We start from the raw sequence: 288358 nt of genomic DNA on the forward strand, positions 1-288358 counted from the left end.
GACCTAATCAAGGCAGTTAATAAAGGACTGAGATCATTCCCCACCCCAGGGATCAGGTTCTTCTGTTCAGTTGTTCCATTACACCAACTAGCTCAGTGATACCAACGAGCTCATCTGTTTTCAAAACTTTGTTCTCCTCTTGGAGAAGAAGTTCTTCGAAGCCATGCGGGTTAGTCCAGTGGTCTTGAAGCTTTACTCACCCACTATTGTGGCCAGATTATGTGCTAATGAAGGGATCCCTGCACTCATCTTACTGACAGACTCAAGATCACTTAGCTTACTTTAGGAATAAACAAGACATGAGGCCAATGCACTCACTCCCCTTCTTGAACCACAGATCCTCATCTGTTTGCTTATAGTGAATCTGCATTTGTTGGTACATGCCATAGGATGTTGTCCACTCAGGTCAGCTCTGGGAACATCTTAAATACCTGCTCCAGAGTTCTGGCCCCCGCCTTCCTTTCCAGTCCAAGTCTTTCCTGACTCTGCTTCGCTGTGCTTTGGTCCTGGACCAAATTCATCCCAGTTAAGCTGAAGATTAGGGAGAGAAAGAACTGCTGCTGCTGCTGCTGCTGCTGCTAAGTCGCTTCAGTCGTGTCCGACTCTGTGCGACCCCATAGTCGGCAGCCCACCAGGCTCCCCCGTCCCTGGGATTCTCCAGGCAAGAACACTGGAGTGGGTTGCCATTTCCTTCTCCAATGCGTGAAAGTGAAGTCGCTCAGTCGTGTCCGACTCTAAGCGACCCCATGGACTGCAGCCTCCCAGGCTCCTCCGTCCATGGGATTTTCCAGGCAAGAGTACTGGAGTGGGGTGCCATTGCCTTCTCCGAGAAGGGACTAGTTAGACATTATGGTTCAAATGAGTCAATTAATCCAGTGGTTCTCAAACTTAGCTGGCCAATTAGAATCACCTGTGGAGCACCTGTGTCAGCTTCCCTTATAGCTCAGACCATAAAGAATCTGCCTGCAACTCAGGAGACCCGAGTTCCTGGGTTAGGAAGATCCCCTGGAGAAGGGAATGGCTACCCACTCCAGTACTCTTGCCCAGAGAATTCCATGGGCAGAAGAGCCTGGCGGGTCGCCAAGAGTCAGACATGACTGAACGACTAAAAATCAACAATCAGTCAAGTGTGGAGATTCTATTAACAAGATCCCTGATGCCCAACTGCACTTGAGATCAGTTATACCAGGATTTCTGGGCATGGGGACCAGGCAGAGTATTAAGCTTGAGCCAAGTGACTTAGCTGCTGTTTCTGAGTCAGTACCATCTACCATGGTTGGTAAGTTTCCCATGCATCCCACTTTATAACAGTCCACGTGGAGTCAGGCACATAGCCAGTGCTTCAGAGAATTACAGAATAACTCAGTGTGTTCCTGATTAACTCCTAGAATTGGAATATGGTGACTATTCCAGGATCATATGTTTGTCCCGAAGTCATACATGACAAACATTTTATTCCATTAAAAAAAAAGTCGTCTGTTAACTGCTGAACTGCAGGGGGCCACATTTGAGCCTACTTCAGAAAAAGGCATCGGGGAACAAATACAGATTTTCAGCATCACAACATGTCTGGATTCTCCTCCCCTCCCTGTATTAAACAGTACTCAGTGGATTGAGGCCAGTTCTGTTAAGAGCACCTAACCTCTGACTTCACCAAAACCCAGGATCACCCTAACATACATCACATGGGGGTCTTCCTGGCAGCCAGTGCTGTGGCTGGAGCACAGGAGGGGACACCTGGGTGGCACGAGCCCCCACCCCCACCCCCGCCTGCGGTGGACTAGTTCTTCCAGACAACAGGCTCTGGGGGCCACACCCAGGGCGGCATTGCCATCTGGGGCGCACATGAGCAGAAGCTCTGTTGAGCTATGGCGGGCTCTGAGATGGGTTCTGGCCAGGCTGGAAGCAGCTTGGTTCCGCTTCACTTCACAGCAAACGTGACACCCTGAGGGGGCAGTCGGGAGGGGCTGCTCCCCATTCACAGTGTGAAGTGGTGCTTCGCCCGAGGGCCTGAAGATCGGCATCAGAGCAGACCAGGCAGGCTAGTCCAGCTGAGCCTGGGTGCAGCCAGCCAGCCAGGCAGGGCTGAGGAGCCGGGGTGCAGGCAGCCAGACTAGCCCTGCTTGTGTCTTGATTCCCAGCAATTTCTTCTTCTTCTTTTTGGCTGTGTCAGCCATGCGGGATCTTAGTTTCCCGACTAGGGATCGAACCGGGGTCCAGAGCAGTGAAAGTCCAAACCACCGGAGGGCCAGGGCATTCCTCGAGCGACTTCTGAAGACGCCAATGTCCATGCAGCACGTGGATATATGGATCCAGCCTGCAGGCAGGAGACCCTCTGCCGTGAGGCTGAGGCTCCGTCACCCATCAACAGTGACTGCTCGAGCTGCTCCTGAGCCCCCGACATCCTCGGTGTAGCCTCACGCTCCTCAGACGTGCCGAAGGCAGTGCAGTTTCTGGGGTCCAGAGGCACCCAGGCTGCTCGAGAGGCTTCGTGTTCAGGCTCACCTGCTTCTCTTTTCACCTTCCTGCTCCCACCGGCCGGATCTCTGGGGGCTTCACGTGGGGCTAGATGCTTCCCTCACCCGCAATGGCGGAGGTATGCGCTGCCCACCCCACGTCACTCATTTCTCCTCTGCCCTACCCTCCCTCCCCCCGGCACCAGATCACACTGCAGAGGCGCCCTGCGGAGGCAGACGTTCGAGACACTGGGCTTTGCCCCGAGCCGGGGCCCCAGACCTGGAGGAGGGGCCGCAGCGGCCGGCAGTCACTCCTGCAGCAGGAAGTTGATGAGGGCGGTGCGCGGAGAGAGGAAGGCCTTCTTGATGCTTCGCCCCTGTAAGAGCCTGACTCCCAGCTCGCTCCGGAGAACCAGTTCGTGGACTTTATCCTGGTCCTGGGCGACATGCTGGGGCACGGGGACTTTGCCGCAGGCTTTGTTGTTGATCTGAGAATGCGAAAAGAGAGACAACCCATGAGGAAAGCCTGGGGGTGGTAGGCAGCCTGACACCCACTGCCCCTAAAAGGTGCTGCTGTCTCTGTGTGGGGAGAGGGTGTGGGAAGAGAGAAAGAAAAGGCGGCACCCAGCTTCCCAGAAGAGCGAAGTGTAGTGAGACGGGTGGGATTAATGCCTGAATATGGCAGAGAGGGCGGGGGCGCCAGCCCGTGTTTCCTGAATGCTGCCCCCATCACACCTTGGTGGGAAGTATGTCAAAAACTCTCAGCATGAGATGGTTTAGGCTGTTTTCAGGAGGAGAGGGACAATTGTGTTCCTAAAGATCACATCGAGTTCAGAGCCGGCTACAGGGCGCTTCATGTGGACTAATTAATTTCTGGGGAACCTAGGCAACCTCCCTTCCTGATGACTGGCTCCAGAAGGGGGCGCTCACGTGTGACAACCTGGAAACAGGATCCACACCACTCACAGTTCTTACCTAAAATGGGCCGGTACAGTTCCAGATGTTCAAGCTGGATTTAGAAAAGGCAGAGGAACCAGAGATCAAATTGCCAACATCCGCTCGATCATCGAAAAAGCAACAGAGTTCCAGAAAAACATCTACTTTTGTTTTATTGACTACGCCAAAGTTTCTGTGTGGATCACCACAAACTGCGGAAAATTCTGAAACAGATGGGAATACCAGACCACCTGACCTGCCTCCTGATAAATCTGTATGCAGGTCAAGAAGCAACAGTTAGAACTGGACATGGAACAACAGACTGGTTCCAAATAGGAAAAGGAGTATATCAAGGCTGTATATTGTCACAAGCTGGAATCAAGATTGCCAGGAGAAATATCAATAACCTCAGATATGCAGATGACACCACCCTTATGGCAGAAAGTGAAGACGAACTCAAAAGCCTCTTGATGAAAGTGAAAGTGGAGAGTGATAAAGTTGGCTTAAAGTTCAACATTCAGAAAACGAAGATCATGGCATCCGGTCCCATCACTTCATGGGAAATAGATGGGGAAACAGTGGAAACAGTGGCTGACTTTATTTTTTTTTGGCTCCAAAATCACTGCAGATGGTGACTACAGCCATGAAATTAAAAGACACTTACTCCTTGGAAGGAAAGTTATGACCAACCTAGATGGCATATTCAAAAGCAGAGACATTACTTTACCAACAAAGGTCCGTCTAGTCAAAGCTAAGGTTTTTCCAGTGGTCATGTATGGATGTGAGAGTTGGACTTTAAAGAAAGCTGAGCACTGAAGAATTGATGCTTTTGAACTGTGGTGTTGGAGAAGACTCTTGAGAGTCCCTTGGACTGCAAGGAGATCCAACCAGTTCATCCTAAAGGAAATCAGTCCTGAATATTCATTGGAAGGACTGATGTTGAAGCTGAAACTCTAATACTCTGGCCACCTGATGCAAAGAAATGACTCATTGGAAAAGACCCTGATGCTGGGAAAGATTGAAGGCAAGAGAAGGGGACAACAGAGGATGAAATGGTTGGATGGCATCACCGAGTTGATGGACATGAGTTTTGAGTAGGCTCTGGGAATTGGTGATGGACAGGGAAGCCTGGTATGCTGCAGTCCATGGGGTCACAAAGAGTCAGACACGACTGAGTGACTGAATTGAACTGTTCTAGACACCAGTGGTATTATTCACTGAATGTTGGTTCAATTATTTGATGTGAAGGTTAAATTTCACATCAAATATGAACTGATATTGTTGCTAAGGAAAGTGAAATGTGATCCAGATAGCTTCTGAACAGCTTGTTTCAAATCCTCTGTCCCAGTGGCTCCTGTCAGAATGCTTATGTTTCTTTTGTGAATGCTCCAGTTTTTGACTTTGAAAATAAAGTCACTGTATTACGAAAAATTACAGGGAAGAACTTCTGAAGTTTCAACCTAAGCATATTATCCAGGATCCCATAGTAACCCATTTATCTTTTCAGATTTCTGCAGAACTTAGTGGCATTTTTAGAGGCTGTATTGGCCTAGATCGCTGTGCTGTGCTGAGTGTGCTAAGACACTTTAGTTGTGTCCGATTCTGCGACCCCATGGACTATAGCCTGCCAGGCCCCTTGTCCATGGCATTCTCCAGGCAAGAATACTGGAGTGGGTTGCTATGTCCTCCTCCAGAGATGTTCCTGACTTGGATGGAACCTCCTCTCTTACATCTCCTGCATTGGCAGGCGGGTTCTTTACCACTAGCGCCACCTAGAGGACGGGATGGGAGGCGGGTTCTTTGCTCCTCGCACCCCGATAGGAGACAAATGAGACATCACCTCGAACAGCGGCTGCTTGCCTTTAGGAAGGTCACCATGGGGTCGCTAAGAGTCGGACACGACTGAGCGACTTCACTTTCACTTTCCAGGTCCCTACATGGTGGCCTTGCTAGCTTCAGCCCTTTGGTCTTGCCACCTCCACTTCACCACTCCGCCTGGGTCCAGGCCTCTGTGTTGTTCTCTAGGACTTTTCCAACAGCTGCCTGGTGGGCCCCTGGCCGCGAGTGCTGTCCCCCCACTCCCCTAAGCGCCCCATCCACTGCTCACTGACAGGAGCCCCACAATGGTCATGACAGTAAAGGCACTTGTTGTCTGAGCTCTCTCTCTCTCTGTGCCAGGCACTGCGCCCCACAAGCCACCTGAGAGACCCTGTCTATCCCTGTCACAGGCCCATGAGGTAGGTCACTGCCATTCCATCCCCGATTCTCAGAGGGCCAAGCTGAGGGACAGGAATGTGAAGCCACAGACCAGGTCCCCACTCCAGCCGAGCCTGGAGATGGCATGACCCCCAGACCCCCTCTCTTCCCTGCCAGCCCCCAGCCGCTCCAGATGCAGTCTGGCCCTCTCTGGAGAGGGGCCCTGCCTCTGCTCCAGCCCCTCCTCGGCTCTCGGTCCAGGGAGGGCTTCCCCCGCCGTGGCTCCTTCCCTCCACCAGGGAAAAGCTGCTCCTCTTTCAAAGCCAAGGTCAGGTCCTCTTCCTCAGGACACGTCCTCCAACGCCCCAGCCGCCAGAGGCAGCGACGCCTATGCCAGCAGCGGTTACCATCTACCCAGTGTGCTACCAAGCCTGTGCTGCCACCGTTTCCTCCTCGTGAGATGGGGAGAACAGCAGGCTCTGCCTCCCTGGGCTGCTGTGCGGGGTCAATGAGTCAGTACCTGGAAAGTTCTCAGGGCAGAGCCCGTCTTAGACGATGCTCACTGTGTTAGTGGGTTTTGTCATTGGTGCGTCCAGAAGCAGGTTGAGCACTCCTGGCATGCTCCGTTTAATTCTTGGCATAATCAGGTGAGGCAGGCCCTGGATTTGCCTCCCATTTTCGAACTGAGGAAACTGAGGCTTAGAGAGATCAAGCATTTTGCAAAGTGAGGTGGTCCAAGCCCCAAGCTCTTATGTCTTAACCCGGAGGCTATACAAATTGTCAGTGTGTGTGACAACGCGTGTGCCTCCCCAGACCGTCCCTCCCGGTGCCGGGCTCCACGGACATGAGGCGGTGCCTCTGGGCTCAGAGCGCACGGGCGCGGCTGAACTGAGTTGCGCTGGGTCACACTGTCTGTGCTGCAGCTTCTATTTCCGGCCTTGGCACTGAGCGAGATCACGCGGAGACAGGACAGCAGGCCTCGACACCCCGACCCCCAGGTTGCTGAGCTGGGTGTGCTTGCAGGGAGCCCTACACACTTTACATCTTGAATTTTTATTTCAATGAAAATCTAAGATTATTTTACCAATTACCAACACTCAATTTCTTTTCCGCGGTGGTTAATTTAAAATGGAAAGACATTTTCAGACTAGAGCTTCAGCGTCTCAAGCTGGCGCTTCTGGGACTTCCCTGGCGGTCCAGTGGTTCAGACTCTGCAGGGGGAGCTGGTTTGACCCCTGGTCAAGGGAACTAAGATTGCACAGGCTGCAGGGTGTGGCAAAAAAAAAAAGTTGGCCTTTCTCAGCCGAGCTTAGGACGAGTCCTTAGAAGTATACAAGAGAATTATTTCTTAGAAACGTTAATCAAATTAAAGAAATCGCCTCTCTGAGGCACAGGCTAGTCTTGAGGACTCTGGGAAGAAGCCTCGCCAGGCAGCCTCACCTCCTCGCCCTCTGTGGGCAGGGGAACAGGAGGCATTGAGGGACTGAGTGCCAGGGGAGAGGGTGAGCAGAAAGAGTGGCTGACAAGGAGCCAGTCTCCTGGGGGCTTCTGTCTTTCCCAGCGTGGACCTGCCCGCAGGGCCCAGGGTTGGCAGACGCGGCAGGCGGGGACTGGCAGGCCCGGCTACCCCTCAGCCTCTGGGTGACTTGTCTGTGGCACGTTCCACGGTTTGCAATCATTTTGTTTCTATTTTTCTTTCCTTCTTATTTCCCCCTATCTTTTCCACCAGGCTTTAAGCTCCACGAGGGCAGGGACCCGGGTTGTTGTATTTGGGTTTGGGTCCCAAGAGCCTGTGTTAAGGTAGGGGAGGTAACTGGATAATGACTGAGGAATAAACAAACATGGGCAAAGTGATGAGCTCTCTGAGCCTGTGTCCTCAGCTTAAAAAAAAAAATGAGGACAGCGATGCCTGCCTCTCAGGGTGATGAGAGCTAGGATGTGAATCAGCTGGCTCACGTGTGGTTCAGACTAAACGGTCTGCCTCTTGTTTTCTTTCCCTCTTCAGCCACATCAGCATATTGAAGAGATGTTCCTCATAACGGGTCTCAGATTAAGCAAACTAAATGCATAAGGATAAACTAGAGCAGAATTACTTGCTCTATACTCTAATCGACTACTTCTATGTATTTAAAATGATTCACGTTACCAAAAAAGAGATTTCATGCAGTCTTCCTGAAATATATTTTGCAGAGTGAGGGACTCCATGCCCACCACCTCACTATCACCCTACCCTCTCCAAAAGCCAAGAGCAGTTGAATGAAACCTGGAGAGCCTGAAACACAGTTGGAATGAGGACAGTTAGAACACGTAAGGCAGGACAGGTTGATTCTTTCCATGCTCTCAAAAGCTTGAGGGCCACAAGTTTTCTGCTCACAAGATTTTGGTACGTGGTGACCTCAAAACTGAAGGTGCTGGCAAAGCAAGATAGGCTGGAAGGTCGGGCAGAGAGTCGGGTGGGCTAGCAAGGCCTGGCGAGAAACCTGCAGACCCGGCTGTGTGTGTGTGTGTGTGTGTGTGTGTGTGTGTGTGTGAGATTCCCCTGGGTGCAGGGGGCCTCGGGAGGCACTCACCAGAACCGCCATCTGCACGACCTCAGGCTGCTGGAGGAACTGCGGGTCCACGGTGGGCCAGGCCTGAAGCAGCACGCTGGTGTTCCAGGCGTAGTGGGCACACAGCTTCTGTGGCACCAGCGCCAGGCCTGCGACATGGAGACACGGAGGGTCAGTGAGCACGCATGGGCTCACGGGAGCAGGCTGTACAGCGCCTGTCCCGACACGGCCTGCCCTGGTGCTGGCTGAGGCCCCAGGGGCCCCAGCACAGCTTTCCACAGCCCACCAGGGGCCCCCACTTCCTTCGGCCTTGCTCATCATCCCAGCTTATTTATTAAATATATTTTGGCCACAGGAGGCTAGTTTGGGGGAGAATGGATACAGTGTATATGTACGATTGAGTCCCTTCACTGTTCAACTGAAACCACCACAATATTGTTAATTAGTCAGACCCCCAAAACAAAAACTTTAAAGTTTGGTGAAAAAAATTATTTTTTGACTGCACCAAGCAGCATGTGGGATCCCAGTTCCCTGACCAGGGATCGAAGCTGCATCCCCTGCACTGGAAGCACGGAGTCTTAACCACTGGACCGCCGGAGAACTACCATCCCAGTTTACAGGTAGCTTTCTTTTTCTTTTTTTTCAACGATACCCAGAGCCATGAAGATGGGTGAACACACTGTTCGTAAGTGTGCATTTGCAAAAGCAAGGCTGCTGACTTCCCTCCGTCTCTGCAGTCCCGCTGGTGAAGGAATCCTTTGTGCGGATCCCAAAGTAACGAGCTGTGTTCGCTTCCTCTCTGGCCCAAAAATACTTGTGGTCTGAGAGGGGCTCCCACCCAGTCCTTTGACTCCTAATCCACCGAGCCAACATGCTGAGAACAGCAGGGTGCTCCTCTGGACCTACTCAAGGGAGCTCAACTTCTCAGCTAAAACTTCCTCTCGTGAGAGGCTCCCGCCACTTCCAAATTGGAAAGAGCTGTCCTTGGCTCAGGGTGGGTCCAACCCAAGGAAGCTGGGAGGAATGAAAGCCTCTCCAGTTGCGAGCTCCCCAGTGCTTCGCGCTGCAGCCCCCAAGGCTGAGGAGGCTCAGCACCCCAGAGATGCTCACGGCCAGTGGTCTGAGCTTTAGGGCTTCAACCAGGGCTTCTCTAGAGGGAGGGTTCAACCTCTGAGCCTCTGTTGATATCGGGAGTACAAAAGATGCCCCCAAATGTGAAGGAAGTACATGGGGCAGAAAAACCGATGCCTGGGCAATTGTGGCCTGGCACCTCACCGCTGCCTCCTGGCCTCCCAGAGGCAGGCCTTGAGCAAGTGGGCACGTAAATGTGGCCAGTGTGCCCATGTGGGGGTGTTGCCATGGCAATGGCACAGCCCTCACACTGTGAGTGGTTTCTCCAGCGCTGGTAGAGGTGGCGTGGCCCTCGCATTCCGCGCCCCCCCCCCCCAGCTCTTATTATCAGCCTTGAGACCAGCAGATACATTTGAAGTTTGAGTCTGGGAGAGAGGAAAGGAATCCCACCAATGCCAGTCCTGAACACTGGGCTGTGAGTTGATAATGGTTTATTTTCTTTGATGACAGAAGTGATGCATAGTCCTTGCAGAAAATTTGTAAAAAGTCAAAAAACAAAAAAAAATCATGTTCACATGATTTTATAGCATCTATAAAACTTTTTATTTTGAAAGATAGTAATGTAATGTATCGAATGAATATTTGTATGATATTGTATCCACAGAATCAAGCCAAACCACCACCTGGATCATGCTACAGACACAGCTTTGGATTCTCTTTTCTCCTACATCTTAAACTAGTAATCAGCTTCACGGAAAATGATGACACACAATAATATATATACTATGGTCATAGTTTTAGCAAATGTTTATATAAACAGAAAAGTTGAGGAAGGAAAACAGCAGAATGCGGGGGGTGTTCTGCACCTGGGCTTCTCTCTCTTCAGATGGCACCTATACCCCATTCTGGGCTCCTGCTCCTTCTGAAACCCCAGAAGCATGCATCAGACACCTTCACTGTGCCTTCCAGCAGCCCTTCCCTGCTTCCTGTCCCTCATCTGTCTTTGCTCCATTCTGGGTAATTGCACAAGATCCATTTTTCAGTTCACTAATTTTCTTATCAGCTGTATCAGATGTGCTGTTGAACTCATTCACAGTGTTTAATTTCCAAAGTTATGATTTTCAGTTCTTTTAAGTGCTATGTTGTTTTCCTAATTTGCTGGACTTTGATAGCTTTTGTTAATCTTATCTTCAACTCATTCTCTTTTTAACATATTAGACTTACTGTACACTCTCTGACTGGTAACGCCAATGTCTGAAGCCTCTGTGGGTCTGACCCCTCTCTCCTTTTTTCTGTTGCCTCCCTCTCGCTGCCTTGTTTCCTGGTGAATTTTATGATTCTTGGCTGTGAGTTTGTATTTCTTGGAATTTATCACTGGAGGTTCTCTGACATGTCTAGGTTCTGGCTGAAAAAATGAATATTTGTTTCCGCCATAGGACTGCAGATCTATGATCTAGGACCACTTTAAAATAAATTATTAGGAAAAAGAAGAAAAACAGCAGAATAGCAGCAAGGATTATCCGTGGGACATATAAGTGTAGGCAATCTTTCTGTTAAAAAAAAATTATGGATTTTTCTACATGGAATACTCATGACTTTTGTAATTTGAAAAGATATTTATAAACAGTGTTCCCATACTGTGACATTAGTTCAAGAATTTTCTTCTGGTTTCTTTTTACGGTTTCATTTTGTTTTCCATTTATTCATAATTTATCTATCTGTAATTTATTTTGTGTATAACGTGAAAAAAAACACATTCTTAAAAAAAATACACAGCAGTTTTCCAAACTGACTCCACTGAATAAAGCGTCTCTTCCCTATTGGTTTGTGATTTTTGTTTTACAATATACTATACTAGAGATGGGCTTCCCTGCGGGCTCAGACGATGAAGAATCTGCCTGCAATGCAGGAGACCTGGGTTCGATCCCAGGGTTGGGAGGATCCCCTGGAGAAGGGCAGGGAAACCCACTCCAGTATTCTTGCCAAAAGAATCCTCATGGACAGAGGAGCCTGCGGGCTACAGTCCATGGGGTCGCAAAGAGTTGGACACAACTGAGCGACTAGGCACAGCACATACTAGGGATGGTTGCAGAACGATTTACTATGAAGATACTTAAAATGCCTGCGTGTGATGAAGTGAAGAACGGGTCAGAACAGGAATCAGCAGACTGCTTCCTTCACTGAGAAAGTCTTGCTACCAAAAATACGGGCGGTTTTACTGGGATGTGTGCTTAGTGACACGGGCGAAGGACCTGCTAAGCTCCTCACCTTGTCCTAAGCGCTGAGAGACCGTTCCCAGACCAGCCTCAGGCCTGTGGACTCCGAACGGCAGCGGTGTCTTACTCTGCTGACCTGCGCGGCTCAGTCCCTGTGCAGACGTTGCGCATTTGCCAAGCGTCCTGTGCTCTACTCTTTGGTGCTCTTACTGTAACCCTGTGCTGCCGGATGACAACCTGGGGGAAGGGAGGGCCCCTCGGGGCCTGAGAACCAAGAGGCGTCGGAGATGTACTCCTGGGCCCCGTGTGGCCCCCGTGCCCTGGGCTTCCCCTGCTTCTAACGAACCTGCTCTGTTTCCAACAGACGTGCCTCTTGGCAGAAGCAGAAAGGAGCTTCCTGCTGGTTCCTCAGAAGGGTTCCTATTGAGACTCATATCTAAATACAGGACAGAGGTCACAGAAGGGAGATAATCAGGTCTTTATTTTAGCTGGCTGGGCCAGCACGGCTTGTCCTGTGACCCAGCTGCCATGGGCAGCATTCCAGAGCCTCCACATGGCAGTTGCACAGGATGCCTGGGAGACGAAAGGACCCTGGACACAAATGTTCTGCACAGAAGCTGTTACAAATTCCACTTAAAAAAAAATGAGGAAGCCCAGCCTTCCTGGAGCAATCAGGATGCTTATTTATAGTGGCCGGCGGCCCCTGCCAGGAATTCCATATAGATGGGAGAGGGGCCCCCACCTCCCCACCCCGCCCCGTCCTGCTCAGCAGGGAGGAACAGAAACTCACGACCCCAGGCTCTACGTCATGTTTTTGCCTTCCTGCTCTTTTTAGGGAACTAAAAATACCTACCATTTGCATGGTAAATACAATGCTTTCTTTACGTGACACAGGTCAGGCTGGGAGCTGGTGTTTGGGAAGCACACGGAGAAAGTCTGAACACGGGCTGGGAAGCAGCAAGACTCTGATACACAGGCCACTGTTCAAGGCCAGCTGTCGCTCTCAGCCCACCCTCTTCCTGCCCCTCCCTGGAGAGCTGCTGTCGCTGACCTTCCTGTGCAAGAACCAAAATGCCTTTCTTCTCCCGCTCCGAGAGCTGGTGAGGTCGCCATGCCACCAAGGCACCTGGAGCGAGAGCAGGGGGTCGTGGTGTCTGTGGATGGCAGGCCTCCCCTGATGATCAGTTTCACGCCTATCTCCACTCCACCCCAATCCTCATCACACACAGGGGAGGCCTGGAGACTGGGTCCCCACCATGGCCCATCCAGCCCTGGTACTGCCAAGGAAATGGACAGGGAGAGACGCTGCTTCATGCTAGCCTTTACCCACAAAAAGTGTTCTGGTGACACTGGCTCAGCGGTGAAGAATCCGCCGGCCGATGCAGGTTCGATTCCTGAGTTGGGAAGAGCCCCAGGAGAAGGAGGAAATGACGACCGACTCCAATTTTCTTGCCTGGGAAATCCCATGGCCCGAGGAGCCTGGCGGGTCATAGTCCATGGAGTCAGAAAAGAGTCAGACATGACTCAGTGACTAAACAACAACAAAATAACGTGGAAACAGCATGCATCAGTTCAGTTCAGTTCAGTTCAATCGCTCAGTCATGTCCGACTCTCCACGACCCCATGAATTGCAGCACGCCAGGCCTCCCTGTCCATCAGCATCTCCCGGGGTTCACTCAAACTCACATCCATCGAGTCAGTGATACCATCCAGCCATCTCATCCTCTGTCGTCCCCTTCTCCTCCTGCCCCCAATCCCTCCCAGCATCAGAGTCTTTTCCAATGAGTCAACTCTTCCCATGAGGTGGCCAAAGTACTGGAGTTTCAGCTTTAGCATCATTCCTTCCAAAGAACACCCAGGACTGGTCTCCTTCAGAATGGACTGGTTGGATCTCCACGCAGTCCAAGGGACTCTCAAGAGTCTTCTCCAACACCACGGTCCAAAAGCATCAATTCTTCGGCACTTAGCTTTCTTCACAGTTCAACTCTCACATCCATACATGACCACAGGAAAAACCATAGCCTTGACTAGATGGACCTTTGTTGGCAAAGTAATGTCTCTGCTTTTGAATATGCTATCTAGGTTGGTCATAATTTTCCTTCCAAGGAGTAAGCGTCTTTTAATTTCATGGCTGCAATCACCATCTGCAGTGATTTTGGAGCCCAAAAAATAAAGTCAGCCACTGTTTCCCCATCTATTTCCCATGAAATGATGGGACCAGATGCCATGATTTTAGTTTTCTGAATCTTGAGCTTTAAGCCACTTTTTCACTCTCCTCTTTCACTTTTATCAAGAGGCTTTTTCATGTATAAAACCATCAGAACATCAACAAATATCTTACTGTCCCTTACAAGTATCACACACACACTTCTAGATGATTTGCGGATTTGCAGGTGTTTTTTGGCTTTTCTGAGTGGCTTGCAGAATCTTAATTCCTCAGCCAGGGACTGAACCTGTGGCCTTTGCAGTGAAAGCTTAGAGTCCTAACCACTGGGCAGCCAGGGAAGTCCCTAGATTTGGAGTTTTATTGAAATTAATGAATACAGCCTATAAGCACAGCAAAACAATATAGCTACAATATTTTACCACCATTTTTACGAAGAAAAAAATTTGTGGTGGTTGACTATACTTCAAGATCATGCGTTACTTGAGAAACTTAAGGGAGGCAAAGGGTCACCATGCTGTGACCCTCATAATTAAGATGTTGATGGAAGACTCAGAGACAGCAAGAGGTAGAAGCAAGATGCAAAAACCAAGGTAGAAAAGTCAGCGTTGAACTGTACAAATGGCCAGAGAAACAGAGACGGGAGAGCTTATCACCACATTGTAAATAACTTATATTTGGCTAAGTTCAAAGTAGCACACACACACACACAAGACAAAGAGGAGAAATCACTCAAATGCCCATCAGTAGACGACTGTTTAATAACTGACAGAATATTCACTGGGTAAGACACCACGAAGCTGTTAAAAAAGAACAGGGTCAGCCTGTAAGTATTGATATAGAACCACTCTATACAACACTCAATATGGAAAGAGAGAAAAATTTCACATACACGCATGGAGTTCTGACAATTCGACTGTCAAACTCAGCAGTGGAGGTGCTTGGGGAGAACAACTGAGCGTAGGGGTGAGGATGCGGGAACCCAGGACGCACCCTTTGCAGGAGCTGAGGCTTTTACAGTATGTGTACAGACGTACTTTTCAAGGAAAACTCTAGGATTTGCTTTGCTTTAGGGAGCCCAGAGGGGAAACCTTGTGTCTGGAAAGTGTCAGTGGGTCCAGACACGCAAAGTTTCCCTGACACCCTCGTGGACAGGACAGTACTCTATGATGGTAAGCAAAAGATAACTCTGTAAATTCACATGTGGTCTCCTGACCTTCTCAGATCCAGAGCGTCAGGAAGGAAAAAAGATTTCCTCATCCTGTTAACGTGCGCACACAGCCAAGACACTGGTTCCATTTCCCACTGAGGGTCTCCACCGACTCTTTACATGATTGGTAGAGGGCATTATTAGGCTATCAAGTACTTTGGGTTTCTCTAAAGGTTTTCTTTTATCCAAAGCCACAATGGCCATTTTGTCTATGGACCCCGAAAGGCTCTCAAAAGACAGATCTCAAATCCGCTGTCCTTTGGGGAGGATCTCTTCCATGAAAACCTGCTTTCCTGGGGAACTCTGGGAAATGGTCGTTTCTGAACAGCCCACCCTCGCTGACCGTATTCCCACTGTAGTCACTGTGCGGTTGTCTAAGATGCAGCAGGGAAGTCAGCTGTGTGAGAGCCGTGTTTTTATTCATTTATCTGGCTGCGCTGGGTCTTGGTGGCCGCATGCGGAATTTCCTGTTGTTGCTCTTGCAGCACGTGGGTCCTCTAGTTGAGGTATGGGACTCTTAGTTGCATCATGCGGGATCCAGTTCCCTGACCAGGGACTGAACCCCAGACTCCTTGCACTGGGAGTGTGGAGTCTTACCCACCAGACCACCAGGGAGGTCCTGAAAGCTATGTTTATTTAGAATAAAGTCCCAGAGCCTTGAGAAGAGTGACTGACAGTGTGGGACGACAGCAATCATGCTCCCTTCCAACACAGTGCTTCTGCTTGAGAGGACGCTCAGTCCTGTGACACCGGCCCTTGCCGGATGCCGGGAGAGGTGGGAAGGGGTCAGGTCCCCACCGTCTGCAGAAGGCACCTGACAAAGACCCGAGAGCTAATGGCCAGGGTGCCGGGCCTGCGGTGCGGGACTCCTCACCTGACTGCGTCACGGCCCCGCTTCCCACTCGGAGGAGCCACACACTCACACACCCACGTGCGGAGCCACTGCTTCTTTAAATGCCTGAAGGATGCCCTTTCAAGGGAATGAACACAGACTGCAATGCCCGCTGCTCGGAATGCCCTCCCCAGCTTTCCCACCAATGCCTAGAACAGAGTCCGGCACAAAATACACGCTCCGTGAATGTTCATGGAATGACCGAACGAGACCGGTTAGGAAAACTCAGATTTAATCTAGACAGACTCCTCCTTATAACACAGCTCACAAAACCCACCGGTGTCCTATGTGGGGAAAAACACGGAGCCACGTTTGAAACGGGCTAGTTTCTATCACACTCCTCTTGTGTGTGCCCTTCAGGAGAGCCTGCCACACAACCAGAAAACAGACTAGCAGGGTCCATGGCAGCGCACACCTCTGCAAAGACCTGCCGGCGGGGACAGGACCCTGGAGACAGCAGGCCCTCCTGCCACCTTCCCAATCCTGGTCCTAAAACACAGAGATTGGAGGGGCACGCAGTCTCTGGGTTTCTGAAAAACCCATTTACATCAGTCCCTCCTGGGAGAAATGAAATGAAGGAGGCAGACAGATAATACGGGACTGAAAATGATGATAAGGGAGAGATGTGTATATTCCAGGATGAGAGTGAACACGTTTATTACAAATTAGATAAGCTTTGTTTTATAAGAAGAGAAGAGTAGGAAAGAATTAACAGTGTGCCACTTAAAAGACTTAATGTGATCACCAATGCTAAATCAAAGAGGCATGTTTTCTGCCTAAGGAGATAATGAAAGACTGTATAAGCTAATGTAATATGGCAGCAGCCTGGCAGGGCCTAATACCACCCTCCATTTGGGGCATTCTGTCTATTCAGCAAAGAACGGGTGGACGTTCTTGTCCCGTGTGGTGTCTTCCAAAGCACAGAAGCAACCCAAGTCACTTTGTGAAGGCATTGAAACCCTTCTTTCCGAACCTGACAAGGCACACTGAGGAAAAGCTGGTTTCTCCTAGGAGAGTAATTGCAAAATTCTAAATAAACACTAGCAAATAGAATTTACAGTATGTTAAAGGTTTACTACCCCATGGTCAAGGTAAATTAATCCCTCAATAGCCTATTAGGCAATCAGTTAATTGCACATAAGCCATACCATCAGGGCAAAGGCGAAAATTAAAAGCAAAGGCTACAACAGCTCAACAACTGAAGAATGGACGTTAAGTAAAATCCACCTCCCTTCCTAAGGCGAGTTCTGGGAAACAAGGCTAGAGGGCCGCTTCCTTAACACGACAGGGACTATCTACCCTAGCCAACAGCCAACAGTAAACCTCACAGGGAATCATGTCCCACTGAAATCTGGAAACGAGAGCAGACTGGCTGTCACCAGTATTCTTTAACATCACATGTGGTTTTCTAAGCAGTATATTAAAGACAGTAAACAGACACAAGAGCATAACTGTTAGAAAGGAGAAAACTTAGGCTTATTTGTTGGTCACAGACTCCTAGAAAATCCAAGACGATTCTACCCCTAAATGAAGGAAGAGTGATTGACAGGGAATCTGGTTATAAGTAAGTAAATAATTACTAAAAATCATATGCCAGATATTACCAGTCAAAAATCATAAGAGAAAAAAAAGATTTCAGTTAGAATAAAAAAAATAAAATGAACTATGGCAAGATGTTGGGAAAGACTGAAGGCAGGAGGAGAAGGGGATGACAGAGGATGAGATGATTGGATGGCATCACTGACTCAGTGGACATGAGTCTGAGCAAGCTCCGGGAGTTGGTGATGGACAGGGAGGCCTGGCGTGCTGCCATTCATGGGGTTGTAACTAGTTGGACCCGACTAAGCAACTGAACTAAACTGATGGCAAGATGAAATATTTGAAAATAATCTCCAGAAATGTGTGGGATCCATATGAAGAAAATTACAAAACTTGACTGGGGGGTGAGGGAAATCTTGAATAAAAGGAGAGACAGACCGTGTTCTGGGATGGAAGCTTAGATGTGGTAAAGATGTGAAGCTTTCCCAGGTTACTTCCAGGCTTAAGAAAATCTCAACTCAAGTATCTCAAGGAGATTTTGGGAGAACTTAACAAAATTATACCTGAGTTCTACTGAGAAGAATAAACAGGTGAGAAGAGCTAAAATAACTACAAAAAAGAAATGAATACTACTTCTCAGAAACTCCCAGGTAACAGCATAATGTAAACACAGCATCCCTAGGCTGCCTGCCTCCTGCAAGCGCCTTTAAAACATCCTCAGAAGTCAGAGGGGACCTCTGAACACAGGGTCTGGAGAACCGGGCCCAGCACAGCCATCAAGTCCTCCTGCATGGTCCATTCTCAGTTCGCTCGCATTTCCACAGAGAGGTCCCCAGGGATGATGCCACACTCTGGGCCCCACGGCTGAGGACACAAGTCCCGAATAAGGCTCAACACGCGGCTGAAGCACATGCTGGCCAGTAGTAACAGGTCAAATGAGGCCTCGGCCACCTACCTGCCCAGAGCTCTGAGGTTATGTGAGGGGCCATGGGGGCGGTCATCACCATCAGGGCACAGAGAGCATCCTCAAACTCGGGGCTGTGGAGAACAACTCTCTGCGAAGCTTGCTGGGGGAGAGAAGAGAACAGCAGGGTAACACACTGAGGCATGCAAGATGAGAAAGATGGGTGAGAGAGGCCATGAAGGTACCTGAAGTCCAGAGACAAGCAGGCGGGAAGAGACTCTTCACATCACTTTAGTTCTAGGCAAAGAACTCTCCCCGTTGAATCACAGTATTAAAAATAGCTGGAGCAGCAACAGCAGCTGTATTATTGTTCTATTTTATTTTTTTGGCTGTGCCGCTCAACTTGTAGGATCTTAGTTTCCTTATGAGTTTTGAACCTGATATGAGGCCCTCTGCAGGGGAAGCATGGGGCCCTAACCACTGGACCACCAGGAAAGCCCTGAGCAGATATATCACTGTTGACTGAGCATTTAACCACGTCCTTCAGCTGATGCTACCTGGTTTGGGTCTTCCCACCCTTTGAGCGCAGTACTGTTAGCCCACGTGACAGATGAAGCAGCTGAGGGCTATGACAGAGGGAGAGTCACCTGTGCCTGGACACACGGTCAAGCGAGAGATGGAGTCTAGATTAGAATGCAGGTCACCACTGTGCTAGGCTTCCTGTATGTGCAGGACCAGCGGGAAGTGCAGAGACGTGCTCAGAGGTTCTGCACTGTGAAACTCCCAGGGCTGGGGTCCTCTTGCCCCTCTCAAGGATCTCAGGGGTCCTCCTATTCTTTGCCAGTTCTTGCCAACACTCAGCGTCTTCCTGAGGTGAGGCTGATCAGTTAACCTAGTCACACCCATTCACCTGCTGCACACCAAACTTTGGAAATAAAATGTCCAGAAAGGCGTGGTCTCTGCCCTCTGGGAGCGGCAGGCCACCTCACCACGTGACTCACCACCACACCAACCCCCCTTGGCCAGGAGCAAATGGGCACAGACTGGCCACTTACCGAGAGGGCACTGCTGAGTCCCATCAGCTGAGAAATCGCAGAGTTCAGCGAGAAGTCCTCTGTGAAATGGGCAGTCACCTATGGGTGAAAATAGAATCGTTCACTTTGTTCAAAGTTCCGTTAGGCTTACACACACACACACACACACACACACACAAACTGAATTATCCAAAAAATGTGGAACTAAATGTATGCCATAAAAGATACTTATAACTGTTTTCACTATCTCAAGTAGTCACTATAATGTTTTATCAGCACAAAGAATTTTAAAGTCCAAGTCAATGTTGTTTCCGCCACTCAAGACTGCTCCTTTTCCTCTATAGCTGTGACAGTGTTGGTTCCCACAGCAGGTGCCTAAGAAAACACTGATCATTACCTGAAACGGAGGCGGGACCCACCTGATGACCAAACAGCAAACAGGAGACGGGATAAAGGATGTCACTTCCCACGGTGGCATGACCTTAACTCACATTGAAGATTACTGGTATATGGGGATAAGGTCAGTTTTACATTTTCTTTTTTTTTTTTACATATTCAAATATAGAGTCAACACAAGAACACAAATACTACTTGTCAGCTTTTTCCTATTGGCATGCTTTTCAATTTTGAGCCATGGGTTAAGGATACAGAAAACTAACACATCCTTGAGATGTCAAGAGTTTCCAGCCTGCTGAAATAACCCAATTCTATTATCTGACAGAAGAGAAGAATTTGCCAAATTCAAAGAGAAAATATGCGATATGCAAACAATCATTCAAGCAGCACTCAGATGACTAAAGTCAATTTCATGAGCTCTGTTTCTCTACAGCATGGGAGAGAGGATGGAAATAAAGCTGAAGAGGTGTCACTAAATGAGACCATGCTGGATCCGGGGCCACTGCAGTCTACACAAACAAGAGGAAAAGCTCAGCTCCTTCAATGTCCTCAGTTACCGGAGTCCAGAGAAGTGACCTTGGCTGACTTTCTAAATTTGAATCAGCACATCTTAAAAAAAAAAAAGAACACATTCAGCCTAAGGAGAATTTGGGGTATCTGGTACCCATTCAAAAGTGGCTTCAGACTTCCTAAGTGCTTTCTTTCAAAGACATATGGCATTTTTCCACAAAGTTCTTAAACAGGTGAATGTCATGGTGTTACAGCAGACTTCCAGATGAAAAATTTACAGGGATGTTATCAATGAAGAATCTTTAAAAATTATTTAGACAATAATATGCTATTCTCTACGAAGATAAGCCATTAATTTATTTGCAAAATTCATTCCACAGTAACTTCCACAAATACTGTGTAACAAAGTTCCTGAGTGGAAAAGTCTCCACTATGCTGGGTATCAGGGAACTCTGCTCAGTTCCTCATGGGCTGTGACTTGCACAGGGCATTTAACTGTTCTGTGCCTCAGTTCTGCCCACAGAAGCGACGATGAAGAGGCTAAAGATGAGGACAGTAAAGAACAGAGTCTTTTCAACCCCTTTCAACTCTAAAATTCTATTTCTGTTTTTATAATGTATACTGTGTGTCATTGGTATAACATTAAACTTGATTCTCATCTGCAAGTGTTAGTTGCTCAGTCACGTCCAACTCTTTGCAACTTCACAGACTGTAGCCGCAAGGCTTCTCTGTTCATGGGATTCTCCAGGCAAGAATACTGGAGTGGGTAGCCATTCCATTCTCCAGGGGATCTTCCTGACCCAGGGATCGAACCTGGGTCTCCTGCATTACAGACAGATTCTTTACTGTCTGAGTCACCAGGGAAGCCCTGCTGCTGTTGCTGCTAAGTCGCTTCAGTTGTGTCCGACTCTGTGTGACCCCATAGACTGCAGCCCACCAGGCTCCCCCGTCCCTGGGATTCTCCAGGCAAGAACACTGGAGTGGGTTGCCATTGCCTTCTCCATTGTGTGAAAGTGAAAAGTGAAAGTGAAGTCGCTCAGTCGTGTCTGACTCTTAGCGACCCCATGGACTGCAGCCTACCAGGCTCCTCTGTCCATGGGATTTTCCAGGCAAAAGTACTGGAGTGGGGTGCCATTGCCTTCTCCGAGGGAAGCCCTGCTGCTGCTGCTGCTAAGTCGCTTCAGTCGTGTCCGACTCTGTGCGACCCCATAGACGGAAGCCCACCAGGCCCCTCCGTCCCTGGGATTCTCCAGGCAAGAACACTGGAATGGGTAGGATGTGTTAAATATGGAAACATGGAAAGCGGGCAGCCTCCTGGAAAGCGGGCAGCCTCCTCAGATCACCACTAGGGGGAGCCATTTCTCAAGAGCGTCCCTTGCCCTTAGAGCTTGTGCACCGTTGCTCCGCCGTGGGGAAATAAATACCCAAAGCAGCAGGATGAAGACAGGAGGAAGACCCAGTGTGCCCCGCCCAGGGCAGGCAGGCCACACAGACCACGAGGGCTCAGTCACAGAATCAACCAGTGTCCCGGGAAGAGTTCTGACCTGAGAGATGACCGAGTTCTTGTACTCCCACAGCCTCCTGGCCTCGGTTTTGTCCTTGTCGCTCAACAGCTGAGGCCTGGGCGCCTTCCCAGACGTCCTGGCCTCGATAAATCGAGTCACCAAGGCCCACAGACGCTGCTGCCATCTCAGCACCCCGGGGAGCGCGTCGGCTGCGTGTGACGTTAGTGAACGACAGAGAGAGAGACAACGTGAGGATGTCTGGTCTGGTCACACCTAAGCGACAAAGCACCTGTGAAGGAGGAGATGCTTCACGGGATCTCCCCGAGGGCAGGCAGAAGGGTCCTCCCTGGCTGCCAGTGCCTGGGAACTCAGCCCAGGACTGACTCAGTCATTTCTTCTTAGGGCCCCAGATATTCTGAGCACAGGACGCAGGGGCTTACTCAAAGGGTTCCCAGCAACTGTCACCGGCCCAAAAGGAGCTTAGAAGTTTGGGCCAGGATGTGCAGGAGGGCATCGCCTCCTTGGTTAAGAAAGCCTGCTGTGCTGTGACGAAAACGTCCTCCGAACCAGCAGTGTGCATGGAGACAGGGCTGAGTTACACGGCGCAGGCTGACCTCTCACGTGGACAGGCAGCACACAGAGGCCGCACTGGTCCCCAGGCTGCGTTCAGAGCCACACTGCTACGCAGCCTGAGGTGTCTTAACACAGGCCGGGTCCTCGCCAGTTTCGTGTTTCACGTATTTCAGCATGTGCGCATGCTCAGTCGCGTGTGACTCTTTGTGACCCCGTGGACTGCAGCCCACCAGGCTCCTCTCTCCATGGGATTCTCCAGGCAAGAACACTGGCGTGGGTTGCCATTTCCTCCTCCAAAGGATCTTGCCAACCCAGTTTTAGATCTAAACAACTCTGGAAGAAGGAATCCCCACGCCCCCCACCCACGCTCCCCACCCGCACCCCCAAACACCCCGACCGTGGGGCTCTGGAGGCTGCTGTGGGTGACTGCAGAGGTCACAGGTGACGTCAGGGCCAGGCTCCAGGTGGGGTTCTCTGGCCTGGTAAAGGGCAATGACACCGTTCCAGGAAAAAACCTTTCAGGTTACACCAAGAGGGGACTGGCCTCTGCGGACTGCAGTGGGCCCAGGCGTACCACAAAAACCAGCCTGGCTCAAGGAAATGTTCCCAAAGTGGGATCCTCGTAGAAGCTTCCGGAGAACACCTAGTCTATGCTGAAGGCAGGCTCCCAGCCCCACCCTGGAGTGGGGTCAGCAGGGCTGCAGTGGGGACCGGGGGTCTGCAGCCACAGCGCGCGCTCTGGGTGCTCTGGGGCTCATTATGTCTGACTACGCTGGCCCAGGAATGGCACAGGATGTCGGGCAAACTGCTACCTGCTCCACAGGTAGGACCCCTGGGCCCTCCCCTACTGTCTCAGCAAAAACACGCCCTTCCCTGGACTCCCTGGGCGCGGAGGCGGGTCACGGAGGCGGCCGGCTGGGAGGAGAGGCTGACTTACTCTTCACATCCCACAAGATATCCTTCTCCGGAGGGGCGGCGAAGAGGACGTAGAGCCGGACGGTGTCTCTGCCGTACCGCTCCACCACGTCCTCGGGCTCCACGCCGTTGTGCTTGGATTTGCTCATCTTCTCCCAGCTCACCTCGAGCTTCTCCCCCGTGTTTGCGTGAACAGGGTCGGAACCTGCACACCAGAAGGACGCGTAGGTAGCGGGGGATGCCGAGCCGGTTTTCACAGCGTATCCAATCCGGAAACACTGAGGGAGCCGTTCAACGTGTCCACTTGAAGAATCCCACTAATTCACTTAGTGTGACGTGTTCTCTCCCTTTAGACATCGTGATCATGCTTTGGTTTTCAAGTAAATGAGGCCCACCTCCCGTCACAAATCTGCCTTTCATGAACTGGTAGTACACTTGCCAGCTTTTTCTCAGCCACAAAACAAGACAAAGCAATGCCCTCTTTTTAAAAAGTAAATCACGTATATACAAAAAGGACAGGAAAAAAGGATAAGGAGGACTCGCACACTGCTGTTTTCTTTATGGATTCGGGGCCTCCTCTGGCAGCTGGCAGCTGACCTGCCAGGGTCTCGGGGCAGCAGAGCATGTCTGAGGTCACTTCACCTGGAGGGAGGTCCCCGTCCGTGTGAAGTCACCAGAAGGTGAGCTCACCCCATAAGCGGGGTCCACGCGTGGGGTTAGCTCGCTGGGCTCACGTTACACGTGGGTCCTGCTGTGCAGCCCTGTTCCTTCTCTCCTCCCCGCTCCACACTCTCTGTCTGGATGGTGCTGACAGAGGCCGCCCTCCCTGGCCGTGTGGGGATGAGGTGGCCTTGCAGCCAAGCCCCAGCGGCTGGGACCAGGAAGGACACCTGACAAGGTTAAGTCTCCTTCTCTGCATTGGAACTGAGAGAGGGCACTGGAGCCAGGGCTGACGCTGTTGGGCACTGGAGTCAGGGGTCCCGAGGAGGTGAGGCAGGAGGTGGCCCTGCATCTGCCCAAGGGCACTCTGCATGCTGAAGCCAGGGATAGCGGGATCCAAGCCTGGCAGGGGCAGGAGAACAGAGCGGAGCAGGAAGCAGAACTAGAGGCTGGAGAGCGACAGAGGAGACAGCATTGGCTGCGGCTTCCTACATGCTGCCCCTCCCTGCAGCTGGGTTTGGGCGATGGCCCTATGTGCCTGGGTGAAACCCGCCTTTGTGTGGATTTCTGTTCCTCCTAGCTAAATATTCCTTGGCTCCAAGAGCAACCAGATGGGCCATTCTTACCTGTGAGATCTACTTCCTCTCGCCGTAGATACTGTCCAGACGGTAGGCGGAATGTCTGCCCCTTGATAAGGCCTTGGGCCAGCAGTTTATGAAAAGGCTCTCTGAGGAAAGAAAACAGGAGAAGAAAACTGGTGGGGCGGGGACTGGAAGCATCCAGAGAGAGCAGTACAAACCTTACCAGCTGATGAGTACAGATAACTGCTCTTTGTGAAAACAGGCTGACCGCTTGTCGACTCAACTTGCACAAATGGCTCCTTACACATAAATGCTAAGAAAACTAGGTCAAATCAGTGGAGAGTAACGACTTTCCAACGTGGTGAAGTGCCATGAACACCAGGCCTCACAGCTGGCAGTCCTGGATTGGAATCTCTGTGCTGCTTCTCAATGAGCCAAGGCAAGTCACTTCTTTACTCTGAGCCTCAGTCTGCTCATCTGTAAAATAGGGATCATAAAAACCTGCCCTCAAAGGGTTGTTGGGAGGATTAAATGAAACAACTGCATGAAACTGCTTGTAAATTTTAAAGGTATGTACAAAGGTCAGTTGAGCTTCCCTGGTGGTTCACCGGTAAAGAATCCGCCTGAAATGCAGGAGATCCAGGTTTGATCCCTGGGTCGGGGAGATCCCCTGGAAGAGGGCCTGGCAACCCACTCCAGTATTCTTGCCTGGAGAATCCCAGAGGAGCCTGGCAGGCTAGACCCCATAGGGTTGCAAAGAGTCAGACATGACTGAAGCGACTGAGCACACATGCGTGCACAAGCGTCAGTTATGCTGAGCCCGGAGTAACGAAAAGTTCAGGATGATATAAAGAGGTCTACGTTGGGGTTTTATTCATGAAGATAATCCATTCCTTAACTTCTATACAGTGCCTGCTTAAATTCTTTTTAATATTTTTAAATCATGCAAATTATACAGGACTATACCGCTTTTGTTCAAATTCAAACACCTCTCCCCCTGTCTTCCCAGGCCTACTGCCCTCTGATGAGGCAGTTACTACTAGTCCACACAGATCTACTTCCTTTTTCCTTTTGGTTGCACAGCATGGCGTGCGGGATCTTAGCTCCTCAACCAGGGACTGAACCCAGGCCCTGGCAGTGAAAGCACTGGGTCCAATCACTGGACCAGCAGGGAATTCCCCAGATTCATTTCATTTTCAGCATCTATTCAGTACTTTATATGGGTGGATTATAATTTATTTATAGTGCCTATTTTTTTTTTTTTTAAAGCAGTGTTAGTCACACCCTTACTGGCTGAAGAGTGAACTGAAGACGTTTTCTCTTAAGAGGACAAGCAGAGGTTTGACCCTCGAACTGAAATTATTTCAGATTTGAAACTGCTGTGCAGTTTTAAAGTATGTAAGAAAGAGCTACTCCACATTCAATTTGTGGAGACCTCTGCTGAGAGCACGTGTCCATATCTCGCTCTTATAAAGCACAGGGAGGAACATTTGAGCGAGGAGACAGATTGACATTCTCTGCCGACATCACCCCCAGCATCAACATGAGAACCCTCGGGGGCTTCAAGCTCACGTACATGGAGTGGCTTTTTAGAGGCTCAAAGACCCAATAGATGGCATCACCAACTCAATGGACATGGATTTGAGCAAACTCCAGGAGACAGTGAAGGACAAGGAAGCCTGGCGTGCTGCAGTCCATGGGGTCGCAAGGAGGTGGACACGACTTTACGGATCAAACAACAAACAACTCAAAGACCCAATAACCTCAAAGAGGCCAAGCAGAGCACAAACGCAGCTCTAGTGATGGAGGCACAGGGTGTTGGCTTTGTTAATTAACAGAATCTCATTTCACACTCGAGGCTAATACAGATGAACCCTGTACAGAGGAAGAAGGCCTCTGGACAGGGCCCTGCTTTGTACACCGTGCAGCCCGTCACAGCAGCTGTGTGGACAGATGCGGTTTAAAGGAAATTCTCCAGTGGACTCAGAGGGATGGAGTGGAACAACGGGGATGACTGAAAATGATATGAAGGTCAGCTAGAAAAATAGGACCCCTAGTCTCTGTGTTTTAAAATCCTGTTATGAGCATGTGTATGTATGTGTGTGTGCATATGTGAGTTTGGTGGGGTGTGTGTATGTGTGGGGGTATCTGCCAAGGTGTAAAACACCCGATATAATTAACATTAAATGGAAATTAGTCAAGTTACTCAGTGTCATAGGGCCTGTCCACCATGGGACCGTGTTAATTTGGAAGACGTACATGCAGAAAAATAGTCACCCCATTGTTCTGGCTCCAAAAGCTATCTTAATAAGCTCTTTGAGTCACAAAACTGCCTTCCTTCTACCTCGCAGACATTCCACCAGCAATGTCACCACTGGCAGAATGACGTCCTTCTGTACCACGTCCCAGGAAGACTCCCAGACAACATGAGTGATGTGAAAAATGATCTGTTACAGTGTACTTGGATCTCAGGCTGACTTTTACCCCAGAAGCACCTTTAAGGGGGAGCAATGGTGTCTGTGGTTCCCATTTCTCAGGAACACAGGCACAGAACCGTGAGGAACCTGGTGTCCTTGGGCCACACGCGCTGCATCCGGGGCAGGTTGGGGTTTGGATGCCCAAGACCCCAGATCTGCATTTTCCTCAGGAAGCTCAAGGGCCCCTGCCCAGAGACCGAGTGTGCAGCTCTCTCTGCCGCCAGCCCCGTCTGCCCTCTGGGCCTCTCCCTCCACAAGTGCCCCTGGTCCTCAGAGAGGTCCCAGGGACACCTGGCTGTCCCCAGAACCAGCCACGCTCCCTAGGACTCGGCAGGAATGCCCATCTCAGCCTGAGTTCCTGGGGTAACCCAGACCCGGCCTTCAGCACTGAGCGCAGGCACCCCCTTCTCTGGTGGGCATCCCTGTCCCCTGCAGGCAGCTCTGGACTCTCCTTTGGGTCCTGCCATGTCCAGCATGCTCGGCCATGAGGAGCACGCCCAGGCTGTGTACTGATGACAACATAAATACCCGTCTACCGCCGCCCTACCCCGTAGTGACAAGGACTGTCCTTTCATCTGTCTCAGCGCTTAGCACTGTTTCCATGGACGACAGGCCCTTTAAACATGTTCAAAACACGGACGATGGATGAAAAAATACAAATGAACAGACAGACGGACGGCGGGACGGAGGGAGGAAGACATGGATGTTTGGGGCTGCCAGCTCTTGAAGCCATCTGTGCCTTCCATCCAATCTGGGGTGGCACCTGGATTTTAACCTCATTACAAGAGAAGATATAACACAGTTTTAAAACAGAAGGAGAAAATCATATGGTTACTTTTACTGGGCAGACGAAGACAGTGGCTACACAGCAAGCTGAACGAGTGTCCTACGTGTGAGGGCGGCCTCCCCCACACCCGGTGGGGCCTTCCCTGGGCATCAGTGGGCTCGACGGGGCCGACTTTTGCACACCCCCGGGGTGCACATTTTTGACCACCAGCTCATCTTTTAGGAATCTTCCTCAAATAATTTTACATGCTGCTGCCTCACACAAAGAGACACTCTGCAACGTTCTTCCTGCTGGGCTCAGTGGCGGGAGGATGAACGTGCCGTTACCGACTTAGGCTCTAGTGTCCCTGTGCACTAGTTTTTGAGGTTTTTCCTTTCCTTTCTCACTCTTAGTACATGGCTTTGGTCACTCTTAATAGAAATAAGAAATATGTCCTTGGGATGGAAGAAGGGAGGGAATAATTTGGATCCCAAAGGTAAAGATTATCAGTAGGATGATCAAAATCAGTAGCTTTAAGCTTCCAAAAGGGGCAGGGGCAGAAATAAAGAGCTTGGGCTTCATTCTTGCAGGTTATTAAGTGGTGCAATGCTGCCCTCTTCTGGGGATGGATAGAATTGCAACCTTCTGGAATTTTTTTTTTTTTTTTTCAAACTAGGGGCAGTACTAAAGAAGGTTCAAATACCATACAGTCATGCTTATTTCACATACTAATAAGGTTATGCTCAAAATCCTTCAAGCTAGGCTTCAGCAGTTCATGAATGGAGAACTTCCAGATGCACAAACTGGGTTTAGAAAAGGCAGAGGAACCAGAGATCAAGTTGCCAACATTCACTGGATCAAAGGGAAAGCAAGGGAATTCCAGAAAAACATCTATTTCTGTTTCATTGATTATGCTAAAACCTTTGATTGTATGAACCATAACAAGCTGTGAGAAACTCTTTAAGATAGTAATATCAAGACCATCTTACCTGTCTCCTGAGAAACCTGTATGCTGGTCAAGAAGCAAGTTAGAACCCTGTATGGAACAACAGACTGGTTCAAGATTGAGAAAGGAGTACGGCAAGGCTGTTTATTGTTACCCTGTTTATTTAACTTATATGCAGAGCACATCATGCGAAATGCTGAGGTGGATGAGTTACAAGCTGGAATCAAGATTGCCAGGAGAAATGTAAACAACCTCAGATATGCAGACGATACCACTCTAATGGCAGAAAGCAAAGAGGAACTAAAGAGCCTCTTGATGAGGGTGAAAAGAGGAGAATGAAAAAACTGGCTTAAAACTCAATATTAAAAAAACTAAGATCATGGCATCCTGTCCCATCACTTCATGGCAAATAAAAGGGGAAAGGGTGGAAGCAGTGACAGATTTCCTCTTCTTGGGCTCTAAAATCACTGAGGATAGTGACTGCAGCCATGAAATTAGAAGACTGCTCCTTGGAAGGAAAGCTATGACAAACATAGACCATATATTAAAAAGCAAAGACATAATTTTGCTGACAAAGGTCAGCAGTTAAAGCTATAGTCTTTCCAGTAGTCATGTATGGATGTGAGAATTGGACCATAAAGAAGGCTGAGCACCAAAGAATTGAGGCTTTCGAACTGTGGTGCTACAGAACACTCTTGAGAGTCCCTTGGACTGCAAGGAGATCAGACCAGTCAATCCTAAAGGAAATAAACCCTGAATACTCACTGGAAGGACTGATGATGAAGCAGAAACTCCAATCACTTGGCAACCTGATCACTATGAAGAGCTGACTCACCAGAAGAGACCCTGGGAGAGACGCTGGGAAAGACTGAGGGCGGAAGGAGAAGAGGGCATCGGAGGGTGACGTGTTTGGATGGTATCACTGATTCAACAGACATGAACTTGGGCAAACTCCGGAAGCTGGTGAGGGACAGGGAGGACTGGCATGCTGCAATCTGTGGGGTCACAAAGAGTTGGACACAACTTGGCAACTGAGCAACAATAACAACTCTAGCTGCACTGCTCGGGCTTCTCATCGCGGTGGCTTCTCTTGTTGCTGAGCACAGGCCCTAGGGGGCGCGGGCTTCAGCAGCTGCAGCACGTGGGCTCAGTAACTGTGGCGCAAGGGGCTTAGTTGCTCCACAGGATGTGGGATCAGGGATCAAACCCATGTCTCCTGCACTGGCAGGTGGATTCTTTACCACTGAGCCACCAGGGAAGCAAGCCCCTTTATTTTTAATTGGAGGATAACTGTTTTACAATAATGTGTTGGTTTCTGCCATACAACGTTGAATCAGCCATAAGTTTACATATATCCCCTCCATCTTGAGTCTCCCTCCCACCCTTGAACCCCCCATCTCAACCCTCAACCTGTGGGATTCTGACCCTAACTCCAGGCTTTCTGCCTAAAGCTACACACTTCTCTGCCCTCATCTTTTATAACTCTCTCTCTTTTTTAAAAGTGAACTTCTAAATGAAGTAAAGTGCACATATCGAAAAGCTTGTAATTCCTACTGGTAAAACTTGAGGAATTTCCACAAGATAAACACACTGGTGTAACCAGTACCCAGGTCAACGATCAGAATGTGACCCACCTCCTGGAGGCCCCCTCCTCCCACTCCCAGGCACCGTCTCCCCACCCAGGCACCACCCGCCTGGCTGCTAATACCATGGATCAATTTTGCCTGTTTCGAAACCACTTCTACCCCTTTCAGAATGAGGGAATCTGGCGGGAGCACCCACACTGGAGGCCTTTCCCAGAAAGGCAGGCGTTCCCTCTCAGACAGCAGAGCACCCAAAACAAGGCCTGCCAGTTAAATAAGTCTTAATTTCCGAAAGTTAGCAACCACGCAACTTGATGGTTGAGCCTCATGCAGGTTGCCTTCCCCCAGGGTTGAAGCACTGCAGTGGTGGCCGGAAGGGCCATCTAGGGCAGGGATGGCAAGACTGCCCCGGTGCCCCTGCCCCCATCACGGACCCACGGCTGCATGTCCTGGTGGACTCGGGCTGAGCCTCAGGATTCTTGGGATCATGTGCTCAGAAAGCAGAGTGACACCTACCATTTGTTTATTCCGCAGCTATTTACTGAGTGCTTACAACATGTCCAGCGCTGAGCCAGGCATTTAGGGCAAGGCCAGCCCTGCCCTCACGGAGCCGGCCTGCCTGCTGTCACTGAGCCAGACGGAGGCCTGCCCACCCTCAGGGCTGCGGGGGGGAACAGAGAGTCCAGTCAGAGCTGAAGACCGACTCCTGCCACACCGAGTCCAAACTGCTCGCTCGGCCATGGAGGACTTCCGCCCCTCTTCCGCTTCCTTTCCTCTTTCTTACACGCGTTGCCCACAGGCGCTTCCGTGTCCTCACTCACTGTTCCCTGAAGTGCCCATTTGTCAGAACTCTACCCCTCCTTCCAGACTCCACTCAAACGCCAAATCCACTAGGAAGGCGTCTCAGGCCCTCCTGGGCAAAATTAGCTGCTGTTTCTTCGGTGTGTCCAGTGTGGTTCCTATAACTGCATTGGGCAGGTATTACATGTCACTGTGCGCTCATGTGAGTTCTTTGCTGCCTGCTTTCCCTGAGAGTGGGGAATAGGAGGATCCGTGAAGACCCCTCTGGCACCCAGTTCATCACAGATGCTCAGTTAAGGCAACTGGTTTGAGCTATGTCGAGTTTGTTTCCATGAACGAATAAACAAATCTGCAGGAGCAGAGAAGGGGACGGTGTGGAGGGGACAAGAGATGAGGGAAGAAAGGGGATGAAGGGTGGGCATGGGATGCTACTGCTTCCAAGTAGGGCCAGGCCCTTTTTGCAGAGAGAGGCATGCTCAAAGATTTCAGACTCTGTCCACCTGAAGCCCATGGGAACATCAGCAGGGAATGAGTGTGGAAGAGGGACAAATTCCACAGTGGGGCAGGGGCCGCCCAGTTCCTGGAATCCTGCTCAGTCCCCAGTGATTCCCCCTCCACTCTTCCAGGGCCTCGGGGCTCTGGGAAGCCGCTTCTCAGCCCTTTTACCCTTAGGTGTAGTTCAGCTCTGAATGAGGAGTCATGTTTGTATTTGAGCGACAACTCGGCACAGACCCCTCTTGCACTCAATCAAAAACCTTACAGGAAAATGGGTGGCCCAAGACATGCTCATAAATCACCAGCAAGGAGGAGGCGTGGAGTGTGATACAGAGAAGCAGGTGGCATGGGCATGGGGGCCAAGGGGACGTCAAGGGTCCTGCTGGAGAAGACGTCACACCACACTGCCAAGCTCATGATTCAGATCCACAACAGTGTAATTAGTGTATTTCCCATTTGTACGTTCATTCACCAAAAGGCACCTGCGAACAAAACTGTATAAGCAACCGAGATATTCACGTGTCATAACGGCTCTGCATAGCAGGGAGCTTTATGATAAGAAAGTGAAAAGTCTGCCACTCCAAGCCACCAACAAACCCCTTCGGATTCCGAAGCCATCAAAGATGGAGGCGTTGTGCAGGGCCTCGGCCTTGGGGAAGGCCTAGATGGGTTTCACGTTCATGAATACAAATTAGTGCTCTTTTCCTTGAGTCAGACTTCCTCTTACTCCTTCAATACCACCCTGAGGGTTGGATTACTTTCATATGCACTGAAGCACGGCTCTACGCAAGTAGAATGATGAAAAGTGATGGAGTTGTCAAGTGTTTCCTTGACAGTCTGGACTGTGCTAACTCAGAAATTACAACTAATTCCTGCTGGTCACGGAAAGGCACCTTTGTCCAAAGAAGGAGAGAAGGAAGGAAGGGAAGGTGGGTGTGAGGAAGGGAGGGAGGGAGAAAGGTGACTAATCATTAGGATTAACAAGGAATTTCAGAACACAGGCAGGCTATTTAAAGCATCCTTACAAAAATCACTGCATACAGGAATGTCTTAGTCAAGATGTGGCTAAAAGAATCTCAGGATTCATCAGAGCCAAAACCAGTGACTGCAGGTGACATTTTCTTACTTATGAAACCCTGGATAACCTGCTCCCCTCTCTCCTGCCTGGTCAGTCGGCTACTATGTAGATCTGGAAAGAAGAAAGCAGAAAGCTGCAGATCTCTGAAAACAGTCTCTAATTGGGACTTCTCAGACTAACTTCACCTTGCTCTTCGTCCCTGCCCTGAGTCCAGGGCCATCGTGTTCACATAATTGGCCTGTTTCTAAGCATGGAGACGTGGCTTGTCTGAAAATATCACTGTTTCCATTTCCTAGCAGATAGCCAGGGGCCTGGAAGGAAGTCTTATTAATACCATGAGACTCAGGTAAAGTCTTTCTTTTTTTCCTTACCTTTTCCTAATAGCTCCATTTCTGGTGTGATTAGAAAAAGCTCCCTGGACCACAGATGGAGGCCTGCTGAGCTCACAATGGTCAGTAGCTGGCTGTCAGCACGGGAAGCGGCAGCTTCTGACGCCACCCCACCCTTTGATGACTGCAAACTGCAGACAGAACGTCAATTCTGGGAATTTAGTCTCTCTGGGTTGTATGAGCAGCTGAGGCTGATGCTGACTCCCCTCCACCCCGCTACTCCCCCATGCTCACAAATCACATTGCATGCCCAGCACACTTCCCTGCTTCAGAATATAAACTGTAAATGACTTCACTTTATTTTCTGTTATAGAGTCACATAGTCATTGGGAAAAAAACATCTGGGGAAAAAAACCATTAAGAAATAATAAAATCATCAATAAGCTCACCATCCAGAGAGAACCAGTGTTAACATGCTCACATAATTTTTTTTCTAGTCTTTTCTCTTGCTTTGTGTGTGTACTGGTGTGTGTACATGTAAAGACAGAGAATCAAATTGTATCTACAAATTTCTGCCTTGGTTTTTTCACTTCTGATTACTTCAGATGTATTTCTCCTTGGTGTTCAACATCCTTTGTAATATATATAAAGAGTTGTATGGAGTCCTCCATAGAGATGGAGTATACTTTGCCCTTTCTCAGCATTCTGGGGCATTTAGGTTTGGGGTAATACTTGAAATCATACTTATATGGACATTCTTGTGTATTAGTTTGTGTTTTAGGATAGATTTCTAGAAGTGCAATTAGTTTGCCCAAAACTATTTTTTAAGGCACTATTTTATGACTATTTTTAAAGTACTCCCTCTATACTGCTAAAATGCTTTTCACGAAGATTGTTCCCAACTGTAGTGCATGAGAGACCCACTCTCGCTGGGATGCTGTATGGAAAACGCTTATTTTGTGTTCCTTTTGCTGCCAACAAGATAAACATTTTAGAGTATGTTTACTGATCACTTGCATTTCTTCTTTTGCAAATTTCCTGTTGACATAACTTCCAGCTTAATCATCAACCTGACGTTTCAGACACACAATAAAGGCACCAGTTGTACCATGGGCTGGCACTTCTAATCCAGAGGCCAGTTTCTTCTTATAAATGGTAAAGAGCCCTTCTGGAAATTCAAACCGCAGACCTAAATGTGCAAGTGATGAAAGAAAGGGCCCGGGCTCTTTTAGGAAATAGGAAGATTATTAGATCCACATAAACCTTTGCTTTTGTATTTGAAGACATTTAACCAGAATCAGAGAGTGAAAAGGGTACTCAGAGGTGACTGAATCCCCAATCTATGAGGCCAGGGAGAACCACAGGGGTTAGAACTCTCGTCTGCACCACTAATCACAGGACCAAGAGCAGGAAGCAGAGGTTTCAGGACTCCCAGTCCAGACCTACTACCTGAGACAGTGGCCAAGCGACTGACTGAGAAACAAAAAGCGGGACAACTGAAGTCCCAAGTCCCTCCTGATAAAACAAAAGGCATACAGAAATAGACAGGAAATTCCAATTTATACACATTTCGAAAAAGGAGCTAATAAATAAAGAGAAACACACACGTGATTGACAGGTCTCAAAATTTCGCCCTAGACCAGCTTGATAAAGTTGTTTGGGGGCTTTAAAATAAATGCTAATTGGAGAGCTCTGAATTACTCACCACAGAAAGTGGATGATTTTCATTTCATCTGAGGCCAACTGGTTTACAAAACACCTCCACTAAAGAGGTAATGCTCAGAAATAAAGAGTTTTCAGACGCTACTGTTGCCCTGATGTGATTGAACAGGAGCAGTGCTGACAAGTGTGCTGAGAAACAGAGATAAGATGACTTTCTGCACCTTCTTCAGAAAGGTCAGCCTTCTGAGGACTTAACTCTCCCTCTTTTGGGGGGAGTATGAAGGCATGGAATAGAATTGAACCATCTTGGGAAGAATTTTTAAAATATATATTGCATAGGTATATTTCTATTTATACCATACAGTTGGCCCTTAAAGTTGATGGTAAGGCAAATTCCAGGTGGACCTCAGGCTTTGCAAATTTTAGAAATGTATTTAATAGAAACAAGTCACATCCAAAACAGTGTTGTAAAATTATGTCGGAATGCTACAAATCTTTTTCTGCTTGACTATAGTCTGAAAACAACGCAAACAAGTCGGAAAAGTAGCCAGGTCCTGTCCTACATCTTAAATTAGTTAGCCATTAGGTAATTTATTGACTCATTCATTCCTTCTACAAATAATGGTTCCAAGGCTGAGAAATGCACCCTACTGTTAAGAAGCCAGAAATCATTTGTGGTCTTTGTTTCTAGACCTGCATGCGTGCATGCACGCTCAGTCATGTCTGACTCTTTGCGACCCCATGGACTGTAGCCCAGCAGGCTCCTATGTCTACGGGATTTCCCAGGCAAGAATACTGGAGGGGGTTGCCATTTCCTACTCCAGGGGATCTTCCCAAACCAGGGATCAAACACATATCTCTTGAATCTCCTGCACTGCCAGGCAGATTTTTTTTTTTCCACTGAGCCACCTGGGAAGCCCTAAACCTACATGAGAAGGAATTATTTCTCAGGTTGTACTTGATGTTTGAACTTAGCCTTTCTCTATCCAACTTTCCCTATCCCAAGGAGAACATTTCCTTTGAAGAACATACATTTTACTCTGTTTATATCAATGGGGTTAAACTCAACTGATTGAAACAAATATTTGCTGAGATAATGTCCATGAGACTGTGATAGTTAACAGGACACAGGTTCCATCCCCCAGGGTAGCTTATATCTAGTGAGGTAAAGAAGTTTCCACAAAGAAGAAATGCAAGGCAGAATGGCAAATGGTATAATCTAAGTTACAAACACTGTAACTACAGTCAGCCCTCTTTATCTGTGGGTTCCAAACCTGTGGATCAACAAACCATCAATTCAAAAAAAAAAAAAAAAATCCAGAAACTTCCAAAAAGCAAAACTTGAATTTGGTGTAGCCAGGCAATTTACATAGCATTTACACTGTATTAGGCATTATAAAATTATCTAGAGATGACTTAAAGCATTCAGGAGACTGTAAGTTACATACAAATAATACTACACCATTTTGTATGAGGGATTTCAGCATCTACTGATTTTGGTATCAGTGGGGGTCCTGGAACTAATCCCTAGTGGACACCAGGGATGACTGTAATTTATCAATACTTCCCTGAGGGTTAATGCTATTAATGTGTTTAGTGGCCTTCTGATGCAGATGGGTTAATTTTTACACATGAATGTCTCTGGGACTAATGAGAATTATTTTAAGCATTTAATTTATATCCTAAATTAGCTTTCTGTAGACTTAATCCATGTGTGCATGACCAGAATGTGGGAACAGATCTGAGGACGGGGTAAAAAGGGAGGGAGCTTTCGAGGCACTTCATTTTAATGAAATTGGATTTTAGAGGTTCTGAAAGTGACTTAAGGTGACTGCTAAAATAAATTACAATATATCCATATGACAGACAACTATGCGTAAATTATAAATGCTGATGTAGAGAGATCACCAAGATATATTATAAAATAAAAAAGCAAAGACATATATATAATACATGAAACATTTTAAAATGAGTATATCAATAGATACAAAATATTTTTCTGGAAGAAATCAAGAGAAACTGTTAACAGTTGAGAAGGGTAGAAGGTAGGCTGCAGGGAGGAAGATTTCAATGTTTACTTTCTATGCAGTTAAATTAAAAAATTTTAATTTTAGACATGTATTACTTTTTCATTATTTAATATTTTAATTGTTAACATCAATTAACTGGACAGAGAGATGACTAGATATATTTTCCCCTTTTATTCTCTTCAATTAAAAAACATTCTAAAAGGTTGTTGTATGAAAAAAACCAAGCACAGCAACAACTGAAAAAAAACCCTCAGGAATGGTGCTCCAGGCAGAGTGGCAGACAAAAGAACCTGAATTACTGTCCTGATGACAAACAAGTGAAAAAGCCAGATCGGACACAAAAAACACATTGTTTTAAGTGTGTTATTGAGTTGGCAAACTAAGAAATGAGGTTGAAATAAATCTATTTTTAGGTAAATAAGAACTAACAGTTGGTCCTTTACTTAAAAAAAAAAAAAAGAGACTCTAAAGTATTAATATTAATTTATGTTTCAGATAAAAGGGAAATGATTTCAGATGTTCAATTCAGAGATGCAAGAAGCAAGAGTGAGAAAAGATTAATAAGTATGTGGATCCAATGCAATTTCAGTTGAACGCCCAACAGATAACCTCTGTGGAATCTGACAAGCGGAATCTGAAATGTATATGGAAGAACAGAAGTCCAAATATATTAATAGTCAAGGTACTCCTAAAGAAAAAGGACAGAGTAGGAGGACTGCCCTTACTGGATATTGAGACTTGTAGAATTAAAATAAACAATGCCAGTAAATAACTATTAATGGCATGGAAAAAAGCAAATAGACCAATGGACCAAAGAAAAAAAAAGACCCTATAAATAGGTCCTTGTATATTCACAAAAACTTGATTTATGATGGAAAGGGCACTGCAGATCAGTGGGGGAAATAATAGACTATTCCATTAAAGATATTGAGACACTAAAAGCAGTTGCCATAAAGGAAAAGATTATTAAAATTTACTACATTAAATTAAGTTTCTGTTCATCAAAAGACACCATAAAAATAAGACAAGCCAAGAACTGGGAAGAAATATTGCAATACACATAGCATCCAGAATATTTATATAATTCCTACAACTGATAAAAGACAGCCCAGAAGAAATAAGGGCAAAACACACAAGCAGGGATTAACGGAAGCAGAAACACAGAGGCTCATAAACAGAATGAAAACATGCTAAACTTCATTAAGTCTTTAAATTCAAATTTAACTCACAAAGTCATCCACTATATAACCACAAGTCTGACAAAAGTCTTACAGTTGGATAATACAGTCAGCCCTCTGTGTTTTATGATCCGTGGTAGGTTGAATCCAAGCATGTGGAACCCCTGGATATCAAGGGCCGACCATGGCAACTGAGCATCTGCAGATGTGGTACCCTCAGCAGGTCCCAGAACCCGTCCTCCACGGAGATGCGGGGATGGCAGCACTGTATGTTGTAGTGGTGAGGATGTCAAGTAATCAATACGATGCTCACCTCTGGTAGTGCCAGTGTAGGTTTCTATCATCAATCTGAAAGCCAGCCTGGGTTTCTTACTAAAGTTGATCATGTGAGTAATCCTACAACTCGGGAATCCCACATATATAAGATAAGCACATATCTTAGAGAACTGCTCATGTGTGTATGTCAGGAAACATACATGGATGCTCCTAGCAGTTTTGTTCATAGCTGCACAAAACAGCCCAAGGACATTAATGATATGGACATGAACTGAACTCTGTATTAGAAACTCTATTCCAAGCAATCGAATACCAGATGGCAATAAAAGAGAAATGCAACTACTCAATGCAGCAAGATGGATGAAATTCCAAAAATGCTGAGCAAGGGAAGCAAGAGAGAATATGTGAAATATGATTCTATTTACAAAGTTCAAAGACAGAAACAACACATATATCTTAAAATATTCATCACTGCCAATTATTAAAGAAATGCAAATCAAACTGAACTGAGGTGGCACCTCACACCAGCCAGAATGGCTATCATCAAAAGTCTACAAACAGGACTTCCCTGATGGTCCAGTGGTAAGGAGCCCGCCTGCCAGTACAGGAGATAGGGGCTTGATCCCTGGCCTGGGAAGGTTCCACATGCCTTGGGGCAACTAAGCCCTTGCTCTGGAGCCCTCGAGCTACGACTACTGAATCCTGTGCGCTCAAGAGTCCACTTTCCGAAATAAGAGAAGCCACCTCAACGAGGAGCCCACGCACTGCAACTAGAGAGCAGCCCCCGCTTGCCACAGCGTGAGAAAGCTCACACACAGCAATGAAGACCCAGCACTGCCGTAAATAAATGAATAAGATTTTAAAGATCTACAAATAACAAATGTTGGGTGCAGAGAAAAGGTAACCCTCCTACACTGTTGGTGGGAATGTAAATTGGTACAACCACTATGGAGACCATAATTTGAAAAGATATATGCACATCCACGTTCACTGCAGACATTAGCCAAGACACAGAAGAAACCTAAATGTCCGTCAGCAGAGGAACGGGTAAAGAAGATGCCATACAAATATACGACGGACTATGACTCGGTCACAAAAAAGAGTGAAATAATGCCACCTTCAGCAACATGAATGGACCTAGAGATTATCATGCTAAGTGTAGTGAATCAGACAGAGAAAGACAAATATATATCACTTGTAGGTGCTATCTAAAAAGATGATACAAATGAACTCATTTACAAACAGAAATAGAGTCACAAAGGTAGAAAACAAACTTGTGGTTACCAAAGTGGAAAGGCTGAGGGGAGTGATAAATTAGGAGTTTGGGATTAACATATACACAATAATATATATAAAATAAATAATCAACAAGGACCTACTGTACAGCACAGGGATCGCTACTCAATGCTCTGCAATAAACTATATGGGAAAAGAATCTGCAAAAGACGGTTTTACATAAAATATATATATATGTATATATGAAACCGAATCACTTTGCTGCACACCTGACACTAACACGAGGCTGTAAATCAACCGTACCTCAGTGTAAGACAGAAATTAAGTCAGAATACATCAAGAAGTAATAACTTTAAGAAAAGCAAGGAAATGCATAATTCAACATTCAGAAATGGCACTGTGTGAGGGGAGAGGCAGAGGTGTAGGAATGGGGATGATCTGATTGGAGAGGGCAGCCTGGGTATTCTAAGGGGCCTCTAAGACTCTATTTCCAAATGTGACAAGGGGGTGCATGGATGGTCATTCTATTTTAAAATTGTATAATTTTATAATTGTATAATACATTAAATATATATATTATACACATTATATATATGCACACACATACACACACACATATATATATACATATATATATGAGGTATTTCATGGGAAAGAAGCCCACACACACATCTTTCTGAACACCATGGGGAACAGATTACAGACCAACAGGGAACAAATTTCTCAATGGATTTTCCCCTAGCTTTTAATCCATCATACACTTTTATCAGTGATATATTGAGACAGGATTCAGTCAAGCTTGGAAACACAGCAGACACTGACGGACCTGATGATAAACATGACCTCGCACGAGAAGCTATAAAAAGCCATGTAACATAATGAAAGCTCTCCACTGCCTCCCAGGTGAAAAGTCTCCGTTAGCAGAGATTTAACTCCACCTAACAGAGAAGAGCTGAAGCGAAGATCCTATGTGAGCAGGCAAACGGCACGGGCTGGGACTGACTCAACAGCACAAGTGGCCTTCCAACGTCAAGGCTGACAGTGACCTCGAAAGCACACTTGAAAAATAAGAGTTCTTCTGCTACATATGTATTCACCTTGCTCCAGAAGAACTGACACCTGCTTTCAGCTGCTATTCAAGAAACCGAATTCTTTTGCAAAGCAGTGTAAATGCTCACCTGTGTTTGACCATTTTTTGATCGTGGCAAAAATGACTGAAGAATCTTGCATAGAACAAGTGCATGACAGCATGCTCTTTCCCTCCAATGTACAAATCCACAGGCATCCAGTAATCTGCCAAGGCTGCGCTGAAAGGGCTGGGAGGAAGAGAGATGGTCATTTATTAAAAAAAAAACCTACTTTGTTACGACTGCATAAATTAGACAGACATTATAATTTGCATATTCCCTGAAATAAATTACGTGAAAGAAAAACAGTGATTTTCATTATAAAATATAATGAGAAGCTTACATAAGAGAGGAGAAAAATGTCAGAGCAATATTAATTTATGAAATTTACAAGAACTGTTTCAGAAGCCATTGCTGACACATTTTAACAAATGTGATTTTCACTTAGAATGAGGACAAAAGGAATATATACCAGCACTAAAGGTATTTCTGTACAAAGCATATATTTGACTGTCTAGTTTTATTTTAATTTTTATTACCATAGACAATAGAGATTTTTGAGTTCTTACCAATAGAGGGCAATATGGCACTTAAAATGGAGACTCACGCAGATACTAAACATTCATTTTAAAACAGAAATTCTGTCTTAAAAGTAGCCTCAAAATGCAGATAGTCAGCAAGAGTCTGTATATGCTTCTTAAAATGCCCTGAGCATACGTAGAGTAATTAAAATAGCCCAAGTCTCTCTCACCCAACAAGTATTTTTTGGTCAATGGAGGTCCTAAAAGAAAAGTTTCCTCACTGGAAGCATCATTCCCAATCCTAATGGATGCCAGGGAGGAAAAGGCCACTCCCTCTGTTTCTAGCTGGGGTTCTTGTCGGGTGTGGGGTTGGTGGGGGGTGGGAGGGAGAAACAGCACTGGCTGGGGACAGATCGCTTCATCCCCAAGGTAAGGCCCTCTCTTGAGGTCATCCAGTGAGGCAAACCTTGGGCTGTGGAGGATCTGAGCCCCATGGTGTCCTGTGTTTGTGAATTCTCCTCCCCACACCTCAAGCACGTTTTCCCCAGCTCGGGCTGGAAGCAGGAGCCCAGGGCTCGGCAGGTGGGCCTGGCCAAACACCCTGTGTTTGCATCTTAATACAGCTTGGCTTTTTCTCCTCCAGCTAGGATGCCAGAATTCTGGCAAAATTTTAAATAATGTTTCTTTGTGAAAAATGGCTCCCTGGAGAAATGTGACTGCTCACGCAGGTGACAGAAAAGCAAGGGAAGTCAAGGATGGTGCCTGAAAGTAAGCTTGAAGTAAACTGAGGAGTGAGACAGTGGAAGTAGTTCTAGCTGGGATCTATGATCTATCCTGGAGACCACCCAGTGAGGTACACGAGGCAGCATGGGAACGCACAGCAGCATTTTATGAGGGAAATGACGTGGCGGTTGGGGTTCCACACCGGGGGCTGTGAAGGTCTCAGGGTGCGCCTCGCCACTCAGGGGCCCCTCATTAAGCCGGAGTCTCCGTCATCTGTAGAAAGGTTTTCCCTTGAAGCTTTCTGAGAGGTGGAGAGTCTGGTTTCCCCTGCGCTGTAAGGCTGCTCTTCCTAAATTATTGTTGCCATTGTTGAGTCACTGTCTTTCCGACTCTGCAATCCCATGGATTGCAGCATGCCAAGCTTCCCTGTTTTTCACTGTCTCCCGGAGTTTATCCAAGTTCATGTCTATTGAATCGGTGATGCCATCCAACCTTCTCATCCTCTGCTGCCCTCTTCTCTTCCTGACCTCAATCTTTCCCAGCATCAGGGTCTTTTCCAATGAACTGGCTCTTCACATTAGGTGGCCAAAGTATCAGAGCTTCAGCTTCAGCATCAGTCCTTCCAATGAATATTCAGGGTTGATTTCCTTTAGGATTGACTGGTCTGATCTCTTTGCTGTCCAAGGGACTCTCAAGAGTCTTCTCCAATACCACAGTTCAAAAGCATCAATTCTTCAGCGCTCAGCCTTCTTTCTGGTCCAACTCTCACAACCATACGTGAAATGGAAGGCAATAAAAGCTCCTTTGAGAAGGAAGACCCAGAAGAGGGGCCTCTCTGTGGGTTGGCCGGGGTTGCCTGGTTGGTCCCAGCCACGGCAATCCCTCTGTGCCCTTTCTGCCTCTGCCAGCTGCTGTTCACTCTGGCTCCTGCTCATTTCTGCACAGCCTCCACGTGAATCACAGAATAGCAGAACTGGGGCAGGCAGGAGCGCCCGTCTCCCTGGAAATACATTATCTCCCAACCAGCGAAGAAAATGGGTGCATTTTTATACCTGGCCTACAGGGTTTCAGTATAATGGTTCTCCCGTGGACAAGAGCGAGTTGGCAAGGTCCCTGAAGCGCAGTGTCTGTGGTTTCCTGTGCTCTGCATCAGTCTTCTTTTGTTCTCATTTCCTTCTCTACCCATCTACCTATTGCTCTCTTTCCCTTATTTATTTTTGTCAAAGAAGCACATGCACATAGCTAACAAAAACAGTCCTGAAACGTTTATAATGTAGAACAGTGGTGTCCAGCCCCATTCCTTCACCACCCTCCCCCTACACCTCCTACCTGTCACTTAGCCACTTTTAACCCTTTCAGATGCTTTTTTCCTGGCAATTATTTAAAAATATGTTTATATGCTTTGTTCATTTATCAGTATTGGAAATTATCTAGTGACCGTATATGCTAAGAGGTCATGCCCTCAGCTCACTGACTCTCTCTCTTCTACCCTCCCTGTACACTTGCATCATTACTTTCATTTAAGTTAATAACTTTACATATTTGTGACTGCACAAGTGCAGTTCACTGCAGGGCCAACAAGGGTATTACCAAAGCTCTTCCTTTTACTCTTTTTCATTTTTCCTATACCTGGGATTTACTTGGCTCTGAAGAATCTAATTTAATAATTGAGCACACTCACTATAAGAGCCTGTTTCAAAGAGCACAGTTGACCCATGGCTTCCAGCTCTTTCATCTCTGGACCCACCGGGGTTGATGGCAGCCTGTGCCCTCCTGGGAGGAGCGGACCAGAGCAGGCATTGCCTCCTGACTTGGGACTCTCGGCATTTCCCATCCGGCCTGCTCAAGATTTTCAAGCTGTGCTGGGGTCTGAGGCTCTTCAACCCAATCCTCCTGCCTTCATCCTTTTCTTTCATCGGTGTCAGACCTATATCCCAGTCCAGGGCTTGCCTGCCGACTCCCGCTCCCTCACCTCTTTATTCCCCAGAGGCACCTGCCCCCATAAATCTCTTGCCCATTGAATTCTATCTTCATGTTTGCTTCATGGAAGACCCAGACCAACACATGCTCATGAATTCAGCAGGGCTTTCTGTACCTCTGAGTATTCTGAGGGTCAGTATATCTGAAGTAGTACCAAGCAGAATCCACAAAGGTATCCATTGTATCTGTCTCTCTTGTGGCTGCTCCTCTGCACCTAAGAAGGAAAGAAAGTTCATCAATTGGTTTCTTTTTAAGTATTAATGCATTTTCCACCAGCTTTTCAGAAAGCTATAACAATTAGTACGAGTTCAAAATGTCACAAGAACAATGCCACATCATGAAAAGAACAATTCACGGTATGGGCTCTCTTTGTACTGCAGAGTACACAATGCTTTAAAGAAACTTAAAAATGTAAATCTTCGACAATTATAAAAGCCCGTATTCTCTACTTCTCTGAATTGAACATGGTAGAGTATCTAACGGCAATCTTCTCTCTTTATGCACTCACTTCTCTCTTAGGCATGTCACGACTGTCTTCAGCCAGTGCCAACTACTCACTGATGCTCCTGGGGCACATCAGTTTATGAAGAGAAGTTGAAAACCAAATGTAGTGAGATACTGCGCTGAAAAATGAACTTTTTTTTTTTTTCTTCCTATCTCTATCTCTTGGGTGAGAGGAGCAGATATCCACAGGGGGTGACCTCAGGAAGATAAGCCACCATGGAGACCCAAAGGCAGAAGTGTGCTGCAGCAACTCATAACAGTTTGTGAGGACTGACTCTTGAGATCTCTTCCCAACAACAGTGGGACGACTGAGTGATGCCAAGGGGTCGTCTGAAGTTAGCCCTTGGAGGAAATACCTGTACCATAGAAATGGGCCAGCACTACAGATCAGAAGCCCCCCTCCAGTGATCTACTTAGTACACACTTACCAACACACCACTGTCTAAAGGAAGGCTCCTCACAGAAGGTGAAGACAGCCCCACAGTTCAAGACAGTGAGTGGAGGGAGATGCGTGGTATGTGAAGGGTTGAAAACAAAAAGCAGTGCTCATCCTAGGGATGTGATACGTGGGGAGGACTGAGGTTTCATAAGGGCCCAACTACCAACCAATTTTGAAACATGTCAGTAGGATGATGGCTCAGCGGACTGGAGCCATAAGCCACCACTTCTGGGAAGGCAAAAGACAGTACCCTTAGCCAAGCCTGGCCAAGGAAGGTGCTTGGCTCCCTTGAAGACCCCTCAAAGGCATGGATCAGTAGTGGATGGGGGTTGACAGCTATTAGCAGGGACCCTTTGTGGCTGTGAGAAGCCACAGCAGGAGAACACAGCTCGGACTCCAGGCTCTCCCTTCTGAAGCATGGAAGCGGAACCAACCACCCCTCTCAATGCTGCCTTCTTGGTGGGATGAGTCCTCGGTGGTGGGGTCGGGGGGCGGTTCTTGGAAAATTTGAGGAGGGGGATGAGGCGCCCCAAAGAGGAAGTGATGAATCCTTTGCTAATTTAGCACGTAAGGGCTTCAGTCTGCTTTTAATTTTAAAAATAAAAGGAGGCATAAAAAAAAAAAATAGAAGAAGCATTGCCTTTATATGCTGCACATGTGAAGCAGTTGGTACTGGCTTTCCAAATATTACTGGAGGAAACAGCCACTCCCCATCTCCTGCTTATTAAATGGAAGTGGCTGAGCAGAGAACACAGGAGCCCACACCTGGCGGGGCTCTGGGGCCTCATGCCTCTCAGTCAGGGGGCCTCCAACTGGGAACAGTGGTGGTTCCAGGGGAAGGGGCTTACCGGAGAGAGCCCCAAGGGACCCCTAATCCTGTTTCCTACCACCCAGGGCTGCTCTAAGAATCTGATCTCAAAAGTGCATCTCTAAACGAAAGCCAGGTCTCTTTATTTGGAGAGCAAGCACCCAGAACACATACTATTTTGGGGAAATCATTAGAAGATAAATGTCTCTTCTTCTTCCTCACTGTTAGGGCACGCATACAATTTAGGAAGAAAACGCAGGGACTCAACTAATAAAAGGGGCTGATATCTGACCAAAACTTGCCATGCTGATTTTTTAAATGGTCATGGTGGATTTGAAGATGACCAACACTTTTTATGGCTGACACTAAAAGCTGGATCATACAGAAGAGACTACTTGGAAAATGGGAGGCAGACAATGGTGACAGTGACAGTGTTACTACCATCATCAGCCCCAGCATTAATAAGACTAAAACTGGGTGGTGGGCACCGAGCCAAACGCTTCCCGGGCTTTGTCTCATTTAATCCCAGTAACTCTGGGGATGCTGAAGTAGACACTACTGGCGTTCCCACTTTGCAGATGGGTAACTAGGGTTCAGAGAGGTTGAGAAATCCGTTCAAGGTCTTGGAGCTCAAGGGTAACGAATCTACCTCTGCTGGACTCTGGTGCCCACGGTCCTTACCACTGGGCTGTCCCGCTTGGCCACACGGCTCAGCAGCTCTCAGCCCTGCAAGCTCATCAGATTCAACAGGGAGCCTTGACCAAGCCCACGCCTGGGGTCTGCTCTCCAGGCATCAGTAGACAAGGTAGATCTTATCCCCACCACCAAGGCCCTGGGCTGCCACAATGGGTGGGCTGAAGGCTGCCCATGTCTCCAACAGAGAAGTACTTTGTTACTGCTTATTAACAAAAAGGGTGTGCTAACTCTCCCCTACCTGGCCCAGAGCTTCCTACATTCCTGCAAGCCCCATCGCAAACCTCAAAACTGCCTGAGTGAGCTCGTGGGTGAACTGCTGGCAGGCCAGGGCAGAACATCGCCAACACTTCCAGTTACAGAGTGTCTGCTAGGAGCCACTGTGCAGGGTTCCATGAGTTAATTCTAGTCTTCTGAAACCCCTTCATGGGGTTATTTTCACTCCTGATAAGGAAATCAATGCTCAGTGAGCTTATGTGACTCTCCCAAGACCACATAGCTAGTGAAGAGGCCGGGTCAGGACCTGAAGCCGTGAGTGTTGTCTCGCCAGCCTGAGCCACGCATGCGCACTGCTGTCCAGTCACTCAGTCGTGTCTGACTCTTTGCGACGCCATGGACTGCAGCCCCCCAGCCTCCCTTGTCCTTCACTATCTCCCAGAGTTTGCTCAGACTCGTGCTCATTGAGTCGATGATGCCATCCAACTAGGTGGCTACCTAATTACTGACCTAGAGGTGGTAGTAAGAGGACTAAGTTATTTCAAAACTTTAAACAACCCCATCACGATCTACAAGGCAGAGAAAAACAGCTTTTCCATACAAGGACGAAGGGAAATACTACACTTTGGTATCTGTTATTTACTTTTTAATCAGTTGGAATGGCATCCTAAAAAATCACACGGGAGGGACTTCCCTAGAGGTCCAATGGTTAAGACTTTGCCTTCCAATGCAGGGCAGGGGAGGGTTCAATCCCTAGTCAGGAGCTAAGACCCCGACATGTCTCAGGGCCAAAAAATCAAAACACCAAAGCAGAAGCTATACTGTAAAAAATTCAATACAGATTTTAAAAATGATCCACATCAAAAGATCTTAAAAAAAAAAAAAATGGGAGACACGCCAGTGAATTGACAGAAAACATAATCCTACTTCCAAAATGAGAATTAAGGAGATATGACATATTTCAGGATATTAAAGAATGAGACCCCTGAGTACACTTGTCCTCGTAGCTACTATCCTGCTGCTTGTGATAAAATCTCCACTGTTATCATAGTCACTCTGTGGGAAAACCGCAGGCATTTACTCTTTTCTCTGAGAAGCTCTTTGGAATATATAGTGAAGGAAAGTGGTCTTTTCCAAAGCTATGATGAAAATGTGTAGCTTTTCCATCAGTTGGATCGGCTGTTTCAGGGAAAGATGTGAATTGATATTGTTGCCTCCACCAGCCCAGAGGAGAGAAGAGGGCACCCATCACAGGGCTGGGCTCCAGATTCCAGCCTCCTCTTTCTAAGGTTGCAAAAGACCTATGTTATTCTTTCTAACCAAGCGGAAGTCCGAGAGGAGAGTTAGCAATCGTGGCCGAGGGGTGTGGCTCCTTACCTAGGACAGGAGCAGTTTACCCACTCGGAAGCTGAGGCCAGTGGGGAGCCTCCCTTGCCAGTGAAAGAGGTGATGCTGGGCAAGGTCACGGGCAAGTCCTCCAAAGGCACGGGCACGGGCCCGCAGGCCGGACAGTGGACCATGGGGATGGGCGTGCCCCAGTAGCGCTGCCTCGAGATCAGCCAGTCCTTCAGTTTATCACTCGTCACGTCACCGCCCACTCTCTCCCTCCGGGCTTTCTGAGTCAGGGCTAGAAATGCATCCTGCCGCTTCATACCTGTGAACTGAGAGGGGAAGGAGAGCGGTAAGAATGAGCTGCTACCCTGAGGCCACCACCCTGGACTGCCACTGTCTGGAAATAAGTATCTGGGGAGAAGAGAGAGCTCTAAAAGGAAGAGCCAATTTTGGTCAACTGCCTCAAGGAACCAGTTTCCCTGGAGGAGGTCATTTTTCTCATGCAGAAGATTCCCAAAATAAGGTACTAGCTATTCTGACAACTATACTATTCAGGGATCAGGTTCAACTTGGAGTTGAGAAGCTTCTAGATCTTGAAAAAGAGCATTATTTTGGGCTTCCCTGGTGGTCCAGTGGCTAAGGCTCCATGCTCCCAATACAGGGGACCTGGGTTCAACCTCTGGTCAGGGAGTTAGATCCCACGTGTCGCAACTAGGGGTTCACATGCTGCAATTCAGATCCTGTGCGGCCAATAAATGAATAAAAGTAAATGATAATAGTAATAAAAGAGCATTATTTTGGTTTCATAGATTTCGAAACGAGGCTGCAAGACTGTTAGGTGTGGAGATGAATGCAATGGTAAATGGTAGGTTGTAACTTGCATCGAGGGGAAAATGCATCATGAAGCTCACGTGAAGACCATGAGTTTAGAAGTAAATTCTCAGGCCCCACCAACCTCCGCGGAGCCGCTCAGCCTCTCTGTGCCATCTGGCGTCGTTTCAATGACTTCGGAGTAGGACAGGCCCAGGGTTTGGGCCAAGGCGGAGTCCTCTAAGCTGGTGCTGGGAATTCCTGTTCAAGGCGAAGAAATACAAAATGTCTTCTTTGCAAATGCCCAAATCACAAAAGGACTGCCAGCGCGGGCACTCAGCATTAGCTTTTGAAGGGAGACTCTATCTTTTTCAGTCAGAGAAATGATCAAATCACATCGCATTCACTGAGAAAAGGGAATAGTCTTGGGGAAACTCACCACCCTGACACAATGGTGTTCCGTATTGACACTACTTTCGGTTGTCTTATTCCTTTGTTTACTTTCTTTAAAAACGATTACTTGTAATTCTAAAATTCACAGTTTTGGGTGCTGCTTCTGTCACTTGAACAGCAAATCACAAGCACCTGGGGAAGCCTGGTCTTTGAATTCCTTCAGGGATGCAGGACACTGGGGTGCTCCTGATCAGCAGGGCTGACTCCGCTAGCGTCTCCCAGCACCCCAGAAACATCCACTCGGGCAGGAAGTGGAAAGCTGGCAACTGTGTTTCTCCACACTGTGCTTTGTTCCCAGAGGCAACAGTACATTCTGAATAGACATTTAGTCTTCAACCCACATACGCCCCTGAGGAGACAGAGCTGAGTGTAAGGAAATCGCTCATTCAGAGGATCAGGGCCTGCTGTTTCAGCTTCAGCTCTTCAGAAAACAGGCTTTTCAGCTGTCAGTTCTGTAGGCCAGGGTTTCTCCACCTGGGCCCTATGTGACATTCTGAAGTTGGCTGTGGGGCTGTTCTGTGCAGTGGAGGAATTGAAGAGCTTCCCTGGTCCCTACCAGCAGAAATGTTTCTACAGTTGCCAAATGTCAGTTGATGCCCAAATCACCCCTGGTTGAGAACTCGTGTTGTAGGGACAGCTGTCAAAACTGCTGACATCCTTGCGGACACAGCACGCCACACGGCAACTGAGAGAGAGAAAACTAAGGGTCAGACACACGTCAGGTCGCCATGAACAACCTCTCTGGAACGCTGCCCTACAAGGGTGATTTAATGTTTAGGGTGTGGGTTCTAAACCTCCTTGGTAAGATAGAAAATGCCACGGCATGACGGAAAGCTCTGTGGTGTTTGTTCCAGCTGAGATTATTGACAAAAAGCATGTAACGAAGCAAATAAACTGTCAGAGTGGACTTGAAAGACCCCGAAGGATGAGGACAGATGGCAAGCAATGGAGACTGCCGAGAAGTGGTCATGAACGAGGAGGGGGGAGAGTCATTTACTCCAGTCCTGTGGGGTCTGGGGGAACTCAGAGCAATCTTCAAATGGAGACGTGATCACAGGTTTACCTGACCGCATCAAGCTCGCACTGGGCTACCGTGCTGGCCATGTGGGGCTCAGCAGAATGTAAACCATTTGTAACATGCCGGTAAGATGGTGAAAACCCTACTTCATCTCGTTTACTTTCATTTCTGTTATTCTTGGAGGGCAACAGACGATAACTTAGAAAATGTTAATCACGGAAGTATGTGAAATGAAGACAATAGGAAAAATGATTTCCCATGCATACCCAAGAAAATCAGATTTCTCTTTTTCTTTTACCCTTTTCCTTCAGAACTCTCAATGTTGTGCTGGTACTTTGACTCAAAATACCAAATGAGGGGGAAAAAAAAAAGCGCCACATCAGCAAGGGCTTCCTTTACTGTTCAACTTGGCTGGCTATATTAATGAATTTTACTAATTATAAGATGCATTAAAGTACTAGAAGGAATTATGTCTTTTAAGCAACATATTTTCTACGTTAAACTGTCAGATAAGAATGACTTGAATGGCTAAATATCTGTTTTCTGGGTTGGTGTTTCTTCAAATCACTTTGTCAAAAAAGCATCTGAGGGCTGTAAGGAAAAAACATGGTTTCCATAAGCAACGCCATTTCTTGTGTGTGCCAGGAGATAGAGGGTGTGGCAGTAACTTTCTCTGCAGGTCCCAGCACACTGGTGATGGGCTGGAATCTACAGTAGGAAGTTGTAAAAGAGAGATGTTCCGGTCCCCCTCAGGGTAGGTCTTGGATGGGATATGATTAGGTTCCATTCCCTGATTCAACCCCAGACTTCCTGTTAGGTGGCGGTAGTTTAGAACACTCAGCAATGAGTAAGGCCACCAACCATGTGCAATTTACAGCTCTACAAACGCCTTCAATTCTACTGCTGTTTCAGAATCCCTTTCTTGCACGGCTCAAGTTCACCCCCTCCACTAAGTCTTCCCCCAAAAGTTAGCCCGCATCAATCATGTGTGCTTTGAACCCCCATCTCAGTAGCTGCTGCTGCTTCTGTGACTTCTGAAATGGGATTCTTATCTGAGTAGTATTGTTCCCCACATTGTATAGGCAAGTCTTGCCAACTAGCTCCACTGGCAAAATCTGTGGGCCAGACATTTTTGATTATTCAAAATACAATGCTTTAAATAAGAGACAATGAAATGAAGGGACACTCATTTTTACAAAGACGCAAAACAGATCACGGAATATACAGCCAGCTCTTCCAGGCTAGTATTTTGATCTTAAGCCTGCTAAAGACATCCTCCTGCTTACATTTTACTAGCTACTTACCTATTTTTGCATCTAGAGAGCCCTCCAAGTCATCTTTGGCCAAGATGATGACCGGGACTTCCTGCTGGGTGAGCATGTTCACGGCCGTCACGGGCGTCAGGCAATCTGAAAATGAGGGCAGACAACGGTGGAGGCCCGTCAGCTGGGGCTTTAACACCCTCTGCGTCTCAGAGGAGACAAGTGAGAAAAAGAAGCTTTAGAACCTCTGTGCTTTGTGCTAATTATTATAGACTTTGTTCTTTGAAGGTATTAACAGATAATTCATACTAGTGGAGGATCAAAAGATTAAACAAATACATGAAAATATTCATGCGTGCTCCTCAGCAAAGAAGTGAAAATGGCACTTTTGCTTCCCAGAAGGTGGAGGAAAGATGTTCCTACCACCTCCCTTATCCTTTTGGAAAGTAACTCGTGTATACAGAAGAAAGAGAAAATCAACAACCTACCTATGGTGAAACTAAAAGATATCTGGAATTTTAAACTATAACACTCAAAGATGGAAGTGGATAGGAAAGGAGAGAATGACTGAGCAGAGATCCGATTTTCACACATACAAGCACAAAACTGCTCCTTCCCATGATCCGTTTCTAAGGAGATACCAGAGGCTGTGGTCCAGCAAAAAGTCAAAGTGAAGTCGCTTAGTCGTGTCCGACTCTTTGCAACCCCAGGGACTGTAACCTATCAGGCTCCTTCGACCATGGGATTTTCCAGGCAAGAATGCTGGAGTGGGTTGCCATTTCCTTCTCCAGGGGATCTTCCGGACCCAGGGATTGAACCTGGGTCTCCAGCATTGCAGGCAGATGCTTTACAATCTCAGCCACCACGGCAGCCCTGTGAAAGTAAGGGGTAAATCAAGAAAAGGAGGACATGGAATCTAGGGAACAAACAGGGAATCCAACAAAGAGAAGAGGGCAGGGACATCTGCAGAGTAGAGACAGACAGAACTCCCAGGATGGCAGATGCCGGGAGAAAGACCAGGTGACATGCGAACAGGACAGAGAGCCCTAGGAAGCATCGTCGGGGAAAAAAGGGGACGGGCACATTTTCTGACAGACCGGAATATGTAGAAAACTTGAAAGGAGTTTTAAAGAGCTCCTGGGAGGGCGTGGGAAGACAATCAGAAATTCAAAGAACACAAAACAAATGAAAAAAAAAAGAGAGAGAACATCATGAACTTCAGGAAAAATAGAAAGTTATATAAAAAGGAAAATGTAATCAGAGTATATTTGGCTCAGATGACCAATATTTATGTGGTCATAACAAAACACTTAATTTGGAATTATCCAAACAGAGGATAATTGTCCAAACAGACCACAAATCTCTGGTCTATAGCAGAGAAACGGCTCGGGCACAGGCTGCCAGCTGACCCCGTGTCTGTCTTGCCCTCTGATTCAGCACCAGTGTTTGCTGGACACATGGCCGCACGGCTAATGGCAGTGCTGCTCAGCGCCTCCACCAGGAGTGGCCAGGGAGCGCGCGCAGAAGAGTCGGAGGCCAGGCTCGCAAAGAGGGGGGCTGCCCTTCTCCCCTACCCTTGTGACCACAATGCAGATGACATGCAGAACAATCTAGAACACACAGATAAGGGCGACATCCTAGAGGGGCCAAGCAGTAGAAAGGAAAGAGCCTTGGCCCGACCACCTGTATCTACTATAAAGAACTATCAAATTAAAGAATAAAAAGCTTCCCTGGTGGCTCAGTGGTAAAGAATTTGCCTGACAATATAGGAGACGCAGGTTCAACCCCTGGTCTGAGAAGATCCCACACACTGCGGAGCCCCTAAGCCCGTGTGCCACAACTGCTGAGCCTGAGCTCTAGGGCCCAGGAGCTGTAAGTACTGAGCCCTCGAGCCACAACTACCGGAGTGTGCTCTAGAGTCCGTGCTCAGCAACAGGAGAAGCCACCGCAGCCAGGAAAAAGCCCACGTAGAAATGAAGACCCAGCACAGCCGAAAGACAGATACATAAAATAAAATTAGAAGGGCACCCTCACTGTGAAGCTGTGCTGGAATTCGTATGTCATCTGGTAAGACACTCTAAACTGATTTAGCCCTTCCAGAAACCAATAAAAGCAACATGTAAAAAGAACCAAAAAAGGGGTCATAAAAAAAAAAAAATCGCACTCTTGGGGATGTTTTCCTTCGTTCTTTTTTTTTTTTTTTTTTTGGGGGGGGGGAGCTGTTTTCTGAGGAATTTATTCTACAGAGGCAAAGAACTGTCTCCGTAATAGCCCAAACACGAAAAAGGCCAAATATTCAACATGATAGGAAGATTTAGAATATTATGGTACATTGAGTTGATAGAATATTATGCATGGGTTAAAGACAAGCCTGCCTAAAAACTAAGAAATATTTTCTGATATCATATTAAGTAAAAAACAAAAAAACAAAAGACAGGAGCAGTCTCATTTTTAGGATGAGTGTGTGTGGGAACATGAATTTAAAAGATGCATGACCACATGCAAAAGAATAAATTAAAGTTAATTTAAAAATGAATTAAAGACCTAAATATAAGATCCAATATAAAAGTCTTAGAAGAAAACACAGGTGTATAAATCTTAGTGATCTTTGACTAGGCAACGGTGTCTTAGATATGACACCAAAAGCAAAACAACAGAAGAAGCAAGTATTAATAGGTAAATTGGATTTCACCAAAATTTAAAACTTCCAGGCTTCAAAGGACACCATCAAGAACGTGAAAAGAACAGTCACAGAACTGGAGAACATGGATGTAAATCATATACCTGATAAGAAACTTGTGTCTACTATAAAGAACTATCAAAATTAAAGAATAAAAAGACAACTCAATTAAAAATTGAGCAGATGCTCTGAATAGATATTCCTCTACAGAAGATATGTAAATGGCCAATGAGCACATGAAAAGATGATCAACACCATTAGTCATCGGATAAACAAACGCAGATCGAAGCCACAGTGAGATAACCATTAGCATGACCAACCGTTAGCATGACCATAACAAAAAAGACAGTGACAAGTGCTGGCAAAAATGTGGAGAAAATGGATCCCTTTGCACTGCTTCTGGGGATGTAAAATAGAGCACCTGCCTTGAGAAAGTCTGACGGTTCCTCAACCAGTTAAATATAGAGTTCCTATTAACGTAAGACCCAACAACTCAACAGATACATACACGAAGAAATAAATCAGAATTAGATACATACACGAAGAAATAAAAGCATATATCCGCACAAGAATCCATACCAAAGGGACATGGCAGCTAGCTAGAGAGTGGAACCCAAAATGTCTATCAACTGATGAATGGATAAATAAAATGTGGTATCTATAATGAAGTATTATTCTGAAATAAAAAGGAATGGAGTACTAACGCATTCGACAACATTGGATGACCTTGAAAACATTACACTAAGTGAAAGAAGCCAGTCACGAAAGAACAAATATCACGCCAGTCCACGTACATGAAATGTCCAGAATAGGCACATCTATGGAGAAAGAACGTAGATTAGTGGTCTTCTGGGGCTGGGGAAATAGGAGGCATTGAGTATGGTTGCTAGAGGGTATGACATTTCTTTGGGGGGGTGATGAAAATGTCCTAGAATTGACAGTGGTGATGGTTGTACACCTCTGTGGATATACAAAAAACCAATGAACTGTACACTTTAAATAGATGAATTTTTTGGTATGCAAAATATATATCAATAAAGTCATTTATCAGAAAAATATGAAAAAAAGTAGAGTATGGATTAAAGGGTTGGATTTTTTTCATTTTCCCACATAAAAGTCTATTGTGACTGTTTTTCAATTAGAAAAAAAGCTAATATGTGAATTTACACATGAGCAGATGTGTAATGAACGCCCTACAGCAATGTGCCTGCTGTACCCAGTCACGACCTATTTCTCAGAAAGAACCAAAGTTAAGATCCGAAGTTCTTGGTCAGAGTTGGCGTTCTCCACATGTCTCATGAGCCGTGTGCCGGCAACGTGAAGCAGGAAGCCAGGGAGAAACCCCAAGTAACTGAAGCAGTTCATACAGGGGTTAAATCACAGCGAAACGCCGCAGAAAACACAAAGGATTCCTAGCTTAACAGCCAGTAATTACAAAGGAAACATTCTAGGCAAGAAGCTGCCCTCTCTCTCAGGCCCCACTGCAAACTAGGCGGGTCTTTCATGCCCCTTGGAAAAACAGACCAGAGACTTCTGTTTGGTGCAGAGCGGTGCTGCCTGCAGCTAGGTCCCCAGATCTCTGTGGAAACAGGGCCCCGTGGTCAAGTACGCGTGAGGAGAGGCGCCTGACGTTCCCCTGTAGACAGTCACAACGCACGTCAGCACAGAGAAGACACTGACAAGTGGAAGCAAAGAAACCTATTTATTTCTGCTTTATGCCAGGTTACCTGAGCACAGAAGCTTTCCTCCGCACAGCATCTATTAACACCTGCTGAACTGCAAGGATGCTAGCAGGGACAGTTAGGTTTAAGAACAAACTATTACCCACAGGATTCTGTTCCTTGCCCTTTGTTCCACCCTCATGCTGATTCTATGGAGACAGGGCAAAGCAATAGGGAGCCATAAATTATTCGATGTTTTGGGGCCTCTCTCTAATGTGTCAACAACGACAGGGTTCCTAAGCCTCTTATTACAGAGACCTCGTTTACCCTTTTGGCAAAAAATGCATTGTGTAGATCATCGGTGACTCAGAGCTGAAATGCATGGTTCCAAAGCCCCAGGGTTTGCATATTTTAATATCAGGAGTGTAAGAAAAAGACTCCAGGAAAAAACAGAACAGCGTCTAGAACTCGGACAATATTTCCCCCATTGATGCTTTTTATGGTTTCTAGTTCCTATCAAGTCACAGCTTATGTAACACGACTTAAGTCAGAGGTAGTCAACTGAGAAGAGGAGACAATGTCAATGATTACGGAAATACACTCGATTTCAAGATCTGTACGGAGAGGGACGTTACTTTTTGCTCTCTTAAAGGAATCTGTGCCAATTACAGGATGTTGAGCAAAAACAGTACATTTAGTCAAACACATGAGCAACACAGTCAGCCAGGCCAAAAATCAGGGAGATGTCCGAGGAGTCTTCTAAACAAATAACTCTGAGAGCTGTTCTCGCCCCTCCATCCCGATGGCCGCTGTTTCAGGGCCATCACTCACTACTCACCTCTCACCTCACTACTGGGGAAGCCAGCTCTCCTGCCTCCACTCTAACACTCAAGCACCACCCTGTCCATACTCCTCCTCCTCAGAGCCCCTCAGGGCTCCTTCTGTACCCACCAGGCCCCCACACCACCTTGCCTGACAGCCCCATCACCTGCGCTGCTGGGAAAACTCAACTTCCTTCAGTCACAGGATAGATCTGGGATCAGAACCTTGGTCGTCTTGTGCCAACTCAGGAGCCCATATGCAGACACCAACTCAGCAACTGTAGGAACTTGAGTGTGATAATTTAAGCTCAGGCAAGTGATAAATTCTATCACAACTGTGTGCTACCGTGACTTGAAGTGGTCACTGCTTTAATATTTATCCTGAAAAACAGATATTTGAGGGAAAACCAAGGCACCTGTCTGAACGGAGCCAGTTGGCAATGGTAAATGACACTAGTGATAAGATGCTCAGGTTTAAAATGTGACCGTAGAGGCCAGAGGAGGCATAAACCCATATCCATGCAGCAGTTTCAATTCACCTTCGGGAAAACCGCGTTACGCTCGGGCACTGTACTGGCCACAAACGACTGAGGCCACAGGTCAATATCCAGAGACCTGACGTGCAAATTAATCTAGAGACTTTGAATAAATTGGCATCTGCAAAAAGAATATTTCCACTATGAAAATTAGAATCGGAAAATTTAGAGCCAAGAGGAGCATTCCGTTTGGATTTATTTCAGAAATTACTAAAGAGGGGAGAACCAAGCCAAAAGGAAACCAACCAGGCCAAGTCAGATGTGCTAATACCAACGTGACTGTGAAAACTGGCCCATGCCACCACAGCCTCTTAATTTCTTACATGTGAAAATGTTTTGGGTTCATATAGTATCTTTCATGGCAGGAACTATATCTTTTATAACTTATTAGCTAGTTAATCCCCTACTGCTATTACTTCATTTTAATTTATGTCCCCAACTTAAGCATGAAGGGGGAATCGAAGGTCAGATTCACATTTTTTAGTTTTTCAATTTTAGATATTATTCCACTGCCATAGTTCTCAAGAAATCTCAAAATGTTCATGAGAGTATAAATGATGAGTTTTCCCTTTAAACCACTGAAAAGAATCCAATTTTTCTTTTGAATAAATGGAAAATAAAACTGAGAGAGAGCTATACTGGACTTCAGAAGCACACACTGAAATCTTAAAAGAGTCTTTTCTTTATTTCAATATACAACAAAAGAGATGAAACCGAGTGATATGTGTCCTGGGCCAGCGAATTACGTATGCATCTGGGTCTCCTCTGCTGCAGCCTCCCAGAAGGCAAGACTGTGAGTGGCCACCTACCCATCCCCGAGTGCTCAGCACGCAGCCGGCTCTCAGTAAATATTAACTGATCTGAGTGTTACTGTTGTTAACAATTATAAATCTTCAGCAGAGAGAAGCTGGGGCAACACTGTTTATCCTTCCAATCTGATCAGGGAGTCTTTCCTTCTGGCTATTTTATGCATTCCAATTATTTAAAAAAAAAAAACATGAAACTATACTACTATTCAAAAATTTTTATTAATCTAGTAACTTAAACAGACCTGCAATAATTCAGACTGTGTGGTTTGGGTTGAAGTTTATATAGTCTATGAAAAGTGAAGCGGGCTGAGATTTTTACAGAAATATTTACATTTCTCCTGAGACCTACTTCTAATTAACAGGGGAGTTCCTTTCGCCTGCCCAGGATCCATACTCCTTCCTCTGGTAACAGCCTGAGTTTTACAGAGCTATCCCTTCCTCACGGATGACAGTCCTGGGGGGCTATCAAGGAATAAGGTACCTGGCCTTCCTTCGGCCAACATAGAGGCCAGGGGTCCCCAGCTGTACCAATCGGACACGTTTCTCTGCAGGACAAATCTCAAAGCAAGTGCCCCAAGTGCTGATGGCAAAGTGAGAGCAGATTCCCTCAGTCAGTGGTATCAAGACATTATTCATTCTTCCTGCCCCAACTCCCGTGGCTGCCTAGTCCAAGTCTTCTTCCAGACTGGTTCTTCCCCACAGTTTTCCAGTATGTTCCCCCTTTCCTCTGGGTGAGCCAGAGATGGACTCTGTGGCTTGCAGCCCTGGACTTCAGACTAATGCACAGGCACTTCTCATCCTCACTGACCAACACTCGCTGTGCCAATTTGAGGTCAGCTTGGTTCTCATTAAAGACCAGGACCCTGCTGGTCTGCTCGGATCACTCTGTGAATTCTTAAGAGACACTAAAATTAAGTTATTGAAAATGTTTCCTCTGTTTCTCACTGGCTTCCTTCCTGTCCTTGTCAGTATAGTTTTATTTGATGATGAGACTATAAATTAAGCACAAGATTCTATTCTTATCAGAAAAGAGCTTTGAATCTAGATTATATTTAAAGGGAAAGAGTTGAACTTTCAAACAAAAACTTAAGAAGCGGAGAAGCTACTGACTCAAAGTAACTTATTTTCAAGTCTCTTTCTGATCCTCACATTTTAAAATCAACACATAAAGTCAGGCCAAGGAGAGGAACAGATCACAAGGATGACATATGTGAAAGGACCGTGAACTCTGTGAAATGTAAGGCGTAACGCCCCCTTCTTAACCTTAACTTGCCGACTTACCTTGGCCAGGGACGAGGGCCTTCCGAAAGGTTTCCTTCAGAGGGCTGTGCCCGTGCAAGAGCCTGTGGTTGGCAGAGATGGCCACGTGGGAGGCGCCATAAACGGCCTCGGGGGTGGCTGTGTAGGCGCTCAGCTTTTCTCCTGTGACTTGCCCATCAACCTGACAAGAGGCAGAGTCGTTTCAGTTCTCAGTCCGCACTCTGGGCTGCCATGCTCCCCAGCCCACATCCCCTGTTCCCACCCCTCCTCAGTCCCAGGCACCGGCAGGCATGTGGGGGCCTGAGATGGTCTCAGGCAGGGGCAGACAGGCGGAGAGAGAAGAGGGCCGCAGTTCCTCTTTCAGGAGGCTTCCCCAGGGCCTACCCCCAGGCCTACTTGGGGGTCCCCATCAAAGGATGTCAGAGCATGCCCAGAAAGAGGCTTTCCCCAGTTCCTGGCTCCTCTGTCCACGAATCAATAACTGTCAATGTTATTTGTCCTGGGAAAGGCGCTATACTTTCCTCCAGGATTTATGTGAATACAGGCACCCACTTTTCTAAAAAGAGGCCTAAAGAGGCAGAAGGGGGGTTGTGAGCATTAACTGCTGCAGATGCTCCTGCTCAATCACCTTTAACATGAAGTCCAGATGGCAGCCCACACAGTCGCCAATCCAGTGGGCCTGCATGCCTTTAATCCCATACCATTCTGGAAGGCCTGCCAGCGCGTCCTGCATGGCCTGTAGGAATGAAAGGAGAATGCAAAAGTAGAAACTACAGACTGCTTAAGACAAAGCAAGTGACTGGTGGGAGAACTGGGGTCACTGAGGCTCAGGAATTCACCCTTTTCTCCTTTACTGGCCAATCAGAGAAGCCCAGCAAAGGTTATACAGATGGGCCCATCGTGACTCAACTTCACGAAATGGGCTTCACCCACTTCTCTATTCTCAGTGAGCCAAGGTTTCAGAGAAAGAAGAACGTTAACAAGAAGAGGATGAGATGGTCGGATGGCATCACCAACTCAATGGACATCAAACTGAGCAAACTCTGGGAGATAGTAAAGGACAGGGAAGCCTGGCGCATTGCAGTCCATGGGGCAGCAAAGAGTCAAACACCACTTAACAACTGAACAACGACATGCTTATCTTTGACGGATGTGGTTGGGGCATTCTCCTCCCCAGTCTAGAACCTAAACAAAAGCAGCACATGTTTATGAATTTTTAAACTCTAAGATAAGCCATGGCTGTTCTATAGCTCAGCTATAGAATATATAGACCATTATAAATCTATTGTAAAAATAAAAATTAGCATAACAGACATCATCATACTGATTTGTGTAACATTTGCTATTAGAGGCGCACATTTTATTTTCATTGATATTTGTCTAATTTTAATCCACGTGTGTGTGCACGCGTGCTAAGTCACTCAGTCGTATCTGATTCTTTGCAACCTCATGAAATGTAGTGTGCCAGGCTCCTCTGTCCACGGGGATTCTCCAGGCAAGAATACTAGAGCGGGTTGCCATGCCTTCATCCCAGGGATCTTCCCAATCCAGGGATGGAACCTGCATCTCTTGCATTGGCAGGCAGGGGTCTTTGCCACTCGCGCCACCTACAGGAAAAGGTGAGCCAGGACTAAAACGCAGACTGGTTGTTCAGTCTCTAAGTCTTGTCGGATTCTTTGCCACCTCATGCAGCACGCCATGCTTCCCTGTCCTTCATTATCTCCCAAAATTTGCTCAAACTCATGTCCATTGAGTTGATGATGTCATCCAACCATCTCATCCTCTGTCATCCCCTTCTCCTCCTGCCTTCAATCTTTCCCAGCATCTGGGTCTTTTCCAGTGAGTCAGCTCTTCCCATCAGGTGGCCAAAATACTGGAGCTTCAGCTTCAGCATCGGTCCTTCCAAAGAACATTCAGTTGCTTTCCTTTAGGATGGACTGGTTGGATCTCCTTGCTGTCCAAGGGACTCTCAAGACTCTTCTTCATCACCACAGTTTGAAAGCAATTCTTCAGTGTTCAGCTTTCTTCATGGTCCAACTCTCCCATCTGTACATGACTACTGGAAAAGCCATAGCTTTGACTAGATGGACCTTTGTGAGCAAAGTGATGTCTCTGCTTTTTAGTATGCTGTCTAGGTTTGTCACAGCTTTTCTTCCAAGGAGCAAATGTCTTTTAATTTCATGGCTGCAGTCCCCATCTGCAGTGATTTTGGAGCCCAAGAAAATAAAGTCATTGCTTCCATTTTTTCCCCATTTATTTGCCATCACGTGATGGGACCAGATGCCATGATCTTCACTTTTTGAATGTTGAGTTTTAAGCCAGCTTTTTCACTCTCCTCTTTCACCTTCATCAAGAGGGTCTTTAGTTCCTCTTCACTTTCTGCCATTAGGATGGTGTCATATGCGTATCTGAGGTTATTGATATTTCTCTGGTAATCTTGATTCCATCTTGTGGTTAATCCAACCTGGCATTTTGGATGATGTATTCTACATACAAGTTAAATAAGCAAGATGACAATACACAGCCTTGACGTACTCCTTTCCCAATTTGGAACCAGTCCATTGTTTCATGTCCAGTTCTAACTGTTGCTTCTTAACCTGCATATAGGTTTCTCAGGAGGCAGGTAAGGCAGTCTGATATTCCCATCTCTTGAAAAATTTCCCAGTTTGTTGTGATCCTCCCAGACTTACTAACTGCATTCTTTCACCTATAGTGAAGAGACTCTTACTCAATCATGTGATAAACAACACAGAGCATTTTCTGTATTTGTCATTTATCTATCCATCCATTCTCATTTATTTGGGAGAGTCTGCAAGCTTCAGGATTTGGAAATTTATTTTGAGGCATAAACTGTGGATTATGGACACCTACAGGCTGATGAGAGATGTGTTCATTCATTAGTTTATCCCCCAGAATGTATTAATTCTTCACCCCTAAGCATCAGGACCTCATCCAGACATTGGAGGCTTCAGTTCAGTTCAGTTCAGTCGCTCAGTCATGTCCGACTCTTTGTGACCCCATGGACCACAGCATGCCAGGCCTCCCTGTCCATCACCAACTGCCAGAGTTTGGGCATACACAAAAGCAGGATTGCCAGAGTCCCTAACATCAATTTTATTTTCTATTGTTTCTTCAATGAGAAATTTTAATACCTTTTTGACAATGAACTGTATGTAGAAATATGATTTTCTTCTCTATTGTTGAGTACTCATAAAATGCAAGTAAACTTCATGCTTAGCCAGAGGCTAGTATATGTTAACAGAATGAATGGCAGGTGGTAATAACTAGGATTTGTGAGAAGATTCTGGGTAATATTTTGTAGCAAAACACACAATAACCTGTATTTTATCATCTCAATCTTCTGGACTCGGTCAAAGAGTACCCCTAGCTTGCCACAAGTAGAGAAAGCCTGTGTGCAGCAACAAAGACCCACCATGGTCAACAAGTAGAATAATAAATCATTTTTAAAAAATCACCCATAGTGATGGCTGTAAGGCAGTATAAGATCATGACTCATTGAAGAAATGTTAAATTATATTCATATATAGTTTATATGTATTGAGTTGCATACAAATTCCTTAGAAACTACCACATACATGAAGGTGCATATGAACACATTAAGCTAAGGAGAACACTTACTGATTAAAAGAGCCTATTCCTACATTCTTTCAGATAAACTATAGTTTCTCCATATTTTCCCTTCCTGACTGACATAAGTGGAACATGAATTTGCAGAGCTACATATGCCTGTAACAGTTTAAGAAAGCTACCAAACAAATATTAGAAACACACAGTTTCTGTTACTGACACCACAGACTTGAAAAAACTGAACAACTAATTTTTGCATAACCCAGAGGTTAATGGGATTTCTGGGATTTGATCTTCGATATATCATTCTAAAGATGCATGAGGGATAAAAATGAGTCAGTTGGTAAGTACTGCAATGTAAACTTCATCTAAAATAAGGCTTTCCTAGAAATTCTTTCAAAAGAAATCAGCTGCCATGGAAAGGAGAAGATGATACGAGGTATCTCAATTACGAGTGAATCATGTACCAAAGATCCCACGTTCCCATCCAGTTCAACTACAACGCGGCCACTGAGCTCCTTTATAGAAGACGTTGTATTTGGTGGGTAAGAAGGGCCAGGCGGGACTTTCCTGGTGGTCCAGTGGTTAAGATTCGTGCTCCCAATACAGCCGGCCCCGGTTCGATCCTGGATGGGGAATTGCTAAGATCCAGTATCCCACATGCTGCACAGTGCAGCCAAAAAGCAAAAATGAAAAAGGTGCCAGGGAGTCCGGGGGCACAGGGACGTGTGGAAATGTGCCAGGATCAGTATCCAGTCGGCAAAACCCAGGAAACTGTGGGCCAAACAGCCCAGTCCTTCAACCGATAAACTGTAAGGAAGAGAAAGGGATAAAGAGGGAAACCTACAGATTAAAACACTTAGCAGACATCATCAAATTTAAAAGACGAGGGTAGGAATAAACTGTATTATCCAGGGAGGCACATCTAGGTGATAAACTATAGAGAAAGGTACTGCTACTGCTGCTGCTAAGTCGCTTCAGTCGTGTCCGACTCTTGTGCGACCCCATGGACAGCAGCCCACCAGGCTCCCCATCCCTGGGATTCTCCAGGCAAGAACATTGGAGTGGCTTGCCATTTCCTTCTCCAATGCATGAAAGTGAAAAGTGAAAGTGAAGCCCCTCAGTTGTATCCGACTCTTAGCTACCCCATGGACTGCAGCCTACCAGGCTCCTCCATCCATGGGATTTTCCATGCAAGAGTACTGGAGTGGGGTGCCACTGCCTTCTCCGACAGAAAGGCAAGGATGTGACTATTCTTAAAGTCAGGATAGTGGTGACTATGGGGGCTCGGGGGGCAGTTACATTGAGATGAGGCATGTAGAGGACTTGTAGAGTGCTGGCGAGATCCACTATCTTGACCTACAAGGGCAGCTGCTTTAAAATAATTCAATAAACTACATATTTGTTTTATATGGTTATCTGTGTTTCATTTTATAATAAAAATGTAAAAGTAAAACGACGACTTTCTACTAAGTTTGCATCACACAGGTCACAACTCTTCTCTCACGCTGCGCCCAGAGAGCATGGCCCAGGGAGACGCCGGCCTGTGCGCTCAGCAACGCAAGGACAAACGCTGGTTTTTCTTTAAACCCCACGAGTCCTGGCCTGGAGCCTGGGACCGTGAACTCGAACTGGGCAAATGCTCATTAAATTCCCATTTAACTCCCTCCCCTCCAGGGGGAGACTCAGAGAGCAAGACTGTGTTCTAGAACCAGATCCCCAGGCCTCTAGCGAGGGAAGCAGTAACCTTAGTACATCGATTCCTATGCAGCAGGCACTCTGACGTATGGGACCTCATTTAAATCTTCACCACGGTCAAGGAGCGTTATCAAGGAGTATTATCTCCACCTCACAGATGAGAAAACAAGCCTGAGGAATTTCCTCTAAGTCAGTCCACAAGTACAGGGCGGAACTGTGAAAGAGCACGAGCAGCAAGGTGCAGCTGACTCCTAAGTCCACACGCATCCCTGCAGCTCACTCTGCAGTGACTCCTCTCTAGCAGAGCTCCTTAAATCCAGCTTTCCCGCGTCTGTATTTCAGATAGTTTCAACTTATCATTCTCTAAGGTAAAAGAGGCACTTCTTAAAGACCTGCCTGCTTCTATTATCCTATTCATATTTGTATCTTTTTCCTGGAAAGAAAACTCTGGTTGCAGAGTCATAGGGCTGGGGTTGTGATCAAAACTCCCTTTCTTAAGATGAGGACCCAGAGGCTCCCAGAGGTCTAACAATCTGCACAACATCACTGAGCTCCCTTGAGTGAGACCAAAAACTCATTCCTTAAGCCTCATTTAACTACGATTCACCTTCCTCAGAAACTTGCTCCCCAACTGCACAATGAACTTTTATTGTTTAAGCCATCCAGCATCTGAAGTCTCTCCTTTCTGGGGAGGGTAGGGAGGGGAATTACAAGATGGGTGAGCGGCAGGGCCCCATCACCAACTATGAAAGCTAGAAAGGGGGTGTTCTTCCCGCCCTATTCTTCTCCCCTGTTGCAGTTAAACAGTGTAACCCATCATGGGCTCAGCACAGTCAGAACACTGAGGGGGGCCCAGAGGCACAGGGCCAACTGGTTTAAATGCCACAGCAGAACTGAGAGGCGGCGCAGACTCAGAAAGACCATTCCCGGGACAAGATCTCCGCTGTGCTCTTGTTCTCCCTGACTCTTGCCCAGGCCTGGGTCTCCAGCTTCCCATCCAGCTATGAGGAACCTGATCGTCTTCTGATCAATTCTCTTTTGGCTTAAGTTAACCAGAGTAACTTCAGGTTGCTTCAATCAAGGTTCCTATCTGATAATGGACTTTAAAAGTTTCAACCTCTTTTTTAAAAGAAATAATTATTTATTTGAATGTGCTGGGTCTCAGTTGTGGCACATGGCATCTTCAAGTCTTCCTTGCAGTATGCGGGATTTTACTAGTGGCAAGTGGGATTTAGTTCTCTGACCAGGGATCGAACCTGGGACCCCTGCACTGGAAGCATGGAGCCTTAGCCACTGGACCGCTAGAGAAGTCCCTCACGGTCTTGATGTATGCTAGCTAAAACTGTACTGTCTTGATATCACTGTAGCAAAAGTGTTAAAATCTTAAATATATTAATTATATATTAATATTAGAATAATAAGACATAATGTTTACAAACTATTAAGAAGCCTTCTGATACAATTGTATATTTTAGAAAACCTTACAATTTATGCAGCATTTAAGGGATCTTAAATGTCAGCAAGCACGTAACTAGGACTTTACGAACTCCGAATGACCCACGGCTTTTCCTTTCCAAGGATCACTGAGATTCTATTTAACTTCCAAGCAAACCTACATGTGGTCTCATGGGATCTGATGTGCTTCCATCAGATAAAACCCATGTGACATGATCTGACGGTTGGCTCCATCTCCCACCCCATCCTTTCCTGCCACAGACAATTCGGAGCTCACAGGGTCCATTTCTGACACCCTTCCTGCCCCGTCCCTTTCCCTCCAGTACTGAGCCTCAGTTTATAAACTTTCTCATGGTGTTTTTCTTCCAGATTGAACTGTCAAGGCTAGAACATACCCTTTGGAAGTGCTTTTGCTTAAAATATTCACAGTTTGATGAGGACAAAAGATTCAAATAGAATGAAATGTGAATGTTTTGATATGCTAATTGTGGCAGAGAAAAATGTACGCCTGCTTAAATCCTTACCAAATCTATGAATATTTTTAAAAATCAAAAGAAATGAAGAAAAAGAAAAGAAAAGAAACCACCCTCTGGAGAACAACTGAGCAAGCCCTTTTTAGTCTCCGCTGTAAAATAAACTCATTATTTAAGACTGATTTTTTGAGGAACAGGCCTCCAGAAAGCACCTGCCCAACAAGCAGGTGCCTTCAACAAGCCCCCCTCAGCTCAGGCCAGGGCCCCATCAAATCTCCACCACAACAGGAACAGCCTGCTGAGCATTTGCGGTTCTTCAATGCACAGAACTGGTTTTACCTGTTTGGCGTGTTGTTGAGAGCATATCCTTTCTGTGGTGTTTTGCAATTATAGTGACAGGGGACAGGGTTCATCTCAAGTCATTCTATTTGCCAATGGGCCGTGCCTCCCCTCCCCACCCTGGCCAACCTAAATTCCCCTGGGGGCTCAGATGGTAAAGAATCTGCCTGCAAGGCAGGGGACCTGGGTTTGATCCCTGGGTTGGGAAAATCCCCTGGAGAAGGAAGCGGCAACCCACTCCAGTATTCTTGCCTGGAGAATTCCATGGACAGAGGAGGCCTTCAAAGAGTTGGACATGACTGAGAGACTAACACATTTTTTTTTTAAACTGGTTCATAGAATCCAAAAACTTGGGAAAACAGCAGGCTTTGAGACTCTTTACTAAAGTGCTATGAAATCCTTTTCCATATAAAATCTGAGGGACCCCAATATCTAAGAGTTGAAGGCTGAGCCATTAGGAGGTTCTCTGCTATCTCCTCTTTCCCCTCTCCATCCACTTGCCAGGCTTGGGCACGACTTGGAAACCATTCATTTATTCATCTCCTTTCATTTAATTAATGAAAAAGTGGCTCACTTGACCAAGTCAACAGCAGATCCCCGAATAATGAATGATCCAAATCTGACTGTTCTGGGACCATCACACTCAAGTTTTCAGGCAACTGCCTGTAAATTAAAGAAAAAAAGACCGCTTCTTCCACATGCAAAACCTAGACATGAACAAGGTGAATGGGCTCCTCACTTAATTTTCACAAATAATTATCGTATTTAATACTCGGTTGAAGCCCAATTGTAAAGTTTCTCTGTGGTTATTATTTAGCATATATATAGAAGTACTTCTATGTACGCTATATGTAGGAGTATGGTTTACAAGGGGCTTCATAATCATTTAACGAGGATAAGTGAAAAGACAGCCACAACTGCTTCACAACACGTGAATGGAGATGCTTTCAGAAGCTGAAAAAGCACTCTACAGTGTGAGCCCATGTTTAGGAGCATGGACCACCAGGAGACGCACTGAAGTACATACCCAACCGAAAAGGCTTTAGTCACAAGAAAGCAGAATCAGGGGTAAGAAAGAGGAAGATTGAAACTACAATGCTGGGGATGAGAAGAGGTTTAGATTTAGCATGGCTAATCTGATTTTTCCTTCAAAGAAGCAGAAATAATGCCAGGAGTAAATCCATACTTCCCAAGAGAAGACAGGATGTGAGCCAAAGCATGAAGAACAAAGTACATCAAAGCCATAAACAAGAATTCTAGAAGACATGGTTTAAACACATGACACATTTTAAAGACCTTGTTAAAAAAAAAAAAGGCTGGCTTCCCTGGTGGCTCAGCTGTAAAGAATCTGCCTGCCAATGCAGCAGAAGGATGTTCGATCCCTGAGTCGGGAAGACCCCCTGGAGGAGGAAATGGCAACCCACTCCAGTATTCTTGCTTGGAAAATCCCAAGGACAGAGAAGCATGGGGGGCTATAGTGCGTGGGATTGCAAAGAGCTGGACAGGATTTAGTGACTACACAACAACAACAAAAAGTTGAGGAAAACTGAGCAATACAGACCTTTTAAAATAAGTGGGTTTATTAGCCAGTAAGGGGAAAGTTAAGAAATCAGAACTATGAGCGCTAGATACAGATTTGAAGTGGGATTTAATGATATTTAATTAAAATGGACATTTTAAAAAAGCTTAACACTCAGCCTTCTTCTGAATCAGTATGATCTGATTAGCAATGATTTTTGAATTATAATTTGTCTATTTTTTTCTAAAACTTATTATTGTTACCAACATTTCTTTAGTCTTTTTGTCTTTGGAATCATTTCAGTGCAGTTACTTGAAAGATACAGTATATATTTGAGTTGTAATAAAGAAAAGTCAATTCTGAAGCCAGTAAGATGTTTAAAAAATCTAGACGTTTCCCCTGGAACATTCTAGAGGAGTAAACTCTTTCACTTTCAAGTCTCGCACTTCTGCTTTGGCTCTGGCATGAAGTCATGCAGGAAGTTGATACATTAAAAAGCTCTGGCATGACATTTATCTTGTTTACCTCCCTCTGATGGTCCTCCTTCAACCTTTCTTCTGAAGTGCAATATGCATTTCTAGCAAAATCCATTTGCTACAGCATCCCAGTGAAAAACATTCCCTTCCAAATACAGTTGTGCTATCCAAGGGTCTCAGTTCCAGTGAAGGTACTGTTAACCCAGAAAGGAAACCATCAGGCCTAAGCAAAGTATGTGAAGGTGAACGTGTTTGTTGCTCAGTCGTGTCCGACCTGAACTGTAGCCCCTACAGGCTCCTCTGTCTATGGGATTCTCCAGGCAAGAATATTGGAGTGGGTTGCCATTCCCTTCTCCAGGGGATCTTCCCAACCCAGGGATCGAATCAAGGTCTCCTGCACTTGTAGGCAGATTCATTACCACTGAGCTACCAGAGAAGGCACCCTGAAAATGATGTATGACTTGTCGACAAGATGTGGCTCATGGGACAGCAGGGGCAAGAGGGAAAGGCATCAAGCAGCCCATGCTTACAGTGTGTATCCCAGCCATGCGAAAAGGAGGAAGAGACACAGTCTCCCAGCAGCTAGAAAGAAAGAAGTGCTCCCTGGGTATCATCGCCAGGTATCATCACTGTGTGCCCGCTCAGTGGGAAAGGATGTGATGAAGGAAACCAGGAAGCTGTGGTGTGGCCAGACTGACCAATCTCCTCTTATTCACGTATCCGCTCAGGCAATGCATCAGCCTTGGTTTATGTTTCTGTTCTCCTCTGACTCAAGTAACCCACTTTTTTGCTATTTGCTAACCAATAGCAAAACGATTTAAATCTACTGACTTCTAAGAGATGGTGACTACAGGTTCTGAAATGTCATCACTATGCTCCTCACAGTGCAGATGATGGAGAACAAACTCTTTCAAGGACAAAGCCACCTGTCTCATGACAGAGCTTCTGATTCCCAGAGACTGCTCACATCACTTCACTACCCCTGGCTCCACAGGATAAAAGAGAGTCTGGGCTTCCTAGGTTGGCTCAGTGGTAAAGAATCCTCCTGCTAATGCAGGAGACTCAAGAGACACGGGTTTGATCTCTGGGTCGGGAAGATCCTCTGGAAGAGGAAATGGTAACCCACTCCAGTAGTCTTGCCTAGAAAATTCCATAGACAGAGGAGCCGGGCAGGCTACAGTCTGGGGTGTGGTCAGAAAGAGTCAGACACCACTGAGCAACTAAGTACACACACAACTGTACCCCTCAGGAGGAGGAAGAAATTAAATCACTATCCTGCAAACAGAATATGGGACTCAGCCCAACCTGTGGCATGAGGCTACCTTTGCCTGAAAAGGTGGTTTTGTTCCAGGAAAGGGGAGTCTTGGGAGCAAGGCTTAAAAGCTTTTATTGGTCTGATCAAGACAAACAAAATGGGGACAGATGTCTCCGGGGACATCCTGCAAGTCTGCCTGTTAACTTAAAACTTGCAGGAACATAAAACTATCCTTTTCCAAGACACTCAGGTCTAGAGATTTGGTGTAGATCAATGCTGACCTAACCCTGCTATCAGGCTGCTTTGCATTTTTACAATTTTCAAAATAACAATAAGCATTATGGGGAGTTTAGAAAAGACAGAAAAGGATGGAAAAGGATAACCATTACCCCAAATCAACTTCAGCATCCAGGGAGATCACTCTTAATCTTTGCTCTACATCCTTCCATCCTAATTAATCCCATCTTCTACTGACTCTGAGATGCATGTTTTCCCCACAAATCCTGAAATCTGGGCAGGCCTTACAATCAATGGTGTCTTTGATCCACAGCATTTTTTATTCTAGTTGGAGCATAAACTTTAAAATCAATCGTGTGTTAGAACTGATAAAATGCAGTATGAGTGTGTGTAGTTGTGCATATTTTTTTTTCTAATTTTATTTTTAAACTTTACAAAATTGTATTAGTTTTGCCAAATATCAAAATGAATCCGCCACAGGTATACATGTGTTCCCCATCCTGAACCCTCCTCCCTCCTCCCTCCCCATACCATCCCTCTGGGTCGTCCCAGTGCACCAGCCCCAAGCATCCAGTATCGTGCATCGAACCTGGACTGGTAACTCGTTCCACACATGATATTATACATGTTTCAATGCCATTCTCCCAAATCTTCCCACCCTCTCCCTCTCCAACAGAGTCCATAAGACTGTTCTATACATCAGTGTCTCTTTTGCTGTCTCGTACACAGGGTTATTGTTACCATCTTTCTAAATTCCATATATATGCGTTAGTATACTGTATTGGTGTTTTTCTTTCTGGCTTACTTCACTCTGTTGTGCATATGTTTTTACATAATTAAAATTATGCTGTTTATACACTGTTTTTAAACGAGAGTTTTTGCATCGTACCAGTGTTCACAACTTATTATAGCTCTGCCGCTGCTGCTGCTAAGTCACTTCAGTCTGTGTGACCCCAAAGACGGCAGCCCACCAGGCTCCTCTGCCCCTGGGATTCTCCAGGCAAGAACACTGGAGTGGGTTGCCATTTCCTCCTCCAATGCATGCACACAAGCTAAGTCACTTCAGTCGTGTCCTACTCTGTGCAACCCTATGGACAGCAGCCCACCAGGCTCCTCTGTCCCTGGGATTCTCTAGGCAAGAATACTGGAGTGGGTTGCCATTTCCTTCTCTCTGTTATAGCTCTAGAAAGGATTAAATCTATTTTGAATAAATCTGACACTCAGAGTCAGTCACCTTGGAATAGTAAGCAAATATAAAGAGAAATGGAAAGATACTGTGGAAAATGGCCCCTTTCTATAAGAAAATGCTTACTTTGAAAAACAGAACAGAATAATGTAATATGGATATGTAGGTATTTCCTAATGACTGTCACTTCCTTCATAGCAGGGGAAGCCACTGGTCCGGTCTCACTGTTCTCCAGGCGGCTGGGTTCAGAAAGCCCTGGGGTAAGGAAAGGGTGTTGGAGTAGAGAATGACATAGAACACGACACTGCTCAGTTCTGAGGCCAACAAACCAATTCCATCAGGAACAGACCAGCAAACCACGACCCACTGCACTCTCTGTTATCTGGCCATCTGTGCCCTCTCTTGGACCTCCTGCAACATTCCTTAACTCGCCTTCCTTCCCACAACACCCGCCCTCTGACTGCCCTCTGCCTCTGGTTGTTGGAGATGCCTGGTTGCTCTGGAATTAGTGCTCAAGAGCAGGCAGACCAAGCACAGGCCCAGGGCCAGGGACACTCGAACTGGGTCCTGGCTTTCCTGGGCTTGGGGGCCCCAGGTATCAAATGAGAAGTGGGCTCAGGTGGTAATTTTCCGGGACTCCTCAGTCTGGCCAGCAGCACCCCTGGGGAGCAGGAGGAGGGCAGGATGTGAGCTGCTTAAAATGAAGCAACACCCTATCCCTTTGTGTTTAGACAGCATATTGATTTTCTAATTTCCAGCAGCAGTAAAGGCAGGCATGAGGGGGTTTTTGCCGGCTTTTATGTTTTTCAGGTCAGGGCCGGGATTAGAAAGCCTGGGAGACTAGGCCTAACGTGGAGAAGCCTGTATAATGTTCTCTTGGCTTTCTTCCAGTGCTAAATTCCAATGACTCCCTAAACTAAAAGGGTTCACTGGGACACCCACTAGCCCTCCAGGGATGGCCCCCAACGAGGTGCTACTCGATCTCTTTCCTCTTCCAATGGAGTCCAGGCTAGCACCTCGAGAATGAAGGACACCTTTACCTTCCAAAAGGACCGGCCAGGGTGTTCAGAAAGGCTACTAGGGAAGTTTAAGAGCAAGATGTAATGTTTACTTTGTCTTCATTTTTTTTTATAATCAAATTTATAATTTATTTCATTGTCAGTATACAATAAGAAATACACTATTAAGGTATCTGTCCCATTTTCCCCTAGTGATCATTCCTAGACAAACCTAGACAGCATATTAAAAAGCAGAGACATTACTTTGCCAACAAAGGTCTGTCTAGTCAAAGCTATGGTTTTTCTAGTAGTCATGTATGGATGTGAGAGTTGGACCATGAAGAAGGCTGAGCACCGAAGAATTGATGTTTTTGAATTGTGGTGTTGGAGAAGACTCTTGAGAATCCCTTGGACTGCATGGAAATCAAACCAATCAATCCTAAAGGAAATCAACCCTGAATATTCACTGGAAGGACTGATGCTGAAGCTGAAGCTCTAATACTTGGCCACCTGATTCGAAGAGCCGACTCATTAAAAAAGACCCTGATGCTGGGAAAGACTGAAGACAGGAGGAGAAGAGGGTGACAGAGGAGGAGATAGTCGGATGGCATCACCGACTCAATGGACATGAGTTTGAGCAAGCTCTGGGAGGTGGTGATGAACAGGGAAGCCTGGCATGCTGCAGTCCATGGGGGCTGCAAAGAGTTGGACGTGACTGAGCTGCTGAACAACAACAAATCATTTCTCCTATCTCCGAAACACAAATAATAAAGGAAACCTTCCTGCTTGCAGAGCATGTATGCCAAGCTGGAGACTGTGCGTTTCCTTTCTTCAGAAGTTCTTGTTCATTCTCGTACAGGAGTGGGTGTGCAGGCGGGCTGTCTTCAGTGGATAGGAGGCACACGGTGCAGGCAAGAACTCAGGGATAGGAAATGAGGTGGCCCTGGAGCTGATCTCATGGTGGGACATTCCCGAGGCAGCAGGTAGGCACTACGTCTAAGGGAGAGGAAATCTACCTATTCTGTCATGAAATACAGCAGTTTCTGAATCCAGAGCGTGGATTCTGAACCCAGCCCTGCACCAACTCTGATGAGCTCTTCCAGGCAGAAGTGATCCCTAAGGCCTGCTAAGAGTCGGCCAGAGGCCTCCCAGCACGTCTGCCGTCACCCCCAGCTGGTATTGAGGAGCCTGGTCCCTTGGCTAGGGCTGTGGGTGGGGAGGGGTGGTGACAAGTCTCCTGACTCGCCCCCGGCAGCCTCCTGCTCACCGGCAAAGTGCTGGGGCACGGCCAGTCTCACATCACTCTCTTTCCTTTTGCCTCTGTCCCCTCTTCCACCTGTCTGCTCCCATCCCCACCCTAGAAGGACTTCCCCGTACCCCCTGGCACCAGCGAATGATCACCCTGAGGAGGGCTGACGGGCTAGGATGGAAGGTGAAGAACAGAGTTCGGCTCATGGTGTAGGAGAGAAAAGATCCCGGAGAGGAGGTGAAACGGAGAACAGAAGGAAGTATGAGATATTACGTAAGAAGGAGCAGAATTTAACAATTAATTAGCTTTGTGAGACAGGGAGTCAAAACCAGATCCTGGGATGGGAGCAGAGTCTGCTGTTCCCAAAACAAGTGACAGCCGGGGCCTGGGGGGACACTCCGACAGGAAGCCAGCTCCAAGGCTGCTCTAAGCGCCGACGCAGCGGGGTCCGGGCTCAGCAGCCCCTACTGCGCAGGCGCTGATCAACTGTTTCTTTCTAGCGGGGAGGAAAGAGGCCAACTCAGCCCGGATTGGCCACAGCGGAGCACACGCGGGTGATTGCGGTAACAGCTTTCAAGCCACCGGGCTTAACCCTGCCCCTCACAGTACATAAACCTCAGCATTAGGATCGTTAACTCTGGCCCCGGCCTGTGTCCTCACGGCTTTTTATCACAACAGCCCTGCAGAGAAGCCGACAGCTTGTGAAATGGTTCTCACTTGCTCGTCTGGCTGCTCAGAAACTTTCCCTCCTCAGCCAACATCTCCTCGGTGCACAGGCCCACCATGTGAAGGCCCAGGTTGCACACACAGGAGGAGACATCGGGGCCAAGGATCTTTCTGGGCAGCAGGGTGGGGCGGAGGGGCCAACCCCCACTGACCAATCCCTCTGCAAAGTCTCGTGACAGCGCGTGAGGACTTGCGCGCTGTTCGGAGAAGGCATTTCCGGGCACCACCTGTGACCCGAGTCTCTGTTCTAGGGCTGGAAGAGGACCTGAGGGCAGGAGCAGAGAGCCAGGCAACAGCCCACTTTCCAGGAGACGGCCAAATGCTTTCACGGGGAACTCCAGGCCTTGGGATCAGAACAAGGGTACCCCAGGGTCCCTAATCCAGAGCTCAGGGGACTCTTAAGGAGCCAGGGACACCAGGGGCCTAGACCCGCATACCCATGTACCAGTGCTCCTCGGGGGCAGCCTTTCTCTCCAGCCTCCTCCTCCACACCCCCAAGAGAGCTCCTGTCATAGCCTTGCTCCCCTCCCTCCCCTGCACACCACTCCAACCCTGAATTTCCCGCTTTGCAGGGGCCGACAAGACCAGGGAGCTCTGGGTGTCTCTACTTTACCCCCAAGTGCAGTGTGAAGCCAAGATGAGAGGCACAAAGCGGGCGGGGAAAGGGCTGGCTTATTACTGCCCACCCTCTCTTATCTCCTAAGGGTTCGGTGTTGCCCGTCTCCTTCTTGCCAGCAGGAGCTCTACTTGGAAAGACTTGTGAACTTTCCTGCACGTCTGGATGGCAACGAAACACTCCCTTACAGACATGCTGCACGTCACAGCTTTCACACCATCTGGCGGTACCTCCTCTGACCACCGGGCAGAGGGGGCTCCTCAGCTCCCCTGTGCTCTCCTGCAGTGTGACGGCGATCCCAAGGGCTGTGGCCTCTCATGTCTGCGGTCTCCTGTGCTAGTCCCTGAGCTCCCAAAGAGCAGTGTGTGCTGAGCCGCTCAGTGGTCCCTGATGCTTTGTGACCCCATGGACTGCCGCCTGCCAGGCTCCTCCGACAGTGGGATTTTTCAGGCAAGAATAACGGAGTGGGTTGTCTTGCCTTCTCCGGGGGATCTTCCCGACCCTGGGATTGAACCTGCGTCTCCTACACTGGCAAGCAGATTCTTTACCACAGAGCCACCTGGGAAGCCCAAGGAGCAGGGACCTCAGCTTTTCTCACCTGTATTTTTAGCACCTAGGCAAGGCACTCAGTAACATCTGGGAGAGAAAGAATGAATTCAGATTACCTGAGAAGTGGTACAGACTGCTGGTGAAGAAGATAAGCACCTGGACTGGAATCCCAGTGCTGTTACTTTACGACCAGTGTGAGCCTCCGTTTCCCCATCAGTAAAATGGGGTAACAGGTGGTACCCACCCTCCAAAGAATAATGTGAACGTTCAATAAGATGAACGTGCAAGGAAAAGCCTGGGCACTGATCAGATCGGGGGCAAGCAGGCAGGAAGTGGGAGGTGATCACAGACTTGGTTCGTATTTAAGCAGTTGCCAGGTAACTCCTGGAAACTTAAGAGAACATCAGCATCAATTAGGTATGGGTGTTGACCGAGCACCATCAGGGCGTGAGCATGTCCACTTTAATGCCAAAGAGGAGCCACGTACAGTGTCCCAGCATCTTGTCTGAGGACCTCCGCGGAGGCAGCGTCTTGTCTGAGGACCTGCGCGGAGGCAGCCTCTGGGGGCTACAGGAGGGAGTGCAGAAGTCAAAACCACAAATCCGTCAGAAAGAGTCAAATGGGAAGCCGTCTCTCCACTTGTCTCGCCTTCCCATTGTCGCCCTGCTGTCAGGAACCGAAGCGCTCGTTCCAGCAGGCTCTGAACCCCCTCTGCTTCCTGCATGTAGTCTCCACTCTGCCCTCCCCTCCTTGCTCCCCCCTCGCGGTGCTGCCCACCACAATCCTCCCACGCATTTCTGCCAGGACTAATCCATGCTCTTCAGATACTCCTACTGCCAGTTTTCTTTCTTCACAGAACAAGTGGCTGAAATCACTTTTAATGTTTCATAAAGCAAACAATCCTGGGAAGGACTGGATGGGGGATACATGGAGAAACATCAAATACATCACGGAACAGCCTCGATAGAAGATTTTTATATTTCAGATGTTTTATATTTTAATTGTCACATCAGGCATCATCTTTCTAATTTGGAAGTTACGAGAATGAAAAGAGGGCTCCTCCAGCCATGCTCCCAAGCAGACCACCAGCTGTACACCATCGAGGCAGCCCTCAGGCCTGGTCAATCAGATGTACACACGGAGCTCTAAAGATAACTGCCGGGCACAACTTGGCCATCCCAGCACCCATTCCCCGTTCCCTTCCCCCAACCATCTTGACTACAGAAGCTAAAAAGCTCAAGTCTGCTTTCCTAGCCTTCCACGCCTGCGTGTAGCCACATGACACAATAATGGATAACAGAACATCAGTGGAATTTGGCTGTGCATTTGTGGGAAAGGTCTTGCTTTCCGGTTACTAACATTGCCTCTGTCTTGAATGGAAACATGATGTCTGATCTGCAGAAGCTATCTTGCAACCATGAGGTGACAGGCAGGAAGGAATGGCTGATGAGAACCATGGAAATGCCAACTCAGAGCCCTATCCCAGTTTGGGCCCAGCAACTGGGACTTCTTTGGGAAGGAATCTCCCATTTATTAAGTCGCCATAACTTGGGTTTTCAGTTACTTGTGGCTAAAAGCATTACTGACTCAATATCTCATCCTTGTCTATATAGCAAGACCTCATCACTAATTCAACACTATTGCTGTCATATGTGGAGAAGGAAATGGCAACCCACTCCACTGTTCTTGCCTGGAGAATCCCAGGGACAGGGGAGCCTGGTGGGCTGCCGTCTCTGGGGTCGCACAGAGTCGGACATGACTGAAGCGACTTAGCAGCAGCAGCTGTCTTATGAGGTTTTAAAGTAGATGTCCTGTCTCACTTGATCTTCTTTGAAGTTTTAGACCCATTTATCCAAGAATCATTTATTTCTACATCTCTACTCAAATGATTCATTGTCACTGCAAACTCAAAAGGGTCAGGACTGTGTCTCTTCCAGGACTCCCTATCCCAGTGAGTAGCTGTATCATTCACTTTGTGTCTAGATCAGGGGCTTTCTTCATGACATCATCTCCTACATACTTTCATTCAATATCACCAAGTTCTTAGGCTTTGCCATATGAATATTTTTCTAACCTACCCATTTATTCCCACTACCATCTAAGTTATGCATGCCTGCTGCTGCTGCTGCTAAGTCACTTCAGTTGTGTCCGACTCTGTGTGACCCCATAGACGGCAGCCCACCAGGCTCCCCCGTCCCTGGGATTCTCCAGGCAAGAACACTGGAGTAGGCTGCCATTTCCTTCTCCAATGCATGAAAGTGAAAAGTGAAAGGGAAGTCGCTCAGTCGTGTCCGACTCTTCGCGACCCCATGGACTGCAGCCTACCAGGCTCCTCCGTCCGTGGGATTTTCCAGGCAAGAGTACTGGGGCACGGCAATAACCTCCTAACTGGTATCTCTGCATCCTCACTTACCCTTTCCATGGTGAATTTATAAAAACACAAATCTGATCATGTTACTCCTTTCCTTAGAATCCTTTAATGGTTTCTTAAGAATCAAATGATAAAGTACGGATTTCTTAAGGCACTGCCTTATCTGGCCCCTAACCATTTCTTCAGGTTTTCCAGCCCTATCTTGAGTTTCTCCTCTTGGCTCTCCTAGTTTCAGCTATACCATCATTATTTCAGTTTCTTAAACGTGTCATACGCATCTGTTTTAGAACTACCACTTGTTTTGTCCCCTATATGGAGTGACAGGGGCTCCTTTACAGCTTTATGGCCTATTTAACCCTTACGCATCCCTCTGCAGCTCAAACAATAATCTTCCATTTCAGATGTTATACTTTTCTGTTCTAGATTTCCATTTTTTTTTAAATGTTTCCATTTCTCTCCAGAGATTCCCCTGTCCACTCATCTGTTCACTCCTTATGACCATCTTTTCCTTTATCTCAGGATCTATGTGAAAAAGTTGGCTTAAAGCTCAACATTCAGAAAACGAAGATCATGGCATCCGGTCCCATCACTTCATGGGAAGAAGATGGGGAAACAGTGGAAACAGTGTCAGACTTTATTTTTCTGGGCTCCAAAATCACTGCAGATGGTGGCTGCAGCCATGAAATTAAAAGACGCTTACTCCTTGGAAGGAAAGTTATGACCAACCTAGATAGCATATTCAAAAGCAGAGACATTACTTTGCCAACAAAGGTCCGTCTAGTCAAGGCTATGGTTTTTCCTGTGGTCATGTATGGATGTGAGAGTTGGACTGTGAAGAAGGCTGAGCGCCAAAGAATGATGCTTTTGAACTGTGGTGTTGGAGGAGACTCTTGAGAGTCCCTTGGACTGCAAGGAGATCCAACCAGTCCATTCTGAAGGAGATCAGCCCTGGGATTTCTTTTGAAGGAATGATGCTGAAGCTGAAACTCCAGTACTTTGGCCACCTTACGTGAAGAGTTGACTCACTGGGAAAGACTCTGATGCTGGGAGGGATTGGGGGCAGGAGGAGAAGGGGACGACAGAGGATGAGATGGCTGGATGGCATCACTGACTCGATGGATGTGAGTCTCAGTGAACTCCAGGAGCTGGTGTTGGACAGGGAGGCCTGGCGTGCTGCGATTCATGGGGTTGCAAAGAGTTGGACACGACTGAGCGACTGATCTGATCTGATATGATTTCTCTTGTGCTGACTCCCTTTCCCCGCCTTTATTATAGATCACAATTTCTTGGCTCTTTGCAAATCTAGTAATTTTTTACTACAAGCTGGACATTGCAGATAAAACCAACCTTTCAGCGAGTCAGAACTATGCTGTTTCCCTTTTAAGGTGTTGAGTTTTGTTCTGAAAGTTACTTTTGAAACTGTTGGGCTTATTTTTAATTAAGGTGAGTCTATTTTGATTTTGTCCTTGGTCCTAAAGAGTCATGAACATTTGTAATATATAGCCTTTCTGGGGTCTCAACTGCGTACTTTCGGCTGAACCATAACTCCAAGTCTCAGAGCACTGTGCAGCCCCCTGACAGCTCTGTTCTCCTCTTAATCCCACAGTAATCATTTTCTATTAGGCCTTATGACTTCTTGCTTTGTGCGTGTGTAGCCTTCAGTCAAGGATGTGCAGTGAACACAGATATCTGCTCACGCTTAACCACTCCCACGCCACCGCCTCTGCTGATTTTCAGGGCAAACCAAGTGCTGACTTCTAATGTCAGCTTTTGCAGTTAATTCTTCACTGGAGTTCATCAAGAAGCAGGCAAGTCACCATGGCAACTAACCACTTCTGCTGAACAGTTGAAAATTCACAGCTGACAATTTAAAGAATAATGCCACTCAGGTTATTACATTTCCAATTAGAGGCAGAGGTCAAACCAAAGAGCTAATTAGGTGGCCTTTCCACCAATGCCTATTAGAGTCATCTGACAGGTCCCTGAGGTGCCCTGGCATGCCTCCTGGTGATGTACTCACCCCAACTGCCAGCAGGTGGGGGCTCCACTGCCTGGGCTGTGATAGAAAGCTATGTCCTCAGCTTTCTTCCATTCAGCCTCTCAATACTACTAGCGTGCTTAAAAGGAGCATTATGTTAGCAAGTTCTAAAGAGTAGTTCTCCAAAACCATATGCTACATTCTGGATAAATTAAAACGGGCAACATTTTCATTTAGGACATGTCTTTGAGTGAGAGAACTAGAGGTCATGTAACCATATGGCACCAGTATGGTGAACTGGAGTACTGCAGTTCTAATTCAGCAAACTTTTGTAGTGATCAGAGGTTATTTATAACTTGTGCTTATTTTGCAATATAAAAAGTACAGAATTGGATCCGACCCAAAGTGCACTTCAGTCCAGCACCCTATCGTGATGTAGCAACCCGTGGGCTACGATGGGAAGGTACAACTATGCCACGTATGGTGGCTGCCACAGAGTAAGAACAACTCTGCATGGTGCCTTTACCTGTTCAGAGCCGGCTGACCTCCAGTCTTCTGCTGATACAAAGGTTATCAAATTGCCACAGGACATGCCCCTGATTTGTTCTAATCACTTTTCTCTGGAATTTCAGGAAGTGATCGCTCAATTCCATATCCTGAAACATGGTAGGCTCAAAGAATATCTTGCACAGAGTGGTTCTGGCATGCCCAGAATAAGCTATTTCACCCAGGCTATTGGTGATTTAGTAAGCAAGCCCCACCTTTCAATGGTTGGTTTTGCCTTGAATTTCTGAAAACATAAAGAGCCAGAGGCAACTTGAGCACTTGGTCGCACCCTCTCCTTCTGTTGATAAGGAAACTGAACTTCAGGGACTCACACTGGTTTACACTATTAATCGGAGACACAACAAGTGTTAGAGTCCAGAGCTTTGCTTCCTGCCTTGGTTCACTTTCACCCTGGCCTTCCCGCATGAAGACTGCCATCTCCTCACTCCTTTAGGCGGTCTTCTCTGGACCCTCAGAAATGTCATTCTATCTTTCTGGAGGTCTTATTAGAACTGCATAGATGAAAATACTTTTTTCCTTTCTAGTTTTATTGCTGATATAGCTGCAGATAAAGATGAATGTTTTTTGGCCTTTAGGGCAGTACAGTGATTTGTTGAAAGGTCAGCAAACAATGGCCTACGATGACCTCAGGTGCTATTCTTGATTTACAACCGAAGGACCCAAATCCATCATGCTCTGTGTGAGTGACCCTGAGGCCCACGTGCTTCCTGTCCGCACACCCTTGGCTCTAATAGCTCTAACTAGAGTTCACCTCCAAGAGGGAGGCAAATATTCAGAAGACCTGATCACACATAAGCCTTACTGGGGCGCCTCCAGGCTGACACTCACCTTTGCATAAGCAGTTGTCTTAATAAACCATTGTCTGAGGTACTTCTGTTCCACCTTTGCTCCAGAACGCCATGAACAGCCGTGTTCATCCACCTGCTCATTGGCAAGCACTGTTTGGTCCACTGGGTCCCAGTTAACCAAGGCCTGTTATAATTCATGAAACAAAATGATGCAATCTGGTGAGTATATTGAATAGGATCATATGGAGGTCCCTCACATGTGAGAGGGGCTACAAAGGCAGTATTTCTGCTCTGAGGCTTAAGGGCAGCTCCTTGGAGCATCGTTTGGCAAGGAAGCTACTGGCAAGCTGAAAAGAAAGAACGTGAACCGCCCCAGAGCCTTCACCTTATCAGGACAGGCCTGGGAAGGGAGGCTGTATGCATGCGACTAACTCAAGTTCAGAATCTGCTTGTTATAAAAGGATGGACCTGCAGATTGGAAATTTTAGTAAATAGAAGAAAAGAAGAAAACAATGATACCCAGCACTTAGCGGAATTGGGTTATTTTAGGGAAAACAATAGGTTTCTCTTAATAGAAATAGCCAAAACTTCCTGAGTGATTACCATGTGCCAGATGCTGTACCAAATGCTCCCCTAAGGTCGGCTCTTCTAATCCTCACGACAACCTTTTGAGGTAAGAATATTACTATCCTTAAGTTGCACAGGAGGAAATTAAAGAACAAAGAGATTAAATAACTTGCCTGAGGTCACACAGTCAGTAAGTAACAGAGACAGCAGGGTAGGAACTCAGGTCTCTAGGAATTGTAAACATTTTTGTGATTAAAAAAAAAAAAAACTTCTGTTTAAATTAGAGTACAACACACAGAGTAATGTGAATAAATCTTTTTTTTTTTTTTTTAATAAATCTTAAGTGTACAGCTCGATCTATTTCCACCATCACTCATCAAGACACAGCATTCCCAGCACCCCAGAAAATTCTGTTCTGCCTTCTTCCGATCAACATCGGCCCCCCAAAAGGTAGCAATATTCTGAGATCTTTCTCCATAGATTTCTTTGGCTGATAGAACCTATAGTCTTAACCAGGATGAAGTTTCTCTCCACAGAGTTCTAATTTGGTTTTAGTTTCATTTAAAACACCCCTGCCATTTACATTCACTCCTTTAAGAAAGCGTTTGTTTTCACTCATTTCTTTATCTGGCCGTGCCAGCTCTCAGTTGCCACACGTGGGGCGTTGTGGCGTGCAGAATCTTAGGTCGTGGCACGTGGGATCCAGGTCCCTGACCAGGGATACAACCCAGGCCCCCAGCACTGGGACCACCAGGGACCACCCTGCACTCACTCCTTTATGACATTAGGCACTACTTAGTACAAAGAGGGCAACGAGTACAGAGACGTGTTTGGGCAGTGGAACACATATGTTGTGTTTTAAAATATTAATAAACGATTCTAATAAGACGTTGTGCTGGATATTGTCGATTTGGCCCTCCAATCCTCTTTCCACCACATTCTTTGATGGAAGTTGTCCCCTGTGCCCACATTAACCTGGACCCTTGCCCTCTGACTGGGTTCAACCAGCTGGTTCAACCAGCTCCTTCCCGTGTGGCTCACGGGCCGGCCTCGCCTACTGCTCCCGCTACCACTCTCCCAGTTCCAGGAATGGCTCCCCTATGTCGCCCCTGCCACCCGAGGTGGGCAAAGGCTTCCTTCTGTTCCTAGTGTCACAGGTGCCGGACCACCCCTTGTGGTGGGGTGTGGGCTTCCCCGAACTCTGCACAGAATCCGCCTTTTCATCACGTTTTCTTCAGTGACTGCTGTCAGGCAGGCCCTCTTTTCTTCTGCTGGGACCCTGACTGATCCAAAGACATATCTAAAAGTTACATAAAAAGGAGGAGTGGAGGAGAGGCTAACTTCTATGGGTTGTGATTTTACAATTAAAAAGTAATATACCCACTGCAAATTTTAAACATGTAACGCGTAGAGGAGGGGTGGAAAAGACATGCATAGAGTGATTTTTCTCCCCTCTTTCTACAGTCCCCCAGATCCTTGAATCCATAGACAGAGAGAGACACAATATAGGACAAATGATTGAAGACCTAAAAACTTGAGGTGAATAAGCCAAGGGTGGCTTACTTATCTATTATTATTGCCTGCCCGTATTAGGGGTGAGGGGAAGGATACCACTTAAAAGATATAAAGAGAGGGCCAAGTACTGTTCAGTAACCAGGACAGCTCCTTCAAGAGCCCCCTGCGCCCCCCAAACCCCAAACCAGTGCACAAGTAAAACAGTACAAAATATGAAACAGAGAGCAAAAGCCCTATATGCCTTCACCTCTGCCTCCTGTCCCCACTGCAAACCGCAGGAGACATGAGGAAGCAAACACTCAGCCCTGCGGATTGCAAGAACAGGACAGGACTTGATTTTCTCATCAACATTTCCCACACAGCCTGGCAGCCCTCAGACTCCAAGTTACAAAATGCACTGAGGGATGTGTGCTCCTAAGAGGTTTACACATTATAATAAAACCCTGCTATCAAATGAAAGACAAACAGAAGCAAAACACAAAAGCAATCTTCCCCCACTGAAAGTCTTGATGGGGAGAAGAAAAATACAAAAGGAAATAAAGTTTCTAATCAAAGATGCATTCAAATCAAAGGGACATCCCTGGTGGTCCAGTGGCTAAGAGTCTGTGCTCCCAATGCAGTGGGGGCCTGGGTTCAGTCTCTGGTCAGGAAACCAGATCCCACATACCTCAACTAAGATCTGCTGCAGCCAAATAATACTAATATAAAAAAAGATGCATTCTTGTAAGTACTCAGTCTTGTTTCTTCTCAGGACCGTGATCCATCTCAAGCACAGAGTTACAGAGTTCAGAGTTGGCCTTTCTGCAGGTGGTAAAGCCACAGGTGGTCAAAATTCAGGGCCTGTAGGGTCCAGGGTGCACAGCATCCATGGCCTCTTGAAGGCCTGGAGCTGACTTCCAAATCTTTCTCTGGGTCTCCTCTCTTACGTAACAGTCTCTAACCTACAGCTTCCCTTCAAGCCATGGTCTGTCTTCTTTCATCTGGCATTCCTGGGTTTTCACATCTTGAACACTTACTTTGATGGATGCCCTGATTTTTAAGCAAGCACAGTCATGCTCCACAGAATACAGTTAATGGACAACTTCACTGACTGTGGTCACTCCCCTGGTTAATTATGGTCTCTATCACCTCCGAGGCCAACGCCATGCTCCTTACAGTCAACTAGTCTTATAAGCAAAATACAGCCTATCTCTATATTTTCCAATCAACTTTAAATCAATACTGAAATCAGTAAAACACCTGCAAAAACACTGAACTCTAGCTGACTTGCCCACTGCTTCTCTAACACAAGTTATCCAGCAACATCACAGAATGAGCCGTCATCCTGAAGAAGAGAACCTCCCCAAGTTGATCAAGGCTTAAATGCCAAGGTTAACATTTTTTTGGTCTGCGGGATTTGTGGGAAGCTTTCAGAAAGCATTTTAGAAATGCACGTCACAACACGATTCTACGCAAGAAGCGACCGTGTTCACAGATTCCAGTTTGTACAGACTGTGGTTTGTACAGATTCCAGATTGTGGGTGCTGCATCATTTTTGTCCCCTTCCCCTCCCCTTCTTGGCTGTTGAGCTCTTGAAGTCGTGGAAGACCATGGGGTCCACTGGGGATTCTCAAGGCAATTTCATTCTGATGCTTTTAAAACTTAGTTTTAATTGGAGGATAACTGCTTTTCAATGTTGTGCTGGTTTCTGCCATACAACAACGTGAATCGGCCATAAGGATACATATATCCCCTCTCTCTTGAACCTCCTTCCCACCCCACTCCTGGCCTACCCCTCCAGGTTGTCACAGAGCACTGGCTGAGCTCCCTGGGTCATACGGCAACTTCCCACTAGCTGTCTGTTTTAAATATGGTGATATATAGCATTGAATCAGCCTGAGTTTATCAGCCCTCTTTTCTGCGACACGGACACCCTGGTGCCTACCGCCCCAGCAGGCCTCCTGTGTCAAAGCTCGTCCTTTCTCATCTCATCCTGTCCTTCCTCTGGATCCTCTCTCCGCCTGCTTCCTGGCCCTCACCCTCTTCACCAGCTGCCAGTCTTAACAGAGTAGATCCTCCATTAGCATGCTCCTTCTCCTCAAGCTCTCCTTCCGTATGACTGGAGACCTTTTCTGAGTATCCTGCCATGCAGCTTCAGGTTCCAAAGGCTGGTAAGATATGCTTTAGGGTATTGATTTTCTCAAGGACTATTAGCTTTTTTCTTGACAAAAGCTCACTTAATTAAGGAACACCACATAGATCTCATTAAAGGATCTAATTCTCAAAATCGATTTTGCTCTATTCCATCCAGAATGGGCCTGAATTTGGACTCGGTCCAGAATGGGGTGGGGGGTGGGGGGGTGGAAAGTTCCCAAGGCCACCGCTTGCTGCTTGCACTACCTTCCAAAGACACCAGGGGGCAGACTGGGAGAGGCTGCCTGTTTGTGCCCCGCGTCTCTTTAAGTAGCTTAGGCTGGTGAATTAACACTAGCAGCAGCTGCCGCTGAAATCAAGGGTCAAAGACAAATTCACAGATTAAGTGGCGCTCCACAGTTCCCTAGAACGTCCAAGTAGAACACGGCATCATTATTCTCTCTACTAGCTACATCCACGGAATTTCTTTTTTTTTAACCAGAGAGGTGATATTTAATGTTCTCCCAAGAAGAAGTCTCTATTCATATTTTTGGCTGAAAATATTTTTGGTCCGTGACAGCAAGAACAGATTCGCTTCTTCGATGGAAATAAACATTTTGATGGACAGTGCTTGTTAAGAACAAGAGTTAGACTCCAGCTCTGCTTTGTAATGCTCTGCTAAAATACTCTCCCTAAATGTCCATTTATACTTACAGCAGAACTGAATTTAAGGATTAAGGCTATCTTTATTTATTATTTTTTTTAAAAGGCTATGACAATGCCATTAGAGGAAAAGTATTAATATGTGAATTATTTTTTTTGCCAAATATGCTTTACAAAGTATGCTATATGCAGTTTTTTTTAAATCAAATTAACTTTCTTATGCTAACTTCAAAGCTTATATTTTGAAATAAACCCCAGAAATAGAAAGGGTTATAAAAATAGATATATCAGTATGTTTTATGTTTTAAAGCCAATTTGAAGACGGCTATCCAATAAAAGGAAATCTACCTGGAAAAAAATACTTTGGATTAGAGACAACTCTGGTCCTCAAACAATGTACCCAGTGTGCATGTTACATTCTATTTATGATTTTTTTCCTTAGATCATGTCATTTAAGTGACTTAAAAGAACGCATCAAAAAAAATTTAAATCAATAACCAGCAGTAAAAACACTGTCTTTCTAAATGAATACCCATGAGACAATCTACACTGTTTTTCTGTAATACCTTTCCTTGTGCAGGCTGCCTCAGAATTAGCCAGGAAGCTTCAGGATTTTTTAACTTTTTGCTTTTCCAATTTAAATATAATAATGACCCTAGGTGACTACAGGCATGCACAGATGGGCACTTATTAAGGATGTACTCTGTGCCAGGCACCATCCAGCCTCTCCACAAGCATTCACCAGTTTAATCCTCGTAACAACCCTCTGAAGCGGGGAGAAGAGGCTTGTGGTAGGCAGAACAATCACACCCCAGAGATGTCCACGTCCTACGTCACTTGCAACCGGTGCCACCTACATGGCAAAAGGATCTTGGAAGACATCTGATTAATGAAGGATTTGGAGATGGGGAGATTAACCTGGATTAACCAGATGGGCCCAAAGTAATGAAAAAAAGCTCTTATAAGAGAAAGAGGAAGGCAGAAGAGTCAGAGTCTGAGTCTGAGGAGATATGACAATGGAAGCACAGTCAGAGAGATTTCAAGATGCTCTGGTTTTGAGGATGGAGAAGGGTCCAAAATCAAGGCTGGGAGTAGCCTCCAGAAGCTGGACAAGGCAAGGAAAGAGATTTTCCTCTCGTGCCTTCAGAAAGAAGGCAGCTCTGCCAACATCTTGATTTGTATCCCAGTGAGACCTATTTCATGGACTTCTGACCTCAGAAACTGTAAAACAATGAATCTGTGTTGTTCTAAGCAACCCAGTTTGTGGTAATTTGTTACAGCAGCAGCATCAGGAAAGGAATATAGGCTGTTTCCATGACAGAAGGAGTCAGAGGGAAGACTGGACCAAATTCCCAGGGGTATGGATATCAGAGAGGTGTGTGTGTGACACTGATCTGGAAATCACTGGGGAAAAGAGATATCTGGACCCGGGAGCACAGTTGTGCTCATGCAGTGGGGGACCCCCTGGAACCCCTTCCATGTTTAGAAAAGTTACTCAGCTCCTAAGACAGTGCTTATGACTGGCTTTGGCTCCAACCCAATATTGAAGAGGTTAAGCTTCCTACTTGGGTTTGATGTACTTAGAACTGAAGCAGCACTAACAAAGAGCGAAGCAAGTGTCCTATGAAGGAATATTACAGTAAATATTCAATATATTCAGAGTCAGCTTAACTATACAACACACAGATACAAAAAATCAAGTGTCTCATAAAGGGCTATCAACACAGCCAAGGGCTTCGTGCAAGAACTGTTTACACTGCTATATTAACGTGTTACCTCTTTCATATCGCATCCACAGAAAGAGTAACAAAGCAACTGAGGATAGTTAACACTGGCTAATCCAACTGATGCCGTGTACCACTGCTTATACTCTAAAGAACAGTTTTACCTGCAGGATGTCCTCTGCTTTGCTGTAGCTTTTTTGTGTTCTAGTAACTTTGATTTTTGTCTGTCCTTCCTGCTATTACTTGGGATACACAACGTGGCTTGTGATCTCTTAATCCCTCTGCTCGGACCCATGGGTGATTCCGGTGTGGAAACCTGACTGGCGTACAATTCTGATCCACCTGAGCAGGGAGGTTCTTCTGGGAAGGAGTCTGCCAGGCTGCTCGGTTAGCACAGAACCTGGTGATGAAAGTGGGAAGCTGATATTTTCCCACCAATTCCCTTCTGACCCTTTTGCTTCTGAATGTTGAATAATGCTGTTAAGAAAAATTATTCCAAATTTAGCAAAAGGGGTTGCTTCTTCAAGGCAAGCTGGAGTTGGCTAGCAGAGCCACAGCCCCCAGGGATTATCTGATTTTTTAGGGATGTTTACCTTTGTTTGACTCCCTCTTCATTATTAAGTTATTTTATTGGGTTGGCCAAAAAATTCACTTGGGTTTCTCCATAAGATGGTATGGAAAAACATGAATGAATGCTTTGGCCAACCCAATACAACTCTGCAAGGGTGCCAAAGAAGAGGTTAACCTACAGAAAACACAGAGCAACACCAAAGCTTTCTGTCTGAGAGTGACACAAATGGCTCTCAGGCAATGACAAAGCAAATGATTTCTGATTCACGGAAAGACTGTCCCCAAAACTAAGTTTATGCCCGGGAGGACACTAAGCAGTTTTGATCTATCAGCAAACACATTTCACATGCCTTTGACTCTACAAATCGTCCTTCCTTGAAATATCATTTGAACCAGTCTTAACATACAGCTGGTTCTCTTGCTAATGAACGAGCTGAATACAATCTTTGACACATGTTCATTTTATATTTGTATGGGAGTCATGTTTCTAACTTTTGAAAATTATTCTGTAACAACACAATGATACGTCCTACACAACAAGGCCTGCTGCAGTCAGCACCCTGGACAGGTACTTCTGTCTCTCCCTCTCCTCACCTACCAGCTTCTGGGCACAGGAACAGCTATGCTGTGTTAACAAATTAAACTGACTCAAGAGCGTTTACAGTGGTTACAGATGAGTATGACTTGACTCCACAAAGTTCTCACTTTCAATGTATCCCAAATGTTAATGGGGACTGAATACTTAAAAAAAAAAAAAAAAAAATTAACAACATTGTATTTTAAACAACCAATATTTTAAAAATATCCTCAGTTTAAAGCTGAGAGTGGGTTTGGGATTGTATACTTTGTACAGAGCTTCTCAGTGTGGTTCATAAACCTCTGGAGTCCTGGAGACCACTACAAGGGGTTGGCAGGTCAAAACTATATTCATAATAATAATAACACAAGGGTAAAACATTCATTCGAAGGGTAAGATAGACCAAAACATTTTAATGTAACGAGGGTGCAAAAAGTTCACTGATATTTAGATTCAACATTGCAACTGACCTTTAAGAAACCATCACTTGTTGAGTTTTGGTATAGTATTAAAGGAGGACATTCATAATTATCTGAAGTGATTATAAAAATACTCTTTTAGCAGGCTTTGTTTATTAGTTCTTCTGGTATTTACCATTATAACTTTATGTAATAAAACTGTACTACTTTAAGTTTGATTACTATCTTCAGACAATTCTGCTGACCCTCTGCCATGTAATATGAGATACTGAGCACGGGCATACAGCCTTCCTCACACAAGACTCCTCTTCTAGTTTCTGCTACCTTTATCTTTAGCTTTAATGGCTACATTTCAACTTAAAAAAAAAATAGACATAAATGTCTAATTCTCCTTCTATGGCTCCTTGTTATGAAATACATAGGGATCATCTCTCACTTGCTTCTACTTCTCTTTCCCCAATTCCACCTCCTGACTTTTGTTAGCTAGATTACTTTTTATGTTGTCAAGGTTTAAGAAAATTCATGTTATCCTGATATTCTAAACTAAGCCTTCTACACGAGTTGCTATACTGATTCTAAAATTTTTTAATTGAAAACATAATGAAATTGATACAGCCACTATGGAGAACAGTATGGAGATTCCTTAAAAAACTAGGAATAAAACCACCATATGACCCAGCAATCCCACTCCTAGGGACATAGCCTGAGGAAACCAAAACTGCAAAAGGCACATGCACCTCGATGTTCACTGCAGCTCTGTTTACAACAGACATGGACATGGAAGCAACTTAGATGTCCATCGACAGATGAAAAAGCAGCTGTGCTACATGTATACAATGGAATATTTTCAGCCATAAAAAGGAACACATCAGAGTCAGTCCCAATGAGGTGGATGAAGCTAGAATCTGTCATACAGAGTGAAGTAAGTCAGAAAGAGAAAAACAAATATCGTATACCAATGCATTATATATGGAATCTAGAAAGATGGTACTTTTGGGCCTATTTGCAGAGCAGCAACGGAGACAGACATAGAGAACAGACTTACGAACAAGGCTGAGCCGGGAGGAAGGAGGGGGTAGGGTGTATGAAGACAGTGACGTGGAAACATGCGCTACCATATGTAAGACAGATAGCCAGCGGGAATGTGCTGTATGACTCAGGGAGCTCAAACCGGGGCTCCGTAACAATCTAGAGCAGTGGGATGGGGAGGGAGGTGGGAGGGATGTTCAAGTGGGAGGGGCAAACCCATGGCTGATTCATGTTGATGTTTGATAGAAACCAACATAATACTGTAAAGCAATTATCCATCGATTAAAAATTAAATACTTTTTTAAAAAAGAAAAGGAGAGAAGACTGAACAAAAAAACCCCATAAAAACCATAATGATTAAAAGCGTATTCTGTTATGATGGGAATGTTTTCTATCTAGACTGTCCAGCACTAGCTACCAGCATCTGAATGTGACTCGTACGACTGAGGACCTGAATTTTTAATACTGTTTTAATCTTAATTACTTTAAATTTCAGCAACCACATGCAGCTAACAGCCATCGTCATATTGGACACTGCAGCTCTAGGCCACGCGAGGATACTATTTCTCTCATTTCCCACCATCTAAGGCTGATCTTACCATGGGGTTTCCAGGCGACTCGTCGTAAAGAATCCACCTGCCAATGCAGGAGATGGAGGAGACGCGGGTTCAAACCCTGGGTGGGGAAGATCCCCTGGAGGAGGAAATGGCAACTCACTCCAGTATTCTTGCCTGGGAAATCCCATGGACAGAGGGGCCTGGTGGGCTACAGTCCACGGGGTCACAAATGGATTGGACACAACTTAGTAACTAAATAATAACAACAACAAACTTTAACTCACCTCCTTTTGATAGGCCAGCCCAGCTTCGTAGAGTTTAATAAAGAGATACTGAGTCCATTTGTAGTAATCCGGTAAACACGTCGTTATTTCCTGCCAAAGAGGGGTAAAATTATGTATGGGCCACTGTAAACATTCCCTCTCCCAACATATGGATCTGCTTTGCAATTCAATTTTGAAAAGCAATCACTCTGCAAAAATATCTATCAATCTATAATATTTTTATCAATTTGTGAAATAAGAGAAGAAGCAATTTATTCTGGGAAGAGAGATGTTATTGAAATGCCGACCTCCTGGGCAACCTTTCCCAGGGCCTGTTTAATGATGAGAAACTCGATGTAAGTCTTCTGCACAGCCCCATGCTTGCAAGTAACAGCTGAATTACACTGTACAGACTTGAGTACTCCCTTTTTTGTCAGCATAAACATATTTGGGGGCCATAGAGCTAATTCATAAATGTAGTTCATTTTGGAAGCAATCACAAAATTCAAGAGGAATATTTGCTAGCTTCGGTACGATCCTCACTGGAAAACAAACCTGTGTTTCTAGATACAACTGGGGCTTGATAGCTCTTTTAGACTCATTATATTCCATTTATCCCATTATGTGAATCACGCTGGAGTCTACTTAGGAAGGCCCATTAGAAACGTTATCAAATAGTGTTCATAAACTTAGTGAAAAACCACCTGGCTTGTATTTCCAAGCTTAAGTTGAACGTTCCCAAAATGTATTTTCTGTCCTGAGAACACATGTGCTATAGAATCTGTAAAATCAGGTTGTTAATTAACCAGCTGATGAGGTTTAATTAATTAATTAACCAATAAGGTTTGCAATTGAGGAAATCAACCAAGCATAAAAACCTCTGCGTCCTCACTGTTTCCTTTCTAGGGCTCTTCTTTCACTGCCAAGGAGAGCTAACAGAGCAACGGATGTAGGGCAGGGGACATTCCAGATGGTTCATCTGTCATGGACGACGGACAGAAGGCATACTTCTATCAGAAGAGCAATCGATCCAGTCTTTCTCCAGATGAGTGAATAAGGAGAGATTCTAAAGCCCAGGAAAGGAGGGTAAGGGCGGCAGCAGCTGAGCAGGGTGGCAGGTGAACTCCTCCTGTCCCCCATGGGTGATGTTTCCCATGGAAGAGTCCTGGGTCCTTTTTTTGTTGTTTTGTAACAATAGCAGAGGAATAACTATCAGAGAACAAATAACTCTGATCACAGGTTCCACTCGCCGCTGCAAGGCAGGGAATGAATAACCAGCCAGTCTAACAACTCTGCCCACACTGTAGCTCGCCCCTGCCAACGCCGGAGCCACACGCACACACAGGCCACACCAGCTCCTGGGGCGCACGGGCATCGAGTCTGAAGAGCATGGGACACAAAGCACTTCACTGACACAGAATCAGACCAGCACACTGTGGGTCTGTTCGTGCCCCCAAACCTCCAGATTCATCCTCATCCCATCATATTTTCCTCACCAGCCTGCCGCCCCCCCGCCTCGCCCCCCGGCCCTGCAAGCTTAGGGCAGAACTCACTTTCCTGATAAGCAACTTAAGAACTTCCATTTCTAACAAAACCTGGGGCAGGGGCTATGTTTGGTCCGTTTCATTTTGCTCATCATGTATGCTCAGGTCTCGAAACAGCAAGGCACCCCCAAATTGATGTTGAACAAAACTAAATAGATATAGGAATGTCAAATCAAATTTGTATCCCTTATGGGAGTTTCATAAACTGAACTCAAGTTACACAGGTCCACAAGATGAACTGGAATAGCAAACAGGGTCGGGGGAAGGGGAAGGCGGTGGAAATATTCCCAGACCTTGTTAGGGTGGATATGCTTTTTAAAACTGTTATCCATTAGAGGTCTAAAGAAACAGGGGAAGCAAATATGACAAAATAATGACAACTGTTACATCTAGTGACTGAGCTCTTTTCTCTGTTTTTCTGTTTATTTAAATTTTTCAAAACAAAATATCAAAATACTCCTAATGAATATGTATGTAGGCACGTATATACATATATATTTCCTCAGCCCCTGGATCTGCTTTCATAGACAGAGAGTAAAAATTACATCGCCATGGAACAGCATGATAATCTTCCCTTAGGTATGTGGTTTGGAAAACTGCTTTTATCTAAAATAGAAAAAAAAGATGATAGATCCAGTCGGTGCAGGGGGGCGGGGGGAAGATCATTATCCAACCAAATATTAGGCTACTTTCAGTTAGATGGGTGACACAGACTGCGGTGTCTTGGGAAGTGTCAGCTCCAAGGTGAGACGGTGGGTAGGAGGTACGGACCCCTCCTTCCACTCTGCCTTCAAGGTTCCATTCCTCCTTCAGCCTGTTTCATATATATTGCATTTCTACACATGTCATTTGAAGAAAAAAAAAAAAAAAAACCACACCCGCTGCTAATAGTACAGCCTGAAAACCACGGCTCCGGGACGGCCATTCTAATCCCAGCAGAACTGCTGCAACACGCAGCTGCCTCACTGGCGCTGTCTCCCCTCCTGAGATGCTGGCGCTTCCTGCCTAGAGGAGGCTGGGGACGTCCTGGGGACAGGAGCGTCGCCCCCACCCATTTGTTCCCACCTGCTGCACACAGGGCCCAGCATGACCCTCAGCACCGCCATTCCACGAAGAACTGCCCGGGCAGACGTCCAGTCTCACAGGAACCATACTAAGTGTGCTGGCTGGGAGCACCCTGCTTGGAAATGCATTTCCTGAAACACCCACAGAACCTTTCTGGAACCTCCCTCCCTCTGCTTTGTTGACTTGAAGGGAAAAAAAGCCAAAAAAATCCAAACAGCTACTTCTAGTCTTCTAATGCCTCATCTCAGTAAAAATCATCAAAGGTATCTTTCTGAAATTAAACTGCTTAAAAGCTTTACCTGTAGTCAACTGGCTAGAAAATGAGACTCTTTTCCCATGTTTTGGGAACTACTCATTTAAAACCCAGCCCTGCAGACGAAGGTCTTCTGGGGGGTCCGCATCCACAGAGATGTGAAAGGGCGCCCTGCCTCTTCCTGGAGCAGCGGGTCTCGATGGGGACACTTGCTCCCCAGATAACGACTGGAGACAGGCAGCATGTGGCAACTGTGGCAGGGCTGTGGCTGGGGGCGTGTTAACGGCATCTGCTGGGCGGAGGCCAGGGATGCTGCCGAAACCCTACAAAGCACAAGACAGCCCCTTGAACAGAAAGTTATCCGGCCCCAAACGTCAATAACGCCAAGGTGAGAAACCCTGCTCGAAGGGTTTCGATCTTCTTAGCTGGAGTCTGTAACCACAGATGGATTAAGAGGAACGAGCAAGCAGTTCTCTGGAGGGTGGTCCATAAAAGCAATCAGATGTCCCTGGCAAAAGTAGAAACGGGCCTAAGCTAGCTTAGGTTTCCCTCTCCCGCTGGGGTGGCCCCATCTCCGCTGAGCACGCAGTGCAGTGCAGGTGGGGCTGCTGCTCGCTGTGGCCACCAGCCCGTCTGCCAATGCTGAGACCGGGCAGAGGGGAGGCCTGGCAAGCGTGGGGAGCCGGCGGACACGGGTTTGAAACTGTTAGGTGTGTGTGATGCTACTCACGGGGAAGGAGTGACTGACTTTACCATCTAAAATTTAAATCACTCAATATGCCTCCGAGTAGCTGTCTGACTTGGGAAAATGGGTAAAAAATTCATGTAATACATTTCCCGTTTAGAGAGGCACCCGGTTGTTCCTGATGCAACACCAGTTTATCCCCACCTGTGAAACAGATGTTGAGCGGACAGGTTTAAAGGTCACCCGCTGGAACCCAGCCGACAGCACCCAGATGCCTGGGCCCAGCCCTGCCTGTCCTCTGAAGGGGAGCCTCTGTCTGGGGGCGGGGGTTCCCAAGCTGTGGATGGCGCCAGCTCGGCTCTCCGCGAGACCACCGGGCCCTCACACGAGGGCTGTTCCCTGTGTCCCAAGGCCCTTTTCTCTCCCGTGCCTTTCTTGCTCTGCTTTCCAAATAAGCCCACCCCCATGCAAAACCATCCTTGTTTTTAAAACAAAAATTCAGGCAATTCAAAGTTATAGCTCTAAAAGCAACTGCAATTCAGCCACACTCCACATATATCTATATAAAGATGTCAACTTTTATAACCCCCTGGGCTCTGCAAAGTGCAATCCAGCTGCCAAGAGACCCAATTTATGCATCTAGAATCTCAACAAGTCTCATTCCGCCACACTGCAGTTTTTACATTCAGCGATACCTGGCTTTTAGCATTAGAAATATTTTGCACATTCACAGCCAAATCCGAGGCCCAGTGGAGAAGGTGACACTCACTCAACATGAACGAGGATCAAAATGTCCTCCCTTGAGGCCGGCCCCCCACACCTCAGTGACTGCACAGATCAATAACCCCGCCGGCCTTGCCGGGACCGCCCTGCACAGTGATTCGACAACGGCCGGAGAAGCCCGAGTCCCAGAGGCCCACCCGACTGTTTCGGAGAGGAAAACAGTGCTTGGTCTGTGAGGGTGACCGGCTCCTGTGGACCTCAGGCTGACCTTCCTTGCTCCAGGAAAAAGAGGGAGAGAGAGGGTGAGCCAAGGGAAAGACAATCCACTCGGCAGCCGTGTGACTGGGTTCCAGTCCTTGCACCGTCATCCGCATGTGGCCACAGTCAAGTGTCCGTGTCCAGGGGAGAGGGGCGACGAGGCCCGTTGGAGGGGCCTCAGGACAAATGTGATGATATGTGTGAAGCACACGCCGGGCACAAGTGAGGGATCGATGGTGCTGCTCCCCTTGCTTGACCCAGAGTGTGTCGTGAAGGAGTGAGGCCGGCTCGGTCACCACATCCCTCTCAGAGGCGGCTGATGCCCTCGTGGGGCTGCTGGACGGGGCGGGAGGGAGAGCAGTGGGCTTGGGTCAGAAGAATCTGCACTCACCATCCCTTACCAAACACTGGCTTTCGGACTGAAAAGAGATTGTGTTCGTGAGGGAGAGACCGAACCACAGGACCCAGACAGGTAAATCCACACAAGATTGCTCCCAGCCGCCTCCGGCGGCAACGCCCACCTCAGGGGGAGGCAGAGAGGTTGCCGCCGACCCCCCTGCAGCTCAGGCAGGACTCAGTTGGGTCTGTGCCTCTTGATCCCACTGCACTTTTGACAGTGACGGGTCCCAGATCACAGAACTACTAACGTCACTCGAGGCCACCGTGCATGTAATTTGCATTGCAAACCTCGGAGTGTTTAGGTCAGCTCTCAGGATTTAAGAAAATGAAACAGACCGAACCAGAGGCAGCATGTTCATCAAGTCGGTCACTGGACGGCCCCGAACACGGGAAAATAAACACGGCAAGAAGGGTGAGCAGCCGCCAGGCATCACCTCCCCGCTCCTCACTCTCACCAGAGCCTTCTGCCTCTGAAACAACCAATCTTGTAAACAGAGGGGATGTGGGTACTCACATTCCTCTTCTGTGCATTTCTGTCACTTGCTCTTTACTGCAACGGATCAAAAGGAAATGGGTGGTAATGGCCTTGCCTTTTATTCCTTCCCACGTTTTTTGAGTTCTGAAGGGGAGGGGCTGTGAAAGCCGAGCACAGCTTAAAGGCTACAGAAACCAGTCTCAGGATTCATACTGTGCCGCTTGGGAGGAAATATACATCCTGCATCAGATGCTCCTCGCTGGTGGCGGTTCAAGGTTCCCGTCCACAGCTCAGTGCACCTGCTGAGTTGGAAGAAGGGGAGTGGGGGAGCGGTGCTCACGAGCAAAATCTGCCGGAAGAGGACGTGTACAACCACCCCCACGCGGAGCCCTCTAATCTTAGAGCTGGCTCTCAAACTTGGTTGCACCTTGAAGAGGACCTTTGAAGGTTGCTGGTGCCTGGGTCTCACCGCACCCACAGAAACTTCATGTGCTGCCAGGGCTGAGAACTATTGCAAAGAGGTTCTTCCCAAATACATCCCCCTGCCAACACTGCCTAAGTGTTTGGGCCTGTCCTGCCCTTGTGTCTTCATGAACTGAATTTAACGAACCAGTCTTCGACAGAAGCTAAGGGCACAATTTAGTCCATACGAGATTTCTAACGAGCCCCTCCCCAGCTGCAGTGTCCTGTGTTAAAAGGGTCTCCCCAGGGTACTGCCTGGATTCAAATCTGCCCTGTGTTCTGCAGCCCCGCCCCAACACAGATCCTCTTCATTCTTTCGGTCAATGTCCACTCTGCCTTCACAAAACAAACAGAAGAAACACCAAGAAATAATCACGTGAAGCCCACCTCCATCCAACAGCCACAGAAACCTGGGTATGTAACTACCTGTGCTCTGCGATCAGCGGTTCAAAAACACCCGACTGTCTGACAGCTCAGCTGTCCTCCCAGAGGAGGCACGGCTCTGGAAGGGGAGCTGCAGAAAGCCCAGAGTGGGCTGGCCCTCCCCTGCGGCTTCACGGAAAAGGAGGGAGGAGGATGGCTAACTTCTCACTTAGAGGCTCCTGAAGGGGCTTCAGGCCAGACAGGGACAGACAGCATGGAGATGGAGCGCTCACTCAGCTCTGCCTCGGAGTCTTAATTAGCAAGTAACAGGACACAATAGTACACGACTCTGTGCTCCCAAACTGCTCCTCCTGCCCTCTGCTCCCTTCCTCTCCCCTCCCACGTCTCTCAGTGGCTGGAGCTGCGAAGCAGGGGCCGTGAGAACTGCTTTACAGGAGGAAACCCCACCTTGAGGGGAGGGAGTGGCCTGCCCGCAGCAGCCCAGCACTGGGTGGCGGAAACAACTGGAACCCAGGACCCTGGGCTCAAAGGGGACCAGGCAGCAAGACAGCACCTTGGTAAGTACATCCGGGCTGTGCCCGGACTGACTCAAATGTGTGCTCCAAGGAGGTCTCGGTAAATCAGGCAGAAGCAACAGGCCAGAGCACTCCTAGATAAAGGAATACCGGCGAGTATTCTGTTAGGAATAACAATGCTCAGTTCCCAGGAGGCTCAGTGGTAAAGAATCTTCCTGCAGTGCAGGAAATGCAGGTTTGATCCTGGGTCAGGAAGATCCCTTGGAGAAGGAAATGGCAACTTGCTCCAGTATCCTTGCCTGGAAAATCCCACGGACACAGAAGCCTGGTGGGCCACAGTCCATGAGGTCACAAGTCAGACACAGCCGAGCATGCAGGCACACAAATATCCTGGGGTCACAAAGGGGCATCCACACGGCCACCCGCAAAGCCCCCGGACAACGTGGTCTGTATCCATATGACCAATTCCGACAACCCTGGCTCCAAAGGCAAGGATGTGGCCTAAACGCAGAACCACCGGGGAGTATAACGGGGGAGGCTGGCTCACTGTCCACAATCCCCGGGGAAGAGGCCCAAGCAGGCCTACTCACTTTCTGAGATGCTGTTACAAGACGGTAAAGGGCCAGGTAGACACCTCTGCCTGTGAGTAAACGAGCAAGAGCGGTGCTGGACTTGGCAAACACTCAGCACACCAACGAGAGGACAGAGGTGACGCCAGGCCCACGGGTGTGCCAGAATCACCCGGCTCCCCTCCACGCAGGGTGCGGGCGGGTCCGTCTGCTGCCCAGGCCACAAGGGCATGAGAGAGCCCATGTGCTCATGCCAAGCATATCCCCATCTTTTAGGACCCAACAGACTTCTTGGCTCTATTATTTAGGTCCCCAGGTTCTATCCACCTTCCTAAACAGGCGGTTGGCAGGGAAAGGGCAGAGGACGGAAGGAGTGAAGGACAGGCAGTCTGAAGCCTGGGCTCGGAGCACTGGATTCAGTCCGTGGGTCTGCTGCGGACTCGCTGTGACCCTGGACCACGACTCATCTCTCTGGGCCTCGAGGACCCAGGAATCTGGAGAGGGTCAGCCTGCCTTTCCAACCCTGGCCCAGTAGGTATACGTGGCAGATGCTCAATAAATCTTCGTTAAAGCAACAAATACCTCAAAATTCAGGACATCAAGTGTCACCAGCGTAAAAAAGAAGAGAAAAAATTAAAGCTTTGAGACAGAGCCCTTGCAAGTTTTCTTAAATGTAACAGGTTTTTAAAAGATTAGAATGTCTTTTTCTCTTCGAACCAGTCTGGCTTATTCATATTAAATGTTGTCAAGTATGGGTTCACATGAGAAATGTCACTCCAATTCATACTGAACAGAGTGTTCTAAGAAACCTGTGTGCAGAAACCTCAAACCTCTAAAGGCAAATGAAGAACCACATATATCTCCATTAGCGACTTCTACAAAATCAAAAACAAATGATGGCTTTTCAAAAGGAGACACGCTTGAGATTAGTGTCTCAGCTCCGTGGTATAACACCGGTTCAGAATTCTGTGTTTCTCCCCATTTAATCCAATCACGGAGAAAACATTCATGAAGGGTCTACAATTACCCTGTCCTTATCCCGAGAGACTTAACAACAACCAGCTGTAGTGATAGAAGACGGAGGTTTAGAGGACAAAATTTCCTCCATCCAACTCAGGGCTCTCTTTGCTCACTCACTCATTGAATTATGCCACAGACATTTATTGAGTCCTGACTGCAGATGGGCCCTGGGTCAGAGAATATGAAGACTCGAGCCACCTACATTAAACCTTTTCAGTCTCTCTTTCCTTAAGCAGTTTCTCTGAACTGTCATTCCCATTCCTATCTCATTCGTTCCCATTTGTCTCTGAGAGAAAAGAGGCAATCCATCACTGCCTCACCTCCCACAGGCATTCCAGAGCACAGCCCTCTCCCCCACCTCTCCTGGTTCTGCTTTATTCCATTCCATTTGCATCTCTCCCAACAACTCTTTGCCACCCACAGACCCAGCCAGGGGTCCCTGTCCTAGGCCACATGGCCACTGCTTCCTCCCTCCTAAACTATTTGCTACTCCCTACCCACTGGCAAAGACCCTGATGCTGGCAAAGAGAAGGTAAAAGGAGAAGAGGGTGGCAGAGGACGAGATGGCTGGATGGCATCACCGACTCAGTGGACGTGAGTTTGAGCAAACTCTGGGAGGTGGTGAAGGATGGGGAAGCCTGGTGTGCTGCAGTCCATGGGGTTGCAAAGAGTCGGACACGACTCAGTGACTGAACAGCAACGACTGCCACTGCCCAGGCTTCTTCAGCCTCACTGTCCCCCTCCTCTCGGCCCCATCCTTCCATGCCTCTTCCTTCAACCATCTGTTCAATTCCATCCTGGCTGAGTTTCTGCCTGTGGCCTCCTTTACCTTCCCGGTTCTCCTCCTTTTTTGCAGAGCTGAGGGAACAGGTGTTAATATTAGAGTAATTAATTAATCATGAACCTAACATTTGTCTAAGAACTCATTTGTATGTAATTATGTTTCTTCATCTCAGGACTAACTTTAGCCTGAAAATGAGCATTTAATGAAAACTGAAAATGACAAATGCTAGACACTCCGCTTTTACAGAGCATGCATTTTATTCTCAAAGGTCTTGTTTTTCAAATCTAGGGCTACAGCTGAATTTTCGTCATTTGAAAGGTTCATGTTCTACGTGCTCTCGAAGCCAATTTAGAGAAGGAGCGTTAAAGAAAAGGAAATCATGGTCTTTGCAGTTTTGAAGACAGCTCACACTGTCTTTCTGAACTGAAATCAGGCTGACCAGTAGGCTCCTCTTTTGCTATTCTCCTGGCCATTATTTCTTGAGCACTGTCAATTTTATGGTAACCTGAAAGCTGTCTCCTGCTACAAACGGCACAAGTTTCTGTAAACTATCCATAATGGGACAAGAAGCAACAATTTGCCTAATTGCTTGGTAACTGTTCTTTGCCAGCTGACAAGAATTTCATCAAGGCAGTCAGACAATAGGGACAGCTTTTCTATCTAGACAGCTGGGAATGGAAAACCCTCCATTCAACTACAGATGAGATGAATGGGTGTGAGTTGTAATTTGTTATCAGTCTACTTGGGCAGAAGCCAGTATTTCAACTATTCATACCAAACCAGCTCTCCACCATTGTTTCATTTTTCCTGGGAGGAAAAGAACATTAATTTTATCTGCAATACACTTGAAAATTTCAGGATCAACAGGGCAGTGTCCTCTGAAAGATATTTTTGAGAAGTGAGTTCTCTAGGTTTCCTGAATAATGAGAAGGCTATTTGTTAGAGACGGGCATGGGTCCAGACGAAATATCAATTCATCAATTCCTTGGATGCACAGTGACAGTGGTGTCCAAGATGAGCTGTTCTGCTGCTTGCGAGCTCTATAAGCGACGAGTAGTAGAAACCCATCACAGCCTAAAAGATGTCATATGTGACACAATGTAGCCCAGTGATGTTTAAGGGAAGGACTAGGGGCAGGGAAGTGCAGACCAGAATCTCACAGGAAGAAGGGCGGATTTAAACCTATATATGCCACCTTCTTCTGGGGAGATGGAACAGATGCACTTTTCCCTGTTCCTTCCACTAAGTACAGCTAAAAATCTTAGGGAACGTTTTATATATATATATATATGTGTGTGTGTGTGTATGTATGTATAAAGCAAGCACAGACTTGGATAAATTGAGAAGAGAAGGCAGGCTAATTAGAGACCTCAGCACCTGAGGAATGACACACTGGTGAGTTTCATAGATTTTCTTTATGCCTCATAAGTCCCAGAATTGGAGCTAACAAAGCCAGTAAACCAGAAATGCCAAGGAGTACAGACAAAAAAAAATAAAAAAGAAGAAAGAAAAGCCCGTTTCCTTTAGCCAAAGTACCATGAAAGGGACAGCCTAATGAGAGAAAATTTAGACAATTACTGCTCCATCCTACTCAACACCACAGGAAAAAATGACAGCCCTATGCCCACCAGGAAGTGGTTAATAGAGGGTCTAGACTTACAAGCCTGGGGGGCCAAAAACAAGGGAGCCCAGTCTCTCTGCATCAGGGCGGTGTCCGAGGAGGTGGAGTGGAAAACTGGGCTCTCCTACTCCTGCTGGACACCAAGCTTTTATATACAGGACAGATAAATAACAAGGTCCTACTGCATAGCACAAAGAAACTACGTTCAATATCCTATGATATATATAAAAAGAGAAGGCATATATATATATATAATTGAATCACTTCTCTGTCAACAGAAACTAACACAACATTGGAAATCAACTTAAATAAAAATAAAATCCAAGTTAAAAGGGGGGCGGGGAGCCTTGGCAGTGTCAGTGGAGACCACAGCGGTGGGGAAAGGGGGTCTGGACTTCGACCCCAACCAGCAGTAATGAGGTGCCCCTCTGTCTCTCTGATGGGCCAGTGTCAGAGGAGTTCAAACAGAGAGTCAGGGAGTTCATTCTTGCTCCATAAACACTGTCTGATGAGCCTCCGGGATGGTGACATGCAGGAAGGTGGCCTGCATGGTCACAGGGACATGCAGTGGGCATCCCAGGTGGTACTCACCCAAGGTCCACCTTGGCAAGGCCCAGCACCAACATGCACTGGGACAGAAGATTCTGCTTGAGACCCTCCTGGGCCCCATCCTCTGTACTTCTTCCAATGGCTGTTCATCTTGATGTCCTTGGTAATAAATTGGTACTCTAATAAGTAGCAGACGGGTTTCCTGAATTCTGTGAAATTTGTGAACTCTTGCTAGCGAATTAATCAAGGAGGGGTTGTGGAAACCTCTGACTTAGAGTCAGCTGGTCAGAAGCCGAGGTAACAACCTGGACTTGTGAGTGGAATCAGAAGTGGGGGCAGGGGGACTGTCTCGTAGGGCTCAGCGTGTAACCTCTGGGGTCGGACACCATCTTCACGCACATCTGGAGTCAGACGTGAGGCTGGTGTTGCAGAGTACTGAGAGTGTGGGGGACACACAGGAGTGTGGTTTTCCTCTAGAAAAATCATACAGAGAACATTCTCTGATCATAATGCTGAGTTTAAAAACGTTGAGTAGTGAGTCCATTTATGTAACTATGAGAAACTCTGGTAGGTGGTGAAGCTGGCAACAAGGCAGGGATGACCGTGAATGTCAGAGCAGTAGCTCCACATGCTGCTGGCAGTGGGGAGAGACAGAGCACCGACTGGGAAAGGGCCCCCAAAGAGCTTCTGGGTGCTGCCAAGTTTTATTTCTTAACCTAGGTGGTGGTTGGTTGCACTTCCGATAAAGCGTTAAGTTTTATGTACATGCTTTATGCTCTAGTCTATCCACGTCTAACATTTCACAAAGAAATAAGTTATAAAAATAATACTGTATTTGCAAAAACATTGCCTATTTTTTTTTTAAATTGTGTTTTTATTATTCATTTATGCTCTGCCACATGTCAGAAAAAACTAATGGTAGGTCTTATTGTGATTCCTACCTAATAAGGTTTGGGAGTACGATCATTCCTAAGGTCCTTTTTTTTCTGAAGAGAAAAACAAAACCACAGACATACTGCATCAGGGTGGGACCCAGAAATCTGTGCTTTAACAAGCCCTCTTGGTGATTCTGAAGCTTGCCAATGTTTGAGAACCACTGGTCAAAGTACACACATAAATTAACCTCGTTATTTTCATGGAGTAACAACTTTATCTTCAAGGCCTTGTGGATACTGCCTCCCAGTGCGCACAGAGCACCTCGTGTTGTACACCTACAGGCACCCATCCGGTCAAAAGCTGTACTGGCTGTCATGCAGAACTGACCTGGATATCTGGTTCAGCCATGGCGAAGAGGTTTGCACTCTTATTTTCTAAAGTATTTGAGGAGTGAGCTAATCTCTTTAATAACAGTAAGAACCTGAGGCTCAGAGGGTAACAGATCACACCCATCCTGTGTGAACAGCAAGGCCCATCACCAAAGCCCAGGCCTCCGGGATGAGTGTCCAAGATCCCATCTCCTAGAAGCATTTAACGAGCATGCAATTGGGAAATTCTATTCCATGAGCCAAAGCATGCATCCTTCATAGGGCTCATGACCACAAATGGGCATGAGGATAAACAAAGTATTCCCTGCTGCCCCAGGACATCTCCTTCTTCAGTTAGGGCTGAGGAGTCCAAGAACGTTATCCTGGCTGAAGCAACCAAAAGCTTCCCCTACCATGTTTTAGGCTGGCAAGTACTGAGCTGGCACAGAAGTGCATGGGGTCGGCCGCACGTGTGCGAGGTATTGGTGAGACAAGGTGACAATTCTGAACACTAACCCTTACGCATCAGCACCGGGCTTCCCCGAAATGAAAGCACTCTAGACAAACTGCCAGTTCATCTCAGGTAAAACAAAGGTATTGCCTCTTCCCTCCCGGTCAACAGAAGAACATTTGGAAGAAGGTTAATTTTTTGATTTTGAGGGACAGCAAGTAATCCAGACCCAGAGATCTACCAGACAAATGGCTTCACTTCTGGAATGATCTGAAGGAGGACTCAGAGAGTCAAACACTTCGAGGCCCGGTTGCACGTTGTCAAGGCAACCAGAGCTCTAAGCTTTCACAACTGGCATCTTCCCAACCAGGTTTTCAGGCGATCACTTGCCCTAAGTTCTTTTTGTTTTAAGCCAATCTTTAAATTCTTTTAAAATAAAAACTGTGAAAAATGTATCTTTCTATTATCCTAGAAACCTCATTCTTTCCTGGAGTTTAATCCCTCCTGTCAAATGTCTAGTTCTCTCTGTAAATAAAATTCCAAGGTAGTCAGGCCCTTGAGGCAGTAATAGTTTTCACTTTGTAATCATACAAAGCATGCTGTCTTTGAAAATAAACTCATGCAGCTATGGTCCAAAGAACTTGTGTGTTTTAGATGAAAAGACAGTACTGGTTCCAAACCATGATAATGACAGGAGGGTGGGGAAGAAAAGGCTAAAGAAAGGCCAGCAGAAGTGCAGGCAAACCCCGGGAGAAAGAAATACGGATATGACAACCAGGGAAAGCAGCACAATGCCTGGCATTCGCTGATTTTATGGCATTATTGTTAATTGTTGTAGGTGTGATAATGGAAGCGTGAAGAAGGAGGGAGGGAGGGAGAAGGAAAGACTGAGCCTTCATCTTCTAGTGATGTACAGTGACTCTTTTCAGATGAGGTTATGTGACGTCTGGGGCTTGTCGCAAAATAATTCAGAGCACAGGGGTATAGATGAAACAAGACTGGTCACGTAGCAGCAGCTGTTGGCGATGGGTGATGAGTCTTTGGGGGTTGTCTGTGCTATTCTCACTTTTAGTGTAGGTTACACATTTTTCATAATAATACAATTATTAATTAAAAAAAAGGCAGAAGACAGAAGACAAGAGGAAAAGGAAAGCAAGTAAGTCAAGGCAAATGGATGAGGACAAGGAATAGAAAGAGGACAAGGAAAGGGAAGAAAGAGAGAAAGAGACAAACAAGCACTGAGATGCATGCACGTGGTGGAGATGCCATGAACGCCTCCGTAGCCCCCAGAATTTATGGAGGCTGGGCAGCATGGATGGATAAAACCTGGAAAACTTCAATGTCAGAAAAGCCAGTCCCAGCAAAAATTCTGAGAGAGCCAGTTCTGACGTGTCTCTTCCACCACCCCAGGATAACCACACTCCGTGTCGGCCAACATAGCCTTCAGGGAACCTGGCAGTGGGAGGGGGCCCATTTTGAACTTGTGTCAATGGCTGGGGGCAGTAATCCCTGATTCCAATGGTACTGCTGGTGAATCCACCCGTCTTATTACCAGGCACCAACGTGTATGGAAGACAGAACATAGAAACGTGGCAAGAAATCAAACCTAGGAACTTAACATTCAGTGACAGATGGGGCTTCCCTGGTGGCTCAGTGGTGAGGAGTCTGCCTGCCAACTCAGGAGCCACGGGTTCGATCTGTAATCCAGGAAGATCCCAGATGCTGCAGAGCAACTAAACCTGTGCGCCATGACTACTGAGCCTGTGCTCTACAGCCCGGGAGCTGCAACTACCGAAGCCCACACACCCTAGGGCCCGTGCCCTGAAACAGAAGTCACTGCAATGAGAAGCTTGCTCAACACAACTAGAGTAGCCCCCACTCGCCACAACTGGAGAAGAGTGCTCGAAGCTATGAAGACCCAGCACAGCCAAAAATAAATAAATAAAATTAAAATCCAATGAAAATCACTGCTCGTAAAATAAAAGCTCGTAAGAGCTCCACAGTAAAGAAACTCTGCAAAGAGTCAATTCTTGATTACTCCAGTAAAGGAGACAAGTTAATCCAAACGTCATTGATGCCCAGTCCTGTGTTTCCATTTTGTTTGATGCTACATTGAAGGATGAGTGTTTGGGGATTGCTCAGCAAACACTATAAACAACGAGTTAATAAAACTCTGCTTTCACAGCTTCCACAGGCATTACTTTGAGTCCTATCTGGTTGGAACTTTTTTTTTTCTCTCTACATATGCTGGTTTTGAAGGGAACTCCTAGGAACTGCTCCCCAAATGATTATCCAGATGATTTCTGCTAAAAATCAGGCCCCAGAGCCTACTCCAATCAAAACACAGCTAATGCCTGGTCCAGAACCAGCTTCAGGCACCAGAGCACTGGTGGGAAGGCACAGGGTCAAAGTCAGAGACAGACGTGCCTCAGTGAGCCACACCACACAGCGTAGAAGCTAATAGCGTCACATCCCAAGGAACTCACGGGGCCATCCCGAGCACCAGTGCACGATCACCAAGGCCACAACCTGAAGCCATGAAAACAGAACGCAGGTCACACCTTCTCCACAAAGGCTGCTGATGAGTCCACAAAGTGCATGCTCCACACACACAAAAACGTGTCTGATCTCTCTCACTGCACGGTTTGGAATTTTATCTCCTCTTTCCTCTTCCTGTAGGAGATGTTTAGCTGTTCAAATTCAGCTTTCAGTTTCTTCCTTTCCCAATCAAGATGATAGAAGCTGTTTGGGGAATAACATCTGATAAAGTGAAACACAGTGCTGAACTAAAAAGCACCATGAGATTATTGTTCTGGCTCACCACAAAAGTATTAATCTCAGAAATGCATACTTTTTTTCTTTTAATTCAGAGAATCAAGCATTTGCTGTAAGAAAGATGAGAAGGCAGCTCCAGAGCTGGACCATTCCTACAGGGATCCCCATCCAGGCAGAGGGAGGGAGGATGAGACCATGACCCAGGTTTTCTCCACCTGGGGGAGGAAGAGAAGGTTTCTGAGCCATCTAATTTTTTAAATATTCTGTTGACTGTCAACTAGCCATCTACTCAGTTCAGTTCAGTCACTCAGTCGTGTCCGACTCTTCGCAACCCCATGAAGCGCAGCACGCCAGGCCTCCCTATCCATCATCAACTCCTGGAATTTACACAAACTCATGTCCACTGAGTTGGTGATGCCATCCAACCATCTCATCCTCTGTCTTCCCCTCCTCCTCTTGCCCTCAATCTTTCCCAGCATCAGGGTCTTTTCAAATGAGTCAACTCTTCGCATCAGGTGGCCAAAGTATTGGTATTTCAGCTTTAATATCAGTCCTTCCAATGAACACCCAGGACTGATCTCCTTGAGGATGGACTGGTTGGATCTCCTTGCGGTCCAAGGGACTCTCAAGAGTCTTCCCCAACACCACAGTTCAAAAGCATCAATTCTTCGGTGCTCAGCCTTCTTTATAGTCCAACTCTCACATCCACACATGCCACCTAATTAAGTACCCAGTTTTTATGAGATGTTAGGATTGTTATTTGCAAAGGGCACAGATTTACCCCATCAATTATAAATAAACTCTTCCTCTGCCTCCTCACTCTGCTGCTCTGTATGATCCATCAGAATGTAAAAGTTTCATTAAAAAGCACTGGTGGATTTCTGGGAAAAAGGGTATCAAGAATGCATGTATCTAAAAGATTCGCAGAGAAAAGTTAATATGTCTCACTATGATTATAAATTTTCTTCTTTTTCCTTATATTTCTTCTGATTTTTGCTTTATGTATCTTTGTTTCTTTGTTGTTAGGTGTCCTAATGGTTTACAATGTCTATCTTCTTTGTGAATTGTACCTTTTATCATTAAAAATATTCACCTTTGTTTAGTTTTTTAAAAACAAATAAACTAAAAAAAGAAAAAGGGCGCATGTACCTAGAGTTGTTTCCATTACTCCCATTAAAATGACCATCTTGGGGGGATTTCCCTGTGGCTCAGTGGTAAAGAATCTGCCTGCCAGTGCAGGAGACACAGTTGAGTTCCCAGGTCAGGAAGATCCCACATGTCGCAGAGCAACGAAGCCCATGTGGCACAGCTGCTGAGTCTGTGTTCCAGAGCCTGGGAGCCGCAACAACTGACGCCCATGCTCCACAACAAGAGAAGCCATCCCAAGAAGAAGCCTCCGCACCGCCACAACGGGTAGCCCCCTCTCACTGCAAGTAGACAAAAAGTCCGCACAGCAACGAAGACCCAGCACAGCCAAAAACAAAGAAAGACAGAAAACCATAATTATTTTAAAAAATGCCCAGGAGAATGTAAAGATGGAGGCTGAAGGAACTGCACCAGTACAGGAAATAACAGAGGTGCCACTGACATCCCAGAAACATCAAGGAAGCTCGGCCAATGGGATTAAGCTGAAGACAAACACCGTACGCCGAACAGCACCTTCCCCTCTTAAAGCCAGACTGGGTTCTGAGAAGCAGGGCTCTGGCACCCCTTACTTGAAAGGGCAAGTCCAGAGGGGAGAATGGGCAATGGAATAGGTGGAAAGCCCACAGACTGGACACCCCAGGCTGTAGGGCCTCAGAAGTGGATAAAGCAGTCATGGTCACGGGCACCTGTGACCGCAGCTCACACCCGGGTAAAGATCAGAGCAAAGAGAAAGACGTCCCAGGAGCTATGGGTCCCCTGAGCCCCGAGAGAAATAAAGGAGGCAGAGAGAATGACCAGAGCTTCCACTCTGCTACCCTCAAGCTGATGGATCTCTGAACTGATACACAAGTCCACCTCACTCAGGAAACAGGCGAAAAAATCCACAAGGGGTCCAAGAAAAGATTCTGAAACAAACAAGGAGAGTACAGCATTTCAAACTTGTGAAAAGGTTTATTACAAGAAGCAAAAGATAAATTTTCAAGAGCATCGCCTTGCATTCTCAAGAAATTTTCTGAACATACGTGGTCTGTGAAATGAGATAAGATAGCAAAATAGGAAGAAAAGAAATGTATCTGGCCAAGAGGCTTCAGAAAGAGAATGGGAACTGAACGAGATGAGGAAAACTGAGAATTAATCTAAAAATACAATAGCAGAATTATTATTGGCATTAGAAACCACACAAAGCAGCCCTGATTCAATAGGAACTGAATCAGTGATGTGGAAAGCAAACAGGAGACGTTCTCCCAAAAGGTAGAGGAGAACAAAGGGACCAAAATCATGAGAGAGGTGGTGAAAACAATGGCAGACAGTGAACAGAGCACACGCTGAGTCGGTGTTCTTGAGAAAAGAGTCTAGAAAACTGCCAGAAGGAAAGACTCATCCCGCAGATCAAAAGTGGGCACTAGGCAACAGGCAAGTTAAAAGTGAAAGGACGGAAGAGACACTCTGAGGAAAGTCTAAAAAATTGTTTCTGGCAAAAGCAGGGAAAAAAGGAGTCCAACAGCACCAGAATGAGAGCAGAAAGATCTCTATGTTACAGAGAGATGACCTGGGCTGGCCTTAGATTTCTCTATCAGCAGACAATGGGCAGATTGTAGTGGTTCCATAAATCGACATGTGATAAAATTGCACAGAATTCCTCCTCCTCCTCATACATACATACACAGGTACACACACTGTGTGTACATATAAAAACTGGTGAAGTCTGAGTAAGACTTGTACTCTAGTTAATAGCATTATGCCAATGTTAATTTCTTGGTTTGATATTACACTGTAGTTGTTTAAAGTGATATCATTGGGAAAAGCCGGTGCAGGGTTCATAGGATCTCTCTATACTGTCTTGGCAACGTCCTTTGAGTCTATAATTTTTAAGACAGTAGATCAAGGATCAAGGTCTCCTAAAGAAATTTGAAAGAAAAAAGAATGATACCCCAATAAGTTGCTGCTCATAGGTGAAAGCAATGAAAAGTCATTCTCTGTTATGAAAATAGTATGCAATATCAGAAGACTCAAAGCAAGAGCGAAAACACCTAAACATTTTTTCACAGATCCAGATTTTGCAAATGGGCAATCATGCTCTGTAAGGTCTACTGATGAGCACTGAAGCTAGCCAAGGATCATTCAGTTTCAGTAATTGTTATGGATATTATTTTAAAACGAAAAGCAAAGATCTACATTTCTATGTTAAGAAGTGATACGTGATAAGAAAAATTACAACAAGAAGAAATTAGGCCCCAAATCTCAGAATATACCCCCAAAAGCCTCGGAAAACAGATTCAGAAAATGGAAAGTGTATCTACCAGCTAATCTCCTTACCTTACATGGGAAGGAAAAACATTCATACTGTTCTATTTTTTATGTTGATACTGCTAAACACATTCTTTTTTTAAAAAAAGACACATAAAGGTATCGTTTAGAAGAATAAAGAATTGATATACTAGTTATAAAAATAAATACAAATAGCTTACACTTGGCTGTTAAAGACTCTAGATTAGCCAAAAGATGGTTTCTCTCATACGCTTTGTCCATCTTTTAATTTTTTAAATGAACTGCATATATATGTGGTGCATCAAAAGAATTCAACAACTAAAGGATAAAAATGCTTTTAAATGGGCAGAATACATCACGGAAACAAAGACACAAGACAGGAGGAATGGCACTGTCAAAATCAGACCTTAAGGAAAAACCTGTTACCAGACAGTAAAGCCAATTATAAAGCAACTGTAACTAAAAATAGTTTAGTACTGACACAGTAATCAATGGATCAAAGGAACAGAAACAGAACCTAGTGTATAATAATAGTGTAAAAGATCATGACTATAACAAAGGTAGCCTTTCAAATCAATGAGGAAAAGACTGTTTGAAAATAAAAGAAACAACTGCTTATTCAGAAAAAGTAGGAATTCCTCAGCTCAATTCCAGTTAAGTGCAAAAATTAAAAATTAATTGGGATATACATGTATTTATCTGTCTGAAAGGTCTTTCCTAGAAAATATTTGTGTGCTAACAATAATCCCACGCGTGTCATGTCGCCTCAGTCTAGTTCGACTCTTCGCAACCCCATGGACTGCAGCCTGCCAGGCTCCTCTGCCCACGGGATTCTCCAGGCAAGAACCCTGCAGTGTGTTCCCATGCCCTCCTCCAGGGCATCTTCCCGACCCAGGGATTGAACCCGTGCCTCTTAAGTCTCCAGCATCGCCAGGAGGTTCTTTACCACTAGCACCACCTGGGAAGCATGTGAGGCAAATGATAAATTGAGGGAAAATATTTGTAACAAAATGAAAATTACTAAGAGAAGGACAAACGCCATCTACCTGTACAGACAAAAGACATGGTTAGATCATTCCTACACACATCCCCCAAATTCAAACATTCATTAAAAGCATGAAAAAAACTCATTATCACTAGTAATAAAAGAAGTACAGATGAAAATAACTGATAACTTGGGAAGGTAAAAATGTATGACCTTTATGGAGAATAATTTGGCAACAGCAAAGTAACATAAGCAAATTATATCTTTAACTATCTTTAAATTCAAGTACCATAAGCTTTAAACTTGTTCATGGATTTTTGAGGATTCATACTAAGGAAACAAAACATGTGCACTAAGGAATCTGCTCCAAGTGTTAGGGGGTGAACACACCAGTCATAAATCAGCCAGGGGACGTGCCCAGCCCCGCCGCTTGGGTGACCGGCAGTAAAATGCCGTCAGCAGAAATGTCCACGTTTTAGAGCTTTCTAGAGATCTCAAGGGAGAATTATGGGTGCCTGGCCCATGGGATTGTTCAGTAACTATTAGACAGCGATAGCAGCAGTGGTGACATTCCTCTACAACTCTTCCAGGCTCAAAATCCCTTATCTGAAACGCTTGTGGTCAAACTGTGCTTCAAAACTAAGACCTTTCTGGGTATGAGAGACAACAGTATATTTACCTAACTAGGTCTGGGAGAGCACCTGGTAATCAATCACAGTACTATTCCTAGAGTAAAACATACACGAACATTCATTTTAAGGGAGATAAACATTAGTTTAGGTCAGGTTTTGCAGTCAAATGAATTATGAAAAAACGTTCCACTTTTAGAGCTTTCTGGACTTCAGATTTTTACAAGAGGGATTGAGAATTTGTACTTACAATAGACAAACATTAGAATCTATCTAAATGCATGATAATCCACCTGCTAATGCAAGAGACGTAGGTTCAATCCCTGGGTCGGGAAGGTACTCTGGAGTAGGAAATGGCAATTCACTTGAATATTCTTGCCTGGGAAATCCCATGGACACAGGAGCCTGGAGGGCTACAGTCTAACACAAGGGGTAGGTTACCTAAATTATGATATATTCATACAATGGAAAACTATATAGTTATAAAAAGTCACTTTTCCCAAAGACTATTTAATAAATTGGAAAAATGTTCATGAACAGCAGGTTAAAAAAAAAAAAAGCAAAATAAAAAACATGATTTATGAATTCTATTTTGCAAAAGTAAATTACATAGATATTTATAATTCCAGAATAAAAGACTACGAGGAGCCATACGATGATGTTGAATTAATCACACTGACTTAAGTTCTTCTTTATACTTTTCTGTGTTTTCTAATCTTCTAGGATAATCTGGAAAACAACCCATTAGTTTTTGAACCATTTGTGGTTGCTGTTCCTGTGTAGGACTAGCCTAGTTCTCATCCTAGAGGGTTAACAAGCCCATCTCTGCCCTCAAGGAATCTACCAACACATCTCTGGAGAGCTCAGGGCATTACTCAATTCTCTCCACAGTAGAAACATTTCATTCTCTACCAGCACTTCCCCACTGGCTCCTCAGGACAACCTGAGTCAGGCACCAGGACTTTTTCACACCTCCACCAAACAAAACCCTGGTGACCTTGCAAGTTAGTGATAAAAATGGCATCAGTGCTGCAATAAGAACTTAATTCAGCCCATGAACTCATCTAAAGAAGCTGAAAAAAACAGACAAAAGCAGGGACTGTTTAAATGTGTTTGATTTTCACTCTTTTTCACTGTACTCATCAAACTGCAATCTTTAAAAAATCGTGGGGGAGGAGAAGACGATCATACTTCAGTTTTTCCCAGGTGCTTCTCATGAGTAAAAACGATGTGAACTTGAATTTGACAGACCCAGCAATGAAAAGCATTGTGAAGTAAATGGGACATTAAAAGCGATCACAGCATTGGTTCATGGAGAGGACGAGCAGGAGTCCACCTGACCTAACAGACAACGCATCAGTGTCTAACCGGGAGTCTTTGGCCACTGCTTTTTTTTTTTATTCTTTTACATCTTTTTTTAAATTAATTAATTAATTTTAATTGGAGGCTGATTACTGGCCACTGCTTTGAAGGGTTCAGCCGCATTTAGCCTGGGTGTTCCTAACACCAGAGTGGTCTTCACAGAACTCCTCCCAGGTCTGGAATTCTCCAGGGGTTTAATACACAGTTTGAAAGCATTTTATACCAAAAGGCTATTTATCATGAACCTCAGTTCCAAGTGGGACAAAAGAGATAAATGATCCATCGACCTACACCTAATCACCTAAAGGGACCACATGGGTTGATATTTAATCACTTACATAGATTTCAATAGTCTTTTTGAACTATTGCTGACAATAGGAGCAATCCTTGTGCAGAGCTTTTTCCACACATATAAATCACAGCCAACTGGGAAGTTAAATAAGAAGTTAACTCTCTTAGCTCAATCCCTGAGAAAATTACTTGTCTGCAGACAAATTATCCACTGGGGATGCTTCTTCATCTGTGGCGCGCTAATCCTCCCTGCCTGCTTTCTGCCACCCTCCTTTCCCTCCTCTCGACAAGAAGAGAAGGAAGAGAAAGTAAATGAGCACAGTCCCCTGTCCACTCAGGATTGCGGTTAAAATAAAGACCTTCTGGGAGAAAGGTGACTTACCCTGTCCCAGCTGAAACACAGGCCCAGTTGATCAAGCTGTCTCCTCATGTGTCTAATATTACTGTGAAACGAACGGAAGAGGGTTTGGATTTTAGAAACAGGAAAAGCCGTAAGCAGATGACACTCTGAGATTGTGAAAAGGAGACTGGAAAAGTCTAGATGTTTCAAAGGGCTTTCAGTGTTGTTTTGCTCTGGCCAAAAAGAAAAAAAGTTAATCACTAAGAACCAACAAAAATATCTGCTTAGTAGAAGATAGCCATTCTTTGGAAGCTTGCAAAATCTACTAAAAACCATGACAGTCTTTGCTCCTGGGGACTGGCCTTTTCCTTGGGCATTCAGAAAGGCAGCCCTTTCGATTTTTGCACTTCTGGCACATCCATATGCCTGGATCCTGCACAAATTCAGGCCAAGCATTTACAAATTTAAAAGCACCTGAAAAAAAATCTTAACATAAAAATTTCAGAAATCCAGGAGAAATCACACAGGCCTTTGTCAATCAAAACCTGAAAACTGAACCTCTAAAAACTGGAAAAGAGGAGAGAAGTATATAAACCAATTTTAGCATAAAATAAGAAAATAGGAAATATTCTTTTTTAATTAAAAACATTGTAACCTTTTTTATTGAAGTATAATTTACAACACTGTATTAGTTTTAGGTATATAGGAAAGTGATTCAGTCAAACATACATATTTTCCAGATTATTTTCCATAATACGTTATTACAAGACATTGAGTATAGTTCCCTGGGCTATACAATAGGTCCCTGATGCTTATCTATTTTATATACAGTAATAAATATGTTAATCCTAAACCCCTAATTTATTCCCCCTTGCCCTCCACCATAAAGGTATTCCCTGTAGCTCAAACGGTAAAGAATCTGCCTACAATGCAAGAGACCTAGGTTCTATCTCTGGGTTGGGAAGATCCTCTGGAGAAGGGAATGGCAATCCACTCCAGTATTCTTGCCTGGAGAATCCCATAGACAGAGGAGCCTGGAGGGCTACAGTCCATGGGGTCCCAGAGAAGGTCGCAGAGAGGAGAAGGACACAACTGAATGACTAACACTACCACTAAGCCACAAATGTGTTTTCTAGGTCTGTTTTTTAAACAAGTTCATTTGTATCATTTTTTAAGATTCCACACATAAGTGATCTCTTGATATTTGTCTTTCTTTGTCTAACTTCTATAAATATGATATTCTTCAAGTCCTCTTTTTTTTTGTAGGACTGATTCATTTCTACTGTGTACCCTTTGAGTTCAAGCAGACTGAAAATACGAAAATATGAAGAACCATGAAGAAGTTCCCTAGGTGATCCTGATAAGCTAACAATCAATTCAGTTCAGTAGCTCAGTTGTGACCGACTCTTTGCGACCCCATGGACTACTACAGCACGCCAGGCCTCCCTGTCCATCACCAACTCCTAGAGCTTACTCAAACTCATGTTCATTGAGTCAGTGATGCCATTCAATGATCTCATCCTCTGTCGTCCCCTTCTCCTCCCGCCTTCAATCTTCCCCAGCATCAGGGTCTTTTCTAATGAGTCAGTTCTATGCATCAGGTGGCCAAAGTATTGGAGTTTCAGCTTCAACATCAGTCTTTCTGATGGATATTCAGGACTGATTTTCTTTAGGATGGACTGGTTGGATCTCCTTGCAGTCCAAGGGACTCTCAAGAGTCTTCTCCAACATCACAGTTCAAAAGCATCAATTCTTCAGTGCTCAGCTTTCTTTATAGTCCAACTCTCATATCCGTAAATGACTACTGGAAAAACCATAGCCTTGACTAGATGGACCTTTGTTGGCAAAGTAATGTCTCTGCTTTTGAATATGCTGTCTAGGTTGGTCATAACTTTGCTCCCAAGGAGCAACCATCTTTTAATTTTATGGCTGCAATCACCATCTGCAGTGATTTTGGAGCCCCCCAAAATAAAAGTCTATCACTGTTTCCACTGTTTCCCCGTCTATTTGCCATGAAGTGATGGGACTGGATGCCATGATCTTAGTTTTCTGAATGTTGAGTTTTAAGCCATTTTTTTTCACTCTCCTCTTTCACTTTCATCAAGAGCTTCCTTAATTCTTCACTTTCTGCCATAAGGGTGGTGTCATCTGCATATCTGAGATTATTGATATTTCTCCCGGCAATCTTGATTCCAGCTTGTGCTTCCTCCAGCCCAGCATTTCTCAGGATATACTCTGCATATAGTTAAATAAGCAGGGTGACAATATACAGCCTTGACATACTCCTTTTCCTATTTGGAACCAGTCTGTTGTTCCATGTCCAGTTCTAACTGTTGCTTCCTGACCTGCATACAGATTTCTCAAGAGGCAGGTCAGGTGGTCTGGTACTCCCGTCTCTTTCAGAATTTTCCACAGTTTATTGTGATCCACACAGTCAAAGGCTTTGGCATAGTCAATAAAGCAGAATAGATGTTTTTCTGGAACTCTCTTGCTTTTTCTATGATCCAGCAGATGTTGGCAATTTGATCTCTGGCTCCTCTGCCTTTTCTAAAACCAGCTTGAACATCTGGAAGGTCACGGTGCACATGTTGCTGAAGCCTGGCTTGGAGAATTTTGAGCATTACTTTACTAGCGTGTGAGATGAGTGCAATTGTGCGGTAGTTTGAGCATTCTTTAGCACTGCCTTTCTTTGGGATTGGAATGAAAACTGACCTTTTCCAGTCCTGTGGCCACTGCTGAGTTTTCCAAATTTGCTGGCATATTGAGTGCAGCACTTTCACAGCATCATCTTTCAGGATTTGAAATAGCTCAACTGGAATTCCATCATCTCCACTAGCTTTGTTCATAGTGATGTTTCCTAAGGCCCACTTGACTTCACATTCCAGGATTTCTGACTCTAGGTGAGTGATCACACCATCATGATTATCTGGGTCATGAAGATCTTTTTTGTACAGTTCTGTGTATTCTTGCCACCTCTTCTTAATATCTTCTGCTTCTGTTAGGTCCATACCATTTCTGTCCTTTACTGAACCCATCTTTGCATGAAATGTTCACTTGATATCTCTAATTTTCTTGAAGAGACCTCTAGTCTTTCCCATTCTATTATTTTCCTCTATTTCTTTGCACTGATCACTGAGGAAGGCTTTCTTATCTCTCCTTGCTATTCTTTGGAACTCTGCATTCAGATGCTTATATCTTTCCTTTTCTCTTTTGCTTTTCATGTCTCTTCTTTTCACAGCTCAGACAGCCATTTTGCTTTTTTGCATTTCTTTTTCTTGGGGATGGTCTTGATTTCTGTCTCCTGTACAATGTCACGAACCTCAGTCCATAGTTCATCAGGCACTCTATCAGATCTAGTCCCTTAAATCTATTTCTCATTTCCACTGTATAATCATAAGGGATTTGATTTAGGTCATACTTGAATGGTCTAGTGGTTTTCCCTACTTTCTTCAATTTAAGTCTGAATTTGGCAATAAGGAGTTCATGATCTGAGCCACAGTCAGCTCCTGGTCTTGTTTTTGTTGACTGTATAGAGCTTCTCCATCTTTGGCTGCAAAGAATATAATCAATCTGATTTCGGTGTTGGCCATCTGGTGATGTCGATGTGTAGAGTCTTCTCTTGTGTTGTTGGAAGAGGGTGTTTGCTATGACCAGTGCGTTCTCTTGGCAAAACTCTATTAGCCTTTGCCCTGCTTCATTCTGTACTCCAAGGCCAAATTTGCCTGTTACTCCAGGTGTTTCTTGACTTCCTACTTTTGCATTCCAGTTCCCTATAATGAAAAGGACATCTTTTTTGGGTGTTAGTTCTAAAAGGTCTTGTAGGTCTTCATAGAACCGTTCAACTTCAGCTTCTTCAACATTACTGGTTGGGGCGTAGACTCGGATTACTGTGATATTGAATGGTTTTCCTTGGAAACGAACAGAGATCATTCTGCCATTTTTGAGATTGCATCCAGGTACTGCATTTTGGACTCTTTTGTTGACTATGATGGTTACTCCATTTCTTCAAAGGGATTCTTGCCCACAGTAGTAGATATAATGGCCATCTGAGTTAAATTCACCTATGCCAGTCCATTTTAGTTCGCTGATTCCTAAAATGTAGACGTTTACTCTTGCCATCTCCTGTTTGAGCACTTCCAATTTGCCTTGATTCAAGGACCTAACATTCCAGGTTCCTATGCAATATTGCTCTTTACAGCATCGGACCTTGCTTCTATCACCAGTCACATCCACAACTGGGTGTTGTTTTTGCTTTGTTATAGCAGTTGACTAAGACAGTGCTTAATCATTATCCTCCTTTACAGATAAATAAGCTGAGGGGAAGGAAATGGCAACCCACTCCAGTGTTCTTGCCTGGAGAATCCCAGGGTTGGGGGAGCCTGGTGGGCTGCCGTCTATGGGGTCGCACAGAGTCGGACACGACTGAAGTGACTTAGCAGCAGCAGCAGCAGCAGCAAGCTGAGGGGCAGAGAGATTAAGTAATCTGCTCAAGGTGAATGGCTAGGAAAAAAGAAAGGCAGGATTTGTACCTATGTGGCCTGATTCAGGGGCCATCTTCTTTACTGCTATACTCTTGTGGAGAAGCTGGCAAACTTTTTCTGTAAAGGGCCAGATGGTAAATGTTTCCAGCTCCATATCAGCCATACGGTATCTGTCACAACTACTCAATTCTGCCACTGTATCATGAAAACAGACATGAACAATATATAAACAAATAGGTGTGGCTTGAGTTCTAACAAAACTTTATTTATAAAATCTTTTGTACAAGTCACTCAGTCATGTCCAACTCTGCGACCCCATGGACTATACAACCCATGCAGTTCTCCAGGCCAGAATACTGGACTGTGTAGCCTTTCCCTTCCCAGGGGATCTTCCCAAACCAGGAATTGAACCGGGGTCACCTGCACTACAGGCGGATTCTTCACCCACTGAGCCACCAGGGAAGCCCCATTAGGCAGGGCCAAATTTGGCCCATAGAATTTGGCAATTACTGTCCTGGGTGATATCAAATTTATACCATATTTGACCCTTTTTATTTGAATCATCATTTCCTCCTGTTTTCATCAGTCCTATTACTCCATAATTAGCCATATTGGAAAAGTGGAAACCAGGAATGAGGAAGAAAAAAGAGAAGTGGATGGTACAGAAGATGCTTCTTTTGGGCAAGATAAAGCAAAGGAAGGTGAAAGACAATGGGGATAGGCCTTGAACTGCCCTCCACACCTCTGAGGGGTAGGGTGAGGAACGGCTTTATCAAAGGAGCCCAGAACACTGTGCTGGGTTCTAGTACAAGTTCCTCAAGGCTTTATCAGGAGGAAGACGGATGAGCATTGCCTGAGCACATGGCAGCCTGAGGCCACAGCGGGGACTCAGACTATGTCCTCCTTGGAGAAAGCCATGCCTAGAATAAAGTGGCCATATATTTCCTTGTTCCTCTTGCTTCAGAATGATGAAGCCAAAAAAATTAAAAGAATTTGCAGAGAAAATTATAATGTGGCATTTGGCTATGGCTCAAACTATGGTCAAGAAGATGAAGAACACTGTAGAAGTTTAACAAATGTCATCCTTTCTTCCTCCTTTTTCCTTCCAAATGCAAATATTCAAAGGAAGAATAACTGTAAATAACAAAGCATCAAAATGAACACATGAATGAATAGCCAAACACTTTGTGTTGTGTCTTAGATAAGAATACAGTGTGAGAAAAAGCAAATACCAATGTAGAGAATCCTTTTTTATTGCTTGGCAGACTGCAGTGTTTTGTTTCCTTTGCTTTCTATTTCTCATGCACAGGTTTAAAAAAAAAAAAGTTGTTTAAGGGTAATGTATACAAGTGCTTGAATTTGCCTGTAAACACATACCTTTGCGTCCAGCTTTCTGGATGTAGATTCCTCTCAATCGCGGCATTTTCGGCAGGCAATCCAAATGCATCCCAGCCCATAGGGTTGATAACCTAGCACCCAGAAAAGAAACATCAGTCAGGGCAGATTGCTAAAGTCTTTCTCAGTATTTTCTGCTGGGCAGTGAGCAGGCATTCTCTCCTAACATGTCTCATCCATTCCTGGATGATTTCAAGCTATGCTGTTGAAAGCCAGCTGACTACCTAAGACATGAGCACAGAAGGGAATTTAGAAAGTTATACACCAAGGTGCCAGTAGCAGTTATCTCTGAGTAGGTGTTTTCGTGACTATTTTTTACTTTCTTTTTCTTCTTCTTGTCTGTATTGTCTGTAAAGAACCCAAATGGTTTTTCTGAAATTAGAAAGTTTCTTTCAATTTCAAAGTAGGTATATATAAAAATGTATACAGGCATTCCAAATGCTCACCTTATGTTAGATTTTCCAGTTAAGGAGCTCTGCTGTCCCATAAGGTAGCCACATAGAGTTATATAAACTTAAATTAAAATGTAGTAAAATTTAAAATTCAGTCCCTCCATCACACTAGCCACCTTTGAAGTGTACAATAAGCCACTCTGAATCACTACCTGTAAGATATATCCATTTTCCAAAGAACCTCAGATCTTTGGAAAGGTCTGGGAATCCTCGGACCTTAGAGCCTGAAGAAGCTCTTGAGATGCACCCTCCATCTCCGTTTCCTCATTTGACAGCCTGGGCCACTGGGGCCCAGAAAGAGGAAGCAGCCTCGCCAGGTGACACTAGGAGCAGGCGCTTCAAGCCAGGACAGACGTTCATTTCTGCAAATGGATGACCGGTCACAGCCCAGCTGGTAGCCTCAATAGCAAGTTCTCTCAAGCTACCTTCCGTGCTGTGAACGGGAACAATGGCTTGAGACACAAGCTGTGGCATCAAGGGGCAGCCTCAGAAGACCTGCTTTGAACGCTCAGTCCCCTACCCTTCTCTGATGCCAATTTCAGCCACACCACCACAGACACAACTTGTCCCAAAGCCAGATTTCCAAACTTGCCTATAGGGGAGGATGGGCTGAGGAGGCTCTGGTATTTCTAGAAACAGCCCTTAATGGATGGCCTTCTTACTTCCTCTCAAGCTCCTGGTCTGTCCCCTGCCACAAGCTGGGTTTATGTGTTTGCAATCCTGCAGGAACCTGAGCTTCTGTTCACACACATCTCCCAGAAGAGTGATGAACACTCTGTTCATATCCTGTTCATATCCTGATGGGACATTTTCCACTAAAGAAACAGCCCTCATTTTCTTTAGTTGTATTTATTTATGTATGGCTGTGCTGGGTCTCCGGTGCTGCGCAGGCTTTCCTCTAGTTGCGCGAGTGGCAGGGGAGGAGCTGCTCCTTGTTGCAGCGCTTGGGCTTCTCGTTGCATGGCCTCTCCTATTGTGCAGCACAGGTTCTAGGGCGCGGGCTTCAGTAGGCGCAGCTCCCCGGCTCCAGAGCACAGACTCAGTAGGTGTGCTGCGTGGGCTTAGTTCTCCTCGGCACGTGGGACCTTCCCAACCCAGGGACTGAACCATGTCTTCGGCATCGGCAGGTGGATTCTTTACCACTGAGTTACCAGTGAAGCCCTCATTTTCTAAGTAACAATTTCCCCTGATTATAGAAATAATGTGTATTCACTGTGAAAAACCTTAATACATAGAGAAAAATATTCAGAAGAAAATAAACACCCTTAATTCTACCATATAACCATACATAACTGTTATTTGGTAAATTTATATCTAATTTTTAAAAATTGAGATCATATTATTTCCATGTGTGTTTTTTATCTCCTTTAAAAAAAAATCAGTGCTGCGATGAACATTGGGGTACACGTGTCTCTTTCAATTCTGGTTTCCTTGGTGTGTATGCCCAGCAGTGGGATTGCTGGGTCATAAGGCAGTTCTATTTCCAGTTTTTTAAGGAATCTCCACATTGTTCTCCATAGTAGCTGTACTAGTTTGCATTCCCACTAGCAGTGTAAGAGGGTTCCCTTTTCTCCACACCCTCTCCAGCATTTATTGCTTGTAGACTTTTGGATAGCAGCTGATCTGACTGGTATGAAATAGTACCTTATTGTGGTTTTGATTTGCATTTCTCTGATAATGAGTGATGTTGAGCATCTTTTCATGTGTTTGTTAGCCATCTGTATGTCTTCTTTGGAGAAATGTCTGTTTAGTCGCAGCACTGTCTATAATAGCCAGGACATGGAAGCAACCTAGATGTCCATCAGCAGATGAATGGATAAGAAAGCTGTGGTACATATACACAATGGAGTATTACTCAGCCATTAACAAGAATACGTTTGAATCAGTTCTAATGAGGTGGATGAAACTGGAGCCTATTATACAGAGTGAAGTAAGCCAGAAAGAAAAACACCAATACAGTATACAACACATATATATGGAATTTAGAAAGATGGTAACGATAACTCTGTGTGCGAGACAGCAAAAGAGACACAGATGTATAGAACAGTCTTTTGGACTCTGTGGGAGAGGGAGAGGGTGGGATGATTTGGGAGAATGGCATTGAAATATGTATAATATCATAAATGAAACGAATCGCCAGTGCAGGTTCGATGCAGGATACAGGAGGCTCGGGGCCGGTGCACTGGGATGACCCAGAGGGATGGTACGGGGAGGGAGGTGGGAGGGGGTTCAGGATGGGGAACATGTGTACACCCGTGGCAGATTCATGATGATGTATGGCAAAACCAATACAATATTGTAAAGTAATTAGCCTCCAATTAAAATAAATAAATTTATATTAAAAATTTTTTTTTTAAATTCACTGTGTACCTAGGGTTTTCTTCCATTTTTCTGTCTTATTCACGAACTTTCTGAGATGCAAATGAGTATCACCCATGGCATCTCTGCTCCAGGTCCATAAGCACCTACAATTCAAAGTGTCCCAAACTGGATTCATACTCAAATCCCAATCACCAGATCCACCCTCTCCTTGTCCCTCTCAGCAGGTGGCAGTAAGACAACAGGCATGGCTCTCCCAGTAGCAGATAGATGCCACTTGCCTTAAAGTCATTCTGCCATTCTGTGATTATTAAATATTTTAAAACTAGGTTTTTGTTCTGATGGAACAATTCCATCTCAAGAACAAAGACCATGCATCTAAATTCAGAGCCGCTCTAACCCCTTTGGCTGATGGTGGTGGTTTACTTGCTAAGTTGTGTTCAACTCTGCAACCCTCTGTAGCCCTCCTGGCTCCTCTGTCCACAGCATTTCCCAGGCAAGAATACTGGAGTGGGTTGTCATTCCTTTCTCCACCCACGGATCGAATCAGAGTTCCCTGCATTAGTAGGCAGATTCCTTATCACTGAGCCACCAGGGAAGCCCCACACCTTTGGTTAGTGAGTGGGAAATGTCAACAAAGGCTTGCTGCTCAGGAGGCTGTGGTTTTGGGGGAAGGATCCTAAACCCAAACCTGCCATTTCCTGGCAGTGGGCCCTGAGGCATACCACTTCTGCTGAGTCTCAACTATCAGCTGTGACTGAAAGCAGCCCCCTGAACTGTTGAGAATCACATGCTAAGGTGTGTGTGGCACACCCGGCACAGTGCAGGCACCCAGGAAATGGCAGGGCTGGCTGCAAGTGGCGGCTGCTATCATCGGCTTGACCTTCAGCACCTCACAAGGTCACATCACCGGTTCCCTTGTCAGGACCTCAGCTCTGCAGTTTGCTGCCGCTCCAGGAGGGGCTGGTCCACCACATACTCTGCTGCGCTTCCCAGCCCGGGAGTCTGGGAAGAGTGGATGCCCTGGACTTTCATCCTCAGATGACATGATTCCCAGGGACTTCACAGTGGTTAGGACTCTGCAATCTCACTGCCAAGGGTCTCGACCCTATCTGAACCCTGCCAAGGGGTCAAGCCCTGGTCAGGGAACTAAGATCCCACAAGTGTGTGGCATGGTAAAAGAAAAACTCAAGAGATGACATGACTACCTCAGTCCCTGCATCCACTCTCCTGAGGTCAGTCGGAAGAGGCTCCTCTTCTTTTCCTTAATTGATGCTTCTCAAGTTACGAGCACTGCTGCTGCTAAGTCGCTTCAGTCTTGTCCAACTCTGGGCGACCCCATAGATGGCAGCCCACCAGGCTCCCCCATCCCTGGGATTTTCCAGGCAAGAACACTGGAGTGGGTTGCCATTTCCTTCTCCAATGCATGAAAGTGAAAAGTGAAAGTGAAGTCGCTCAGTCGTGTTTGACTCTTAGCGACCCCATGGACTGCAGCCTACCAGGCTCCTCCCTCCATGGGATTTTCCAGGCAAGAGTACTGGAGTGGGGTGCCATTGCCTTCTCCGAGTTACGAGCACAATACAGGCTTATTTTGACAAGGGAAAGGACACAGCACATGATACATACAGGCAAAGCTGACCATCTCCCCGCTCCACCCTACCCTACTCTCAACCGGCCTTTGTATCCTTCCCCACCTTTCTCCTCACTAAACGCAGACACACAAGCATATGCACACACATAGGAGCTGGCTGGTTTGTTTTCATGGAAATAGAACCTACTATATACCATTTTATAACCTGTTTTTTTTTTTTAATTTAACGTGCCATGGACATCTGCAAAAAATATGTAAGTATATACATGTGTGTGTATACATGTCTTTTTTTAAAAAATTTTAACATTCCCTAGGAATATCTAATTCTATGTAGTTTTAGGACGTTATCAAAATATAACCCAATCCAGTGGATCTTTCAGACCTGAGGTCTCTTTTCCTCTTGCTAAACGTGGCCAACCCAGAGTGTTTCATCTTTACAAAGAGCCCCCCAACCCCCATCCCGTCTTCTAAGAATATGCTCCTCCTCCAACTTCATATCATCCTGCTGTGGACAGTCACAAAACCCACCCCTCTGGCCATGGAGGAAGCAGCTGGTGGAGCTGTCTGAGAAATACAGCTGGGTGTGTGGACACACACAGAAACAGGAGCTGGACAGAGACGAGGGGTGCTGATCTGCTCAAGGACCTGGGCCCAATTTCCAGTGGGCCCCGTTCCTACTACATCTCCTTTGGTTCCGTGAGTTACACCAGGATCTGTCAAAACACACAAAACCTCCTTGTTTGGTTAAACTGGTCTCAGCTGGGTTACAGTCCCTGGGAGCCAAGAATTCTGACTAAGACACACACCTTGTAGCATACAGCCTTCTCTGGAGTATTGCTTAACCCACAGATGGAAAACGTCTCCTGCACAGATTTTTCTCTCTTTTTAATTTCCAAGAGTTAAGTAATAATAATAATGGAAACCCCACTTTGGGGATTTGTGTTTGATTAACTAGAAAGTTCTGCAACGCTTCCATGGACAATGCCAGAACGCAGCTTCCAGAAGTGCTTTAATTCTCCTGGGGCTGGAGGCACTGCTACCTCGCTGGCAGAATAATGTAACTGTTGTGTAACCATGCTCCACAAGAAAGGGGAAGACTTAGTTATCACTTGGTTTCTTCGCAGGGACTGCCAAAGTGGCAGCAGTTCAATGTTTCTGCCCATTAACATGCTGCCAGGTTACCATCCGTATTTTTAAACAAAGTCAATACAGAGACGGTCAAAAAACCAGTCTGGATTTACATAATACACTTACTCATTTCTATTTTTGTTTTCAGATGAAATGAACATGAAAAGATATATTCTTAGCTCACATGTTACCCCAGCTGTCTATGAAGATAAAAATTTGAAAAATCTTAAAGCTTCTTAATTATTTCATAGTCTTACCAAAAAGTAACAGTAAACAAATGTCTGCCCTGGAATATAGACTGTGGGGAGTCAGGATAGTCCTTTCCACCATGGCTGGACACCAGAAGCAGTGTCGCCGTGAGCCAAGCCTGCAGGAGACAGGAAAGGGTCCCGCCCATTCTGCACCATGGATTCCCCAGACACCCAGTGACAAAGGGCAGAGCTCACTCTCGTGCCGTAAGATGATTCTCTGTTGTCCACAGGGAGCACAGTAAAGGCCTGCAACAAGACTCTGAAATGCCAAAGACTGCCCCGCTTCCCGAGGCAGCGGATTCTATTTGCTGGGCAAATTGTTGTTGTTCGGTCGCTAAGTCACGTCTGGACTCTTTGCGACCCCATGAACTGCAGCACGCCAGGCGTCCCTGTTCTTCACTATCTCCCAGAGTTTGCTCAAATTCATGTCCACTGAGTGGATGATGCCATCCAACCATTGCATCCTCTGTCGCTCCCTTCTCCTCCTGCCCTCAATCTTTCCCAGCATCAGGGTCAAATTGTTACAGTTCATTTATTGAAAAGACACCATGTCAGTGCTGCCTGTGCCCACCTTGTTCACCTCTTGGTCTCTTCTATATAGTCCAGATGAAATACCCCCATTCTGGATATATAATGCCCACTTTCTTGTCTGTGGTTTCTCTATGGGCAAAACCATCCAAAACATTCACTGGAGGAATTCTAAACTTTCCTTTGGGGTTGTAAAATCCCTATTTTTTTCTATCGCCATAACCTGGTTTAATCCTTGGTTTAGTTCCACAAGTAACTAAATCTATAGCTCACATATGCCAACTAGACAATTTAACCTAAAAAACAAACAACAACCACCACCCCCCTAACATCTGGATTTCTATTTTAGCGCCACCTGAGTCCTCTCAATCCCCCAGGTGTTAACCTCTTCTTGGATGAGTGCTTTCAGCAGAAAGGGGATCAAGAAGTCCCGGCAGCTATAACTTGAAAATGCATAAAATAAAAGCCATCACTTCCAGCTGTTCTTCTAACAAATGCTCTAACTATTTCAAATTGAGTGAGAAGCCAAGGGGGACAGGGGAAACAACACAGAAATTCGATGAGTGGTACACTGACCCCACTTCTAGACTGAAGGAACAAAGGGAAGAAGCAGAGATAACTGAACCCGAAGGCTGAGATCAGCTGCAGAAGCTTTTGAAATAGACAGGTCTGGCCAAACAGAGCTGGATTAATGGAGATGCTAAAGAGGGCAGAGAGAAAGAAATTCCCTGGCTGCTTCTTTCCTCTTACCCTACAATCTTGCCAAATTCTTCTTGTCCAAAACTATTCAGAGGTCAGCTGACACCAGAGCTTGGGAAACATGGCCTGCAGAGTTCTGGTTCTGCCCTTCTACCATACAAAGCAAATCAGGAGACGGATTTGATGGCAAACTGGTCAGAGACCAGCACAGGTGCACTAGCAGGACTGCAAAATTCACAGAGACTCGAGATATAAAAGGGGAGTTGGGGCCAGCTACTGATGAGGGGCAAACACAGGGATAAAGTCCTGGCAAGTTAGACCAGTGCTGGCTGGGAAGCGAGACCTGGAAGCTGGGGTGAGGCCAGCCTCTGGTGAGGACCCAGTCACGTGACAATGGCTCACCCGACAGGAACCTCCTGCCTCCAGTTGGGCAGAGCCGTGGGCAACTCAGGGTGGCAGCTACAGGTGACAATGTACAGACGAGGCTCTGGAGGGATGTACCCTAGAAAATGGCAGGGCCCAGTGTCCAGAAGGGCCTGGGAGGGACTGAGTGATCAAGGGGGACTGCCGCCTTACCTACGCTACATTTCTCCTTTTTAAAGGGGAGAATATGAGCTGACTCATTGGAAAAGACCCTGATGCTGGAAAAGATTGAGGGCAGGAGGAAAAGGGGACGACAGAGGATGAGATGGTTGGATGGCATCGCCAATTCAGTGGACATGAATCTGAGCAAACTCCGGGAGATAGTGGAGGACACAGGAACCTGGTGTGCTACAGTCCATGGGGTCGCAAAGAGTTGGATATGACTTAGTGACTGAACAACAACAACAACATATAGAATTTTATGTATAATTTTAAAATACTTTTCTTAAGTAGGAAGAAACAAACAGGCAAAAGTACAGCTCTTCCTCCAACACAGGAAGGAAGATCAAGCAGAGTTAAGACAACTTTGGAAGTAGAAGGGAAGGAAGTGGGGCAGCCCGTTGCCCTCCCAAAGACAGAAAAGTACCAATTCCCCAGGAATGACCAGCTTTCTCTCCCTTTCATCACAAAACAGAACTTTAAATTTGAAACCAATTCAGCTTCTAATTGAAAGCAACCATGGTTACTGCTTCTCACAAAAATTGCTATTTTCAGAGTGCTGTGGTTTTTCTGGAGGAGATGCAATGCTTCATTTCCAAGAAATGAGAAATGCAATATTTAATTTTGTTTAGCAAGTTTAATAACCCACCATTATTACAGGCTGGGGATCAAAAATCAAGCAAATGCTTCAGAGTAACAGAATTCAGATGACAGTGCCGAGGCCCCAGACAGAAGACCTCCTCTGGGAACGCGGAGGCAGATAAATCAGTCAGTTTTCCAATCAAGACACTAGACCTGCAATTCATTTGCCCTTTCAAATTACATCTGAGAGGATAAGCTCTGGAAATCCACTCTCTACTTTCAGATTCGACAGAGATTAGAAAATTTGAAAACAGAATGCCATGCGATGCACTCCCTGGGCTCTTCATAAACACTTACTGACTGACTGGCCAACTGAGAACCGATGAACTGTATGTCAAGGTTCACTTGCCAAGAAGCTCCTCTCCTTTCCTGGTATCTGTGGGTCATTGCATTACGATCACGTGGCTGCCAGGCACACAGCCTCCTCCTCCACAGTGAACAGCAGAAAGGCCCAAGCAGAAAACGACTTGTGCAGTACCCTGTGATGTTTTGCCGGAGACAAATTAGTCCAAGTTCTGCTTTGTGAGAGGGACTTGGCAGCTTGATGTTTTAATTGCCCTGCTTCTGGCCCAAAAGGTGCTGAGGAGACCAGCTGAGGTGGGAGGTGGGTAATTTTATTTTCTAAGCATCTGTGCATACAACATATGAAAACACAACAAATCACCATATGGTGCTAAGCTTCAATATGTCATCAGACATTGTATGAGTTTAAGAAGAAACGGACTGGGGCTTCCCTGGAGGCTCAGTGGTAAAGAACCTGCCTGCCAATGCAGGAGACACGGGTTAGATCCCCGATTCAGGAAGATCCCACATGCAACTAAGCCCATGTGCCACAACTTTCTGAGCCCGAGCTCTACAGTCTGCAAACCGCACCTACTGAGCCCATGTGTTGCAACGACTGAAGCCCGTGTGCCTAGTCTGTGTTTTGCAACAAGAGAAGTCATTGCAATAAGAAGCCCACACACCGCAACCAGAGAGCAGCCTGCGTAGCAACAAAGACCCAGCACAGCCAAAAATTAAAAAATAAACTTAAAAAAAGATTTTTAAAAAAGAAGAAAATGACTGGAAGTGTGGTCTTTTCTAATTCCTGAAAGAGAATAATTTATCTCTGGCTTCAAGTGGCCCCTGCTTAAACATCCAAATCTCAGAACTACCTTATTACTGCTATTATTAATTAGGTTACACTGGAAAATTGCATCGTGGTTTTTAAAGAGTTTTCTCACTGATCATTTCACATGAACCTTGCAACATATCTGAGGTGGAGGGTAGGCAGGTCATTGCCACTGACTAAAGCCACAGATTCCTGACCCACTCGCCACCCCCCAAAACCACCGCTCACCACTCCCTTCTACTTGTCAAGTCCACATGTAGTCTACTTGTGTGTCCAAGGTCTGGCCAGCTATGTTGACTGTAGCTTTCTCCCAAGAAGGCTGTGTGATCGTGGCCTCAGGTACACTTCCACGGACTACAATGAGAAGGGGGCCCCCAATCATCTGCTGACACTCTTGTCTCATTCTCTCCTCTACACAACTTATTTGCTGCTATAGGAGGGAACCAATGTAGTTGGCCCAAGCAACCTTGGACTTCCCAAATCATCATTGTCGTCCATTCTCAAACTCCAACTACAACCTGTGGTCTGGCTAGGGTCACAAAATGCAAGGACAGGCCACAGACTGGGGAAAGATATTTGCACTGTATTCAACTAACAAAAAATATAATAATCCAGACTGTATACAGAACTCCCACAATGTGGCAGCCTGGATGGGAGGGGTGTTTGGGGCAGAACAGGTACGTGTATATGTATGGCTGAATCCCTTTGCTGTTCACCTGATACTATTACAACATTGTTTGTTAATCGGCCATACTCCAATATAAAATAAAAAGGGAAAAAAAAAAGAAGAACTCCCACAGTATGAACAATAAGAACAACATGAAAAAGACAAACAACCCCGGTGAAACTTGGCAAAAAATGTGAGCAAGCCAATCACAGAAGGGACTTAAATAGATACTAAACACAAGAAAATATCTCAGCTTCACTGGGGGACAGTACTCAGGAAGATGTAAATTAAAAACACAATTAGAAGTCATTTCCTATGTATCAAATTAGCAAGGATTAGTCTAACATTAATAAGTGTTATCAAGGAGGTAGGGCAGGAAGAAATGCCATTCACTGCTGGCAGAAGTATAAACTGGCACCAAAATTTTGGAAAGCAATTTGGCAAGATGCATTTATGCTGAGGTTATACACACTCTGTGACCCAGTGATGCCACCTCTCCCACAAGCCAACAGTGAGGTGCAAGGATGGTCACTGGAACAGAAGTCTGTAACAACCTAAAAGTCTACTAATGTGAAAATGGGTAATTAAATGTGTCATAATTACACAGTACTTATAATAGATGGGCTGCCCTGGTGGCTCAGAGGTTAAAGCATCTGCCTCCAATGCAGGAGACCCAGGTTCGATCCCTGGGTCAGGAAGATCCCCTGGAGAAGGAAATGGTAACCCACTCCAGTATTCTTGCCTGGAGAATCCCATGGACAGAGAAGCCTGGTAGGCTACAGTCCATGGGATAGCAAAGAGTCAGACACGACTGAGCGACTTCACTTTCACTTTCACAGATAGACTAAATCTTGAAACAAAATAGTGAAAAACATGCAGAATATTGAGAGCTTTTACATAAAATTTAAAACACAAATACTACACACAAGTGTGGGTGTATCCATAAACAATCTATAGAAATACAGCATAAAAACATAAAGGCAAAAATAATACAGTATTTTTTTAACTGAAGGATTGGAATCTGATTGTAGAGAGGCACAACTGTGTCTGTAACATTAAAAGAAAAAGCTGAGGGAGCAAGATTAAACACTAGTATCTATTACATCAGGATGGCAGGTCTGAGTATTTATGACGATGTGCTTTGGATGTCTGTGTTGGAAATGTGCACAATTTCTTACAGCATCATATTTAAACTTCAGGATAGAGACTGCCTAGGGAAAGTGGATAGAGAAATAAAAGGGAAGGCAGTCTAGAACAGAACATGAGGTAAGGTAGACAAAACTCTCGTAAAACACAAAATAAAACAGACAAGAGGCGGGTGGTGCAGGGAGGCTCAAGAGGAAGGAGATATGTGTGCACATTCAGTTGACTCACGCTGTCGTACAGCAGAAGCTAACACAACACTGTAAACCAATTACACTCCAATTTAAAAGATAAACTTAAAATTTTAATAAATAAAATGGACACACACACAAAAAAGAAACTCAGAAGATCTGAACAGCCCTGTATCCATTAAAGAAATAGAAATGTACTTTTAAAACTTCCCACAAAGAAAACTCTAGGTCAAGATACCATCACTGGTGAATGCTATTCAACAATAAAGTAAAGAAATAACACCAATAACACACAGTACTTGCAGAAAATGGGAAGAAGGGAACAATTCCTAGCTTGTTTTATGAGGCCAGCATAACCCTGATATTAAATACAAAGACACTACAAGAAAAAAAAAATTACAGGGCAGTGGCCTTCAGGCACACAGGGATATTAACAAATGAATTCAGCAATACAGACACAAAAGTACATCATGACCAAATCAACTTTATCCTAGGAACACAAGGTTGGTTTGATATTAAAAACCAATCAACTTAATACATCACATTAACAGACTAAAGGAGAAAAACCATGTATCATCTCAATAGATACAGAAAAGGCATAGTACAAAAATGAATATTCATTCATGAGAAAAATTCTCAGCAAATGGAATATAGGGACAACCTCGTTTCACTGTACTCTGCTTTACAGATACTGTGCTTTTTACAAATTGAAGGCTTCCGGCAATCCTGCATTGGGCAAGTCAATTGGCACCACTTCCCAACAGTATTATTTTTTAATTAAGGTATGTAGATTTTTTAAAAGACATAATGTTATTGCACACAACAGACCACAGTGTAATGTAAAAATTACTTTTATATGCACTGGGACCAGAAAATTCACATGATTCGCTTTACTGCAACATCTGCTTTATTGCAGTGCTCCGGGACTAAACCCACACTACCGCCGAGGTCTGCCTGCACAGGAGAACTTTCCAACCGGATTAGAGGATGCGAAGATGGAGCAGAGCGGGAAAACCCTGTGGAGTAACTGGGAGGAAGAAACCAAGATGCAGGAGAAAAACCTGCAGAGTGGGACCTCGTGCCAAGGGCAGAGTCTTTCAAGGAGCAGGGGGATACGGTCCATCGTATGACATGCCACTGAGGTGAGAAAGGATGAGGAAAGAGACACATCCAGGGAGGTCACTGGCGCCTTGAAGACTGCAGGCGTGGTGCAGAGGTCAGCCCACTTTTTACTTCCCATCTGCTGTTCTTAGCATGCCTCAGAATGACTCCCATACCTCCACTCAAGAATTACGCAAATCAGGGCTTCCCTGGTGGCTCAGTGATACAGAATCCACCTGTTAGTGCAGGAGACACAGGGTCGATTCCTGGTCCAGGAAGATCCCATATGCCATGGAGCAACTAAGCCCATGCGCCACAACTACTGAGCCTGCACGCTGCAACAGCTGAACCTGTGCGCCCGAGAGCCTGCGCTCCACAAGAGGAGCCACTGCCTGAGAAGCTGGCGCCACAACAGAGAGCAGCCCCTACTCACTGCAATGAGAGAAGAAAGTCCACGCGGTAATCAAAGACCCAGCACAGCAAAGAATAGCAAATTTGAAAAAGAACTAAGCAAATCAACCAACAAGTTAACAAGTTAGAGAAAAAGGCAAAGTTTACTGAATTTTTCCAAGCTTACTGACAGACTTTGAACTTAAGATTCCAGTCCTACTCTATAGTACAGTAGAAAGGCCAGTGTTTCGAACAAAGTTGGTGCCCAAGGACTATGTACCTAATGAATTAATCAACACACATGTCAGATCTTCTTATTCCAGATCAGATATTCCTTCCCTCCTTCGAGTCAGGATCACTGGGATCTGACCTGCACCCAACCCTGCCCTATCCCTAGGACTAATCCTGACTTTGGGAGAGAAGGGTTTTAAAACAGCAGGAAGCCGACAGGCTTTATCGCTGCTGACCACCTCTGTTGACAAAGGTTTGCGTCTTTCCTGCCACTGTAACTTAGAAATGGCAGGGCAAATTTTTCACCGTATTTGGCAGTTATTTTGGGGATGATCTGACTTAAATACGGGCTACGAAAATTAACAAGAAATTAATCTCAGGAGAACCTGCAGAATACCCTCCCGCTCCACACAGTTTATCATCTTAAAGAGAGCAACTGAAACAGGAACGCAGGGAGCCCCAGGTGCCTGCTGGTCACTAAGATACCATAAACCAAATAACACAGGGTGGTCTGAGGCACCAACCAACTGAGGCACAGGATAGATGATACAAAGAGCAGGCGATGGCTGGGTGCTTCTCAAAAGGCAAATCCATTCAGTGGGCAGAAGAGAGTACAGAGTCATTATTAAATGAATTAGATTAATTTCATTTATTATGTGACTTCCCAGAGCAGGGCTTCCCTGCTGGCTCAGACAGTAAAGAATCTGTCTGCAATGTGGGAGACCCAGGTTCAATCCCTGGGTCGGGAAGATCCCTTCGAGAAGGGAATTTATACTGACCTGATTTACTTACAAAATAACCATTTGTTGCTGTTCAGTCAATAAGTCACGTCCAACTCTTTGAGACCCCAAGGACGGCAGCACGCTGGGCTTCCCTGTCCTTCACTATCTCCCAGAGTTTGCTCAAATTCATGTCCACTGAATCGGTGTTGCTATCTAACCATCTCATCCTCTGCAGCAACCTTCTCATTTTGCCCTCAATCTTTCTCAGCATCAGGGCCTTTTTCAATGAGTCGGCTCTTTGCATGAAGTGGCCAAACTACTGGAGCTTCAGCTTCAGGATCAGTCCTTCCAATGAACCTTCAGGGTTGATTTCCTTTAGTATTCACTGGTTTGATCTCCTTGCAGTCCGAGGGACTCTTAAGACTCTTCTCCAACACCACAGTTTGAAAGCATCAATTCTTCAGTTCTCAGCCTTATTTATGGTCCAACTCTCACATCCATATATGACTACTAGAAAAACTACAGCTTTGACTATATGGATCTTTGTTGGCAAAGATCTCTGCTTTTTAATAAACTTTCTAGGTTTGTCATAGATTTCCTTCCAAGGAGCAATCATCTTAATTTTATGGCTTAAGTCATGTCCGCAGTGATTTTGGAGACGTCCACTTTTTTTAGGGGATTATTATTGGCCAGACACAGGTACTGTCTCATTTATCCTGAACAACAACCCAGAAGCGAAGAATAAATATTACCCCTGTTTTAAGGGATTCAATGACTCGTGCAAGGTCACTCAGCAAGAAGGTGGTATAACGAGGGTCAAACCTGGGTTGCCCAATCCATGAGTCTAGCCTGACCTTGGGTTTCAGTTACTGGTAAGGGACTCCATTTTGTCTTTTGGGTTTGAGCTGTCTGTAAGGGTCCCAGTAAGTCTGGGCCTGGGGTTCTGCCTGGAGCTTTGTCTGTAATGTGTCATTCATCCAAGAGAATCAGAGTTCCACCTATACCCCCTCAACCATCTATCTGCTAATGTACCATAAACACACAGTTTTGCTATAAAAGTTTAATCTGTAGCAACTGCCTGTACTCACTAACTGTCCAAAATAAGTTGGCTTAAGTTTAAAAAAAAAAAAAAAACAACAACAAGATTAAATCTAGTTGAAGCACAGTTAGATATACTTCCTGACAAGAGCCAATTTATTCTGCACCACCTCTTTCCAATAAACACTGCAGAAGTGATGGAAAGCAATATCGGGGAGAAATAACACCTGGCAGAGCCCAGGGAGATGGCCTTTGTAGAAGGCCAATCTCTGAATCTGACAGTAAAAGTCGTTAACTCTTCGAGGCACAGAGAGACACAGTACCTTGACTTCCTTTTTAGGAATACTTCTTGCTGCCAATGTCAGCTCGGCACAAATTTTGAAACCAATTATGACAATGGATGCACTTACCACTTTAAAAGAAAATCTTTAGGTAGATATATTCCTAAGTATTTTATTCTTTTCGTTGCAATGGTGAATGGAATTGTTTCCTTAATTTCTCTATTTTCTCATTATTAGTGTATAGGAATGTAAGGGATTTCTGTGTGTTGGTTTTATATCCTGCAACTTTACTATATTCATTGATTAGCTCTAGTAATTTTCTAGTGGAGTCTTTAGGGTTTTCTATGTAGAGGATCATGTCATCTGCAAACAGTGAGAGTTTTACTTCTTCTTTTCCAATTTGGATTCCTTCTATTTCTTTTTCTGCTCAGATTGCTATGGCCAAAACTTCCAAAACGATGTTGAACAGTAGTGGTGAAAGTGGGCACCCTTGTCTTGTTCCTGACTTTAGGGGAAATGCTTTCAGTTTTTCACCATTGAGGATAGTGTTTGCTGTGGGTTTATCATACATAGCTTTTATTATGTTGAGGTATGTTCCTTCTATTCCTGCTTTCTGGAGAGTTTTTATCATAAATGGATATTGAATTTTGTCAAAGGCTTTCTCTGCATCTATTGAGATAATCATATGATTTTTATTTTTCAATTTGTTAATGTGGTGTATTATAGCCAGGACATGGAAGCAACCTAGATGTCCATCAGTAGATGAATGGATAAGAAAGCTGTGGTACATATACACAATGGAGTATTACTCAGCCATTAACAAGAATACATTTGAATCAGTTCTAATGAGGTGGATGAAACTGGAGCCTATTATACAGAGTGAAGTAAACCAGAAAGAAAAACACCAATACAGTATACTAACGCATATATATGGAATTTAGAAAGATGGTAATGATAGTCCTGTCTGCAAGACAGCAAAAGAGACACAGATGTATAGAACAGTCTTTTGGACTCTGTGGGAGAGGGCGAGGGTGGGATGATTTCGGAGAATGGCATTGAAACGTATAATATCATATGTGAAACGAATCGCCAGTCCAGGTTCAATGCATGATACAGGATGCTCGGGGCTGGTGCACTGGGATGACCCAGAGGATGGTATGGGGAGGGAGGTGGGAGGGGGGTTCAGGATGGGGAACATGTGTACACCCGTGGCAGATTCATGATGATATATGGCAAAACCAATACAATATTGTAAAGTAATTAGCCTATAATTAAAATAAATAAATATTAAAATAAATAAATAAATAAAAACTAAAAAAAAAAAGAAAATCTTCAGAAAGAACTGGGAGGCAGCAGATACCCTTTATACAGACCCTGAGAGGTTAATAACAGCAAGAGCCAGGGGGAGTGCAGGGAAATGTTTAACAATGGACTCTCTAGCAGAAAAAGCCCTGATTTGCAGGCTCTGCTGATTTCCATGATGTAAATACTCCCATCCCGGGTGGATTCTGAGCTACCGAGGTGACAAATAATTAACACGAAGTTGGGCAGAGGTGTGCACGGCTCTCAGGACCTGGTGTGGCGGGCTCCAGCCCTCCGCTGAGGACGACCGTATTTACGGGTTATGTGCTTACGCGCCAGCTACGCGCTAATTGCTTCACAATCATCATCTTTCAATCCTTGGGAAAGGCCAATGGGCAAGTACTATTTTATCCCCTTTTTACAGATGAGAGAAAACTAGGTGTTAGTTTAGAGAGGTTAATCAGTAATGAGTCAAAGGCTGACTGCTTACTAAGTGTTAAGAGCTAGAGCCTGAGTGCTGGCCATTTGGTTCACGGGTACACGCTTTCCGCCCCTCTCTGATGCTGCCTCTCTCTAGAAGTTGTTCAAGAAGCTACTATGATCACTGCTACCTTGTCTTACAGATGATGTGTTGTTAAGGAGTTAAGTGCAGGCTCTGGGTAGCTGGCAGTGAAAGGGGTCTGACCCACATCAGCCATGGAAGTGTTCTTCTCTTCCTCTCCCAGGAAAGTTCACCTTGTCCTCCAACACCCATGTCAGATGGTCCCCTATGAGGGAGTCTTTCCCAACTCCCACAGGGCTGTTACTTCCCCCCAAATTTTTGTGTTATGAAAATTTGACTTTTTTCCATTATAAGATAGATACGTGCTCATTAGAGAATACAGAGAATATCAAAATACAAGGAGAAAAATCTCTTTGTGGCTCTACCTCCTACTCACAGCATTTGCTCCTCTTTTGTTCTACTGCACTCATCTCCCTCTCCAATGTCTGTCTATTGAGGGGCATCAGCCCCACCACATCGTGAACTCCTCCTGAGGTGGTATCAACATGGTACCCACAGGCATGAACCCTTCCACTGCATCGGCACCCCACCTCCCTCCCCAGCACAATACCCAATACACGGCTGGCCCTCAATTAATCTTGACGCTTTATTATGTCCTCCAATTCATCAGAGGAAACCCTAGGCTTCTCAAAGCTGCCCTAATCTTAACTGAGACTGGGTGTCTCCTTTGTCCTACATTCTGACTGTCCTGAGTGGGGCAGGGAAGCGCCACCCCAGCGGGCACTGGGCCTTACCTGCATCCCTCTCATCTTCTGGAAGCGTGCAATGGTGTCGCTGATGGTGTACACACGCACGTGGCCCATATGCAGCTTGCCGGAGGGATAAGGGAACATGGAAAGCACGTAAAACTTGGGCTTTGATTTCTAGGAAAGGGTGACGGAAAAATGCAGTGAGTATTTATTCATCATTCACAGGGAACTAGGTACACATATAATATTTTGGCATTTTATTCAAGGTAATAATTTAACATTTTCAAAAGCTTTCTTTTAAAAAAAAGAAAAAAAACATTCCCATAAGGTAAATGGACAAAAATGCCAAATGCCAAAATTCAAAGCACTGGGTTATCCTAAAGAATGTCCAAAATAATGCCAAACAACCTCACAGTGCTAATTACCCCTACTTATTTTTAAATCTGCCTTTTTCTCTTTTAGAACAGCTATCTAGGACTTAAAGAACTGTATGTTTTTCCAAACGAAGCTCTGACATATGTGTCCATAAAATTCATGGAGACAACGGTGAATCACAGAGATGTGACAAGTCTAAAATGGAGCCCCTCCCTAAATTCCGGGAGCTGCACGCAGACTTGGACTGAGAGGGTCCCCAGGTGCGGATTCAGGTTCCAGGTTTCTCTGCTGTACTGCGAGCTTATCTTTCAACAGAAAAAGCTGAAATGGGAGGGTAATGAGAAAATCTTAGCCAGGTTGCTGTTTCCCAGGGGGTGATCTACAGGCAGCCTCAGGCCAGGGTTACATAATGCTCCAGCATCCAAAGACACACAGTTTCATCATGAGAAACAGGAAAAAAGGTTCATGGATTGGAACACAACAGACACAGGGCAGGACATCCTCACGGGAACGTCAGCCTCTGGGACCTTGGTTCTTATAATGGTGAATGTTGACACAAATTTGCACACACGAGGGGAGAAGGCTGGAAAGGAGGTAGTCATTTAATTGATTCCTTATTGGGGACCTTAAGGAATTGTCATTCAAGGGCAAGGATCATGTTTTAACCACATAACCCCACCCCAATCCCCACCTCCCTGACTGACCCCCTAGTTTAACAAACTATTGGGTAAATGTCTGCCAGCCTTTGTGCTCTGAAGCCTGAGAACGGGCCTTAAATCCTTGCCTGGGGGAGAAGGGATGCCTCTGAAGAAAGGAAGAGAACAGGTAACTGCTTCTGTTTAGTCGCTAAGTGTCTGGATCCTCTGATGTTATCACTACTTTTTTTCTCCTGTTTTTCTCTGTTCTTACTCGCTTCCGAGAGCTCTACAAGAGTTCTTCAAGGCTTTGCTTCTCCAAAATTAATGAAAACAAATGCAAAACAGAATATTCATGACCATTCTTATGTGTGCGAGTGGTATTGGGCAGGGGGAGTACTTTGTGCTAAGTATTTATTTGCATGACTGATAATTGACAGCCAACTGTAATCAGGGGAGCAGAAGAAACCAGAAATCGAATTCTTTCCAAATCTCACTTGACCCCTTGCTTTCAACTTCCCTCAGCAAGGAAGGTGGACAAATCTTTAGCTGGGCCACTGTCGTGTGGCAAGACAGACCAGAATGACACTTTTCTCTATGCTCTGCTTCCTCTAGAAATGATCAACTGTGTGGCAAGTCAAGTTGCCTGAAGGAAGGGAAGGGAAAAGTGCATGAATAACGAGTTTGCATAATAAACCTGGAAACCTGTAATACTAAAGTGACAGCTCCTATTGATTTCTAGAAATGGATGGAAAGCCCCACATTGATCATGCACTTTAATTGGAAACTGTGCAACCATAACTCAGGAAAATCTCAGAAGCAAGAGAGACAACTTGAGATTCAGGAGTCACTGGGGACTCAGGACTTTCTTCTTTAAGAAGGCAAGTGACAGACGATCCTCTCAATTTGTAAACAACTCCTTCAAAGGAAGTGCAAGACCTCATTCTGATACCTCGTACAGAACGAGAAATAGGCAGACTATCCACTCAATTCTACCTTACTCGTTGACATAGATTAGGCCTACTGCTTCTTTTGGGGGAATTTTTAGGGACATAAGAAAACAGTTGTTACAGAGTTCTTTGGGACCTGAAAAAACAATAAAATATTTGATATACACTATTTCTAGTTTTTCATTTTAAAGTTTTCACATTAAATGTATTTTTATTATAATCACCTTGTTTTTATTATCATATATATTTAAAAAATTATGTTTACTTAACAATCTTACCCCAAACATTTTCTACATCTAGCGTCTTCATTAATATCTTTTTTTGTATGTCTCTCCAACAAAGATGAAACTTACGGCAAAATTGAGGAATTCATTACATACGAGCTAGTTCAGTTCAGTTCAGTCGCTCAGTCGTGTCCGCTCTTTGCGACCCCATGGACTGCAGCACACCAGGCTTCCATGTCCATCACCAACTCCTGGAGCTTACTCAAACTCATGTCCATTGAATTGGTGATGCCATTCAGCCATCTCATCCTCTGTCATCCCCTTCTCCTCCCACCTTCAATCTTCCCCGGCATCAGGGTCTTTTCCAATAAGTCAGTTCTTCACACCAGGTGGCCAAAGTATTGGAGCCTCACCTTCAGCATCAGTCCTTCCAAAATTCAGGACTGATTTCCTTTAGGATGGACTGGTTGGATCTCCTTGCAGTCCAAGGGACTCTCAAGAGTCTTCTCCAACACCACAGTTCAAAAGCATCAACTCTTCGGCACTCAGCTTTCTTTATAGTCCAACTCTCACATCCATACATGATTACTGGAAAAACCACAGGTCTGACTAGACAGACCTTTGTCAGCAAAGTGATGTCTCTGCTTTTTAATATGCTGCCTAGGTTGGTCAAAGCTTTTCTTCCAAGGAGCAAGTGTCTTTTAATTTCATGGGTGCAGTCACCATCTGCAGTGATTTCAGAGTACTGAGTCCACAGAAGATACAGAAAAGTACTGCTAGCAAAAGTTTTTACTATTCATGAATATTTTTCTTTATTGCAGAAAAGGTGTTCAGCACACTGCCTATCCCTGCCTTCTGTTTCTCTGTGTGAACTAAGCCATTTTCCTCTGTGACAATGAGATGAATTCTGTTCTCTGAGAGTAGAAGGAAGGAATTTTGGGAGTTTATAATTGAGCAGGAATCTGATTGAAAGGGACATTTTCATAATTATATAAAAGTGTAAGAATTTAAGCCTTTAATAGAAATTAAGACTGGAAGTGATGGAAAATAGATGGTTTTTATATAAGTGGGTCCTATTATTTTTGTCAGCTCTGACATCAGAAGAAAGATAACTTCTGCCTCTTTATGGATCATGCTCTGAAACTCTCGCTGAGACTAGCGAATGGAGGGAAGTGGACCGCGCAGTGGAAGCTTGCAGCATGGGATCTGGTCCAAGCTCTGCCACTAGCTGTGAGACCTCAGGCAAATTCCTTTGTTTTTCTGGGCTCAGTTCACAGTCTGTAAATCAAAGGTGAGACAAAAGAAGGTTCCTGGTGAAAGCATGAGCTTAGGACTCAAATGTGTCTGGATCTGGGCTGTGCCACAACTGAGATTGAGGACAGAGGGTGAGATGTTTGGATGGCATCACTAACTTAATGGACATGAGCTCGAGTACATTCCAAGAGATAGTGAAGGACAGGGGAGCCTGGTGTGCTGCAGTTCATGCGGTCACAAACAGTGAGACATGACTTAGCGACTGAACAACAAGTGAGTTATGCATTTCAACAACTTACCAAACTTCCCTCCCAGTTTTCTTACTCCAAAATGAGGATACTACTATACACTTTCAGGGCTGTTTCAGAATTTAAATGAGATAATGAAAGGAAAGATGGTGCCTAACACACTAAAATGCTCATTAAATGAAAGTTTTTTTTATAACGATGATTATGAAGATCATGGTAAAATATTCAACTTCTAGAAACTCATTTCCAGTGGATTTCAAATGTAGCTACTACCAGAGTGAGATTGATTATAGACATGCTTTAAAATCTACCAGCATCTAGTCATATTCTCATTCCTGTCAAAGATACACCACACATTTTTATCTTCTTGTATCTTTCGTTCATGGGACTTCCCAGGTGGTGCTAGTGGTAAGTGTGGGTTTGATTCCTGGGTTGGGAAGATGCCCTGGAGGAGGGCATGGCAATCCACTCCAGTATTCTTGCCTGGAGAATTCCATGGACAGGAGAGCCTGGCAGGATACAGTCCATAGGGCTGCCAAGAGGCGGACAAGACTGAAGTGACTTAGCATCATCTTTCATTTACATAACACTTCAGTTTGTAAAATGAGTTTAATCTTATTTTATCCTTTGATTTTCAAAACAATTCTGTGGGATAAACAATGCAAAGAATCTGAGGATCAGAGAGGTTAAACGTTGCTGAGAGCACAGTGAATTTGGGAGAGGAGCCAGAATTACTGCCCGGGCTCCAGACTCCTTATCTAGCCTTCTCTCCACTTTACCCTTTTCCAATTCAACCCTGACAGAATCCCACTGGGGATCACCCACAATGTTCCTAAAGCTATTTACCCAATTAGTCAAGCATAGTTTATTTTGACCCATTTAATTTTTTAGAAAACCATACACTTAAGAATGCAATGTCACAAGAATAAAAAGCTACAACTTCAAAACGTTTGGAGGCCACTGAATCTAAACCAAAAGAAAAAGAAGCTAATTTTATGCTCCTCATTCAGAATTAAACTTCTCCCTAAGGTCTGCTTCCAAAATATATTTAGCTACATTAGTCTGGTCATGTTGCCATGAAGAATTTTCATTTCCTAATGAGGTAAAAGTTAAGCTTTCATTGTATAATTATGCATTTCATTTAAACCTTCCTTTTTATGATTTCACATATCACTTACATCTCTTTCAATACCAGATTTTCTTCGTAACTAATGCAAAAAACCATCCTTCAGTTTAAGACAAATAGCTACCCACTCCCCATTTTTCATAAAGATCAATCTCATAGAAAGAATGAGTCTGATAAGAGAGGAGAATCAGGAAAGGTGATTCTAGCACACTGTGGTCTTGGGCAAATATACATTCACTCAACTGCTTGCCTTTGTCCTAATCTCTTTAATTGAACATAGTGGTCCATAGGATTTTCCAGCCAAGAGTACTGGAATGGGTTGCCATTTTCTTCTCCACGGGATCTTCCCGACCCAGGGATCGAACCCAGATCTCCCGCATTGTAGGCAGACGCTTTACCGTCTGAGCTACCAGGGAAGCCCCAGTTGAACATAGAGAGAGTTTATATTATTTGACTGGTTACTATTATGAAAGGATGGTCAGAATTTTAAGAGTAAAACTACTTAATAGTGGTGTACTCTAATCAAATTCAACATTTCATGTAACAAACCACACCTTCCATATTGTAACCAATATTGAGAGGTAAGGGTTAACGCATTTAAGATTGATTCCCACCAGGCCGGCCTCCCAGAGAAGGAGCTGGCTTCTAGCAGAGTATGCCATGGAAACTGGTTACAGCCAAGTGCTTAAGACAATTAATTCAGGTAGAGCACTGAGCTGGTGCAGACAGACTAGAAGCCAAGGGTGCACTAACTTATATATATCTGTGACCATGAGGTTGGACCCCAGCACCAGATTACACCAGGGAAGGGCTGGGACCTCCCAAACCAAGATGGCAGAGCAGGATTGGAGGCCAACATCATTCTAGGGGCAAGGGAGACACTTCTCAGAACATGCCACTTAAAAGTTCGCAGCTGAGAGGCCCACATGCCCCCTCTGGAATCTCCTATTTGACCCTGCCAGATCCCTGCATGTCACCCCACCGGGCAGCGGACCACAGAGAAGCTGACATCTGCTACAGCTCCTGTCTGGGTGAGTTCCCCCAGTAACTGTGGCTCCAGAATGCCCAGCGTGGCAGCATCCGTAGGCCCCTTACATGAACGTGCACCTCTCTGAGATTCCTCCAAGCACCATCCTGGTCTCATCCCAGTGACCCGTCACCAGCATCCTGGGAAGCAGGTGGGCACTACTATTATCACTGCTTATTTTCAATTAAAAAAAAAATTTGATGCCTAGAGAGACTTGGTTCTTTGGCTGAAGGTCACATACTCAATAACTTATTTGAATCCAGGCAATCTGACCCCAGTCCACGCCCTTCGCCCCTCTTCTCAACCCTTCAGTGTCTCTTAGAATACTCACATCTGCTTCTGAAACCGTGAGGGCCTGGTCTTTTATTCGCTGATGCCACCATTTCTCCACATCCTTTCGTGTCTGCAGCGTGTACTCCTTGGTCCACTCTCCCGTGGCACTGTAAATACCTCTGGACCATCCTGGAATCACTCTCCTTCCCCACTTAATGACATCTGGCCCATCGTTTAGCTGCCTTTTTAGAAGACAGGCATATAAACCCAGTCTCTGCCAAGAAGGAGCCATTCTTCAAAAGGTGGAAAGGGCCTGAAAGAGAGAGTGGAGAATACACGTGTGAGCCGCCAGAACCTCCCGGAGCTCCTCCTTCCATTCAGCACAGCCAGCATTCACAGGCTTTCCTCTTATTTTGATGATTCTTTCCCTGAAAAGAATACTTTAGAAGTGCAGTCAAGATAAACACAAACTTTTTAATGGAAAATAGTAAAGATGTTCAGTGCTCCCAAACAGCAAAGATACAAAAGCCCCATAGGAACAAAAGGAGACCATCACCTGAGCCAGCACCAGCCGCAACCTCACAGCTTACATGGGAAGCAGCGGAGGCCCCTTCCTTGCCTTTAGGCCACTCTAGGGTCTGTCTAGCAGGCTGCACATCCCATCATTCCAGGCTTCCAAAGAGCTCTAAGCACATCTGGGCTTGGCCTTAGGCTCAAATATCAGAAGAGCTCTTGAACACAGGTCTCCCAGGAAGACTGGAGACTCTGAGCTATGATCAGCATCCTTCATACATACTACAAGTTAAATATACTCAGCAGGCTGAGCCAGGAAATAACCATTATTTAGAAGACTCTTACTTACTTCTTCATTCATTTACCAAGTATTTATTGAGGTCTACATACTATTCCAGGCACTGGGGATACAGCAGTGAACAAAAATAAAGTCACTTCTTACATGGCACTTATACACTAGCAGAGAAAAGCAGGTAAGAAGCGAACAAATGGTGAGGGGGCGGGGTGGTGTGAAGTGGGACACTGGGATTGACATGTATACTAGTATGTATAAAACAGATAGCTAATCACAACAGACTATATAGCACAGGAAACTCTACCCAATGCTGCTCTGTAGTAACTTAAATGAGAACGAAGTCCATGAGGCTGATTCACTGCTGTACAGCAGAAACTAACACAACATTGTAAAGCAAATATACCCACCCCACCCCACCCGCCAAAAAAAGAAAAGAAACAAATAAATATATAGCATGTGTAATAGTGATGAGTACTATGGGTTTTGGCAAACAATCCACAGGGCTCACCAAGACATCCAGCTGCGATTCAAAATTCAGCTTAAACGTTGCATCGGTTTCCTCCAACAGTAAATTCCAGAAATGACCTCATGGAAGAAGCTTCATGATTTATCACTAAGTTAAAGCCTGAGGTGACAGTTCATCAAATATTCATCAAATATTTAAGATGTATGGCTAAACAGCCTAAACGTTCCGCCTTCCTACATAACAGCATTTGCTACAGTGCAGAAACAAATGAAAACAGATCTCTCAAAACCAGAGAGAAAATGAAGGAAGAAACTGGCACTCTTAAGCTGGCATTAATTCTTGATCCTCTCAAAATTTTGTCCACGTCCACTGGGGTCTAGTCTATTTAGCAAAGGTTCCAGGTCATAAATGCTGCCAAGAGGGTTCATTATAGACTTATATAAGTGAGTTTCACACATATAAAATGGCATCATAAGTGTTGACATTTTACAAGTGGGTCTGCAAAAGTTCTTGACATACCAATTCTCACTGTACTCAACCCCTCTTGCTTCTTTGTGGGTGGAATCAGAAACAGACCAAACAAAAGAAACAAACAAAACACCTCCCTTCCTATCCAACAGGGCTTCCCTGGTGGCTCAGAGGTTAAACATCTGCCTGCAATGTGGGAGATCTGGGTTCCATCCCTGGGTGGGGAAGATCCCCTGGACAAGGAAACTGCAACCCACTCCAGTATTCTTGCCTGGAGAATCCCATGGATGGAGGAGCCTTGTGGGCTATAGTCCACGGGGTCACAGAGAGTTGGACACCACTGAGCAACTTCACTTTCACTTTCCTATCTAATGGGCTTGGCTATTTTAAAGTGTGTAGATTCGACTATTGATACCAGAGTAAACTATATAATTAGCTGACTGTCAGCAATTTCATATGACCAACCTAATATATACAGACATTTTGTACAATTAAGGCAATTACATTTATTTTGAGGAGTTCGATTTCTACATAATTAGAACTATCATAGAGTCATGGACTTTATGGTTCTCTAGTTAAGTCAGTGTTTTTATGTCTTTGCAAGCTAAAGAATGTTAATTTAGCAGAGGGCATATAGATACCTGCAATCTCTCTCTTAGGCTGCATTCCTTAAGAACACATAAGGAGACACAGAAAGAATGGAAAAGGATGGAATTATAAAAATAGAAATCTGACCTGAACTACAGTCTTACAAGCTCTTTGTTTTGATGCTGGTTAACTCCACTCGTGTGTGCTCAGTTGTGTCTGACTCTCTGCGACTGCATGAACTGCAGCCTGCCAGGCTCCTCTGTCCACGGGATTCTCCAGGCAAGAACACTGGAGTGGGTTGCCATTTCCTTCTCCAGGGGATCTTCCCAATCCAAGGATCAAACCCAGGTTTCCTGTGTCTCCTGCAGTGGCAGCTGGATTCTTTACCATTGAACTACCTGGGAAGTCCAGAGTAAACGCCACATAGATTAAAGAATTTTTTAAAATACCATAAAACAAGAAAAAAATAGAGTATGTACTACTTCTCTACAAGGTGCAGGACATTCCGTCCTAGCATAAAAGCAATGGAAGAATTCAAAAGGAAAAATATTAATAAAACTCTCTAAAAAATGTGAAAAACCTGCATATCAAAAACACCATGAACCTGGGAACTCCCCTGGAGGTCGCTGTTAAGACTTCACAATTCCAATGCAGGGGCACAGGTTTGATCTCTGGTTAGAATATCACACATGCCGAATAGTGCAGTCAAAAAAACAAACCAACAAAAAGCCATGAACAAAATTAGAAGCAAACAGTAAGCCGAAAGAAAACTGCTAAAACTACAAAAAAAGATTATCCTTCCCTATAAAGAATTCACATATAAAAAGAAACATCAAAAACCTAATTTTAAAAGTTGGCAAAGGAGAAAAGAGTATATACAAATGACTTACAAATATAAGAAAAAAGAATGACTTTATAACTAAACAAAGAAATGCACATTAAAATAACAAGGAAACACTTTGCTTATCACATTGGCAAAAATTTGTTATGAAAAGAAATGCGCACTTTTATACACTCCTGGTGGAATGTAAATTGATTCCACCTCCCTGGGGAGCAATGTGGTAATATATGTGTCAAGATCCTTTAAGAAAAGTCCACACCCTTAATGTTAGGGGAACCCCCAAACTCAGGCAGACTCAGCACCCAGTGCACTCAGGGTTAAGATTTACTGCAACCCTGGAGCTCAGTTCAGTTCCCTTCTTTTACTTCCCAGGCCCTGCTATGGGCCACTCCACCACCAAAGCCCTGATGGACACTGCCTCTTGCTGATAAAGAGCAGTGATTTTATTTGAGCACCATGCCCGTACCATGAATATGAAAGGTGTGACTCATGTTTTGTGTTATGATCAACTTGGCCCTCTTCTTCCTTAGCTCTATCACATCCAGCTCCTTGCCTAGATGGTTGGAACCTTGTCTCTTCTACCACATCCTTCCAAAGCATCAATTCCCATTATTCCATGCCTCTTTAAGAGTCAGCCCTGACCTCAACTTCACTTAGGATTAAAGTTTTTTGAGAATGGTGGGGGTACCAGCATGTGACCATAGGAGAGGCCTGAGAACTGGACCCAAAATGACAGTCATAGGTATAGAGAAACCTAGGAGAAGAGTAGGAAAAGATAGGCAAAGTAACAGAGCATGTGGGGAAAGCACAGGACACAGCGTGCACCCAAAAGAAAGTGTGCAAAAATATACCCGGGAAATGAACAAGGAGCCAAGTTACGTGCAAACAAAACAACTAAATCTCTATGTGACCTTGGAGAAATTATTTCCTGTCCAGAACACTAGCTTCTCCTTAAAATGAAGGGGTAAATCCAGATGATCTCTGAGGACCATCGAGCCCTAACATGCTGTGACAATCATCTGTGGGTCACGAGATGAGGTGGGCAAAGATTCAGGGACCCACTGGGGTAGTAGAAGAGTGGAGAGAGGGGCCTGAGTACAAAACTATGCGCACATAGACGTTTTTCTGGGAAAGGGCCCAGAACTATCAACGGAGTCGGTGGCTCAAAGAGTCTTAAGATCTGGATCTCAGAGACTTCCAATTAGGAAACTGCACAGCTCCGAGATCACCGAACCCAGACCGCACTTTCCCTTCTGGCTCCCGGCAAGTCGAAATCTATCTATCTGGGGAGAGAGGAGATCAGGTCGCGTCTCGATTCCCGCTGAGCCCGGGTCAGGGGTTTACCTGCTCACAGGCTCTGGCCTGCGGCTCCTTACTCCTCGGTTCCCACCTTAGACGAACATGGCCCGGACAGTCACCATGGGCGCCGCCATGTTGGCAGAACAACAACTTTATCGATAGTGGCCGCCACAGACACAGACAGGCGGTAGCTGAGCCGAAGGAGGCGGAGCGCTGCCTGGTCCCGACTCCCGGCATTCCTTGAGGCCGGGGTCGCAGCACTACAGTCCCGGGTTCCGCTCTTTGGTCACTGGCACCGCCTCCTGGCTCCAAGCCCCGCCTTTGGACCCAGTACTCCACCCAGAGCCTGGCGACTGCAAAACTCTAAACGTACAAGAATCAGATTCTTAATTGCAGCAGACGTGTGAAAGCCATCAGTTTAGTGCTCCTAGGCGGCACGTGGTGTAAAGACCACTGGAGGAAACCTGAGGCCTCGGTTTGAAGTCCATCCTCCTCCTTTCTCAACGTCTTGATCCTTAATGGACCACGTGGTGGTTAAGACATCTTCCACCACATCCGTGGTCTAGCTCTGGGAGGGGAATTACCTGGCTAAAGCTGGAAATAAAGTGTTTCCCTCACTTGACACTTGGGCTGGGTGTCAGGAAAGCAAGACACCTGACCACCCACTTTCCTAAAAGAGTTTATGTATGGTCAGTAGAAGACACCGTATGCAAATATGCACACCTCACAGCACCAGATAGTCCCCAGGCCAGCAAACCACCCACTCGCTAATCTCTTGCCAAATTTCAAGTCTTTAACAAAGTTTCCTGACAGTTCAAAATCCAAATACTTTGTCATTAAGTGTACACTTCAAACCAGCATCAACTTCACTTGCTAGGAATGTGGTGGAATTGCAGACCCTATCCCAGACCTGCTGAATTGGACTCTGCATTTTAACAAATCTCTAGGGAATTCTTAGGCACACTTAAGTTTGAGACTCACTGTCTTAGAATGTGAGAGTTAGAAACAATCTTGAGAAGACTCTAGTCCAGCAGGCTCATTTTACCAAGCTGCAAGATCAAGCCAGTCCATCCTAAAGGAAATCAACCCTGAATATTCATTGGAAGGAAAGATGCTAAAACTGAAGCTCCAATACTTTGGCCACCTGATACGAAGAGCCGCCTCACTGGATAAGACCCTGATGCTGGGAAAGACAGAAGGCAGGAGAAGAAGGGGACAATGGAGGACTGAAGAACAAAACTGAGGCCCAGTGGAGCTGTTTAGCTCAAGATCACAGCAAGCAAGTCAGTATAGTCACACCAAGGTATCCCAGGACCCTTCGAGAATATAAAAATCCAAGGATGTTCAAGTCTCTCATTAAAATGGTATGATATTTGCATATAACCTATGCACATCCTCTTGTACACTTTAAAATCATCCCTAGATTATCTGTTAATACCTTATACAGTGAAAATACTATGTAAATATCAAACTGTGGAAAATTCTTCAAGAGATGGGAATACCAGACCACCTGACCTGCCTCCTGAGAAACTTATATGCAGGTCAAGAAGTAACAGTTAGAACCAGACATGGAACAACAGACTGGTTCAGAATTGGGAAAGGAGTAAGTCAAGGCTGTATATTGTCATTCTGCTTATTTAATTTATATGCAGAGTACATCAATGCGAAATGCCAGCCAGGATGAAGCACAAGCTGGAATCAAGATTGCCAGGAGAAATATCAATAACTTCAGATATGCAGATGAAACCACCCTTATGGAAGAAAGTGAAGAGGAATTAAAGAGCCTCTTGATGAAAGTGAAAGAGAAGAGTGAAAAAGCTGGCTTAAAACTCAACATTCAAGAAACTAAGATCATGGCATCTGGTCCCATCACTTCATGGCAAATAGACGGGGAAACAATGGAAACAGTGACAGACTTTCTTTTCTTGGGCTCCAAAATAACTGTAGATAGTGATTGAAGCTATGAAATTAAAAGACACTTTCTCCTTGGAAGAAAATCTATGACCAACCTAGACAGCATATTAAAAAGCAGAGACATTACTTTGCCAACAAAGGTCTGTCTAATCAAAGCTATGGTTTTTCCAGTAGTCATGTATGGATGTGAGAGTTGGATCACAAAGAAAGCTGAACACCAAAGGATCAATCCTTTTGAACTTTGGTGTTGGAGAAGACTCTTGAGAGTCCCTTACACTGCAAGGGGATCAAACCAGTCAATCCTAAGGGAAATCAGTCCTGAATATTCATTGGAAGGACTGATGCTAAAGGTGAGGCTCCAATACTTTGGCCACCTGATGAGAAGAACTGACTCATTAGAAAAGACCCTGATGCTGGGAAAGATTGAAGACAGGAGGAGAAGGGGACAACAGAGGATGAAATGGTTGGATGGCATTGCCGACTCAATGGACGTGAGTTTGAGCAAGCTCCAGGAGATGTTGAAGGACAGGGAAGCCTGGTGTGCTGCAGTCCATGGAGCCGCAAAAAGTTGGACACAACTGAACAACTGAACAATAACAGTGTAAATGCTATGTATAGGTTCTGGAACGTTCTGGAATCAGGAGGCGGGGATATTTCTCATCTGTGGTTGGTTGAATCCACTGATATAGAATCATGGATACAGATGGTTCAGTGTAAAAGTTCTGGTATTCAAAAGTGGGTCTCTAAAACCTGCTAAAACAGTGCCCTTCCCAAAGTGCAGAATGAAGGATCATTAGCTAAGACAACTTCCAGGCCAACCTCTCATTTCGAAGATAAGGATGCACTGAGGTCCAGAGATTGGATACAGCTTAAGATCACACAGCTAGTTGATGGCAGAACATCAGAAGCACTGACTCTCACATTAACATACCACACAAAGTTACATGCCCTTCGAGGGTGTCATGCTGTATGCACATATAACTAGCATGCCCTTTCTCTAATTTACCCAAAACACTAAATTCCAAGTGGCCTCACCTTTATTTTGATTCAAAATATCTCTTTCCTCTTATGAATTAAAGTTAATGCTGACATTTCTGGGAGATTATTTCAAATAGAATTTTTCTAAAAGTTCACTTGCTTTACTGGAAAATTGCTATTTTTACATCAAACAAGACAGTAGCATGAAAGTAAATTTCTTCCACTCTTAAAGAGCTCACTACAAAGATCCATTATTAAATGAGAGACACAAGTTGCTGGGCTGTGTCAAAAGTTATCCCACTTTCAATTTTGCAGAAAGGAAAGGGAATAAAGGAAATGCATGTGTTAGTATATGCATGGAAAGAAATCTAGAAGAATATGTCTCATTTATTTCCTGTGATCATCTCGAGGAACAGTGTTTCCACGGCTCTTTCTCTACAAGAGTTTTCTATGTTCCTTTTGCTTTTTCTATTAGCTTGTGTGGTAGGCTGAATAGTGGTCCCCAAAGATATTTGTTCCTAATCCTTAAAACCTGTGAATATTGTTGTAGATGGCAAAAGAGACTTTGCAGTGTGATTAAGTTAAATATCTTGGAGATGAGATTAAATGTTACTTTTCTTCCAACTTACTAACGCGCATATCTTTTAACAGCCGGCATTCGATCTTCAACTGGAACCATCTCCCACCCCCGTGTTTTCCCCTCCAGTTTCCCTGCATGCTTCTCTGGGAGTCTCCCCTGCCTTGATTTTTGCTCTAACAGCCAGGCCCTGCATCAGGACACGGGTGGACAAGGATAAAGAAAACAGGCTTCCCTGACCTCAGGGAGACTCACAGGCAAACTGTTTCTCTAGTTCTCTCTGCCTGGTGCCCCTGCCTTCCCTGCCATCCATGCGCCTTCCGTGTTATGGTGCCTGGTCCTCCAACTTTCTCTTCTTCTTCCTCCTCCTCTTCTCCCTTCTCTCTTCCCAGCCACCCTCTTGGATGGTCTCCTGCTGGTCCCTTCCACGCCACCTCCTCACCCTTTTCCCTTCTCACCTTGCCCCGCCTACCCTGTTGCAACCTACCAAGGTTTAGACATTCTGGATTCATTCAAGCACTGTTCAAAAAAGTTTAATGACCAAAGTCCTGAGTTCTTTGTGGACTCCTTTAACATCTTTGAGTTTATTTGAATCACTGCCCAGCTTTACTCCTCTACCCTCTGTTCATTTTCCCTGCCTCTTGCACCTTGCTCTGCACTCTCTTTGTTTAATACAAAAGCCTCTGTGTCCGAAATTTCTAGGAATACGGGGGTCTCCATTTCTTCAATCGTTTCTTCCCCTGGTGTAAAAACAAGTCTTTTCCCCTGTTTACCTCACTAGGTAAAGTAAACTCACTAGAAACGACTTCGAGGTGCAAGAGTAATAAATAATTCCAACTTGACATTTATTCCCATGCTTTTGTGACCTTTTAAAAAATGAATCCTGGGGCAGCCATGTAAATTCTTATCCGAGCTGTCATGTTTCAGACACTGATTCAGATCTTCCAGGCACAACTTTCAGGCCTCCATTATGGAGATGCAGGCAAGATTCTTGCTACTTTGTAGATGGTTTTTCAATAAAAATGCCCCAGCTGTGATAGTCAAATTACTGAAGGTATAGATAGGCTTATTATCTGTGATTTTTCCCTCTTATCTATTCCTCCCCCTTTTCTGGTCACTGCTTCTGGACTTCCCTTTAAAAAACAAAACAAAACAAAACCCTCTAAATTTGAGCCGTTTTGTCTTAAGAACTTGACCTCACCCCACATACCATAGGTCTGAGGTCTGGCTTAATCCAATCCAGTCATTCCATCCCCTGACCACAGAGATGGTTGAGGCAAGTATATTATCTCAACCAGACTAACCAGAGGAAAGCCCAGGACTTCTGCGGGGAACACTAGAACCCAGATTCTTTTCCCTGCTGTGTGGAAATAAAAATCTCAGGAGTTGCAGCAGCCATCCCAGAACCAGCTAGATGAGTCTGCTAAGAATGAAGGCAGGAAGCTGAGAGACAAATTGGGTCCTGGTGCTACTGAGGGATCTGCCATCAAGCCCTACCTGAAGCCAACTGCCTCAGAATCCCCTTTCCAAGTAGGCCTCAGCTTATGGACTTCTGTGTCTATCTCTGAATGACCCAATCATGCCAAGAATTCTGCGAAGTCAGTCTGGCCAGACTCCCTCTGCCCTTCATCATCCTCCATCAACTCCCAAGTGATGTCTGATCATCCTGGCCTGCCTTCAGCAAGAATCCTGTTAGGCTGGCTTAGCCAGACTCTCCCCTTACTCTTGATGTTTCCTATTAGTAATTTTCCATCCACTGACCCTCACTCTGCTCCTTGGCTATAAACTTCCACTTTTTCTTATCATATTCAGAGCTAAGCCTGATCTTTCTCCCCTCCTGCAAAACCCCACTGCAGCAGTCCCTATACCTACAGCAAAAGTCATTCTGAATAAAGTCTGCCTCACTATTTTAACTAGTATCATGAATAATTTTTTTCTTTAGTAGTTCTTGCTGACATGAAAGTTAAGCCTAGGAACTTCCCTGGTGGTCCAGTGGTTTAACAATCTGCCTGCCAGTGCAGGGGACACAGGTTCGATACCTGTCCAGGAAGATGGAACATGCTGTAGAGCAACCAAGCCTGTGTGCCACAGCTACTGAGCCTGCATGCCCAGAGCCCATGCTCCGCAACAAGAGAAGCCACCGAAATGAGAAGCCCATGCAACACAGCTAGAGAAGAGCTGCTGCGCACTGCAACTAGCAGTGATCAGCAACCTCAGACATGCGGATGATACCATTCTAAAGGCAGAAAGCGAAGAGGAACTAAAGAGACTCTTGATAAGGGTGAAGGAGGAGGATGAATGAGCCAGCTTAAGACTATATAATAAAAAAACTAAGATCATGATATCTGCCCCCATTCAGTTCAGTTCAGTTCACTCACTCAGTCGTGTCTGACTCTTTGCGACCCCATGAATTGCAGCATGCCAGGCCTCCCTGTCCATCACCAACTCCAGGAGTTCACTCAGACTCATGTCCATCGAGTCAGTGATGCCATCCAGCCATCTCATCCTCTGTCGTCCCCTTCTCCTCTTACACCCAATCCCTCCCAGCATCAGAGTCTTTTCCAATGAGTCAACTCTTCACATGAGGTGGCCAAAGTACTGGAGTTTCAGCTTTAGCATCATTCCTTCCAAAGAAATCCCAGGGCTGATCTCCTTCAGAATGGACTGGTTGGATCTCCTTGCAGTCCAAGGGACTCTTAAGGGTCTTCTCCAACACCACAGTTCAAAAGCATCAATTCTTCGGTGCTCAGCCTTCTTCACAGTCCAACTCTCACATCCATACATGACCACGGGAAAAACCATAGCCTTGACTAGATGAACCTTTGTTGGCAAAGTAATGTCTCTGCTTTTGAATATGCTATCGAGGTTGGTCATAACTTTCCTTCCAAGGAGTAAGCGTCTTTTAATTTCATGGCTGTAGTCACCATCTGCAGTGATTTTGGAGCCCCCCAAAAATAAAGTCTGACACTGTTTCCATTGTTTCCCCATCTATTTCCCATGAAGTGATGGGACTGGATGCCATGATCTTCGTTTTCTGAATGTTGAACTTTAAGCCAACTTTTTCACTCTCCACTTTCACTTTCATCAAGAGGCTTTTTAGTTCCTCTTCACTTTCTGCCATAATGGCAAATAGAAGGGGAAAAGATGGAAGCAGTGACAGATATCTTCTTCTTGGGCTCCAAAATCACTGCAGACGGTGACCACAGCCATGAAATCAGAGGATGATTGCTTCTTGGCAGGAAAGCAGTGACAAACCTAGACAGTGTGTTGAAAAGCAGAGACATTCCTCTGAGAACCAAGGCCCATATAGTCAAGGCTATGGTCTTCCCAGTGGCCACCCACAGCTGTGAGGAGCTGGACCATAAAGAAGGCAGAATGCCAAAAAATTGATGCCACTGAACTATGGTGCTGGAGAAGACTCCTGAAAGTCCCTTGGACAACAAGGAGATCAAACCAGTCAATCTTAAGGGAGATCAACCCTGAACATTCACTGGTAGGAATGATGTTGAAGCTGAAGCTCCAGTATTTTGGTCATCTGATGTGAACAGACAACTCAATGGAAAAGTCACCGATGCTGGGAAAGATTGAGGGGGAGAAGGAGAAGAGGGCGTCAGAGAATGAGATGGCTGGACGGCATCACCAGTGCAATGAACATGAACTTGGGCAAACTCTGGGAGATGGTGAGGGACAGGAAGGCCTGGTGTGCTGCAGTCCATGGGGTCGCACAGTCAGACACAACTGGGTGCCTGAACAACACTGCAACTAGAGGAAACCTGCTTGCAGCAGCGAAGACTCAGTGCAGCCATAAATGATAAAATTAAGTAAAAAAAAAAAAGTTAAGCCTAGCACTGATGGGTCAAAAAAACTCATAATGATCTTTTCAAAGCCAGCATCCTAGACGTCTGTAGATGGGAGAAGATTCGTTTCAGAAGAGCCGTCTTGGTCTTGAGTGACCTAGAGTACAATCAGTACATATTCCCCTATGCTATGCTATGCTAAGTCGCTTCAGTCGTGTCCAACTCTGTGCAACCCTACAGACGGCAGCCCACCAGGCTCCCCCCTCCCTGCGATTCTCCAGGCAAGAACACTGGAGTGGGTTGCCATTTCCTTCTCCAATGCATGAAAGTGAAAAGTGAAAGTGAAGTAGCTCAGTCGCGTCCGACTCTTAACGACCCCATGGACTGCAGGCCACCAGGCTCCTCTGTCCATGTGATTTTCCAGGCAAGAGTACTGGGGTGCCATTGCCTTCTCCAACATATTCTCCTAGGTGCTTGATATTAAAAAGTACCCCCTTTGACCTCCTTGCCAGGATATAAAGTTTGCTGAAAATGATTTCTTTTGTTGACTTTTAAAATTTTATGTTCTCCCTCTACCCCATGCCTTGCTGCTCTTGAGTATATATGAAAAAACCCACTTAGAGTGATTCATACCACAATTATCTTTGGATGCTGAGACCAGCCTTGGGATTAAGCTTTTAATCGGTTCATTATAGGGAAGGAAAAAACAGTTTCCATTGCTGCAAATCTCCTTAGGCCTTGTGATTGCTTCTAGAAAAAGATAATCCTATTTGAAGAAATACTGAATGTACAAGACAGTATTGAGTTGCATTTGACCTGAAGAGATTCAGAATTCTTATTATTAGGAAGATGCCCTGGAGAAGGGCATGGCAACCCACTCCAGTATTCTTGCCTGGAGAATCCCACAGAGAAAGGAGCCTGGCGAGCCACAATCCTTGGGGTCACAAGAGTCGGACATGACTGAGCAACTAAACCACCAGCACCACCAGCCTGAGAGTGGGCTTTGGGTTACTCATATGTATTTGCAAATGTGTAAAATATATTTTGTCCATCTTTTGGTGATATCTGCAATTTTAATGTATGTGCCTGTTCAGTTGCTCAGTTGTGTCCAACTCTTTGGGACCCCGTGGACTGTAGCCCCCCAGGCTCCTCTGCCCATGGGATTTCCCAAACGAAAATACTGGAGTGGGTTGCCATTTCCTCCTCCAGGGGATCCTCCCGACCCAGGGATTGAACCCTTATCTCTCCTGTATTGCAAGTGGATTCTGTACCCGTTGAGCCACCACAATTTTAATAAATAAAAGTTAATAAGATCTCCTAGGTCCTACATCTCTGCTACTAATTTGGCAATTAGTCAGACCATCTTCTGACATCACTTGTAGAGGTAATTAGCCTTGAATTTGTGTGTGTCTTTTCTTCCAAAGTAGACAATAAATTAAGTCAATGAGTATGCTCCTCTGATCCTTGATGAGCAGCACAGTTTTGTATGCAGAGGACAGCAAGTTGTGTGTCAGTCTGGTTAAGTGTGTGACAGCCCAAATTGTACAGCACACAAATAGGGAAAGCACAGGCTTCAGTTCCCCACTCTGCCCAATCTGTGAGGTGTAGGAGTCATGTACAGAAAGAATCTAACAAGTGCCGGATACACAGAGGAAGCTTAAGAACTGGTGGCCTGGTACTAGCAGTAACCATAATGTAACTGTCCCTTAAGGTCCTGCAGTGGGTGGAAGGACTTGCTGGTATGTTCTTCACCTGACCATGGCTTCCCAATGCGTGCATGCTTAGTCTGTAAGTCGTGTCCAACTCTTTGCGACCTCATGGACTGTAGCCTGCCATGCTCTTCTGCCCATGGGATTCTCCAGGCAAGAATACTGGAGTGGATTACCATGCCCTCCTCCAGGGGATATTCCTGACCCAGGGATCCAACCTGCATCTCTTGCGTCTCCTGCATTGGCACATGGGCTCTTCATCACTGAGCCACCTGGGACTTCCCAGTGGCTCGTGGTAAACACACCCTAAGTAGAGAGGATGATGCTTAAAAATCTGTGCTTTTCTTCCTAGTCGCCTTTCAGAACAACCAGGCTGTGTGTCTGAGGGGCACTCGGAGTTCTTTCTATTAATAGTCTCCTCTCTTTTCTCTCTCTCCCTCTTCATTCCCTGTGGTCCTTATTACCCACCTTGTCCCTTCTCCTCCCCTACAGAGTTTCTAAGTCTTTAAGACAAACCAGCCTTTTTCTTACCATGTTGGTTGCTTTCATAGCAGTTCTTATTCTTATGCTGAATGACCTCGTTCCCACCAGGGCAGAAGATGAAAATAAAGGGGAGAAAGGGACCAAAAATCTTACATGGCCAAACAGTAACAATGATAAAATCATCATCATCATTGTCATCTGAATTCCGTACCTGGAACCCAGGGTGAAAGGAGGAAGGAAGAGGGAGATGGGGAGAAGAGTTATGTTGAGTTCAAGTGCTTGGACATGGGAGGAGAAGAAAGAGGAAAAAGGGAAACAGAAACAGGCTCACAGAGTAGAGAACAGATCTGTGGTTGCCAAGGGGGAAGCAGAGTAGAGGAGGGATGGATGCGGAGTTTGGAGTTAGCAGATGCCAACTATTACATATGCCGCTGCTGCTGCTAAGTCGCTTCAGTCGTGTCCGACTCTGTGTGACCCCAGAGACGGCAGCCCACCAGGTTTCCCCGTCCCTGGGATTCTCCAGGCAAGAACACTGGAGTGGGTTGCCATTTCCTTCTCCAATGCATGAAAGTGAAAAGTGAAAGTGAAGTCGCTCAGTCATGTCCAACTCCTAGCGACCCCATGGACTGCAGCCTACTAGGCTCCTCCGTCCATGGGATTTGCCAGACAAGAGTACGAGTGGGTTGCCATTGCCTTCTCCGACTATTACATATAGAATGGATAAATCCCAAGGTCCTACTGTATAGCATGAGGAACCATATTAAATATCCTGAGACAAGCCATAGTGGAAAAGAATATAAAAAATAATGCTTTGACCTCTCCTTTGGGGTTGGCCCGCCCTCACACCTCGAGGGTGTACTCTCCTTTGCTTGCCTAATAAAACTCTGAGCTGTAACCGAGCTGTAACACTGGTCCACCATTTCAAATCTTTGCTGTGGCAAGACAGAAATGAGGAAATTACACACTATCCCGACATATCTAATGTCATGACTTGGATGTAACCTGGCTGAAGCAACCTTAGCTCAGCCCCCACAAAGTGGAGGCCAAGCACAGCAGAAGCCAAACTTGGTGAACGCTCACACTGTGGAAGCTGAATGTGATGGAAACACATCACAGTGGAAGTGACCAAGAAGCCTGTGTGCTGGAAACCAGGACAGCAAAGACAAACAGCAGAAAGCTCATGCAGCTCAGTCTCAGATTCCAGAAGACCTCTGGTTAAGCAGTCAAGGTACCAGAGCACGACTCCTGGATTCACTACTCATGAGTCAAGCCGTGGAAGAAAGCAGAAGAGGACACTCAATACACCTGTGCACCACTGGGAGCTCTCAGATAACTATTCAGGACTACAAATGAGTGTCATTCTAATGAACATACCCTAAAATTAAGTTTCTGGGGATAAGCTTTCTCAGGATAGCTCTAAAGAGCCAACATAGCTTGGCAGAGGTTGTACTATTTTGTACTACAAAATAGACAGGAGACACATCTCCTGATCCCTGAACAAGGAGGGATTTGAGCCATCTTGAATGAGACATGTTGTTTCTGCATAAATACCTCCAGCTAAGTTGAAGAAAGTCACACAGTCCTCAAGAAAAACATTCAGATCCTACAGGATCTCAAAGAACACGCTGGAGAATCCTCAAGGTCGCTACAATCTCTCTTTGGGGGGATTTTTCTCCTGGCAAAGGGGGATTTGGAGTTGGCTAATGCTCCTATTAACCCCTGTTATCACCATATTGACACTGCTTATGATTGCTCCATGTATTAAAATTATTTAACCCGTTTTGTCTCTGCCCAGGTCAACAAGATACAAAACGCAGTGCTAGTTCAACAAAGATATATAAAACTACACTCAGTCACAGAAAACATCACTCACCCTTAGATGGACACAGCTATAAAGACTCTGAGGTTTGAGACTAGCAAGAGGACGAGGCCCAGTGCCCTTTGCTGTCCCAGCTCAACAGGAAGTAGCCAGAGAGACCTCAATGCCCCTATTCCTAAAGAATCGGGCCTCCTATCTCTTGAGGGGGGAACGTTAGGTAGTTAGAATAGGAAAACAGTCCAAAATGGCGGTGACTAAAAGACAAAGAAAGGAAAAAGCCCACGAAAATGGAACAAAAGAAAACCCACAAACCTGAGCAAATCCGCAGAGTGAGAACTCAGGTGAGACAAACACGCCCCCTTCTTGGCTAGCCCAATTTGCATAGGGCAGCTCAGCAGGGAGGAGACACAAAGAGGAAGCCAAGTTGGACTGAGGCCTCTGCTTTGGGGTCGGCCCCCCCTCACGACTTGAGGGTGTACTTTCCTTTACTTGCCTAATAAAACTCTGAGCTGTAACTGAGCTGTAACACTGGTCTGCCGTTTCAAATCTTTGCTGTGGTGAGACAGAACCGTGGAAATTACACACTCTTGTGACATATCTAATGCTGAACACCTGAAATGTATCCAGTTTTTTGCTATGAATAAAGATTCTATGAACATTTTTTAAAAATGTATCTATATATAACTGAATCACTTTGCTGAACAGCAGAAATTAACTCAACTATGTGTATGCATGTGCTCAGCTGTGTCTGACTCTTTGTGACCCCATGGACTGTAGCCCACCAGGATGCTCTGTCCATGGGATTTTCCCAGCAAGAATACTGCAGTGGGCTGCCGTTTCCTCCTCCAGGAAAGTAAAAGTCACTCAGTAGTGTCTGACTCTTTGCAACCCCATGGACTGTAGCCTGTCAGACTCCTCTGTCCATGGAATTCTCCAGGCCAGAATACTCGAGTGGGTAGCAGTTCCCTTTCTCCAGGACATCTTCCCAATCCAGGAATCGAACCTAGGTCTCCTGCACTGCAGGCGAATTCTTTACCATCTGAGTCACCAGAGAACCCAAAGTCAACTATACTTCAATTTTTTAAAAATCCAAAAAAAAGGGGGGGGGAGAGGAGAGGGAATAGAAGGAAGAGGAGATAGACAAGAAAGAGAAAGAGGAGGAGGAGTTGGATAAGGGAGAGGAGAAGGCTGAGAAGGAGGAGGAGACTGAGGAGGAGGAGGGGCACACTGAAGTGGATGTAGAAGCCTTGGGCTTGAGAAGCAGGCAATGAGATACTGTCCTCGACTCTCAGCCCAGGGTGGCAAATGCCATTTAAGAGTCTGCAAAGGGTTAAAACCAGAAGATGACAGCTCAGTTTATGAGTCAACTGGCCAATTCTGCAGCCATTTAAATCTGGATCGCCCTGCTCCCAGAAAGAGGTGGAGGATGCTGACAGGCAGTGAGGCTGCCCCCTCCAGAAGGTGTGGGTGGGACAGGTCAGGAAACTTTTCTAGTGTGTAGATCCCATGAAAGTATAGGCTACTTAGTCTGATAAAGTGCAAAAAGGCATCTATTCAACACTCTTCTTCTGATTCAGTCCGCACCTCCTCTTCAAGGGATGAAACAGGGACACTGACCAGCTTAGTTAAACCTCTGTTCTCAGACATCTACATGCATGTGAATCACCCAGGGATAGGTCTGGGGGAATGGAGGGCTGAGAGTCTGCATTTCTAGCAGGCTCCCAGAAGATGCCGATGCAGCCAGCCCAGACTGCAGGGTAAGAAGTAAAGATCTGAGCAATAGCTTTGGTGTGAGGAAGTCCCTTGCAACATGAAAGTAACACAGAAGTAAGACAAGATACATGACCACTGATTTACTTCCTAATACTTAACTTATTCGCTTCCCAGGTGGCTCGGTGGTAAAGAATCACCTGCCAATGCAGGAGATGCAGGAGACATGGGTTTGATCCCTGGGTTGGGAAGATCCCCTGGAGTAGGGAATGGTAACCCACTCCAGTATTGTTGCCTGGAGAATCCCATGGACTGAGGAACCTGGTGAGCTACAGTCCATAGGGTCACAAAGAGTCAGACATGACTGAGTGACTGAGCATGCACACATTTACTTATTCTTTAAATCTGGGGAGCAAAGTCCCATCTGAACAAGTGGGAAGCTTGAATAATGAAACCTTAATAAATAGGAAGGAAGGAAGATAAAATGAAAATGAATTACTTCTAAGGCGATACAGTAAAAGGCATTAAGAATTAACAGAATTTTCCCAACTAGAGATTGGTCGTGTTGAACTTACTGGAATAAATACATCTAAATCAATTTGAAATTAGCTAACTGTTCATCAAATGGAAGCTGCCAAAGTGCTTGGAAAAGATTTTTTTTTAAGAGTGCTTAACATCTCTCCACCTGAGTCTTGTTTACATGTTAAATTTGCTCAGCGGATTCAAGGGCAAAGACTAATCCCTATCAAAATAGCCACATTTCCTTCTGAGTTGAACTAATCACGTGTGAACAGTTCAATTCCACCCATCAAACATCTGAACATTCTGTACACACCGAGTGTCACCTTAGGTCCTAAAGAGAAAGAAAAAAGGCACTGAACTTGTGTGCTCAGAAGGCTGGGGTGCAGTGGTGGAGATGGACAGTGGAGCCCCCTCCCCATCGTCTATGATGATGGGCAGCACAGAGACTAAGGCACACAGAGCGGGGACACATCTCTCAGCCCAGACAGGAAGGAGAGGCCGCAGCGGGGAGGGAGAAATCAGGAAAGGCATCCTGGAGGAGGTGATCTGAGCTCCGTCCTGCTTGTGTGACCGGAAGACAGCTTCTGGATGTTCATTCTTCAAGTCCGCACAACTGGATTCAGGAAGATGGGTAGTCCTCTGGCCTCCCTAGTCATGAGTTGCTGGCTAGCAAGTCTTCAGTTCCTTGGCTTCTTTGCCATCCCGTACCCCACCTCTCCCCACGGCCAATAGGGGACAGAGGCAGTGGTCCTGAGCAAAAAGAATCTCCAGGAATTACACTAATGTACGCAGTAGCATCTCATTCCCATCTCTGCCAGCAGAAAGCACGTGAATAATTCATTGGTTCTGCTCTAGAACGTCTGATAGAGTGGTCCAAACTCCCCCATAGTAAGGTGAAGCCTCAGGAGGTGGGGGGGAGGGCGGCTGTGATGAAGCAGCAGCTCCCAGGCCGGAAGGTCTTCACTCATGAACCCACAGTGCTTCTCTGATGGAAGAGAACAAAATGATGTGGAAGAGAACCAATGCTTTCCCTTCACCCAAGAAGGAGACCCCTTTTCTCCTAGAAAGGAGACCCTCTAAAAAGAGTGGAAACTGACCAGGGTGACCTACTTTCAAAACAGAATAAAGATTCACTGCCAGGAAACTCTCAATAACCCCAGATCAACCCTCTCCAAGGCTCCAGGTGTGCAGTACAGACAGTGATTCGTGGCCAAATTAGGACAAGGTCTGCAACACAGAGACCCTAAAAGCACCATTTGATAAACAGTTTTCCCAAACATCATTGACTGTGGAAATATTTTTGTAATAGCTGACCAAATATCCAGGCACCGTGCCCAGCCAGGTTGACACACAACATAAACTATCACGTGGCCCCATTTAGCATCACATCTCTCTATCTGCCATCAGCTAAGCTCGATTGGAGCTGGGGACCAAACCTTCCCTGCTGGCTCACTCCCCTGTGAGCTGCCTGTGGCTGGTTAGTGCTGCCTGTAGGCTGGGAGCTCAGCTGGACCCCTGGGATGGAGGTGGGGGACCTGGTTTCTCTCTCTATGGGCTTCCTCCAGCATGATGACTGGACTGGAAAGCAGGTACTCTGGGGCTTCCGAGACGGCTCAGTGGTAAAGAATCTGCCTGCCAATGCAGGAGACATGGTTTCAATCCCTCGTCCGGGATTGCTGCAGAGCAACTGAGCCCGTGCTCTACAGCTACTGAGCCTGTGTTCTAGGGTCTGGGAGCCACAAGGACCAAAGCCTGCGCACCCTAGAGCCCTTGCACAGAAGCAAGAGAAGCCACTGCAGTGAGAAACCCATGCATTGCAACAAGAGGGCAGCCCCTGCTCGCTGCAACTAGAGAAAGGCCGCGTGCAGCAACGAAGGCCCAGAACAGCCAAAAATGAGTTCTAAACATTACTTTAAAAAGCAGGCCTTCTAGGACTTATTACAATCCCTCCTCTGGTCCAGTTCTTTACATTTATCCCACATGCCAAATACACTAACCACCCCCTGCCCCACCCAAAGTCTCATCCTTTCACCACATCTGACTTGAAGATCAGGAGCTTATCAAAATAAGGACGAATTTTGACTTCAAAGAGACAGCCACAAAGTATTCTTTATGGCCCACTAAGAAGTCAGGTGGAATGTCCCTTCCCCTTGAATCTGGGGACAGGGACCTCTAGTTACTGTACGGACAAATGGCAGGTGACAAAGTGATGCTGGGGGCTTCCCAGGTGGTGCTAGTGGTAAAGAACCTACCTGCCAATGCAGGAGATGAAAGAGAAGGGGGCTCGATCCTGGGTCAGGAAGATCCCCGGGGGAGGGCATGGCAACCCACTCCAGTATTCTGACCTGGAGAATCCCATGATCAGAGGAGCCTGGCGGGCTGCAGTCCATAGGGTCATATGAAGTCAGATACAACTGAAGAGACTTAGCATGTATGCGTGCAAAGTGATGTTGGGCTGGTTTCCAGGCCTGGGCTTTAAGAGACTGGTGCTTTCTGCTTTCTGTCTCTTGGAACACTTGCTCTGGACCCTGAGCTGTCATGAAATCCAATTACCCTGAAACCATCCTGCTGGAGAGGTGAGGGTAGATGTTCCAGTCAACAGGCTTCCAACCACCACCACCAAGGGTCGGGGGTGAGAGAAGCCATCTTGGACCCTCCAGACCAGCCAGGACACCAGCTGAGTAGCGCTGAGTAACCTTAGGGGTAGACCTGCCCAGATTTCCGACTCACAAATAAGAATAGGAATTAAGCCATAGGAATAGATAACAGGAACAAACAGTATTTAATATCTTTTAGTTCAGTAGTTTATAACTCTTGGCTTTATGTTTAATAGCAGAAAGCTCTTTTCCAATAAAATCTCATATAGAACCCTCATATATATGGATCCAAGGAGTTATTTTGCTAGAAGTAAAGTTCCCTCAACCTTTGCATCCCTGCCCCATGGCTAACACTCCTCTGGAAAAGGTGTTCAATTTAAGACTGCAAACTAGTCCTAATCCTTGTTTTACAAAGACTGCACTCAAGGTCCAAGGGATAAACAGCTTGCTTTATGTAAGTAGTTCTCAAACTGTGGTCCCTGGGCCAGCAGCATCAACATCACCTGGAAACGTGTCAGAAATGCAAGTTCCCAGGCCACACCCCAGATCTACCAAATTGGGGCCCAGCCTTCTGTGTTTTAAAAAGCCCTCCAGGGGATTCAGATGCACGACAGAGCTTGGGAACCACTACTCTGTACCACAGAGTGAGGTAATACCCCAGCAAAACTTTGACTTGATCCATCCTAAGTCTGACCCCCAGACACACTTAGCTTTGTGACTGTGAGTGAGATATTAATGTCTCAGCCTCGGTTTCCCTATCTGGAAAGAGGATAGAGTAGTAACTATTGTAGACAACCTCCTCCATTCTTCTTCTCTCCTCTGATGCTCCCTCTGGGTCTTACTCAGAAGGACTCTAAGCCCCAGGCTGATGCGGTGACCCTGAGCTCTGCTGGTAGAGTGGGTGGCTGCCAATTCCGGACTCTGGGTTGTGGAGTTCCCTTCTAAGCAACGTTGACTAATTCGAAAAGAGCCGGGGGCAGGGCTTACCTGGTGGTCCAGTGGTTAAGAAGCTGCCTTGCAATGACGAGACATGAGTTCAGTCCCTGGTCTGGGAAGATTCCACATGCTGCAGAGCAACTCTAGAGCCCTCAAGCTGCAACTACTGAGCCCACCCGCTGCACATACTGAAGCCTGAGTGCTTAGAGTCTGTGCTCTGCAACAAGCCAAGCCACTGCAAGGAGACTCGTGTACAACAACAAAGAGGAGCTCCCACTTGCTGCAACTAGAAAAAAGCCCACGCAGCCATGAAGACCCACCACTGACAAAATTAAAGTAATTAAACCTTCTTTTTTTTTTTTAAGAAAAGAGCAGGGGAAGCAAGGGATATGCAACCAGTGAGATTCAATTTGTGGTGAATGGCTTCACCATAATTTCTGAAAGAAGTCTCTGGCACATGAGTTCAAGTGCATCCCTGTACCAGCCTAGTCCATCCCTGAAACCCCGTCTCTCCTTCTAGTCCTCATGCCTCTGTCTGTATCACAGCCCAAGAGCCCACTGCCCCTCCCAGGCTCCCCCCACCCCCACCCCCGGACCTCCCTGCAAGAGGCAGCAAGCCAGACCTCAGCTGGTTCCGCCTCTAATGACTATTTTCTTCATTTGCCTGTTTTTCCTTCTTTCTCACCATCATGTCAATACCAGAAGGAGGAGGTTGTCAGGGCAACCCAGTGCGGGCGAGACGTTCACCCTTGACCAACACCTGAAGTCTGGTTACAAACACCCCACTGAGTTCTTGGCTGCCCTCTGCTTCCTTGAAGCAAAAATGTCAAAATTTTGACATTTTCTGATTTTCTCCTCTTTTCTGTCTCTCTGATCATCTTAATCAATCCCCTCCCCATCCACCTCAAGTCAGCCTGACCTGTGTACATTCTCCTGGATTTACTAGCTTTAACTCCTGTTTCTGCTAACTAGCCTTGATATCTTCTTCTCCCTGACTCAGTACACTGAGACCCTCCGGTACCCCGTTTGATTGGTGTTGCCCACGTCACCACACCTCACAAGCTGGTCGAGGAGGAATTAGATGTAGTCCAGCACCAGGAGGGCTGGGGGCCTGTGGCAGATACACAGGTGTTGGGCTGGAGGTATTAGTGCTTTATTAACCCCAGTCTCCCTGGCTGGTATTCTGTCCATTACAAAACCAGAATGTTAGTGCTCAGAGCTGCCGCACTTCTGTAATGATACCATTTAAAATGAAGGAATGGAGAGAGACATACCAGAATACAGACAGTGAATAAGTCTAGGAGATGAGATAATCATTTGTATACTTTGCTGTATTTTCTGATTTTTTTGAAAATCATTCAAAAATGATTTTTTGAAAACCATCAAAAAATGACTTTTTGAAAATCATTCTGTATAATGAGCATACATTACTTTTAAAATATATATTACATTTATAGCTCCTTATCCATCAGAGGCCAGACAGAATGAAAACCACAACCACAGAAAACTAACCCAACTGATCATATGGATGACAGCTTTGTCTAACACAATCAAATTATGAGCCACATCATGCAGGGCCAGCCAAGACAGATGGGTCATGGTGGAGAGTTCTGACAAAACACGGTCCACTGGACAAGGGAATGGCAAACGACTTCAGCATTCTTGCCTTGAGAACCCCATGAACAGTATGAAAGATATGACACTGAAAGACGAGCTCCCCAGGTCGGTAGCTGTCCAATATGCTACTAGAGAAGAGCAAAGAAATAGCTCCAGAAGGAATGAAGAGGTTGAGCCAAAGTGGAAACAACACCCAGTTATGGACGTGTCTGGTGGTGAAAGGAACGTCCAATTCTATAAAGAACAATATTGCATAAGAACATGGAATGTTAGGTCCATGGATCAAGGCCAATTGGAAGTGGTCAAACAGGAGATAGCAAGACTAACATTTTAGGAATCAATGAACTAAAATGGGCTGGAACGGGCAAATTTAATTCAGATGACCATTATATCTACTACTGTGGGCAAGAATCCCTTAGAAGAAGTGAAGTAGCCCTCATAATCAATAAAAGAGTCTGAAATGTAGTACTTGGGTACAGTCTCAAAAATGTCAGAATGATCTCTGTTCTTTTCCAAGGCAAACCATTCAATATCACAGTAATCCCAGTCTATGCCCCAACCACTAATGCCAAAGAAGCTGAAGATGAATGGTTCTATGGACCTACAAGACCTTCTAGAATTAACACCCAAAAAAGATGTCCTTTTAATTATAGGGTCCTGGAATGCAAAAGTAGGAAGTCAAGACATAACTGGAGTAAAGGCAAGTTTGGCCTTGGAATACAAAATGAAGCAGGAGCAAGGTTAACAGAGTTCTGCCAAGAGAACACACAGGTCATAGTAAATACCCTCTTCCAACAACACAAGAGAAGACTCTACACATGGACATCATCAGATGGTAAATACCGAAATCAGACTGGTTATATTATGTTCTTTGCAGCCTACTCTATACAGTAGGCAAAAGCAAGACCAAGAGCTGACTGAATGGGAAAGACTGAGATCTCTTCAAGAAAATTAGAGATACCAAGGGAACATTTCATGTAAAGATGGGCACAATAAAGCACAGAAATGGTATGGACATAACAGAAGCAGAAGATATTAAGAAGAGGTGGGACGAATACACAGAAGAACTATACAAAAAAGATCTTGATGACCTGTATAACCACAAAAGTGTGATTATTTATCTAGAGCCCGACATCCTGGAGTGCAAAGTCAAGTGGTCCTTAGGAAGCATTACTATGAACAAAGCTGGTGGAGGTGATGGAATTCCAGCTGAGCTGTGAAAGGGCTGCACTCAATATGCCAGCAAATTTGGAAAACTCAGCAATGGTCACAAGACTGGAAAAGGTCAGTTTTCATTCCAATCCCAAAGAAAGGCAATGCCAAAGAATGTTCAAACTACCACACAATTGCACTCATCTCACATCCTAGCAAATGCTCAATATTCTCCAACCCAGGTTTCAACAGTATGTGAACTGAGAACTTCCAGATGTTCAAGCTGGACTTAGAAAAGGCAGAGGAACCAGAGATCAAATTGCCTGTTGGATCATAGGCGTCCCTGGTTGCTTATGGTAAAGAATCAGTCTGCAATGTGGGAGACCTGGGTTCGATTCCTGGGTTGAGAAGATCCCCTGAAGGAGGGAATGGCAACACACTCCAGTATTCTTGCCTGGAGAATCCCCATGGACAAAAGAGCCTGGCTGGCTGCAGCCACAGGGTCACAAAGAGTTGGACACAACTGAGCGACTAAGCATGAATACATGCTGGATCACAGAAAAAGCAAGAGAATTCCACAAAAACATCTACTTCTGCTTCATTGATTACATTAAAGGCTTTGACTGTGTGGATCACAACAAACTGCAGAAAATTCTTCAAGAGATGGGAATACCAGACCACCTTACCTGCCTCCTAAGACACCTGTATGCAGGTCAAAAAGCAACAGTTAGAACCAGACATGGAACAATGGACTGGTTGAAAATTGGGAAAGGAGTACGTCAAGGCTGTATATTGTCACCCTGCTTATTTACCTTACATGCAGAGTACATCATGCAAAATGCTGGGCTGGATGAAGCACAAACTGGAATCAAGATTGCCGGGAGAAGTATCAATAACCTCAGATATGCAGATGATACCACCCTTATGGCAGAAAGCAAAGAGGAACTAAAGAGCTTCTTGATGAAAGTGAAAGAGGAGATTGAAAGAGCTGGCTTCAAAAGCAACATAAAAAAATGAAGATCATGGCATCTGGTCCCAGAACTTCATGACAAATAGATGGGGAAACAATGGAAACAATGACAGACGTTCTTTTCTTGGGCTCCAAAATCACTGCAGATGGTGACTTCAGCCATGAGATTAAAAGACGCTTGCTCCTTGAAAGAAAAGCCATGACAAAATTAGACAACATATTAAAAAGCAGAGACATGACTTTGCCAACAAAGATCCATCTAGTCAAAGCTATGGTTTTGCCAGTAGTCATGTTTGGAAGTGACAATTGGGCCATAAAGAAGGCTGAACGCTGAAAGAGTGATGCTTTTGAACTGTGGTGTTGGAGAAGACTCTTGAGAGTCCCTTGGATACCAAGGAGATCAAACCAGGCAATCCTAAAGGAAATGAGTCCTGAATAGTCATTGGAAGGACTGATGCTGAAGCTGAAGCTCCAATACTTTGGCCATCTGATGAGAAGAGCTGACTTATTGGAAAAGATCCTGATTCTGGGGAAAACTGAAGGCAGGAGAAGGGGATGACAGAGGATGAGATGATTGGATGGCATCACCGACTCAATGAACATGAGTTTGAGCAAGCTCCAGGAGATGGTGAAGGACAGGGAAGCCTAGTGTGCTGCAGTCCATGGGGTCTCAAAGAGTCAGAGATGACTAAACGACTGAACAACAACAACTTTTCTTTTTTTTTTTTTTTTTTTTACTTTACAATATTGTATTGGTTTTGCCATACATCAACATGCATCCGTCATGGGTGTACCCCTGTTCCCCATCCTGAACCCCCCTCCCACCTCCCTCCCCATACCATCCCTCTGGGTCATCCCAGTGCACCAGCCCTGAGCATCCTGTATCCTGCATCGAACCTGGACTGGCGATTCGTTTCACATATGATATTATACATGTTTTAATGCCATTCTCCCAAATTATCCCCCCTCCCTTTCCCACAGAGTCCAAAAGACTGTTCTATACATCTGTGTCTCTTTTGCTGTCTTGCATACAGGGTTGTCGTTATCATCTTTCTAAATTCCATATATACGTGTTAGTATATTGTATTGGTGTTTTTCTTTCTGGCTTACTTCACTCTGTATAATAGGCTCTAGTTTCATCCACCTCATTAGAACTGATTCAAATGTATTCTTGTTAATGGCTGAGTAATACTCCATTGTGTATATGTACCACAGCTTTCTTATCCATTCATCTGCTGATGGACATCTAGGTTGCTTCCATGTCCTGGCAACTACAACTTTTCTAACTTTTTGAAATAATTACAGGTTTAGAAGAAATTTCAAAAATAGTATAGAAAATTCTCATGTACCCTCTACTCAGGCATATATTACTACTACCATAAAAATGAAAACTAAAAAAAGAAAAAAAAAAAACTCCTATACACACAAGAGCCAGTCTGAGAGTTTCCAAAGGCCAAATCTGAGATAATTTGAGAAACAAATAACTACAGTAATGGATTATAACCCACAGGGGAAAAATGCATGAGTTCATACTAGTGTAAATAAATATGTGAATAAGTAAATAAGGAGGAGACGGGACAGTTCTTCATAGTAGATTTCCAATTAATAAATGTAGAGGAATGATAGAAATAGGAAATCAGCAATAGACAAAAAGCACTGTAATAATTGCTTTCCAAAAGTATTATCAATGGATGCAAAATCAATGGGCAAATGAATGAGAAAGAGGATATTTGCAGTCTCAAGGTATCTCAACATAATCATTAATTACAAAGGGAAAAATAGTAACTGAGCAGATCAGTTCAGATCAGTCGCTCAGTCATGTCTGACTCTTTGTGACCTCATGGACTGCAGCACACCAGCCCTCCCTGTCCATCACCAACTCCTGGAGCTTACTCAAACTCATGTCCATTGAGTCAATGATGCCATCCAACCATCTCATCCTCTGTTGTCCCCTTCTCCTCCCACCTTCAATCTTTCCCAACATCAGGGTCTTTTGAAATAAGTCAATTCTTCGCATCAGGTGGCCAAAGTATTGGAGTTTCAGCTTCAACATCAGTTCTTCCAATGAATATTCAGGACTGATTTCCTTTAGGATGGACTGGTTGGATCCCTTTGCAACCCAAAGGACTCTCAAGAGTCTTCTCCAACACCACAGTTCAAAAACATCAATTCTTCGGCGCTGTTTTCTTTATAGTCCAACTCTCACATCCATACACGACTATGGGAAAAACCATAGCTTTGACTAGAGGGACCTTTGTCGGCAAAGTAATGTCTCTGCTTTTTAATATGCTGCCTAGGTTGATCATAGCTTTTCTTCCAAGGAGCAAGCGTCTTTTAATTTCATGGCTACAGTCACCATCCGCATGATTTTGGAGCCTAAAAAAATAAAGTCTCTTACTGTTTCCTGATCTCTTTGCCATGAAATGTGGGACCAGATGCCAAGATCTTAGTTTTCTAGATCTGAAAACTCAACTCAATCTTGAGTTTTAAGCCAACTTTCTCACTCTCCTTTTTCACTTTCTTCAAGAGGTTCTTTAGTTCTTCTTCACTTTCTGCCATAAGGGTGGTGTCATCTGCATCTGAGGTTATCTGACATCTGTATCTGTCATCTGAGGTTATTGATATTTCTCCCAGTAATCTTGATTCCAGCTTGTCCTTCATCCAGCCTGGCATTTCACATGATGTACAGAGATCAAATTGCCAACATCTGCTGGATCATTGAAAAAGCAAGAAAGTTCCAGAAAAACATCTATTTCTGCTTTATTGACCATGCCAAAGCCTTTGACTGTGTGGATCACAATAAACTGTGGAAAATTCTAAAAGAGATGGGAATACCAGACCACCTTACCTGCCTCCTGAGAAATCTGTATGCAGGTCAAGAAGCAACAGTTAGAACTGGACATGGAACAACAAACTGGTTCCAAATAGGAAAAGGAGTACATCAAGGCTGTATATTGTCACCCTGCTTATTTAACTTATATGCAGAGTACATCATGAGAAACGCTGGGCTGGAAGAAGCACAAGCTGGAATCAAGATTGCCGGGAGAAATATCAATAACCTCAGATATGCAGATGACACCACCCTTATGGCAGAAAGTGAAGAGGAACTAAAAAGCCTCTTGATGAAGTTGAAAGAAGAGAGTGAAAAAGTTGGCTTAAAACTCAACATTCAGAAAATGAAGATCATGGCATCCAGTCCCATCACTTCATGGGAAATAGATGGGGAAACAGTGAAAACAGTCAGAATTTGTTTTTTTGGGCTCTAAAATCACTGCAGATGGTGACTGCAGCCATGAAATTAAAAGACGCTTACTCCTTGGAAGAAAAATTATGACCAACCTAGATAGCATATTGAACAGCAGAAACATTACTTTGCCAACAAAGGTCTGTCTAGTCAAGGCTATGGTTTTTCCTGTGGTCATGTATGGATGTGAGAGTTGGACTGTGAAGAAAGCTGAGCACCAAAGAATTGATGCTTTTGAACTGTGGTGTTGGAGAAGACTCTTCAGAGTCCCTTGGACTACCCAGTCCACTCTGAAGGAGATCAGCCCTGGGATTTCTTTGGAAGGAATGATGCTAAAGCTAAAACTCCAGTACTTTGTCCACCTCATGCGAAGAGTTGACTCATTGGAAAAGACTCTGATGCTGGGAGGGGTTGGGTGTAGGAGGAGAAGGGGATGACAGAGGATGAGATGGCTGGATGGCATCACTGACTTGATGGACGTGATTCTGAGTGAACTCTGGGAGTTGGTATGGACAGGGAGGCCTGGCATGCTACGATTCATGGGGTTGCAAAGAGTCGGACACGACTGAGCGACTGAACTGAACTGAACTGAACTCCTTGGAAGGAAAGTTATGACCAACCTAGACAGAATATTAAAAAGCAGAGACATTACTTTGTCAACAAAGGTCCATCTAGTCAAGGCTATGGTTTTTCCAGGAATCACGTATGGATGTGAGAGTTGGACTATAAAGTAAGATGAGTGCTGAAGAATAGATGCTTTTGTACTGTGGTGTTGGAGAAGACTTTTGAGAGTCCCTTGGACTGCAAGGAGATCCAACCAGTCCATCCTAAAGGAGATCAGTCCTGGGTGTTCATTGGAAGGACTGATGTTGAAGCTGAAACTCCAATACTTTGGCCACCTGATGTGAAGAGCTGACTCATTTCAAAAGACCCTGATGATGGGAAAGATTGAGGTCAGGAGGAGAAAGGGACGACAGAGGATGAGATGGCTGGATGCCATCACCGACTCAATGGATATGGGTTTGGGTGGACTCTGGAAGTCGGTGACAGACAGGGAGGCCTGGCGTGCTGCAGTTCATGGGGTCACAAAGAGTCAGACATGACTGAGAGACTGAAATGAACTGAACTCTGTATATAAGTTAAATAAGCAGGGTGACAATATACAGCCTTGATGTACTCCTTTCCCGATCTAGAACCAGTGATGGTTGGAACCAGTGTGGAATCCATATTCCATGTCCATGGTAACTGAACACATACCCACAACCTTAATCAAGAGGCCAAAGACAACATCACCAGTATAACAAGACATGTTGATATCATGGATCCCTAATATGATTCAAAATATCACTTCTGGTATTCTTGTCCAAAATGCATTACCTCAATCTAACCATGAGAAAATCTCAAACCCAAATTGAAAGACAATCTACAAAATGTCTGCACAGTACTATTCAGAAGTGGCAAGGTCAAAAACGACAAGGCAAGACTGAGAAACTGTCCCCAAAATAAAGGAGACACAGCAGTTAAATGCAATGTGGGATCCTGTGCAGAGTCTAAACTATAAAAGGAGATTAGTGGAAAAACTAATGGGTGTATCAATCAGGATTCTTGGTTGTAAGCAACATACACCCACAAGACGTACTGCAAAACCATCAAGGTGTGGTGGAAGAAGCCAGATTTGAACCTAGGCAGACTGGCTCCATAAGTCCAGCTCCTAACCACTGCATTTTGCTTCCTTTTGAGAAATAAACAAGCCTTTAACTGAGACTTTCCGCGTTCCAGGTACCAGAGACACAAATTAAACAAAGAAGTGGTCCTTGAACTCAATTAATCACAACCATGTTGGTCTCCCCCCATCGACAGCACAGTGCCAGACTCCTGGCAGTTGCATAATAAATGGCAATCAAATGAATCAATGAACCAAGTTGGTAGCTAGCCTCCAAGATGGCCCCCCACGATCCCCACTTCTTGATATTGACTCTTCAGGCAGTTCAATCCCATACTGAATAGCATCGTTCACATGGCTAGAAACTAAAATCTCCTGCTAAGAGCTGTGTGAGGAACCATTTTGGAAGCAGATTCTTGAGTCCTGGTCAAGCCTTCAGATGACTGCAGTTCTAGCTGGTGTCTTGATTTCAACCACTTAGCTGAACTGTTCCTAAATTATTGATGACTCAAACTGTGTGATAATACTTATTATTGTTTTCGGTAGCTAAGTACCGGGGCAGTTGATTACCCAGCAATAAATAACTAATACAGTCAGAGGATGAAGCAAATGTCGTATCTATTCTTTCCCTGCTGTGTGTCATGCTTACCATCACAACACCATCACAAAATTTGATGTTAACATGTCTGCATCACCTGATGCCCTGAGGACAGAAATGGCCTGGGACCAAGGGGAAATCCACTCAGCACCCACGCAGGGGAAGCTCAGAAATGTGGGAGAATTACCCGACGGGAAAAACCTTTGACTAACAGGGACTGGGAGCCAATAGGAAAATGCTTCTTTCTCCCCTACCCATGCAAGGTCTTCCTATGGCTCCTCGGTTCAACGTGAATCCAGCAAGGTGCACTGGGTGATGGCCAACTCCATGACACATTCTTGTCAGCCTCACTCCCCATTTCTCATTCCAGCTCCTTGGAATCAAGCTCCTCAATAAAATACTTGCATGGAAACCTTTGTCTTAGACTCTGCTTTCTCAGGAACCAGGCCAAGATAAGCATCACAACATTCAAATAAAATGTATTTATAGGGGCAGAGATTGCAATAAAAAGCACCAGTATGATGGTTCTGGCTGTGTTAGAGTTGGGGAGAGAAGATCATGAGTGATTTCTCGTCTTTTCTCTATTTTAAACTATTTCTTAATGATGCTTTATTTTTATAATTAAGACTTATTCTTTGAAAAAGAAAAAAAGTTTAATTAAAAAAAAGAAAGTTTTTATTACACTAAAATGGTAAACAGCCTATTCAAGTGTTTTTAGAATATAATCACAACTAGGTAAAACAGATTTAAATATTAAAAATTGGATGTAATTGACCAAAAAATGATTCCTGTTTTGAAAGTCATTGCTGGAAATGGTACTGAACTAGATAGAAAAACTGACAGGCTGTCAGGAGGAGACCTTACTCAGATGCTAACTGTCTTCCTTAAGGGGCAGGAACAAGAGACAAGTGCTGGAAAGGCTTGCTGCTTGCTTGGTGGGGGGAATACAGGGAGTGGAGTTAATTGGTTAGAGCGATGCTAAGGAGAATCTATCTGTCCTTTCTACCCTGCTGGAGAAGGAAATGGCAACCCACTCCAGTATTCTTGCCTGGAAAATACTATGGACGGAGGAGCCTGGTAGGCTACAGTCCATGGGTCACAAAGAATCGGACACGACTGAGTGACATCACTTCACTTCACCCTGCTGGTTGCTGAGTTTGGCATGGAGTGTTTTCAGGTCCAATTTTGGCATTTTCTTCCACTTAAAATGTCTCTATTAATACTGACATATTTAAACATCCCAGGAACCTCTGAAGCTCTTCTTTGAGAAAATCTCTTTGGCTCTTACGGGGTCTAGTCAGTGGCCAAGGTTAGGGCTGGGGGTCTCTAGGGGATGGGGTAGGAGATAGAGGTTCTGGTGGGAGACAACCTAGGGGTTCCGATGGGTAGAAACAATCATGGCAATCTTTGGGGAAGGAAAAAAGCATTGGAGCCTGGAGAAGGCCGGGGTAGACCGAAGGAGGTCAGAAGCCGGGATGTCCCCTTTGGGTTGTTTTGGAACCTTGCTGTCATTTGTTGTTTGGTCACTCAGTCATGTCCGACTCTGCGACCCCATGGAATGTAGCCCACCAGGCTCCTCTGTCCACGAGATTTCCCAGGCAAGAATACTTGAGTGGGCTGCCATTTCCTTCTCCAGGGGATCTTTCCCAACCCAGGAATTGAACCCGAGTCTCTTGTGTCTCTTGCACTGGCCAGGTGTATTCTTCACCACTGAGCCACCTGGCAGGCCCTCTAGAAACTTAACAGCCCTCCATTTGAGGCTGGTCCTGGTGGGTGAAGCACTTGAGGCTGTCAGCTCCAGTTAAGAAGGGTGGCAGAGATCAGGACATTTCAAGCTCCAAATCTCTTCCCTGCCTGCATCTTTTTTTTTTTTGCTGTGCTGCAAGACTTGCAGAATCTCAGTTCCCTGACCAGGGACTGAACCAGGCCAAAGCAGTGAAAGCCTGGAATCCTAACCACTAGGCCACCAGGGAACTCCTTATCTACATTTTCTAGCAATGTTCCCAGAGTCACCCAAATGTGTCAAATTGGCTTTTCACGTGCTGATGTGGGAATTACCCACAGAGAATCCCTGGTATTTTTCCAACTCATTGGAAAAGACCCAATGCTGGGAGTGAAGGCAAAAGGAGAAGGGGGGCGACAGAGGATGAGATGGTTGGATGGCATCACCTACTAAATGGACAGGAGTTTGAGCAAACTCTGGGAGATAGTGAAGCACAGGGAAGCCTGGCATGCTGCAGTCCACGGGATTGCAGAGTCAGACATGACTCAGCGACTGAACAACAATAATCCCTGGTGTTCCAGGAAGTCAGATGACAGAGTTTGGGACAGCATGGTGGGTACTCTCTGGGTTTCCCTTCACTTGTGTGTGTAGCATGGAGGAGTCAGTCAGATCCCCCAGATGGTAAAATGTCAGTTTCAGAACAGAGTCCCCAAGGGGTCAGGCTTGCCTGCAGCACAATGCCCGCCCCCCCCCCAACACCCTGGCCTTTAGAGTCTTTAAATGCACTTTCTCGGTGTCCTGGAGGAGGCTGAGGCATGGATCCACATTATCACTCCCATTTTACAGAGGAAGAAACTGAGGCCAGAAGAAGTCAAGGCATTAGAAGCACAATAATTACGTGCTGGAGCTCAAACCTGCCAACTTCTCTGGCCCCACATTTGGTGGCATTTTCATTATACCCACAGTCCAGCAGTTCTCAAATCCTCCCATTTCAGAACCCCATTATCCTCTTAAAAATTAGTGAAGACCCCCAAGAGCTTTTGTAAGCTCCTTAAGGGCAGGGATCAGCTTTCTCAGTTACATGTGCCTACCCCGTACCCACGGAATACACACACAGTAGGCAGTTAGTTCTTCAGAGAGGATGAATGGAAAACAGAAGCAAAGACAACCCCAGATCCAACCTGACTGTGGTGTTACCTACCCACCATCACGCCAGCTCACCCTCTGGGTGCCCCTGCCTGCCATGAGCACTGCCCTTCACGAATGTTCCACACTGATCAACAAACAGTCAGAGCCTGGAAGCAAGGAGGAGCTGCAGACGGTCAAATCAACATTATAGACCATGCAACATTTATAAGCACATACTGTATGTCAGGCACTGTTCTATCATTTTACATCGATGGTATTTAACCCTATTTCTCAGCTGGTATTATTTTCACAAGTGAGGGAAACTGAGGCACAGAGAAGTTAAATTACCTGTCCACAGTTATAAAATGAGTAAATGGAGGATCTAGGTCTGCTCCAGACTCTGCCGGCTTAACCATTCCTCCGTGCTGCCTCTCAGAGTAGGAAAGAGCAATCTGGAAGGGGCTGCAATAAGACAGGGGCACCTAAAGGAAGATGATGAGGCCTTAGAGAGGGAAAAACAGCCCAGGAAGCAGCCCCCAGTTCACACTCAGCCTTGCATCACATACAAATATATCCAAGTCCAGAGGTGTGCAAGTCATGTTTCACAACCAGCTCTGTGGAGTGGCAAAGGCTGATTTGTAAACACTTGCTCATTTCCATGGTGCAAACATTCTCCCACCATGGCTGATTCAAGAGGCCCACGGTTTAAAATCACTTTACAAAATTCATGAATATTTAACCATGGGGTCTTAGGAGCCTGTATGGTGCAGCTCCAACACACCAGCATACAAGCGAGCCCTGCAGTGCTGACCTGGACCCTAGGCACTCAGCAACACGCAGGACACTACCTGAACGACTGGCATGAGATAGGCTATCAAGGGCATTACAGAGATGGTGACACAGCACCTCAGAACACATACAAATTTTGTCAGAGCCACAAATCTATGAAGAAACCGAACAGGGACTCAAATCCAGGTCTCTAAACCTGCACTGTCCAGGATGGTAGCCATGAATCACAGGTGATTATTGAGAGCTTGACATGGGGCTGATCCAAACTGAGATACTGCTGCAAGTGTAAAGTAGCAATTTTGAAGACTTTGTAAGAGGAAAAAAGACTATAAAATATCCCATTTATATATTTATATCGACTATATGTTGAAATGATAATTTGGGGTATGCTTGGTAAAATAAAATACATTTTTGAAATTGATTTTCTTTCTTCTTTAATGTAGTTCGTGGAAAATTTAAAGTTACAAATTTAGCTCACATTATATTTCTTAGTATGACTGCACTCTTGGTCTAGTACTCTCTGCGCAAAGCACCAGGTGTTTCCCATATTCCCTGCATGTGCTCAGCTGCTCAGTTGTGTCTGACTCTTTGAGACCCCATGGACTGTAGCCCACCATGCTCCTCTGTCCTTGGAATTCTCCAGGCAAGAATACTGGAGACAGTTGCCATTTCCTCCTCCCGGTGAATCTTCCCAACCCAGGGATCAAACCCCTGTCCCTCGTGTCTCCTGCACTGGCAAGCGGATTCCTTACCACTGCACCACCTGGGAAGCCTTCTCATACCCAGAGATCCCCGAATCCTTACAAGTTTCTGTGTAAGCACAAGTGTGCATGTGCGTGCGCGCGCGCGCACACACACACACACACACAATTCCACTTGCACAGGAGAACCCACACTCTCTGTCCCCACCCCAACACTCACCACTTACCCCGCAGAGCCACTCAGGGAAACAGGCTTGGGGCCACAAAGATACACAACCCCTGAGACCTGCCCCCAGAGCAGCCGCCTGAGGACCTCCCCTCTCCGCCTCTGCTGGACTTGAGGGAAACTGCTATTCTAGACCCTCTGCTGGGGGTGCCTCCCACCCACTGATCAGCGGTGCTCTGCCTGGCAAAGTAGTGGGCAAGTGGCAGGGAGCACCTTTACCTGTAGCGTCCGTCTCTTTGAGGGGTTCTGAGAGAAGAAAGTTCGCCTCTGTGCTGAAATATCACCCCCTGTGAATGTGTGCAGCAGGGTGAGCCCTTGAGGATCAGCAGCAATGGCTGCTGTGTCCAAGATGAAGGTGGCTTCTATTTGGAGCCGGCTTTTCCAAAGCTATTCTTCTTCTTGAAGTTTCTGGCTTGAATTTTCCCGATAGTAGGTGCCCATGACACAGGTGACCATATCAGAAGCCCACTGCTGCCTGCTTCACAGTGCATTTGCACACCTTTGTGTGCAAAGCAGGAAAATCAACACATTTTCTTTGAGGCTCCTCTCTACTTCACCCACCAGCACACTTGTTCAGCACGCTGCTGGCTGTGCTCTGGCCTCACCACGCTCACTGCCTCACTAACTTTCAGGGCTATTTCCAAGTTCACAGTCGGTGAGCATCTCCAGAAGGTTTTATTCTTCTTCCCTTAAGCAGAAAAACAGCAGACCGTCTGGTTCAGGTGACATTAATCTGACAATCAGATGGCGGTAATTATCCAAATACAGCCTTCAGATTCCATAAACAGTCACTGTCACAGCCCCCACGGCGGCCCAGCAGGACCCGCTTTCCAGAGGTCTCGGCGGCCCCTGGCATTTGTCACAACAACCAGCAGGGTTTATAAAGGCGCCTCACGAAAAACAGGTAGGCTCTGGAGATGCGCCTTCCTGCTCATAACTGCTTAATTAGACGGAATACTGCCTGCTGGATTCAAATCAGGTGAGCTTCTGTACACACTGCTGCTGCTACTGCTAAGTCACTTCAGTCGTGTCCGACTCTGTGCGACCCCATAGACGGCAGCCCACCAGGCTCCCCCGTCCCTGGGATTCTCCAGGCAAGAACACTGGAGTGGGTTGCCATTTCCTCTTCCAATGCATGAAAGTGAAAAGTGAAGGTGAAGTCGCGCAGTCCTGTCCGACTCTTCACGACCCCATGGACTACAGCCTACCAGGCTCCTCCGTCCATGGGATTTTCCAGGCAAGAGTTCTGGAGTGGGGTGCCATTGCCTTCTCCGTCTGTACACACAGCTGATTACAAAAGGCTCTGAGCTGAGGGTGGGAAGGGCTATGACAGAAGATTCTAGAACCTGTCTCACTACAGGATGAAGCTTAGATTACGAGAAGGGAGGTGAGGCTCTTGTCCCTCACTGCCATCAACTGGTTTTGAGACCTGGACACATAGAGGTCCCTCTAGGCCTTGGTTCTGTCCTCAGTAAAACAAGACGGTGGTGAGTTGGCCTTCCTCAGAATCCGCAGTATCAGGGCTGCATGCAGCAGAAAATGGCAGTTCAAATTCGTTTGTCCTTTGTTGTCTCACACAAAAGGCAGAAGAGAAAGCACCTCAGGCAAGGGACAACCGGCAGCTCCATACCATTGGAGGTCCAGGTTCCTGCTCTGGAAGGTAGCTGTGGCCCCTCTGGACGAACATTCCCCACTCAGACTGTTCACAGGCGACAGCGCCTGTCTCTCCTTGTGGAGAGAAGGAAAGCTTTCTCAGAGGCTCCGCCCAGAGACGTCCCCTCACATCTCATTGGAGGAACTTGGTCATATGCCCACTCCTGAACCAATCATTGGTAAGGAACATAGGACTACCTGGATTAGCTAGGAACCAATCTGGGTTTAACTCTGAGTCACCTTCCTCTGAGTGATTGGAAGGAGAAGATGGCACCTACGAAGTACAGAGGTTCTGTTCATAAGGGGAGAGATGGGGATTAGATCCGAAATGGGCAACCTGAAGTGTCTGCCATAGATACCACTTACATTTAAATGGCAAACAGAACAGATTTTGTCCCCTTCCCATCTGACCTCCTTCCTCCATTTCTTCCTTTTTATCCTTTTAATCTCTATTCCAGTTATAGCTGGAGGAAATATAAACCAAATCAAACTGGCTTAAGACTTAAAAAAAATTACTGGCTTATGTAACTGAAAAGTTGAAGAGGAGGTTGGCCCAGCTTGGCCCAAGGATTTGAGTGGTATCATCAATGAGGGCTAGACTTTTCCATCTCTTCCTTGTCAGCTCTGTGCCAGCTTATTTCTCAGGCTAACTTTATTTATTAGCTAATGTGGCCTTTGGTGACTCAAAGCTTCCACAATCCCCAACTCAAGGCTCTGGAAAGACAATGTTCCAGTTAATAGTTATGGAATCACTCTTGAAGGTTAATGACATAAAACAACTGTTTCTTATCCTTATGGAGTCTAGGAACCAGGGATTCCAGTAGGGCATGGCAGGAATGGCTGTTCTCTGATCCACAGTGTTTGGTGTCTCAGCTGGTATCTTAGTCTGCTTGGATTGCCATAACAAAATATCATGGATTGGGTGACTTAAACAACAGAAATTTATTTTCTCACAGTCTGGAGCTGTAAGTCTAAAATCAAGGCACCAGCACAGTCATGTTCTAGTGTAGGTTTCTTCCTGGATTGCAGACAACCGCCTTATTGCTAAGTACTCACAGGTCTCTTAGTGAGTGCTTGTGACAGTTCTCTGGGGTCCCGTCTTGTAAGGGCACTAATCCCATCATAAGGCTGTCACCTCCATGACCTCATCTGACCCTAATAACCTCCCAAAGGTACCATCTCCAAATACCATCATGTTAGGGATTCACATATATTCACATATATAAAGAAAGCTGAGCACCGAAGAATTGATACTTTTGAACTGTGGTGTTGGAGAAGACTCTTGAGAGTCCCTTGGACTGCAAGGAGATCAAAGCAGTCAATCCTAAAGGAATTTGGTCCTGAATATTCATTGGAAGGACTGATGCTTGAAGTTGAAGCTCCAATACTTTGGCCACCTGATGCGAAGAACTGACTCATTGGAAAAGACCCTGATGCTGGAAAAGAGTGAGGGCAGAAGGAGAAGAAGGGGACAACAGAGGATGAGATGGTTGGATGGCATTACCAACTCCTGTCAGAGTAGACAGGAGTCAAAAAGAGTCAGACACGACTGAGTGACTGAACTGAACTGAGGGACTCACATATGAATCTGGAGGTACAACATACAGTCCATAATAGCCAGTGAGACTCAAGTGACTAGAGGTTGGTTTCATCTAAGAGCTTTTTCACTCCATGTCTGGCACAAGGGGTGTGATGACCCAAATGAGTAAGGACTCATATTCCCTCCCTTCCTCTCTTCTTTTCTCTGGTCTGGAAGCTCAAGGCTCTAAGAGCAAATGTTTCAACAAAGACAGAAACCACATGATCTTTTAAGCTGAACCCTTAAATGTCAGCTGGTATTACTTACGTCATATTCCGTGCTCAAAGCAGTCACAGTCCTGCCCAAATTCAAGGAGAAAGTCATGGGCTACAGTTTAAAGGCTGGAAATATCAAATAATTTGTGGTCATGATTTAAACAACCACAAGGGGTTCCTCTCTCTCCAGAGTCCGTGGGAGAGGACACTGATGGGTCTCGCTGGTGTCCTAGGGTCACCTCTGGACCAACTACCACCAGCACATGGATGTGGTGTCTGTCCTAAGTGGCCAGTCCTGGGTATAAGCTCCAACTTGTGTCATTTGATGGATGTATGACCTCGAAAAGAAAGGGCTCTGCTGAGGAGCACATGTAACCCAGCGGGAATGGCTATGGTCTATTATCCTTAAAACGATAAATGTACAGATCTTTCCCACCATTTCACGTTAGTAGAAATCAAGAAAGAAGGATAGCTAAAGGTAAATAACATGAAAATTGTGCCCAAGCAGACCCCCAGTGAGGCCTTGGCTCCACCTCTGCTGCCCTTCCCTGCCTTTCTGCTCATCTGCACCCGAGCTGGCCTTCAAGGCACAACTTCAGCTCATTCTCTCTCCTGACACCACCCCTGATCACCCCAGACCGTGGCGGTTTCCTTCTTCCCTGAGCAAACGCACTGCATGTCATCGTCCATTCCTAATCTCTGCACTTGTCTTCCCCCTCCAGTCTCTCCCAGAGCCCACCTGCAAACTTGGCATCTCCACCCCCAGGAAGGATTCACCCCTGAAGCAGGAGGAGTTTAAGGAATCCCAGGGATTCTGTACTGCCTGTTCCTCTGGTTGCCACTTCAGTTCTGATGACTAGGTTCCTAACTAGTCTCCACAACAGTAATGACAGCCAATATTTCCAATCTCTGTCTACATGCTTTACATGTGTATTCCCATTTCATAGTAAAAACAATTCTAACATTTCCTTCCCATTTTACAGAGGCAGCGGGAGCACAGAGAAGGTAAGTAACCTGCCCCCTCTCAAAGGAGAGAACACAGATCTACCTCTTCATGTGGAAGTGACGAACTCTTGGAAGACCGTGTTGCATTGACTTTTAGAAAATACAATCTCCCACACCATGCTCTCCTTCTTAAAAATTACCTTTTACGTTCAAATAATTGTGAAGATTTGCAAAGACAGTACTGAAAATTCCTGTGTGCTCTTCCCCCAGGTCCCTCTGTTGTTAAATTACCGTCTTACATAGCTGTCAGTTATTTATCACGGCACATACAATCACTAGGTCTCCATGACATCTTCTGATCTGGGCAGCTTCTCTCTCTTTCCTTATCTTTCACAACCAAGTTACTTTGGAAGAGGACGGGGTCAGGCATACACACACTCACTCTCTCTTTTCTTAAGTCTTTATTGAATTTGTTACAATATTTCTCTGCTTTATATTTTAGTTTTCTGGTTGTGAGTCATGTGGGATTGTAGCTCGCCTGCCAGAAATCAAACCCACACCCTCTGCATTGGAAGGTGAAATCTTAACCACTGGACCGCCAGGGAAATCCCATACTCTCATTTTGATAAACACGCAAATCTCACGTCCTGCCTTAAGGATGTATGAAATTTTTAAAGTAAATAAAATTCCATGATCACAAAGTCGCTATCATATTGCATATTTTCCCTACTGCACATGACCATATAGAGACTGCGATTTTGTCACCCCCGAGATCTGGGCCCTCTGTTTTATATGGAAAACTACAAAGTGCCTAATAGGAGCTTCACTTTCTACATTTTGATAATAAAGGGGTGGGAGAGGGTGGGCCAGAGGATCTCCCAGCTGTGCCTCAGCCCTAAAATTGATCCTAGAAAATCAATTTTATGAACTTAAAATAGATTTTTCCCACCCTTAATCTTTAGTCAAGTTCTACATTGATTTTAAGGTAACTAAACAATAGTAACTAAGTTTATTTTAAAGCCTGAGACCTAAATTGTCTGTCTCTGGACATTCTTCTCACTCTCCCTTTTCCCCACCAGACTCACGGCTTGGAGGGTGGGGTGAACCTCAGGGGTGATCATGCCTCAGCACTCAGCAGAGTGGCCAGCCTCGGTCAGCACTCAGGACATGTGATGATAAATGAACCCACTTGCAGACAGATGGCTCCATTTGTCTTGTTGCTCTGTTTCTAAGTTCACTAACTTAAAAAAATTTATTAATTTTGTTTAATTTTTGGTTGCACTAGGTAGTCCTCATTGCCGTGCGCCTGTTTTCTGCAGTTGCGGTGAGCAGCAGCTACTCTTTGCTGCATGGTTCAGGCTTCTCATTGCGGTGGCTTCTCCTGTTGGGGAACATGGGCTCTAGGGCACACAGAATCAGTAGCTGTGGCGTACAGGCTTAGTTGCGCCGCAGCATGTGGAATCTTCCTGGATCAGGGATCGAACCTGTGTTACTGCACTGGTAAGGCAGATTCTTTAACGTTGAGCCACCTAGGAAGCTCCTCCATCTACTTTAGAGCAAGACAACTAGGCCCAGCATTTGGAGGTGAGGCTTGGAGGCTCATTGTAGCACCAGCTTTGATTCCAGTGGCTCACCCAACCCTGCCCTCCCTGAAACTGAAGAATGCCATTTGGAAGTCACTGGACAGCAAGAGACCACTCAGTTATTCTGGAAACCTAACCTTCCTCCAATTCTGCATCCCCTGACCAAATCACCTGTCAACCACACCCCGAAACTGCTGACCCTCCCTTGGCTGCCGGGCACGTGGGGACACCATACTTCTGAATTCTCCATCCTAGAGGAACGCGCGTTTCTGTCTCTCTCTTTTAAAGAGAGAAACCCATTTTCTTTCAAGTTGGATCCAACAGTTTAAGAACAAAAATCTATTGAACATTTTTTCCCCCACTTTGGTCTCTTGGTAAGATGGATTTGGGTTTTGATTCTGTCAAAATGAGAAATTTGCCTTGTTCTGTAAGATCAGACATTGGAAGGGCTTCTCTTTTCTTTCCCTTTCTTTCATTTCTTTTAAGCCCTCAAAGGCAGGGGCTGACAAGGAAGCCGCATCTGACTCAGAACTCCCCAGCACACACCTCGGCACAGCCAGCTGAGCTCCATCGCCCAGGAGCCCATTGCTGAAGCCCTGGGTTTTGGCAGCACATCATACACAGCACCAAGGCTGTGCCACACATGTCCTCATCTGTGATGGGGCGCCTGTCAGATAAGAGAATGCCCCCTCTCGATGAAGCACTGCCGCTCCAAAGGCCTGCCTTGTCTAGTGACAGGAACCCGTGGAGATCCCGCCTCTACACTGCCTTCTGACCTGCAGCAGGTCACTGAGCCTCTCAGACCTGAGTCTCGGCTGGAAAATAAGGGCTTAGACAGATGGGTCTTTTGTGACATAGTGGTCCTTGTCCCACTGATGCCAGTGTGCTCAGAGTCCCATATTAACCCAATTCGGTTCACTCTGTAATACAACATAAAGTGTTTCTCCCCAAATTTAAGTAACATGAAGCTTTTCTTTACCCTGGTTTTTTGTGTTGTTGTTGTTAGATGTGTGTGTGTGTGTGTGTGTGTGTGTGGCAGTAGCTACAAAAATGACACTGTGCAGTTTAAATAGAGTGAATGTGGAAATGAAAGAGCGTCTTAGAGGCAGGGACGTGAAGATACATTTTCAAACACAGCAAAGGTGACTGATGGGTGAGTCGTTTGCTTACTGGCATCTTCCCCTTTCTCTACTGCTGGGTTCTCTTTTGAGGAACCCTATTTTGCCCTCTGGAGATACTCTGCAGGGACAATCAGTCAAGCTTCCCTGCCTACTGAGATGAGGATCCAACAAGTCTCCCAGGCGAGGCTGGTTAACTCTGCTTCCCAGGAAGATGGAGACGGGACCCAGTGCCAAGCCCAGGGGCCAGTGGAAAGAGCTCCCCTCAGGGCCTGGTTGCCGAAAGAGCGTCTCCATTCTTCCCTGCCGTCAAGATGCTATCTTCCCGAGACCCAGATGTTCAGCTTTGTCTTCAACTTGGTGTCACCCTGTGTCCTTCCACTGAATCCCAACTTTCAAGTTAGTCAGAATCAATCTGTTGCTTGCAACCAAGAACCCTAAATCTAATGGACATTTGATTTCTCCTCTCCTCCTTTCAATGTTTCCTAAAAGCACAAAGAAAGAAGAAAAGAAGGAAGCGACAAAGGACGGAAGGGAGATATCAATGTTTTTAAAATGTGTTTTAGCCACAGAGCCTTTTTTCTCTAATTAAATCTAATGTGGGGACTTCCCTGGCTAAGACTCCATGCTCCCAACGCAGGGGGTCTGGGTTCGATCCCTGGCTGGGAACTAAGATACCACAGCTAAAACCTGATATAGCCAAATAAATATAAAAAGTCCAAGACAGATAATAGCAGAGTTCCTTGTCCTCCTCCGACCTGTTCTGTCTCAGCTTCCCCAGATCCGCTCCCTCAGAATCTAGAAATCTCAGCCACCATTTCCTCTGTTAGTACCTGTGAGAAGTTAAGGTTCCTTGGGGAGAGGGGAACAAGGAGAGCAGGGGAACAGGAACATTCATGGAACACTGCCCGTGCTGCGGGCACAGCGGGGAGCTTCAGACATGCTGTTCTAGTTAATGCAACAAGCCTGTAAGGTGGGTTCTGCTGTCATCACTTTGCAGAGGAGGAAACTCAGCGATCCAGCAACTGGCTGGAAGGCACACAGATGTAGGTGACAGAGCTGAGATGTGAACCCAGGCCTCTCGCAACATAAGAGGGAGGCGGCCTCCCATTCAGCAGTGTTATGGGGTATACGGCATGCCTCTCCCACTGCATGTCCACACCACCAGCAACTCCTGCCCCCAGAGCCGCTGCCTCACCCAAATCTTTCTATCAGTGGAAGTAGTCGAATAAAATAAAATAAAAATAAAGTGTTGAACACAAGAACAATGATTATATGGAAGGAGTACAGTTTAAAGGTTAAGATACAGGGTCTGGATCAGATGGCCAATTGGGTGAATCCCAACTTTGCTGCTTACCAGCTGTGTGACTTCCGGCAAGTCACAGGACCTCTCTGCGCCTCATTTTCCTCACGTGGAAAATAGGAGAAGATAATATTTCCTATCATGATAGGTAGGATAATGGCCTCAAAGATGTCTACATCCTAATTCCCTAATCCTTGAACCTGTGAATACGTTACATCGTATAAAGAAGGAGAAGTAAGGCTGCTGATCAGCTGGACTTTACAGAGATTATTCTGGATGACCTGGGTGAGGCCAATGTCATCACGAGGGTCCTTACATGTGGAAGAGGGAGGCAAGAGAATCAGTGTCACAGGAATGAGATGTGAGAAAGACTTGACCAACATTGCTGGCTTTGAAGATGCAAGGGGACCAGGACTAAGGAGTGTAGGCAGCTTCCAGAAGCTGGAAAAGGCAAGAGAATGACTTCTCCTGAGAACCTCCAGCAAGGAATGCGGTTCTGGGCACATCTTGATTAGGCCCAGTGTGACCCATCTCAGGCTTCTGACCTATGGAACTATAAGAAGATAAATGTGTTAAGACAGTAAATTTATGCTAATTTGTCACAGCAGCAAGAGAAAACTAATACACGCCACTGAGAGGGTTGGGAGGGTTATTGGCGATGCTGCTGGACGTGTAGGAACGCAGGGAAGCTGTGTTTCCTCATTGGCTGGTGTGCAGAGCTGGGAGCTGTTGAGAGTGGTGGTGAGCTGTGCCCTGTTTCTTCTTCTTTCTAAAATATTTATTTATTTGGCCACGCCAGGTCTTAGTTGCAGCCTGTGGGGTCTTTTAGTTGAGGTATGCAAATTCTTAGTTGTGGCATGTGAAATCTAGTTCCCTGACCAGGGATCGAACCCAGGCCGCCTGCATTGGGAGCACAGAGTCTTAGCCACTGAGCCACCAGGGAAGTCCCCAATGTGCCCCGTTTCTTCTGATCATCCCTGTCCACTCGTCCATCGCTGCATCTTCATGCCTTAATTAGGCTGGAATGTTTCTTTGTACTGACACAGCTGATGATTCCCTTCATCGTGCTGACTTCCAAATTGCCCTTGAAGTAGCTTGTGTGATGTGAGCCTTCTGATTAGCATCTTTCTGAGCTCCAAAATGAAGTAATCAGAGCGGAGGACATACCGTACTCTGTGCCCTGGGATGGAGGCAAGGGCAGGGGATCTCTCTATTGCAATTTTCTAATAAGACTTGAAGAGCTTTTGAAGAGCTGGCTCGTGTCACCCTGCAGCCTGTGGTCATCCTCCCCGCTTCCCCTCCCTTTTGAAACACAAGTTCTCAGACTTACCCTTCCAGGTTCCGAATGCAGCTGCCTTTGGTCCCTCCTTCACCCAGGTCGCTGCTCTTCTGAGACTCTACTTTGTTCTAGAGATTAGGAAAGTGATTATCACCCAGCTGTCAGTCACAGCCAGCCTGCCCCCGAAATCTAGATCGCCTTGACTCAGACTCCCCCAGTGCATGACCTCTGGAGCCCAAAGGCCCCTCAAAGATTTCTGAGGATTCCCAAGCGACGCCTGACTCTCCTGTGGCCTTGTCTTCCCAGCAGAAGATTTATAAGAAAGCTAATGAAGCTTAAATTCTGGGGGTGCTCCCTTGTGGGGGCCACTAGCAAAGTGTTCACATGGTCATATGCTTTAGTAAAATTCGCAAAAGTTTGATATTTTTATTATTTTTCTTTAAGGGCATCTCACCAAACTGTATGAGCTTCAGATTCCATGAAATGTGGATATGCTCCTGCACCTAGCCAAGGTATTCCTGGGTGTGGTAGACCTCTCTACCGTGTGTGTGTGTGTGTGTGTTTGGGAGTGATGTTGGTGGGGATGGGAAGAAAGAGGTTACAACTAGCCACACTAGGCGTCCGCATCCTTAGATGTTTCCTTGGGCCACCAGCATAGCCCATCTGCTTCTATTACTTTTACCCCAAAGGACCCATCCTCTGGTTAGCTCTGCCTCATTTCTTTTTCCTTCTTCTTCCGAGGAGCACAATAAATTTCTTTTACTGTCTCATCTTTAACCATTACTTTTGACTTTTCACCTTGTAACTTCCCTGCTCTGCCCTCAAACGTTGATCATGCTATTTACCCAGGCTGGCCCTCCTAAGAGGACTTAGAAAACCTGCGGTTAAGAGAGTATATTTTTTTACAGCACAACATGGTTATCACAGAAAAGTACTGGACTTTTCTTTTCTAGGGCTTGGGGTGAGCATACCCAAGGGCTTGGAGGATAGCACTGTCATGGAGCAGTAGGGGGAAGGTGCAAGCAGGGGTAATTGGGAAAAGCAGGGTTGGCCAAAAGCTTTAGTGTTTTTTTTTTTTTAAAGTTAGCTGAGTTGCCGGTCCTAGACCTTTTCCCCCCACCCTTTGGAAAGCCTCAGGACTTACAGCCTGCTGAATAACATTAAGGTAAAGGGACCACTCCTTCCTTTGTGCCTCACTGGACCCTAACAGCTGCTCATGGTGGCTCTTCTAATATTTTATTGCATGTTTTTGTCTATGCATTTGTCTCTGCCTTCATGATTGTAAATCCTTGATGCCAGGAAAATATGTTAGTCTTTCTGCTTCTCCCCATTTTGCATAGGACCTGGCATATTTTCTGGAATTTTCTTACTTATGAAATAGTGATAATATTAGCAGTTATCCTATTGACTAATCATATAGATTGAATGAGGATATCATCTAAAGTTCTTAGCATAAAGTTTGTCATGGTGTAAATACTCAAAAGGTATCCCTTGTTAATATTATTGGATGAAGGAATGAATGAAGTACTTTGGTTTAATTAATCAGCACAAGCTTTTACATAGGCTTGAAATTTGTTTTGCATCTTTTTTCTTGTATATAGAACTAAAAGAAATGGCATGGTAAAAGAAAAGGAAGGTAATAAAATGGAGATCACAACTGTTTAATTATACCTATTAACAGAAATATGCAGGTCAGGAAGCAACAGTTAGAACTGGACATCAAACAACAGGCTGGTTCCAAATAGGAAAAGGAGTATGTCAAGGCTGTATATTGTCACCCTGCTTATTTAACTTATATGCAGAGTACATCATGAGAAACGCTGGGCTGGAAGAAGCACAAGCTGGAATTAAGATTGTCAGGAGAAATATAAATAACCTCAGATATGCAGATGACACCACCCTTATGGCAGAAAGTGAAGAGGAACTCAAAAGCCTCTTGATGAAAGTGAAAGAGGAGAGTGAAAAAGTTGGCTTAAAGTTCAACATTCAGAAAGCTAAGATCATGGTATCTGGTTCCATCACTTCATGGGAATAGATGGGAAACAGTGGAAACAGCTTCAGACTTTATTTTGGGGGGCTCCAAAATCACTGCAGATGGTGATTGCAGCCATGAAATTAAAAGACGCTTACTACTTGGAAGGAAAGTTATGACCAATCTAGATAGCATATTCAAAAGCAGAGACATTACTTTGCCAACAAAGGGCTGTCTAGTCAAGGCTATGGTTTTTCCTGTGGTCATGTATGGATATGAGAGTTGGACTGTGAAGAAAGCTGAGCGCTGAAGGATTGATGCTTTTGAACTGTGGTGTTGGAGAAGATTCTTGAGAGTCCCTTGGACTGCAAGGAGATCCAACCAGTCCATCCTAAAGGAGATCAGTCCTGGGTGTTCTTTGGAAGGACCGATGCTAAAGTTGAGACGCCAATACTTTGGCCACCTCATGTGAAGAGTTGACTCATTGGAAAAGACTCTGATGCTGGGAGGGATTGGGGGCAGGAGGAGAAGGGGACGACAGAGGATGAGATGGCTGGATGGCATCACTGACTCGATGGACGTGAGTCTGAGTGAACTCCGGGAGTTGGTGATGGACAGGGAGGCCTGGCGTGCTGCGATTCATGGGGTTGCAAAGAGTCGGACACGACTGAGCGACTGAAAACTGATTAACAGAAATACAATTTTTTCCTGTTAAATTTCCAGGGGAATGACCGTAGTTGAGTGCAGCGCCACCTATCGGCCGGAGGAATGCATGCATGCATTGTCAGTGAAGATTGCCGCCTTTTTTTCTTAAGAATTACAGTCTGCCTTCCACGTCTGCAGATTCAACCAATCGGGGGTAGAAAATATTTTTTATTTTGTTTTATTTAAATTTTGGCCACATGGCATGCGGAGTCCTAGTTCCCCGACTAGGAATTGAACCTATGACCCCTGCAGTGGGAGCAGGGAGTTCCAACCACTCAACTGCCAAGGAAGTTCCCTAGAATATATATATTTTTAAAAAGATCCCAGAAAGTTCCAAAAAGCATAACTTGAATTTGATGTGCACTGACAACTATATTACACAACATTCATATTGTATTTATATCTGTTTACATAGCACTTACATTAAATTACGCATTATAAGTGATCTAGAGATGATCTCTAAGGAGATCAAACCAGTCAATCCTAAAGGAAATCAACCCTGAATATTCACTGGAAAGAGTGATGCTGAAGTTGAAGCTCCAATACTTTGGCCACCTGATGGGAAAAGCCAACTCACTGGAAAAGATTCCATGCTGGGAAAGACTGAGAGCAGGAGGAGAACGGGGTGACAGAGGATGAGATGGTTGTATGGCATCACCGACTCCATGGACATGAGTTTGAGCAAACTCCAGGAGATGGTGAAGGACAGGGAAGCCTGGCGTGCTGCAGACAATGGGATCACAAAGAGTCGGACACGACTGAGCAACTGAACAACAGTACAGACCTTATAGAAATGAATAACAAGACACTAGACGATTGAAATCATCCAGTCCACCTCTTCAAAGGAATCTTTTTCTGCAGTATGAAGAGCCTCTTGTGTCTCATTCCACCCTCCAATCAGAGGAGAAAGGGGATAAAGGGCAGACAAAGTCAGAAGCACCACGAGGCAGCCACAGAGAGAAGGTGAGGAGACCGGGAACCAAACAGGTACATCTCAGTGAAGTGTGGAGGCCCCCTGCAGATCTGCGCTCCCGTCTTCCCCTCTGTGCAAGGATGGGGTGAATTCAGAGCTCCCTCACACAGCCTTGGTCCCACAGAGCAATTAGAAAGGACTGACAGGAACTGTCGACCAACTAGTTTGAGTGTTGGGAGGGAAAAATCGTTTGAAGGGCGCTTTTCAGATACAGATCACCTCCAAAATGCAGCACTGGAGTGAGTGTGTGTTATCAGAAAAGCCGCCTACAAGAAAATAAAGAGATTTCCAGGCTGACAATTTTAGATAAGAATTGATCTTTGACTTTACAAGCAGTTGCAAATTCTGCTCAAATCAAAAGGCCAGCTGATTGCCTGTGAAAACCTATATTTTAGTTGGAGAAAAAGGAATTTTAAAAAGTCTTGATTTAAAAGAAATTTCACACTAAGAAGGCAACGTGTTTAGTCCTAGCTTACAGTGAATTCCTTTTGGTTCCAAAGCATCCTAATTATCTAGAATGTATGAGGACTTTTAAGACCCATCTACACCATCCCAATTATCAAGATGTGTCTGCCATGAAAAGGGTTACATAGGAATTGTCAATCTGCTAGTAGAGACTCTGCCTGGAAAATGACTTATGGTTCCATTATAATTGGCTGCTTTGGAAAAGTGCCACATCACATACCTTAACGCTAGAGCTAGAAATGCCTTCCTGAGTCTTAGGTCTGGGCTTCCCCAGTAGCTCAGCTGGTAAAGAATCTGCCTGCAATGCAGGAGACCCCAGTTCAATTCCCGGGTCAGAAGATCCCCTGGAGAAGGGATAGGCTACCTACTCCAGTATTCTTGGGCTTCCCTGGTGGCTCAGATGCTAAAGAATCCACCTGCAATGGGGGAGACCAATGGGGGAGACCTTCTGCCTCCTGGAAGCTCTCTGACATCTAAAGCCTGTGACTGTTTAAGTCTGATCTGGAAGGCCCCCAGGAGTCAGGATTTCACAGTCTCTGATTTTTAGTACCCAATCACTATTCCAACCATGATGTTCTTTCCAGAGAACTTGACTTTCTCCAGCTGCACCTTAAGCACAGGTCCAGGGAAAGCAGTAATGAACAATCAACGTGGTGTTTAAGCACACGCTTCCCCCAGGGTTGAGGCCTCTCTGGCGTGCTTGTGATTCTCTGCCTCTCGCTTCTTCTGCTCTCCCCCTGCCCTGTGTACCCCAAGACTGGGCCTGAGGACAGCAGCGCCAGAGGTTCCCTTGCCTTCTGGGTTCTGGATGGAGTGACCGATGTGAGGCGCTGGCAGAGATCTGCACTGGCGAGGAGAGACGAGAGGTCCTCCCTATTGGCCCTGCTCCGGCCCTGGCCGTGGCCCCTTTTCAGCCCCCTTCTTCACCTTTCCCTTCATCAGCTCCTCTCCCCCCTTTTCAGGTCCAGTGCTAACAGCAGCCCCCACACGAGCACGTTGTAAATGGTTTCCATATAAAGTCAACTTTATCATCCTCCAGCCCCTTCCTTTTGCTCTAACAGCTACGTCCAAGATATTAGGAAATCCCATTAGCTTGTCTTTGAAAATGTACCTAGGATCCAGTCTCTAGACTGCCAGCAGCCTCTAAACTGGTTTTCTGCATCCACCTCTGCCTCTGCCCCCTGAGTCTGTTCACCACTCAGCAGCCAGAGTGATTCTTTAACACAGACGCAGGACCCCGGGATCCCCAGGGCCTTTGTTCTTCTTGATGCCCCTGCTGGGCTCCCTCCACTCGTCCAGATTTCTTCTTTACTTTCTCTGTAGCAGCTCTCTCCCACCCTATGCTGCACTCTGCCTGTTGCTGCTTCTGTGCACTGGAATGTTCGTCACTCCTGTGTTCCCAAGCAGTGCCTGGCCCACAGTGGATACTCAGCAAACGTGAAAGAATGACTGGATTCATCTTCTTCCCGCTGCTTTGGCAGAGTTCTTTTTGTCCAGAATCAGGACCTGGTGGGTGCATTTGGATCACTACCTGTGTGGTGGAAGTGTGAGTACAGGGCTCACGTGAGCTCCTAATGAAAGCGGGGGCCGGTGGTAGTGAAGGCCCAAAGGATAGTTCAGATTTTAAACATTTTTTTATTTTTCGGCAATGCCATAACAGCATGGGGGATCTCAGTTTCCACAACAGGAATTGAAATCCTGTCCCCTGCATTGGGAGCTTGGACTATTAACCACCGGACTGCCAGTGAAGTCCCTCCATTTTTAAATGGGTGTGGAAAAATTAGACTTGGAATTTCAGAGTCTCAAAAGCGAAAGAAGCTAGGGCTGAAATATACTTAATGTTCACATTATTACACAGTCTTTATTCTGCAAGCCTCGAAATGTGGTATCCTTATAATTTCCTACTTCCTGTAACAATACCAGAGCTTTGATGCAACAGCTGCTTACTGCCTGCCCCAGCACACACACGGATGGTGAGGATGCAGTGTAAAGTGGGAAGCAGTGGGAGGAGGACAGCAGGAAAGGGGCGTCCCGGGGGCCCTCAGGCTTTCACAGTCACACAGGTGGGCCGGGAGGCTGGGAGGAAGCCGCTGGCCAGTGCAGAGTTTTGCAGAAGAGGGAAGGGGGTGGGCTGGGCCTTGCAGATGAGAGTGGTGTGTGCCCGGTGGGAGGGTATACTTTTGTCATAAGTCAAAGCGAGAAGTGGGACACGAGTCGGGTGCAGACCACCTGCCCTAGAACAGGGGGGCGTGTGGGGAGGTGAGGAGACAGGTTGAGACAGGTCATGGAAGGACTTCCCTGCTGGGTGGGAGTCTGCCTTCAGCCTTGGCGTCCTGAGCCTCACCCCTCTTCACCCAGAGTGTGGATGGGGCCCTGGCTGAGGGCTGGTGCTGGTCTGGTTGCCATGGATACAGCAGTGAGAAGGCACCTCCCTCTCCACCCTCACCTCTCCTTGGAGCCCTTGTGAGCTTTCAGTGTGGACTGGTGAGCCCGAGCACCTAGGCTCTGAGACTAATGAAGACAGAGCCCACCTACCACCTCTCTGGTTCCCTGACTTAGTAACCCTTTGCTTAAACAAGATGACACTGAATGAGCCTGAAGGATTTAAATCATTAGCTCGCTTTCAGGCCAAAGGGAGCTTCAGGTGTCACACAGGTAGACGCAGTCACCCAGGACCAAGCCAGCCATTTGTGATTCTGGGTTTGAATCCAGATTCTGCCACTCAGTAGTGGCGTGGCCCCGATGTGGCTGAGGCATGGTCTTGGCTTCTCCTAGGCTCATTTCTGCGTCTAGAGAAATTCTAGACCCTACCTCATGCTGTGAGCATTCTGTGAGAGAGCGCACAGGAAAGTCTCGGCCTGGTGCCTGCCCTGCCCGTGCCTGGGGGCTGTGGACAGGCCTCTAGCAGGAGAAGCTGACATCTCTCTGTCGAGAGGGACACAGCCCAGTCCCCAGCCCGGAGGGGGCCGGGCTCAGTTTCCAGCAGACACGCGTCAATGCCGTTGGCCTAGTTCTCCGCAGCAGAAGCACGCCTCTAGACCTCTCACCTTGGTCTGCTGCTTTCATTGTGCAAAGTGTTCCCGCATCTCCCATTTCCTCTCAGCCGCTCAGGCGGACAGATGAAGGAGCGGGGGGAGCCCAGCAGTAGCAGCCCAGCCCAGCCCAGGTGTCACTTGGCTGTGAGCTCTGAGGACGCGTGGCCCTGGCCAAGGCTGGCAGTGTGGCATCAGCTTCCCTGAGCATCCTTGTCACTCAGAGCGCGGGCTCCCAAGAGCCCCGCCTGCTGGAGACCGTGACCAGGAGTCTCAGCCTCCTCTGGTCCTCCTGGGGCTGGAGTTGGGCCCTAATTCTTTCCTGGGCTCTCCTCCCCCATAAGTATCTTCCAGAGGAGAGGGCAGGCAGCACAGAGGCTCCTCTCTCTGGGTCTCCTGCTGTCTGGGCACCATGGCAACAAATGCACCTTCTGCAAACAGGGCTCTTTCACCACCTGATTCTGAGCGGCACTGCTGCCTCCGCCCTGGGCGGGTGGACCCCACGAGGCACCACAACTGTTTAGAGCAAACCCTCCCTTCAGGTGCCGAAAACTGGGCTGCCGGTCACTTTCAGGGTCACCCTGACAGCAGGTCCTGCTGCCTGCAGGACGCCCCCTGGAGGTCTTTCCACAAATTCCCGAGTTGTGCGGGTGTGTTAAGTTGCTTCAGTTGTATCAGACTCTTTGCAACCCCATGCCCGCCAGGTTCCTCTATTCATGGGATTCTCCACCTGGGAAGCCCAGTGATCCTAGGCAGGTTTTTTTTTAACAACTCTGCACCTCAATTTCCTCATCTATAGAGTGGAAGAGATAAAAGTAGCTTTCTTCCTAGTACTGGAGAGGATTAAATGATGTATTATCAGTAGAGGGACTCCCCGGTGGCGCCAGTGGTAAAGAATCCACCTGCCAATGCGTGAGACACAGGAGACTTGGATTCAATCCCTGGATGGGGAAGTACCCCTGGAGAAGGAAGAAATGGCTACCTACTGCAGTATTCTTGCCTGGAAAATTTCATGGACAGAGGAGCCTGGTGGGCTACAGTCTGGGGTCACAAAAGAGTCGGACACGACTGAGCACACACCCGTAGATATTCTTGCTAGAGTGTGGAAATTTGGTCCCAGTACACAACAAATGCTTCATAGTTATTGACTGCAGGGTTTAATAATTTTGGTGTGCTAAAGTAAAATCAACCCTGAATATTCATTGGAAGGACTGATGCTGAAGCTCCAATACTTTGGCTATCTGATGTGAAGAACTGACTCATTGGAAAATACCCTGATGCTGGGGAAGATTGAAGGCAGGAGGAGAAGGGGATGACAAAGGATGAGATGGTTGGATGGCATCATCAACTCAATGGACACGAGTTTGAGCAAGCTCTGGGAGTTGGTGATGGACAAGGAAGCCTGGCGTGCTGCAGTCCACAGGGTTGCAAAGAGTGACACAACTGAGTGACTCGACAACAACAAAGTTTAAAAAAAGGAAAAAACAGAATATTTTGTGTAAGCTATTACTCTGTGTATGCCCAGCAAAACAGCTGGAAGCAGATACTCAAAAATGCCAATCACGGTTATCTGTGGCTGGTGGGCTTGTGGATGACTTCTGGTTTCTTTCAGATATTTTTCTATAATTTCCAACTTTTCCAGAATGAACTTATATAAAATGACTTTTGAAATTAGATATTCCCTTAGATAGCCACAAGGGAAGCCCAAGAATACTGGAGTGGGTAGCCTATCCCTTCTCCAGCAGATCTTCCTGACCCAGGAATCAAATGGGGTCTCCTGCATTGCACGCGGATTCTTTACCAACTGAGCTATCAGGGAAGCCCAGATATTCCAAAAACTTGTTTGAAAACCACCTGGGATCTCTAGTGACTTCTCTAGAGTCACTCCTCTAGAAAACCGCCTCTTCCCAAATATGATTTTGGAATCTAAGGAGACACCCTGCTGTTTCCAGTTACCTGGGAATAGAAGGAAACTTGTCAAGGCATTTCAGCTGGAGTTGTGGAGGCTACGTTTCCAGTGTCTTGTACACCCAACTAGGAAATGAGACATCTTGCGTTTTGAGTGAGTCTCTTCCGTTAATCACGGGGCTACTCCCAGCCTGTCTCACGGAGTGACTGGTGTAATTACAGCCTCCGTCTGCAAGGATGATGCCTGCAGTCAAGAGCAGTGTGTGTGAAGCCGGCCAGAGTCTTCCTGGAGCTATGGTAATATGATTGCTTCCCTGAGCCTTGGAAGCCAAAGGCGAGAAGGTCTGGGTGGTCCCCAGATTTCAGGAGGAGATGGAAGTCTCCTGAGACAGCTCCTTTGACAAAGTTTCCTTTGACAGCTCCTGAGAGGATCTTCCCAGACTCTCCCACATGTGAGTAAATGTGGGGTTGGCCAGAATATCAGAGAAGGATTTCCGCAATCTAGGAATTTCCTTAAGGACAGATTACTCAGGTCTGACAAGTGATTTACCAGACAGGCTCTGCGTCTTTTTTGCCATTGAAAGCAGTCTGTATCCATCGAAAGGTTATGAGAAGTACACAGAAGTACATTCACACACTTCACTCCAACTTGTGCAAATTCTAGAGCCTGAAGGAATGGGTGGAAAGACAACCGACAAAACATGTCCTTTCCCAGGCCCTGGGTCACCTGCCCTGGCTGTTCCCTGTCCTCTTTAGTAACTGTGGGCTCCATGTGGTCTTTGGGCAGCACCAGGAACTGATCTGGTCTGAGAGTCGTAGGAAACTGCATTCTCCTCCCTCGTGGTGTCCACAGTGTTAAGGAAACACAACTTCAACACAGCTCAGAGAAGAAAACTTTTATAGTAGTTTGTACAAGTTATAGGATTCCCAGGTGGCTCAGTGGTAAAGAATGAGCCTGCCAATGCAGGAGATGCAGGTCAGGAAGGTCCCCAGGAGGAGAAAATGGCAACCCACTCCAGTGTTCTTGCCTGGGAAATCCCAAGGACCGAGGAGACTGGTGGGTTACAGTCCATGGGGTTGCAAAGAGTTGGATACAACATAGCAGTTGAGCATGCATGCATGCAATACAAATTATGCCCCTGCCTATAAATTATCACATAAAACCAAAACACCGAAACCTTCTCCATCCAGCCCTGTCCCATCACCATACCTAATCCTCATCCCCCAGTAAAAAGGGTAGTTGTCAAGACAGAGAGAATGAGCAACTGGATGGTTCTCACTGAGGGTTTTCTCAGCCCTCCAATTTACCTGTGGTTTCTGAGATTGTGAGGCATACAACAGGCAACGGGTAGCCCTATAACTGTCCCCAGTGGATCCTGCTGCCAGCAATGACCCTTAAATCCTTCCTTGTCCTCCCCTCCCCCAGCACCCGACCTCAAAATAGGACAAGCATCAAAGAAAACTGCCTGAACCATGTGAGGCAAACAGGAGAGAGATGGAGGCTTGGAAGGAAATCTACCCTATCGCATTCCGATTCCAAAGAAGAAAAGAAAAAGCCTGAAAAGGGGGAGAGGATGAAGGAACTCTACCGAAGATGCCCCTAGCCCCGGGACAAAGAAAAACAGGATATTCAAAGAAGGGATCGGCCATCTTAAATGCTCACCACGGAGCAGCAGCTACTGCCTCTGGGAGGTGGCAGTGCGTTGACAGTGCCCCTGGGCCGTTGCTGGTGGGCGCCTGGCAGTCAGGAGGGGAACAGAGCGAGAGGCTGGGACTGTTTCTCAGTGCCTCCCGCCAGTGACAACCTGCAGGGTTGCTGCTTCGCTTACGCCTCATGTGTCCTGCAGAACTTCAACTGTGGCCAACTCAGACCCACACCAGGAAGGCGATCTTGGAAAACAGAGCTCCTGGAATAAACAAGTTGACAATAGAACAATCCAGTAGAGGCTGCCAACCCAAATGGGGCTCAGCCCACTGAGGATGTCAGCTCTCTGAAAGGAATGCAGGCTGTTGGAAAATGGAAAAGTGAGATCAGAGAGAGAACCAGAAGCCAAGGCAGGCTTGAAGCCCTCCGCCCCTGCAGCTACATTTCTAGGATAGTTTACCCTGATTTTCATATGGGAGTCGTCTCTTTTTAAGTCCGGGCTGTGCTCGGCCTCTCAGATTATAAACTCAAAGTCCCTCGGGCCAGGCATGCAGTAAGTCATCTACAGCGGTCGTTGTTGTTTAGTTGCTAAGTCTTGTCCGACCCTTTGTGACCCTGTGGGCTGTAGCCCACCAGGCTCCTCTGTCCATGGGATTTCCCAGGCAAGAATCCTGGAGTTGGTTGCCATTTCCTTCTCCAGGAGATTTTCCCAGCCCAGGCATTGAACCTGCATCTCCTGCATTGGAGGTGGATTCTCTATCACTGAGCCACCAAGGAAGCCCCATCTACAATGGTAGCCATTATTAAACTATCACACTTACTAGGTTTATTTTGTGTCCCACTATTGGAGAGGGCTGGATGAAGCACAGACATACGGACAAACGGTTTATAAGGGTCCTCTGGCATGGTTCGGACTTTAGTAAAGATCAGAAACTCCAAAGAATTTGAGCCAAAGCATACATTTCCTGATGTATGGATTTTCTTACCCAGATCAATGACCCATCAGAGGATCAAGAAGCTAAGGGGTTTATCTTTGGGACAGATTTCTCCACGTTCTGTTGGTGACTGTTTAACTGTAGTTGACATAAGAAGAGAAAAAGCAGGTGTCAGCTAATGTGTGGGTGTTTTCTTACACAAGCATTGTTACATGTTTACGTTCCTGAAAAAAGGAAGTAAAAGTCATATTAGCCATGTTTGGGATGCAGAGGACAAATGCTTGTTTATTTTTAAAAGGTGCAATGGATTAAAATAACTTATCACTGGTCAGCATGACTTGGATGGAGGCACGTTCTGAATTGTACTATAATTAAATCTGTATCTAAGTGAGATAAAGCAGTTAAGACAGAAATCTGACTTCCGTGCCTCAGGCTGGGTCATAGGAAACAGCTATTAAAAATATTGCATTTTACATTTAAAAAAGAATGAAATAATGCCATTTGCAGCAACATGGATGAACCTAGAGATTATCATCTAAGTGAAAGCAGAAAGAGAAAGGCAAATACCATATGATATCATTTATATGTGGAATCCAAAATATGGCACAGATGGAATTTATCTACAAAAAAGACTCACGGACGTAGAGAAGAGACTTGTGGTTGCCAAGGAAGGTGGGGGGAGGGGGGGAGGGATTAGGAGTTTGGGATTAGCAGATGCAAACTATTATATAAATAGGATGGATAAACAACAGGGCAGAACTGTATTCAACATCCCGTGGTAAACCGTAATGAAAAGAATATGAAAAAGGATGTATATATATGTTACCTGAAGCACTTCACTGTGCAGCAGAAATGAACACGACATTGTAAATCAACTAGACTTGAATAAATAAATTTTTTAAAAATCTGGCATTGTACAATTCAATAATAAAAAGACAAACAACACAATACAAAAATAGGCAAAAGGTCTGAACAAATATTTCACCAATGAAGACACAAAAATGGCCAATAAGCACATGAAAAGATGCTCAGCATTATCAGTCATCAGGGAAATGCAAAAAGTGCAGCAATGCATGAAATGCAACTATCAGAATGACTAAAACACAGGAAATCACAACAAAAACGGACAATAGGAAGTGCTGAGGAGGATGTGGAACAACTGGAACTCTCACACACAGCTGATAGGAAGGCACAGTGGTGCAGCCACTCTGGGAAACAGCAGGGCCATTTCTTTCCAAGTTAAACTTACTATGTGATTCTGCCATCCCACTCCTAGATATTTACCTATGAGAAGTGAAAACGCATGCCCACACAAAGATGTGTGTGTGAAAGTTCACAGGAGCTTTATATATCATAATCACCCCAAAGTGGAAGCAGCCAATGGTGGTGGTGGTGGTGGTGGTTTAGTCACTAAGTCGTGTCCAGCTCTTTGTGACCCCACGGGCTGTAACCCGTCAGGCTCCTCTGTCCACGGGATTTCCCAGGCCAGAATACTGGAGTGGGTTCCCATTTCCTTCTCCAGGGGATCTTCATGAACCAGGGATCGAACCTCAGTCTCCAGCATTGGCAGGGGGATTCTTTACCACTGAGCCACCAGAAGCCCCCAGTCAACTCCGGATGGATAAACAAATTGTAGAATATGCACACAATGGCATACTACCCAGTGATAAAAAGGAACAAAATAGCAAACAGATGCATCTCAAAAAACGTTATGCTTGGAAAAACTCAAATGAACTTTTTGGCCAACCCAATATTATATGAGAAGATTTATGGGAAATTTTAGAGAGGAGTACACTATAATGGCAGAGAGCAGACAAGTGGTTGCGTAGGGCTGGTGGAAGGGAGCAACTGCACAGGGGCAGGAGGGATTTCTTAGGGTGAGGGAATGGTTCTGGTCTGTGTAGTGATGATAGCTACTTGTCTGTATACAGTTACTCAGTCTTCAAAGTGTACGCTTCAAATGGGTGAACTTTACTATATGCAAAGGATATATTGATGCAAATGTAAGCACTGAGTTCTGATGGGACAGCCTCGGGGAGAGGCAGCAGTTGAAGATTAGGAGTGGAGTGGTGGGTGCAGGGCACAGCTCATCTGTGTGATGCCTGAACACAGTGATTGATCCTCCAAGATCAAGCCCATCACTTGTAACTGGGAACATAGTGCAGCCAAGTTCTGTTCCAAGAAGGGCTGTTAACAGCATATCTATGGGGGTTTTTATTTTTCATTATATAAATTTAGTGCTTGAAGTGAGGATAGGCTGCCCTGGAGGCCGAGTGGTCAATAATTTGCCTGCCAATGCAGGAGACACGGGTTCTATCCGTGGTCTGGGAATATGCCACATGCCTCGGAGGAACTAAGCCCATGCACCACAACTGCAGTCTGTGCTCCACAGCCCGGGAACCACAACTACTGAAGCCTGTGCCCCCTAGAGCCGTGCAAGAGACGCCACCACAATGAGAAGCCCGTGCACTGCAACTAGAGAGCAGCCCTCACTCACCAAAACTAGAGAAGAGCCCACGCAGCAGTGAAGGCCTAGCACAGCCAAAATTAAACAAGTACATTTATTTTCTTAAAAGTGAGAGTGAGGCTAGGTATCAGTATGTATCACATAAGCAGATCAGGAGCAGTGAGGACTACATTCAAGGAGAAAGTATACATGAAGCAGAGTTCACAGAGGACATTCATAATGGCAGCTATTATTATTTGCCTATGGTTGATGTGGTCAGCATGGCAGGATGAGGCCAGGCTTCTCGCAGCAGAGAAGCAGCTGAGAGCTGGGAACAGGATTAGAGCAGTGAATCCCCAGCCTTTGAGTCCCAGTGACTTCTCTTTAGAACCGATATTTTACCATGCCCTTTTTGCTGATCCTAGCCCTAACCCTTCCACCAACAGCCTCTCAGCTTCTGATCTGGTTTCCTGCTCCTGGAGCCCAGAGCTGGGTGATGGTCCACCCAGCCCCCACCCTCATTCAGATCGCTTCTGTCTCACTCTCCCTCTCACTCTCCATCTGGTTCCCGAAGAGGAACTGCAGCACTTCAAAGTTAATCCAGGACAAGAAGAGCCAAATGTGTCTCAGGATGCTGAGAGATCCCAGGAGAACCTAGGGGAGCAGGGCGCATCCTCAGCTTTCCTCCACAGCCCAGGCACGGGGGCTCCACGTCACTAGGGCTGGGCCCCAGTGTCCAAAGGGGCCTGAAATCAGCCATGCGCGGGTGTCTTGCTCTTCCTTTTGAGCCCCTGTGTCTACCACCGCCTTTTATAGAAACAGACTCAGCAATCATTCCAGGACCTTCTACATGCCAGACACTGCCCCTGGAGCTGAGGACTCTAAGACCAAGAGGGACAGTCCCCACCCTCCAGGCACTCACAGTCTGGTTGGAAGAGACAAGCAGTTGCTGGTGATCACAACGTGGAAACCAGAGCGAAGCTTTAGAGAAGCCGTGCTGGGAACATAGAGGGAGAAAGCTGTCTCTGCACGCTACTTTTTTAAAATGGAAAATTACTTTCTATTTATTTACCATTAAGAATTTTTTAAACATCTCAGTGTGATGGGGCTCCAAATTATTGGGCTGCCCAGCATGCTCTCATGCCTCGGGTCAGCCTGGACTAGGCCTTCTTTGGAGGCACGCATCTCCCTCTGCACCCACCCTGGCCCCCGCCCCCACCTTCTGCAGCTTTCATCGGTGCAGCCCTCTGAACCAGGCATTCTGAACCCGATTCTGGGGGCTGGTGGTGGTTTAGTCACTAAGTCGTGTCCAACTGTTTACGACCCCATGGACTGTAGCCTGCCAGGCTCTTCTGTCCATGGGATTTTCCAGGAAAGAATACTTGAGTGGGTAGTCATTTCCTTCTCCAGGGGATCTTCCTGACCCAGGGATCAAACCCAGGTCTCCTGCATTGCAGGCAGATTTTTTATTGACTGAGCCACCAGGGGCTGCAGCTTTTGCAAATCAGGCCCTTGTAGATTGGGGATCATGTTCCATAGCTCGACAGAGGGAAGATCAACCAAGAGGTAAATTTGGGCAGGTCTGGACTCACAAGGAGCAGATGGAGAGAAGGGAGTGAAGTGGGAAGCAGGGCAGGGCGGGGGAGGGCCGAGGCTGGGAGAAGCTCTGAGCTTCATCCAGGTGGTTTATGACGGGGTCTCTGTGGTCACAGCAGGGGACATGCCCTGGGGCTTACTGGGATCACTAGTATGTTCCCAGCCTCTGCTGAGCGCCTCCTGTGTACCAGGCTCTATGTCAAGGGCCTTCCCTGCGCCAAGCTCCTACCTTCTCAGGAGGCCCTAGAGTCCAGTGTGAATCCAAGGAGAGTGGTTACGAGTGAAACCTGAGGTTGCCTTTCAACTTCCAACATGATAAGAGCAACATGTAGGACATAGGATTATGATTCTTAATGTAAATGATTGTACAAGCAAGAAGTGATGAATAGGACTTTCCATATCCAGTGGTGGTCCAGTGGTTAAGACACCACCTGTAAATGCAGAGGACACAGGTTCCATCTCTGGTCCTGGAAGATCTAACATGCTGCAGGGCAACTAAGCCCGTGCACCACCGCTAGTGAGCCCTTGCGCCTACAGCCTGTGCTCTGAGACAAGAGAAGCTGCTGCAATGGCAAGCCTGCGTACCGCACTGAAGAGTAGCCCCTACTAGCCACAACTAGAGAAAGCCCCTGGGCAGCGATGCATCAAAAATAAAACAAATCACAACCAAAAATAATCAGATAGAATCAAATCATCAAAAATAAATAAATAAAAATTTTAAAGAATTATGGATAACATTATTTTAAAAATAGACCCACGATAGGCTAATGAGCATATGGAAGTATGCTCAGCTTCCTTAAGTAATCCACTATGAAAACTAAAATTAGTTTTCTGTCTTCATTTATCAAAACATTTTTAAAGAAAACTCTGGTTTGGTGAAGTTTTGCTAAAATGGGCAGGCGAGTAACGGCTGGTGGATGTATATACTGATCAACTGTGCCACCTTGTCCATGCGTATCAGAAATCTCACACATGGTGCTGTGTGGTGCTCAGCTGTGTTCGACTCTTTGTGACCCTATGGACTGTAGCCCGCCAGGCTCCTCTGTCCATGGAACTTTCCAAGCAAGAATACTGGAGTAGGTTGCCAACTGTGACTCCACTTTACATAGTGCTAGCCTAGTAAGTCCATTTTAGAAAAAGACAGATAAGGATCTGTATGCAAGGATGCTTGTGTTTTATATATATATATATACACACACACACACACACACACAAGACAAGAATTGGAAATTATCTTAATGCCCAGCAACAGGAAAACTGATCAAATAATTGATGGATCTCACATACATTCACACACACACACTTTCCCACACAGAGAATCTGTGAGCTTCATTTTGTTCTTAAAAAGAATATTTATATATTTTCTGCCTTTGTCTCTCTTTCTCTTTCAGAGAACAAAAGGCTGGCAAGAAATGACTAAAATATATTTATCTTGGGACAGTAGGACTATGGGCTGTCTGCTTCTTTCTGTGTTTAAATTTTTCCATAATGACTTTGAATTGGTTTCATTATCTGAAAAAAAGTATTTTAAAAAACCTGTGACATATTCTTGCCAAAAACAAATTGAATGAGCCCTAACTCCCACTTTGAATCAAAGAGAAACAAGTGAAATGAAACCACGAAGAAACAATCTAACAACATCCAGAAGGTGGAATCTTCTATAAAGAAACTGATTGTCCTCTCTGAGAGTTGATATGATAAGGGACAAAGAATTGGGGGACCATTCTAGACGAACGAAAGCTAAACATGTGCAGCCACCAAATGCCATGCCCAAATTTTTATTGGGTCCTGACTTAGAGTCAGGTCTAAAACGTATTGTACAGACAGTTGGGGAAAAGGGAAATATGAACCTGTGTTTTGATCCTCAGTTGGTCAAAGTGCAGATGTGCTGCCCAGTTGGCAAATACTTGATTTGCAAAAGCTCCACCCTGAGAATCACAGCCCATAATAGACACACTCAGAGAGCACATCACAGTATGTTCTTAAATTGAAGAGAATCTCACACAACTTCAAAATAGCATATTTCTCTTCATTTTACATAAAATGCCTCTTAGAAAGCTATCTAAAGTCAGTTTTGATAACTAAACCTTCAGTAAGTACCTCTTATTAAATATCAACATTTTGGTCTATGGTACAGTAATTCCCCCATGACTCCCAATCCAGTGGGGACACAAAAGATGCTGCAGGAAGGAGACCACCGAACTCTGTCCACCTACTTTGTGTGGGGTGTCTGATATCCCCCAGGCCAACCTTGAGCCCAGGGGAGGTGCAGGTACATCGACTTCTAATTAACAAAGGGAAGGAAACTCTTGGGGCTTCCCAGGTGGCTCAGTGGAAAAGAATCTGCCTGCCAATGCAGGAGACACAAGTTCTGTCCCTGGGTTGGAAAGATCCCTTGGAGGAAGAAATGGCAACCCACTCTAGTATTCTTGCTTGGATAATCCTGTGGACAGAGGAGCCTGGCAGAATACAGTCCACAGGGTCACAAAGAGTCAGACACGACTTAGCAACTAAACAATAATAACAAGGAAACTTTACAAGTGGCCAACTGTACCTCATTGGATTCCATTACTTGGTTCAAAAGCTTCTGTTTGTGGGTGGAGGGACAAAAACACCTAACTGCTAACAGTGGTCCCTGAAGTTTATACAGCAGCCAACGATTTGTAGAATCTTTTTACAGAGATATCCCATTTAAAAGACCCCAAAGTGCCCAAGTGGGCAACTATTCCTTTCAGTCTTGGAGTGTGTCCTGGCTGACGAGAGTTTCTGCTGGTCTCTATGTCTCTCTTTGGTGCGGGGGTGGGAGTGAGTGGGGAACCCACAAGTCTGTGTGGTGGGTGAAGCAGGGGATTGTTATCTCCATTCTATAGACTTTTTATAATATAAATATAAAAATATACAATGTAAAATATACATTTCTATATAAGAATATGTGTTTGCTACTAATATATATAAAATATAGAAAATTGACACTCAGAGAGGTGCCAACTGCCAGGCAAAATGCCACCTGGCTAGCCTTTGGGGCCAGCAAATTTCAGTCTGTTGCTCCTCAGGAAATGGGGAGAGTCGAGCATAGCAAATTTATATGATCTGGGCGGTCCTGGTTTAAGGTGGCTCTTCAACTGCGGGGAGCTGGACTGGAACTGGACTAACTTCCTGATAAAACAGTTGAGGATTGGGAAACATTAAGATTGGAACCTTTTGAATGAACCTTAAGAGTAAACAGTCATTTGCTAAGCCCAGCAGAGAGACTCGTTGTTCTGGGAAAGGGGCTATTTACTCTGATGAAGGCTAGTTGAGTGATGAATAAAAATTCAGATAAATGGATTTTCAGGAAGTTCATAAGACAGATAATACAATTATTTGTAACTTTATGTTCCTGGGAAGGAATTTTCTGCAGGCAGCGGAGGGTTCATTTTTACCGTACACAGTCTTAGAACTGCATCATATGAAGCTGCGGGGCTGCAGGTGGCTCCTGCTCTGAGGGTGGTTGATTGGCTCAGGTCCGCTGGAAGTTAACCCACGTCTTCACATCAGCCCTGGCCCTTTCCTCAAATCACAGTGCCTGTCTTCACCACTGTGGTGCTGAGTTCACCTGGCTCAGACTTTGCCAAAAAGCCCCTTGGACAGAGGATATGTAAGGATCTATAAGCCCTAGGGATCCTGTTAAATAATGTCCCCTTAAAATTCAGCTCTACTCAGACCTTCCTTGGAAATCAGGTCTTTGTGGATACAACTGGTTAAGATGAGGCCATATTAGATTAGAGTGGGCCCTGAATCCAAGACTGGTGTGCTGCAGTCCATGGGGTTGCAAATAGTCAGACACCACTTAGTGACTGAACAGCAACAACAAGCCTGGCACAGAGTGCCTAATACACGATACTCTTCACTGTTGGGGAAGAAAAAGAAGGGACTCTTTAAGAAAGTGTCCCCCAAACAATCAATTCTGGAAAAGCTTCAAAGTACAGTCCCGCTCCCCACTGTGTCCCTCAAGCTTCCCCTCCGGAGTGGGCAGCCCCATGCCCCATCCGTGCTGCACAGGCACCAACAGCACGGGGAGGAGGGCAGCGCTCATCCTTCTCCCCCGCAGCGGGCAGGCGGGCACAAAGACAGCCTTTCCCTCAGCACAGGGGCACTTAGAAATCTGGGCCACTTCAGAAACTGCCCAGCAGGAACCAGCAGCTGTTTTGGAGGCCTGTGCAGAGCTCTGACTTAACCCAGCAGCCTGAAAATAGCCTGGTCCTTTTCCCCACGAAAAACGAGTTTTCATGGTAATTAATTTGGCAGGTGATGATCAGGCATCCCCTGGGAGAACACTGTACTGACTCCTGTTGGAAACCAAGAAATGTAGGATACAAAGTCCTGTATCGGTGAGACCGTTAAGTAGGGCTTGAATGCTGCAGTTTGCAAAGTGCGTCCTCACTTATCCTCATCCATCTTCTCCAGCTTGCAGGTGAGACCCCTGAGGCTCAAAGAGGCTGAGGGGTTTGCCCTCACCTCGGGGATTGTCACCCAAGATGGGGAGCTAGAACCAGACTCAATTCCAAGTGCCATGTTCTTCCTCTGGGAACATCCATGCACAGTCCCATGGAGAGACGGAGGAGGGGAGGTGGCTGGAGGCAGTGGGAACCCAGGGCCAAAGTTCCAAATGGATCCTTGAGTGGGAGCGAAGGGAGCCTCTTGACGGTCCCATCAGAGCAGCAAGATGGAAATCCAAGGGAGGGCGCCCAGCACCTGCAGGGCAGGTGTGGGGACCGGAGAGTACAGAGCTCAGACGTAGGCTTTGGACTCTGACTCCAACGATGTTTTAATTAACAGTGAAGGGTGGAATACACAACCCGCCTCCCATGACTTTAGAGCTATCAGAGGTCCCAATCTGTTCCCACAAAGCTATCATAGGGAGGGTTGTGGGGTGGGGGAAGTTAAAAATCCTAAGGCTGAGTCCCAGCCCTAGAGATTCTGACTTCACACCAGTTGTGTGTGGTCTGCGCTGTCAGAGCTCACAGTGGGCAACCAAGGTGGCAAGTCCCTGCTATAGAGCCCTCCCACTTTTCATAATCCCATGCTGGTGCTTCTCCTTCTCTCCTCAGTTCTACTGAGGTGGATGAAACTGGAGCCTATTATACAGAGTGAAGTAAGTCAGAAAGAAAAACACCAATACAGTATACTAACGCATATATATGGAATTTAGAAAGATGGTAACAATAATCCTGTGTATGAGACAGCAAAAGAGACACTGATGTATAGAACAGTCTTATGGACTCTGTGGGAGAGGGAGAGGGTGGGAAGATTTGGGAGAATGGCATTGAAACATGTAAAATATCATGTATGAAACGAGTTGCCAGTCCAGGTTCGATGCACGATACTGGATGCTTGGGGCTAGTGCACTGGGACGACCCAGAGGGATGGTATGGGGAGGGAGGAGGGAGGAGGGTTCAGGATGGGGAACACATGTATATCTGTAGCGGATTCATTTTGATATTTGGCAAAACTAATACAATTATGTAAAGTTTAAAAATAAAATAAAATTAAAAAAAAATTATGGAGGTCTCCAGGAGTTGTAGGCAGGACAAGGAGTCAACAATCGACCAGCAGCCCTCTACCCAGGTCTGGGTGAGGAGAAACAGCCTAAGAGACCCTGTGTAGGTGTATCTTGTGTGTTGTGTGTGTGTGTGTGTGTGTGTGTGTGTGTGTGTAAATTTAGGAATGGTTTACACGTGGTAGTACTGACCCTTTGAAGTTTAAAGTTTTATAGCAGGTTTGACAGAGGCATGTGATCCTGTAACCATCAAGAAACAAGAATAGAAACAAAACAGTTCTATCACCACAAAATCACCTCGAGGGACACCTGAATGTAGTTCTCGCAGCCCAACAGAGGGTAGAGTTTCAAAACCTAACCTGCCCAACTCTCTGCCCCTCTCAAAGTAGCATTTCTCCACTGCGTGTGCTCAGTCGCTCAGTCGTGTCTGACTCTTTGCGACCCCATGGGCTGTAGCCACCAGGTTCCTCTGCCCGTGAGATTTTTCAGGCAAGAATACTAGAGTGGGTTGCCATTTCCTCCTTCAGGGGATCTTCCCAACCCCGGGATCGAACCCAAATCCCTTCTTTCTCCTGCATTGGCAGGCGATTCTTTACCACTGCACCACCTGGGGAGCTTGTGTCTCTGGTACCTTCTCCTCATTTCTGGTCCAGGCAACTTTCCTGATAGTTGGAAGCAATTATTCCCCCACAAACCAGCTCAGCCTCATTAGAGCCTCTGCTGAAAAAGGCAGGTTGCTAACGTTACTTTTCTTGCTTCTCCTGAGACCAATTTTCCCGACCTGTACAGCACCCACAGTCAATACCTCCTACGATCGCTCAAGCAACTTCTGGTGAGAGAAAAAAATTCACCTGTATCCCCACAGCTGTCCCCAGCTCCTGGGACATCATTTAATTGGCTTGGTGGTCACAGGAGCCTCTTCCAATTAGGGTTCCCTACCAGGAGCTGCCATCTGCACTGGGGTCAATCCAGACCCAGCTTTGGAGGACAGTCGCCCACTCTTTGAAGTAGCATTGGTTCCTTAGCAGCTGGCTGGTTCCTTTCCAAAGGCAGAGGCCCCAGAGGCCAGAGCTCATCTGCACCCCTAAGTCAATTACTTGGGAATCAGGATGGAATGAAACAGGGCAAGAATTTCCCACTCCTTCCCTTTTCCAGAGCAGCCACCATAAAGGATAGAATGGGGTTTCCAAGGCAGGGACAGGCCTTCCAGATCTTACCTTTCCCACTCTGTGGAAGACCAGCCCACATAGGCACCCAGCAGCATGTCAACTCCATCACCCTCTCCCCTGTGATGCTCACATCATGTGAGGCTCGCCTCAGGGTCCAAGCCAGGAGAGGACCCAGGGACGAGCTGGGTGGCGGGCACACGATGAACAGGGAGCAGTGCCTGCATGGAAGCGTCTTTAACAAAATGCTCCCTTGTAGGGAGGGCCTGGGAAAACATGGAGAGGCCAGGGTGGGACTTGGGCTACATGGTGAAGTCAGTGACACTCCAGCTCAAATGATTCCTCCCTGACAAACCACTCCTCTAAAAGTCTAAAGTTGTGTCTGTTGTGCTCCTGGGACCCTGATTTGCACGCCTCGGGACCTTGGAATGACTTCATTCCAGAAGTCATTCTGGAGGCAAAGCCTCCCAGACAGACCAGAGCTGGGGGCCTTCAAGGGGAGCTGGGCAGCTCCTCTGGATCCGTGTGTGTGTGTGTGTGTGTGTGTGTGTGTGCGCGCGCGTAATCAGACTTTTCACAGCTCCATGGACTGAAGCCCACCAGGCTTCTCTGTCCATGTGATTTCCCAGGCAAGAATACTAGAGTGGGTTATCATTTCCTCCTCCAGGGATCTTCCAGACCCAGGGATTGAACCTGTGTCTCCTATTCCACTCCCAACAGACTTATTTCATTTTGCTTTGTTCTCTGGTTATGTTTCCTTTTTTTAAGACTATTTTTTAGAGGAGTTTTAGGTTCACAGCAAAACTAAGGGAGAAGGTACAGAGATTTCCCTCTGCCCCCACTTATACACAGCCTCCCCCATTATCAACATCTGCACCACCACCACCCCCTGCCCCGCCAGGGGTACCTTTGTTACAACTGATGAACCGTCAAAGTCCATAGTTTACCCTGGGGCTTGCTCTTGAGGTTGCACCTTCTGTGGGTTTGGACAAGTGTATAATGACATGTATCTACCATGACACAAGTTTCTATAGAGTAGTTTCACTGTCCTGAACTTTCTCTGTGTTCCACCTAATTCATCCCACCAGTCCCCGCTCTCCCTCCAATTCCTGGCAACCGCTGATCTTTTTATTGTCTCCATGGTTTTGCCTTTTCCAAAATGTGATTCAGTTGGAACCCTACAGTGTGCATAGCCTTTTCAGATTGGCTTCTCTCACTTAGTAATATGTACTTAAGTTTCCTTCATGTCTTTTCATAGCTTGATAGCTCATTTCTTTTTAGCAATGAACAATACATTGATTGTCTGGATGTACCAAAGTTTATCTATCCATTCACCAACTGAAGGATGTCTTGGTTGCCTCTAAGTTTTAGCAATTATGATTAAAGCTGCTATAAACATCGCAGGTTTTAGCGTGCACCCAACATACTTGTTTTTCACTGGAGTGGGAACAGAGAGCCCCTGCAAAGTCCCCCTTCCCGGCCCTGCCCTGGGGCCCATCCGAGACCCTGGCAGAAGTCCTGGATCCTGCAGCCCCTCCACGGACACCTCCTTGCTGATGAAAATACCCGTGCCTCATTCAGCCTGAGGCAGTCTAATTACCTCCCGGTTTAGAGAATTCTCAAGTCAGAAGCACGTAATACTGGCTAAAATCACCGTGCCGTTTGTCTACCTCTGCTTGGAAGGCAGGCAGCAGGCAGGGACCCCAAGCTCCCTTGGTTTCCCGGGTCTGCACTCATGCCGCTGCTCCTCTGTAAAGCCGGCCCCGCCCGAGCCCTGCGTGCTCCTCAACAGCTCAGATGACACTTTGTCCCCAGAGCTTGTCCCCAGGTGCCCCACTGGGAAGCCATGCCTCCTCTCCTCACACTTCTTTAAATCATCTAACTTAAGAACCGTTTTAGAGTTATGAAGGAGTTCAAAGATAGCAGCAAGAGCCCCCATATGCTCTTCACCCAGTGCGCCCTGATGCTAATATCTTAGGTTACCATGGTGCATCTGCCGAAATGAAGACAGTGGTGTTGGTACACCCTGGGAACTAAACGTCACAATTTGTTCGGATTTTATTCGGTTTTTCCCTAAAATCCCTTTTCTGACTCAGGATCTCTCTAGGATACATGCTACACCTAGCTGTCATTTCTCTTTAGGCCCCCTGATGTATGACAGTTCCTCGATCTTTCTTTTTTTTTTTTTTTTTTTTATGATCTTGACCCTTTGCAGGAGAGCTGGTCGGATATCTTGCAGAAAGTCCCTCAGTTTTGGTCTGTCTGATGTTTTTTCCCCATACTTAGGTGGGGCTTTGGGTTTCTGGGATGAAGGTGCAGAGGTGCTGTGTTCCCACAGACTCATCGTCACACCGAGCTCTTTATCAGTTATGGCCTCATTTTCCTCTCTTCCTGCCTCTTTCATCCAATCCATCCTCCACAGAGTGGGTCACAAGAAGCACCCACCACCTTATGTAGATGCCTGTGTGGATGCCACGTACCAGACACTGTGCTGGCCTAGAGTTTCCTAAGATAGCACCAGAGAATAATATTTACAGTACCAAATGCCCACGCCCGGGTCCTCAGGCCTTAGGGACCTAAGAGAATCAAGGAGCAGGGGTGGTCTCCCATCACTGGCTGAGGTCTCAGGTCTCTCTCCGGCTCTCTTTGGTTCTGTTGGCTGCTGGTGGCACCTGCTGGCAGGATGCTCTCTGCATAGGTAGTGGGTATGGCCCTCCTGAGGTGTGTTCTGCCTCAGTTCAGCCCTCTGTGTCACTGAGGATGCCCTCAGGGAGGGACAGTGTGGCTTCCTCTTCAGGGGGGAGAAATAGCACCCCTTACTCCTCCCACAACAAACACGGGGTTCAATTAGGAACAGCTATGTTTGAGCAGAGTGAGGGGCTGCAGGAGGTAGATATGGGTCAGGAGGCAGGGGGTGGGAACGGATAAATCCCTTTAGTTTTCTGGGCAAGAAAACACATCTGTCATGCCTCCTCCCTCTACCTAACTCCAAATAAAAATCATAAAGCACAGAATTTATATGTGTGCTGAAATTATAATAACTTCTTAATTATCTGGTTGCCACGGTGGTTCTGCATAGGTTTGTTGAAAGTAAATTTCCCTCCTTCCCACCGCTTTGTCTCCCCACTGTGAAGCCCAGCTTGGTTGGCAGGTCCCCTTCATTTCTCGTCTTCCCAGCACCTCTCCTCCCAGTGACCCAAAGGCTGGGGCGCCCTCATTCTCTGTGGCTCTTCCACATGCCCACAGAGCCCCTCTGACCATGTTGAGACCTCTTGTTTTTCAAAAGCTCATGGTGTAAAGACGTTGGATGCGTTTCCTTCTGAGAGAGGAAAGCAGCGCTCAGCATCCCGTCTCCCTCACACCCGGGGTTCCTCAGCTGCAGACGCTTCAGCTGGCATGCCCAGAAGCAACAAGAATGGCACAGCCCATCAAAGAGACCGGGGGGCATCCTGAACCAGCCGGACGCCACGGTCCAGCCCACAGACCAGCCCACAGCATAGCTTCATTCTTGATGGGTGAGTCTGCCTCACATGCGTCCTTTAGCCACAACCCAGACACAGGGTCCTGGAGAAGCTTCTACTGGCTCAAGAGCCCTCGGGGCACATCTCTTGCCGACGTTATTCAGTGGTGTCATGTCAACAGCTTGAAATGGGCCAAGGTAGGAGTGATTACACCATAGCAGTCAGCAAATGCTACAACCCAGGGCTCCTATTCTGCTCAGAGCTGGTGACCAGTTAAATATGCAACAGTCTACCCCTGCCTTGAGGCCAGATTTCCTGTAGGAACAAATCAGCACCACAACCTTCTACTAAAAAACCAGTTGGGGGGGCGGGGCGGGGAAATCCCCTCTCCTCAAATGCTCCACAGAAACTCCCTTCTTCCCGAAGATTCTCTAACTCCATGGGTCCTTCTTCCTAGATGCGCCTCCTTGGGGAAGTCCCAGGTCTTCACTGGCCCTCTGGTCCCCCACCCATGAAACTGGGACAGTACTACTTACCCCACAGTCAGGGGGCACCTAATGGGGCTTCAGAATGGGCCTTTGCCACTGTAGCAAGTGACCTCCAGGCAGTGTTGAGTCTATGCCTCTTCTGGAGGGAGAAGCTTTTCTTCTTCCCCGCCAGCAGCACCTCAGATGGGGCCCCTTGTCTGCAGCATGAAATTCCACTTCTCCCTCAAGGCCTAGACTGGAAGTCACTCCCCTCATGCAGCCTTCTCTGACTCCCTGGCTGCAACTCATTCCTTTCCCTATAGCTCTTGGTTGCTCCGTTTCTAGGTTTATTGCAAGGTGCTTCGCCTTGGATGTTTCCGTACACGAGCCCTTAGTCAGGAGAGGCATCGGGTCTTGATCATCCTTGGAACCTTGGAAGCATCTGAGACGCAGTAACCCTGAGATTCCTACATTTTAATGAGCAGAAAAATCACTCAGAGAACTGGCTAGTCCGGTAGACACCTAGACCACTGCCAGAGACTCTTGATTCATTAGGTCTGGCATGGGGCCCAGAAACCTGTATTCTCAACAAATACTCCAGATTCAGACACAGGTGGTGTGCAGACTTACACCCCTCAAAATGCCCGTGAAATAAACACAGGAGGACTCTGAGACCCCAGAGTGGGGCAGGTAACTTATCCAAAATCACACAGCCAGAGAGTGATAAAGGCAGGATTTCGGACCCAGTTCCAGGCAGAGGTGCATATACTCTGTACAAATTCTTCGGTAAGAGAACACACCACGTGGGCCACTTGTACAGCTCCATACTCTAAGGTTGTGTCTGTGGCCATTATGGGCTTTCTTCCTATAAAGGAGCTACAGGATTTCAGGAAAACATACGCACACGGGCATACACACCCCTTCAAACAGCTGTTTCTCAGAGGGTCTGTCCCAGCAGGTGGCCCTCCTCCTACTCAGTTTTACCCCTCAGCTGCATTGGGAAGGTGTCAGATTAATTGCCAGATGTGGCCAGCACCACCTCTGATGAAGAGTCAGCCGTCTGCCCCAACACTGAGAAAAGCAGAGACCTCAAGGTCCAGCTCTGTCTTCCCCTTCCTCAAGTCCCCAGCGAGTTAGCTTCCATGAGGGGCCAGGTGTGGAAATAAGTGGAAACCATCCTGATGAGAACAAACCAAGGCTATTTGTTCAGAGCTTGCTGCACAGCAAGGGAGTCAGTGCCATCACTTGCCTTTGGAAGAGACTCAAAGGCAAACGGAGTGGGAAAGCTTTGTAGCAGATAAAGGGAAGGGTCAATCAAGGTGTGCCCTGATTGGAGTCCGTGGGGCTGGAGGCAGGCAAACCAGAAGAGGGCATGGCATCCTATGTGGTTGGCTAGGGGAAAGTGTTTGGCCTTCTGTGATTGGTCCTAAGTTGGAAAGGGGGACACACAATAGGGAAGCTGGCTGTTACTGACTGTGATGTCCCAGTCATTTTGGGTAGAATGTTACAAGGCTTGTGGGCTGGCTTCCTGAGCGGTGGTAGCAGATTGTGGGTCAGGGTTCTCTTATTATATGTAGTCTGGCCCTCTGCATTTGTACATTTAGTTTCTCACAGCAATTCGATCCCCAGCCTATTTCTTCAGCCATTCAGCCCTGTCCTTACCTCCGGTAAAATAATCCAGTGGCAGAGTTTTCTTAACAGTGAGATGTCTCCCCCTGCTCTGACCTCTGAAGTCCCCAGCATCCAGAGGACAGAGCTGAGTGGACGTCAAGCAGAAATGCCACCTCTCTGGGGGCTCAGTGGAGAGTGCACGTCCCAGTATACCATCAGTGACGGCTACGGAGGAGTATCCACCTTCTGATTCACCAAGAGCCCCTGTGACCCACCCCACCCCATTTCCTCTAATCCTGTTCAGACACAGTCAATGACCTTTAAGCTTTCACTCTGGGGCCTCTGAAGAGGGAAATTTTGCACAAAGGGCCTCTTGACATCACTAATTGTGGAGTAAACAGATTTCTGAGGGACATTCCACCCTCCCACTTCTTTACATGGACAGTTCTCCGTGTGGTTCATGCAAGGAACCTGGGAGTCATCTGGCGAAGTCCCTCCCACGCTCAGTTCAGTCTTTCCCCAAATCCTGTCAATTCTACTTCCGAAATCTTTCTTGATTCTGTCCAGTGCCTGGCTCTCTCATCCCTACCAACCCCATCCTAATCAAAACCTGCAGCGTCTGTCACCTGACTTTGCAAAAAAGCTCCCTAGAGTCTTCTGAGTTAATCTAAATGAGCCAAAGCCAGCAAACTCTTGTTTTAAAAAGAGATACAGAAAGGTATTTTTTACAAAGAAAGAAGTTAGGGTTAATGTTCTCCTCCAGGCTTAAGAAGGAAACCTCATGGGTATTTATCAGTTTAAGAAAATAAAGATGCCATTTTAAATCTTACTACTAGGGCATTCAGTTTGAACAAAAGACATTTTAGAGGTTAAAAGGTGGTGGTAAGGCAGAGCAGCCATCTCCAAAATCCAGGCGTCTTACAGAAGACCTTGTCAGAAACAGCATTTGCAAAAACAGGTTTAAGATGTAAGATAGTATCTGCTTTTTTACAGCTGTGGGGAAGAAGGCAACATCTATCTCTCTTTCTTTGCTTTCTGTCTCTTTTAGGAATTATCTCCTTTCTACATTAAAAAAAATTATATTACAGTTGATTAATAATGTTGTATTTCAGGTGTCCAAAAAATGATTCAGTTACAAGTATCTATACATACATGCATCTATTCTTTTTCAAATTCTTTTCCCAGTTAGGTTGTTACAGAATATTGAGCAGAGTTCTCTTTGCTGAAAACATTTTTCTTTCATAGCATGATGAAAATTCTTTCCCTAGCAGTTAGAAGGACCGGCAGTTTCAAGATCGAGCCCTAGAACTTGACTAGTAGATAGTAAGAAAGAGTTTGCCTAAGTAGTGCAAGACTTATGAAAAAATGGCAGAAGAACATTGACCAGTGGAATGCGGTGCAGACATGGAGTGCTGCCTCTGTGTTTGACTTCCCTTCTTCCCCTGCAGCTTGCTGCCTGCTCAGCAACCAGATGGTTCTTGTGAACGTGACCATGTCCTTCTTCTGCTTAAACACATCCCTTGCCTGGGGGACCCACTGCTTGTTAAGCAACGACTTTGCCCCGCTGGGGATGATGAGGCTCTGTACATCCTGCCCCCTCCAGTCCCTGCCTCCCCAGCAGACCTTCCGATCACTGCAACCCAGTGGACTGTAGCCCACCAGACGCCTCTGTCCAAGAACACTGGAGTGGGTTGCCATTTCCCACCCCAAGGAATCTTCCCAACCCAGAGACTGAACCTCCGTCTCCTGCATCTCCTATACTGGCAGGCGGGCTCCTTACCACTGAACCACCTGGGAAGCCCCATTAATTGGGTATACTCCAGGATAAAGTAAAAAGTTCTAAAAAATAAGAATAAAACCCTTAGTGATAGGGGAAAAAAAAGATAATTGCTGCTGGAGCTGCCAGATATTCAGAACACATTCCAGAAAGACTGAGAGAGAAGGAGAGGAACAGAACGGGCTCTGATAATAAGGATACCTTAAAAATTGATGGGTTGTGATTGCATTCAAGCCTAGCAGAAAAATGGAAACAAAAACCCAAACAGTGAAATACAGTAGTTGAATCCCAGGCTTCGGAGTTGGACAGAACGAAATCGAAGTTCCTGCTTTCCCGCTTAGAAAGTGGTATGACTTTGACAAATCTTCTAACTTCTTGGAGTTTCGATTTCCTCCTGAAGACATCAACGAACCCCGGGGGAGGGAATCCAACGGTGTTAATGAGGACCCTTGGTTGCAGATAACAGAATCTGCTCCAGCTGAGAAAGGTATTAAGGAGAATAGAAAACTTACAGAATCATTACAGGGCCTGAGGAAATCAGCTCTAGGCTGAACTCTCAGGAACAACTGCCAAAAGCACAGTCCCAAACAGGCCCACGAATAGACACGCTCCTCTACATAATCAGGAAACTGCAGGGTCAGGAAGCGGCCACGACAGTTGTTAGCTTGGGAACCACGCCACCTCTAGCCCAACCTGTGCTGGGAAAATGGAGCCTCGGACGCTGCGTCTCTGCTCAAGTAACTCAGCAGTCCATCAAAGTCTCACAGGAGAACATCTGAAAACAAGCTTTTAGGGGGTCTGGAAAATGCCAAGCTTTCTAGTCTTTGCAGTGGAGGAAGGTATTTTTGGAAAGAAGTTGGAAAGGGCGTTGAGTGAGCCAATACTTCTATGGAAAAGAAAGCAGTGTTTGGCACGTAGAAGGTGCTCAGTGCATTTTAACTAGCGGTTAAGGGCCTAAGCTCTGCCTGGGTTCAAATCCTGGCAGCGTTAGTGTGTCACGTTAGCAACCTTCTCTCCATGACTCTATTTCAGCTTACGTGTCACACAGTTAGGCTTATTTCAGTTACTCATCACAAAACAAGCATGTTATCATGGGTCATATATCTTGTGTTTTATAATTTTATTTATTTTTGGCTGTGCTGGGTCTTCACTGCTGGGCAGGCTTTTCTCTGTTGTGGCAAGCAAGGACTACACTCTAGTCGTGGTGGTGGAATTCCCCAGGCAAGAACACCAGAGTGGGTAGCCATTCTCTTCTCCAAGGAATTTTCCTGACCCAGGATCAAACCCGGGTCTCCAGCATTGCAGGTGGTTTTTTACTATCTAAGCCACCATGGACTGTAACTATAATTGTTACAGCTTTCTAATGGATGACCCTTTTATTATTATAAAACATCCACATTTAACTTTTGTTGTTCAGTTGCTAAGTTGTGCCTGACTCTTTGTGACCCCATGGACTGCAGTACACCAGGCTTCTCTTCCTTCACTGTCTCCTGGATTCTGCTCAGACTCATGTCCATTGAGTCGGTGATGCCAGCCAACCATCTCGTCCTCTGTTGCTCCCTTGTTCTCCTGCCCTCAATCTTTCCCAGCATCAGGGTCTTTCCGGTGAGTTGGCTCTTCACATCAGGTGGCCAAAGTACTTACCTCTAGTCACTTTTCTGTTTTAAAGTCTATGTTTTGCCTGATATTTGGATAGCCATTCCAGCTCTCTTATGGTTGCTGCCTGCATGGTATATCTCTTGCCATTCTTGTACCTTCAACCAACCTACATCTTCAAATCCGAAGTGCCTTCTCAGAAAGTAGGTAACAAGTGGTAGGGTGGGAATGAAATGGGCTTTGGAGTTAGGACTCAGTCCTAAGATTTTAACCCTCCCCCTGGAAACTCTGTACCTTTTGCTCTGCTTCTTAACTTGTGTGAGACCAAGTCCTATCACCTGCAAAATGGAAATAATGCCTACTCCCTGATAGCTCAGTTGGTAAAGAATCCACCTGCAATGCAGGAGACCCCCGTTCAATTCCCGGGTGAAGAAGATCTGCTGGAGAAGGAATAGGCTACCCACTCCAGTATTCTTGGGCTTTCCTTGTGGCTCAGCTGGTAAAGAATCTGCCTGCAATGCGGGAGACCTGGGTTTGATCCCTGGGTTGGGAAGATCCCCTGGAGAAGAGAAAGGCTACTCACTCCAGTATTCTAGCCTGGAAAATTCCATGGACTATATAATCCATGGGGTCGCAAAGAGTCAGATACGACTGAGTGACTTTCACTTCACTTCACTATTGTGAAGAGTACGATGATATACACGAAGCTCATGTCAACATCCCTGCTTCATTAAAAAGAATCAACACTTAAGGGCAATGACAATTGGAATGACAGAGTCGTTCCAAGCTGCAAACCCAGCTTGACAAGATGAGATGAGAGTTTCCTTTGTGGACATGAAAATTGTGTTTTTCCAACAAAACCTGGCAAACTCCTCCTTGGATGTGTTGACAACATTTTTACCACCTAGACATCCTCTAAGAATTTGAACATGTCTAGCTTTTAATTGCCTGCCCACCCACATAGAAGCTGTTTAGAGCATTAATCTGGGCTCTTTAGTACTTTCTGATTGCAACTCTACCGAGGTAAACAGAACCACAGCTCTTTGTTGAACTGAGAGAAGACTTTAACTTTCTTGTTCTCTGGTAGGAATTCCTCAAAAGTTTATCACCAAAGAGCCCATCCACTTCATAATTACAAGGGGTATACAAAACCACAAAGAAGAGATCAAACTGCAAAATATGAGGTTGGAAGTAAAAGAAGAGGGGAGGGATAAATATAAGAGAAAGAGCTAATGGGGAAAACAGTTATTTAATGGGTTCAATGGCAACACCATCATAATTAAGAGGAGTGTTGAAGGAGCAATATGCATGTTGTATGTCTCCTATGCATTAGCCATGGTATTAGAGTGAAGTGGAATCAAGAAGATTTTTAATCTGAATTGGTACCACCCATGCAGGGTAGCTAAGACACCATTTACAGCCACTTTGGAAACCCTTTCTGGGACAGAAAAAGTCAAATTCACCTTGCCACAATTATACCAGAGGTATGATAGTCATGCTCAAGGCAGGAAGACATTTTTCTCATATTGAGACTGAACCTACCTTTGAAGGGAAAAAGGTCAGTGCTTACCTTGGTGAGGTTGCTTGCTTCTAGGGTGACTTAGTGGGGACGCTGGCTACAGCTCCCATGGGTGAGATTAGCTACAGCTCCCATGGGGAGATTGGAATGGAATTGGAGAATCCACCGTCACCCCTGCCAAAGGAGCCAGAGAACACTAATTAGCTTCCAGCCAAAGCCCAAGATGCCCATGTTCATAAGACACAACAACAGATGGAGGGTGGCGAAGGTGTTCTCTTTCGGCATTCATCAGGGGCAGCACCAAGTGTGCCTTCTTTCTGTCTTCCATGGACTACCACAGAAGGCTAGCTCTCTCTCACAATCGTTTTGGAGGAGTCCCATGTGCTGGACAAACATGCCTGTTAAGTTACCTGCTTCTCCCTTCTCAGCTTGTCATGAAGTGGTAACCGGGGTGGTACCATCACATCGTGTTGTTTTGCAATTTTCCTTATCCACGCCCCCTTTCCTTTCCCCCCTCTCACTGTCCTGGGCTATACAATTCTCAAACAATCCGTGTCCATTTTTGGATTGGGTTGTTTGTTGTTGTTGTTAAGTTGTATGAGCTGTTTGTATATTTTGGAAATAAAGCCCTTGTCAGTCTCATCGTTTGTGAATATATCCTTCCATCCTGTAGTCTGTCTTTTTGCTTTGTTTATGGTTTCCCTTGCTGTGCAACAGCTTGTACACTTGATTAGGTCTCATTTGTTTATTTTTGTTTTAATTTTTATTGCCTTGGGAGACTGACCTAAGAAAACATTGGCATGATTTATGTCAAAGAATGTTTGCCTATGTTCTCTTCTAAGAGTTTTATGGTATCATGTCTTACGTTTAAGTCTTTAAGTCATTTGGAGTTTATTTTTCTATATGGTGAGAGGATGTGTTCTAAATGCATTGATTTACATGCAGCCTAAATAGACATGTCTCCAAAGATGCCCAATAGATACATGAAAAGATGCTCAACATTGATAATTATTAGAGAAAAGCAAATCAAAACTATAGTGAGGTACAATCTCATACCAGTCAAAATGGCCAGCATTTTGACATTAAAAAGTCTCCAAATAACAAATACTCAGGAAGGTGCAGAGGAGAGGGAACCCTCCTACACTGTTGAGAATGTAAGTTGCAGCCACTACGGAGAATAGTATGGCAGATCCTCAATAAACTAAAAATAGAATTACCATATGATCCAGCAATCCCACTCCTGGGCATATATCCAGACAAAACTCTAATTCAAAAAGGTACACATATCCCTATGTGTGTACAGGGATACAGAGCAACACTATTCACAATAGCCAAGACATGCAAACAACCTAAATGTCCGTCGACAGATGGATGGACAGAGAAGATGTGGTACACATGTACAATGGAATACTACTCAGTCATATAAAAAGGATGCAATAATGCCATTTGCAGCAACATGGATGCAACTAGAGTTTGTCATACTTTAAATGAGGGAAGTCAGACAGAGAAAGGCAAACACCATATGATGTTACTTACATGTGGAGTCTAAAATATGACACAGATGAACCTGTCTATGAAAGATAAAACATGAGAACAGACTGGTGGCTGCAGAGTGGGAGAGGGTTGGGTGAAGGATGGAGCGGGAGGGCGGCCGGGGTTAGCAGGTGTAAGCTTTCAGATGTGGGAAGGACAGATAACAAGGTCCTGCTGTACAGCACAGAGAACCATAGTCCATATCCTACAATGAGCCGTAATGGAAAAGAATATGAAAAAATTTAATCACTGTTTAACTGAATCACTTTGCGGTACAACAGAAATTAACACAATATTATAAATCAACTATACTTTAATTAAAAGCTACTCATTGAAAAGAAAACAAACAAACAAAAAAACGCAATTAATGTCAATGGTTTAGTGTTTGCTTCAGGCTCTGCTTTCCAGAGGACCTCAGCTAAGAAACCCTTCTCATTATTTTGTCTTGTGTTCAGCCAGGTATTTGATCAAGTCCAGACTATCCAAATCCTTAAAGAATCTGGAAGTGACTGTCCTTCCTGCTAAATTGAGAACAGTTTGCGCTCAATCGTAGTACCGGTCACATAAAATAAAAAAGGATATACAATAAAAAAGGAAATGAGGTAAGGAAAGAGTCAAAGCAACATAAAACTTTACAACTGCACTCTGAAACCTTGCTCTGTGAGTAGATCCTTGTATTTTCCCATTTCGCCAGTGACAAAACTGAGACGCAGATGTTTTATAACTTAAGCGATTGAACTGGAACTCTTCCTCCATTTTCTGAATGCCCATTCCCCTCCTGGTACCTCTCAGAACCATGTTTTAAATCCCCACTCCAGTAAGCTGTCGGGAGAGAGCAGTGGGGTTCTCCTCACATGTAGTCAGCATGGGCTTGGGCAGAACTTCAAGGGCCAGTACTGGATACCAGTGAGCTGGCCACCACTCATGCCCAGCCCATCCTCTCTTCAAAGAGCTGATTTTTTTTTTTTTTGTAGTAAAAAGCATATTCTTTAACAAATCCTCTTCTACTGAACCATCATTTTTCCTCCCCCATCCTGAGGATCTGGGTTTTTGTGGGATTATGTTTAGAGTGATGAAATAGATTTCAGGGGACTTGAGACATTACTGTAGTTTCAGAGTTCATAAAATAGTCCATGAGCTGAAGTTCTGCCTGGAGTTTCCTCAGTGGGGACACGATGCTGTGTCAACTGTTGGCCTACCAGGGCTCCCTCAGATCCGGGGACCAGGGTGTTTGCAAGCTTGTGGAAGAGCTCACAAAACTGAAACCCAGTTCTCCCTGTGATGGTAGCTCCTCATTGACAAGGAGATTAGCAAGCTGCTCTTGCTGCTGCTTCTCCTCTTTGATCGCCCCCATTGACTTCTTGATCCTTGATCCTTCTGCCCTCTGATCATCGCATGGATTTCCTCCTTTTGTGTGTCTGCACTGGGTCTTTGTTGCAGTGTGCGGGTTTAGTTGCCCCGCAGCATGTGTGATCTTAGTTCCCCAACCAGGGATAGAACCCAGGTCCCCTGCACTGGCAGCATGGAGTCTTAACCACTGGACCACCAGGGAACTTCCATCGTCATGTCATCATAAGTGGTGAGTTTGGGGGTGCGTCATAAATCCACTCCAGTACTCTTGCCTGGAGAATCCCATGGGCAGAGGAGCCTGGTGGGCTGCAGTCCATGGGGTCGTGAAGAGTCGGACATGACTGACTGACTTCACTTTCATTTTTCACTTTCATGCATCGGAGAAGGAAATGGCAACCCACTCCAGTGTTCTTGACTGGAGAATCCCAGGAGCGGGGGAGCCTGGTGGCTGCCGTCTATGGGGTTGCACAGTCAGACATGACTGAAGCGACTTAACAACAGCATAAATATTTCCCACGTTTTTCTGGCTTCCCAGTACCTTTTAAACACCATCTCTAACTTGAGGAAACAACCATCCTTTGCTGGGTATTTTTATACATCAGTTTGGATACCAGCCTACGTGTGTGCAGTGTGTGCTCAGTTGCTCAGTCGTGTCCAACTCCCATGGACTATAGCCCAACAGGCTCCTCTGTCTATGGAATTTTCCAGGCAAGAATGGAGTGGGTTGCCAGTTCCTTCTCCAGGGGATCTTCCCAACCCAGGAATCAAACCCAAGTCTCCTGCATCTCCTGCACTGGCAGGTGGATTCTCTACCACTGAGCCACCTGGGAAGCTGCCTATCAGTTCAGTTCAGTCGCTCAGTCGTGTCTGACTCTTTGCAACCCCATGAATTGCAGCACGCCAGGCCTCCCTATCCATCACCTACTCCCGGAGTCCACTCAAACTCATGTCCATCGAGTCGGTGATGCCATCCAGCCATCTCATCCTCTGTCGTCCCCTTCTCCTCCTGCCTCCAATCCCTCCCAGCATCAGAGTCTTTTCCAATGAATCAACTCTTCCCATGAGGTGGCCAAAGTATTGGAGTTTCAGCTTTAGCATCATTCCTTCCAAAGAACACCCAGGACTGATCTCCTTTAGAATGGACTGGTTGGACCTCCTTGCAGTCCAAGGGACTCTGAAGAGTCTTCTCCAACACCACAGTTCAAAAGCATCAATTCTTTGGCACTCAGCCTTCTTCACAGTCCAACTCTCACATTCATACATGACCACAGGAAAAACCATAGCCTTGACTAGATGGACCTATGAGTGAAGTGAGTGAAGTTGCTCAGTCGTGTCCGATGCTTTGCAACCCCATAGACTGTAGCCTACCAGGCTCCTCTGTCCATAGGATTTTCCAAGCAAGAGTACTGGAGTGGGTTGCCATTTCCTTCTCCAGATCTTCCCAACCCAGGGATTGAACCCAGGTCTCCCGCATTGTAGGCAGACGCTTTACCATCTGAGCCACCAGGGAAGTAAGACAGACCTATAGTGCCCAGTTATTCAATCCAACAGTAAGGTGGGTGTTGCTGTGGCTAACCTCAACAATTAGTTGACGCTAAGTAAAAGAAATTATCATTGATCACGTGGGGAAGCCTTATCTGATCAGTTGAAAGGCCTTAAGAGCAAAACAAGTTTCCCTGAGGAAGAAACACTCCTGCCTCAAGACTGCTTATCTTAGCTTTCCTGCCTGAAAGCTTCCAGCCTGCTGGGTGCGCTGAGGGCTTCAGAATCGCCAGCCCCGCAATCACAGAAGCCAATTCCTTAAGATAAAGGAATTAGAGAATAGAACCCAGAGAAATCAGTTCCCTAGCACCTCAGCTTGGAGAAGGCAATGGCAACCCACTCCAGGACTCTTGCCTGGAAAATCCCATGGACGGAGGAGCCTGGAAGGCTGCAGTTCATGGGGTCGTGAAGAGTCGGACACGACTGAGCGACTTCACTTTCACTTTTCACTTTCATGCATTAGAGAAGGAAATGGCAACCCACTCCAGTGTTCTTGCCTGGAGAATCCCAGGGACAGAGGAGCCTAGTGGGCTGCCGTCTACGGGGTCGCACAGAGTCAGACACAACTGAAGCGACTTAGCAGCAGTAGCAGCAGCAGCACCTCAGCTGCTGGGACACAGGCACATGACCTACATGTCTACTCAGACTCATCTATATGTCTGAGATACGATTTCAGAAATCATATCTCAGCGAAAGACGCTCTACCCAGAACCTTCTGCAGGGTGGTGGCAGAGGCATCTAGCTTTCGGGGTCAGCAGTGGGGACAAGGTCACTTCCTGGGGAGAAGTTAGCCTCAGGGGGTGGAGCAGAGTAGGGGAGGGCTCCTCTAGTTCCAGAGGCAGAGATGAGCTCAGCAAGTCAGCCCTGCAGTGTGATTCTGGGAGCTGAGCTGTGAGCTTGATTCTCCACCCTCCCAGCACTTCTATGAGCTATGGTAATGTGGGTTTTAAAAAATAATTTTATTTATTTATTTATTGCTTTTGGCTGTGCTGATTCTCCACTGCTGCTTTGGGCTTTGCTCTAGTTTCAGAGAGCAGGGGCTTCTCTCTGAAGGGGCTATGCTCAGTGCGTGGGCTTCTCGCTGGGGAGGCTTCCCTTGTTGTGGAGCATGGGCTAGCGGGCTTCAGTAGTCGTGGGGTGTGGGCTCAGCAGTTCGTGGCTGCCAGGCTTTAAAGCACAGGCGCAGTAGTTGTGGCACACGAGCTTAGTTGTTCCGCAGCATGTGGGATCTTCCCAGATCAAGGACCGAACCCGTGTCTCCTGCCCAGGCGGCTGGAGTCTTCACCACTGAGGCACCTGGTAATGTGTTTTTAACAAATGCTTTCCCTACTTAGAGTCAGTCTCGCCACTAGACACCAGACTTATCCAGAAACTGGGACTACAAGTTGTTGCCAGCTACGGACCCTGGGTAGGAATGAGGGGTTGGTTATCTGACCCAGTTGGAAGGGATAGCAGTGAAGAGCCAGTTGGCAATAAGGAAGGGGACTGAGCAGTCAAAGAGGTGAGTCTTGAAAACAGTGTTTTCCTGGGGCACCTTGAAGAGCACATTGAAGGCAAAGCTCAGAGGAATCTAACGAGGCTGCCATCAAATGGTATGAAGAGCATGAGGAATTCACAGCCAGAGGGGTCAACTGGCCGCCCCAGATGCTTCTCAGAACAGTAAACCCTTCTTATCCCTGACTGCTCCAGGACCTGGAACGCCTCACCCACAGAAGCTACTTGGCTGGGTACCTCTAAATCCCACCAAGTTCCCCTCACTGCTGGCCAACACCACCACTCACTCTATCAGAAGACATCAGAGGAGGCCAGAAGATAGTCAAAGGAGGCCAGATATAAAGTTAAACCTGGGAAGAAAGGGCATCTGCAAACAAAGATGTGTAAGAACCTGCTAATTTGTTCCAGAAAGAAGCATGGAGGCAAGTGAGAGGGTTGATTCTGACGATGCTGGGCCAGAGAAGTGGGGACAGGGTGTAGATAGAGCTGCATCTGTCAGCTGGAGAGCTCCAACCAGAGAAAAGTGAAAGTGCAGTCGCTCAGTCGTTCCAACTCTTGGCGACCCCGTGGACTGCAGCTCGCCAGCCTCCTCTGTCCGTGGGATTCACCAGGCAAGAAATGCTGGAGAGCTCTTGTTTAAAAGACTATATCGAACAGTCTACCGCTCAAGATCGTCACTATTAGAATAGTAATCACTATTCTAATTATTCTTTCTAATTGACTGGTGGACTTAACCCTGAATTCAGTGGCAGCCAACATGAATCAGAGTTCTAGAAATTCCATGGCCTGATGTAGAACAGCAGCTCTCAACATGGTTGCACATTAGAATTATCTGAGGGGCTTTTCACAATACTGATGCTACGGTCACACTCCAGACCCATTAAATCAGAATATTTGTGGATGGGGCATGGGCACCAGTATTTCGTCAAAGCTTCTCAGACGGTTAAAATGCATTCTCAAGGTTATGAAGCTCTGATATAGAGGAAAGATGCATCTTTATACACCTTGGACTGGAATAATTATACAAGATCCAGTCACTCATTCCCTAACCACATCCCCTGGAAGTGCCCTGAAGACACTCTTTGCCAAAGTCTTGAGAATTACATGAATAAGGAAAGAAGGGGAATCTCTGAAAAGTGGTGCTGTACTCTTGCCTGTAGTTTAGATGTGCTTGCGGGAGAGACGGTGTTAAAACGGCCTGATGTCAGTGGTAGGTGAAGGGATATGGAGGTGGCTGAGGCCAAGAGGTGGCACCGGCTTCCAGAAGGTGCTTGGGGTCACAGCAATCAGCAGACAGGCTGGGGTAGCACTCAGAACAGCCTGACCACTTTTAGAGCTTTTAGGCATAGCCAGGTGATCATGGAGTCCTTAGGACTAAAATAGGATGGCAGCTAACTATGATGCCACTTGACTTTATACTCCTGAACCTCTAGTTTGGCCAACTGGAGCTTAACTACAGCCATCAGAGCATTGCCAGATCCGAGTTATTCAGAAGACCAGGATTTCTAGATAATGTGATAACATCACAAGTATGCACGTGACATCTTATATTTAGCCTGGGATAAACTGGCCTCTTCTAGATACAAAGTCCCACAAATCCTCTTGCCAGAAAATATCTCTTCATCCCCGGTTTGAAGAGGCTCTTCCCACCTTTCCAGAGTCCTGTAATGCTGCCACCTGGAGAAGCTATTTTAACAGGGAAACCCAAGTGTCTCCAGGCTGCCCTGACTCCCTGCCGTCACCACTTTCCCAAAGGGACCCATGGCCATTTCTCAGGGTAACTATGTTCTGGGGAGAGGGAGCTCATCAGAACACTTGAGGAGAATCTGACGTTTGCTCTGAGGGACCCAGGACTCCCTGATGGTACCCAAAAGAACCAGTCCACCACAGTCAGCCCCCTGATATCTTACAGAGTTAGATCTTAGCACATAATGGCTCATTTCCCACGTCAGCAAGAGGAAGAATCCCCACACTGACTCTCTGACCTTGGATTAAAGGCAAATGTAGTAAGAAGGAGGGAACCCCTAGAGCTCCTCTTGCATCCCCAAATTATAAACAATAAGGGACATGCCCCCTCCCCACAAAGATGATCTGGTCCTGCCCCTCCTGCTTCCCCAGTTTGCCAGCAGCAAAGACCATTGCCGCACATCTGACATCTGACATGGTACTTACTTCGAGTACCCAAGGGGCAGGTTGTTTATAATCCTTATAATCTGGGAGGGGGCCCACTCTATATTTGAGTCACCTTGCATGGCTGCCGTGTTTCTTCCAGCAACAACAAGTGCAGACGTGGTGAATGCACTGCTCCACCACTGTGGTATTCCACACCACATGCATCTCAGCAGCAACTTTTTTCAGAATGAAAGAAGAGAGGGAGTGAGATGAAAAAATATGGCATTCACTGGTCTTATAGGAGGTTAGAATGTTTAAGGAAGTCAGTAATGAGTCAGTGGTGTTTATGCTTGTACTTCTTCCCCAATCACAGGGATTGTCCTGTGCATGGAAAATCAGATGTAATGTAAGATGAAGGAGGAATGAGTTGATGCTGTGTTTGGCCTCTCCCCACCCTTGGGATGGGTTTCCAGGTGCCTCAGTGGTAGAGAATCTGCTTACCAAGAGTCACAAGAAACATGGGTTCCATCCCTGGGTCAGGGAGACCCCCTGGAGAAGGAAATGGCAGCTCACTCCAGTATTCTTGCCTGGGAAATCCCATGGACAGAGGAAAGAGCCTGGCGGGCTAAGTCTATGAGGTCGTAAAGAGATGGATACGACTGAGCACGCACGCAGGCACCCTTGGGACAATATAAAACAACATTTTGCTATCAGCAAGTGACTTACCTTCAGATGCTCGGTCATTTTGATTTTCCCAACAGGTGAGAAATTGTACCTGGAATGGGTATAGCTGGCGTCCTGCCCTCGAGCTCCTCTTCTCCTGGCCAGTGCAGCCTGCCCCCAGCTGCTGCCTCTGGGGGCAACCACTTCACGGCTGCTCCCTCCTCCAGAGAATCGTCCTCAATAAAGGGAGCTACCTGACCCAGAAGAGCCTGGGAGGTTCTGCCCTCCTGCAGAAGCAGCCAGCAGCTGGCAGGGACTGGACTGGGTGTCCAAGGGCCAAAGGCCTGAACTCCAGATGGAAAGACTCACGCCTCTGAGCTCCCCATAGGATCAGGCCAACCTAGACCCTAGTTCAACCTCCATGTTTGCCCAGCCTCTTCCCTGCTCCATCCTGATTCCCTCACTCCCCTACAGGTTTACCCGGGAGCAGTCTCCCAGTAAACTCCTGTCTTGGGCTCTGTTTCTGGGGAACCCAACCAAAGGCCATGCCTCTGGGGCTGTCAGAGGAGGAAGACTCCACAGGGAACAGGGCTGGCTCCTCGCGGCTCTGCCTGGCCTGCGCTATGGGCTTGTGGGCAGGCTCTGGGAACTCCACTGGGCTGATAAGCAGACCGGGAGGCCCAGAGGAAGCCCAGCATAACCACAGCACTGCCAGGCTCTCCCCATCCGCAGCGCCGCATGGCTCCAGAGGAGCAGGGCAAGCTCATTAAGAGCCATCTGTGCTGCCTTCCAGCACAGCCAGTCATTTCACTACATGGCAGCTCCCATGTCCCTGAGCACCTCGAGTGAGCTCTATGAATCACTTGCAAGATTGGCAAGATGTGCCAAAGGGCATCCTTGTTATATTCAGCTGGGGCTGTTTCTAAAGGATGTAAGGTTGGGAAGAAAAAAATTAAAGTTTCATGGTTGCAACTTGTGCTGTGTAACATAAAGAGCTGAAACCCAGGAGCCACGGCAACCTGGCCGGGATGGTCCTGTTCTCCAAGCGGCTCCAGGGAAGGCAGGAGGGGAAGGCCGAGGAGCTCAGTGTGGTCCCCAAGAGGCACGGAGGCAGGGATGCTCCCCATGTAATCGCTGGACAGTGGGGGCCGCAGGGGAACTGAGGGGACTGGCATTAAGGGTCCAGAGACACTCATTCCTGTGGCTGTGATCTTCACAAACTCCAGGCAGCCCTTGGAGATATTATGGATTGTATTCCAGACCACAGCAGTAAAGCGAATATCACAATAAAGCAGTCACAAGAATGTTTTGGCTTCCCAGGGCACAGGGAAGTTATGTTTACACTACACTGTGGTCTATCAAGTGTCCAATAGCACTGTCTAAAAAAGAATGTAGATACCTTAATTAAAGAATATTTTATTGCTAGAAAACGTTAACCATCATATGAGCCTTTCACAGGCAACAGTGGTAACATAAACACTGCTAATCACAGATCACTATAACAGATAAAACCATAGTGAAAAAGCTTGAAATGTTGTGAGAATTACCAAAATGAGAGCAAGAAACATGAAGTTAGCAAACGCCACTGGGAAACAACGCTGATAGCTTGCTCGACACAGGGTTGCCCCGAATGCCAATTTGTAAAAACAAAACCAACCCCGCCCTCAAAATCAAATGCATTATCTTTGAAGTGCAATAAAGTGAATTACAATAAGACGAGGTCTGCCTGTACATTTTATTGAACCAGTTACCCTCTTTCTTTCCACTTGCTTTTCCTTTCCTGCAAAGCCCAGCTCACAAGGTCTCCAGGGAGTGGCATGTGAGAGAACTGATAAACTGTGACGTGCTGGGCAGAGCAGCAGTTGCTGCTGCTGCTAAGTCGCTTCAGTTGTGTCCGACTCTGTGCGACCCCATAGATGGCAGCCCACCAGGCTCTGCCGTCCCCGGGATTCTCCAGGCAAGAACACTGGAGTGGGTTGCCATTTCCTTCTCCAATGCATGAAAGTGAAAATTGAGAGTGAAGCTTTAGGGAGAGACTAAAAGAGGACCCGCAGAGCCTCTGGTATTTCTTCTCCCTCCTGGGCAGGGAGGCCGGGCCCTCGGGGAGGAAGGCTGTCAGTGCAAAATGCTTTCCAGCCCTAACTTCAATCACCATGTCACTTCATTGTCCCCAGTTCCTCTGAGGAAGGGTGTATTTTAAGGGTGTTTAATTGACGCTGCCTGTTTCCGTGTGGGCAGCTACAGGCCCAGACAGGACAGATGGGAGCTGATCTATACTTTGATGGTGGAAAAGATTAATTCTGGGCCCGCTCAACTGTCAAGATCCTCCTCTGTGACCACACAGAGATACACGGTGTCCCAGCCCAGCGTGGATGCCCATCCAGGTCTGCGGCTCTCGAGTGCTTTGGTTTTACACTTCTCTTCCCCAAGACGGCTGTTCAAGAAGAGATTTTTGCTTGTCTTGCATACAGTCAGTAAAGGAAAATGTGTGTGTATTTCTCAAGTCCTGGGGACCACCTCAGGGAAACACACTTGAGCCATCCTTTCTTTTGGTGAATTCTCAAAGAAAAGTCCTTTACTTCACTAGCAAGCACATGCTCGGCCTCTTCTGGGTGCCCAGCCTCATGCTCGGAACGTGGGCAGGGTCTCAATGCACGCCAGCACTCTTAGCTCGCATTTACAAGCCGTTAGGGCTTCCCTGTGGCTCAGACAGTAAAGAATGTGCCTGCAGTGCAGGCGACACGGGCTGGATCCCTGGGTGGGGAAGATCCTCTGGAGATGGGAATGGCTACCCACTCCAGATTTCTTGCCTGGAGAATTCCATGGAGAGGAGCCTGGCGGGCTACAGTTCATAGAGTCGCAAAGAATCGGACACAACTGAGCGACTAACACAAAAGGGCAAAGAAAACCGGACCTGGAGTCAAGGCCCTGCACTGGGAGTGCAGGATCTTACTGTTACCTGTCTGTGACTTAGTCTTCTCATCTTTAAAATGGAAGTTCAAAAGATTGGGTATGAGGATGAAATGAGAAAGAGAGCAGTTTATGACAATGTAACTGCGGAATATTAGAGCTAGAAGAGAACTTTAACTGTGGCAGCTAGTTCCTTCAAAATGCTCCCCCCCATCCCCTGACAACTGAACCAAGCCTCTCAGAAGTCACATCTGCCGGTATTCACTCTCTTAGACCACACAGAGCCTTGAGACGTCCCTGAAGGTCCAGGGCTAAGACTGCACTCCCAGTGCAGGGGGCCTAGGTTTGATCTCTGGTCAGGGAACTAGACCCCACATGCCACAATTAAAAAAAAAAAAAAAGACCCCACAGCTGCAACTAAAACGCAGGGCACATTGCATGTAGATGGGAGACCCTATCGGCCGCAACTAAGGCCAAGCACAACCGGATCAACAAAGAAACAAAAATGTATTTTTTAAAAGATCACAAGGAGGCTTGAGGTGTCCATGACTGGGTCTCTTGGGTAGTTTACTTCTGGGATACTTGCCCTTAGGACCCAGCTCCCATGCTGTGCAAAGCCCCCAAGTCCCACAGAGAAGCCGGCGGAGGCGCTCTGCCTGCCACCAGCTGAGCTCTCAGCCACCCGCTAGAATCAACTATCAGCTGTGAGAGTGAGCCGTCTCCATGGCCAGCCCAGTCGAGCCTTCTGATGACTCCAGCCAACGGCTGAAGGCAACTGTATGAGACCCCCAAGCGGGAACGGCACAGCTGAGTCCAAGTCAACCCACACATCGGCAAATGACAAGAAACTGTTATTCAAGCTACTGGATTGTAGAGCATTCTATTATACAGCAGTAGAAAACCAGAAGGAAAATCGATTTCAGCAGTTATTAAAATTGGGGATACATGGGCTCCTTTGAGAATAATAATAGTACTCATTACATTCTAGGGCTGATGCCAAGTGCTTTACTTAAGTAAATAAGATTAAATACGAATTCCATTGTTTAATCCACATGATCAGGGGTCCCCAAGCCCCAGGCCACGGACCACCCAGCAGGAGGTGAGCAGTAGGCGAGAGAGAGGAGCTTCAGCTGCTGGTCCCCACTGCTCCCCATCGCGTGCATGCCACCTGAACCACTGTCCTCCCACCCTCAGTCCCATCCGTGGAAAACTGTCTTCCACCAATCCACTCCCTGGTGACAAAAACATTCGGGGACTGCTGCTCATGATGACCCTCTGTGGTGGGTTCCATTATCATCATCCTCATCTTACAGATGATGGAACAGAGGCTTAGAGAGGTCGTGTGATGAAAACTGAGGCTTCTTTCCCCAGAGAAACGTCCTCATGCTCCAACACTGGTAACTGACATTGCCCTGTTTGAGGGGCTCTGATGAACCTAACTCTTGTAGGTGACATGAACCAACTGTGGAGCAGAGAAGTATAGCAACTGCTTAAGAGTACTGCCTTAGTTCAAGGGAAGCCTTTCTCAAGTTGGCACAGAAAAGCCCATATGAGCCCAAAACTGGTGAGCCACCCTAAGTAAAAGGGAACCTCACACGATACATGGCAGCTCCTCAAGCAGAATATTTATGACTCTGTGTGTGTGTGTGACTGTGTGTATGTCTAAGGAATGAAACTATAAAAGTTCTGGAAGACAGTAATGTCTGTTACAGCTGGAAGTTTGAGAGAATCATGAAAGATAGAAGACAGATGAAACTAAGCTGATCTGACAAAGTGAAATAAGGTCACAGAGGCTTTCATCTCCTAAGGAGATGACAAAAACAGTAACCAAAAAAAAAAGAAAGAAAGTAAAGACAGTGAAAGTCGCTCAGTTGTGTCCAACTCTTTGTGGCCCCATGGACTATATAGAAATTCTCCAGGCCAGAATACTGGAGCAGGTAGCCTTTCCCTTCTCCTGGGGATCTTCCCATTGCAGGAAACGAACCAGGGTCTCCTGCATTGCAGGCAGATTCTTTACTAACTGAGCAATCATAAACAAACCGGAAATTTTTACCAGTAGGAGCCAGACAAGGGCATAATCTAATGACATAAGAATTCAAGTGGTGACAAAGGGTAAAAAATAACTCAGAATATGATGGAGTGCAGCCTACCTCCTACATGTAGCGCTGGTGAGTCAACAGGATCCTGAGATTTCTACTTATAGACCTATTCTGGAGAGAATGTGACATTTTCTTTTCCTCTTCTGTTTGGGTGAGGGGTGGGAGGGAGAGTAAGAGTAGTGGAAGCAGCCACCGAGGGGCGAAGGGAGGTTCTTTCTCGATGAAAGCGAGGGCTTCGGGACTGCACAGTGAGGAGGAGACCCCCACCCCACGCTCTCGGGTTAGGAGAAGGGAGGTTCTCAGACTAAAGCGAGGGCTTCGGGACTGCACAGTGAGGAGGAGACCCCCACCCCACGCTCTCGGGTTAGGAGAAGGGAGGTTCTTTCTCAGATGAAAGCGAGGGCTTCGGGACTGCACAGTGAGGAGGAGGAGACCCCCACCCCACGCTCTCGGGTTAGGAGAAGGGAGGTTCTTTCTCAGATGAAAGCGAGGGCTTCGGGACTGCACAGTGAGGAGGAGACCCCCACCCCACGCTCTCGGGTTAGGAGAAGGGAGGTTCTTTCTCAGATGAAAGCGAGGGCTTCGGGACTGCACAGTGAGGAGAAGACCCCCACCCCACGCTCTCGGGTTGCAGAAAGGGACATGGAAGATGGAATACTCGGGGGAAGTTTCCCACAGAATATATTCTGTGTGGATACGGCGGTCCACGTTCAAACTATGAAAACAGACACGGATACACAGAAACAAAAAAAGGACAAAGCATGCCAAAGATAAGTTGAAGGACATATTCTAAAAGCAAGCACAACTTGGGGGATTTCCCTGGCGGTCTAGGGGGTTAGGACTCCAAATTTCCAATGCGGGGGCTGTGGGTTCCATTCCTGGTCGGGAACTAAGATGGCACATGCCGTGCAGTGCAGTCAAAAAGAAGAAGAAAACTCCAGAGAGAATCTAAACTTAAAAAAATGAAAGAAAGGAAAACGCAACTCAGAAAACAGACAATGAGTGATTCTTCTCATGAACTTGATGAATTCAATGGCACAAGAACTGAAAGGTGAGTTGACAAAATCAATAGACTAAAGTTAAACTAGATCTTTCAGAATTAAGAAAACAAATCTAGGACCAAAAAGTACCATAAAAGAGTTAGTTAAAATATTACAACTGTAAGAAATAGAAGGCTCAAAATCAAATTGCCATCATAAAAGAACTTATAATAATCATGACAATGCAAAGGAAAAATACAAAGATATTAATGGAATTAGAAAGAAGAGAATAGATATGATGAACAACGACAAGCCAACATGAAGAGAATCAGAATGAGAAGAGAAGCAAACAACTTGAGCATTCTGAGACAAAGTATCTTAACACGATAAACACACTCACTCTCACACACACACACAGAGTCTCCTTTACAGCAATGAAACAGTCTTCAAGAAAGCAAAGTAAGGAAACCATCCATGATTTGAAAACTAGTGGGAACACCAGTCCTTGAAGGTAAATAAAAACCAAGAAGCACTTCACAGCCTGAGGTCATCTTTAGAGAATTTTCTCGCATAGAAGCAAACTGGGGCGAGGGATGGGTGGGAAAGGAGAACAAGATTTCGATGCAAATAGTGATATGGACACACAGCAGCAAACCTGGCACCAGTCCAGGACTGAGAGGGGGTCACACCCTGAAAACGAGGTGACATAGAAGACATTCTGCCTATCAGAGGCTGACTGCAAGAAACAGGGACCCAGGACCAGTTCTGCTGGAGGAGAAAAGGCTTCCCCTGAGATTTCAAGGCCACTGGCCAACACTCATACAGATTTGTACGCTGAAATACACCAAAAAGTCCCCAGGTAAGAATTTAATTTAGAGGGACCCAGGTCTTTAGTGCCTAAAACTCATGACAGAAACAAGCATGTACCTCCAACCCAGGTCTCTCAAAACTCCTACAGGCAAAGTTCCATCATATATGAGCTCACAATATAAAACCAGAAAATGCCCCAATAACAAGCCATCGTAATGAGTAAGACTTGGCAGGGGAAAAATGTTACTCATAAAGATTAGATATTAGAAATCTCGAACTGAAAATATTTTAATATGATTATGTAAGTAACAGAATTTAAAAGAAGAAACCATACAAATGAGCAGCAAATGTACTATAAAAGAACCAAATAAGACTTCTTCTAAAAATGAAGACTACAATAGAAATGAAAATATCTATGAAAGATTTGAAAAGCAAAACAGACACATCTGAAAAAAAATCAATGAACTCAAGTATAAATCTGAAGAATTTACACAGAAAACAGCTCAGAGAGGATGGAAAACTCTGGTTAAGAAAATTACAGAATGGCGTGATAAAGGTTCAACATACAATTAATCCCGGTTAGAAAAGCAGATAATAGAAAGAATGCGGGAGAGGCAATAATTCAAGAAAGTAATTAGCCTCCAATTAAAATAAATAAGTTTATTTAAAAAAATAATAATAAAGAAATAGTAGCTGAGAATTTTTGCAGAATCCAGTGAAGATATGAATCCTCATATTTAGAAAAGTGAGAGTCACTCAGTCATGTCCAGCTCTTTGCAACCCCATGGGTTATACAGTCCATGGAATCCTCCAGGCCAGGATACTGGAGTGGGTAGCTGTTCCCTTCTCCAGGGGATCTTCCCAACCCAGGGATCAAACCCAGGTCTCCCGCATTGCAGGCAGATTCTTTACCAGCTGAGCCACAAGGGAAGCCCAAGGACAGTGGAATGGGTAGCCTATCCCTTCTCCAGCAGATCTTTTCCACCCAGGAATCAAACGGGGGTCTCCTACATTGCAGGCAGATTCTTTACCAACTGAGCTATCAGGGGAAGTCAAATTCCTAAACAGAATAAACCATAAAAAGGCCATGTCCAAGACACATCATAGTGAAAAGACAGAATGCCAAAAACAAAAACAAGATCTTAAAAGAAGTCTGAAAGAAAAGATAGATTATCCACAAAAATATAAAGATTACCATCTGACTTCTCAAATATGGAAGCCAGAAGATAGTGGGATCAAATTTTCAATGTGCTGATAGAAATAACTGTCAACTAGATGTATAAACCCAACAAAACTATACTTCCAGGACGAATGAAAACAGACAAGAGGTGACTGTCACCACAGGGGCAGGGACAGTAAGTGACAGTGCAGTGTCTCGGAGAATTATGCCACCACTTAAAAATAAAAAGAAGATATGACCACTATCACGTAACCTAGAAAAATGCTTAGAAGAGTAAGAAACAGGACCCACATGCATGTTAAATATGCCTACCTAGAACAACAGAATAGAAGGAAATAAACTTCAATGGTAGGACTCCTATAGTGGTACGGTGGATAGGAATCTGCCTGCCAGGGCAGGGACACAGGTTCAATACCCGCTTCAGGAAGATTCCGCATGCCGCGGGGCAATGAAGCCCACGGGCCACAACCACTGAGTCTGCGTGCTGCAACCACTGAAGTCTGTGCACCAAGAGCTTGTGCTCCACGAGAGAAGCCCGCGCCCGTAGCGACGGACAGCCCCTGCTCGCTGCAACTAGGGGAAGCCCAGGACAGTAACAAAGACCCATTGCAGCCCAAAATACAATTAATTGTTTGAAAACTTCAGTGGTATTAGTGATGGTATTAAGAGAGTGGGATTTTGAGTTATTTTAAAACCTTTCTGAAATGGGAGTATTATTTTTATAGAAAACTCAAATTTCCCCAGGTCTTACCAAATGAGAGAAGTAAGTTGAGGAATGAGTTGTATTGGCTTTGACCTCTAACAGATTGGTGGACTGACAGTGATTGCTTGAAGAGCTACACTGTGACGTATATTCTGAAGCCCCATTGAAGTTCAAGGGCACAGAATGCTGAAATCAATTCATCCTGTGTGCCATGGGAGTGGAATCAGAGCAACAGAACATGAGTTTTTTGCTTGTCCTTCTAGACCTAAAGATTCCAATTTGCCTATGGCTTATTTTTTTAAATTAAGATATAATTAGCACACAGCAAGGAGCAACTATCTTAGGTGTTCAGCTTGATAGGTTTTGACAATTGTCTACATCCTTGAAATCACCACCGCAAGCCAGATATAGAACATTTTCATCATCTGGAAAGTTCCCTCATGTTCCACCCAGTCACCTTCTCCACCCTCAACTTCATTCTGAATCCTCTCACCATAGATTAGTTTTTAGCTGCTCTCAAATTGCACAGAAATGACTGTGTTCTCTGGCTCAGCATAATGCCTATGAGCTTCATTCATCATAATGTATATACTATTAGTCCATTCTTTTAAATTACTGACTGTATTTCATTTTATGGAAAATTGATTCATTCATTCTCAACTTGATGGTCACTTGGGTTGTTTTCAGCTTAAGGATATTTATAAAGTTGCTTATGAACATTCATATCCAAATCATTTTGTGGATGTATATTTTCATTTTCTCGGGTAAGAATGGAACTATGGAGTCATAGGGTGGGTGTTATATATGTTTAACTTTACAAGAACCTGTCAAACAAATTTCCGAAGTGGTTATACCATTTTACATTCCCACCCTCGGTTGTTCCACTTCCTCACCAAGAGGTGGTGTCATTCTGAAGTTAGCCATCCTAATGGCGTGGAATGGCATGCAATGGTTTTTCATAGCAATAAGAATTACAGGACTTAGGGCTGTGAGGTTGCAATTAAGAAGCAGCATATTGGAATTAACAGAGAACACTGCTGCGATGACCTGAATAAAGTACAAAGCAGGAAGAGGAGGTGAATTATATTGTTGAAATCCCAGCCTGTTCCATTAATGTTCCAGCTACTGTGAACCCAAAAGCCTTTTCTTCCTCTTTTGACTCCCTGTATGAATTCCTCATGGGCTTCCCTGGAGGCTGAGTGGTAAAGAACCCACCTGCCAATGTAGGAGACACAGGTTTGATCTCTGGGTAGGCAAGATTCCCTGGAGGAGGAAATGGCAACCCTCTCCAGTATTCTTGCCTGGGGAATCCCATAGACAGAGGAGCCTGGTGGGCTACAGTCCAAGGTGTCACGTAGAGTTGGAAGTGACTTAGTGACTGAGCAAGGTTGTTCATCGTGGTTTCAACTGTTATTTCCTTGATGACTAAAACATTGGAGACTTTTATCAAACGCTTAATGGCCAGTTGTATAGCTCTTTTGTTAAGTGTTCCTGTGTGTTATTTATTGAGTATCAGAATGAGCTCATCTTTAAAAGGAAGTGTATGGGAAGCTCCCCTCGGTGCTAGGGGCTAGCTTCTGTATCAAGCTTATTTCATTGTCGTCATCATCGCCACAGAAATCGCCATGATTGTCAGGCTTTCTTTCCTCTGGTGACCAGGTGCTCTTTCCTCCATTTACCGAGCTCCTGAGCTCTCTGCCTCAGGGCCTCTCTGACTCTGCCTTGAGATACTGCCGTCTTGAATTCTGCTCACCATCCAGCCACACGCTCCTGGTTGCCCTGGTTCAGAGAGTGGGCTTGTTGCTTGGTTACGATCTCGCAGGCCCAGCTCTGGCTGGTCCAGCCCTGCCTCACCTCCTGGCCTCTCCCACCTGAGAGCCAGGCATCTGGAAGTGTCTGCTCTGGAAAGACTGGGGTTCAATGGTATTGATTCCACACCCATTAGGAGCAGCTTCTAAGAGACAGAGTGATCGAGTTGTCTGGCAGTTGGGCTTGTTTTTCCCCTGAGTTAAGTACTTTGTGGGTACTTTTTTCCCAAATGGAAAAAAGAAAAAGAAAACTCTTTGCCACTACTCTTAAGTGGGAAAGAGAAAAAGCTGGCAATGAGAGCAAATGGAACTTCCACGTTCTCCTTTCACAAAAGCCTATTGTCTCTGTAGCCCACTGCCACTGTTCCCAGTGTCCTCTGTATGCATTACTTCTTAATTAAGATCAATATTTTAGTTGTGGAGGAACCTTAATCATGGGAATAGAACTTTTATCTCTCTGGCTGTGTCTTACCAAGACAAGTCAACAGCACCATCTCCCGCTGGGCAGTTTGTGAATGAATGCATGCAAATAAGTTAATAACAAGGACTTCTCCCTCCATGGACACAGGTGCCTGGCATGTCCAGGCTGGAAAGACAGCGGGCACAGGTGGCAGAGACCAAGGACCAAAGCTGAGAAGGTGGCTGCAAGTTCACTTGGAGACCTGCATCCAGGCTACACAAGGGTGTCGGGTGGTGGTGTGACCTGCACTTACTCAGCTGTGTCATAGACTGACCATGCCTAGGGCTGGTTCTTACTGTCCCCCATGCTGTTTACACTTCCATAGACAGGGAAGAGCAATGTCTGCCTTACCCATTAATAGAGTCAACAAGGAAACATTCAGCCCTGTGCCAGGGGGCGGGAAAACACTTGAACAGCACAGAGGCAATCTCTGGAGCTAGCCTCCTGGTTGAGGAGTCAAACATCAGAATCAAGAAATAAATAATGTGTGATGAACTTTATGATGGGCAAGTACAGAGAATTCTGAGAGCCTAGAGGAAGGATACTTAAAGCAGGCACGAAGGGTCGGGAAGGACTTCCACAGGAGGTAGCATCTAAGTGGTCCCCAAAAGAGACAAGGAATTAATCAGGCAAGGAAATAAGATAAGAGCTTTCTATATTGGGAAGAGCATTTACAGAGGAAAGACCTCAGTAACAGAAAAAGCAGAGCAAGTTCAGGAAAGTAAAGGACTTTCAGATGAATGGGCTTGGAGGCATAGAGGGTAGAGGAAAAAAGCTGGGAAGAGCTGGGGTTATAAGACACCATGGAGACAACTCACTCCTACTATGTACTGTTCAAATTCCTGACCCAAAGAATCCACGAGCATAATAATAAATGGTTGATATACGCCACTGAGTTTGGGGGTAATTTGTTATGAAGCAATGTTAATAATGTAATATTATTTTAATGAAGTTCAGTGACATTAGAGTAACAGAAAAGTGATGCTTACAAAGCTATGACTAGCCCTCCTCTCTGTCCCGAGCGTTCATACTGTTGTCCCCAAGGGGTGTCACTCTTAAGCTTCGTGTAGACAAGAATTTTAATTTTAATGTCTGTTTCTTTCAGAGATATCAGGGAATCCAATTTAAGCCACAGCAACTCTTTAAAGTCTCCTATTCTCTAGCACGTAAGGCTCCTAGTGTTTTTTCACTCTTCTGCTCCAACATAACTCTTCCATCCATGCTGTCTTTCCCCACCATCTTGGTCCCTTGAACTCTTCTCTATGAATGCATTTCCAGGCAAGGTGCTCCTTTCACATTGCACAGACCTGCTATGCTAAGCAGCCTTAGGACTGCCTTTCTTTTGGTAATCAGCCCATATACTTTTTCTTTCAATCCTTAAAGCTGGAGAAAAAGTGACCTAAGAAGAAACAAAATCTGAATTGTCCCATATCTACATGACAACTGAATTCATAAATAAGAAAAAAAGTTCATTACAAGAACACTCCAGGCTCATTGGTCAATGCTATCAAAAATTTAAGGAAGGGATAATATGAATCTCACATAATCTCTTTCAAAAAATAGAGAAGGAAGGATTTCACTTTATGAGGCATATCTCTAATATCAAAACCTGACAAACACATTACATAAGAAACACAGGGATTTCCCTGATGGTCCAGTGGCTAAGACTTGTGCTCCCAATGCCAGGGGGCCTGGGTTCGATCCCTAGTCAGGTGAGTAGATCCCACGTGCCACAACTAAGAGTTCACATGCTGCAATTGAAAGAACCTGCATGCTGCAACTAAGACTCAGCGCAGCCAAACAAATAAATACTTTTCAAACAAAGAAAGAAGTGCAGACCAATATTCCTTATGAACCTAGACACAAAAATCCTTAACAACAACAAAAAAATAGTAAATCAAATTTAACAATGTTTCTAGGGTAATGGTTCATGACAGTGACGTTTATTGCAAGAATGCAAGACGTTTCACATTCAAAAGGTAATCAGTATATATATATTGATATTAGTTATCTATTGCTACATAAAGAAATCACTTCCAAAACTCAGCATACTAAGGCAATGAACATTTTTTATCTCACCATTTCTTTGGGTGAGGAATCCTGCCGCTATTTAACTGGGTTTTCAGGCACAGGGTCTCTCATGACGCTGATGTCAAGGGGTAAGTCTGGATAGTGGTCTCATCTGAAGACTTAAACGAGGGTGGCCCTGCTTCAAGATCACTCATGTGGTTCTCGTAATATTCAGTTCCTCATGGGCTACTGGACTGAAGCCCGCAGCTCTTCTCTGGCTAATGGCCAAAGGCTTCCCTCAGTTCCAGGCCACGTGGACCTCTTGCTCCCTAGAGCAGCTCTCAATATGGCAGCTGGCTTTCCTCAGAGCAAGTGAACGAAGGAAATCACCCATGACAGGAGTCACAGTCTTTTTACACCTGGATTACTGGGGACCACGTTAGAGGCTGCAAACCACACTGAAGTTCAACCGATTTAAAAATCAGAATAAAGGAAAAAATATGATCATTTCATTAATGAAGAAAAAGTGTTTGACAAAATTCAACATCCATTCATAATAAAAAAACTTTCAGCAAATTATTAATAGAAGATAACTTTCTCAACCTGACAAAAGACATGTCTGTAAAACCTAAAGATAACATCATACTTAATGATGGAAGAATGAGTCCGTTCCTTCTAAGAACATGAATAAGGCAAGGATGTTCGCACTGAACACTTCTATTCACCATGGTCCTAGAAGTCACAGCAAGTTCAATAAAGCAAGAAAAATAAATAAAAGGTATAAATAAAGGACAGGAAGAAGTAAAACTATCTGTGTGTGTAGATAATATGCTTATGTACATAGAATATCCTTTAGGAATTTTTTAAAATTACTAAAACTAATAGATGAGTTTAGCAAGCTTACAGAACACAGTGCTAATATATAAAAATCAATATTGTTTGACACAAACAGTTGGAAGAAAAAATGTTAAGGTATCATTTATAAAAGAATCAAAAATATGATATTTAGGAACAAATTTAATGACAGATGTGCAAAACCTCTGCTAAAAACCCCCCTAAATGCAGAGCCAATGAAAGATTAATGGACTAAAGGAGGAAAGTAAGCACATGATCATTTTAATAGAGGGAGAAAAGGTCATTTAACAAATTTCAACTCTTATTTATGCTCAAAAACCTATTTTCAGTTCAGTTCAGTCATGCAGTCGTGTCTGACTCTTTGTGACCCCATGGGCTGCAGAACACCAGCCTTCCCTGTCCATCACCAACTCCCGGAGCTTACTCAAACTCATGACCATCTGCATATTCCCATCTCTTTAAGAAAACCTATTTTAGAAAAAAAAAAGGAACCCCTTAAATACAGCTGCCAAAAACACATGAGTTCAGTTACTTAAGGTCAGATGAGAAACTACTCTAAAGCAGAGTGGCTTAAAACCACAGCAATTTATACTTATCATGACTCTGCGGGTGTGAAGTTGGGCAGTGTTCAAAGCTGGCTGTTTTTTCCACTCCATCTAGCAGTGGCTGGGGTCACTCACTCACCTGCATTCAGAGAGTGGCTGGGCTGGGCGAGAGGGTCCCAGAAGGCTTCACTCACATCTGGCCCCTCAGCCCCTCCCCTGGTCTCTCCTTCTCCATGCGGCCTCTCATCAGCCAGCAATGTAGCCCAAGTCATTTAAGGCACAGCACAGTCTCCCAAGGGCATAGCAACACTTCCAGCACATTCTGTCGGCCAGAACAAGTCACAGGCTAGCCCAGAATCACCTGGAAGGGAAAACAAATCACAGCTCTTGATGGAAGGTCATGACAGACAGAGTGGCGAGAATTGATGGTGACCGTCTTTGAAGGCTATCTGCCACAATCAACGGATGAAAAGATGAACAAATGTGATATAACCTTCCTTCCAGTTCTCACTCTGGTTAAAGAAATGAGGAAACTAAACCAAACACTCTTGCTTCTTTTTAGCCTGTCTTTCTTTAAGCAGAACAGAAACCTGGTGACAGGATTTTTATGTATTTCCTGGTCTGCATAAGCTCCAGCACGATGTTCGCTTCACATACAATGGCTGACAACTTTTAGCATCTTCTTCAGTGTCCTTTTGGTTCCACCTGCCCCCTCCTGCCTTCTTCTCTCATTCAGTTTCTTATCATTCTCTTCAAATTCAAACCTAAGACTGCTGCTGCTGCTGCTGAGTCGCTTCAGTCGTGTCCGACTCTGTGAGACCCCAGAGACGGCAGTCCACCAGGTCCCCCGTCCTTGGGATTCTCCAGGCAAGAACACTGGAGCAGTTTGCCATTTCCTTCTCCAATGCGTGAAAGTGAAGTCACTCAGTCGTGTCCAACTCTCAGCGACTCCACGTACTGCAGCCCACTGGGCTCCTCAGTCCATGGGATTTTCCAGGCAATAGTACTAGAGTGGGGTGCCATTGCCTTCTCCAAAACCTAAGACTCATTTCAGTTCAGTTCAGTCGCTCAGTCGTGTCTGACTCTTTGCGACCCCATGAATTGCAGCACGCCAGGCCTCCCTGTCCATCACCAACTCCTGGAGTTCACTCACACTCACATCCATCGAGTCGGTGATGCCATCCAGCCATCTCATCCTCTGTCGTCCCCTTCTCCTCCTGCCCCCAATCCCTCCCAGCATCAGAGTCTTTTCCAATGAGTCAACTCTTCGCATGAGGTGGCCAAAGTACTGGAGTTTCACCTTTAGCATCAGTCCTTCCAAAGAACACCCAGGCCTGATCTCCTTCAGAATGGACTGGTTGGATCTCCTTGCAGTCCAAGGGACTCTCAAGAGTCTTCTCCAACACCACAGTTCAAAAGCATCAATTCTTCGGCGCTCAGCCTTCTTCACAGTCCAACTCTCACATCCATACATGACCACTGGAAAAACCATAGCCTTGACTAGACGGACCTTTGTTGACAAAGTAATGTCTCTGCTTTTTAATATGCTATCTAGGTTGGTCATAACTTTCCTTCCAAGGAGTAAGCGTCTTTTAATTTCATGGCTGCAGTCACCATCTGCAGTGATTTTAGAGCCCAAAAAAATAAAGTCTGACACTGTTTCCACTGTTTCCCCACCTATTTCCCATAAAGTGATGGGACCGGATGCCATGATCTTCGTTTTCTGAATGTTGAGCTTTAAGCCAACTTTTTCACTCTCCTCTTTCATTTTCATCAAGAGGCTTTTTAGTTCCTCTTCACTTTCTGCCATAAGGGTGGTGTCATCTGCATATCTGAGGTTATTGATATTTCTCCCGGCAATCTTGATTCCATGTTGTGCTTCTTCCAGCCCAGCGTTTCTCATGATGTACTCTGCATATAAGTTACATAAGCAGGGTGACAATATACAGCCTTGACGTACTCCTTTTCCTATTTGGAACTAGTTTGTTGTTCCATGTCCGGTTCTAACTGTTGCTTCTTGACCTGCATACAGATTTCTCAAGAGGCAGACCAGGTGGTCTGGTATTCCCATCTCTTTCAGAATTTTCCACGTAAGGAGGCTATACTCACTTTGCCTAACTTATAGGACCCAAAGAAATGAGACTCTAGTAGTAAAAGGTCACCAGTCTGGTGAAATTGTTTTTCAGAATTGGAACTTTCCCAAACAGCCCTAAACTTTTATACCCCTGGCAGATCCAAGTCCTCCATTCAGAAGGCAAGTTCTAGTCCTGAACTGAATTATTCTATGGATTGCTGAGTCTTCAGCCTCAGTAGTCACTCTGATTTGACTTGAATCCCCTGACCAACTTTTATTGGCTCCGTAGCAGGCTTCCAGGTGGCACTAGTGGTAAAAAACCCACCTGCCAATGCAGGAGGCTTAAGAGATGCAGGTTCCATCCCTGGGTTGGGAAGATCCCCTGGAGGAAGAAATGGCAACCCTCTCCAGTATTCTTGCCTGGAGAATCCCAGGGATAGAGGAGCCTGGAGGGCTATAGTCCATAGGGTCACAAAGAGCTAGACACGACAGAAGCAACTTAGTACGCACATAGCCTGAAAAGCATGGCAACCCACTCTGGTATTCTTGCCTGGAGAATCCCCATGGACAGAGGAGCCTGGCAGGCCCACCCATGCATCCACAGGGTTGCAAAGAGTCACACGACTGAGCAACTAAGCACAGCACACAGAACAGCTAAAATATACTCGAGTTTTTATGCTATCCAATAAACCCAAAGCCCCATTCTGAGTAATAAGTCGGGTGCACATAATACAAACAGCCTAACAAGAGGGGAGTCTGGGAGAGGCATGGCCCTTTCTTTTATATATAAAAGAACACAGCCCATTCCAGGAAGCCAGTGACTCAAAACCATTCCAGAAACCAATGCAGCATTCTGTCCATGTATAGGATTTTTTTTCCTTAAAAGGTGGTGTATAAAAAGGAACAAATTAGCAATATTTCCTGGAATTTGGAGCCCAGACAATGTCTCGATGTTTCTTTATTCTGGACATCCTGGAGAAAGTCCCTCAGCACTGGAGGAGAGGAAGAGAGCGCCCTGCGAGTGCTTGCCCACAGCATTCCAGCAAATGCTCGAGACTGGCAACACTGATTCCAGGTATTATTTTGAAGACAATGTGTGTGTGCATGTGTGTGTATGCATGTGCCCGGGTGCCCATTGTTTTAATAAAGTCCTTATTCTTTTCTCTCTTAAAAAAGAGAATAACACATAATTTGAGAGGTTGAAGAAACATTTGAGATACACCCCATCACTAACAAATGAGTAAACAGAGGCCAGAGAAGTTGAGTAACTCTCCTGAGGTCCCACAGCTAATTGGAAGCAGGGCAACAACCAAGCTGGGTCTCCAGTCTTCTAGTTAGAGAGTCTGTGCATCTCTTAAATAGGTGGACACTTACTAACATATCACTTTATACTCAAGTACAGGGAATTTGGTCAAAATTAGCTTAAGTGTGCAGAATCTAGAATGATGCTATTCAGTACAGTAGACAGTGCTCATGTGGCTTCTGAAAACTCGAAATGGGGCTACAGACACTGAGAAAACCAATTTTTAGTTGTGTTTTACTTTAATTAATTAATTTATTTTTGTGTGTGTGTGTGTGTGTGTTTTACTTTAATTAATTTAAAAGCGAATGTAAAGGCCACTGCTTGATCCAGAACTTCCCTGGCAGTCCAGCGGTTAAGACTCTGCACTTGCATTGCAGGGGGCGTGGTCAGGGAACTAAGATGCCACATGCCATGTGGCATGGCCAAAAACCCTCCAAACAAAAAAACAAAACAAAAACCCCACTGCCTGATTCAGTTATTTGTTCAGCTACTGGGAAACTCTAAGCCTATTTGGAACAACTGGGGTATGTGTATCCATGTAAATCTTATGAAATATAAAATACACATCAAGTATTTCCAATGAAAATAGACTGGCTGAATTGAGATGTACTCTAAGTATAGTTTGAGTGAACTCCGGGAGTTGGTGATGGACAGGGAGGCCTGGCATGCTGTGATTCATGGGGTCGCAAAGAGTCGGACCGACTGAACGACTGAACTGAGCTGAACTGAATTAAGTATAAAAGATATACTGGATTTCAAAACAGTACAAAAAGTGTAAACTATATCCTTAGTAATTTTTCTGTTGACATGCTGAAATAATTTTTTAGATATACTGGGTTAAATAAAATATATTAATTTCACCAGGTTTTTACTTTTTAAATATTAAAAACTAAAATAAATAAGCATTAAAATATTAAAATTACATATGTGGCTTGTATTATATTTCTTTTGGACAGTCTAGAGTCAGACTGTCCACAATGACATCTCTGTTACACTGTATCACCAGGTCTGTATCCTTGGGAAAATTATTGGGTAGTTATGAGAAGCAACTGTCTTCTCTGAAAAATAAAAAAGAGAAAGGTGTGAGGATTTCTTTCCCCTTTCTTTTTCTGTTTCTGGACATCACTGTGTGATGATGGCCACTTTCAAATGATCGGGAGAAACATGGCCGATACACAAAGCACACAAGAGCCGCTCAAGGGCTAGCTGAGCAAACGACAGAAGTAAAATTTCCTGGCATGCAGTTGGGTTTAAGAATCCATCACTTCCTCTTTTGCTCCTTTGCCCCCGAATCTTGAACACACTTTCCCAGCCATCTCCACTTGTCTGCTCGTGAGAAACACATCTAAGCAGATGCAATCCAGAGCAGTCACATATGTTATATGCATATGATTTGCCAAAATTTGCATGTAATTGGCTTCTGTCTGCAGAATCTGGTCTCTGGCTATTTGATTTTACTGCTGAAATTAAGATATACAGGAGAGTATATTCCCTCTGCCTCCCTCCATCGATCTTTCTACTGTTCCCTCCCAGCTGGCACTGTTGCACTGGCAAGTGGGGTGTCAGAGGTTTCTGAGGGGTGAAGAGATGCTTGATGAGGGGGCAACCGGTGAGGAATGGGATGCTTTGCTTTTATAACACAAGGAACAACATGAGGGTAAAGGGTCCTGATCAGGCTGAGGGCAAGGGTATCCTTGTGATGTAGCTGGACTCTGCTGACCTGGGCCTAGAAGTTGGTTCCACCCAAAGCTTTGAGCTGGTGGGCTCTGCAGGAGGTGGGTGATAGTCTAAGGGGAAATGACAGCACATAACGGAGCTGGGAATCCAACAGGAATTACGGCCAGACGCAGGCAGGAGAAATGTGAGTGTCCCAAAAACGCCCAGAGACGTTTCAGAGACAGCAGGATGCCCATGATAAATAGGATGGATTTCCAAGGTGATTGTAATAATATTTAATAAAATGACAAGTTGATGCCAGCACATTTAAGGATTTGGGGGTGGGGGGCAGGTTGATCTGTTAGTTACAGAGAGTCCTCCAAGCTATGGATTCTGACTGAGCTGGTGACACCCTCCTCCTAAGCACAGCAGCCCACCCATCACTCCCATCCATCCCCTCTGGGACCACCCAGGACCTTCCTTTCCCACCATGGTTGTAGCAAAAGACAGCCTCAGGCTGTCTCACCACAATCCAGGAGTCTGGCAGAGAACCCGGGATGGGCATGGAGTTTGGAATAGCTCATTTAGACCCACAGTACATGTGGTCTTGTGCAAACAAAAACAGCTGCATTTTATCAAGTCATACCCAGACAGCATGATGTCCTAGGCAGAGTTTGCATTACTCCAGATACAAACACCATGAACTTCACACTTTGCCTCGCCAGCCTGCGAGGTGCCAGACAGATGCCTGCCTGATGCTAAAGATGGTCACCACGAGCCCAAACACTCCTGTGCTTGGCTTACACTTTGTGTCTGGCAGATAGAAAATGCTTACTGCAAATCCACCCTCTCAAGGAGGCTGAAGACCCCCTAGGTGACATTTTAAAGCGATTGTGCTCTGAACTGTAGCTCTGAATGTGTTGGGGGGGTGGTTCACAAAACTTATTTTCAGCTCCTGTAGTTAGTTCCCAAACACCAGTACTCTAAAAACTGCACAAGAATCACCTTGCAAAGTGTTAAAAAATATGGATGCCAGATTTTCAGCCCCAGGGATTTTGATTCCACATGTCTTGGGTAAGGCCCGGCATCTAAGTTGCTAGGATTTTAATACACAGCCACAGCTGAAACTCACTGACTTGGATCATCGCAGAAAGACAAAAGATCTGTACTTGAGTCTGCTGCCACTCAGATTATCACTTGCGACTGGGCAAGGAACTCTGGAAACAAGGTCCTAGGTACAGAAGGGTTGTATCTCCATCCAGACAGTGTGCAGATTTTTGTCAGGAGGCGAAAAATTGAGTTAAGGTTTCAGTAAAGCAGATAGTGGGGCTTCCTAGGTGGCTCTGCTGCTGCTGCTAAGTCACTTCAGTCGTGTCCGACTCTGTGTGACCCCAGAGACAGAATCCCCGTCCCTGGGATTTTCCAGGCAAGAACACCGGAGTGGGTTGCCCTTTCCTTCTCCAATGCATTAAAGTGAAAGTGAAAGTGAAGTCACTCAGTCGTGTCCAACTCTTTGCGACCCCATGGACTGCAGCCTACCAGGCTCCTCTGTCCATGGGATTTGCCAGGCAAGAGTACTGGAGTGGGGTGCCATTGCCTTCTCTGCCTAGGTGGCTCAGTGGTAGAGAATTTGCCTGCCAATGCAGAAGCCGCAGGAGACGCAGGTTCGATCCCAGGGATGGGAAGATCTCCTGGAGGAAGAAAATGCAACCCACTCCAGTATTCTTGCCTGGGAAACCCTATGGACAGAGGAGCCTGGCGGGCTACAGACCATGGGGTCACAAAGTCAGATACGACTCAGCATGCATGCGTGCAAAGCAGGTTGCACACGTAGGCATACCTAATCATCTGCCGTATTTGAGACATAACCATTAGTCTTCCTTCCTGTAGGACTTTTGATATAAGGAGAGCTTATCTGCCCACCTCATCCCCAGCCACTAGGACAGTTGATTTTTCCTTAATTGTAATGAAGACAATTAAAAAAGAAGTCCGTGGTGCAGGAAGGTTTGTTTATATTTTATGTACACAAGTCTTGTCAAAACAGGTACCAGGCATTCTAAGAAAGACCTAGGATTTATGTCAAACTCCTTATTAAAGTAGAAGAGGAGAAAGCAAGTCTCTACGCTGCGTGTTTTTAAACCTGTCAGGCCTCCCTGCTGTCACCGGGGTTGTCACCACGCTCGATTAGAAGGTTGCCCACTTCTGCTGCTGCTCAGCCCGCTTTAATTAACACCTTCCCCTCAGTCCCAAACATCCCTTTAAGCCATTGTGCTCCGCCCAGATAGACTTTTACACCTGTCTTAGCAATTCTAGGAGAGATGTTTTGAAGTGCCTTTTCAAAATCCCTTGTTAATGATCTGGTAATTATTGTGGTGACTTTTTATTGAAGTGTGAAGTGCTCAGCTGGCTCTTAGCTAAGAGAATCCCCCAGGCACCTGCAAGGAGGGACGCAAGAAGGGACAAAGGGGAAAAACACCCTGAGTCTAGGTCTGTCCCAAAGTTAGAGGGGCAGCTGCATCAGGCCAGAGAAGACGCCCTGCCTGAGGCTGTCAAGCCCACCCGGAGCTCCTACTGGCAGATGAGAACTCTCCAAGCCCTGGGAAAGCCTGACTATAGAATGTGGGGAAACTTACACAAAGGACCCTCAAATTCCCAGCAGTCTCCTGGTGGCAACACCACGTCCATGGCTGGCTGCACGGAGGAGCTGCACTCCTGCACATGGACTAGGTACTGTCCTTGGTGCCCCAGCCCACATCCCTTTTAAGAAGTCAGGGCTCCTGCCCAGAGAGGCCCGGGGAGAGTTTGATGCTTGCCTTCCTGTCCTTCAGATCTCAGCTGCCAGTGTGCACCAAGCGTGGTCCAGTTGTGCTGGATGCTCCCCGCATCCAGAAGCCCAGTATGCCACCCACCTCCCTACCTGTGCTCCCCAACATCCTGCCGCCACTTGTCAGAGTCAAAGGAGCTCCCCAGGGGCTGAAACAGGATTTGGGGTCTCTCACAGCCTCACAACGCCTCATAATGGAAAAGACTGCAACGCACAACAAACCATCCTAAACAGCCCAAAGTCTCGCAACATCTGAGCGCATCCTTCATCCCCCTCTCCCCACAAAAGGAAGACAGTCCCAGTGGAGGGGTGAAGTGCCAGCCCCAAGGACGCACTTGACTGTGGGACCTTAAGGAGCCGAGGACGTCATCTCGTTTTACCAATGAGCACTGGAACCAGGGAAGGTGATGTGATGGGCTCAAGAAGGAAGGCTCACCAGCCAGTGCCAGGGTGGGACCAGAACCAGGTCCCTGGCGGGGCTCCACCTCCCGTGGCTTTTCTGTCCGTGCCCACTACGAGTCAGGGGGACTTCATAGCTTCATGTGCTGCCAGGGTCCCCTTCCTAAACCAGCAGAGAGCAGGGCCTGGGTTGGGGGCCAGGGCCAGCTGTGCCCCAGCCGCCTCTGACATGCCCTTTGTACGGTGCTAACTGAGGACAGATGCCAATGGGTTGACTGGTCCCTGGCATGACTGCAGGGGGCCCTGGACTCCACCCTCTGCTGGACCAGCCCTACTCCCCATCCTGGCACCTCCTCTGGTCTGGGTACCATGGAAGCTGCCCTGGTCAGTGGCTGGAAATCATGTTCCCAAACCATGGAAACAGCTGGATCTCTTTAGCAAAGCAAACCGAGCTGACCGGCTGGGATCCCTTTCTCTGCTTCTCTGGAGCAACTGAGAGGCAGATGTCCCCGGTATAAACATTTTAATATAACTTTTTCTGTCTCCAGGAACAATACTAGAATAATATGTGACAAAATGGAGAAAACACTGCTCGCCAACATTCCTCCTAGGGACAGTATTCTGTTCATTCAAAAGAAATGCTCCAAGTCAGTGGTTCTCAAAGTGTGGCCCCCAGACCAGTGGCCCCAGCATCCCCTGGAAACCACCAGAGACCTTGTTAGAGATGCAGATTCTTGGTCTCCACTCCTGCCCTACTGCATCAGAACTGCTAGGGTGGACCCTCCAGGGCATTCGGGCACAGTTAAGGTCTGGGAAGCTGATTTTGGTGGAGATGGGGAAGCTCCGGAACATGACTCAGTGGCAAAAACCAGGGCTCAGTGGCCTTGTAAGGAGGAAGGGTCTGGCTCCCTTAGTGGTTCAGGTTAAGGGAAGTCCCGGGATAGACTGGGAGGCAGGAGCTGGGGAAGAGCTGGATTGCCCTTCACAAAAGAAGGAAAGGACTTTCAAGGTTCCCTGGGGAAAACTAGAGGGGAGGAGAATGAAGACAGTGAGGCTGGATGCAAGAGAGAGACCCTCATAACAGGGAGAGTCGTCAGATCGTCAGTGGAATCACAAGCCTCATGCAACATGCCCTCTCCTCCACAAAGCATTGGTGAAGGTTATACAAACAACCAAAGTTCTGGGGGTTCTACACTCTGGACACCATGAGATGCGCTAAACTCTGCATGGTAGTCTCAATGCCACACTCAACAGAAACCTCTCTGCAAAGTGAATTGTCATGGCTGCATACTCTTTCCTAAGGAGGACATCTCTGTATTTCCTTAGTCATCCCCTCACTGGGGGGCATCTGGTTGGCTTCCAAGTTTTCACTACGGTAAAACAATATATGATAAACATCTTGGAGGTGCAAACTTTCTCTTTATTCATGATTATGACCTTGGAACACAGATTCACAAATGTTGAGCGATCTGCTTCAAATGCTAAGTACTACACAGAACAGAAATTTCCCCTGGGATTAAGCAGGGGAGGGAGTGGGGCTCAGAACATTTATGAATATGATTAAGGAAAGAAAAAACGTATCTTCTTCTTTTGAGAGAGTTATAGGGGTTTCAAGAGTAGAGCCAGGTATTCTGGGGACTGTGTGAAACGGGAGAAGAGGGGCTTTCCGGTGAGATTAAAGCAATGCTAGAGGTGAGGGTGTTTTGAGTGGTAACAAGAAGGCTGACAGATAGCTGCTGCATGTATCTGGCTGCCAGGGTCAGACAGGCATCTCTTACCAGCTTCCAGTCTCACAACTGTGCTTTTAAGCTCACAGTCTGGTCAGAACAGGGGCAGTGCAGGTTTCAATTCCCACTAGATCTAGGGTCACAAGTGATAACGTCAGGCCTTCCATTATCTCTAAGCTCCTGCTGTTGGTTACTCCTTCCTACTATAAACAGGCTTTCCATGCACAGGGAGAGGAAGAATGGGCAGGAGGTGGAGGAAGGAGTGGACAGACATACAGATGACTCCAACCTTCCTTCATCCCAGCCAGAGATGCCACAGGAAAGGGAGCCTTCTCTTCCCTAGCTCCGTGTATCAAATTCCAATGAAGGTCTCTAATTGACTGGCTTGGGTCACAGGCTGGCAGCCTGGGCAAATCATTGTGGTTAGGAGGTTTGGGGCACTGTGATTGGCTAGGCCTGGGTCACATGTCCATCACTGAAACCAGGGCCCAAGTACTAGTAGCACCACCAAAGCCATGTGAATTTAGGGAGCAGCGGATACCCAAAAGAAAAGGATGAAAGTGAGAAACAAAACCACAGATACTCACTATCTGTGCTCCTTCACACTATGGCGGCTACCGCTGATCCATTATGGTATTTCCCCCTTGAACCCAGATTCAGCCTCAGAAACCTTAACACAGCATCCAGGCAGTAATTTCCAGCTAATCCAATCTAGTTTACAAGATAAAAGTGATTTGCTATTTTGGAGCTTAAAACAAGAAGTCAGGTCATTGATGAACAAGAGGCTACAGTGAACTGGATTTAAGGAAAAGTATCTGGGCTTCCCAGGTGGCTCACCAGGTAAAGAATCTGCCTGCCAATGCAGGAGCTGCAGGAGACAAGGGCTCAGGGTCTGGGTTGGGAAGATGCCCTGGAGGAGGGCATGGCAACCCACTCCAGTATTTTTGCCTGGGAAATCCCATGGACAGAGGAGCTTGGCAGGCTATGGTGCATGGGGCCACGAAGAGTCAGACACGACTCAGCACACATGCACATAAGCCAGAAGAACCCTAGTGGGTCCCTTCTGGGAGACTGCAGACGTCAGTCTCTGTGACAGAGAGACGGCTGGGTGCTACTGGAGCGTGGAACATTGTGAGACTGTCTCCCTACAGGAGGCCAAACGTGTTTTCTTTCCATTACTGTTACTGAAAAAAGTGAATTGCAAGTGCAGAAAATCTCTGAGCTCCACTCAACAGATTTCCATGGGGATTTGGCTTTAGGAGAAGTCTGATCCCTCGCACCCATGTGCTTCATTGCTTGATCAATGGTCAGCCAGAGAGGGTGAGTTTTGCTGGGCTAGGGTAGACAGATCTGGGGCCACAGACCCAGTTCCAGGGTAGCACAGAGTTCTTCAAGGAGGGGCTCAAAGCTCACATCTCCAAAGTGCACAGAGCAAAGCAAACCCAGGCACAATCAAGGTGGAGACCACCACTGAGTAAGCCGGCCTGGGTGGTAAAGACAGGGCGCAGCCAGCTCTGGGTGGCCCTGGCACACAGCTTCAAGCAGGCAGTCACCTGGGGATTCCGATTCCATCCGAGGGACTGCAGGAGTTTGGTCAACATCCCAGGCACCAGGAAGAAGCACGATCCTCCGGCCCCAGTGGCCTCACGTGGACACTGGGCTCCAAGTTCCTGCCTATTCCATAGACTCCTTCAGGACTAGAGACTGGGGCTGGCTCAGCCTGTGCTTCCAGCTCACATCCAGGTCTCCTGGGGCCTGAACCAGGTTCTCAGCAGAGCCGGAAGGAACGAGGTTTAATTGCATCAGGATGGAAGCTTGCCAAGTGTGCTGACACTTTCAGCCCATGCAATCAATCCTCCATCCTGTAAATAGAGTGAGAAGTGTGATTCCGGCAATTATAAAGCCCATCATTTTCCTCTTCTTCTCTTAAGTAAATTAGAAAGGCTCTTTGCTCTCACTTTGCAACCGGACCTCATTTTTAAAGTGCAGCTGTAAAAGCACTACCACAGACTGTACTTAAGAGAGGTGCCACGTTTGATGGCCTGTTGGCCCAGGATCTTGGCTTCCAGCCCTGGTGCTGCTGTCAACCAGACTGTGACCTTTAATGAGGCCAGCATCCATCTCTGGGCTTCAGTTTCCCCACTTATAAAAGAAGGAGCTTGGACTGGGTGGCCTCTTTGCTCCCTTCCAACTCTCATGGCCACTGGAATCCACGTGAGCTTGATAACGAGGGATGGCTCTGTGTAGACAGGAATATATTATAGCTTCTTTTAAGCCAGGAGCTATCCTTCCCTCTTTATTTACCACATACAATGACAAATCCCTGCAGGTGCAAATACACCCACTTCCAAAGCAGTGTAAGGACAGAGGAGGAGCAGTCTGCATATGTTTCTGGAACCCAAAGTGCTAGCTACACTCACTGAATGCTATTTTGCAATAAGAATCTCATTTAATCCTTATAAGAGAGTGGCTCTTAGGCCCATTTAACTGACAAGAAAACTGAGACACCGTGAAGTAGTGCATCCAGCCCAGGTCTGGCCAGCTCTGAAGGCCAGGTTTACAGTCACAACTCTTAAATCCCCAAATCTGGGGACTTTAGTAGAAAAAGAATGGGTAGACCCAGAGGCCACCTCAACACGAAGGGAATACCAGGCAGGACACCTGAGTGACAGGGCACACCTAGGTGAGTGGCAGATGTCCCCAAGCATGTGGGCCAGCAGATCCAGCAGGAAGGGGGGTGGTTAAAAGGCATGAGAGACCTTGACAAGCATGTTCTATTTTTCCTGGCTCTCTAAATGGGCTCTGGCTTCCTCCGTCTCCTCCCTACCTCTGCAAATGGAATGCCAACGATTTCACTTGAAGGGAGTGTTTGCTGCTGTTTAGAAGCAGCATGAAGTAAATTTTTATGATGCTGGTTGATGGGGAACATTCAGCTGCCTTGGCTCTGATGACCCAGCTCTGTCTCCCACGTTTGCCATACTGAAACCCTCAGAATTCACCATCTAAATGCTAAATGACATTTTAACTTCTCATAAGGTGGATACAAGAACCACAAAATGTCATTTGCCTTAAGGGTTTTCTTTTCAAAAGAAATTACTTTAAGTAGCCCCAAAGTTTTAGAAATGCACATCACCAAAATACTTTAAAAAAATGTTTTAAAAGGTAGTTTCAGTCAGTTTGTCTGACAGATGCTCACCCTGGAAATAAGTGCTTACTGACAATTTTTTTTTCTTTTCACAGAAATTAGTCTGCTGTCCCCATCAACGGGGTTTAGTCAACACCTCTTGAATACTTTGCCAAGTAGCTTGTGAATACGTTATCTTAGAAACCATCAACGTCAAACCTGAAGGCTCTCAGGTATCTTGGGAGCTCCAGGCTGGATGTCCGCCCAGCTGTCCCAGCACTTACTGAGCACCTACTTTGTGCCACATGCCCTGGTAACCCTGGTGGAAGAGCAATGGGCATGGGGAATCCAGGGCTCCATCCATAAGGATGCACTGGATTGGGAAAACATCCAGAATTTCTGAATTGGTGGAATATACAAACTGGGGCTAAGTGCAGCCTAGATATAATTGCTACATTAAAGAGATGCAGATGGCCCATCTTTTGCCAGCTGCCCAGACATCCTGCATCTGCTTCTTCGTCATTAAAACAGGACAGTAACTTCCAGCTCGCAAGGTTGCCGGTGACAGTGGAGGCCATTTAGCAGGGCTGCGATTAAGAATACAGCTGTTAGACAAGGTCTGAATTTTGGTTCCACTGCTGTGATCTCATACAAGTGACTTAATCACCCCAGCCTCAGTTTACCTCCTATGCGCAATGGCCACTGGGAAAGGCTGAGGGCAGGAGGAGATAGGGGGACGAGATGGTTGGATGGCATCACCGACTCAATGGACTTGAGTTTGAACAAACTCTGAGAGAGAGTGAAGGACAGGGAAGCCTAGCGTGCTGCAGTCCATGAGATCACAAACAGCCAGACACAACCGAGAGACTGAACAACAGCAACAAAATGAGCACAGTAATCTCTTCCTCGGGAGCATATGGTGGGGATGAATTTCAAGTGCTCAACACAGTGCCTAGAGCACACTGTCTGTCAAGGGACATTTATCATCTGAGGAAGGCGCCAATGACAGGCCAAGCCCAGGAGAGGAGCTCACTTGGCAGAGTTTCTCTCCCCTTCCAGTTCTTTCACCTCAGCACCATTTGCATCCTCCCAGGTCTCTCTTAGACACTCTCCATCACCCTATAACAGCAACAGCTTCTTATTTCCTCAAAAAGTCTTTGTTGAAATCTTACCAGAAGCCCAGCATGATGTTTGGCTCTCTGAATAGAAAAGAAATACCAGCAGCAGCCCTGCCCACCACGAGCACAGGGTATCCACAAGCAAACAATGAACACACCAGACAGAACTGTCTTAGTAACAGCCTGAGCTGGCAACAGCAGCCTCGTCCCAAGGCAGCCCACGATTAATTGCCAAATGAATTGTGTGGGCAATAACTGCTGCCAGCAGTGAGTGGAGGGAAATCTCTCTTCTGACCACAGCGGTTGGGAAGGATAAAGGTCCACATCCTGGAGATCTGGCTGAGCCACTCAGGGAGGTCACAAAGCAGTCTGGAAGCAGAGGACACAGGACTGGTCTAATCACCCAACACTGGGGGCTCCCAGCCCTTCCCCAGTGGCTGGTACAAAGGCCCAGCTCTTCAGAAGCAGTTGTGTGATCTGTCAAGTTTCCCATCTGAGGATGGGATATCTCAGGGAGACAGGCATGAAAAGAATTCTTCCCCCATTTCTTAGTGCCACCCCCCACCCCTCCACCTCCACTAACACACACACCAACCAACTACCACAGCCTTCACCACTGATTCTGATGTAGCTGAACCCTCATTTTAAGCCCCTCTTTCCTCCGTCCTATTTTTATGATTCTTTTGTGGTTCTTGCTTCTCAGTCTACAGCGTGTGGTAATAATATCTTCTTCATTCCACCCACGTAATAAGAGAGAACTGACGAATCACTGTACCTGTGGCACTCTGAGGTCGTTAGATGAAAGGAATTCAAATAACCCAGAGAGATCTTTTTGTTAAGTATAACTTCAATAGGCAGCCTAAGGAAAAATTAGCTGACCCCTGGGAGGGACACAGGAAATGAAAAAAATGCAACAACTGGGCATCATTACTAATTATTTTCTTTGAAATCCTCATGATTGTTTTCTAACAACACAGCCCATGTAGAAAAAACTTGCTATTTGTGTTTTATAGATGAAACAGAGATTTATCAAATCTCTGTTTGATAAAAATGATAAGACTTGAGCAGATGGAAGGAGTGTCATTTGCTTTCTTCCTTAGAAGGGAACTGGGGTCATCTGGGATGTTCCTCCCAGTCACTCAGCTTGCCCTGGCTCACGCCCCTAAATACTGCTGGGCATCTGGGTCTGAGCTCAGTTCAGCCTTCCAGGCCAAACTCTGCCTGGCCATGTGGTTCCCCACGAGACCTGGCTCCTCCGCCGGTTCCGGGCAGGGCAGGCAGGGCTGGGGGTGGCTCCTGGCCTGCAGGCTGGGGACGGCTGTGTGAGTCTCATTGCTGTGGAACTGGTATGGCTCTGTCCATCTCAAGCCCCTGACTACTGCCCACACCCTGCCCGCTGGGTCGGCCCGGTCTACTGAATTCACTCACTCATTCGTCAGCTGGTCACTGGACCTCTACTATGTGCCACGCATTGTTTCATTGAACAAAACAGATAAAGCCTTGCTTTGGGGGATTAGGCATTCCCTAATGCCTAAGAAGGGAGACATTAAACCAAGAAGAACAACACGCAGTGTGTCAGCTGACGGTAAGTACCAGGAAGGCAGGGAACAAGGCACCAGAGGATGGGGAGGGATGGGGATGCTGGTAGTGGGTGCTATTTTATAGGAATGGTCTGGCAAGGCCCCTCTGGGGAATCTGATATCTCAGCAGAGATCTGAAGGAAGGGAGGGAGCAAGAAAGACAGCTACCAGAAGAACAACATCCCAGGCAGGGGAAACAGCTTGGGCAAAGGCTCTAATTCTAGATGTGCTTGCTGTGTTCCAGCAAGGAAGCCAGCAGACCTGGAACAGAGCCAGTGAGGGGAAGGGAAACTGGTAGAAGATGGATCAGAGAAGGGACCAGAAGCCACAATTAACCATCAGGCCTCTGCCCGTAGCTCAGGCAGAGTTCTTAACCAGTAGGCTAACTCAGTCAGCAGCTGTGTGTTGAGTGCCCTTTGCTCCTGGGTAGACTCCCAGATCCCCACTGGGCTGAAGGGAAGAGCACAGAGTGATAATGGCTGCAAAAGACAGTGGGACTTTAATTTCCTTTTTTTCCCAGAGTATTAGTGGTACATTTAGAGAATATGAAGATGGCAGAAGAGAATAATGATGCAGAGAAGTAGAGAAACAGGTAGCCAGGTTTCTAACGGTTTCCTCCACTGTTTTCCAATCTTTGTCTAATGCTGTTATGTTTATAATATATGTATATCTTTAAAAAGAAACTTGGGACTTCCCTGGCAGTCCAGTGGTTAAGACTCTGTGCTTCCACCACAGTGGGTGGAAGCTCAGGTCTGATCCCTGGTTAGGGAACTAAGATTCCACATGACATGGGGCACAGCCAAAAGAAAAAAAAGGTTTTAAAATTATTATGAATAAAATAAAAAGAAACTCAACCAAAAGTTTTTATCAAGATAAAAGAAAATTATGCCATATAGTCGTTTAACTAATGCACAGACTTTGGAACGCAACCTCCATAAGACAAGACACAACCAGTTTTTTAAAAAGCACAAACTCTGAGTCAGTGGAGACCAGACTGACATCCTGGCTTTGTCACCAGCTTCTGTGAGGCCTCAGGTAAATTACTCACCCTCTCTGAGCCTTAGTTTTTCACTGTAAAATAGGTATCACTCTGGGACTATTGAAAAGAGTAGAGATGATGTGTAAAACATCTGGCATGTGGAAAGTACTCAATAAATGGTGGCTTGTCAGAGCTTTAGCAAACAGGCAAATCTATCCAATCAACAAAGAGCAAAACATAAATTCTCAGAAAGGAAAAAAAAAAACCACCACAGGCCCTCTCTCCCCTGTTCGGTGCTTCTTCTGTCTCTGGTAACACACCAGCACACAAAACTGAAAACAATTTTATCTTATCTTCCCCAATTCCAACTGCCCCCAAAGAAAGCAAATCATTCTAGAACTGTATGGCTGTCCCTCTGAATGAGGGCACGGTGCTGGAGTCCATAGCATAAAATGGAAAGGGGGCAGAATTCGGCTTCCCAGGATGCAGGGCAATGGTGGCACAGCTTTGCACTTAACTGGCTCCACAACTGGTTCTGTGTCTTCTCCCTCTGCTGCTGCCTCCCTGCTCAGACAAAGCCAGAGAGTTCCTACCTCTTGGTCAAACCCTAGAGAGCATCCCTCGCTACCAAAGACACTGGACTTAAAACCCACCCCTTGAAAACTGGGTGACTCTCAGCCTTCAGGATAACCTGAGGCCCCTGTTCTTGGGCTGTTCACCAGCCACATAGCTCAGATTAAAACAGCTCTGCCAGATCAGACAGAAGATTCTGTACCTGACATGCAAGGTTAAAAGGAAAACTAATTTTTAATAAAAGCACAGAAGTTCATATTGTCCTGATAGCTTGCTTTCCAGCAGAAAAGTGATGAAGGTTTAAACTAAAGGGGAGTCCTGGTTCCTTGGGGAAATTAATCATTTCTGTAGAAATCAAAGATCATTCCAGCTAGCCTGCACTGAACTAATAGGAGCTACATCTTTTCAGCCACCACATAAGCACCTTTGTGGACGGATGGACAGACATTGGGTTGAGCGCACTGATCACACCAACCCTGCAAGGCAGGTACCACTGACCCCAGTGTTGAGATGGGGAAGCCAAGGCCAATTAGAATAATAGCTTGCCCCACTAGAAAGAAGCCACGTAGGTTTGGGACCTATATTTTGGAGCTGTTTTTACATCTTCCTCAACCTGGTTTGACTCATTGTTAGATACAATGGATAAATCTGCCAGAAATGTAATCAGCCACCAAGCCTAGCAATGCTCTGTTTAGGAAAGGAAGTTTAGAGGGAGTGTCATTTCGCTGAGGGCCTGTTTCTGCTCTCCACACTCCTTCCCTCTCAGACTCAGGAACAGCCGGTGCTCCGAGGGCACATTGGCTTCAAACCACAGGGTTATTCTCTTGAAGGGGCATGAGGGAATTTTTCTTAACAAGTGTAAAAGGCCAGATTGCTTAAAAAAAAAAAAAGAGGTGTTTTTTTTTTTTTTTTTAACATATAAATCTGATCTTGGCAGTTATTCTTGACAGGCTTTCCCCCACTTAATGCCCTAACAGGGATGAATCTTCCCTTGAAAACGTTCTACATACGAATCTTTCATAAATACCTTGCTCATCGGACCTGCCAAATAGGCCTTGTTTCCTGGGAACCCCAGAACCGCTGTGGGGCTCACATTCCCACCAGAACCCCTGCACCTCAACTCCACAGAGTTCTTGGAATTTTCCTTGGGGTCTGCTTGCTGTGAGAATAACAAGTGGATCTATTGTGTTGGAGGCACATTAAAAACCAGCCGAACTCTGCAGACTTGAGGAGACACGGTGGCCAGGAGTTCTGGTTCTGGCTCCTGCGGTGACCTGGGGACGTCTCAGTTTTACCTCTGTGAAAGGAACGGGGTCCGGAGAGCACTAAGGTGAGACACCACTCGGCCGCCTCAGGCGTAACAAAGGCTGGTCGCCGGGCCCTTGAGCCTCCCTCAAGAGGACGCAATTCTCTCAGAGCGCTTTCTCCGCTTGGAGTTGGACTCCGGCGGTTGGCCCGGCCGCCAGGGCGCGTCCGCAAGCTCCGCCGGCCCTGCCAACCCCCACCGCGACCATCGGACGTTCTCCATAGACGCCTCGGCCGCGCCCGCGCTCAAGAACCGGAGCCCCACCCCCGCACGCGGCCAGCACCCGTCTCGCCCCCAGCCACGCCCCCCGACCACGCCCCCGCCCCCGCCGCGGCGCGTGCAACCCCGCCCTCCCCGGAGTCTCCGAGCGGCGCGCGGGCGGTGGGCGGGGCGCGGGCGGTGGGCGGGGCGCGACGGGGCGGAGCGCGCGGGAGGCGGAGCGGAGCCGGGGATTCCTGCTCCCCGCGAGCGCCCGGCCCAGCAGAGCTGCCCGGCCGTCCGAGGGCCCCCGCGCGGGGAGAGGCGGGGAACCCCAGACGCCGCCGGGCCGGGAGGGAGCCCCACGCCAAGCGAGCCGCCGCCGCCGCCCCCGCGCGGGCCTGTCTGGAGGTCCGACGCGTCTTCACTCCGCCCGCCGCCAGCCCCCGCGATCCCGCCGTCCGCTCGCCGACCCGTCTCCCTCGCGCCATGCAGCCACCACCAGCCCCGCGCGCGTAGGCGCCCGCCGCAGGCCATGCTGCCCCTGCTTGCCGCGCTGCTGGCCGCCGCCTGCCCGCTGCCGCCCGCCCGCGGCGGGGCCGTGGACGCGCCGGGCCTCCTCGGGGCGCCCCTCAACGCCTCGGTCAACGCGTCGTCCTCAGACGAGCCGGCCGCCCCGCGGTTGCTGGCCTCGGCTGCGCCCGGGGCCCCCGAGCGCCCGGAGGAGGAGGCGGCGGCGCCGTGCAACATCAGCGTGCAGCGGCAGATGCTGAGCTCGCTGCTTGTGCGCTGGGGCCGCCCGCGGGGCTTCCAGTGCGACCTGCTGCTCTTCTCCACCAACGCGCACGGCCGCGCCTTCTTCGCCGCCGCCTTCCACCGAGTCGGGCCGCCGCTGCTCATCGAGCACCTGGGGCTGGCGGCGGGCGGCGCGCAGCAGGACCTGCGCCTCTGCGTGGGCTGCGGCTGGGTGCGCGGCCGCCGCCCCGGCCGCCTCCGGCCCACCGGCGCCACCGCCGGGGCGCCCACCGCTCTGCCCGCCTACCCTGCGGCCGAGCCCCCCGGGCCGCTGTGGCTGCAGGGCGAACCGCTGCATTTCTGCTGCCTGGACTTCAGCCTGGAGGAGCTGCAGGGCGAGCCGGGCTGGCGGCTGAACCGCAAGCCCATCGAGTCCACGCTGGTGGCCTGCTTCATGACCCTGGTCATCGTCGTGTGGAGCGTCGCCGCCCTCATCTGGCCGGTGCCCATCATCGCCGGCTTCCTGCCCAACGGCATGGAGCAGCGCCGGACCACCGCCAGCGCCGCCGCCGCCGCCCCTGCCGCCGTGCCCGCGGGGACCACCGCCGCCGCCGCCGCCGCTGCGGCCGCTGCGGCCGCTGCCGCGGCCGTCACCTCGGGGACGGCGACCAAATGACCCGGCCCGCTCCTTCCCGTGTCCGTTCCGTGTCCGCGCTCTCGGTGCCTTTCCCCCCGGGAGACTCGGCCGGTGTGCTTCGTGCTGTAGTGACCGTTAGTTCTTCTGGGGAGGGGACCGCCGAAGAGGCCCCAGCGTGTGGGAAAAGCCAGGTTTGTGCCCCGCTTCTGGCTCCGAAAAGTAGATGCAAGCCCTTGCCCTGCAGGGTGGGATCCGCAGCTTGGAAGACGGAGAGGAGGGAAATGGGGCCCCTTCCCCTTTTTTGCGCACCCTGCCCTCCTCCCTCCCCGCACCCACGTGCCCTATAGAAAACGACCAAATCCTGTGTATTTGTTTTATATATTTAATAACTGTTTTAAATGAAAGTTTTAGTAAAAAAAAATTGCTATTGCTGTAGTCAGAGAAGCTCTTTGTATCTGAACATAGTATTTGAAATTTGTTGTTTTTTAATTTATTTAAAAGGGGGGCATGGGAATGATTTAACATCGATATATTGTTACCGCTGAAAATGAACTTTATGAACCTTTTTTCAAGTCGATCTATCCAGTGACGTGGCCAGATGGGCGTTTCTTCTTGTACTCTGTGTTTTTTTGGCTTTTAATACAGACATTTTCCTCCAGAGATGCGTATGTGCCTTTTCTTTATTTGATTCGGAAAAGGAATCCAAGAATTACGAGATGATCCCCTGAAACGTGAGGAAGGGAATCTCCAAAAAGTTAGAGAAGGGCTAACTATCTCCCTTACCTGTCTGGGAGAGGTGGGAGATGGAAACCAAATTACTGACCCTAATGCCCCCACCCCATGTTGTTTCGCCCTGCACCACACTGCCCTCCCCTGAAACAACATCCCTCCCCCCTCAGCCTCACTACCACTTGTCATGGTGGCATTCAGAGTTTTATGTGACTTATCTTTTTACCCACTTCAGGCAAGCCCCACAAAACACCCAGTAAAGTGCTGAAATAGTAAAATCAGTAGGTCCTCTGAGCCAAGTGTCTTTCATGAAAACAATTCATTTTAAAAGGCATGTAGATTTCCTTTTCATATGTGTAACCTTTAGTATATGGACACGTTTCAAAAGCTGGTTTTAAAACGGGGGGTATTTTGGCATTAAGATTTTTTCTCAAGTAAAGTCTTACGGACTAATAAACACCTTTAAAAAACTATTAAAGCTACTTTCCCTTTCTCCATCCCCTCCCCACTTCTGAGTGAATAAGTGCGCTAGAGCATTCCATTCTGGTGAATAGTAGGTACTGTTCTTGATAGTTCTCAAAGTAGGGTCCTGGGGACAGCAGCATCAGTAGCACCTGGGAATTGTTAGAAATGCAAAAGTGGGGCCCTGTCCAGGAACTACAGATGCAGAAGCTTTGGGGTAGGGCCCCGCAATCTGTTGTCTCTCCCCGCTCAGCTCCAGCCACCAGGATCTCACAGTCCCCAGGCTAGGTTTGAAAACCCCTACACGGGTGCTGACATGCGGTCATTTCTGCCACCCCCGGGAATGGGCCAGGGTCCAAGGGTATTTTGAGGAGGATGGGGATTTACTGTGGTTCTCTGGTGGCACAGCTGCGGCTCACCCAGGACAAATAAGGGACTCTCTCCACCTCTCACTCTTGGCATTTTCTGGTGTTCCAATTGTCTGAGCGTTGCCAGATCTGTCTCCTTACCTAAAGGACTGAGGTTAGCTAATGTGCTGGGGAGGACCCATTATTTTTTGTGCTTTCATGGGCCAGTGATGAAGGTCAAAATACTTAGCATCCTGATAACACCCTAAGGCCTCAGTTTGACCCTTCATACAAATTGTCTCCCAGAAAGCTTTTTTGGCACTTGAGGAAATAACCTGTTTGGGGAGGGGTACCCACCAGGACCCAATTTGCTCTGTTTCCAGAGTCCTTCCTGGGCTCCTGGGAAGTTCCATCAGACTTCCTGAGGGTCAGTTGGCAGGAGCGAGGCGGGGCAAGATTGATGACCCCCCTAGCTCTCTACTTCACCCTGGGTCTGACCCTGGACTGCAGGTTTGAACCTTGTTCAGAACCTAAAAGAGCCCCCTCCTAGTGGCTGTGCCTCAGAGTCTTGTCCCTGCAGTTTTCCCAGCAGTCCGAAGCTCCACACTGTTCTATCCTGGAGGATACACTGTGAATTCCAGCCTAGCTCTTAGGCTTCCTTGTAAATTCCACTCTGGACTTAAATCATGAATCACACTGTATAATGATCTAGAATTGTGATCTTTATCATTATAGTTAGTACCTTGGAATCTATTTCAGAATATTCTATGATCATAGAACTACCTTGGCTGGAGTTAAATTCCATATTCATTGGTTCTTTTGGTAAAAAAGATGCTGAGTTTTTTCCTAAAAGCTTTATCATTGTATTAATATAGTACCTCTCCTCCTGTGTTCCTAGATAACTCTGCAGCCTCTTTAGGAGGACTACAATGGCAATACGGAGACTGCCCTGGTGGCTCAGACGGTAAAGCATCTGCCTACAATGTGGGAGACCGGGGTTCGATCCCTGGGTCAAGAAGATCCCCTGGAGAAGGAAATGGCAACCCACTCCAGTGCTCTTGCCTGGAAAATCCCATGGACACAGTCCACAGGGTCGCAAAGAGTCGGACATGACTGAGCGACTTCACTTTCACAATGGCAATAATAATAATTATTATTATCACCATCATCATAAATAAATTATTATTTTGGATTAGAGAGGGAAAAGTAGAAGGGAAAACAGTAACTAAGAGGAGAGAAGTGAATTTACCACCTGAGCCACCAGGAAAGCCCAAATTTAAAACATCAGCTTTAATTTTGCACATCAGAGAAAACCATAAACAAGATGAAAAGACACCTACAGAATGGGAGAAAATATTTGCAAATGATGCAACAGATCAGGCTTAATTTCCAAAATATGCAAACAGTTCATACAGCTCAACAACAACAGAAAACCTCACAAATAACCCAACTGAAAAATGGGCAGAAGACCTAATCAGACATCTTTCCAAAGATATACAAATGGCCAAAAGGCACAGGAAAATATTCTCAAAGTCGCTAATTACTATCGAAATGCAACTCAAAACTACAATGAGGTATCACCTCACACCAGTCAGAATGGCTATCATTTAAAAGTCTGCAAATTCAAACCTGGTGCTCGGTGACAACCTGGAGGGGTGGAATGGGGTGGAGGTTGGGGGGAGGCTCAAGAGGGAGGGAACATATGTATACCTATGGCTGATTCATGTTGATGTATGGCAGAAACCAACCCAACATTCTAAAGCAATTATCCTTAAATTAAAAATATATATATTTTTTAAAAGTCTGCAAATAACAAATGCTGGAGAAGGCATGGAGAGAAGGGAACCCTCCTACACTGTTGGTGGGAATGTAAGTTGCTACAGCCACTATGGAAAACAGTATGGCAGTTCCTCAGAAAACTAAAAATAGAGTTGCCATGGGACCCAGCAATCACACTGGTGGGCATTTATCTGGAGAAAGCTCTAATTCAAAAAGGTACATGCACCCTCATGTTCACAGCAGCACTGTTCACAATAGCCAAGACGTGCAAGCAACTTAAATGTCCTGCAGCAGATGAATGGAGAATGATGTGGTGCGTATATATAATACTGCTCAGCCGAAAAAAGAAATAATGCCATTTACATGGACCTAGAGATTACTATACTAAGTGAGGTAAGTCAGAGAGAGAAAGACAAACACCATATCACTTATGTGGAATCTAAAATATGACACAAATAAACTTATCTACGAAACAGAAACACTCACAGAGCAGACCCGTGGTTGCCAAGGGGGTGCAGTGGGCCGAAGATGGGGGGAGCTGTGGGGCTGGCAGGTGCAGAATGTTTACATAGAACGGGCAGACAGCAAGGCTTTACTCGATAGCACAGGGAACTCTACTCAACATCCTGTTACAAACCGTAATGGAAAAGAACAGAAAAGAGCGTGTGTGTGTGTGTGTGTGTGTAACTGGATCACTTTGCTGTACAGCAGAAATTGACACAACATTGTAAGTCAACTATAATAAAAATATTTTTTTTAATCAGCTTTAAGAATAGAAAGGTTATCCCCCACCTCATCGTCCCCTCCCCTTCCCCTCACACACAATGAAAGACCCCACACAAAGGCACAAAGGACATCAAAGTGGGGTGGCCGACCTGGAGCCATCGCCTGCAGCAGGCGAGGAACCCGCCATAGGAAGGATGCGCACTGACAGGGGCCACGAGGGCAAGAGCTGGGAACAGCTTCTGCTGGCCTCCCTCTTATAAGTGCTACCCCTGAGTGGACAGCCCCACCAACTCTCTGCTCTGCTCTGAACAGTTTCCTCCTTTGGCCCTGGAAGGCTAGAATCATTGCTTTCCAAACCGTGTCTCCCCTAGACTGAGAGGCATAGCCTGTGGTGCCAACTCCAGATTGTCACCATGTCCCTGCAGTGGTTAACACGGCTCAGAAATGACACTTTGCTATGCAGCATCATCCTTGTACCCTGGCTTGAACATGAATGCTATCTATCCGCTGTAGAAGTATTAGGAACGATGACACACAGGCATAGAAGGAAAGGAGAGCTCATCTTTCTACTACCCAAAGGCTAGCCCTGCCAGAGTTTTGGTGCACACACTTCCAGTCTATATCTACACATGTATATGTGTCCAGGATAAGTTATTTACACTACAAATGGAGTTGTTCTATACTTAACTGTTCTGAAAACTTTTCTTTATTATACAAGTGCTGCATCATAGAGAACTGAGAAAATACCCTTTGTAAGACAAAGGAATAGATGGCAGCAACACCACCAGGACAGTCAGTGACCGTGACTCATTTTTATCGATAAACCTTCATGCATATGTTCTAGGTATATGAACCCCAGCAGGCACCTGCTTCTCAGAGCCCTGCTGCCTCCACTCAGGAGCCTTTGAGGGGTCCCTCCCTCTGCAGAGGTTTATGGAAGGCTTCTCAGGGCAGTGAGTGTTTAAAGGCTGTATTCTCGATGTGGGTCAGAGGTCCAGCTGCAACAGGATATTGAAACCTATCTGAGGACCAAAGGCTTGATGAAGATTTTTGGCAGAGAGTGGGCTGGGGAGGTCTTCTATCTTTCCCATCGCAAGTCCATCATCTCCAACACGAATCAAAGCCAGCTCAAACTTTCTACTCTTCCTGGAGAAACATATCTACTCTTGAGGTTTCAGATGAGGTTGCTAAGGACAGAACACAACTTTAGAGGATGAACAATGAGATTCCTCCCTTCCAGTCATAACCATGGAGCTGCCTTGTATTGTCTGGTTTTATTTGATGTCTTGGTGTGAAATGAATTCTGAGATTCAATAATCAGAAAGGATATTGCTCCTATATAATGCTGCCCCTAAAGCTGTCACAACCCCACATGGCCAAGTAGCAGCTGCATTCAGAAACCACTGCTGTCAGGGGCAGGGATTAAAGACAGAACCTCCCCAGAGAGAGGAAGGAGATGGGGCCAGAGGTGGGAGGAATCCACCAAGGATAGGAACTATCATTGAGTCAAAATATATTCAGCACCAATCATAATAAATGGACAGTGTTAAGGACTTCTAGGAGTGATCCTGTCTAGGACTGGGGTCCCTGGAAGTAGAGTCTGAGATGGGAAGACTCATACAAGCAGTTGATTGAGGGGTGCTCTCAGGAGGAAGGGAGTGGGGGAAGCAGGGAAGGAGCAAAGCAAGGATGTGGTATCAGCTGGAATCAGCTTCAGCCAACCCCACGAGGGTCTCTGGAGAGGGAATTGTGCCACTTGATGCCAAAGGCTGGGCTTCTGTACTCCCATTTCAATCACTGGCCAAAGTTGGGGCCGGGGGGAAGGGGCTGCATGGCCTCTCTGGCAGCTCCCATTTAACTTGGCCCAGGTCCCCATAGACAGAGGGAGCTGGGAGATATTAGAAGCCAGCACACTTCCAGCAGGTCTTCCCTAGTGGCTCAGACGGTAAACAATCTCCCTGCAATGCAGGAGACCCATCCCTGGGTCGGGAAGATCCCCTGGAGAAGGGAATGGCAACCCACTCCAGTATTCTTGGCTGTAGAATCCCATGGAGGAGCTGGTGGCCTGCAGCCCATGGGGTCGCAGAGTCGGACATGACTGAGTGACTAATGCACACAAACATTCCCAGCAGTGGTGGATTGCAGGCCCGTAAAGGGGATCTGGGTGGGACACCCTCAGGATTCACTGCCGACCTCGCCTCACTCTTGAGTTCATTCCCAGTAGTAGCAAGTGGGGAATAAAGCTGAAAGGCATCAGGTGAAGTTTATTTCTTTCTTTAATTTAAACAAAAAATTCTTTATTTATTTTTGGCTATGCTGTCTTTGTTGTTGCACACCAGCTTTCTCTAGTTGTGGCGAGTGGGGGCTACTCTTCACTGCAGCACACAGGCTTCTCATTGCAGTGGCTTTTCTTGTGCAGAGTACAGGCTCTGGGTGTACGGGCTTCAGTAGCTGCAGTGCAGCAGTTGCTCCCCGGCATGCAGGATCTTCCCGAACCAGGGATCGAACCCGTGTCCCCTGCATTGGCAGGCAGATTCTCATCCGCTGAACCACCAGGGAAGTCCCAACACCGAGTGAACTTTAAACTCTCCATCCCACTCAGGAGCTGACGCCCAGGGCTTTGGCCTGTCTCAGGTGACGTCCAGCTAGCCGGCCTTGCCTCTGGGTGTCCTGCACCCGTGTCACCTGAGGTGCAGCCGGCTCTGGTGTGCTGGGCCTCCCTGATGAAGTCTGAAGTCCTGCCATTTGTCTGTGTTCAAAGCCGTAGCTCCTCAACCCTTGTGTTATAAGGGAAGTCCCACAGTATTAGTACCAGCATTAGATACAGTGTTAGCATCCCTGAGACTTCCAGCAGCCTGGCAGTCATATGACACAGGGCACTGGGCCCCCTGCTTAGGGTACCAGCCTTGCCATTAATGAGTTGCTTGGCCTTGGTTTCCTTGTCTACAGTACAGGGCTGTTGGATGAGGAGATGCCTCAGTCCTTCCAGGCCTGGAGTATCGTGTTCTTTTCTCCCCTTCCTATCTCCCAGGCTAGTCAGAACACACCGGCTACAAAGACACACCCCTCAAGCATTTCTTCAGGCAGACTGAAACAGAGGCCAAGCCCACTCGTTTTTCCGGGTGACTTGAAGCAGAAAAGTATAGTACAAATCAGAGAAGAGGTGTTTTATTAGAGAGATTTTTAACCACTGGATTATCTACACTGGCTGCTTGTGTGGATCTAATAATCCATAAAATTATGATTTTACTTTCCTCTATTCAAATGCCCAGAGGCATGGAATAAAGGTTTTTCAAGTCAATGAAGCAAACAAAAAGTGAGAAATTTTTCACAGTGAAAAAACATCTTCTTTGCTTTTGTGGGTTAACACTGGGTATCAGATTCTAAGGCAGGGCCTACATGAGACAAGGAACAGGAGAAGTTATCCTGGGTTATATACCTACTACATCCAGGAACTTGACTTTCCAAATCATCATGGCAATCTTAGGAGACAGACAGCGTTTTCACTACCTTAATGATTTATGGACAGACTTAGGCTTTGGAAGCCAAAATAACTTACCCAAGTTCACAGCTCAGACACAGGAAAATGTCACAAAGCCTACCCGGCTCCTGCAAATCCAGGGCTTTTGGCTAAGGTAACTCGGTTCAGTAACTCCACGGGAAGTTATTTTAAAATAAACATTCCATTCATCACATGGAAACATATACACTAACATATATAAAATAGATAGCCAGTGGGAATTTGCTGTATAAGGCAGGGAACTCAAACTGGGACTGTGACAACCTAGAAGGGTAGGATGTGGTGGGAGGTGGGAGAGAGGCTCAAGAGGGAGGGGACATTTGTATACCGATGGCTGATCCATGTTGATGTATGGCAGAAACCAACACAATATTGTAATTACCCTCAATTAAAAATAAAGAAAAACAAATAAAACAAATGTGAATTCATCCAACACCTGCACCCCTTTGTCTTCTGTCTTTTTTCCCCCAGTAAACCAGATTTAGAAGATTTAGATCTAACCAGGCATGTTTTTACTTACGATAACCAGAGCATATTTTATGCATGTTTTTCCAAATTAAGTAGTCAGGGAAATTGTCTTATTTTTTAAAATCAGGATCTTTGGCGCCAGTCTAATAATATGTGGCCCATGGGGGACAGGCCATCCTTCCATGTGCAAAATAAGATTCCGAGTTTGGGTACAAGATGTCCAGGAGAATCCTGGGAGAGCTGGCTGCCTAGACCCTGAAGACTTGGGAACGGTGAGGTCATATCCAGCCTTCCCCACTGGGGGAGAGGCCACCAGTGGCATGGAAGTGGAATTTGGGAGCAGCATCCACAATATGCTGAGGGAGGAGAGAGAGCTTGCCTTAGACATTGCTCCTGGGTCATCCTGACTATCCCCCTGCAGGGGCCCTGCGGGCTCTGGGCAAGACGCCCAGAAGTTGGCAAGGTTTTTCTGTAAAGGGCCAAGTAGTAACTATTTTCAGGTTTGTGGGCCATGCAGACTACCAAAGTTACTCAGCTGGGCTGGTGTAGCTCAAAGACAGCTACAAGAGGGCTTCCCTGGTGGCTCAGTGGTAAAGAATTCACCTGCCAATGCAAGAGGCATGGGTTCGATCTCAGTCCAGGAAGATCCCACATACCACAGAGCAAGTAAGCCTGTGCACCACAACTGCTGAAGTCCGTGCACCTAGAGCCCATACTCCCCCGAAAGAGAAGCCACCACCCGAGAAGCTTGCACACCTCAAGGGAGAGTGGCCCCTGCTTGTCACAACTAGAGAAAGCTCAGTGCAGCAAGGAAGACCCAATGTGGCCAAAAATAAGAAAAGAGTATGTAAATGAAGAGGTGTGGTTGTACATATGTATGTATTTTTCATAAAGAAAGTGAAAGTGAAGTCCCTCAGTTGTGTCCGACTCTTTGCAACCACATGGCCTGTAGCCCACCAGGCTCCTCCATCCACGGGATTTTCCAGGCAAGAGTACTGCAGTGGATTGCCATTTCCTTCTCCAGGGGATCTTCCCAACCCAGGGATTGAACCTGGGTCTCCCACATTGCAGGCAGACGCTTTACCATCTGAGCCACCAGGGAAGCCAATTATATATTGGTAACTTTATTTATGGACATGGAAATTTGAAATCTGTATACATGCCTTTGACTGTGTGGATCACAATAAACTGTGGAAAATTCTGAAAGAGATGGGAATACCAGACCACCTGATCTGCCTCTTGAGAAACCTGTATGCAGGTCAGGAAGCAAAGGTTAGAACTGGACATGGAACAACAGACTGGTTCCAAATAGGAAAAGGAGTTCGTCAAGGCTGTATATTGTCACCCTGTTTATTTAACTTATATGCAGATACATCATGAGAAATGCTGGACTGGAAGAAACACAAGCTGGAATCAAGATTGCTGGGAGAAATATCAATAACCTCAGATAAGCAGATGACACCACCCTTATGGCAGAAAGTGAAGAGGAACTAAAAAGCCTCTTGATGAAAGTGAAAGTGGAGATTGAAAAAGTTGGCTTAAAACTCAACATTCAGAAAACAAAGATCATGGCATCCGGTCCCACCACTTCATGGGAAATAGATGGGGAAACAGTGGAAACAGTGTCAGACTTTATTTTTTTGGGCTCTAAAATCACTGCAGATGGTGACTGCAGCCATGAAATTAAAAGACGCTTACTCCTTGGAAGGAAAGTTATGACCAACCTAGATAGCATATTAAAAAGCAGAGACATTACTTTGTCAACAAAGGTCCGTCTAGTCAAGGCTATGGTTTTTCCAGTGGTCATGTATGGATGTGAGAGTTGGACTGTGAAGAAGGCTGAGCGCCAAAGAATTGATGCTTTTGAACTGTGGTGTTGGAGAAGACTCTTGAGAGTCCCTTGGATTGCAAAGAGATCCAACCAGTCCATTCTGAAGGAGATCAGGCCTGGGTATTCTTTGGAAGGACTGATGCTAAAGGTGAAACTCCAGTACTTTGGCCACCTCATGGGAAGAGTTGATTCATTGGAAAAGACTCTGATGCTGGGAGGGATTGGGGGCAGGAGGAGAATGGGACGACAGAGGATGAGATGGCTGGATGGCATCACTGACTCGATGGAGGTGAGTCTCAGCGAACTCCGGGAATTGGTGATGGACAGGGAGGCCTGGCATGCTGCGATTCATGGCGTCACAAAGAGTCGGACAGGACTGAGTGACTGATCTGATCTGATCTGATACATTTATTCAAAATATCGACATAAAAACTTGAATTTTGCTTAAATTCCATGCATTCATGCGTGCTAAGTCGCTTTAGTCATGTCCAACTCTTCGAGACCCTATGGACTGTATGTAGCCCACCAGGTTGCTCTGCCCATGGGATTCTCCAGGCAAGAATACTGAAGGGGGTTGCCATGCTCTTCTCCAGGGGGATCTTCCTGACTTAGGGACTGAACCCGTTTCTCTTCTGTCTCCTGCACTGGTATGCAGGTTCTTTGCCACTACCGCCACCACCTGGGAAGCCATACATCACGAATTATTCCTCTTTGGACTTTTTTCAACCACTAAGTGTAAAAATTATTCTTAGCTCATGGATCATACAAAAACAGGCTCACAGTCCTTTGTCACAGTTTGCAGACACTGCTCTACATTTTCCATCTCCCAGGCTCAGATGACGGAGGAGAGCCATCACCAAGTAGAGAGCTGGAAGCAGTGTGGAAAGGAGTGTTTGCACACAGCATCTGATGAGCAATAAAGGCTGTGGGGAAACTTTATGACCCTTCCCGGAAAAGTTTATCTCATGGACATGAAAAGAATCAAAGTTCTGGTTCTCCAAGTTGATAGACCCTACAATATCATCTGAGAGCTTTTCTGTCTATGTGGTGGATTATAACAGGGAACACGGCAGATTGAACTACACACCCCACTACTCACTAAGGATAGGTACCAGGTGTGCCTGACCCTGAGCGTCAGACTAGAGCCTGGAGAGGCAGCAGCTGGCGGCCAGACACACTGGCCTGATAGGACGTTGATGCAGTAGATGAATTCTCAAACTGCTCTGCAAAAGCCTTCTGGTCACAGTGGAGAACGCCACTCCACCTTGGAGATGCTGAGGTTGTTATCTAATGCTGCCTCTTGCAAGGGACAATTTTTTAAAATATTATGTTTTATTTTAAAAATTCATGCTGAAACTTCCTGGTGGTCCTGTGGTTAAGAATCTACCTTGTGAGCTCAGCCTCATGCTCTGTGACAACCTAGAGGGCTGGGATGGGGTGGGAGGTGGAGGGGAGGCTCCAGAGGGAGGGGACACGTGTATACCTATGGCTGATTCACATTACACCACAGAAACCAACACAACATTTATAAAGCAATTATCCTCCAATGAAAAATCAATAAATGTAAATATTATAAAATGTAACAATAACAACAGAAGAATCCACCTTGCAATGCAGGGGACAAAGGTTCGATCCCCGGTCGAACTAAGATCCCACGTGCAGTGGGGCAAGTAAGCTCACAGTGCTACAACCAGAGAGTTCCTGAACCACAACAAAAGATCCCACGGGCTGCAACAAACACCCCACGTGCTGCAACTAAGACCCAAGGCAGCTAAATAAATAAATAAATGTTTAAAAGAATCCATGCAGAATTTATCTGGCACGCCATGGTTTGTTTGTTTGTTTTTAAAATACAATTTAGTTATTTAAACTGAGCAACAAACAGTTCTCTTCTGGATGTCGAGCGCTTGTCCTCTGCGGAAGGCAGTGAACAGACATGGGGTCCTCCAGGAATGTCCCAGCCCCGGCCCATGCAGCTCCCTACTCACTTCTAAACATAGATCCGTGACGAGCGGGGTTATTAAGTTCAAATGAGCCTGCACTGTTTATGACTCACATCCGCCTCATTCAGGAGCCCCCAAATCACACTTAATTAGCCAGATGAGATGGCAAAATTCCTGCAGGCTCACTTCAGCCTACCAGTTGCATTCAGAGGGAAGCCAAAGCCCCAGCAACGCCTGACATTTCAGCTTGCGGGGGTGACTCCAGCAGAACGGAGTGAGAAATGGAGCCAGTCTGGTGGGGCAGAGGAGGTGCGCAGTGAGGCCAGACTGGTCAGGTTCCTATATTGGCCCCAGCACTTGCTAGCTGCTTTCCAGGTCGCAGCTTTCTCCTCTGTAAAACGGCAGTAGCAACAGTACCTTTTCATAGGTATTGTTGCACAGATTACAAAAGATAACCTAGGGACGTCCCTCGTGGCCCAGTGGCTGCGGGGCTCTGTGCTCCAAACGCAGGGTGCCTGGGTTTGATCCCTGGTCAGGGAACTAGATTCCACATGATGCACAATTAAAGATCCTGCATGCCACAGTGAAGATCAAGGACCCCACGGGGCGCAACTAGGACCTTCGTAGGCAAATCAACTAATTTTAAAAAGTGATAACCAAGCAAAATGCTTACTTCCTCTCCACACCCTTCCAGGAACACTGATTCCAACTGGGACATGGCTCTGCCTTGTACTCCCTTGGGTTACATACTTAGCCTCAGCTTCCTCAGCTGTAAAATGGGCATGATGATGCCTATCCTCGGAGGGCTGATGGGAGGAAGAGGAACAAGCAGCACCAGGCATATGTAGGCGCAACGAACGGTCCTGGCAGTGTTATCATTCCAGGGCAGCAATCCACTCCAGCCCTGCAGACCAGCTACTTCATTCCATGCTCAGAAAATACTCGTTTAGTACTACTACATGCTAGGCAGGTCACGATGAGTCCTGGGTACAGAGTGGAGATCAAATGGGCCTGAACCTTGCCCTCATAGAACACATAGCCCAGACTAATCACTTCCAAAGACCAAAATATTAAATCTATGCTTATGGGTACTTGACTGAAATGTGTATGTTGTTCTTACTGTTAGCTTCTGTTCTCAGAAGCATCACCGAAGACTATTGATCACCACTGGTGTCATTGGTGGCTGGGCAAGTCTGGTGGCTGGGCACCCAGCGCTGTGAGAGGGTCACGTGCGCTGGGTGCCTTCTTTGTTCCTTTTAAAAGCATTCTTTTCCTTTTTAAGTGCACGCTCAGGTAGAGATGTAAAAGAAAGACTTGCCTCCATCAAGAGATAACATGATGTGGTCAATATATACAATGGAGTATTACTGATGAAGGGATAACATTATAAGAAGAGGGGACAACAAAATGGGGTCTATATATACACAAGGGAGTATTATTCTGGTGTAAAAAGGAGGGAGATTCTGACACATGCCAAAGCATGGATGAACTCTGAAGACATTACTTTGCCAACAAAGGTTCATCTAGTCAAGGCTATGGTTTTTCCAGTGGTCATGTATGGATGTGAGAGTTGGACTGTGAAGAAGGCTGAGCGCCGAAGAATTGATGCTTTTGAACTGTGGTGTTGGAGAAGACTCTTGAGAGTCCCTTGGACTGCAAGGAGATCCAACCAGTCCATTCTGAAGGAGATCAGCCCTGGGATTTCTTTGGAAGGAATGATGCTAAAGGTGAAACTCCAGTACTTTGGCCACCTCATGCAAAGAGTTGACTCATTGGAAAAGACTCTGATGCTGGGAGGGATTGGGGGCAGGAGGAGAATGGGACGACAGAGGATGAGATGGCTGGATGGCATCACTGACTCGATGGACGTGAGTCTGAGTGAACTCCGGGAGTTGGTGATGGACAGGGAGGCCTGGTGTGCTGCGGGGGGTCGCAAAGAGTCGGACACAACTGAGCAACTGATCTGATCTGATCTGATCTGATGCTAAGTGAAACAAGCCAGTCACTAAAGGAAATATCCACCAGTATCATGAGGTCCCTAGAGTAGTCAAAATCACAGAGACAGAAAGCAGAATGGTGGTCACAGGGGCTGGGAGGAAGAAAGAATGGTTAGTTGTTGCTTAATGGAGACAGGGTGAAACAGTGAGGATAGTTTCAAAACACTGTGAATATAATTAATGCCACTGAATCACACATCTAAAAATAGTTAAAATGGGGACTTCCCTGCTGGTCCAGTGGATAAGAATCCACCTGCCAATGCAGGGGCATGGGTTCAATTCCCGGTCCAGGAAGACTCCTCATGCCACGCGGCAACTAAGCCCAGGCACCACAACTACTGAGCCCGTGTGCTGCCATGCCTAGAGCCCGTGCCCCCCGACTAGAGAGTAGCCCCGCTCGCGGCACTTGCAGCAACGAAGATCCAGCCCAGCCATAAATAAATACAATTAAAATTTAAAACATTAAATAAAGAGTTAAAACGGCAAGTTTTATGTTACATGTATTTTACCAAAATAAACTTGCTTTAATAATCATAATTGAAGAATAACATATTTTTAAAAAAATAATCCTGGCTCCAACCAAGAGCTGACCACAAAAGATGGGTTTTATCCTCTGTTCAGTGGCGTGAACCGTTCCTTGCCCCGAAACCCTGATGTTCTCTATGGCAGCCCTGCCCAGCCCACTCCCGGCTGCTCTCCTGCTAGTCCTGCATGAGCCTCATCACCAGCATTGACAGATGTGACCCTGACACTTACGAAGGAGAGCTGAGTAGCCCTGCTATTTCCGGCTATGAGGCCAGCAATGACATCCTGGGCTCCTGGTGGACAGAGGTGAGGCTCCGTGGGCAGGCAGGCTCCAGTATCCCCCGTGGACACACCTGGAAGAGAGGGAGACAGCGGGCCCATGGCCTTTTCCTGTTTCCACCAACTCCCTCTTCTCTCTCAGGTCTAAGTGGTGCAGGAAAAGAAAGATGAAACCATTCCCTTGCTCTCTCCAACCACTGAGAGTTATTCCTTGTGTTAAGTTTCCAAGACTATCAATGAGTCTCAGGGACTGCAGGTAGCAGTGGGGCTTGAATGGAGTTCATTACTGGGTGCAGACCCAGGGAAGAACAGAAAAGATTCAGCCTTGACATTTTACAGAAGGAAACACACTTCTGGGCAGTCGTGATCGGGCTCAGAAATATATAGAGAGAACATTTTTATTCAGGCACAGGATGAAAATTCTTTACAATCCGGGCCCTGGCAGGATCAGCCGTACCTACCCACAGGACACTGACATGGACGTCATCTTCCCCAGAACCAGACAAGGCTTTGACACTCCTTGAGCTCCAGCTTCCTTATCTATAACGTGGGGGACATCAAGCCTCTTCTGGTAGGGTTGTTGACGCCTGTGCTCCCCATAAAAGTGAAGTGAAAGTTGCACAGTCGTGTCGGACTCTCGGCGATCCCATGGGCTGTAGCCTGCCAAGCTCCTCTGCCCATGGGATTCTCCAGGCAAGAATACTGCAGTGGGTTGCCATTCTGTCCTCCAGGGGATCTTACTGACCCAGGGATTGAACCCTTGTCTTCCACATCTCCTTCACTGCAGGCAGATTCTTTACTGCTGAGCCACCAGGGAAACCCCTATTTTTATGCATGTTGACCCAGCTTCCAAATACTGTCATTTCTGACTCTTAGGACACTGGTTGCTGCACCCTAATTGTGCTTGTATCGAATAAGCCAGCAATGTTGAGGAATTAAGGCACTCCAAGAGGAGCCCTCATCAGGAACTGCCAGGAATCTGTAGAAATACCCCGGCTCTATGCCCTCAGGCCAGGGTAATGCTGAGAAGGATTAAGTACTTGGTGCCCCTGTGGCAGCACGCTTTCTGGATAAGTCACTCTTCGCTGTTTTCTTTGTCTCACCTGTCTCATGTCCTCCCCAAATGGTATTTCCTGAGATCACCTCCAAATAAATTACTTACATCTGAATTTTAGGATCTGCTTTTGGAGAACCCAAACTCAGATCATGCCTAATCTAATCTATTCTTTAGAAGGGACTCAGGGAGATAGGTCCTTTGATCTCCCTTTTACAGGTAAGAAACTGAGTCTTGGAGAGATTGCACTGCTTGCTAAGTTGTCCCCGTTGAAGCTGGGACTTGAATTCCAACATCTGGCTCCACTGCCCCATGAAGCCCTCAATCACAGCTGGCCAGCAACTGTATCCCAGGCAGTGACTTGCCAGGTAAATCTGACGCTGCAAGAGGCCACACGCCTTCACCTCCGGTTAGTCCCCACCTCCACATGCACTAGTATGAGAGAGAATGCACGCCCATCCCTTGAGTGCTCGCCACCAGGTGGCGCCCTTTCTAGGAGGCCAAGGCTGGCTCTGCAAATCTAGGAGCACCCTAGATTCTGCAAGTAACTGGTCAATAGTTCTGACCCAGCTACTTGGAAGATATTAACACAACATTGTAAAACAATTACACTCCAATTAAAAAATAAATTACAGGGACTTCCCTGGTGATCCAGTGGTTAAGACTCTATGCTTCCAGTGCAGGGGGCTTGGGGCTCGATCCCTGGTCAGGGAACTGGGTCTCACATGCTGCAACTAAGACTTCGAATGTCACAACTAAAATATCCTACATGCCACGAGTAAGGCCCCAAATAAACACATAAATATTTAAAATAAATGAATTTATTAAAAAATAAGTATCTAAAACTCCTTTCTGATCTAAATAAGTGATTGAATAAATAAATGGAGAGAAGAAACAAATCTCCCTTACAGAAGCATTCCAAATAATCTATGTAGGTCTCCACTCACAAGGGGGTGGAACACAACTCCTCACTCACGGTGTGGGCCGAGAGTCACTTTCTAGTGGAGAGCCATGGCAGAGGCCATAGTCATGTCGACAGTAGATACTCTTGACATGCTGTGATGACAAGGGCATCTTACCTTTAGGGTCTTTCTTCCCAAAACCCATAACCCCAGTCTAATTATGAGAAAACACCAGACAATTCTAATTCTAATTGAGGGGCATTCTACAACATACCTGACCGGTAGTCCTCAAAAAACTGTCAAGATCGTCAAAACCAAGGACAGTGTGAGAAACGGTCACAGCCAGGAGGAGCCTAAGGCAATGTGGTGTGACATGGTGACCTGATAGGGATTCCTGGAACAGAAAAAGACATTAGAGAAAAACTAGGGAAATCTGAATAAAATTCAGTCAATTATAATATATCAATACTGGCTCATTAACTGTTACAAATATATCCTATGAATACATTTTTATTTTGAAAAACTTTCTATTGAAGTATAGTTGATTTACAATATCATGTTAGCTTCAGGTATACAGCACGGAGATTCAATTATATATATGTATATCTTTTTCCAGATTCTTTTCCCTTATAGATTATTACAAAATATTTAGCATAGTTCCCTGTGCTATACAGTAAGTCCTCATTGGTAATTATATTCTACCAATATTAAGATGTTAATAATTGGGAAATTGGGTGTGGGGCATATGGACTTCTCTATATTTTCTTAGAAATTTTTCTGTAAATCTGAAAGTATTCTAAAATTACAAGTTTATTTTTAAAAAGGAGATCTAGGTGAAATTAATTTTAATGACATATTTTATTTAACCCCATACATCTGTCAGGCGAGTGTGTGCTCCTTGGTTCTGTCTTGTCCCAACAGAAGATTTGGAGTGACGGACATTAAAGCCCTCGGTGTGTCACAGCTCTCCGGTCTTGGACGGACTGTGTTATAGCTCTCAGGTCTCAAATGGACCGTATTATAGCTGTTAGACAAACCAGTGTTACAGCTCCGTGGTACAGCTCTATTTTATTTAGATAATAGCAGGAAAATCCATCCTCGAGGCGTGAGGGATGTCGACCAAAGACGAGAAGAGAAGAGCGCCCCAGCGCGGGGGGCGGGGAGCCCTTTGGCTCATCTTTTTTGTTTTTCCCTCCCCCTGGGCCTGCCCTATGCAATGGGCTAGCCAGAAGTGCTGTTTGTTCTACCTGAAGTCCTCACTCTGGTCCTCGGACCTTCCTTTGACCTTCCTTTGTTCTATTTTCACGGGCTTTTCCCTTCCTTGTCTTTTAGCCACCGCCATTTTGGACTCCTGTTTCCTATTCTAACTACCTAATACATCCAAAATATTGGAGTAGGAAATGGCAATCCACTTCAGTATTCTCGCCAGGAAAATTCCATGGACAGAGGAGTCTGGCGGGCTATAGTCCACGGGGTCGCAAAGAGTCGGATACAACTGAGCGACTAAGCGTGCACACATTCCAAATATTATCATTACAACCTGTGATCAATATAAAACATTCACCAATGGGATAGCTTATGTTCTTTTTTCATACTAAGTCTTTGAAATTCACTGGGCATTTTATATTTACAGCACATCTCAATTTGGATGCTACATTTTCATTGGAAATATTGATCTATTTAGTTAGGTTTCATAGAAGTTAAGACTCAAAAATAGATTCACATATCCAAGTTGTTCCAAACACACTTAGCAGTTTTTTCCATAACTGAATCAAATATCAGCTTTGTTTGTTTGTTTGTTTGTTTACCTCGCTGCTTGGCTTGCAGGATCCTAGGTCCCCAACCAGAGATGGAACCCAAGTTCTCGACAATGAAAGCACAGAATCCTAACCACTGGACTGCCAGGGAATTCTCAAGTATCAGCTTTTAAATTCAAATTAATTGAATTAGAATTTAAAATTCCATTCCTTAGCCACATTAGCTCAACACCCACAGGTGGTTGATGGCTGCCCTATTGGACAATGCAGGGATGAATAGCTGATGACAGTATGTTCCAGCTTTTCTGCAACAGTCCTAATTCCAAATATTCTTTCCCACTGTCCCCTAAGTACAGTTGGCCTTGTCAGGTTAAGCCTGCATTGTTAGTTTGAAAAGTACAGTTCCCAAATGTGAGTAACCCGGGAAGTATTTGGAAACCTGGCTTGGGCCCTCCTTCACCAAAACCTCCAGTAGTGACACTCTCTTCAGACAATTAGTTCTGCCATGTCTTGATTTCCCTGGCTTTGAAAGAAGGTAGCAATGTCTTCTCCTATCCTACATGGGATCGCACCAGAAATGAAGCCTACAGAGCCATTCTGGAAGGCAATTTTGCATTATGTATCTAAAGCCTTAAATATTTTCATAACCATTGATATATGAAGCTCCCTTCTACAAATTTAATCCAAGAAACTAGAAAGGCAAGCTGATATTCATGAGCATGCATTATTCAAATGGAGATGAGTTTAATGGAAAACAAATTGAACATCATATAAATGCCCAACAAGTAACCAAGTTAAATAAATGATGGTATATCCCAGTAAATGTCAGACAGCTATTAAAAGTTTTTTTTGAAGAAAATTTAATCATTCATGAAATGCTCAGGAAACGATATGAAGAGGGAAAAATAGTGTCAACAATATAGGTCAAAATAATCAATGAGAAAAAGAAGCTATAGTTGCAGTGTGACAAGTTTTTATCTAAATCAGTTCAGTCCCCCCCCATGTGATAGGACTAAAAAAAAAAAAAACAAACAAACAAATCATATCTGAGAAGTCAGAGCTGATAATCTGAGCAGTCCCCGACCCACTGCCCTTTCTCCCATCTCAGCCGGCGAAGAGGCAGCCCACTCCCTGGACTGAGGGAAGGAGAGAGAAATACGTACAAGAGTAAGGATGAGATGATGAGATGAGTGCTTTTGTAACTGCTGCTCAGGTTAGAAATCATTGTCATTGTGGGCCTCTTCTGTCTGCATTTTAAGGCATTTACACCACATGAGAGAATCTGATAACATTTGAGATTTGCAATCAAATGTTTCAGGAAGTTTAATTTATCACACTTTCATCAATGTTTAAGCATCTGGGGAAATTAGATTGGATGGTTTCTTACATTTTCAATCTGGCAATCATGAGTGCTATGAACTTTTAGAATTGTTAATTATTCAAAGATAATACATAAAGTACACATAGCGGTGGGTATTCTTCTCTGCAAACAAAAGTGCCTCAGACATTAGAGACTGTAGTCAACAAACAAGATGCACCATGGCACAATCACAGTAATACACACACACACACGTACATAGAAAAAGACTGGAAGGAAATACACCAGGAGAGCACAGTGGTTATCTGTGATTGGTGAGATCAAAGAATGATTTTTCTGTTTTATACTGTTGTTCTCCATAGTTTCTGAAATGAAATCATATTGCCACCAACTGGAAAAAAATGAAGTATGTTATTATAGAAGTCGTGAAGGTGGCATGTGCTGAGATGTGCAAAACACAACTGCCAACTGTCAGTAAGATCTCCGGCAGCTCACAAAGCTCCTTTTTCCACTGTTGGCAAAAAACTCCTGTTCATGCCATTACGGTATCTCAGACTTTTTTGGCTTAAAATGACCTCCTTTGGGTAAGGACTTCGTCTTTGGTCTCTCCATCTCTACAAGGGTTCTCCTTCCTCCTCTTCATTCTAAGACAACAGCTGGTTTCAGGGGAAGGTGACATGTCATCAGGTCTGCAGCACAATTCTATGCTGCCTTCAAGGCTGGAGGACTGTCTTGCCATCTACGTCTCACCTGGCTCTCACCGAGGCTCCTGATTGCCCAGGGCCTGCCTGGGAAAGCCATCTGATCTGTGGTTTGAGAAATCCATCTTGTTGCTCTCTGTTAAAATGTCACTTTGCTTTTTGCCATGGTGACACCCTAGTGAACTCACCAGCCAGCACCCCAGCTACTATTTGGGTCCTCCTGTGGCATACAGAAGCTTCTGGCCTGCCTCCACATGTCGTACTGGACCAGACATTATGACCCAGGGCTGCCATCCCAACCCACCTGAACCGCCCCCCCACCCCACCCCCACCCCACCCCACCCCACCCCCACCCCACCCCCGCCCCCTGCAGTGAGCTCTACTCCACGGCTTGGTCGCCATGTTGGATGCAGTATCGGGCTGACCCGATGGTGCCATGAGAAAGGTCAAGCCTCCTCAGGGGACACCCAGGGAAGTGGGGACCCCAGCCTGGTGTTCTTGGAGTCCTTAAAACTACCTGGGAGTTTCTATCCTCCCTTACATTTCGGGTTTGATCCCGATGAGTGGGGAGGAAAGAATCAGAACATTCACAGACTGACCCCTGCCTGCCTTTTCTTGCTCTGGTTCTTGAGTCTTTCCCCAAGTCCCAAAATAACTGTACGTCCTGTAGAACAGAAACCTCTCTTTTGTCATATCTGCATTCTGCCGTCCCCTATGATTCACTCAATGATCACTCAACTTCTCGCAGCTTTGATTTCTTGATGTGTGAAAACTCCAGCCTTGGGAGGTTTAAGAAAACCCTTTCTTCTCAAAAAGTCTGGCTTTAAAGACCATTGTCCTGCTATGAGATTTTAAGACTACCTTGAAACTCAAGGTGGAGAAATGACGTCTTTGACTCAGACTCTAGCCACTTCCCACTTCCTCAGAGAGGTTTTCCTCTGTTCCTAGCCTAGGCTCACTGGCACAGGCTGTGAGGGTGGAGAGGAATGGGTTATGGAGAAAGAAATATCTATTAGATGATATTCAAAGCATTATCCCACTGCATTATGTAAAAATAGAGATAAATGCAAACAAAAACCAACCCTAAATATTACTTTATAACTGTCAAATGAGGAAAAAGTTTTAAAAAAACCTTAATATCTAATGCTGGCGAGTTTAATCAGTTTGAGCAAGCTCTGGGAGTTGGTGATGGACAGGGACGCCTGGTGTACTGCAGTCCATGGGGTTGCAAAGAGTTGGACAAAACTGAGAGACTGAACTGACAGGTGAGGATGTCCTCATGCAGGCACTGATGAGAGTATCCATCTGTGAAAGCAACTTGGACTCAAATTTGGAAATATATATCACGATCAAGCCCCTTCCAGTAGGATGAATGCCCTTGGCAGGAATGGATATTCCTGGAAAATAGGCTTTTACTTTATCTATGATACTATTTTCACAGTGAACACTCAGGTATGTGTTTTTCTATCCAAGCCCTTGCACCGTTGAGTGGGCAGGTAAGTAGACAGAATCTCTAAAACATCCAGAGTTGCAGAGGAAGTAACAGAAGAGAAACCACTCACCCTTCCTGTGAGGATGGTAGAGGGCAACTGGCGGTGCCAACCAGTTGCCCTGGCAGAGCCTCAATCTAAAGCTGGCATCACTCGTGGGGGGCTGTCATTGTGGGGACTTGGGGAACCTGGGAAGTCTGATCTCTCCCTGGAAGCAGGCTGGGTTGCCTACAGCTTTCTGTAACCATTTCCACATGTTTCCATGCGTGTGTTCAGTCACTCAGTCATGTCTGACTCTTTGCAACCCCACGGACTACAGCCTGCCAGGCTTCTCTGTCCATGGGATTCTCTTGGCAGGAACACTGGAGTGGGTTGCCATTTCCCTAAACTTCATCATTAAAGAGACTTCACTTACTCCACCTAAGAGTCACATCTTTCCATCAGATACATCACTGCCTGTGGTGATAGTCATGTCACAGTGGCTTCTTAACACAGGCTTCCCCAAAAGACCCTTTTGGCTGTTCCTGGAAAGGCTGTGCTTCTATAACAAACACTCAGACAGGTCATCAAAATCCAGAGCTGAAACCACAGAGAAATGTTGCTAGGTCTGGCTAGCAATCAAAACAACTTAATCTGCTTTCCTGACAAAGTCTGAATTTTTGTCAGCCTGTGAGATTCCCAGAAATGTTTCATCATGCCCCTAAGATAAACCAGCACCTCAGGTGACATGTCCTGGGTCAGTGAGTCTATTTCCTGGTGTTACTATGTCACATTCATGATCTGTTCATTGCGCAAACACCTGTTCATCAAGCACCAGCTGAGTTCTAGGCCTGAATCTTAGTGGGGGGTGGTGCTCACACCGAGACTGAGCCCAGATTTTTGACAACCCTGATGATTAGAGGGGGAGCTGGTAAAACATGGGCAAAGTTGACTCAGTCTTTTAAAATGTAAAACAATTTTTTTTCTGTTTTCCTCAAGCCAGGAGTTTGAATTCATCTTGGAAGGAAGATGAAATCCCAGGTTCCCCAAGTCCCTACCATGACAGCCCCCCATGAGTGATGCCAGCTTTAGATCGAGGCTCTGCCAGGGCACCACCAGTTGCCCTCTGCCATTCTCACAGGAGGGGTGAGTGGTTTCTCTTCTACCTCCTCTCCAACCCTGGATGTTTTAGAGATTCTGCTTCTTTGGCGGAAAAAAAACCTGTAATAGATGTATTATTGTTTAGTCACTAAGTCATGTCCGACTCTGTGCAACCCCATGGACTGACCATAAGGAGAAATTTTAATTAATTGGACTATAATAAAATGAAGAACTTCAGATTAGCAAAAAAACACCCTTAAGAGTGTGAAGAATCTCCAGGCAAGAATACTGGAGTGGGGTGCCATTTCCTCCTCCAGTGGATCTTCCCCACCCAGGGAGCAAACCCAAGTCTCCTGCAGTTCCTGCATTGCCAGGTGAATTCTTTACCACTGCGCCGCCTGGAAAGTACGGTATGCGCGCTTCTCATTATAGAGGTTTGTCTCGTGGAGCACAGGCTGTAGGGCATATGGGCTTCTCTTTTTGTGGCGTGTGGGCTCAGTAACTGCGACTCCCAGACTCTGGAGCACAGGCTCAGGAGTTGTGGTGCAAGGCCCTGGTCGCTCCATGGCATGTGGGATCTTCCCGATCAAGGGACTGAACCTACGTCTCCTGCACTGCAGGCGGATTCTTCACTGCTGAGCCACCAAGGCAGCCTAACTAGTCAGGAATTTTTTGATTGTTGAAGACTTAAAACCATTTCAAACCATCATGGGCCAAAAGAGGCATTCTCTGGATTAGCTAACTAAAGGAAGTTGAGACTTGCAGCAGAGCCTCAGGGGAGCCAAGGTTCACTCCCACATCTCTGTATCTCCCTCTGTGTCTGGAGACAGTGAAGGATAGGGGAATCCTGGCGTGCTACAGCCCAAGAGGTTGCAAAGAGTCAGACAAACTGAGATCTGAACAACAACAAGCCCCTGTGCCTTGTGTCTGCTGCTCTCAGCTTCCTGGCTTTCTCCACAAAGATAGAACCAGCTTCACAGCCAACACTCACCTCCCTCTGGCTCCCACACCTGCCATTCCAAGAGAGATCCAAGGAAGTTCTTCATATATTCTGAGTCTTCTGTTG

At 46.1% G+C, this 288358-nt stretch overlaps 2 protein-coding genes across 3 annotated transcripts; one reads left to right on the forward strand and one right to left on the reverse strand.

Annotated features, from left to right (window-relative positions):
- Nucleotides 1-841: 841 nt before the first annotated feature.
- Nucleotides 842-147974, reverse strand: LARS2 (leucyl-tRNA synthetase 2, mitochondrial). 2 transcript variants are annotated; one of them, XM_070358886.1, is made up of 21 exons: nt 145764-145900; nt 143345-143599; nt 137220-137348; nt 119537-119628; nt 113721-113781; nt 90903-90992; nt 80926-81069; nt 59446-59553; nt 58839-58998; nt 51093-51197; nt 48463-48578; nt 47553-47836; nt 43631-43729; nt 40343-40480; nt 24353-24453; nt 23089-23271; nt 21618-21787; nt 19189-19266; nt 18185-18296; nt 8159-8286; nt 842-2944 (listed from the first exon to the last, which is right to left on the reverse strand). In XM_070358886.1, exons 2-21 carry the CDS (start codon nt 143576-143578, stop codon nt 2765-2767), a joined length of 2712 nt encoding a protein of 903 aa, XP_070214987.1. In that variant the 5' UTR covers nt 143579-143599; nt 145764-145900; the 3' UTR covers nt 842-2764. The 2 variants fall into 2 exon arrangements, with proteins under 2 accessions (XP_070214987.1, XP_070214986.1); XM_070358885.1 differs by lacking the exon at nt 145764-145900 and adding an exon at nt 147802-147974 and having other exon boundaries at nt 843-2944.
- A 115439-nt stretch (nt 147975-263413) lies between these two features.
- Nucleotides 263414-265044, forward strand: TMEM158 (transmembrane protein 158). The gene has a single exon (XM_070360491.1). It carries the CDS (start codon nt 263548-263550, stop codon nt 264421-264423), a length of 876 nt encoding a protein of 291 aa, XP_070216592.1. The 5' UTR covers nt 263414-263547; the 3' UTR covers nt 264424-265044.
- Nucleotides 265045-288358: the final 23314 nt, after the last annotated feature.

Source organism: Bos mutus, chromosome 22 (assembly GCF_027580195.1).
Source record: "Bos mutus isolate GX-2022 chromosome 22, NWIPB_WYAK_1.1, whole genome shotgun sequence".
Taxonomy (NCBI): domain Eukaryota; kingdom Metazoa; phylum Chordata; class Mammalia; order Artiodactyla; family Bovidae; genus Bos; species Bos mutus.

Excerpts from the sequence above, each read along its gene's own strand:
- TMEM158 (XM_070360491.1), top strand. The coding sequence starts at position 263,548 with ATGCTGCCCCTGCTTGCCGCGCTGCTGGCCGCCGCCTGCCCGCTGCCG.
- LARS2 (XM_070358886.1), bottom strand. The coding sequence starts at position 143,578 with ATGGCTCCTTCTTGGCAGAGACTGGGTTTATATGCCTGTCTTCTAAAA. Across the intron at positions 59,554-80,925 it reads AGACAACTGCTTATGCAAAG|GCCATGCAGGACGCGCTGGC; the intron begins GTGAGTGTCAGC and ends TCATTCCTACAG. Across the intron at positions 19,267-21,617 it reads AGAACTCGGTCATCTCTCAG|GTGACTGCCCATTTCACAGA; the intron begins GTCAGAACTCTT and ends TTTCACCCATAG.